Raw genomic sequence first — 288,358 nt, 5'->3', positions numbered from 1 at the left:
TGTTATTAACTATAGTCACCATGCTCTACGATAGATCTCAGGAATGAAGAATTCTTTGTGTCTAACTGAAGCTTTGTACCTTTTAACAACGTCTTCCCATTCTTTCTCAACCTCCCAGCCCCTAGTAATCACCATTCTACTCTCTACTTCTGTGAATGTGACTTTTTTAGATTTCATATATAGGTGAGATCATATGGTATTTGTATTTCTGTTCCTGGTTTCTTTCACTTAACATAGTGCCCTCCAGATACAGCCATGTTGTTGCAAATAACAGAATTTCCTTCTTTTTAAAGGCTGAATAATATTCCATTAGGTGTATATATCACATTTTCTAATATTTTTAGTTATTAGTTTTCTTTCATCTGCACTGTACTTGGATGCCATTATATGCAGAAGATTGAGGTTAAAAACCAATGCTTTCTCAAAATAAACATTATAAGCTCTTTGTACCTTTTTCTTTAATTGCAAATTGCTCCAAGAAAAGTTGAAAACATGACAGGTAAGATTAAGGAATAGGCTCTCTCAGTGTTGGGTATCTTATCCTTCATTTACTTTGAATTTGATCACCAAGTTTAAGGTGATTATGACTGCAACACATCTGTCATCTCATGCTTTGATCTATTTATTTAAATATATTGAAAATATTATATTTATTAAAGATATGTATATTTATACACATGGTAAAAAGTAAAATAGAGCGCAAAACACTTAAAGTAAGGGGAAAACACTGCTCCATCTTTCACTCTTTCCCACTCCCAGTGCAAATTCTGTAGAAGCAACTGTTTTCTTGTAGTTCTGTCCATGTTGCTAAATAATATACCTACACATATGCATTCTCTGCTTCTCGTTAGGATATTGAGGATTTTCTCTCTTATACCATCCCCCAGGTTCATTCTGATCCTTACAAAATAATCATATACTCTAATTTTAGGTAAATAAATTAACAACATTTGCATTCCCAAGAAGAAAGACATGATTTCTGTAGTGCCAAGCAGTGACCTTGGATTGCATTTCTTTTCTCATAAAAATGTTGTCTCCTAAATTTGCTAATTGTTTTACTTTTTATTAGGAGATTTTCTTATAAAAATGATTATATTTCCCAATAGTGTTTCACCAGAGACATTTTTCTGTAAAAAAAATAATAATAAAATAGAGCTCAATATTCTCGTGCTGTGCTCTGTGCCAGTGGCTCTCGAGGCTGTGGCGGCCATACCAAGAGTCCCTTTGTGTGTGATCCTGAATGAGACCTACTGTTTTCTGGGTCAGAAGCCCTTTCCTTCTTAGTCGATTTGGTGTAAGGATTACCAGACCCTTAAGCACTAAAGAGTGCACAGAAGGTAAGCATGTGCAGCCATGCATGTTTGAAATGTCCTTATTCAATCCACACTTAATGATTGGTGGTTTGTTAGGATATAGAAACAGGTAAAGAGCTCCAAAATATGAGAAAAAAAAATAAGAGACACACTTAGGATATCTAACATTTAACTAATAGTTGTTCCAGGAAAGAGACCCAGAGAATTGGGAGCAGGATGTTGTTAAAAAAAAAAGAATATATAGACATAGAGATAGATAAATAGATATAATAATAAATATAGTAGTTAAAGACCAATAAAGCTGCAGGTTGGAAGGGCAAGCTAGAATTATTCCCTGACATTTTGAAGACATTTTCCATTTCCTTCTAGCACCCAGTGTTGTGGATGAGAAGTCTGAAGCTATTCTGGTTTCATTTCCTTCTGCTTACCTCCTTTTACGCTCTGGAAGCTTTTTACCTCTGGAATTCTAAAACTTATAATAATGTGCTTTTCTTTCAGTATTTTAAAAAATTATTTTGCCAGATACTAATTTTATCCTTTCAGCGTAGCCTTATGGTACTTTAATTCCTCTATCAAGATTTTGTTAGTTTTGTTTTGGTTTGATTTTTGTTTTTGGATTTTTTTTCTTTTCTGTAACTCCTGTCAGTCAGAGGTTAGGCCTCCTAGAATTGTCTTTTATGTCTTTTTCTTCTTAAAAAGTACTTTTCAGCTTTTTGCTGTTTTCTTTCTATTTTTCTGAAATATGTCCTTAACTTTATTTTCTAAACTTTTGCTAATTTTTAAAATTTAGGTACTCAAACATTTAATTTCCAAGAATTCTTTTTTCCTCTAATTGATTATTTTGTATGACAAAATGATTAATGAAATTTAATCTGTTGGGTGATACAAATTGGAGGATATCATTATTGTTATTGCTATTATTCTCCTATCTCCTCAGTTCTGTCTTTTTCTTCTGGGAAAATTATTTTTCTTGTTTATCTTGTTTGTCTTTCATATTGTGGTTTTATTTTTTAAAAACATGATTTTCAACTGTCTGTTAAAAAGCTGACTGTGACTTCTGTGTTTGATTTTCAATTGGCAGTCCTGCCTATTAGTGATCAAACAGAGAGTCAGGGACTCACAAAATTTCCGAATACCAGGCATCTTTTCTCTAGAGTTCTTCATTTTCGTAAGAATGAGATCTCTGACTACTGTGTGCCCATTCCATCTGAGGTGTGGTGTGGTGTTGTGAGCATGGGTTTGGGATGACTGCATGTGGACTTTAAACAAAGCCCATTGTCTCATTACCACTTCCAGCATCAGCTTCCCATCTGGGGTTCTGTAGGATGTGTTGCTTCATTTTCTTCTGAAGCTTCTCTACAGTTACTCTGAGGTCTCCTCTGAGGTGCTGCATCACTTACCACTCTGCCACCAGCTTTGTGTGTGTGTGTGTGTGTGTGTGTGTGTGTGTGTGTGTGAAATCTATCATACATGGATAGCCACTTTCCTATCTTTTGGTCATTCTTGATTTAACTGCATGTCTCTTAAGCATCACATACTCATCAAGCACCCATTTGGTGCTTGTGTGCTATGGGAGGAACAAGACAACTTCTTATAAGAGGCAAAAACTCTGCCCTGAAGAAACTTAGAATTTTAGTGGCAGATAAAAGACCAATAAAAATGATAATGAGTAACGAGTAGTATGACATAGCACTGAATTATATGCCCCGGTTTTTTAGTGCTGTGGGAGTTCAGAGTATTTGGAGTGAGCTCTGAATGACAGAAACACTTTGAACTTGTGGAAGGAAGAGAATTTGCTGACAAGTAGGTATCATTGACCTTTCTGAGACTTTGCTCAAATGTGGCAAGTTTATATGCTATTAAGGAGGCTGACTGGCTAGTGCAAAGGTTAAATGTTAAAGAATAATAATAATAGATTATCAAGGGCCTTAAAATTTAGACTTCATGTGGTAGCAATGATGATTTAAAAAAAAATACAAGAGGAAGAATTTATACATTCCATGGCAGTTGATCTCTTGTATCTCTGTGGTGTAAATAAAGAAATCAAGATGCTGATAATTAAATTTGGCCTTGACTAGCAAAGGAAGAAATCCAGAAAGACAAACACTGCACGATCTCACTGATACATGGAATCTAAAAAAGTTGGTATCATAGAAGCAGAGAGTAGAACAGTAGTTACCAGAGGCTGGAGTGGTTGGGGATGGAGGGTGTTGGGGAGACGGTCAAAGGACACAAAATTTCAGTTAGGTAGGAGAAATAAGTTCAAGAGATCTATTGTACAACATAATGACTATAGTTAACAATACGTTGTATTCTTGGAAAATGCTAAGAGAGTGGATGGAAAGTGTTCTTATCACAGAAATGATAACTATGTGAGGTAATGCATATGTTAATTAGCTAGAGTTAGTCATTCCACAATGTATAATGATTCAAAGCAATACATTGTATGTGGTAAATACATATAATTTTATCTGCCAATTTTTAAAAATTAAAATAATAACAATGCAAGCTCCCTGAGTCCCTTTTTACTACATATGATCTAAATCTCAACTCTGATGATAATTTAAGGATTATATTCCTTTTAGGTGTGAAGATCCCACACTTACTCACAGATGTTACTAGCTGAACACTATAACGTATAATTGTAAAACAGAATGGATGCTTTGTGTGGAATTATTTTGAGTAATGTCTCTTTCAGTTTTCATTCACTGATTCATTCATTTGTCCACTAATTCATTTAGTGTTTTATTCATTTCTTCCATGCAGGTGCTGAATGCTGGAATGCAAATATGAATGAGTCACTTCTCTCAAAGAGCTTATTTTGTGGATGTAAATAGACAATTCCTTGGACTGTTAGGGTTATTTCTAGCCCATGCTAATGTTTCTGTTTTGATCTTTTGTTGCCTGAAAAGCAGAGTTCGCTTTCTCCTGCCCTCAATAACCCTCAGCAATAAGAACACTACGGCCAGGTATTGGATTTAGCAAACATATGCCCAAAGTATTTTTTTCCAAAATACTTTTTTCAAAATATTTCCTAAAACATGAGTATTCAGAATATTTTCCCTCTTGATTTTGGAATCCCAGTGTATTTTAATGGATATTTAATCTGCATGTTTCTGCCTCATTTACATATAATTCAGCACAACATTATTGTATGAGAGTGGTTCAATGTCCCGGAATTATAATGAGTTTCTGGTATTCACTGTTTCTTAGTCCTAACCCTCACCAACCATACCGCCTTCTCCACTCCATCCAAACCTGGAAATCCTATTATATCTGCACAGCCTTAAATATTCAAGTTATGTTTAAAACAATTCAGAAGGGTTGAGGTCAAAGGCTCATTGGCCATATTCCTTACCCATTCCTCCTGTTGAGTAAAGTGTACTTCAGAAAAGTAAGTGGGAAGGAAGAGAGAGAAGGACAATTTTTTTCTACCTAGACCTTGGCGTATGCATTTTCTGCTGGGTCTTTCACATATGCAAGTGTGAACATGAAGATAGAACAGGACATTCTTTTTCCTTGAAGAACATACTGGCCCGGGTGTTTTTGTTGGAACTGGGGCTTTTGTAAAAACTGCATTGAATCAGAAGAAGAAAGCAGAGATGGAAAGTTTCAGCATCATTCTGCCTCCCCCCTCCTTTCCATCCCCAAGAAATAATAATAATAATAACAATAATAATAATAAACCCACTGAGAATATGCAGTACATTCCAAGAGAGTTGATCACTATTGTGTTTTAGCAGCCCTTAAATTTTATAAAGAAACACCCAATTTAACCTCATGGAGCCTGCAGTTTCATATCTTTTGCCTTCCAATTGCTCCTATTATTGCCATGGCCATTACCATTATTATTATTATTGCAGGCATCTTACTATGTGTTCAAACAAAAGCCTGGCTCCCATTTCCGAAAATGTCATAAAAACTAAGCTTCCTGTAAAATTTTAAGGAAAACATTTTAAAACGAAATCTGCACCAGTTCAATCTGAACTTCATTAATGCCTTCCTTGAAGCCAAACGCAGTCTTTTGAGGCCCATTAGTATGATCTGGAGACACTGAAGGCCCACATAGCTTCTTAGAGTCCAAAAATGCCTGGCTTGAGCTGGCATCATGCCCTAAACTGTGCCGTTTGGGGCCTATACTGGATCCAGGTAAAATTCACATCTTGTTTCTTTCTCTTGATTCTGTTAGCAAAGAAGAAATATAAGATAGTGTATCCTGTCTGGAGAATTAGCAGCCAAACGAAGGGCCTTCTTTATTGGCAGGACAGGAGAGCTTTTCTGCATGTGGCATCTGTTTAGCAGAATGTCCTGATGTTGCTCCGTGGCATCCTCATTTGTGGTTCCTTAATTAAACATGCTATGGCGATTCTGTGGCCAAATATAAAATAAGGCTCCATGGAATGTGCAATTCTTCATAGGGTCTAGAATGCATCTGCATCTTCCTGGAGAGGAAAATTTATGAGGGCACCTCTGATCCCTAGGCTTGTTAATTACACTTAGTGATGAATAGGCTTCTTTTGAATGGCCTGTTTCCAACTCTAATAGTAATGGCTTTCATTTACTCATGCAGCTAATACTATAATATGTACCAGGCACCATCCTTGGTGCTGGGAATATAATGGTGAATAATGAAGACAAAATAGATTCCTTAAGAAATCTGCAATAGAGTGATGGAGACAGATAACAAAAAATACACACAATTTTTTGTAACTCTTTGGATAACTCTCTTAAGAAAATTTAAAGCAAGATAACAGGATTGAGAATGATGGGTGTGCATATCAGTGATAGGTATAGCAGCTCTTTTATTTTTTTATCCATTTTTAATTATTTTTTAAAGACAAAGTCTCACCCTGTTGCCCAAGCAAGAGTGCAGTGGTGTCATCACAGCTCACAGCAACCTCAAACTCCTGGGCTCAATTGATCCTCCTGCCTCAGCCTCCCAAATAGCTGGAACTACAGGCACGCACCACCACATCCGGCTAATTTTTAAAAATTTTTTTGTAAAGACAGGCTCTTGCTATGTTGTTCAGGCTGGTCTCACTCTCCTGGACTCAAGAAATCCTCCTGCCTCAGCCCCCCTCAGTGCTACCATTACAGGTGTGAGCCATCACGCCTGGCCCCCAGCTCTTTTATCCAGATCAATTAGAGAAGAACTTCCTGAAGGGTTGGCATTTAGGAGGTATCTAGATGCAATGAGAGAATGAACCATGGAATATCTGGGAGAAACTCATTTCAGGAAGGGATAAGAGTGAGGGCTAGTGCTCTGAAGTTGAGATTAGCCTTGTGTGCTTGAGGAAGAACAAACATCACAGTCTGGATAGAGGGGACTGAAATAGGAGAAAGTAGTAGAAAATGAAGTTAATTCTACTCCTCTCACAGCCTCATTGAGGGTGAACTGTATCTTGCTCCTTTACTTTGAGATCATCCATGTGATTTTCTCTGGCCAATGGTAAAAGAAATAGCAGAAACAGCAGGGTGCCAGTTCTGACCAGGGGCTTTAAGAGGCTTGGCACATTTCTCCTTTTGCCACAGCTAGTCCACTGTTTCAGGAGAAGAAGCAGAGAGAGGCCTGGGGAGAGAGTTTTCCTAATTGCTACAGCCTGAGCAGTTCTGCCCCAGGCATGGCTGGCTAATGCATGTCCACCCAGCCAGCTCACTGGTCTGTGAGAATAAATGATTGGAGTCCTTAAGTGTGTTTTATTTTTAATGTAGCATTATGGAGACAATGGATAATCAACACAGGAAACTGGTCATTTAGGATCTCCTGGGCCTTGTTAAAAAGGTGGATAGTCCTCTAGAGTAACAGAAAGCCCCTGCATAGTTTTGAGTTAAGAGAACGACACAAATTGAATTAAGTTTCTAAAAGATCATTAAATTTTTAAAAACTCCCACTCTTTGAAGAATAGACTATAGAAAAAGATGATGTCAGCTAGTTCAGGAGAAAGATGGTGGTGGCCAAAATGCTCCTGTGTTTATTTTTTTAATAAAGTAAAAGTAGTGTATTCTGATTTCTGTCTTAGGAACTTAGTAATTATATGATAGTGAAATGACAGGCATTAATTCGTTCTGTGTTAGGATATGTGCTGTGCTCTACAACTAGAATGAATTCTACTGTGCTATAATCAGTCAAATCCAATAGAACTATTTTTTTTTTCCACATGGGAAGTAGGAAACAGAGCTTAAAATTAGAAAAAGTCTCTTCTGATGAGTTTTAAAGTATAAAAGGAGAAGCCAGAGCATGGAGAGAAAAAAACCAAATAGCTTTTTGGCCCTATATTTAAAGGCCTAGAGAATTGTACAGATATAATGTAGAAGAAGGAGGGGCTTGGGGAGGGAGGGACTGAGAGAAAAAACTTAGGCAGTAAAAGCAAGAGAAGTAATTTTGCTGTTGTTTCTCTAAATAATCTTGAGCAAGTGGAAGTCTTAGCCCTTCCTTGGGTTTTCATTTACTCACCAGAAAAAAAAAAAAAAAGGATAATAACTGCCTTACCTGCTTATAAGCTTACCCTGAGAATTGTATATGCTAAAGCACTTTGAAAAAAGTAGAGGAAAATATGGAAAATACAATTACAAAACTTGAAAACTGGTCAAGGTCTTTGCTAGTAAAAGATAATTAGTACTATACATGCAAGAATTCCTACGAATTTACCTCATATATTGTAATTACAAGCACATCTAGGGAATTGCCATTTTTACTGAGTATGCGTTGGAGTAGATCTGAGTGAGTGTGACCTAGCCCGCCTGCTCTCATATTTAAATTTTGAGCTAATATACTCTGACACACAAAAAGAAAATATATTAGACCCTTTTAAAGTAGTTCACTATTGCATAGGTACCAGGGAAGGATTTGAGCTCTTACAGATTTTATTTTTTCTGCATTAAAGGAAGAATTAAACAAGAAAGTGAAATTTAAATATTTTTTTTTCTCTCTCAGAAAAAAATATTCTTCGCAAATTACAGGTGCTTTCCCAAGCCTAGGAGTAACTTCACCCACAGCACATGAGTTGTCTGTTCTGATGACTTTCCTGAAAGAGAAAACGAGGAATCATGACAGCTCTTGTGCCTGGTTTTTCCATCTCCCCTGCCCACTTCTCCGTAATCCCTATGTCACTTGAGGGAAAATTCGACTCCACTTATAAGGACAACTGTAAAATCTTCATGTGAACTGACATTTTTAAACATTTTTAAACCGAACTGCCCATTTATATTTTATAATTTGGTCAAAAATATTCTTGGTCTTGTGTTCCAAATTAAACCAAAGTAAGACCATAAGTGGAAAAGTTGGATGAAGCTGTGAGGACACCGTCCAGAAGGGCGGTCTGGCCAACTGGTTTTCCTCTCAGGTAATAGGGGACTTCAGGCTTCCAGGCAAAGGTGCCCGGAAGGCACAAGTTTTTCTCCCCTTCCTTCATCCTTCCATGTTGAGTAAGGCAAAAGGGGGTTTTGGAAGGAGCCCACTCTCCAGTGTGGGACTCAGCCCTCTAATTTGGCACTGTGTTTGGGGCTCCCAGCTGGGGACAGAGTCGCCTTGTGCAAGCTGACAGGGGGCTCTATGTTGGTTCTAATTGTCAAACAGCCACAAGTCCTTTCTCTCATTAATTTTCTGGCCTTCATGTCATCAGCGGTTGTGGGAAATCATAGGCGTACAAATAAAATCATCTCTCTGATAGCCAAGAGACCCACAGGTGCAAGATGTGCCGTGAGTGCCACTTCTGACCGGCAGCTGGGAGGGCAACGGGGTACCCCTCGGTGGCTTGTTCCTTATGACAAGAATAGTTTAACATTCCTGTTTCAGCTGAGTTGTTGCTGTTTACTTCCTGATTTCATGCTTGCTTTAACAAGTTTTTGCACTAATATTGTTTACAACACTTCATGATCACGGGTCCTGCTACGTTCTTTAAGGAGGATATAAATGAGTAAGTGGATTGTGAGGATCAAAAGCTACCGTGGTGTGCCCAAAGAGGTCTGTGATGCAAAAATGGGGTAAGTACTATCAACCTTGCTAATAAAGGGGCCACTCATCCAGCCAGCTCAAGGATATTGGCCTTAAGCCATTAGGGCAGCGCTGGACCCACAGTTCCATAGGGTAAACTAACAGCTGGAGAAACTACCCAGTGTGCTCAGAGTGGCTCCAAATTCCATCGCTCCACCGCCTTTGAACCTGAGCATTATTTCCTCCTTTGGCATTAACATTCTATAATCCTTTGGCTTATAACCTGGAGACTCTTTTAAAGCATTTTACCTTATCATAGGCAGGTCATTTGAACAATCTGTCACTGTGACTTGTACCTTCTTTGCATTAGAATCAAAAGAAAGAAGAGGAATGGGGAGGGGGTGGAAAGGGTTAAAAGGGAGGAAGGAGAACCTGGAAACCTTTCCTTTATTCTCAGTTAGGATTCCTTGGTATCACTTCCCGGTTCTGAATTTAGAACCACAGATTCCAAGTTTCCAAGGTCTCTGGTTACCTAGGAAAGAAATTTGGATGTGTAATGTAAGCTTTGGTGGTTCTAAGAATAAGGTGGCTCTTCAGAACTGTCTTCCTTCTACTAATTCAAGAACTCCACTCCTACCATCCAGGCCACGTGGAGTGTGTTTCCCCCAATGCCTAACAGACCAAATGGATTAGTTTTGTCGTTTTACTTGGTGTCATATTTGGATTGACTTAATTGGCCCCAGCAGACATCTGTCTCTGGTTTGGTGTTTCCTGTTGTCTGGTCTGCTGAAGATGAGCCTTCCTTTCCAAGACTACTTGGGCTGCAAGAAGGCTGTGTCTGGGCTCCGTCTAACAGTTGCTTCACCAGACAAGATCTGACAACAGCTCCTATCGGACCTCCACAAACATGTTTATTTAGCAGGTTACATTTTCTTTCCTTAGTCTTTTATTTGAAAGTAATCCAATGGATGGAAGAACCACAAAATGTCTAGGCATTTTCTGCCTTCTGCCTTTAGACATTAGAGAAATAAACTCCTGGTCATCAATTTAGCACTTCCTAATCTCATTTAAAAACAGTTATAAACACCGAAGCGCACAAAGTTGAAATAATAATAAAGATTGTTGTGAAGCCAGGAGGAAAGTGAAAATTACTTTCTAAAATATCACTAGGAAATCTAGGATGAAAATTTGGCCGTATAATTTATTTCCCAAAGGGACATAGGTCATATAACCTATGTAATGACTTCCCAGACTCTGAAGGACAAGCTAGCAGTAATCTCAATTCAGAATCTAGTGCTTACTCTGTCATGCTGACTTTGTGGGTCACTTTGGGCCTTAATTTTTAATTCTTTGTGTCTCAGGATTTTTCAGTGGGAACACTATAACTACTGTAACTTTTGTACTTCTTAAATATTCCTGGACACAAAGACAGACTCTCAAACACACAGACAACATCAGACATCTACTGTAAATCATGGAGAAGGCACATTTTGCCATCTTCTGAAAATCTAAGTGATTTTGTAGGAGTGAGCTCATTTTTGAAGTTGTATTAGTATTTCTAAGTTCCTAGTTTGTTATTTAGGACATCAAACTAAGAGCAGCAATTTGGTATCTACAGGAACCCAAAAAACCTGGAGAAAGAGGAAAATAGAATAGAGCATATATCAGTGCTAACATGAATGACCCTGTTGCCATGTTTAACAAAATGTTCATTCTGGGAGGCCGAGGCGGGTGGATCGCTCAAGGTCAGGAGTTCGAGACCAGCCAGAGCAAAAGCAAGACCCCGTCTCTACTAAAAATAGAAAGAAATTAGCTGAACAACTAAAAATATATAGAAAAAATTATCGAGGCATGGTGGCGCATGCCTGTAGTCCCAGCTGCTTGAAGGCTGAGGCAGAAGGATTGCTTGAACCCAGGAGTTTGAGGTTGCTATGAGCTAGACTAACACCTGGCACTCTAGCTTGGGCAACAGAGCAAGACTCTATCTCAAACAAACAAACAAACAAACAAAATGTTTACTTCAGAGCATTCCGTTCAGCAGAATTGAGTTGAAGATTACCAACCAAAATGCTTAATTAGTGTCTAATCAAGACAGCTAAAATGAGTAGTTGGTTTCCATCTTTGAGAATGTCCCATGCCTAAAGAGTGTTTTAAATGAGGGTGGCCTGCCTGACAGATGTGAACTGTGATTGAGACATCTGTAAGGTCACATGAAGTGAAAAGACTGCAAGACTGCCTGGGAACTGAGACTGAACTCATCAGTGGAATCACATGTTTCCATCCAACTTCAGAGCCGCCCCCTGCATGAGGGCCTCGTACTCTGAACTTGGGTCACAGATGCCACCTCCAAAACCAGAGTGTACTTTAGGGTTTAGAAATAGTCACCAATTCTTGACAATTTTTTAAGGTAGTCTACTGTTTTTATGGTAGAATTTTTATCTGACACTTGGGATCTTTTCTTTTTTTTTTTCCTTTTTCCTTGTTCCCTCCCCTCCTTTCTTTCTTCCTTGATGCTTGTTCTTAAGATTTTTATTTTCTAAAGCTAATCTTACTTTTCATACTCAGGGTAAGTCATAAGAACCTGTGTTAGAGATATATCCTATTGGATCCACTAGGAAGGTCTGCAAAGATGTAGAGAATAAGGCTGAGAAAGCAAGCTGGGGGAAAAGTATATTCTCATGCTTCTAATAAATACAATCTTTTAACTCCCCAAATTTATTTTTCCTTTAATAATCAAAAGCCAGTAGTGTTCAAAACTCAACATCTTTTGGGGTTCTGTTTTTAGTTAGCTGACTTTTTTTTTTTCAAATGGCCTTGAACCTTCTTCTCCAAGTGAATTTTTCCTTTCTCTCTTCAGTATCTTTGCTGGTCTATTATATTCTTCTTTAGACCTAACATTTTAAAATTGGAAATTTCTTTTACTTTTTTAGTAACCTATATTGGCTTTCAATTTTTTTCTCTGATTTATTTCACCTGAAGTGAGGTGCCCAGAGGATTTTCCTCTAAAATACATGCCTGTTTTCCCTGCTCAAACGTGGTCAGCGGCCTCTTATTGTCTACAGGATAAACTTCCCAACATTTCACACAAGGGCCCCCACTAGCCAACCCTTATTTCCCACTACACTTGTCATGGCCTTTCATGTCTTCTTTGCTCATGTCATTTTCTTCACTTTCTGTTCTTCAGCTAGGTATAACTAACCTTCCTCCATGGAGTTTCTTGCAACTTCCTTTCTCCAGGGCATTCCCACAACACTTTTTATACACTAGGCTTGTAACAATTTTCATTATATGGCACAGTTACTTGCTTAAGTTTCTGCAATTCATACGATACAGTGACTTTATTTACAGCAAACAATTGAGCGGATTCTTCTCTATAATCCCAATGCTTAGTACAGAGTACATTTCCAAAATATATACCAATTGAATACCTTAACATAAAATTTCTTTCTTCTATCTCCTCATTTTCTTAAATCTAAAAATCAAAGTGATATGCTGTAGCTGGCTCATACTGGCTTGTGAAAGCTGATTGTTAAACTTTCAGGAATTTTTTAAACTTTCGATATTAAAAATTAACTGTATAAATATAATTAAATAAATTGTATTTAAAGCAAAGGTAATAAATACTTAAAACTCATCACTGCATACTTATTTTACTAGTATATACACTCTTGAAGGTTAGGTACACCTATTGTAGCTATATGGTAAAAATACTATATAATGGGGTACTATTGTGCATCTCTTCCCAACAGCGAGATTGGAACTGACGATGGTGAGATCATTTCCACCACAGAAATTGGCAAATATAAACCAGGTCTTGATTTATTATTTTGTTGATTGTCTAGACATAAGAAAGTAGTGGAGGAAATGTTAATAATGGAGATTAAACTTTAAAAGTATGTTGTGTCTATAGCCATCACGATATAAAATCGCACCAAAGGAAATATTTTTCCAGTATTCAAACACTATTATCTTGGTCAACCAAGAGATTTCTTGCAGAATTGGCAAATGAGTGAAGGTCCAAAAAATGCCTTCCTCATTCCATGTTTGTCTTACTCATAAACATAAATGAAACTATCAACGTTCAGTCATGTCCAAACTATACTTGCTCATCAATTGCAACCATAGATTTGGCTACAGAAACAAGAGTTAGGTAAAAATCAAAGAAAACACTCATTCTTTGAGAATTAATTGGCTATATGGAATTTAAAAAGGTGTCATATATTTTACTATTATTTGTAAATTGTTTGCTACACATCCTTTTATCAATAAGCTTATGATAAATGTATATATATATGCGTGCACATTTTTTTCAGAGATTTTTACCCCATATATGTAATATTTTTCAAAACTGGACACATCTTTGGCATGAAATAGACATTTCAAAAAAATAAAAATAAAATTTCTTATTTTCCAAAAATTAGGTAAAACCACCCCACATTTTCATAAATGAGAAGTATTATGTTTGCCGTTCAACTTTCGTGTTACTGGATGAAATGCTAAAAGTCATAAATGCTTATTATAAAAGGCTTCTATTTTATATTACTGCTCCTCTATACTCTTACTCCGTGGGATGTGTTTTCTTTCCTCTTTCTTCTAAGCCAATAGTTGTCAACTCTAGCTGCAAAATAGAATCACTGGAGTACTTTTTTAAAAAAATACCCATTTCCTAGGCATGCCCCTAAGTGTTTGCAACTTAAAATAAACAACCTAAACAATTTTGATGCATAGTGAGGGCTCAGAACCAATATATAAAACAAAAATTAGGGCAAGAAATCTTTAGTGTATGCTTCAGCACTTCCATTGCTGTGCTGGGATTTAGAAAAAGGAAACAGAGTCAGGAGTCTGTTTAACCCAGTCTACAAGCATTATAGCTCCACCTACTGGGAGGCTGGGCCTTTAAAACTGAGTATCTACTCTAATTCCCATAAATACAGTTGTTTCTGTTTCAGCTATTGGAAAAATAAATTCAATTTTGATTAACAATAACAACAAAAATTAGTATCTTAGTCTACTTGGACGGCTATAACAAAAATACCTCCAAATCCCTATGTTGAAATCCTAACCCCCAAGGTGATGATGCTAGGAATTGGGGCCTTTTGAGAGGCAGATAGGTCATCATAAATGGATATTATTCAGCTCTTTTTTTTTTTGGTTCTTATTGGTTTTGCTGAGAATATATAATTCAGATTTTCAGAGTGGGAATGAGAGGCATACAGACAAGAAAAGTACTACTTTATATTTATTTAGTTGCTCCATGAAGTTCGAAGACTAAAGTGTTTGATTGGTTAAGTCATATGATTAGGTAACTGAAGTAAGCTTAAAAATACAGAGATAGGATCCTTGAAGGTCTTGTTGTTCAGGGAATAGATCTACTTTTTAGTATGACCTGAACAGTCCTCTTGATCTTTTATAGTCTCATTTTCTCAATGTAAATTGAGGTAGTTGGATTAAATAATTTCTTAAAAGCACTTCTGGTCTTCAAATTCTTTGACATTGCATTTTTATGTTTCCCCTTTTATTTTTGACATCTGAGAGTAGGCAATGGAAAGGGTGATAGCTGGGGACGGGGAAGAGCCACCTCTCTAATGCAGCTGTGATGGGAACTGACACAAAGACATGCGTACCTGGAAATGGTGAAGAAATGCCATAATGCCTGAAGTGTAGACCAGTTGAAATCACGGGTGTGTGATTTGGGTAATAGGCACTGGACAACGAGGATAGGAGGAGATAATGTGCTTGATAGAAAGCAAAGGAATTTCTTAGTGTGGCAAAGAAAGCTCCTTGGAGTGTCCTCAAACCAGCTTCCTAAACTCTTTAGAATTCATCCCACAGAATTATTTACTTAAAGACAGGTTGTTTGGTCCTCTGATATCTATAAGGTCTAAAAGGCAATTTGAGTTGGCCAAGGGTCTCATAAAGAATGACGTACCTTTTTAACTCCTACAGTGAAAATGAGGATTTCTCTGTCTCCAGTCGAAAAATATAAAACTTTACAGATCCAAGACAGATATAGATAGTCTTGAGCTAGAGCCTTTAACTTCAGAAATTTGGAATATGCTAATATGTTATTAAAATATCCAAAATGGTTTGGATTTCAAGAGTTTTTGGCTAGAAGTCACATAGATTTTCTTTTGTAAATATTTCTTTGGCGGAGTCAGGCTATCCCAGAGGAAGTAGGAAGATGTCCTCTGGCCTAGCTGCCTGGACAGCTTTGTTATCATCTCTTAGACTCAGTCTCTATTTTTTTCTTTTTGTAATACATCGGCTAATATTTTAACAAACTAGTTAAATATATTGTATAATGATACAATAGGTCATTTCACTCCGCAGTACATCATTTTGAGCTCTGACAAAGAAAATATTTCCTATTTCTCTCTATCAAGGTGGTTTTTCCATTGGCTGCTAGAAAGAATATGTTCGTAAATACCATGACGAAACAGTTTATGTTGAGAGTAAAGACTAAACAAAGTAGAATGGTGTGAAAATTTGGAAATAGAACAAAAGCAAATCTAGCTGTGGTTACAATTACTTGTTAGACAGTTTCTCCTAAAGCAGTTTCTGGTTGTATAAAGGGGAATACAGATCTCGAGGTGGGGAAGAGGAAAGAGCAGTGGCGCTCTGGTCCTGATTTAGCATCAATACCTTCTCCTGCACTTGAGTGTGTGCAAATTCCCTGGGCTTCTTGCAACTTGAACTGGCCATTCATGCCATTTTTTCCTTTGTCTTTTTCTTTTTTTTCCACTTGGGCTGCTTTTATAATCCTTGGATCTGGAGTTGTGGATAAATATGGGGGTGTTTACACATTCCTTCATTCATCAAATAGGTGTTACATGCCTTCCATGTGCCAAACTCTATGCAGGTGTGGCAGGTTTGTTGGGGAGCAGAGGTGTGGGAGGTTAGTTGACTTCCCTTCTCCCTTCACAGTTTAAGCCAAGAGGGATGATGACTAAAAAGTTTAGTGAGATATTGGAAATGACTCAGACCTAACCATTCCTATGATGGTGTGATCATTTGATGAGAGAATGAAGATGAATGAATACTATTAATATAACATCTATAACATATTAAAGTTCTCCTAAGGCAACATAAAGGGAGGGGTCCCATACCATCTTGAGCACAAGTTGCACCTACCACTTAGGTTCATGCAAGCACGGGAAAATTTAATGAGCTAATATAGTGGGTGGTCTGAAGGTATCTGTATGAACTGATTATTATGGGAGTAGGCTGACTGCCAAAAAAGAGAATGGAATAAAATGGGGATGCAGAGGATAGCAAAGTGTCTGTTGCCAATATTAGTCTTCTGGCTCAGTATTGTGGACTCATTCCTGAGACTTACAGAAAGAGGGACTTTAAGCAAAATCTTGACCTTGGGACAACTAAGAGGGCTTCTTTGGCAGCACACAGTTATCTGGATGTGTGACGGTGGTAAGGAGAAGACTATTTCCCCCACCCCTGCATCCCGAGACTGGTAATATCAGGAGCATGTGGAGGTAACAGTTCTAGCACAATCGTTAGAATTCTTCCTATGTGCTTTCCACCATAGTTTCAAAGTTAAGGCAGCTTCAAATAACTTCATAGGCAGTGGACCTCAGTGAGTGGGAGCGGGAAGAATGGGTCAGAGTCCAGGTAGTGCACGTGACTGACAGGTTGATTGTGACACATGTGACACAGTCTCTGAGCATTAGCAGACACAAACAGGCAACACTTCATAGTGGGATGAAGTTCTTAAAAATATAAGCCATTGGTATTAACATGAAATCAAACTGGTGAGACCTGAAGAAATTTGGATCACACATAGCTGCAAATAGTACTTGTACAGAAGGATAGAAATATTCAACCTGTTCTGATTTGATTACTTATCAGTTTTGTTTTCCTTACTCTTTTTGGTGCATTATTAGAAGGATCTGAATACTCTAAAATAAGAAAAATGGCTTCAAATACTCATAAAACATAGAAATTAAAAGCTACAGCTACATCTGACAATGTGGCTAGATGTTCATATAATATATAACATAGGGCTGGGCGCGGTGGCTCATGCCTGTAATCCTAGCACTCTGGGAGGCCGAGGCGGGCGGATTGTTTGAGCTCCGGAGTTCAAGACCAGCCTGAGCAAGAACGAGACCCCATTTCTACTAACCATAGAAAGCAATTATATGGACAGCTAAAAATATATATAGAAAAATTAGCCGGGCATGGTGGCACATGCCTGTAGTCCTAGCTACTCGGGAGGCTGAGGCAGAAGGATCACTTGAGCCCAGGAGTTTGAGGTTGCTGTGAGCTAGGCTGATGCCACGGCACTGTAGCCTGGGCAACAGACAGAGACTCTGTCTCAAAAAAAAAAAATTAAAAAAAAATATATATATATAACATAGAATATAATATTTAGTAAAAAAAAGAGTAAGTTCTAGAACATTATGTGATATACATTTTATAAAATAAAATTAAAAACATAAAAATAATAAAAATTAACAATTTTTTAGGAGTACTTATAAAATTATAAAATTTAACCTTTTTTTTTTTTTTTTTTAAGAGACAGGGTCTCATTCCCTTGGCCAGGCTGGAGTACAGTGGCCTCATCACAGCTTACTGCAGCCTGGAACTCCTGGGCTCAAGCATCCTTTGGCTCAGCCTCCAGAGCAGCTAGAACTATAGGTGTGCATAAAACTTTATTTTTATAAAAAGAAGAGAATGATACACAAAGGAATAAGGGTAATAATTACCCAGAGTAGTTATGGAAGGAGGAAAGGATGGGGGAAAATCACATAGGGAGATAAAAGGTTTGGTTAAGATTCCAGTTCTCATGATAGGTGTAAGGATACATAGGCCTATTATTATTAAAAATATATTGATACATATATATCAAGGAGGCCATGTGTAGACCAATGGTGACAGAGTGTCATGAACAAAAGATTATGATTAATTCAACTTTGTACACATGAATTTATTTTTTTTAAAGCAGCATTACTTAAAAGCATGTTTAAATGGTTAAACCAAATGATTTAATTTTAAGGGTACATAGCATGATTTATATATATATTTGTCTCCCTACTGCCTTTGAAGAAATGCTCTTGGTATATATAAAAAATAGTTTTATATTAAATGGCTTTAAAACCACTGATCTCTAACAACAACTACCAAAGCTGTGAATACCAGTGATTACAAAATCTTACCCCCATTTTAATTTGATTCCATAAATCATCAGTCAAACGTGAATTTTATAACCATGGTTTATTTCCACATTAGCCATTCTATGATGATATTAAGCACAAAGTTTGTTTTCAACACCTTACCACTTGGCCATCATGGCAATAAAGCTAAGGAGATACAGCAAGTTCGTTTTTCTTAGATTTCAAAATAAGAAGGGTAAAGACTATAACTTGGTGACTCTTCACTTGAAATTTCTATTTAAAACAATGAAGAAAAGAGAACATAAACAAAATGCTTACAGATGATTACAAACAATGTCAGCAGGACAAATGAAAATGTAAGAAATGAATCAACACTGACTATTCATTGATTAAATTAAGTGAGTTTTATCTGGGGCACGGGAAAAGATATCATGAAATACCTCAGCACCATGATGCCAAATAAATAAGAGGTTAGGTGAATGTGTGACAGAGCCCAGAAAACAAACCCAAGTCCTTACCCTGGAAGCAATGGCAGATGTTTCCCTTCAAAGATGATTACAACTGGGAAGCAATTAGTGACAGTGAGGTCTTATGGAGAATTCCCTCATCTAAGCAGATGCTTTGAAAGAGGCACAACTGTCCCTGTGTGATACTAAAATTAAGCTGAATGAATTCCTGAAGGAATTGGCTATTGGGAAGACTCCAGTAAAAAAGCAGCCTGGGAACTCGTATATCAAGGATTAGACAACAGAGATGTCTTTTTAGAGGACAGTTACCCTCTGGTTCACAGGGTTCCTTAGAGACAGTGAGGGCAATTATGGGAACAGTGGAATGAGACATCTAAGAGCTCAGCTTCTTAAGATTGCTTTTGTTTTTGAACTTTCACTCTTCGTTAGGGAAGAGTACAAATGTGTTGTGTTCTGGTTTGCTCCAGACTCTCTCTTGTGGAATTCCATGCCACCCTTTCTCATTGCTTTCAAATATGTCCACAAACACTATCACACACACATACACACACACACACACACTCACACACACACACAGTTTCACACAGGAAATTAGTCTATTCTCAAAAAGACTGTAAGGCTTAGAGTTTAATGTCTCTCTAGATGTATTATTATCACGCAGAGCCCACAGTTTGCATTAGAGTTCACTCTTTGTATTGTACATTCTATGGCTTTGGACAAATCTATCATGTAATGCCATGTGCACACCATTACAGTGCCATACAGATACAATTTCACTGCCCTAAAAATCCTCTGTACGTCAAAGACCATACACTTTTAACCATCTCTGTAGCTCTCTAGTTTGGGCCATTCTGGCCAGCACTTCAGCTTTGCCTCTCATGGCAATGATTGCGTTCACTTTGTTTGTGATGGTGAAGTGCTGCCACCTGGTATCCATTATTATGGCAGCTTAGTTCCATGAGAGCATCTCCTACCCGTGTCCCTGTCCTATGGAGGACACCACCACTGAGCTTCTCAGTAATGCCAGTGCCCCTCCCACCGCTATTTCCCTTACCACGTTGGTAAATGGGTGTCCTCTGGTCCTACTACAGAATGTGTTTGGCTGATGGGTTTTCCATCCTTACATAGTATACCTGCTCTAGCATGCTCATTTTCTGAACATTTTTATTCATTTCTCCACCATCTGGCATAGCAGTTCTGTCATTTGTGTTTCGCTTATAGTGAGCCATTGCTTTTTCTCAGCTTCCAAGAGCCATGTTAGTGAAGTATTAACTCTAGCTCCTAGGGTCTCTGCTTTGGTGTCAAATCCTGTATTATGACAAAGTTCTTCCACACCCATTGACTTTCTCTTAACCAACTTAATGTTTCATTCTCTTGATCTAGAACCCTCAACTTCCAGTTCATTGGATATTTTCTAAGGTCATTCTGACACATGACAAGATATGTTAGCCAGATCAACTTCATTGTGAAATCTCTCTACTCCCTAATTCCAAATTGTACTCAGCTGGGATTTTATCCTTGTTATTGGCTTGGTTGCCAGGAGAGGATGTAGATGTGGATCTTGAGGGGGAGTCACAAAGTAGATGTGGATCTTGAGGGGGACTCACTGTAGTTCTGGGTCTTGAGGGGGACTCACGTCATGTGAGGCTCCTGCCTTATTTGAGGACTGTGCAGAATCTTAAGCCATGTGCCCAATATCTTAGTATAAGACAGAGTTGGTTGTTTCTGCAGGCCTAGCATGTTTATGGAAATTTGGGAGGTTAAAGCTTTCAATGCATCTACTCAGATATCTTCACCCCAAGCCTCAGTGTCCTACTCCTTCCCGATTATAGTCCTGACCTTGACATGGTGGGCTGCTAGTGTTGAGAATTCAGCCTTCTGTGAGGCTGTGCTACTCTGATGATTAAGCCCTGAGTCAATTTCTTTATGATCTTCTCTTCTGTAGGAGATTTTGGGTTTCATTAAATGCTGCCAGAATACCCTCTGATTTTCACATTTTACGCTGAATTTTATCACCCTGCAGCTCTCATTATCTCTCTTTAATGACTCAGTGGTACTCAGTTCTCCACTCCATAGTTCTTACATTACTCTTTCCCTTATATTTTTCAACACCAGCGAGCGAGTCCTTGCAACTTAGGTTAGCCATGTAATCTAGTCCTGCTTAAGCATGGAAGAGAGGGCAAGAGAGAATATATTTAATGCTCAGAAACACTGAGGTGACTCTTGGTGCTCTCGTGCTCGATTTTAACAGGGAACAGTCAAGAACAGCAGCTGTGACCTGAGAAGGGCATGGTAACCTGGAGTTGAGACACATTAAGGGTAAGTCTGTGAGTCACCCACCAGCAGAGGTGCCAACTGCAGGTGAGGGAATCTGAGAGAGTGGTAGAGGAGGGGAATGCTGAGCATCAGTTATGGCTGGAGACCAATTACAATCTTGAGGTGTAGCTCCTACACCAGCTAGCTCTCATTTTATCTTTCCCCAGGAAATGAGAACAGTCAGCATCCTGGAAAAGCTGTTCTCATATGGGGCCACCTTGCTGTAAGAGCAAGTGGATGTGAGCAGGGAAAGGTGCTCTTGCAATGCAAACTGTGGCATTCTGCTTAGAGCCCCTCTTCAGGGGGGACAAACCTATCCTCATCTGCTGAGAAGTACAGACTACTGATTACTCATAGATGTGTCTCTCGCTGGGAATACCTCTCGGCTTTAGGCAATTGCTGTGCCCAAGGTTAAATCTCCTCAAAGGGGCAGGCCTGCAGTCAGTGACTGTCTGATGTGTGGACACAAAAGCCCAAGCTCTTTGCCTCCATTGGGGACGAATCTGAAAGGCCATTTCAGCTCTAAAAATCACTATGGAACTGACTAGCTGAAGCCTCAGCTGCAAAAGCATTGAGGGTCTGCTTCTTCTCTGCCCCATCCTGTTGTCCTCACTTGCTTATAGATACATGTCCTGAAAGGACTTCCCAACTAATTTTCTAAATGCCATCCTCCATCTCAGAATTTGTTTCTAGGGAACCCAAGTTAAGGCCCTGTTTCATTAAACCAATGTGGTCAGCTTTCTGGTAACGCAGTCAGCTGCAATCCCCACTGGGGATATAGTTTAAGAAAGATTTCTGAGAAGTGAGGTTCTTACTGGTTAAGTCGAAAATCACTGGTACCTATGCTGTTCTTATTTTAACAAGTTGCCTTTTAGTTAAAAGGGTCAAGTCTTTTACTGGAATGGCAGGTATTTGGTATTATTACCTCTGTTTTTGCAAAATAATAGATAGGAAAATTTATCTGAAATATCACCCAAGCAAGGAAATAGGTAAAATATCAGGACAAAGACACAATCCCTTAGACCTGGCATCAAGTGGGAGAAAGAACCCACGACTTTGCATAGATTTCTTAGAGCCCTGAGAAGATACACTTTGGGATAATTATTACTTAATTCTATTGTTTTGTTTTTCTTTTAAATCAACTCAAATTAATTTTTTATATATATTTAAGAATTCCTTCTGTTTTACAAGAGGTTTCTCTCTCTCTCTCTCTCTCTTTCTCTCTCTCTCCAGCCCTCCAGTTGAATGCGTAGGATATTTATTTTTTCATATGTTGGAGAACATCCAGGGCATAATTTTTTGAAAAGCAATCACATTTTATCTCAGAGAACACTAAATTTACTCTTTCAAATATAACAGAGACAGGGTATATTGGTAAATGTTCAGACAAAAAGTCCTTAAGCTTTTAGCTTTTTTTTTGTTGTTGTTGTAAATTGCTTTCATGACCTGACCACAACATCAACATCTCAAAAAGATATTGCATTTCATTTGCTTTTTTGCTATTCTTTGCCCCATTTTTATTCCCACTACAATTTAAGCAGTGTGGTCACTTGAAAAATGACTCTCCATTATAAAATAAAATTAATTGCTCAAGCGTTTGAAACTTAAATGCAGTATGCAGTAAATCCAACATTTCCAGGATTTTTAAAGTTTGGATCTTAGCACAATAGAACAGGATGGTCAGCTGAAGACAGCATCTCTAACAAGCCTAAAATCTGATAATAATATTGATTTCAACTAAGGTTAGTGTATTCATATAATCATAATTTTTCAATCTCAAGAGAAATTGTAAAAACAGAAATATTGAAATTAAAATAGTCTTAAGAAAAATTTTTGTTAAACTTTGAAGATAAATATCTTTCACATTTATTAGAAACCCTCCTACAAAGCAATCGCTGAACCCGAGATGCTTCTTTTGACATAATAACGTTTATGAATCCATGTGTTTGTTTTCTGTGCTTGTTCTTTTCTTGCTTCCCTTTTGATTCCTGTTCCCTTCTTTTCATTTAGTCTTTCCCACCACAAGTACATCAGTTCTACTAGCTGAGGTCTAATCCTGTCATTTCTATGGTAATTGTAGCCAAAGTGGAGGGGAAAAATATAAGTAAAGAAAACAAGGGAATGATGAAATAAAGAAAGAGACAAAGATCCCTTTTAGTACGTTTTTACCCACATATGTATTATCTTCATAAATATTCTCAATATTCCTTTTTCTGTTGAAATCCTTTGTTTCCTTATTTCAGGACACAAGAAAATGACAAAATCTGCAATTTGATGTTGGGCAGGCATAGGGTTGACCCCAAATTTTAATAGTGATATGACCTTGGGCAACTTTTATTAACCTCTCTGAAGCTTGGTTTCCTCCTTCATAAATGGAGATAATGCCTCCCTTGTAGGGATTCTGCATCTAGACAGATATGTATGGCACACTTAGGACAGAGCTTGGCATTCATTCATTTATTCATTCTCTCATTGGACAAACATGAGCACTCGGTGTGGCAGGCGTCGTGTTAGGTTCCAGCATGTACTTAGGTCTGGGGAAATAGAAATGGCATATTTCAGGCATAAAATAAATGATAACTATTAAAAGACTAGAAAATTTAATCCAGAAGGAAGCTTAGTGACTCCACCAGGAAGTAATGGAATGGGAGAATCAATAGTGAGAAAAGAAATAAATACAAACTTATTGTTCATCCTCCTTAAGTATTGACTGAAAAAAATGAAGAACAAATGAGGGAAGTAAAAGCTTTTTTAGTTATTTACATATCCTGGAGGAGGTTATAGACGTATACTCCAGAGATTAGAAAATATTAAATCTGACTATGAATTCCGTTTACTTTAAAAGTAAGCCCTAGAAGAATAAAAATAGAATATTTAAAATTTCCCATCTAATAGAGTAAACAATAAAGGAGAGAAGATAATCTTTCTTCAGAAAAAAAGGGGGAGAGTTAAAAACTTGTGAAAATGGAAAGCAGATTAAAATGTTTGAAATAAAAGGAAGTGAGATGTACCTACTGACAAGGAATGAGAAATTTTAAACTCAAATACCTGGTGCTGCAATAGCATTTGAAAACACTGAGGGAATCTCAGCACAGTCAGTCCAGGGCCTTTGCACTAAGTTGCTGAACCAACTCTAGAAATATCAATTAAACAGCTTATCAATTAAACAATAAATACCTTTCTGATTTTGCCTCTGTGAGTTGAATTTTCTTTTTTTTTTTTTTACTCTTGGACAAAATTATTCACAACTGAAACAGCAGAGAAGTGGTAGAAGTTACAGAACAGAAAGAATCATTATGACAGTTTTTGAAACTCCCATTTAAGATCTGGACTATCTATATTATATAATAAAAAGTAACTGAAATATTTATTAATTCCCTTAAAATGTATTGTGATGTATTAGTACATTTTCATAACACATTGTGGCCCACAATTATTTTACCTACTAAAAATTGTTTCACTTGATTGCCTTTCATTTAGTGAATTTAATGAATTTACAAACATTCTTCATTTCCTCTGTAAAATATAAGTCTGAGTCCTATTTTCTCCTGAGGGCTTGTGCTTATAGTCTACGCTCTTAGAAATTCATGTACTATAGTTCCCACTTGTTGAGTTATAGTTGTATTTGTTCCCAGACATTTTATGCTAGTTGTATTTACTATTGTAATTACATAATTTAATTATTTGTGCAAAGCAATGGAATATGAATGGGAAACAGAAGAGAGATATTTGTATGGAAATTAAATCAAATGCTTTGGAATGACCCAATAAAGAGAAATAGCTTCAAAATGATGTCAAATTAGGTGTAGGTAAGATATTTAGAAAAGGTCGTAAAACCTGGGAAATCTAAAAGGATTTAACATGCTTTTTGCTTCACCAAAGTATTTAAATTCCTTCATCCTTTAAAAAAACTGAAACTGGAAATCTTATTTCATATTATGGGTGTGGTTTATGTAAGAAAGGCCAGGTGAAATTCCCATCAGGAATGCATTCTCAAGGGCATGCCTTTTATCCTACATCAAAAGATTGGAACTTGAAAGTATATTTATTTAAGTTAACATAAAATAAAAGTTTGTGATACCTTTAACTTTTTCATTGTTCCTTATTTAACTAACTTTTCGGATTAATCAGTTCACTACCAAACTCATTTACGTTGTTTAAAAACATTTCTACTGTTTGTCATTCATTTATTTTATTTCATAATATTCAAAGTTAATTAATTTCAGTAGGTGAATAAGTCATTTAGTTTTGCTCATGACCCTCAAGAGGATTTTTGTCTTCTGGATCAACTTTTGATGGTTTTTCTGAAGATGGGCTAGAACTCTGACTTTATCATGAATGTTCTAACATCCGTACTTAGAGATTTAGTGTATAAAGAAATAGTGTGGCCAAGTAAATCTTTTGTGTTGGCAATTTTTGCAATGTGCACCCTTTCAACATGATTATAACATAATATGTTAGTTATATCTACAATTATTTGAGAATTCTATGTCCCCCACCCCCTACGTGTAACTAATTTACTCTCATTTTACCAGCAGTTGACTTGTGATTAGGTAGTAGCAAGAATGATTGCAGCAGGCCTCAGGTTTGCTTTGGAATACAATAGTTACCTTTGCCTCTATAAGGAAACGGAAGTCTCCTGGAGACCACCCTCCTAAATTACCACTTAATTTCAGAAGTTTGCATGATTTAGGGTGTATATATAGGTGTTCTTTTTCTGATATAATTCTGTCTTCTCATTTCACTACAGAAAGGATAGCATCTCAAACGTGGGGGGAATCACTTGAACACCCGGTGACTTATGGGAGCCTGGCATCTATTATTCACAATTCAGAAGGTTAATAGCAAGCATGTGCATGCCATTTGTTCTGAAAATCAAGGGGCTCAGTTATTAAATACACCATAATACATACTTAACCAATTAGGGTATTACCAGAAAACCTGATTTCCGGAAGGAGGCTACTTCACAGAATTTACAGCCAAGTGTGGGGTGAGGGGATTACCAAATGCTGGAGTGTCAGTTCCAAAGTTTAACTCCTAATTTGCCAGGCTGGTGATCGCTTTATCAAGTTTTTCTCTCCTTCATTTCTATGTTGATTTAACAGTAGAAATGGATCCCATACGGCCCAAATCCAACCACTGCACAGAGATGGAGAGCTACAAAAACTGGCATTTTTTGCAACTATTTCACATTATCATTTTTTTCTCAAAAATTAGCAGATTTTGGCTTCATTTTTGGAACCAAATTATAACCTGGCATATTAATGATTTTTAGAATCTTCTTCTTTTTGTATGTGTACAAGAGAGCAACATATCCTAAATACCCTCTTTAACGACGATTCTCTGACATCCTGTAGATACTTACAACACTTACGAATTTTTCCTTCTGAAAAAATTTTAAAAAGTCAAAAATACAAACAGATGCCGGGGGACAACTTTACACTCTGCAAGTATGATGGGAGGCTGCTGTGGTGGAAAGAATATTGGGTAGAGGTGATAAATTTAGGAGTTGCAACAATTATCAAAGACTTAAGGCTACGGGGATGAATAACTTTGCCAGGTAGCAATACAACTCCATATATTTGGGAGCCACCTACATATAAAATCATATTACGCTGATTGGTGTACAAAGGCCTATCTGTCACTACATAGCCAAGATGAAAAGAATGGTTCTTAACCAAGAGGAAGCATACAGTCACTTGGTGTGAGGAAGGCATGGCAGGGCTTCTGCAAGCCTGTTCTTGGGGCTGGGGGAAAGAAAAAGGATTGGCTTCTAAAGTAGCGTTTATAAGGTATTTTCTAGCTTTTTGATTAGAGTGCACCCTGAGCACGTGTCAATAGTATCATTCCCCACAGTGCATTAAAATGACCTGCAGTTCTGCCTAGGGCTTGAGCAGTGCACTTTGGAAACAGACTGCTACTGGAGATGGTTTTGTAGCTCTGGCACCTATAATTTTCCTGTGCCTCAGTTTTCTTAGCTGTGCAATGGGGCATGGTAATAGTGTGCCTACTTTGTAGGTTGAGGTGAGGATGAAGCAAGTTATTAATATACGTTAAGTGCACAGAACAGGCCTGGTCTAGATGACATACTCGGTGTGCGTTAGCTGTTAGTTATTATTTTCATAGGCCTGTCTCTTCCACTAGGACCGCGTCCTTAGGTCCTTCCGGGCAGTTGCCCTGCAGTGTTCTGCTTTGTGTTCTCCGTCAATTGTCTGGGCATCAAGGAGTTTTGTTTCTAATTGGAGAGACCATCTTGTGTTGCGGGTTTTTCTTTCTGGCCTTGGCATGTGGTGGCGAAGTGGTGCTGCAGGGGGGCTCAGTAGGGGAGGAGCGGATCAGAGCGACCTGGCAGAAACAGGCTGACAGCTTGATGCCCACACTGAAAAGTTTTCTGTTTTCTGTCTTCCTCCTCCGCATGCCTGCTGTGCAGCTCAGAAAGCATAAAAGAATAAAGGCAGAAGGACAGTGGCCTCCGGGTTGAGACTGAATGTGTGGGAACGTGGGAGGTAATGTGAGAAAGAGAATGGAGAGATTTTGGCTGTTAAAAAAAAATCTACGAAATGAAATTTTAGAAGCACAGCACCTATGTATTTCCCATCCAGCCCTGGGGACCAATAATCTTGATGCAGTTTCCCAGTGAGTTTGGGGTTAATGGAACACCATGGAAATCAGACAAATAGAATCAAAGTTACAGTTAAATGTCCAGCCCCAGGAGTATCTGTTTTACAGCCCTTTTGCTTCGACAGTGTTTACTTTGTCTACACGTCTGTTATGTCACTGATTATTTTGTACTTGTCTGTGGTAGTATCTGTCACAACAGATATTATGGGATCATGATTCATGAATCTTTCACAATAAATGTTTGAAGGAAGAAAAATAAGAGGAAGAATGGGAGAAAGAAAGGAAAGGGAAGAAGAAGGACAGGAAGGCAGGAAAGTGAAAGGAAGGGTGGAAGGAAGAAAGGGAGGGAGGGAGACAGAAAAATCCAGGCTGGTACTTATTTTCATAGCTGTTGTAAATAACTGCAGATACATTCTCTTCTTAAAGAGCCATAGGAAAGAATGTCATATAATCTTTACCAATAATGTATTCCACAGAGTAACAGAACTGTGAGAACAGACATGTTATGAAGACCATAGACCTTTATATAATCTAATCTTTACTGTGGGAGACCAAGTTTTAGCAATGAAAGCAATGTGTTAAAGAGAAATTAATCTGATTAAATTAAGATAGCACACATATATTTAAAAAGCCATGTTCGGTAGTTGAGCAAAAAAAAAAAGTGATATTATACAACAAACATTTTGAATAATGTAATGAAAATGCCATTCTAATATTCCTTAAGGGCCCTTTGAAGGCACAAATATGAACTTTTCACCTGTTTTTAATTCCCTGTTACATTATAGAAATGAAATCATTACACTTTTGTTAAACCAGAACACCGTTCTAACTTTTCTTAGCCTCTTGAGGTTGATGAATTGTTTATTGTTAAGCAGTTTGGTTGCCATAAGGAAATATTCTAATGAGATTCTGGAAGCCAAATATGAAAAGTCTTGTGAATTTGAAAGAATATAGTGCATTTTGTTGAGAGTGGTTTACTCACATTCAAAGACTGTGAGCAATGTGCCATTTTTTACACATATTGCTAAATATCTTCATAACCTCAACTTCCAAGGCAGAAGCAGCCAGCATTTTTCTACACTATTGCTGTCAGCACTCAAGGAAAAATATCTTTTAAAAGAATTTTGATGTTGTTAAATATCTGCGAGAGATAAAATGATGATGCAAGAGGAAGCACAATTCCTTCATAAATATGTTAATTTAAGTTAGATGTCGAGGTTTTAAGAATAAAGGAAAATATGCCACTCGGTTCTAGTTCACTTGGATACTAGGACAGAACATTCTAAATTTTTGTGTTGTTTACTTCTAGATTGACTAAGCAAATATGAATGGGCTCAAAAATACTTTAGCAAACTTTAAATATAATGTTTTCTTCTTTAAAAGGGCGTAAATACAAATACCCACACAACTCCTGTTCCTTTCCGACTTCAAAGGAGGAACTTGAGGCTTTTCTATGACATGTAACCCCAACTACCTACTATGGAATGTGACTCCTCACTATGAATGTTTGTATTTTACATGAGGACATTTCCAGCACCTCAGCAGTGCCTGGCAAACAGGCAGAATTCAATAACTGATGAGATGAAATTTGTAATTAGCACTCCAGAAGTGTAATTTGTATGAGAGGATGTATAGACAGCCCACGAGTAACGCCCCCTTTGTTGCCCGTCACAGTTCTTCAATATGCATTAGCAGGAAATATTGGAAGGCCAGTCCAGTCTTGGAGTCTGTTCAAAGAAATAAAATGTTGCTCTCTTTCAATTGAGTAACTACGCCAATTTCAGGGACCATAAATATATACTGTATACAGCAAGTAGCATTTAATGAATGAAAACCAGAACACACACTTAACCTTTACATCAACCTGCTTTTCCTAAGCAGAGAGTCTTGGATGGGACTTTTTACATTCATCAAAAGAAAAGAAATGTTAAGTTATCATTTTTATATGGGAGAAAAGTCTATTTCATTTTCTTGAAACTTAAAGATTGTTCGATTGATTTTCCCTCACACTTTTCAATACAAAATGGGCAGGGATTAAACATGGAATGTTTCCGTTTGACATGATTTTTTTCAAGAGTAACAGCCAACTGCACATAAACTATGAGAATGGAAATCATTTCCTCACCGTGCTTGAGTCTTTGGATGGGGCTGTCTTTGAGTTCTTTTCTGGAAAGACTTCTTATAGGTGGAGTCTTACCAGCTTTGAGCTACTTGGGCTAGTAATTGCCTTAGATGAGGTTCACGTTAAGCCTATCTTGCTGCTTTCAATTGCACAACAAAGGATGTTGTATCACATGCTCAAACTATTAGGAGCAATATTAGCTCCTAATTACCCAAGAGATCCCACAGGCTTCTAAACAGGCTAAGATAGATTACTCAGACTGAATTGACCAGCAAATACTATTTGAAAATGATTTTAGTTTATACTTTGGGAAGTATGTGTAGAAACATCTCACCTCTACTGACCAGCAAATTGTTTTAAGAAAGTGACAGCAAAAGCGTTTTTCAAAAAGAAAATTTAATGAGGATGGTAAGTTTGTTCACCCATGCAGAGGGGAAAGAGCAGAGTAAAAGGATGAATACTGGAGTTGGAAAGAGCAATGGAGACAGTTTATATATAGTTCTCTTCTGACATAGATCCTTTGACCAAACTGTAGCCAGGCCCCTGAACCTTCTCCAAGGCCTGTGTGCTTCCTTGTAAAATCCAGTTTTAGCAAGAACCCTTCAGCCTAGATATCTGCTCACCCTCAATATCTAACTGGGTTCCTAATCCCCTGTCACCTCCCAGGTGGTATCTGATCATTCTGGCCTGTCCTCAGCAAGAATTCTGTTAGGTGGGTTTAGCCAGAATCCTCCTTACTCCTGATGCTTCCTTTAGTATTAATAATTTTCCACCCACCAACCCTCACCCACCCTGTTCCTTGGCTACAAAGGGCTATATACGTGCAAAAACTGGGTTTGGAGTAGGGCCCAATCTGTCTCCCTCATAGCAAAATCCCATTGTTGTGGTCCCTATTCCTATCTCAAAGGTCTTGAATAAAGTCTGCCTTACTGTGCTTTAACAAGAATCATGAATAATTTTTTCCTTAATGCTTCTTGCAATTTATGTTACTAAAATGAGTTCTAGCAAAACAAATGTCAAACTTACTCTGTGATGAAGAGAGCTGGGCCTTCAATTCTGAACTTCATTTTACTTATCTATAAAAGTACACCCTAAATTAATATAACCCTAGGCATCCTGAAATTTTTAAAGAACTGCATGAAACTGAGCATGAGACATTTAATCCTGTTGGGAAAATGGAGCTATTCTTCAATATTCTAATGCTAGAGCTGGTAGCAGAGGGAGAAGGAAAGGAGAAAATGGTGTTATTAAAACATGGTTAAAGCAGGTGGTACAAAAAAAAGTGACTCTAACACAGTTTTAGGACTAACAGTGGAGCAGATGAGTTGAAAAGCATGGCATCCAATAAAGAAAATGTTAAACATAAAATGACACGACGTGTTGTTTAATGCCCAGATAGTGGCAGAGAATTGCAGAGAAATAGCAGACATGCAATTCAGGATATTGGCTACATCTAAAGGAGGGATGGCGATTCAATTTCGGAGGGGTAAGTAGGATATTCAACTATAATATTTCATTTTTCAAGCTGGTAATATTATTCTTTAAACCTGTGCATATCTTAAATATTGCACAGTAACTTTTTACAAGATTGTGCAAGAGCGATCTTCAATTAAGGATGTGTTTGTAGGCTTTATCCACACCTCTGCTCCTTATACCTCTTTTCCCATCTCATCACCCAAGTGCTGGTTTAAGAGACAAAGATGTGATATTAATGTTATTTAAATTGTCAAAATTTAGTGTTTCATATCATGAGGCTGATTTTTAGACTTGTTATTAGTAGCCTGTCTTCTTTCTCTCACTGCAGTTCTCACTCCCTGTTTCCACCTGATTCATCTCCCCACACTTCTGTTGGGTCCGGGCACACGTAGGCCCACACACTCACTGTCTCACGCAAACTCAGGTTGGTAGACTGTGACGCTTACCTGCTTGCCTGCCTGCCTTTCTCAACCATGGAGAGAACCCACTTCACTGGCTTCAAACCTCTTCTGGCATAAACTATATATAAATTTTAAGAACTTCAGATTTTTCAGCAAGCAATTCAGACAATACATTCTTCCTTGTAATTTTGATTCATCCACATGTACAGAAATTGAGTACTTACCGTTCTGAATGCAAACAACAGTAGGAACATTCACAAGTGACCATCTACTTTAGTAAAAGTAATAATTTTGTATCGACCTGGAGTACCAACAGGTACACGGTTTTACATTTTCACTGAGATCGTCTCAGTCCCCTGATTCATAAAATTCTGTTGAATGAATGTTCTGAGAGTGTCTGTTAAGTACCAAGGATACACTAAGCACATTCATCTCATTGTTTCATGCCAAGGTAAGGCAGCTCCCTGTCTCTGTCACCTAGCTCCTGTTATCTTTGAGCCATCAGAAGAAAAAATTGATATTCCAGCTAGGTACAGCCAGATAGCCATCAAGATTTAAAGATATTATAGGGATAGTCTTGAATCAAAAATCTCATGGGGGTGATCATGAGGTATGAGGCCATGTGAGGTGCTGCACTGTGTCCCAGAGACAACGTGGCAGCAGCCCAGCTTCTCAGGAAACACCGTAGGGGTTTGACTGCAGAAGTGGAAGTGGAGGCTAATTTTGCACCATTCAGGACGAAAAAAACCCAGTTGCCAGTACAGATGTCACAAAAGAGACATTAGAATTAATCTCTTATTTTCTGACCTCTTCTGTCAAATCCAGCATTGTGACTTGTGCCCGGAGGCAGCAAATACAACACAGCCAGGGAACTAGGTTAAAGTTACAGCTATGGCACCACAAAGCACATCCAGTGGCAGGGTCAGACATTACAAACTCTGGAAATTCCCGGGAGTACAAGCTCTGCTTTAAGATTATCCCCTTGTAAGGACTGAAAACGTTTTGGCTTTCCTGATATACCCCCCTCCCCTGCTAGCCTTGAGGTTAATGAAATAAGCATAGATGCCCTCATTTCCCCTCTGCTGGTCTCAAACGCCATTTCTACGGAGGTGATTTTCAGGGGAGGCCTTCCTCTTTTACAATCTCATATATTTTGGCTCAGCTGCCTGTGGTTTCATAAAAGTCATTACTCAAAACAACAAGTAGCTAAACCACAGAGGTGTGGGCTTTTCCACATTGCCGGTCAGGAGGGGCAGTTGAGAATTTGGCTTGGTGTGGACTCCTAATGGGATTATGGTGGACAGAGCTACCTACCCCCAGCAGCTCTGTGACTTGAAAACCGAGAGCATCATTCAGGGATCAGTAGACTCTGACAATGAGTCTAGTGTTACTCTCTGTTTATTTGATGTCAGCGCGGGCTGGTTTCCAGGCAGCAATATTGATAAGCGAAAGAGGTGGTTGACAATTGAGGCAAGATCCCTGAGAAGATTCTCAAGCTATAAATTGGTTTTCAAATTGCACATGGGACAGCAAAGGAGTTTCATGATGATATTATGAGGATGGTTAGACCAGGTGAGATGTAGATTTGGTGTAACGCTGTGTATATATACAACATTTCTTTTATCCATTCATCCACTGATGGTTGATTTCATATCTTGGCTATTGTGAATAGTATTGCAATAAATATGAGAGTGCAGATATCTTTCTGATTTCATTTCCTCTGGACATATATACCCGGTAGTGAGATTGCTGGATCATATGGTAGTTCTGTTTTTAATTTTTTGAAGAACCTCCGTACTATTTTCCATAATGGCTGTACTAACTTACGTTCCCACCCACAGTGTGCAAGAGTTCCCTTTTATCCACATCCTCATCAACATTTGTTATCTTTTGACACAATGGACTCCATTTAAATGCACTTTAAGGGCACATGTGAAGTGGGAAATAAATTTTGCTTGAAGATAAATAGATATTATAAACCATAGAATTAGTTTCATCTGGTAAGCTCTTTTTCAAATACTCTTTCCTTCTACTCCAGTACAAAAACTAACGTACTATGTTATAACTGCAATGGAATTGCATGTCAAGCTAACTTTCTCCTTTACTAGTTTGTAAACATCTCAAAGGAAAGAAGAAACTTGGTTTTACTCATCTCAATATCCCTAGAACCTAGCAGAGTATCTGGACCTTAGAAACACTCAATAAATACTTACTGAATGAATGGTGGTATTTTTTTTATTTCAGTCATTAAATTACCTCCATTTCACCTACTGGCAACTTTTGTGACTCACTATATCACAGCCTGGGCATAGTCTAAAAATGCCAGGAGACTGAACCAATGATCAGGAGGCAGGAGACAAAGGTTCAGCAGTTTTAGTAACAGGATCACGTTTTAACTTGTGTTCTTCTCATAAACAGGTCTCATTTAGGGCTTTTCTAACTGTGAAACAAATTGGTCAGGTGTGTGATGCTACACACAAAAATAAATCATCTCTCTAGCAATGTTAAGAAATAGTTTTACTTTTTCCACTATCTGTTATCCATGTTGTATTAATATTATTATAAAATGTAGTAAACTATCTAATCCTTTAGAGTTTAGGGAATGGCTTTTATGCTATCTTTAAGATTATGCTCATTGTAAAAAGATATATTGAAATTTAGGAACTCATAGCCAAACAGATAAAGAGTCTTGATCATGGTGACACAGCTAGAAAGAGGTAGACTTGGACCTAAGTTTTCTCACTCCAGTATTATTTCCACTATGTCATAGATGCGAGGCCTCAGGGTGGAGCACTCAAAGATGAAAGAGGCATAGACTCCCCACCAAGTGCACAGTCCCCAGGTGAGATTTTTGACCACAATTCAAGGTAGAAATTGGAGGTGGCTTCAGAGAAATACATACAACTTGTGATGGGAGGATAAAGGAGTGAGAGCTGACTTCCACCCGGGAGAGGAGGAAAGTCTTCCTGGGTTGCTGAATAAACAGGACTTCTAGGATGCCGAGAATTTGGACATTTGGATTGTAGGGGAAGACAGTCTTAAACTGAGGAAAGCACATAAGCAAGGGCAGAGCTTGGGTTGAGGATCAGGCAACAGTAAGTAGCTTAGTTTGGCAAGATCTTAAATGGGTGTAGTGCATAATGTGGTTGGAAAGGTTAGTTGGGGTCAGATTGTGAAGGAACTTGAATTCCAGACCGAGGCATTCAAATTTACTAAGAAGGCAGTGATTACTGAGGGCAGAGGTATTCTGAGTGGACCACTGAAACTGTTGAGCAGGGAGAATAAAATGCTTGGACTGGGGTCACTACTTGTGTACCCCATTTTTATCAAATCAAGTATGTGTGCACCTGTTTCTTTGGCGAGTGTCAGGAAATCCTTTGATATTTCCCCAGGGTAATATTTTCCTTGTATACCTCAAAAGGGGAAACAAGATCCTACGAGCATTTCCAAGAAATGGCTGTCCCAGGGCAGTGAGCCCTGACTTCTGCCCGATGAAACAGATCTGCTTTGAGCAGGGTGTGCACTGCACACATTCAATTGATAGCAATGGGAAAAGCAGATATTCCATCTGTACGACGATCAAACACATAAAATCACACAGGAATGTACAGTATGCCGGTTTGAACAACATAGGCATTTGCTTCAACCAGAGAGAAAAGACCTGCCTGTTTTTGTCCCCTGGTAAGGACATTAGTGAGGGAAAGCTTTGATGTTTAAGCAATCATATAATTGACTCTACCGTTGGATCCAGAAGTCTAGGGTTGGTTTCAGGAATGAACACTGAACATTTTTAATGGCACCATGAAGAAACGGAGGCATGTGCTGAAAATGTTAAGAAGATAGCTATTATCTCTGAAATAGTGAGATTATGCAGATTTGGAACTTGACCTCTCAAAAGTCACATTGCCAGGGTTGCTGGATTTAGGTTTTAGGTACTATTCCCCTAGAAATCTTTCAAAAAAAAAACAAACAAACAAACAAACAGAAAATAAACAAAATCTCATAGATTCTCAAGTGTGGTGGGCAGAACATTTTGTGCAGGTTTTAATGGGACATGGTAGCTGTAGAGGAGAGGATTTAGATGACTACAGGAGGATACATCTGTCCTAGGATTTTACAATAAAAATTGGAACCAATTCCTCATCCCTTCACTACACCCCATATATCCAGTGAATTTGCCCAGTCCTATTAACTCATCTTTGACAAAACTACAGCTATCTGTCCTTTTCTGTCACCAGCTTACTCTGAGACTCCATAGCCTTCTTGTCGAATTAGAGTAATAGTTTTCTAACTGGAATTCCTGCCTCCAGGTTTCTCTTCCTCCTATCCAATGTGCAAACCATCTCCTGTTTTCCCCATCCAACTTGCAACCATTCCAAACTAATGTTCTTAAAATACTGCTCTCATTCTGGTACTCATCTGTTCATACCACCCATGGTTCCCTGTTGCCCGGTGTGCAGCTGGGCATTCAGGGTACTCTCGATTAAGCACACCGAGGAGCAGATACTCCGCCATTCCAGTGCTTGTCAACACACACCCTGAACTGTGCTACACTATTCTCACTTTTCTATTTTACATTTTTCTGAAACCCTCCTCCCTGTATCCTCATTCTCTGATTAAGATGTTCTTTCCTCTAACCTTTCTATTCATCAGCCTGAATTTCACACTTTTACATGCTTACTCCAGTCCACTTTGGTTGCTATGTCTTCAGAATGCCTTTCCGAATTTATGCCTGAACTCCTAACTCTGGCCCTGCTTTATCTGGTTATTTATGGATTGTTTTCTTTGGCTATTTAACTACTTTCTATCAGAGTATTATCCCCCAAAGCAATTTTATATACCATGAGGGCAAAGATCATTTGTGATTCCACTTTTGTTACCTCCGCAGTGTTCAGAAGTTTTTAAAATCTGATAACTGAAGCTGTAAAGATAATAAAGTTTAGGAAAAAAACTTCTACATTTAGAGTTTTTCTCTTAAACTGTATTGTAAAATGTTACAGAAAAAAAGAGTAACCACCTGGTCTATATTTTCAATGAAAACAAGTAAGAGGAAAATGGATATTCTTCCAGTAGGAGGATTTGAGGCAGTAATTACTGCGAATCTGGAAACAAATAGACCTCTGATTGAGAATTCTGGTTGTGACACAGGCAAGTGACTCCCAATGCTGGGAGCCACTTGAAGTTCAAGTGGGTCCTTGGCTTCATGCATGAAAGAATTCAGGAGCGAGCCGAGAGTAGAAAGTGAAAGGGAGATTGATTCAGAAACTATAGAATGTCTACTCCACAGACAGAGCAGAGGCTAGTTCTCCCTGTAGAAGAGAACCGGCCCCTAGGGGGCAAGAAGGCCCACCAGAGACCTTGCTTGCTGGACCATCCTGGAGGGCAGACTGGATTTCAGGTAAAGCAGAGAGGAGAGGAGATGAAGTTCAGGTGCAGATCATAGAGAGAGGTGCTGGAGCTTGCTGGGTACTTCACGGAGGAAAATTGTGAAGCAGAGAAGGAAGAACATAAAAGAAAGAAGATATCAATGAGGATTAAACCCAGAGAGGCTTGGAGCCCAGCAAAAAGGTAAGGGGAATCCCTCTCTCCCTTCCACGAGCCTCGGTGACCAGCAGGTTACCAAGTTTCTTGGAGACTTTCCCACCTCCATGGGACCGGGCACGGGGGCAGCACAGAGTAGTGGGGAGAACGTGCGTGATCCCGGAGCTTGGTCATTCAGTGTGGGACTCCCCTCCGAGGAGAGTGTCACGAGAGGCTGGAGAGATGGCTTTCTTCCACTCAGATGTTTCCTCCCCTGCCCCTCCCCCAGTCACTGCACCTGGGGGTGCAGTTTGAGCTGAGAATTTGGTGAATGGCTGCGTCTTCCCAGCGGGTGCATGCTGCAGGCTGAGGCTCCAATGGAAAATGGATCCCACGCCTTTACCCTTGAGGGCCTATGGCGGATGTGGGGTGCCCAGTTGGGGAGCTCCCTGCCTGGCAGTATTTCGCAGAGTCATACACCAGCGGGTCAGAGAAGTGGGCCAGACCCTGTGCCCCCCAGACTCCAGGGGGTTACTGGGGACACGGGGTTGGGGGGTGCAGTCTGGGAGCTGGACTCAGGTGGCAAGGAAGGCCATGTGGACAAAACTGATGGGAGAGAACTGTGGGGTTCCAAGACGCAGTGAATGGGGAGAGCACCCACTCCCCCCAACAGGAAAACCGCCCTGTTGTTTTAGGGTGGCTCCTCCAGGGAGGAAGACCACACCACCCGGAGCCATACCAACCATTCAGGAGCTCAGGCTGACGTAGAGCTTCTGCTCCTCCCCCACCCATTCCAACTAGGAGAGTAGTTAGAGCTGAGAATCTGGCCAAGGTCCACTTCTCCCCAGCAGGTGTGAGCTGCAGGCTAAGGCGTCTGTGGAGAGGGGGTCCCACACCTTTCCCCTTGGGGGCCTGTAGTGGACACAGGGCATCCGATTTGTGAGCTCCGTCCCCACCAGTGTTTCACTGAGACACACACTAGTGGGTCAGACGCACGGGCTGGGGGAGGTGTGAGAGGGTGACAGCCAGATTGTGAATCTCAGATGGCTCTGTCTCCACAAGCAGACTTTCTGGTTGGGTGGGGCCCCTTCAGCCCCTCCCTGGTGGCTTTCCCCAGAAGTTTGGAGCAGACCTTTGAACACTGCCCAAAACAGCTACCTTACCAGCTGTTGCGGAGCCTCAGGGCAACCTCAGTCAACCCAGCCCCACCCAGCCTCACTCTCCCCACCCACCTCCTCTGTGGCAGAGAATAGGGACTCACCTAGAAGTTACAGGTCCCCCACCCTCCACCTGGGGCATTGGAGTGCTCCACCAGAGGGGCTAGAGTTGGTCACAGGTTTCACAAACAACACTGCAGCTTGTTCCTTCTGGCAAATGCCACCTACTGACAGGAAGGTCAGTTTGCACAGGGCTTTATGATTGAGCATTTACTGACTCAGTGCTGGAAGGTTGCTTAATAAAATTTCCCTTCATCTTCCCAAACACATTCTAGGTATTTCAAGGGGAAAGGAAAGGTGCTTATTCACTTAGTTCAGTATAGACTGAAGCTGCTTAGTCCTAATTACCTAATTACCAGGGCAGGTGTGGCCTGTGATATTCATCAGGGACCCTGCTGTAAGCAATGAGTTCTAATCCTGCAAAAACAGAATTGGGGCTGAGGATAAAATACACTGTGTATCTCATCTGGGCCATCCCTTTACCTAGGACCTGAAATCTCTTATAAAATGCCTGTATTTAACAGTAAAACTAACTTTCCTAAGAAAGAATAAGATATAGAAGAGCGAATGTTGAGGCCATTTTCATATCACAAGGATTAATTTACCTCGTATTCTGTGCCCTCATTATATCACCTTTCTCCCTGCCCTCTGCTGAAATTCATAACACTGAACCAAGAAAAAATTTCTTCATTGCTCCCACAATAAAAAATGGCACAGAGAAAAATGGCAGAATTCCAGAGCAATGCTAGTATGTTGAGGTGTGTTCCCCGGGAAAGAGTTATTGTCGTACCTTTAGGGAAGGGAGAATTAGTCACAAAGGAGCTGCCGTTTGGTGCTTGCATGCTACGTGCCAGACACACACTAGGCATAAAATACATTTTGGAGGCAAACTTCTTAGAATCTAGTTGTAAGTTTTCCAGCCTCTCTGCCTCTGCTTATGCCATTTTCTCTGCTTAGAACCCCCTTTTCTCTCAAAACCGTCCATGCAAATCCCATTCATCATTCAAACCTCGCAATTCCATTATCTACTTAACTTTAAGACTTTCCTAACTTGCCCCAATCTGAAAAAAAACTGCTCTTTTTGTTCTCTAAACCTCTGAAGTAGGTGTTTATATTTCTCACATAGTTTCTCCTTTTTGCCTTCTAGTGCAGTGCTATAAGCTCACCAGGCACATGTCTGGCTTCTTGACTATAAGATAAACTCCTTCAGCGTAGAAACCATGCTTTTTTTAAAGCTTTGTCTTCCCCAAGCAGAGTGTTTTTCAAGGTTGCAGGGTATGTCTCTTGCATCAGAATCATCTGGGATGTCTATTGAAAATCTAGATGACTGGTCCTCACCTCAGCTTTGCCGAATTAAATCTTAGGATGTGGGGCCCAGGGACCCATATTTTAATCGAGCATCTTAAGGCAGTCTTGTGCTCACAAAAGTGTGAGAATCACTGTCTTAGTATACAGTAGTGGTTCTCAGCTAGGGGTGATTTTGCCCTTGAGAGGCATTTGGCAACATCTGGAAACATTTTTGCTCATCACAGCTGGGACAGGTGTGAGCGGGAATGTGACTCAGTAGCCCACAATGCCCAGCACATGCAGAAGAAATCCTGGCATAGAGCAAAAAATACCATGTGCGTGTAGATAATTAATAAATGTCTGTTGAATAACAAGCTTGTTGTGAAGTGGGCTGAGAAAAGCAAAGCTGGAGCTCTTAATGAAGCCTCAGCTTTGTCCCTTTTGGGACATGCGTTGGAGGCTGCTTCCCAGCATTGAACCTGCCTGGCTGCACAGAGCCCATTGCGAGGGAGAGCTTGAGGGCTCAGAATCTCCTTCAAGCCCATCCATTCCAGGGACTATCCATCACATGTAGCAACCTTTATGTAAAAGAAGCTAACTTTTTTTTTTTTAATTGTTTACATCATGGTAATTTTCTCCTGTTAGATCTTTCTATGGTTTCTTAAATTTTAAAAACCACCTAATACATAGTCCCTTACGCCCAGTGCTCCTGGGATCGGCGGTAGCATGATTCTCCATACTGCAGACGAGGAAGCTTACTGAGACCAGTTCCACGGTTTGCTGGAGGTCATGGGGTGAATCAGTGCCCTCGGTAGGCTTAGAACCTACTAGTTTCCACACACAAACCACAAACCCACATTGCCTCTCAAATACTTATTTTGACATCTTTGGTCCTTCATTTGAAAATGGAGTCTTCTGAAATGTAGTAATACATGTTTGAAATGTCTTCTTCATTTATCTTTTTACTGCTCAATCCTAAATGAATCATCATCCACCATAACTATGTAGCTTTTCCACTGTCTGGAGAGACTATGTGTTTAGATCGTTTCTGCAGAAGAAACCAGCTAGCAGCTCATTTTGACACTGGTCAATTTGGAACCTTATAGATAACAATCTTAGTGTGGGGTTATTTTTAAATGTAGGCCATATAGAACTTTTGACAGCGTTTGTATTGGCATGATACATAAAGTATTTATTTTATAAGAATAATTGTGTACAGTATGTATGTGGGTATATATTTTGAAATTATATATACACCTACAGCATAGAGCCTAAAGATAAAAGTTAAATAAAAGTTGGTTTGAGTAGACTAATTTTCGATTTTCCTCCTCTGCCACGATTTCTCTCTTTTGGTAGTTGTTTGGGTTAAAACTCACCCAGCTGATGTTGATAAAGGGGTAGGCTGTGCGTGTGTAGGGGTAGGGGGCATATGGGAAATCTCTGCACCTTCTGCTCAATTTTACCATGAACTTAAAATCTGCTCTAAAAAATAAAGTCTATAAAAAGTTTTTTTAAGCCCCTAGCTTGGCTGTGTTGAGGTTCTTTGGCATTTGGATAATGCTTTGACTGTATAGCATCAGGAAAGAAGAGAATGAGGAGTCAGTTACAGTTTTCCTTCTTGAAATAAATTCTTACTTCTTTTTAAAAAGATTTATTTACACAGAAACTTTTTAGAATATAACTAAAAGTTTACGATACATTATAGATTCCCCTACAGCCTCTGTGAAAAACTTGGACACAGACTATGTTATTTTTCTTTTCTTTTTTTTAATATTGGAGAAATTCAGGTCTTGTCTGTTGAGGTCAGAAGTAAAAAGGAGTTTAAAAGACTGGAAAGTATTTAATAGCGTGTGAAAACATTTTTCTTGGGTGGTCTCCCTGTAACTCATCTTTCTTATTTTCCTTCTCCACATCACCTATATTTTCAAACATGTTTCAATATCAGACAAGTGGATTAAGGGTAAATAACTTCTAAAAGAAATGTATGCCAAGAGAAAGGCAAGGAGAAATGCAAAGGCTAATTAATAAGGGCGTTTTGTAGTTTTCTCGTCAGCATTTAGTACAAGGATAACTTTCACTGCTGTCTAATAAAGTGAACCAAGAGTGAAAAGTTCAAATATTAGGCTTTCCTGTGAGCTAGTTTCAGGAGAGCCCAGGAGCCAACATCAGCGGAGTGACTGAGGGTGTCCGTGTTTCTGTCTAGTCTGTGGTGGACTCTGAACGGCTACTTGAGGGCAAATAAAACTCCCAAAACCAAAATGCAACCTGCACCTCAGAAGATCAGTGACCTAAGGTTAAAGATCTTTGCTTCAAGGCTCCGCTGACTTCCTTGCTTTTCCCCAACCCCTCTCCCAAAATTGCCTCCTGAAAGCTAAACAAACAAAAAAGGCAAAAGCCCAGACTTCTCAACAAAAGGCATTCTGTTTTCTCCCCAACTGTTGTGTAGGATATATAAAAGTCGCAGTCATGGCAGAAGGAAACGTACATTAAATTAACATTCCCCCAAACAACTTCACATCAATGGATGTGTTTTCTTGCAGAGAAATCCATAATTACCTTGGCTTCAGCACAGCAGAAAATAACAGAGTATCATAGACAGTTTTTTGAGTTGACTATAGTTCAGATCAAGGGCCACATATGCTGCACATCTCTGTAATGACAAGTAACTATAGGGGACCTACCAAGCCGTTTAGCAATTTAAGTGGTCCACACCAAAATTTCCAAATAGACTGGGACAAGCGTGCATTTCTCATGGAATACCCTGAAATGACCAGTACACAACATTAAAGTAATAGCCTAGTGATTTAAGCTGTGTCCTTAGACTAGGGTTGCCAGATAAAATATAGGGCATCCAGTGAAATATGAATTTCAGATACACAATGTTTTTAAGTATAATAAGTATGTCCAAAATATTGCATAGGACATACTAAAAAGTATTTGTTGTTTTATGTGAAATTCAAATTTAACTGGGTATTCTGTATTTTTTTATTTGCTAAGTCTGGTAACTCCACCTAAGAAGATATTTTCAAACTTCAATTTTAAAAAAAACCTGTTATTAAACATGAAAAGAGCTGGCTATGTATATATATTTTAAAATTTTAAAAACTGTGCCAGGCAAATGGAATGTAAGAAATTAAATGCCAGTGCTAGAAGGCACAATCTGTACAAAGATAGCTGATGAATAAGAGAGAGAAAAAGAGAGAGAAAGAGAGAGATTGCCTAAACTAAACTTACTTCATATACAGGTTGGCCATCTTGGGGCACAATTATGATATTTTGGGTCATTGACAATCACCCATCCAGAGATTATTTGGGAACAATATACACTGAGTTTACCTTTGATGCCTTAATAGGCATTGGTTAGTTGATCTAAATTTGATCAAAGATGAATCATTTGATATCTGGAACTAACTAGTTGTCCTCAAAGGATGCCTAGGTCCCAGAATAACATTCTGTTTCTATGGGTTCTCAATAATCATTGTGTTGTATTTAATGCAGGATTTTGCTTCATACCAGCACCACCATATGTTAGCTGAATGAATTAGAAAGATTATTTAATCTCTCTAAGCCTCAGTTTCTTATCTTTAAGATGAAAATAAAACCCTAACTAGCAATAAGCTGTTGCTAAGATTAAATTAGGTAATGTAATTAGAACAGTGACTGATTCTTATTAATTGTTAGACTATGGACTGCCTGGACACCAGGACCCCTTCTGTACTATTCACACTATAGAATCAGCAGTAAGCACAGTGCTTGAGACATAAGAGGAGCTCATATATTCATTGAATAGTCCTTCTGTAAATAACTGTAGTAATAGAAGTAGTCCTGGTAATTCACCAGAGTACTTGATAAATTCAGAAATTTAATATTTTAAAAGAGAGAATTGCCCTTTGTGAGTTGCTGGAGGGTTGAGTTTTCTGGAAGTATAGATGCAGATTTTTAAAACAGATACACTTTATTTTAGGAAAATCACCAAGGCTCTTGAGTTACCCCACAGTAAAACAAGTACCCACCCTCTGGGGAGTATTGCGAGGTTGTTTTGTTCACTTGTGTCTTCTGGATTTTGCCTTTGAAAAATTAGTGTAATGGTTACATAAAACATGGATTTTGATCAGACTGTCAACATCCCTCATATGGTGTTAAGACTTAATAATGTTAAGCTCAGGAAACTGTCTATAAACTACTGTAATTGTCATATGTGGGCTCTATAGGTCAAACCACCACACCCCATGAGTTGGGTAAGGGTTGTACCTTCTCTTGGAGGACATGGATATTCCCACCTTTGATTCCACACCATGGCAGCTGGTGGAGGTTAATCTGATAACTACCATGTGGAAGCTGCTTGGGATCCAGGTGGGGACCTTTAGGTTGTGTTTGGTTCCTGTAAAACTCAGACATACCCACTGCTATTAACCATGCAAGGCATGAAACCTGCACTTCTGTTGTCCCTTTAGCATTCAGTGAAGTTTTGTGAAGCCCTTCAGTAGGGACCTAGTCACATTTGGAGCATTAACCAAAGGATCTAGTCCCTGCTTGGAGAAAATCGAGATGAGGAGGGAGAGCAGCCTGGTGAATCCAGTTATAAGATGGCGTGACAGCACCCACAAAAGCTCTGTAGTAAAAGTGGGAGCCCAGACTGGCTGGCAGAACTAAAAAGAGACTACCAGGTTTGATTTGTAGAACATCTAAGAATTCCTAAGGGATTCCTAGAAATCACCTGGGAGTGGAACACAGTGAAAGAGTAGATTCCCTGAAATCAATTTGGATATTTAAAAATAAAGTATAACCTTATTTTGCATTACAAGCTGGTGAGATCTGGGGACACATTTATTACATTATGTTTATCTTGGTAGTGAAAAAGGTTAGACCTGAAAGTATTGCTTAATTATAATAATTGTCTCATTCAGAATTCCTAAAATCATTAGGAGGTATCAGGAAGGGAAATCCAAGTACAAATGCTTCTCTCCTTTTAAATGGTTTTTAACCTCTCTTTTAATATTTATTATTATAAGAAATGTTTTGTGCCATACCCAGAGAATCTGGTCTGTGCATAAGCTGGAATTCAGACATGTTGGGTGTGTACGATAAGCTGAGGGGCAGCCTGCCAGGTCTGCTCAGAGGAGTGGCAAGGGACACTGCTGAAGAAGGTGGGGTCAGTCACAGGGTTGGCTTGAAAATAAAACAACGAAGTTGGAGGGAAAGAGTGACTCTGGGAGAATTATTGTTATCACTTCTTGTGCTGATTAATTTTATGAGTCAACTTGACTGGGCTAAAGGATGCCCAGATAGCGGGTAAAACGTTATTTCTGGGTGTGTCTGTGAGAGTGTTTTAGCAGAAATTAGCACTTCACTCGGTAGACTGAGTAAAGGAGATCCCACTCCGGGCAGTCCTCACCAATCCACTGAGGGCCAAAGAAAACAAAAAGGCAGGGGAAGGGCAAATTCACTCTCTTCTTGAAATGGGACATCATTCTTCTCCTGCCCCCAGACATCAGAGCTTCTGGTTCTTGGACCTTCGTACTCTGGAACTTACACCATTGGCTCCCCTTGTTCTCAGGCCTTTGGGCTTGGGCTAAAATACACCACTGGCTTTCCTGTGTCTCCATCTTGCAGGCGGCAAGGTAGTGGTTCCATTTCTCTGAGGAACCCCAACAAATACACTTGTATTAGTCACTGATTCTTCCGCCATGGACATGTGTGTAGGCTATGTGGAGAGAATAGTAAGCAAAATCAGAAGGGAAAAAAAGTTTTATTAAAACTCCTGCATAACAAGAAGCTGTTTTAGTTCTCTTCTAAAATATGTCAGATTGTCCTACCTTTGGCCCCTCGAGATCTAGTACAGGTTGAATATCCCTTGTTTGAAAAGCTTGGGACCAGAAGTTTTTTGGATTTTGCATTTTTCAGATTTGGGAATATTTGCATATACATAATGAGATATCTTGGGAATGGGACACAGGTCTAAATACAAAATTCATTTATGTTTCACATATACCTTATACACATAGACTGAAGGTAACTTCATATAATATTTTAAATAATCTTTGCATGAAACAAAGTTTGTGTACACTGAACCATCAGAAAGCAAAGGTGTCACTATCTCAGCTACCCATGTGGACAATCTGTGGTCGCTTGGCATACCATCATTTTTGACTCTGAATTTATATGCTCCAATAAGCAATCATTTTCTTATACTTATTCATACATAAGTACTTAATGGTAAAATATACAACATCCCATAAATACAGTGAAAAAATAATGTGTTGAGGATAATTACGCAGAGCAGTAGCATCACCAGAATACCTGCATTAGCTGCTATACAACAGCAACAACAAATAGTGTGTTGTGCACCTGTGTTTTGACTGCAACCCATCAAAAGAGGTCAGGTGTGAAATTTCCAATTGTGGTGTCATGTCAGAATTCAAAAAGTTGTGGATCTGGGGGCAATTCAGATTTGGGATTTTTGGATTAGGAATGCTTAACCTGTACATTTGCCATGGTGTCCATTAGGAGACAGTGTGCTTTGTGGGAGATGGCCTCAGAGTCTGGCAGCAAAGAGTCACAGGTGGAGAAGGCAGAGTTGTGAAAAAGAGCAACAGTTGTGCCTGACAGGTACAGAAATACACTGAGGAAGCAACAATGGGGCCTTGGAAATGGAGCAATATCCAGTGTGAGAAACAATGATTGGTAGACCTTGGCAGTGCCCAGGATACAGGGTGATGGCGCCCAGAAGGGTCGATGTGACCTATGTGATCAGCAACACCTGCAAAGGCAGGTGAGTGTTCTCCGTGTTCAGTGAGACAGGTGACTGCACTGGTGTGTGAGCATCTATGAAACTTCCAGATGAGTCTCCAAATACCTGGGGAAGGAATCTTTTCAGGGAATGAATGGGAACGAGAACCAAAGACACAGAGATTACATTTAATTCTTATAATATCAGGAGTATTCCTTGTAAATAAAATGTTGTGTAGTTTAAATGTTCATATCCTTATTTTACAGATAAGAAAAATTGAATCTGAAAAAAAGCTAATCACTTTGTAAAGGGCAGAGTTGAGACAGAAATGCAAGCATTCTGATGCACTTTCAGTGCTTATTCTACTATAATACAGCAATCTTTCATTTCAAACATTTTCTATGTAGGTATTTGATACCTAAGTCCTTTTAAAAATTAGACAATGTATAAATCAATAAATTTCTCATTTTTCTATATGTCAGGTGCAATATATTTCATAGCCTCCTGGATTCATTCATCAAAATTTCATTTAGTCATTAAAATATATTGAATTTTATTTCTTTAAAGAATGCCTCTCTCATTGTTATTAGAAGAAATGTTTACAAAATTTATGATTAGGTTGTAGACTCAAATCCGGCAAGAGGTAAGAAGATACATTGCTTTAAAAAAAAAAGGTAACTGGCGACCTTACGGAAGCATATAATTGTTCAATTGCTATTTTTTAAAACTACCTTTGAAAAGGAGACTTAAGCAAGATGGCAACTTGGGGCTGGACAGAGTCAAAACTACAAGTCTTGCCAGGTTAGTCCAGGAAAACTAGAGCAGGCATCGGGTCCAACCCACAAGCAAAGAGGCAGCCAAGGTCAAGAACTGGAACCTTGCTTAGAGGCTGAGCAGGACAGATGCCAGAGGAGTAGCCAAGAGAATGAGCCAAGGACGAGTAAGTAGAGAAAGCAGCAGAGTAACAAGAGACAGGAGCGCAGGAAGCAGTTGGGCTGTCACCATTGCTGCTGGACAGTGTCTCCTTAGTGTGATAGCGTCTCATTAATGCTCCAAGCATGAGCTCACTGCATATCTTCTTAAAGGTAATTTTCTACACCTGATACCATGCAACCCCAATCTAATCTTCCACTCCTTAAAGTATAGGGTTTTGGTGTGGAAACAGAGGAACATGGCGTCTCAGTTATCAGGGTTGTCATTCTAGCGTGCAGCCCTTCTGGTCCATTTCTTAGACCTGTGTCCATCCGTGTCCTCCAGCCACTGCCTTGGCACAGCAAAAAGCCTGGCACGGCCTGGAAAAGATGATCATGTTTCTAGTCTATTTGGTTTGGAAGCAAGAGAAGTGGGATTCCAGATGGAGTGTGGAGTCCGAAGTTTTACAGATGAAAAACTTGAGGAACAGTGTATTCACCTCAAGCCTAGAGGAGGCCATAGGAGGATGGCCTTGGTATTAAAATCTCAGAATTCAGGAATGATTGTGATTAATTTAGCTTTTAAGTGGCCAGAGAAAGGAATATGTCGGCAGGATTACTGGATTTGGTTCGCTACTCTGAGAGATCTTGGGCTGTCTTAACATCTGTGACCATCATTCTTGTAATGGGAGGTATATGGCCTTGAACTTGGGTTTTAAGAGTCTGTGAGAAGTACATGTCCTTTTGCTTTGACCCTGAGCTATTGTAGTTGACCCTAAAATGGACAACACTTAGGACAAAAATTCTCACAATCAATGTTTCAAACAACTAAATCTTTAGACTTTCTTACTCTTGCCAAAAAATGGAGTCTGCAAACACAAAATATGAGGAAAGGGTGGAAGGCAAAGGTAATGTAAACTGCAGCGGCGAGTATTCTGTTGCTCTGAGGAGGCAGTGGGCACCTTCGGAATCATTCGTTTTCTTGAGAATGGTGAGTGGGGATAAGGGTTGTGGAGGAAGCAGCAGAAAGTCAAAATACCGACCTCTGTCGGAGAAGCATGTGTGCTCCGAACTTCTAAAGTTGCTGCAGGGCTATGCTATTGTTTGCACTTTTTAAATTTTTTATATCACTATCCAAATATGCATTGGGATCTTAAATCATCCTCTCTGAAATTTCAGACCCTAACCTTTTTTTGAAGTAGAAACACACCCCTGAAGCCATTTCAAAACATCTGCATAAGAAAGAACAGGATTTTATAGAACTGAAGACAGAAACTCCAAGCAATAGAGACTCTTTCTTTTTCTCTATGTTTTAAGCTTTCAAGAAGCAAGCCATATTGAATTCTATAGCCTCAAAGAAACCATTTCTGCCAATGACCTGAAGAAGTTTGAAGACCGATCCTTCCCTGGTAGAATCTGTACGTGAGAATGCAGCTTGTCTGACACCTTGATTCCAATCCTGTGAAATCCTAAGCAGAGGACACAGCTAAGATGTGTCCAGACTTTTGACCCATAAAAACAGTGAGATGATAAATAGTTATTGCTTTAAACCTCTAAGTTTGTGATCATTTTAAACACAGCAATAAGAGTCTATACAGACATCAAATAGGGTCTTCTCAAAGGGAAAAGTGAGCAGAGACCCACAGTTCCAGATGACCTGACCTTGGACTGGAGGATTACAGATATTTTTTCTTAAAAGGGTACCATATTTAACATGGTAGGGGGCAGGGGGAAGATTATATGTAGACAATAGGTGGTTCCTTTTTGTGTGTGAGCACCCTACAATGAGAAGGATGGTACTGCGGCCTTGGTCCATTGTAAAGGCCATCTAAATGGTGTCCCAGGAAGATGTAAATTTGCAAAGAGAGTAGAAGATACCTCATTCTACCTTGGAAATCAGGTCCCCGCATATTGGATGGACAGTTTCATGCAGCTGGGACCATTTGAGATGTGATGGTTGGCGTAATGGTGCAGGTGAAATGTACGCACATGCATGTCCCTTGGCAGGTAGCAACATGTACAGTGGGCCTTCATTGGTGGAGGCCTCCTCTAGTGCAAGTCTAGGATGGCAAATGTTAACGAGACGCCATGGGCAAGTGGACCAACCTGCTGATAAAGTGAGATTCAAATAAGCAGGGAGCCAAGGAGGACTGCCCGGGGTTCTCAAACAAGGTGAGTTTTCCTGTGGGGAATAAACGTGATCTAAAATTTAAATCAACCAACAAGCACAACCTCGTGTTAATGTCTGAGATTTCATCCATTTTCCTAGGCTGCCTTGTAATGGAACAAACATGACCTTTCAGTCTAAGATTTGCTTTTCCTACAAAGGATCTCTGCTGAAACTGTCCAGCTCTTCGTCTTCTCCAAGAGGCAGTAAATAAGGATTGTGACCTGGACAGCGTATGGAGCTCCAACACCATTCATGCAAGTGCTTAGCTGAATTGTGGATCTTGCTATTAATGGTTAAAACAGAGTATTCAAGAGTGAAGGCAACCAGGACAGCCGTGAAGCCATTACTTATGCCAACACAGGGCAAGAGTCTCTCTGGAGGTGAGATTTTTCCACTTATAGTATTCACAAGGGATGGCAGCTGCTTTATTACCAGAGCTCTGGTATAGTTTGGGGAAATAAACCCTCTACGTGTGACGAAGAGCTTTGCACAGCCTCAGGGGTGGATGCCGTTCACACTGTAGTCTGGAAAATGGCTCCCTGGACCCGGTGAGGGGGTAGGTGATGGTAAAGCCAAGGGCTGACTTGGTCAGCGCACAGAAGCACAAGTACAACCTGTGACCTGAACGGCACATCATGTCCTGTCTGCCAAGGTTGAGGCCCTGGAAATCACTTGGAGATAATTGTCAGAAAATGGGATTCATCAGAACCTTGCCTGAGAGAGGCAGCTGAGACTCATTGAGATATAGCAACCAAAGTCCCAAAAGACTTTGGAAAACAGAAAGCAGTTGCTAAGGTGATCTGACTAATTATGTCAGATGGCATCGGTGATGAGTATGATTATAACAGATCAGATCCCAATCGATATCTGACAGATACCATTTCACTTAAGGAATCAACCATGCTGTAGTTAAACCTCAGCAACACAAACATTTGAAGATGTTTGCATTCATGATTGTCATCATTTAGTCATATATAAAACATGGACTACTAGTATTTTTATTACTGAGAAACAATGAAACATTGTGAAGGTGGTGGATTTATGATTTTCAATCACAGAATTCAAGAATGTGCTATTTCTGTAGTAGCAAAGAATGAGAAACCTCCCTTCAGTCATTTCTGGGAAATAAGGAACCAAATTTCCTTATTCCAACATAAATGTTGTCTTTTATTTAATATGGTTAGATTCACTACTGACAGCTCTCAAAAAGCTATTTTATTCTAGAAATGTTGCCTGTACTTTAGATTTTGCTTACAGCAGGTGGGTGGGAATACTTTGATCATGGTATCGTGACCCAAAAAATCTGTAGGTAGGTGTGGTTGTCAGAAAAGTATTGCAGCAGTTTTCCTCTACGTAGAGCTTCTTTGAAAAAATGAAATGTGGGGTCCATTCTTTAAACAGTATCAATAATCATATTTATTTTTTAAGATGACACAATGAGAAGAGGATTAAAAGAAATAGTTTTAGCATCTAAGGATAATTTATATCTATGGCTTTTCCCTCTGTTCTTAAAATATGAAAATATTTACACACACTACCACCATCTCTCCCACCCTAAATAATAATAAAGTGAACTCCCAAGTGTTCACAACCCAGTTTAAGAAATGGAACCTTACTAACCCCTGGGATTACACAATACATATTCTGCTGCAACTTGATTTTTTCACTCAACATTCCTTTATGAGATTCATCCATGTCAGAGCTATGTAGACTTTTACTGCCTTAAACTATCACAATATATATTCACCCAGTTGCTGATTGATGGACATCTAAGTTGTTTTTAGTGTTTTTACTAATAGTAACTATGCTCTTTTCAACAGTCTTGTACATATCACCTAGAGCACAAATGCAAGAATTTTTCTAAGCAGTGCTTTCCTTCTTAATAGGACATCATAGTTAAGAACTAACATTCATGCTTTGGTTCACTGGAGCAGGCGAATGGGGCTGCTTTGGCTGGAGCCAATTGCCCAGGCTGTCTCCCACATTCCAAGGGCTAAGGGGAACAATGTTTGTCATTCCTGTTACCTAAGGCTCACTGTGTAGGAAGCTGTGCTCCAGGAAAATGCCTAGAGGAGGAATAGCCGGGGAAGTAGTGTATGCAGGTGTTCAAAGTGCTTTTCACATCTCCTTTGACTCATGCTCTCAAGCAGCAGTGAATGAAAGTTTTCACCACTCACCCACACATAGTATTGTCTGAATTTAAGATTTTGGTAGATGCACAATCATCTTTTTGTTGTGATTTTTAATTTTTTTCATTTCTCCGATTGCCTATTTTTCATGTTAGGGCCATGCATTAGTTTCCTAGGGCTACCATACAAATTACCAGAAACTTGGTGGCTTAGAACAACAGGAATTTATTATCTCGTGGTTCTGGATGTCAGAAATTTGAAATCAAGGTGTTGGCAGGATTGGTTCCTCCTGGAGGCTTTAAGTGAGAAAACATCCCTTTCTTCTTTCTTAGCTTCTGGTGGTTGCTGGCAATCCTTGCGGGTTATCCTTGGCTTGTAGCTAAATAGCTGCAATTTCTACCTCCCTCCTCACAGGGCTCTTCCTCTGTCTCTCTGTGTCTTCACATGGCCTTCTCATAAGGACATCAGCTGTCAAATTCAGGGCCTACCCTAACCCATTATTACTTCATCTTAATTAATTACATCTGCAAAAATTCTACTTCCAAATAAGATCATGTTCTGAGGTTCCGGGTGAACATGCATTTGGGAAGAACATTATACAACGGGATAGTTGCACTTTTTTCCCTATAAACTGTCTATTTGTATCTTTTGCCCATTTTCTCTGTTTTGTCAATTGCCCTTATTCTCAATGTTGGGACTTGATTGTTCATAAAGGATATTAGGTTTTTGTGATATTAGTTACCAATGTTTTCCCCAGTTTGTTATTTCTCTTTCATTTTTTTTTTTTTTTGAATGGTGCATCTGGATTTTGAGTCATACTCTCTGGGGTTAATATTTCACGTTTATATCTCTAATTATTTTGGAATTTATTTTGGTGTATATGAGGAATGGATCCAGTTTTCCATATGCCTATATGGTTATCTAGTTATTATTTGAAAATTCATCTTTTTTCCTAGTGATTTGAGATGTCCCCTTTATTATATACTAAATTTTCATGTTTCTGTGAGTCAGTTTTTGGATTTTCTATTACTTTCTGATTACCTGTTCTTGTACTGATATCACACTATTGTACTTACAGAGAGGAGTTACATGTTACTAGCTAGGTCCAGCTCCCCATTCCCACAGGTTTAGTTCTCTACAATATTCTTTTTCTGGCTATTCTTGCTTATTTATTCTTACATTTAAACTTTAAAATCATCTTGTATAGAGCCAGAAAAACATGGCATTTTTTAAAAATTGGGATTGTGTTATGTTTAGAAACTAACCTCGAGGGAATTGAGATGTTAATGATTTTGAATCTTTCTGACAAGAACATTTATGTCTTTCCATTTTTTAAGATATATTCTGTGTCTTGCAGTGTTTTATAGTTTTTCTTCTATAGATTTTGGTACATTTTGTGTTAGGCTTATGCCTACTTATTTTATTTTACCTTTTCAAGTATAAATGGGATCTTTTTCATTTTTACCTTTTAACTGGTAATTTTTACATATTTGGAGACTTGATTTCAAGTTAATTTTCTTTCTTCCTACTTTCAAATTATTATTTGTGGTACCAATTTATAATTTTGCGTCTTCTGGATATGCAATCATATCATCTGTAAACAAAGATAATCTTCTTTTTTAATTATTATGCCTCAAATTATTTTCTCTTATTTAATTATATTGGCTCAACCTCTTTGTATTTTGGTGAAATTGCCCCTTTTTCATTTTTTTGTGTGTATTCTTTATTTTTTCTCAGCTGATAAATTGTCTGTTTTGTTGTTTTTTCCCCCCAAGAATCTACTTTTTGTTCTCTGTTTTCTGACTCAGTGTTTACCCTTAGTAATTTTTCCTATTTGTTTTAGTTTGCTTTACTTTGTTGGTCTTTTCTATTCTTTTTGAATTACATGTTTTGTTTTCATTTTATTGCTATACGTTTTTAATGCTATGAGTTTCTTTGGAGGGCTGCATTAGCTATGTCCCATAGATTCTGGACGTACGTCTGTGTGGGTTCAAACTACACCCTTGATACCAAAATTATGTATTAGTTTCTTATTGTTACATAACAAGTTAACACAAACTAGTGGCTTAAAACAATATATAGTGTGTTAGGTTTGTTATCTCACAATTTCTGTGGATCAGAAGTCTGGGAATGGCTTAGCTGGGTCTTTGTTCAGGGTCTTTCAAGGCTGCAATCAGGGTATCCACGGGGCTGCATTCCTTTCTGGAGTGTGTGGTCCTTTTCCAACCTTACATGGTTAGCAGAATTCAGCTCCTGCTGATTGTGGGACTGAAGTCTGCTTTCTTGCAGTCTGTCAGCGGGAGGCTGCTCTAAGCTCCCATAAGCCCCTGCAGTTACTTGCCATGTGACTCTTTCGTAGGCCCTTTCCCACGTGATAGTATATTTCTTCAAATCCAGCAAAGAAGAGTCTGTCACTGCAGTCTGCTAAGCCTGAGTCTTATATAAGGTGACCTAATCAAGAGAGTGATCACAATCACCTTTGTCATTTTCCCATCACCCACCGTCTTTGTCCTGTTCTGTTGGCTAGAAGTCAGTCACAGGTTCAGCCCACACACAGGGGAGGTGTTGATGCAAAGATGGATCCACCAAGGGATCCTCTCAGGATGCATCGGACACATCTTTATAGGTAATATGATTTTTCTTTGAACCGTTTTTTGTCTTTGGTGTTCTGCAGCGTCTCTATGATGGTTTAGTTACAGAGATGGTTTTACTTTTTGTGCAGCTTATCTTTGTGTTTCCTGTAACCATGAATTAGTGTGTTCCAATAATTCTGGAAATTCTCAGGCCTTTTCTTTTCAAACATTCCCAGGGGCTTGCTTCTATCTGAGACCAGATAAATTTATCAGCTTGGATTTTCCATGAACACTTGAGTAATATAAATGTGAATCCTAGATTTGTGTGGGAGCAGTTTTGTGATTTCCAATTCCCAAGTGAAGACTATTATTATAACTGTCTTTTTTTTTTTTTTTTTTTTTTTTACTCATCCATATTTCCAGAGACAAATGGATTTCCTTTTAGGTTCCTGAGTTGGTAGGCCAGTTTTTCTCAGTTAACATGATCAGAGAAGGTACATGCATTGATTTCAGATTATCTTTTTTCCTGGAATTGCAGTTTTTCCCCAGGTAAGCCTTGTTTTCCACTTCTACTTACTATCCTGGTTTCAGTTTACGATTCATTGGTTTTGGTTTGCTTTTTGGTTAGGTTTTGCTTGGTCTTTGATGATTTTTCTTCCTTGATCTCTTGTGATCCAGAAATTCATTTAATGTTATTTTTGTCATTATTTATGCAGTATCCCATTGTTTTACAGTGGAAGGATATTTCAGGATATAGTCAGATTGTTGATATGGCAGTACACATGTCTTAACTGTTTTTGGTCATTAATTACTCTTAATCTAGACTTGGCTTTCCTCTGAAAATTAAGTAGAACATTTCTTTCTATTCACCCCAGCATTCATTTAGGGTTCCTAAGCTTTCTCCTAAGCTGGTCTGTGTCTTTCATATTCCAGCAGGTTTCATCATATGACAAAGACCTTTGATTTGTTTATTTCTTCAAACACGGAGAACATCTTTTAGCAATATTTTTCATGATGAGTCTTTTATTATGGAGGCAGGAGTGGATAGAAAACTGGTTTGCTCCAGTGGTCATCAAAAATATTTTGTTAGAAAATAACTTCAAATGCTTTCTTCTAACCCTTAATAAAGATGTAAATTTATTTTACTACAACTTTCCTTCTTAGGCTTATGACAATCCAATCTCTATCTTATAAATCTGAAAATCAGAATAATTATTTTTACCAACTGCCAGGAAAAAATTGTTACCTCTTGAATTATGACAAGAATTTGTGGGTAAATGACTTTATGACCTTTTTTCAACTTCTATACTGCAGAGCTGCTTCTACCTTTACAATTAAATAAAGTCCTAGAAGATACTCAAACTTTAGTATACATAAGAATATTTTGGGGTTCTGACAAATTGCTAATTCTCCACCCACATGCTCCTTCTGTTTCTACAAGGTGGATAAGACTACAGTGTTTGCATTTTTAATAAGCACCCCAGGTGAATCTGATACATAAGGACTTGGGATCATAATCTAAGAAACACTGTAGTATATTCATTCAACAAACCTTTCAGTCAAAATCCCTCCCTTTTCTTGCATGTGTATCTGTTACAGCGCTTTCCCCTTTAGGAGATGTCAAAAGACTGGCAACATATTGAACTGAATTGGGTTTTAAATAACTTCCCTACTTGCTGATTACTTCCAGACCTAAATTAATTTGTGTCATGTTCTGGTTCTTTGGAATTTTTCTGATGTGCACATTTTTATTTCATTATGTTTTAAATATTGAAGTTATAGATTATAATTTTGATGTTTGATAACCTTCTTAGAGATCTTTGCAATATCTTCTTTGGCTGTACAACCCCACATTTTATTTTTCTAATTCACTGACAGTCCTATCAGTCCTCTTTTTCTTTTCCCTTTCTCCTTCTGCAGTCATGCTGTTGGGGTTATGGACAACCAGCATGGCCTTTGTTTTTCCTTGTAGTATGCTACTTAGCATGTAGTCATGCTACTTAGATATATTTCATTGTGATTTTCTTTAATTATCTTATGATTTGTTTTATCCACTTTTCCCGTAATATCTCACTTGTAATAATGTTATTTATAGTACTGCCCAAATTTTACCTACAATGCAATCAAGTATAATTAACAAGATTTAATTATATATTAATACTTACTTTTTTGTAATATGATTTACTTGTCTTGCTTAACTCAATTTTAGAGCTTTAAGAGGATACTTTTTTGTGTATTTCCCTTTTTGAATTCACATCTAGAGTTTATCTACTGTTAAACCGAAAGGACCATAATTTTATTTTCAGGTATTTTTATTTTTCTTGTCCAGTGAGTACTTTATTGTAACAGTAGTATAGAGTGTACATTGAATAAGCACCTCAAAGTGAGTTACATATTTGGCCACTATCAGAACAATAATAAAATATCTTGCAGTTTTGGAGTTTGGTCTCTAAAAGGGAATACATTAACGGCATATGGAGTCATTCAAATCTCATGCCTTTATTGTTCGAAATTAAGTTTAGAGTGATGATTTGCTAGAAAAGCTCGGCAGACACTGAGAAAATCAGAGTGGGCTGAGATAGTAAATCTAGTGGCTTAATGTGTCATCCTACTGTGGGAGGGATGAGACACACACAAAAAGACTATACATGAGCAAGATGATCCAATGACTGTTTTCTTTGTTAAAGACTTCTAGCAAATTTACCTCATAGTGAAAAGAAAAATACAACTACCCAGGAGCTTTCGTGAGCCCGTCTGTGGCTTTCTAGTGGTCACAACCAGGTATCTTGGAGATTTAGCTACAGTGCTTAGGCATTTGGGGCAAGAGCTCTCCCTCTGTGTGACACGGTGACATGTGCCAGGAACCACGGGAGACTGAAGGAAAAGAGCTTCAGGCCAGCAGGAACACAACTGCAGCCACAGCATTTAATGGGAGGAGGGAGGCGATACAGTGGAATTAAGCCTTTTTTACTTACTCAGAATCTCATATTATTACATTTCATAAATCTACAGTTCAATAGGCATTTGCACCAGAATTGGTCATTCCCATAGCTTGTGTGGGTTTTTCATGCAATTATACAACTGCTATTTAGTTATTCATTTTGACTGAGGAAATCAATGTAGGGTATTAGCTAATAAATTACTTAAAATACATACATGTATCCGTGCATCCACACATACTCCTGGAATCATCAGTTGCATGGTACTTGGTGCATTGCTTTCCACCAGGAATAAAGTCATGATTAATTATAACAGCAGTAAATATGTTACTGAAGCCTTTGGTGGAGAAAATGGACTTAACACCTTAAGTGTTCAGGATTGCTCTGCAGTACTATTTTGGATTTGTTCAGAAAAACTCACTTGTCCTATTTCCTGTATCTCCCCCGGAAGAGCATTTACCAATGTATCTCTGTGGATGTGTCAAAACCAGTTTACTGCAACTGAAAATTACATTTTTTTTCTGGTTTTTATTCTTTTTAAAAATATTTGTACAAATTAATGAGGTACATGTGCAATTTTGTTACATGCACAGATTGTATAGTGGTCAAGTCAGGGCGTTAAAAGTATCCATTACCCAAATAACAAACATTGTACCCATAAACTCATTTCTCATCATACATCTGCTCCCACCTTCTGAGTCTCCATTGTCTTCATTCCATTCTCTACTTCCATGGGTACACATTTTGTAGAATGCGCTTGTGAGTGAGAACATGTGATATTTGACTTTCTATGCCTGGCTTGTTTCAGTCAAGGTAATGGACTCCAGTTCCATCCATGTTGTTGAAAAAGACATGACTTTTTTTTTTTTTTATAGCTGAATAGTGTTTTGTTGTGTAAATAATCTGTACATTGCTTTAGGCAGTATGGTCATTTTAACAATATTAATTCTTCTGACCCATGAGCGTGGATGTTTTTACACTTGTTTGTGTCATCTACAATTGCTTGTGTCAACTACAAGTGTTTTATAGTTTTCCTTCTAGAGCTTTTTTACCTCTTGGGTTAAATATATTAGGGTTTTTTTTTTTTTTCTCTGTAGCTACTGTAAATGGGATTGCCTTCTTGATTTGGTTCTCAGCTAGATTGCCATTGGTGTATAGAAACACTGCTGATTATTGTACATTGATTTTGTATCATGAAACTTTACTGAATTCATTTATCAAATCTAAGAGGTTTTTTTTGACACAGTCTTTAGGTTTTTCTAGATATAAGATCATATCATTAGCAAACAGGGATAATTCAACTTCCTCTTTTCCAATTTGGATGCCTTTTATTTCTCTTGCCTGACAAATCTGGCCAGGACTTCTATTATTATGTTGAATAAGAGTGGTGAAAGTGGGTATCCTTATCTTGTTCCAGTTCTTGGAGAAAGTGCTTTCAACTTTTTCCCATTTAGCATGATATTAGCTGTGGGTTTGTTATATATGGTCTTTATTATTTTGAGGTATGTTCCTTCCAAGTCTAGTTTGTTGAGGGTTTTTATCATGAAGCGATGCTGAATTTTATCAAATGCTTTTTTTGTGTCTATTGAGATGATCATATGATTTTTGTCCTTGATTCTGTTTATGTGATGTATCACATTTATTGATTTGCATTTGTTGAAACATCTTTGCATCTCTGGTATAAAATATCATTTCATCATGGTATATTATCTTTTTGATGTGCTATTGGATTTGGTTTGCTAGTATTTAGTTTAGGATTTTGGAATATATGTTCATCAGGGATAATGCATTCTAAGTGTGATTGTCTACACACTATTTTGGTTCTCTTAAGTGGATGAGGCATACCTGAAAAGCTTCTAATCAGCCATCTTGAAAAAAACTCAAAACTGAATTTTCAAGAGCAGAAAAAGCTGATGTTCTTCAGAAATACTTCTGGGAATGAGAGCTCAAATTTGAATATTAAATTTTTGTTTGAGTTGGACAGTTTAATCATACTTTATACTTTTAATGCATTAAAGTATAATACTTGCTTATTTACACTTCAAATCCTATTTTGAAATTTAGAAGGTATTTTAGTGATGATATGCTCACACATATACATTTCCTTCTAAGAAAAAAGATACCATAAAAAGCAAGTGCATATATCATTACCAGCAGGAGCAGAAGCAAAAGAAGAGAGAAAAAAAATTTAGATTTATTTCCAAAACTGTAATGCTTTTAAGTAGAACAGAACACTAGAAATGAGATTGTTGGGAACTTGTTGTATTCCTAGTTCTGGCCTCTTCAGCCCTATAAAATTCTTTCTGCCTGTCCTGATCACAGCTTTCCTATGCAGAACAGACATGAGGAAAAGGGGTCATAATTTGGAGTTTGTCTTCCAAATATCTTTATCCTCATTTATTAAGATGCATTTAGTCACATTCATTAGGAAAATCAAACTATAAAAAGAAATTTCCAGTATTTCAAATTCTAGTCTAGTACATATGGAGAACTGAACACAATTCATTGTTAAACTACTAGTTTCTGTTCATAATGGATTGACAGTAATAATAGCAATAAAATAATAATAATAATAGCTAACATTTGCTTAGTGCTTCTTGTGATATGATATATATTTAACATGTACTAGCATATTCACTCCCACAACGACTCAGTAAGTTAGGTACTATAATTATCCACATTTAAGGAAAGTGTAACTGTAAAACTTACCTATTTTACTATAAACTTTTTAATTAAAATCTAATAATTTTAACTATGGTTAAATTTGAATAGTTATTCCCAGAATAAATGCATATACAGAGTAAATAGCATTTAGGGTGCTAGTGAAAAATAGAAATATGATATATTTTTCATTAATAAAGAAATTTTCTTTCATTCTCAGACAAAGATGGTAAACAAAATAAGTATAAATCACCATATATTTAGGAAAAGTAAATAAATTAATATTTCATAGATTTCAAAGGGGTCAAATAGACAGTGGTTCAAATTCTGATTCTTTTTTTTTTTTTTTTGAGACAGAGTCTCCCTCTGTTGCCTGGCTAGAGTGAGTGCCGTGGCATCAGCCTAGCTCACAGCAACATCAAACTCCTGGGCTTAAACGATCCTACTGCCTCAGCCTCCCCAGTAGCTGGGACTACAGGCATGCGCCACCATGCCCAGCTAATTTTTTCTGTATATATTTTTAGTTGGCCAGATAATTTCTTTCTATTTTTAGTAGAGACGGGGTCTTGCTCAGGCTGGTCTCGAACTCCTGACCTCAAGTGATCCTCCCGCCTCGGCCTCCCAGAGTGCTAGGATTACAGGCATGAGCCACTGCGCCCGGCCTAAATTCTGATTCTTTATCTTTCTCTCTTTGTATGTGTGAATGTTTATGCACATTTAGGAGTTACACTTGAATTAAGGCACAGATTTTACATTAGATAGATAGATATTCTCCCTGAATACATTTCTAAGCCTCAATTTCCCCATCTATAAAAGGAATTATGATAATATACTTCGTAGTTTATATTAGAAATTATATTTGATAATACAAGTAAAATATTTCCCACAGTATCTCTTACATAATATATTATTTCTCATTTCTTCATTCTAACTCTTAATGGTAAAACATTTAGAAATTCATGCTCTATGGATATTAAATTTTAAAAATGTCAAGTGGGCCCCAAAGGGCAATTTTTGTGTAATATACTCATTACCAGGAGACATAAGCAATTTCATAACAGATACTGTTGGTTATCAAAGAACTATGAGATATTAATATTTTAATATACTATAATAAGCAATACATATATAAACAACTTGACAACAAGATGACATTAAATAGAATTATATTGACATAGTAATGAGCTACAGTATATGTGGGCAATAAGAGAGCCACGATATTAATAGTATACAAGGTCTTAATTGTCCTGTGGAGACTAACAAGAAACTTAAGGAAATAAGAATCATTGAGGCATAGGGCTTTTAGGAAAGCCTTGAGTAGACCTTGGACGGATAGGTGGTCTATGTATACATGGGCAACAGAAGGGAGGGAATTCTAGACAAGAGAAACTCTTGAATTAAGCTACAAAAATAGGAATAGCTTTGTGTATGTGTATGTGAGAGAGAGAGAGAGCGCAAGAACTAGAGAGGGGGGAGAAAGAGAGAGACAGACAGACAGACATATGTCCATGAGAGCTGGAGCCATCAGCTTATTTTGATCACAAAGTTATTAATGGTCCTCAGTGAGAAATAAGGTTGGATGGATTTACAGAGGCAGGATTATACATTCCTGAACTCCAAGTACAAGAGCGGTGTTTCATCACTTTCTTGGCATAAAGCCAGTTATCCAACAACTTCAGCTAATGATGTTGACACTGGCCATATGTACCTCATTTGTGAGTGTGAGTAATGGGCCAATTTTTTCCCACTTATCTTATATATTTTTCCCAGATTTTATTAATATTTTATTAACATCAATTTTTTTTCTATTAAAGGTAAAGCATATTCATTCATTCATTCATTTACCTAATCAGGTGCCAATCTGGAGACAATATGAAGAAATTGAATTAAATTTATCATATTTATCAAATACTTATTGTGTATCACACGTGGGACTAAGTACCAAGAGAGCAGTGAACAAGAAAGAAATCTTGTGCCCACACAGAGCTTATAGTCTAATAGAAAACATAGACATCAATTTCAAAAAAGTGCAAGGAGTTTTGAGAAGGATATCTAGGGTGCTATAACTAAGTCAATAGAGAAAGTAAAAATCCACAGGGAGAAAAGATCTATGCTTTCTTGTAGTGGAGTTGTGCAATAGTTGTACACATCCTCCCTGTCGTCTCCTCATTGACTTGTAGGAGGTAGGTACTTAGAGGGATGCTGGGTCTTTATTCTCAGAAGTTTCTTTGTGTCTTACTACCTAGCAAGTACTTTTGAGAAGAGGCAAACACAGCAAGAAAATCACACAGCTCTTAAGCGGTTGTTGGGAAATAAGGTAAACACATTTAAGAAAGGCATTGGTGGTAAATTAGAATTTCCTTTTATTCCAGATTCAGAAACCATCTAAACTGGCCCCAGCCATCATCTTAGGTGATAGTTGTTACCGGTTGCTCAATACAGGGTCTCCTGTGTTACCACATCGAACCCCTAGAGGATAGCCGTGTGGACGTTGGTGGTTACGGCAGCTCAGTGGCTGTGGTCACTGACTTGCATGTTAAGCGTTAGGGTTCTGGAGCATCCACCGTCCAGAGGGAAGTGGTCAGTACCAAGACACCGACTCTCAGCCCACACGACACAGCATTCAGCAGGATTGGTCTTTCACACGTGTTGTCAGTTGCTCCTTCAAAGATTGAAGCAGGGACCACATTCAAGCTTTCTTACAGAATTCAGACACACAGAAGTGCCAAAACATTGTTGCTATGGTTTGAATGTTTGTCCCCACAAATCCTTCTGTTGAAATTTGATCCTAATGTTGGAGATGGGGCCTAATGTAATGGGAGTTGTTTGGGTCATGGGGGTGGATTCCTTATGAGTAGATTAATGTCCTTCCTCGGGAGTGAGTGAGTTCTCTCTCTATTAGTTCACACTAGAGCTGGTTATTAAAAAGCGCTGGCATCTCCCCCGGCCTTTTGCTTCCTTTCTCACCATGTGATCTCTGCACATGTTGGCTCCCCTTCCCCTCCATGAGGCCGTCACCCAGTGCAGATGCTAGTGCCATGCTTCTTGCACAGTTTGCAGAACCGTGAGACAAATAAGCCTCTTTTATAAATAAACTACCCAGCCTCAGGTATTCCTTTTATAGCAACACAAAATGGACCAAGGCAATTGTCATGCAAAATATCATTCTTCTGCAACATTTTTAATAGGCATTTATTTGGAAAAAAAAAAAAAGGGAGAAAGAGGGAGGTTTTCCTGGGTTTTATAAATTTGGGAAACTTGGGATAAAGACAATCAGGATTTTTATACTCTGGAATCTGTTAATTAGTGTCGTGACTCTGGTATGCAATACTTCCCAAAAGTAGTTCGTCATGGGCCCTGGTAACAACTTGATACACCAGTGTTTATATCTAGTTCAGAAAAGTCTACAATAAACTGCAGTGGCCTGATCTTGATGATGATGAGATTTTTATTCCTTGACATCTATGGGATGCAAATCAGCCTTTCCTCATCTTATACCCTTGACACAGAGCGTTGGCTTTTGCTGAAACCAGTCCTGGCTTGTCAAAGGCACTGGCTGAAGCCAGACAGTGTTTGTTATCAAAGGATGCCACACACAAACTTTTAGAAACTTTACTCTCGGGAAGTCCATAAACACTACATCCAAAACAAATTAAATGGCTCATGCTCTAGCTTCAGTCATTTATTCTTCTTCTGACCACAGTGGAAATTCAAAGCAGCTGACAACTATTATATAATCATTTTCACATATTTGTTTACTGTTAGCAAATCATTCCTCGGTTGTCTCTTTTTTTAATGATGAATTGTCCTAGTTCCTTTTAAAGCTGTTCACCTTGAAACAAACACTTGTTTTATTTCTGACAAATAATCCCACCCAGGGTGGCACAGCCCTGTCAGGAATGTAATTGTTATGTGTTCAGAAACTCCCTATAAACATTTTTGGAAGAAATTTTCATATTCTTGCAATATTTCTATGATGGTTAATTTTATATGTCAACTTGACTGGGCTATAGGATGCCCAAATAGTTGGTAAAACATTATTTCTTGGTATGTTTCTGAGGGTGTTTTCCTGAAAAGGTTAGCATTTGAATAAACACGCTGCTCTTAGCACTGTGGGCAGACATCATCCAGTCTGTTGAGGGCCCACGTAGAATGAAAAGGCAGAGACAGGGAGAATTCTCTTTCTCTCTTTTGAAGCTGGGACATCCATCTTCTCCTGTCCTTGGACATCAGAGCCCCTGGATCTTGAGCCTTTGACCTCTGAGACTTACACCAGCAGGAACCTCTGGTTCTCAGGGCTTCTAATTCAGACGGAAGTACACCACCACCAGCATTCCTGGTTCTCCAGCTTACAGACAGCAGGTGGTGGGACTGAATTAGGGTTGCCAGACAAAATAAGGGATGCCTAGTTAAATCTGATGTTCAGACAAACAGCATAAATATGTCCTATATACTAAGAAATTATTGATTGCTTATTTGCAAATCAAACTTGACTGGGAATCCTGTATTTTTATTTACTAAATCTGGCAACTCTAATGAGATAATTTGAAGAGTGCTCATTTATAGAAACAAAAATTAATTCTCTTGATTGCAGTTTTAAATGAATCACACACCTCTTTTCTGCCTATATCAGAAGCAAAAAACTTTGCAAAAGAATTGAATACCACTTATTGGCTCTAATATTAATTTGGTACTGATGTCAACATTTGAAAAAGTTTCTTACCTACCACAGGTAGAAAGCTTGAGAATCAGAAATGCCAACATGGCTATGAAATCTTAGATTAAGTTTCTTAATTTATGTGAACGTCAGATTTCTCAACTGTTAATGGAGATAGCAATGCCAGTGGCAAAGATGAGAACAATTTAATTTTTGTCATGGGCCTAAAATAATACCTGGGCTTCCTTCTGCAACATCCCACAGATATTGATGGAGTGACAATATATAGGCACCAGGGGTATAACTGAACTAGACAAAGTCCCTGTAGATGATAAATAAGTAAAGAAAAAAAGAAGGGAAATTTAGATAATAGTATGAGATATAAAAAGAATTATCAGGTAAATATGTAGGGCCATTAGAAGGAGGCATGTTGCTTAGAGTGAGGGAGGGTTACCCTAAGATGGTGACATCTAGCCTGAGCTTGCTGTGATAGAAGGAGCTGGCCATGTGCAGGCTTGTGGGCGGGGCATTCAAGGCAGGAGTTACAAGTGCAAAGGCAAAGAGAGCTTGGATTGCTGGAGGGCAAGAGGAACCAAACAGTGAGGCTAGAGCATGAATGAGGGATGGATTTCTTTTCTAAAATACAATAAAAATTAATTACTATAAATGAAAAGAAAACCACATGCAAAATGCAAGCCTATATATTTTAGTTAGGTTCAGCATCATAAAATCATATTTCAATAAGTGATATCAGAACAAACATAAGATAAAAAATTGCAAAAACTGTTAACACTTCATTGAAAGTGTGTATACAGGCAATTAATACACCCTGTGCAGTAAGATGTGCCTACCAATCACACACATGGATGTTGTGGCAGTGTTAGAATGCCATGCAGGTTTCTTGTTCTCACTGTCACAGATGGGCAGTGGTCCATGGATAGCTTTGCATAGCTGGAGCACTGTTCCAGTAAGTTAGATGTCACACTGGCCAAGATAAGAAGTCAAGATTTAATTCTAAGTGCTCCCCAGATGGTAAGTTAACATTATAATAACATGAAGAGCCAGGCATGGTAGTTCACACCTGTAATCCTGGCAACCTGGGGAGGCTGAGGCGGGAAGACAGTGTGAACCCAGGAGTTCAAGGCTGTAGTGAGCTATGATTGGACCACCACACTCCAGCCTGGACAATAGAGCAAGACTCTATCTCTAAAAAAATAATAATAATACTAAAAATGATAAAAATAATAAAGATTTCTTTTACAAGTCAGTTGTTAATGAAATAAGATTTTTTTTATCCTAAGCTTCCTAAGAGCTTAGGTCTAAGCAGAGTGGGTTCATTATGGAAGGTGTCCATAAAGGTAAAATGTCTCCATTTTCCCAAGGTTCTCACCGTTTTCATATCACCAGCTGGTTCTTCCTTTTAGTGCCATCCTGGAAGGAGAGATCTAGATGGGGAGACAAGACAACTTAATTCTAATCTGGCTCAGACTTGGGCAGGTCTCTTAACATTGCTGGGTCTTAGTTTTCTCACTTGTAAAAAAAAAAAAATAGGATGCAGGACTAGCTATATCTAAGGTATTTTGAATTCCAAAATTTTATATATCTATGGCTCTAATTGTGTCTTTTTTTTTCAATAGCATAAACCTCAGAAAGAAAGCAATTTACTAAATTTAAAATCAAATTAATTAAAATAATTTCAAACTACATTTAATCAAATCAAAACAATTCTCAAACTAATCAAAATAAAACTCAAATCAAAATAATAATTTGATTTTAGTGGAATGAAACTGCTACCAAATATTTGAATAGCTAAAATTTCTAATTATTACCATATTTTGTCTCTGCACTGGGTTATCTTATTAGGAAAAGGTTTCTAGAATATATTCTGGTCAGGCTGTCTATAAATTCAGAAAATGGTATTTATTCACTTTCTAACTCTTTTACTCTTCATCATGTTTCAAACTTCGGGTTTATGGGTTGCTATATAAGTACTCTGTGCTAATTTACGGATGTGCCCAAAATGATAACCATCCCTTCCTAGAACATTTAAGATGTAAATTTTAAAGTGACTTAAATAAAGATGTTCGGAAAATTGTCCATTTGTCAATTAAATATTTATTGAACACTATGGTGAATATCGGAATAATACAAAAATGAATGGTCTTCAACCATGCCTACAAGAAGATTAAGGGAGAAACTCTCAAAGCAGGTTATATAATGGTTAAAATTCTTTAACGGAGAAAAGTACAAAGTTCTATGGGAACCCCAGGGCTGGAATGGTTAACTCTGCCTGGAAGAGTTTTAAGACAAGCGTTGGTAATACTCGAATGGGATCTTGAAAAATGACTGGAATAGATATTTCAGTGAAGAGACAAAGCTTGTTTGCAGATACACAGGTGCAGCTGTAGACAAAGGTACCTGGGAGAAGACAGGTAGTTCTAGAGGCATTTGGAGGCCACAGGCATGTACTGCCAGGGTTGGGTTTTGAAGATTCTCTGCCATGTTTCCAAATTTGGAAATGATTTTATAATAAATGGGAGTATCTTAAGCGATTTAAGCAGGGAAATGAGGAGAGAAGAGTCACTGAGAGCCAGGTGTCAGGCATTTCACCAGTGTTACTACCTCGTTGAATCCTGATCCATCTTTCAGGTAATTTTTACTTTCTAGCTTACAAATGAGGAAAATGGGACTCAGCAAGGCTCGTCAATTTCCCCAAAGTATCAGAACCAGTAAGTGGCAGGGCTGGCATTTGAATTTAATCCTCTGACTTCAAAGTTCCCCAGGCCAGGCACTGTCCCCTGGGCAGGCTGACGCCCGAAGGGGTGGGTGTGTTGGTGGTGGGAAAAGTTCTGCCCCCAGCCCTGCTCTCAGGCCACCCAACTTTCTAATGCTGCCTTCAAAAGGGTCTTTCCCCAGAGCATTCTGGGGGCCGAGGGGATGGGAATTTACCTAACTTGGGAATGCTGTGCCCTTCCTTATCAACAGTGGCCTCCCGGGCCTGCCTTCAGGCTTTTCATCCCTTTCCAGCAGGTCTGGCCGAGCAGTTCACAGGCTACAGGGACAAACTTAATTAAATTCAAGTGAGTGTTGTTACCCAGACCTGACAGGCCCAGTTGTGTGCAGCTGAATAATTGAGTTGTGTGGGGTTTTTTTTTTTTTTTTTTCTTTGCCTTCTTGGTGGTAGGCTTTTTTGGGGGGTTTTGTTTTGTTTTCTTTGGGTTTCTAAAGATGACCCTGACACTTTTCATAAAGCTGTTTTCTAGTAGAAACGCCCTCCATCAAAGAGACGCGGTTTGGTTGCCAGGCTACCGTGAGAAAAGAGAACTCAGAAGTGACAATGCCGACCTTTCCTGGGAGTATCCAGGGTCTACACTTGTTCAGTACAAAAGCACCTCCCATAGACCTCACAGCTAGAACCCCACAGTGTCACTACCTGAAGCCCAGACCGTTAGACGGGAAGGCACAGCCTCGCCGGGCGTAAGCTCATTGAAACGATTGAAAAACAAACCGTATCAAATTGGCAGGGTGGAAAAGAAAAGATCACTTAGAGATTCATTTACCAAATAGCATTCGGGATAAATACAGATGAAACTAATTAAGGAGTATTTTTCTGATGCAGCCCTCTGCTACAGTGGAAAAAAAATGATAATTTATTGGGAGAAAGAAAGGAACAAAGATTTTGCAGCTTGTTTACTTACTTGTTTGAGGGTAGATCTCGTGCAATCTCTGCCTGGATTGAATGAGTCTTCAGTACCTCAGATTTGGGCTTTCAGATTTTTTTTTTTTTTTAGATCTTTTTTCTTCAGGCTTTTTGAATATCACAAAGCTTAAGCTCAGGGCTTCCTCAGTTGCTGCTTCCCCCTTGTATGGTCAGTAATCATCTAGTCTGTGTATTAATTTTCCATTTTCCAGTATTAATTTTTGGCATGAAATATAAAACAGATATAAATGATAGAGTAGGTGAATATTTAAGAAATTTCTGTTGTTTTTTGACATGTGAATCACTCCTTGAAAGAATTTTCCATTTTTTTTACCAGCATATAGGTTTTTATAGAGGACTTTTGGCTTGAAAATGCTTGAATATATTTCACTACAGTAGGTCATGCTCTGGCCCAAAGTCATTGAAGTGTTTATAAATTAGGTGTGCACGATATATGAAGTTTCCTTCTTTTGAAATATTTTGATCTTATAGTTTTTTTCCCACCTAATAATGATAGGGAACTCTACAGTTCATAAAATATTATTTTGCACATAGATTATTTTTTATATTATTTTACCTTCAATTCCTGTGACACAGATTGTGGGAAGACATTGTTATCCACATTTCACACATGCCGAAATGGAGATTAGGTGACTGTCCACAGCCACATACTATATCCACAAAACTAAACTTTTTCTTGAAAATCTTCTGAGCCTTGTGCTCGAGTGGGTAGGGGGGAAATGCTGACCTCCGTGACTCAGTTTTGTCTTCTGCTTCTGCATTTTTTTTTTTTTTTTTTCAAAGAAATGGTTTTAGAAAGACCCTGTATCTCCTTCTCTGGGCCTCTGAAGATCTTTGGGTTTTCTTGCAAATGACTTTCTAAAATATTAACAACATATGCTCTGGCCATTGTTGGCCAGGGATGAATTCTTCCAAAAGTCTCTGTGGTTTTCCTTCCTCTATCAGAGAATATTACATAAAGTTTTAAGCATTCATTGTAAAAATTATCAAAAAGGGATGAATCAGTTAATTTGCAATTCTGTCAGCGGTGCTGTGGTGAAAGTCCTCTTCAACTTATAGATTAGTTAACAGATAATTAAAGCATCTGAGGGCATTAATTTAGCAAAATATTGAATAAGCACCTACTGTATGCCAGACACAGCTCTAAAAGCTGGAGCTATAGTGGTAAACAAAGTGTCCTCCTCTCAGGGGTTGGTGGAGATCAAGTCCAAACAAACAAACATGTGAGGTAAGGGCTCCAAGAGCAACCCAGTGTTGTTCCTTGGCTGGTGTTGGCACAGTTTTTAAATGTCCCCAAATGATTCTGATGTTCTACCAATTGTATTTGGAATGTAACACAAGGCTTTCCCCTCAAATCAGGGGATTTTGTCTTCTTTCGAATGGTCTAGGGAGACTGAGACGGGTGGATCGCTTGAGCTCAGGAGTTCGAGACCAGCCTGAGCAAGAGCTTGACCCCATCTCTACTAAAAATAGAAAAATTAGCCGGGCATGGTAGCGCCCGCCTGTAGTCCCAGCTGCTCGGGAGGCTGAGCCAGGAGGATCACTTGAGCCCAGATATTTGAGGTTTCAGTGAGCTATGGTGATGCCACTGCACTCCAAAACTGAAAGAAGCCAGTGGACCAAGGAGTCTAAGAGACACAAGCCTGCGGGAATTTAGGCCCCTTAGGATGTAGAGGGGGAGCAGATAAAGAGAAGAAATGAATTTAATAGACACAGATGCAGAACCAGCACATTTATCAACTTTCCTTTGTTCAGAATGGGCTCTGGAACTAAACTGCTTAGGTTCAAATCCTAGCTTTACCAATTACCTGATCTCTCAAAGCCTCATTTTTCTCATCTGTAAAATGGGGGCCAAGTAGGAATGGCATTATATAACTTGCGAGACTGTGGTGAAGATGAAATGAAATAATGTATATGTAGTACCTCATTATTACTGTTATTTGTGTGTGTAAGGCAGTGTGCTAGGTGATGTGAGAAATATGATAAAGCCATCACGGCTCTCAAAGTTGTGTGTAATTTATTCTTGGAAGGAAATATTGATAAATAAGATAAGGGACTATACCATACAGAGGGAGAAGTGAATACTGAGGATTAACTAAGTGTGTGACCACTATATTTAGCTTTCAAGTTGCAAACTGAAAGGGATAGTACTGTGTGTAGTTACTTTTAAACCCCAGATGCATGACTAGTGTTTAATTGTCCTGTCTAGATTTGTAAGACAGAAGTTTATTTTCACATATGTTTTCTAATTTCTCATCCTGGGGATGAGACCCACACACTGAGTAGGATGGAAAGATGGACAGCCAAGTCTCTGGTAATATTTTTAGCGCTAGCCTGGACAGTTATCTTTTCCTTGTTATTGAGACAAATAGCGCAATGAGAAGTATTCCTGACTGATACAGTTTCCTAAACTGATTGTGCAACTTCAGGGAAGATACCCCATCAAGAGCGCAACAGTATAGATTTAGTGAATCTGATCAGCTAATACTCTGACAGTTGATAGGATGGCTAATATAGATATGTCATCCCAGTGCTCTCATAATCTAGCTGTTACATAGCCAGTTTCCCTTCGCAATTTATAAGAAATTGATCTGTTAGGGGATGGTAGATGGTGTCATTTTTGCCTGCATTTCCTTGTTATCATTAAGCCTGTCTTTGTACCTAGAGAATATTGAAAAGAATTCATGGCAAATACATTTTAATAACATTATTATCTATTACATTTTGATTTACAGTAATACATTTTCAAATACACAAGTGAAGGAAATTTCCCATGCCCAATGACTTCTGTTCCCTTGCCAAAGAGTTAATGTAATAGAACAAATAAATAAAAACAAAGCAAAGCCAAATGAGACTACATGCACTTAAAGAGGGAGGGTTTTTTTTTTTTTTCAGAAGTGTCATAGCAGAGTGTAGTGAGTTGATTTATGAAATTTTTGTGAGTGCATCACTGTCTATGCATGATTAGTATCTCAGGTTAAATGAGAAATGTTTGCATTATTGATTGCATTCACATGAGTGCTTCCTTTGCCAGGTTCATAGCAGTATTCAGGTGAAAGTGCTTGTGATATTTGTGAGGGATTAGATAGTAGAAGCTTAGGAGGAAAAATTTTCTTTGGAAGGAAGAAGATAATATGAAAGAGGATCTAAAAAAGATATATTTCTGAGGATTTATCTTAAGAGGACTTTTATCCAATAATTTCTTGAAATTTGCATATATTTTACCAAAAGCATTCAACTTATCTCTTAATTTTTTTTTATTTTACTGTCAAGAAAGCGTATATGTGTTATTGTCATATTATTGAACAGTTTCAATCTACAAATGAAATTATTCCCTTTGTTATAAAGGGTGAACTTCTAGTATAGTCTCCTCTTTAGATTTAAAATGCAATTCTTTTATGCACATTGAGGTGGATTATTGTTAATCCACAGGGAGAAATATGTCGTCTCTGAGCAAAAAGGCTAAAGGGATCTCTGAAGTGCTGGCACACAGCTCTCTTTGCAGCTGTTTTGGAAGTTGCCAGAGGCCGGGAAAATGTGAAGACAGCATATTCTTCTATGTGACGTTTCTTCCATTCATGGACCAAAGTCAGTCTAGCATTTTCCCAGATGTCAGTGGACAAACTGACCCAGCTGTTAAGCACTGTTTTCAGAAACGTCACAATGGTAGACATAAATCAGAAAAAAACAGAAAGCATTGGATCTTATCTAAGGATGGCATTTTATGCCAACATGAAAAAAAAAAAAAAGCCCTATACTAATAAAGATTGTTACTTAAGCATGTATGACTAATGATGATATGACCCCAGTTGAAATAATCAATTGAATATAAAAGGAAGGAATAACTTTGATCAATTCTGGTGATCCAGAAGCAGTGATTTTTCTCACATGAAAAATTTGAGGAATTTCTGTTTGTTCGAATAAACAGGATTGAAAAAAAGAAATGGTTGTTTGGACACGTGATCCTCTGTAGGTGAAGTACTGGGAGCATGTGCACAAGGCCTGGCAAAATCTCAGTAATCCACCTGCCCTTTCCTCTCCCCCACCCCCGATCCAAAGCCAGTGCAACAACATGGATCCTATTAATGATTTTGGGAAACACAATTGGTTCCAGAAGGTCATGGCAAGTGGAGATCGCCAAAGTGGCATTTACTCCCTGCCTACTTGGCCCACTAGGTAAGGAGTGTGGCTCCTCTTTGGTTGGTTAGTCGCAAATGCAAATGTGCCAGGCAAAGAATGGTGGCCCACTGCCAGCTAATTCCTGGCCACTACTTGCTGTCTTTGGCTTCAAATACTTCCTATTTCTCCCCAGGCCACTGTACCTCTGAACTAGCAAAGTATGGTAACAGTAAATCTCAGCTTTTCATATTTATGTGTGTTTATGCTTGAAAGGTTTGAACAGAGACTCACGTAGTCTTTAATAGTTCTATATCAGCTTCTAATTGTGACAACAAGAGAATTGATTTCCTTTGTCTCTGGTGTGCCTGAAGAGACAGAAGAATTGTCAGACACATCAGTTATTTTAGTACAATGGAAGGGGGCTGCTCTGAAGCACTGGAGCTTACTAGAAGAAACAGGAGTAAATTTTGAACCTCTTTTTTTGTGTGCTCAGTAAGATTCAAGGAAGCATTACATCCATATGACCATTGTGGTCAATGATAAGAATAAACCTACCCAAGAACAACTTAACTATAATTTAAAGGAGAATTTTGAAAGTATTGCCAAATTAAAAGCAATAGAAGAGGCAGTGAAGAAAGGTTTGTCTATGATAGCAAATTGAATTTTAAAAGTTTGACATGTTCAAAAGATTCTCCAAGAACCTAAATAAAGAGAAATAGAGATAAAAATGATGAAAGAAAAGACAAGATTTCTGCAAGATGAATTTCTGCAAGAAATTCAACATAAATATGGTAGACATTTCAGAAGGAGAAACAGAACTAAAGAAAATACTAATAAAAAGAGAATTAAGGGAACTGTTAATGAGCTGAAGAAAGCCTGAGTCTGACAACTAAAACGGGCTCTCGAAACTCAAGCAAAATAAATAAAAAAGAGAAATTAACAATATAAGTTTAAAGAAGATAAATTTACACTTAAGCAATCCTTGAATAAAAGAAAGAATTTCCAGGTAGTCTCGATAGTTTAGAGAATACACAGAAAATAAGAACAATGCAAATTCAGTGTATCAAAGCTTACAGTAAATGACAAAAAAAAAAAAAAGCCATTCCAGAAAATGAGAGTCTACATGTTTTTATTATTAAAGAAAAATGAATAAAAATAAATGATTTTTTAAAAGCTCATGACATTTAAAAATGCGCAGTCAAATTTAAGGAAAGTAGGAGAAAGAAACGATAAAAATTAATACAAAGAGTAAATGAGCAACTACAAATTAAAAATCTGTGGACAGTTAGAAAAGTTAAGAACTGGTCCTTTTAAAAAAATAAAAAATATACAAAGTGCTGGTAAGTTTAACCAAACAATAAAGAAAGAACTAGGACATTAATGATAGATCTATAAAAATTTAAAAATAAGGGACTATTACATAACCATATTAATAATGGTAAAAATTTCAATGATATATATTATTTTATAGAAAATATGAATTAGTAAAATAGACTGTAAAATAATTAGTGTCTCTATTACTAATTTATTCATTTTAAATACGTGGAGAAGTAATAATTGTGTGTTATTTTTTTAAGGCTCCTGTCCAAATAGTTTTATAGGTGAATTCTTCTAAACTTCCAAGGAAGAATGAATATGAAGAGCCTAAGAAAAGAAGAAAACATTTTTAATTCAGCTAATATAAGCCTAATAGCAAAATTTGACAAAGCACAAAAGGTGTGGCTCTGTCTCAATTATGACAAACAGTATAAACATTCTAAATGAGATATTAGAAAATTTAATATGACATGATTTTAATATAACATACCATGATTGTGAAGGAATTATACCAGAAAGTAAGAATGGTTTGAGGTTAGGAAACTTAAGAAGCAATGCATAGCAACCATGGACCAAGGAAGAAAATCTATATAAATATTGGTTGGTCTTTAGGGGCAGGGGGAAAGTGATAAAATGACTGTCATTCCTGGGAGTTCTGAACCAGTTGAGATGTATACAAAGGACTTAAGCAGATGGAAATTACAAAAACAGTTGTAAAACTGTTTGGGCTGTAACTAGTTCAAAAATAAAATGAAAATAAAAAGTCTAATTCACAATAGCAACAAAATTATAAACTAGCTATGGATAAGCTTAAAAAGTAATGGGCAGTGGTGATAAGAAAATTTATGAAAATTTATTAAGGGTTTAAAATAAATTTAAATGGAAAGGCACAGCATAGGCAGAGAAGGGAGGATTTGATTTTATAAAGACACAATCCTCCACAAAGTTAACTTACAATTTTAGTTCCAATCCACAATGTCATTGTAATTTTTCTCCTTTCCTTTCTATTCCCCCCATTTTTCCCCCTGTCTTCCCTTTTGGTCTTGTTCTTTTTTTTTTTAATTTGTTTATTTGCTTGTTTCCTTTTTGAAATGTGTATAGCTAATAATAAGTTTTAGGCAAAATAAGAAAACAAAACAAAAAAAAGGATGAACTATGAAGTTATCTTAAGATATTTTAATGCTGCAATAATTAAAATGAAATTGCAAGATTTTGTCTATGTATGTATGTGTTTTATATATATGTTATTGTGTTTTATATATATGTGATGCTATTATATTACTATAATATGTAAATATAAATATCTGATATTTTAATTATAATTACAGTAGTATTACAATATCTTAGGATATATACACACATATATGATTAATGTGATACTATGTTACTACATATGGGTATGTGTATATATATAATGTTATATATATAGAAGTAACAGTATAATACAAGTATCACACAGTAAAATTAGTAAGTGAATTTAATTTACAGTGGAGTTAACTAATAACAGTAAAGATTTAATATTAGTTTTTTTTCTGCCTGGAGGTGGAAGTTACACTAGGAAACAGCTACATGTCTGGCAGAATAGTGGGTAGAGTTTCCATCCAGTTCAAAAGAGAAAGGGAGAAAATGAGTTTGGCTCAGATGCAATCTTTGCAGTTTTCATGTTTTTTTCTGAGAGCTCTGTTTACTGAGACAAATAGTTGCTGCATACTCAGATATTTAGCAAGTTAAGCAGCCTCTGCTTTGCATGATTTATAAGGATGTTGATTTATTTTGTTTTGCTTTAACTCATCAAGTATAAAGAAGCTATTAATATATTCTAAGAGTATTTGTTAGAATATCACTGCAGAATATTTTACTTGCATTAATGCAATAGTTGTTTCAGAAAACTTCCTACGATGGCTCATCATTCATATGTGGCTATTTTGGTAATAGTGAGTTTTCTCTGATTGGTTAAAATAAGGTTTCACTTTTGAGGTCACTGATACTCAGAGGAAAATAGATGCATATGTAATGTAACACATTAAATGTATGGTGTTAAGAGCAAATTATAGTACTTGAAGAAGTATAGTTTAGACATACTGTTTATGTAATTGAATTGGGCCTAGATGGTGTATTCTATAAGAGGCATTTTTTTATGAAGTGAATTTTTTATGTTTAAATGTTGAGTATCTGCCAGTGATATTTTTAGCTTGTCATTACTTATAGAGAATAGAGTTTTGGTTATATACATGCTTAGTATCATGCACACATTACAATACAAATTCGAAAGATGAACATACAGTGGAAAAGTGAGAAGTATCTTGGCAGTCCATGTGATAATGGCTTGAAGTAAAAATCAGTGTCCACGAACAGTCCCTATTATGGAGTTCTTCCCCGAAAGGGGTCCTTTTGCACCTGGGATTCTGGTCTGGAACTATGCTCCCAACCGACTGGAATTTAAAGCTCCCCTCTTCTGCCACAGCATGGTGAAGGGGCCCAGGTTAGAGTGTCATAGGGCTAAGCAATTAGATTTTTCTCTCAGAATCAATACAATAGGCTGCTGGTATTTCTAAAGTCTATAAGAAGGAGAAAACCTCTGGAACTCTAGACAAATCATTTGGCATGATTTTCTTAAAGGTAGCCATTGAACATTTGCAACTGGAAGTCATAAAATCTGTCAGCAAAGAAATTCTTGATACAGGAAAAGCAACTGCTATCTTTGAAATTAGCAAGGAACAAATTCAGCTTGATTCACACAAATAATCAGCCAATCTGAAACAATATGGGGAAGTAAATCCAGACCCAATCAGAAGTAAGGCAACATTCTCTTAGCCAGTGCAAAGATTCTTACCAATCCCTTAGTGCAGATCGAGTGGCAGTTTATATTGGAGTTCCGCTCTGCATTCTGTATTTGTTTGTGCTTACGCTAACTTTGTGGTCAAATTTTCCTGGACTCTCCACGGTAAGGGTTTGATTTTTCTCAACGAGTCTTTTTTTTTTTTTTTTTTTTTAATTTTGTAAAGTCTCAATTTAGTGCATTCTCCTAGGTGTTGTTATAAATAGGGGTGAACACTACTTGCCCATTTCAATCTCGTGCCTAGATTGGACAAATTTAGGTTTGGCATGCTGATTTTGCAACCACTATGGGGTGTTCAAGCGATGTTACTTTTCTTTATTTTATCCAGATCTAATTTTTAATGCCCAGATCTTTGGGGCTGGCTGGAAATTTAACCTCAGTTACTTGGTCTCACTTCCTAGAATCTAATGCTCACTAATATACTGAGGGTCGCCTCTCTAGACTTGGGCAGTGCAGGTTACTCCTGTGTCCACGCCTTTGTGGCTTGGTAGGGAGCAAGGTGCCTGGGTTTTGGCTTCCTCAGGTCCAGGGGCAGCCCTTGCCCTCCAAGACCTTGCTGTCTCCATGGCCTCCTCCCAGGCCTTATGGAAACTGCGATCTCAACATCTCTGTTTTTGTCTCTTTCATCTATCAAAAAGTCACCTACTTGTCTACCCTTAAGCTTCTGGGAAACAAAAGCAAGTAGGACAAGGTGTACATGGGGCATTCATTTCTTTCTTTTTTGACTTTTTCTTGAAGCAAGGGAACACAGAACTTGGTGTGTGCAGGGGTGAGAGGTAGGGAAGGATAGCACAAAAAAGTATATAGAGAGAATAAGACACAAAATAAATATTTGCTGTTTCATAGGTAATCAACATCTTTTATAGACTGCTCTCTTGATCCATCTACATATTAATAATAACACTTCATCTATTCTCATGGAGGATGGGAAAAAAACAGCATTTTCTAGAGTGATGAAAGGAATTAAGGGGACATTTATATACCTAGAAATAGGATTTAAGGAGGCCAATTATTAATATACGGATATAAGAAAACAACAGGCATTATGAATCTAAGAAACACTCATTGTGGCCTTGAAGTATATGGTAGAATATTAGAATTACATAAGACTTACTTTGACTTGTACCAACTAAATAGTTAATCTAAGCCCCCCAAACTACCATACCTAGAAGGTGTCTTATGGTTATTCTCTCAATAACAGCATCAACCATATGGTCCTTCAACTTCCTTTTCTTTGATGAATAACTTCAGTTTCCTGAATCTTAATACTTATTTTGGGTAAACTGGTAACAGAGAGCAAATTGTGGGCAAATCTCTATCCTCAGTGCAGGCTCATGGCACAACCAGTTCAGAAATGCGGTAACTCAAAAGGAAGTATCTGTCATGTGTTCCTGTGGCCACCAGACATTCTTCAAGGGATTGTAAATCATGGGCTATGATTTATTTTTAAAAATAATTAACTTTTCTTAAACTGGTTTTCTTTAACATTCTCGCTGTGTGAGAAAGCACACGGCTCAGTGACTTTTTAGTAAAAACACATTTAATTTCCCTATCAGTGCCACAGAGATGCTTTCCTGGACCTGTTTCTACCCAGTTGTAAATTGTATGTTGATCGTGTACAATGCATGTTTAGTAAGGAATAGGGGACAAAATTAGATGTTATTCTAAATAGCTCATGCTTGATTTTAATGTCACGTTGTTGCTATTTTCCATAATTAGCTACAAATAGCATGTCCTGTGGCCTTTGCAGCTCAAAGTGTTTTCTGAGGACCAGCAACATCAGCATCACCTGGGAACTTGTTAGAAATGCCCCACCGCAGAACTACGGAATCAGAGTCTGCGTTTATTAGGATGAAAATAGCATAGAAGTTTGAGTGGCACTGCTTTAGGTGACAATTTAGATTGACTTATCTGGCAAGCTTTAGAAAAAATGTAGATGCCAAGTTTCCACAGAGGATCTACTGAATCAGAATAGCTGGGAGTTGCACACATGTGCATTTTTTAAAAACCTCCACAAGTCAACTTCTTATGTGCATCCAAGAAAACTGCATAGTAAATACTGACATGTGTTTTCAGGATGAATTGTCACAAGCAGGCATTTAGTTAAAATGTTAGAAATTTTAGAGTGACCAAGGCAACAGATTTGAGAATTAACTAAAGTTTAAAGACTTTTATCACTTCCTTATGCTGCTAATAGTTTGACTTATTGATAAAAATAACTTAAACCAGAGAATATTTATGATAATTTTTCCCAAATGTGTGAAACACATTAAAACATCGTTTGAACATTTGATTCTGTGTTACGTTGATAGCAAAAGTTCTTTCTGAAATGTTCATGTTTCTTCTAGATGGCATAGGACTGCTAAAATAGCTCTATAATTTCACATTTGCACTGTCTCCACTAAACACTTACCATTTGCAGTTTGCCAGAATGGTGGTAGCTCCGAGGTTCCTGCTTTGTTTAGTGTGACAGTAACAGAATAAAGACTCTAGACATAAATCTTAGTGGCTTTTCCTTAACATAAGTGACCTTTTGTAGCAGTAGGAACAAAATAAGAGTAGCAACAATTTCTAGCTTGATTACATCTGTTATCATCTGGCTGGAATCTATTCAGATACAAACCCAAGCCCTCAAGATCAGAGTTCAGTTTTTGTTTTGTTTGGTTTGGTTTTTCTTCCTAAAAAGCGAGATTTATATGATTGTAAGTTGTGTTTTCTCAAGGAGAGACAGTCTAGAACTGCTTGTTGATTTCATAACTAATTTTTCATTTCTTTGGTGAATTGTTCTGTCCATTTTCTCTTTGCTAATTATTACTAGTTCTAGTCTGGCAAAAATTAATTGCTACCTAAAGAATGTATATAATACCATGAGAACTAAAAAACTGATCTTATTTAAAAGTTGTTTTTATGAAGTACTTAATAAAATTGGGTATGACTTTCAGTAACTCAATGGGATGCAAAAATTTGTTTTTCCCTTAAAACAAAACAAAATGAAACAAGGACCAAAAACCCTTATAAACATTTTAGGAAAACTGTTGCTAGACATTGGATGAATCATCTGAGGGTTTGGAAAACTAATAGTAAAACATAAACACTCCTTTGTTTGAATGTACCACAATGATGCTCAAAATATATTGTGCCTCATATGGCAGAACTGTAGTTTACTTCGTAGCCATTGGGTTGAATGCCCAGAAGACGTGTGACTCTTTTTCTCTGCCTTCAGACAGCATGAAAAGAATTTTGTTTTTATCCTAATCACAAAGACCTATAGAACATTTTATTACAGAATTTGCTTTGTTAACTAGCTCTGTTAACAACTCAAGTGGAGGGATTCTCTCAAATGTAATTTTAATACAGCTATTTTTCCCACATAAACACATTTCATCCTATTTTGACTCTAGTGTAAATTTAGAACACTTGAGTAAGTTTCTGACCTGTATGTACCTACACTCTCACATGAGAATCCTATTTAGGAGCTATAGCTGCTAATTTGCTAGATTTCTCCGCCTCTCAGTAAAGCCTATTGAATCCACCTGAAAATTTTGACTCCTGCTTTCACTTTTTAAAAATGGTAATTAATTCACAGTCTTTGGTACTGTGATGTACCTCCCAAATGTTGTGCAACACTGAGAGTTATAGAAAATAACCTCACAGTTTTGAGGTTAACAATTAGATGGTCCTTTAAAATACAAGCGTTGATGTAATTAGTAGGTGTCAGTTAGCTATTTAAGTTGATCAAATAGGGATGGCCGACTGTGTGAAGAGCACCCTTCCACATCCCTGATTTTGAACCCCTGCCTCTCCAGGAGAATACCCTGACTGTTAATTTAACAGTCCTCAATACGCATCTGTTTTATCCAACATCCTACTACATTAGAATTCCTTGAGCTATCAAGAGGAAAATCATCGCATAAAGGCAAACTAACCTGATGATAATCCTAAATGATTTGCTATTAAAATAGTTGTAACTATTAGGCTACACCATTTTAAAGAACATTTGAAAAAGTTTTAAATGTTAATTGCTCCCTTGTTTCTGTTAAAACTCCAGCCTCAGAAAGGCTCTGATCTTCCATTACCATTCAGAGTTTCCAAACAAAAAATATTTTGAAGCCTTGAAGAAATAGAAAAAGACTACCAAAAAAACAAAGGAAGGTAGACAGAAATATATGTTTCTGTTAGTTGAATATAAACAGCTAAATATATTAACTGGTAAACCAAACTTTACCAAGAAAAGAAGGGAGGCTATTTATGGGGCTAATCATAGTAAAGGGTGCAATGGATAATTCAAAGTCAAGAAAAAACAGGAATCTTGGTGATGGGCATACATATAACTTTGACTCAAACTGCACAAAAGCAAATCATGTAACCAAGGTGTTTGTACCCAGTAATATTCTGAAATAAAAAAAAGGAAAAGAAAAAAGAGGAAGATCAAGGAAAATGAGGAATAATTTTCTCTCAAGACTTTATCCCACTGTGGAATTATTCTTCTAAAAGCAAAGGATGAAATAAAGAATCCCAGACACCCAAATTTATCCATGCAAGGTATTAGTTTTCCTCTGAAGGAAAAGATTGCAGGAACAACACTGCCTCAACCACGAACCAAAACATGAGCTAGATGACCTAATAGGGCTTTTCCATCTCTAGTTTCCTGATACTTGTGTTCATAAATTTTCCTGCTGTTTCTTTAATCTTTTGATGGAACTTCTGAAAACTTCTATGAAAGAAACTCAAGTTGGATATAGCTTATTCACTGATAGTTGGGGGGGACCCTATTCATTTCACTCAATTAAGTAGAGACAGTAAATATTTGCTCCCTTATTCATTCAACAAACATTCTTCTATTCCTACTATGTTCCAGGCTGTATTCTATGAGCATGAAAGTTTGGTATCCTCATGCCTAACCACCTAGTGCCTTGGTTAAAAAAATATTAGGTGTAATGTTTATACAACATACTTGGTTCTTTGACCCACAGATGAAAAAAATCAGTATTATATAAAATAGGAGGGTGCTGCATGAGAGGAAGAACGAGATCGAGGATGACTCTTGCTCTCAATGAGCAACAAGATAATTCTATACATGCTGCTATCAGCTCCATTTTCTCATTTTGCATGGCTTGTAGTCTTGTAGCTGTGTTCCATGAGGATATAGGGGACGGGGGTGGAGAAAATGGCAAATAGGCCCAGCTTTCACTGTTCTACAGTGGTGGGTCCCTTGTACTTACTCTGATGTTCCTCTGTGCTAGTTCTAGGTGTCAGGAATCCCAAGACCTGGAATAAGGTTTATCATAAGACAGGGAAAAAAGACATGATTATAGTAGTTCAAGTACTCTGCAACTTGCAGGCGATGGAAATTGTGTGAGATGTTGGTGATGGAAAGTGAATAAAATAGAGGTCAAGGCGCCCAATGTCAAGGAGGAGGTAGATATAAATCTAGCCATGTGATAAAGTTTTATACTTACACTTTGAACAAATTTGAGTATAGAATTCTCAAATTTATTTCATCATGGGATGAAATTAAAAATTATAATGTAGCTAATGAATACTACCAGGAGGTTGTTAGATATATTAAAATGTTGGAAAGCTAAACAGCCAATTAAAAAAACCCGAAAAACTAAAAAAAGTTTATTAATGAACTCTTTGCTGCAAGAAATGACAAAAATTTTATTCATGTGTTTAATACACAATAAACGTTGGATATCAAAATATCAAATTATGACAAGGTATACAATATTGATGAGTCGGCCTGAAATAGAAAAAAACCCTACAACTCTCTGCTTACTTAATTGCTACCAGTACGAGGATGCACCTGGGACCCATCACTATAGAACAGCAAAAGCTGGGCCTATTTACCATTTTCTTAATTGATATCTATACGTCAACTGATTGCAGGAAACTTGACTTAAAGGAGATGATTTACAAGCAGGGAGACTACATACATGTGATTACTTCTAAAATTATTTATGAACTTAAAACATTTTGAAAGAAAACATAGTACAAGCATTGGGTTAGAATTTATGTGGAGCTCCTGTTAGCATCTCCTGTAATATGATATTGTTGCCATGTGGATAGGAAGAGGAAGGGTGTTGTAGACTGAGAAGTCAATGAGTAAGTATGTAGACACAAGAGTGTGTGGGAAACAACATTGTAGCTGAAGCCAAAGAAACACTGAGGGGAGGAGAGGCATATGATACTAGCAAGGCTGGTAGGGGTCATTTTGTGAAAGGAATTCAATGACTCTGCCTTTGACTCCTAACATTATCTCTAGTAAAAAAGTCAATCATATTTTAGCTGTTTACGTTTTCCTAGTTTCTTTAGAACTTCCCATGTTTCAGTACCAGTGAACTATCTGTAAATATGCCATCAGTTTCAGCTAAAACAATTACATTTAAGTCCTTACTATGTTCTAGACAATTCGCTAGGCAGTTGACATGTAAGATCATGCTAATTTTCATGAACATTTTGCAAAAGCAGTATTATTAAACCAACTTTAGAGTTTAGAAAACTGAGGCTCAATCTGCATGTGAATCGAACCTAACTGGAAGTTCATTTTACTCTAATAATTGAGCTTTGTAATGGTGTTTCCCCAGGTGTGTTCCACAGAGGAAAATTATGAGAAAAAAGCACTCTATAGTCACATAAGTATGGGGACCAAACTGTACTACATCTTTCCCTCAAAGATTCACAGTGTATTTGTGTTATTAAAGTCCTTGTGAAGTCTAAAAGAAGGAAATTTATTTCATTTTGTTTATCTGAGTATTTCACAAACTTTAGTTGACTGTCAGAGAATTTTTTTTCTGGTAAAACATTTAACATTCCAAGAAATACTCTGGGAAACTCTGTCTTAGAGTATAATGGGAGAACACTATTGATTAGAACTTATCTTATTTAGAACTGGAGAAATATAAACCGTATTGTATGCTCGTAAATCAATCTTGTCAGAGTGAGGGTCATGACTCATTGGGTTGTGAAATCAATTAAGTGGGTCCTAACCTGTATAAAAGAAAAAAGAAAATAGGAAGAAAATATCAGGGTTGTTGCATGCACTACAGGTAAGTACTGAATCATGAAATTTTTAGTGGGTCACAATGTATTATGCATTTCTCTCTGTGGTCATGGCCAAAAATGTCTGAAGCCACTGCTTTCCTGTAAGTCACATGAATTGCTTGTCGTGCCAGGAGTTAGGTGATAAAAAAAATGTCTGGAGGTTGTAAAATTAACACAAAAGGGACTACTGTAACACTATGGCTAAATACATTATTTGTTATTACTTAAAATCAGAGAATTTTAGAGCTGAAATGCCTCATAGGGGAGAAACCAAAATAGAGTTTTAGTGACTTGTCAAGGTCAGACAGCTGTTAGCTGGGCCTAGAACCCAAGTCTCCTGATTTGTACTCTACTATTCTTTTATTTGTCAGTGTGAACTGATAAAATTTTTACTTATGGAATGCTTAGAGTTATTTCTTTTTAATGAATAAGAAAACTAGGTGCAAAGTTCAGCAAATCACTCCTGGATAGCAAGTCAATGACAGGTTACAAACATGCTACAGGCTTTAATTGAAGGAAAAAAGTAATTTAGAGATCCTTTAGTGCTGGGTCTAATTTTAATTTCAACTAATAACTAATTAATCTAATACCCTGTGTTACCAGGTGGGGCCATTTAGTTATCTGGGTTCTCATTTGCATATATAAACATCCTGGATATACGATTTGGAGATGACTGAACAGATAAAACATCAGTGAACACCAACTCTTGGGATGAGTAAGTAAAGCGTTACTTTACTTCTCTAGGAATTAATAATGAATCAAAGTTATAGGAAACCTTCCAAACTCATACTGTTTTTACAGGAACTATGACTTATGGAAGCATCTCATTGCAAAACAAACATCAGCTTCTTCACGTTTTATTTTAGGCAGGCCTCTTCAAGACTCTTTCCAGCTGAAGAAGATTATCTCTAAATTTGTGCCCGATCTTTCTTCTCTCATGGTCTGTTTTTGGAAGGGTGTGTCAGAGATTGGTCAGTAGAGGTTGGAGACAGTTCCTTGTCCTCCTCTCTGCTCCCTGGGAAGCGCCCGCAGGTGTCTCCTACGGGGAGGGGAGGCAGGCCTGGGCTAGGATGCCAGCCAACTCTTAGGTTGGTGTCATCTCCTCCGGGAAGCTCCGGGCCACAATAGTGGGCAGAAATCATTTGATAACTTAATCTTGGTGCGGGGAAGAGGCGCTGAGGCCTGTGTGCTCTAGTGATAAACGGAAGCATCTGGGGGAGTCAAAGCAGGGACACAGGGTATCTCTGAAAACTAATAGAAACGAGGAAAGCATAAACAAGGGCTTAAGGAGGAAGACGCCCCCTCCCTCCCAAAACGTGGGAGGCGACCGGTGTCTGGAGGGGACATCATCGCGTCATTGAGACCTGGAAGTGCCAGGGCTTCTCTCCGGGGAGGCTTTTCCCTGGCTGGAGCACGGTGGGGGTTGCAGGGGACGAATTTCCTACGGCCCAGGACCAGCCCTTGGACCCTCCCCCTTCCTACAATTAACTCTCTGCGCGTCCCGCCAGTCGGGACCGGTGGCGCCCCGGGACCGTCCCCTCCTCTGCCCCCTTCAGGGGGAAGGCGAGGCTCCCGGGGAGGGGGTGGGGGGTCAAGCCTGGGCCACACACGCTCCCGCGTGGGCTCAAGCCCGGGCTCTGCGCGGGGGGCGCGGGCCAGGCCGCGGGGGCGGGAGGGGACGTCCGCCCGGGGGGCTCCGGTCGCCTCCTTTAGCGCCGCGCGGGTCGCCGGCCGCCAGCAGTCGGTCGTCCGCGAGCAACAGGAGCCGGCGCGCGGCCCACCCCTCCCACCTCCCCCGCCCGCCGCCTCCTCCTCCTCCCCCCCCTCCCCCCTCGCTCCTCCCGCCCCCACCTCTGCGCGTGCGGCGGAGTCGCCGTCTCCTGCCTCTCTCTCCCGCTCCCGCTCGCTCGTCTCCGTCGCTAACACTCCCCCTGCTGTGCTCCAGGGAACCCCGGCGTCCTCCGCGCTCACCGTAGGGACCCACGGTGCTCGAAGAGCCTCGCACGGGCCGCTCTGGGCAGAGACAGTTGGGAGCCCCTCGCCCCCTTCGCCCCTCCCGGCGCCGCCCGCGCCCGGCTCGCACCTCCTCGCCCCTGCACACGCCGCGGGAGGACGGGGCGAGAAGGTGAAGGGGGGAGAACGCCAGGCGCAGAGCTCACATTTCATTTTCATTGAAGCAAAGCACAGAAGGTTTTTTTTTTTTATTCTGCATTTTTTCCTTTTTTTTTAAAAAAAAAAAAAAAACAAACTTATTTTGGGGGGGGTTTGCTCTGGGCATTCGCTTTGCCCAGTAGTTGGAAAGTGAACTCGACTCGTGATGGTTCTCCTGTCACTTTGGTTGATAGCAGCCGCTCTGGTAGAGGTTAGGACTTCAGCTGATGGACAAGTAAGTGGAAAATAATAACAATAAAAAACTCAAACCCAACCTTTTCCCGAAAAAGTTCCTCCCTCTCTCTCCCCTCTTCTCTTCCCTCCTCCTCCCAGCCTCCCCTGTTAACCTTCGCGTTCAAGATCGGTGTTTTCAGGGCTGGGCTCGGCGTGCGTGGCTTTTTGGGGTGGGGGGGTTGAATTGCACGGGGAGGGGGGTGTTACGACTCCCGCCCCGGGAGCCCCCGGCTGTCACACCTAGCGCTTCTCCACTCTGCGGCACTCGGAGCCATCGCCGGTGACAAACGGCAGCCTGTTCGCATCCGCGCCGCCGCCGGGCCGTCCGGGCTGTCCCCTTCCCGGAGGGCGGTCTGGGAGCTCGGATGAGGTTTGGGACGCCGGGTCCGGGATCCCCAGTGCTCCGGCCGCAGCAGCGGGACTCGGGCTGGCGGGGGCTTTCTCTCCGGACTGACTCACGGGTTTTCGGGCAGCCGGAGGAGGCTGGGGTTTCAGGAAGTCCTCGGGCCGGGACAGGGAGCGATCCAGTAGACACGTGTCCTGGGAGGACCGCGGCCGGGCTCGGGTTTGACAGTTGGAGCCGTTTCCTGCCCTGCGTTTTCCTGGGCAGAGGCTGGAGGCGCCGGCCGCCTTCTCCCCTCCCCCTCTGCACAACGCCACCTCTTTTTAAAGCCAAGTGGAGCCCGGCTCCGTTGCTTCCCGGCCCTGCCCCCACCCTCTGGAGACTCAAGGTGAAGCCCGATGCTCTCAGGGCTGAGTCCTTGGGAAGGCTCAGCCGGGCCAGCCGAGCCGTCTGCAGTAAATCATCTCAGCACAGGGCCGGTGGGACTTGGGGGACAGAATTTCTCTGTGAGTTTTTGTAGCTTCTCTGGTCTGCCTGGTCTGACCGTAGGGCAAAACGTAGAGAACCGTCTAGTAGATTCTTGACTTCAAATCTGATGCATTAGGCGCCCCCCCACGCCTCCCCTCCCCCCTCCCCCCTCCCCCCTCCCCCCCTTTGGCTTCTTTTCGCCTGTTTAAATTCAGAGACTTTCTTTTCTAATGCTAGACCCAGTATGGGAGTTTTCAGAAGAGACTATTGGGTGTCAGTCTTTATTTTTGCTGGCTTCATAAAAGTTAAAAATAAGACGGGCGAACAGCTCCCTTCCCCAAATTGTTATTGAACTGGCTCAGGCTCCTGTCACAAGAACCTTCTACAGACCAAGGTACACCTTTAGGCACCAATCCCAGTCTCCAGCGTCTCCTGATTAGCTAGCACCTGAAAAGCATTAATGGTAGAAATAAAACGCATGAGGTGATAAGATGAAACCCAGTAACTGTTTCTTTTTCTTACTTTCCCCCCTCCTTTCCAGGCTGGTAATGAAGAAATGGTGCAAATAGGTAAGCCTTGTTCTCAGATGTCACTCTTATCTTAGTTGAAAGTAGGGAGTGAAGTAAGCTAAGCAAAATGTTGTTTCTGCAATTTTTCCCATTGGTGGTTAACAAAATAATTTGTAGTCCAGAGACATTTGTGTTCTTCCCTTTCTCTTCTTGGAGGAGGGTCCCACTTTCCTCAGGCCAAATTGTAGTGATGTGAAAATTCTGCAGTTGGACTTTTCAAGTATCAATTTATTACTGTCTTTCTACAAGCCACTGGTGTGTACTTGGAGGGTGATGGAGAGGCTGGAAGAAGGTGTGATGAATAAAATCAAATCATCAACTTCTGTAGCAGTAGGAGGAGCACATCAGAGTAAAACAGAAGGCATGTTGTAAGAATGCTACAAAGAAGGGAGAAATGAGTACAGAGGATGAAAATGTTGCCATTAAGATTTTTCCTGCTTTGGGTAAATCCTCTGATGACTTCTTTTATTCCATCTGCTTGAAAATAATTATCTATCACGTGCAAGATATTCTTAGGCCTTTTGTAGATAACAGTTAAAACCTCAGTTCTACCTGATGCTGTGGGGATTATTATTCCCATTTTATGAGTGAGGAGACTGAGGTTCAGAGAGTGTGACTTGCGACAGGTCACTCTAACATCCATGGTCTTTCTTGAAGCTGTTTAGAATGATATATTTGTTCTGAATGCAGAGCCTGAAAGTCATCTGGCAAGAAGCCAGGCTGCATTCAAAGACTTTTTTAAATACACATTTTACTTGGATTGCTTTAAAAGATAAATTTTCTTTTTGGCAGAGTATTAGCCTCTGTAAATTCTGTATTTGTCAAGTGATACTGTAAAGTCATCTTTTAGGAGAAGAGTTTTTACTGCTGGTACCGCAAACATAGTTACAAGTCATTGACCATCTAAATGCCAGACGCAGTGTTAATCACTTTATGTGCATTGTGTCCCCTTATTTCCACAGCCACACTTTGAGGTAGGGATACTATTGTGCCTATTTTAGAGATGAGGAAAATGAAGCTTGAGAGGTTGCACCGCTACCTGTTTTAGTAGTACATAGTGGAGATCCACACTTGTTAACTAATGGGGTACACCCAAGATCCAGGCCTGGAGGTATATATATGTCGTGTGCTATATGTGCATATGTCAAAATGCTCCTTCCTGCTCAGTGCTGAGCATTCTTGGTTATACTCCCCAAGCTTAGACCTCGATAGTAAGAGCAGAACAGGGGCGAGGCGAGTGATTGAGAACTGTACTAAAAATACAGTGTCTATGAAGAGACATTAATCATTTGCAGTGGATGGCATGCAGCCATCCATCTATATCTTTTTAAAGAAGGAATTTTTTAACCAACCCCTAAACAAGTAGGGAAAAGAAAGCTGTCTTATTTTTAATTACTTAAACATTTGACTACTTCAACATCCCAACTTCTCAATATGTAAGTTAAAAAGATGTTTAAGAGTACCCATTCCACCAAAGTAGTATTCACAAAATAAAATATATTGCTTTGATTAAATTTTCAGATAGAATCAGGATGCTCTCACGTAAGAGGTGCTGGATTGAACTTTGGTCCAGTCTTGTTTTCAAAGGGACAAAAATAGTACAGGTGTGCTTAAATTTGGCTGGAGGGAGACAAGTCAGCAGTATGGAAGAGAGGAGGGCACAGAACTCTAAGGTTTGTGTTGCTGGTGATTTACTTGCCCTCATATTCCTCTCCTTTATGGGATTTCTGTCTCTTATCATTATCATTTTTATAACATTTTCAACTTGAATGAAGAGAAGAAATAAGGTCAAGAAATAGATTTTGGCTCACAGCCTTGTGATAGAAAAACTGTAACTACCATTTGGCTTTGCATTATGGTAATTTGTATAACTCTTAAGGGAGATTTTAAAATATTAATTTAAGAAAATCTCCTGTACAATAATGAGTGTCACTCCCCGGTCCCCATGTGTAAGACACTGCTAACCTGGAAGTTTGGTAAAATGCACTCTCGTACATATCATTTTTTTCCCCTAATAACTGACTTAAAAGTAGTTGATATAACTGCCTGGAGGTGCTATTTGATCAATGACACATTAAGAAAGACAAGATGGTTTATAGATTTTATTGATGATTGATTGATTGCTCTACAAATTAGAGAAATTCCATGACTCTGAATAATTTCCAAATAATTTAATGTCTCAGGAAGAAGTAAATATATATTAATAATAAACCACAAATTGTTAAGAAGCCAAATTTAAAAACTATTTTCTGTTGAAATATACATGTAGGATAATGCATACAAGTGTACAGCTTACTGATTCTTCACAAAGTAAATACTCCTGGTAACTGTTATTAGCACCTGGATCAGCAAGTAGAACATTAGTAGCACCCCTCTACCTTTCTCATCACCTGCCTAGCACTGTCCCCTAATGAAATGGGAAATGTAACCACTCTGCTGACTTCTTTTTTTTTTTTTGAGACAGAGTCTTACTCTGTCACCTGGGTTAGAGTGCCCTGGCGTTAGCTTAGCTCACAACAACCTCAAACTCCTGGGCTCAAGCCATCCTCTGGCCTCAGCCTCCCTAGTAGCTGGGACTACGGGTGCATGCCACCATGCCTGGCTAATCTTTCCTATTTTTAGTAGAGACAGGGGTATTGCTCTTGCTCAGGCTGGTCTCAAATTCCTAAGCTCAAGCAATCCTTCTGCCTCAGCCTCCCAGAGTGCTAGGATTACAGGCGTGAGCCACGGTGCCCAACCTCTCCTGACTTCTAACAGGATAGATTAATTTTGCCATTCAGGGGTGTGGAACCTGCAGATCCCCTAGTGTGGCCCGTCGACCAGATCCAAACTTCACAGAACAAATCCCTTTATTAAAAAGATTTGTTCTGTAAAATTTGGACTCAGTCAAAAGGCTGCACTGAAGGATCCAGAAAGCCACATGTGGCCCTGAGGCCACAGGTTCCCCACCCTTTCCAGAAGGCTTTTATTTAGGTAGAGAGAAGGCAGTAAGAGATGGGGGCAGGTTAGAATATGTGTAGATATATCACCTCCATTGTGTCTAATATGGGATATTGCTTCTTTGCTTCTCTCTTCAACCAGAGGAAAAATACCTTCTTGGTTGTGTGGGAAAGTATGACTTACCCTAGAGAAAATGGGTCAATAGGTTTTGAACCCTAACCTAGTTCTGTGCCTCTTTGTCAACGAAAGAAGACTACCTTCCTACCCACCTACCCCCATACATGCATACATATCTGTGTGTGTTTGTGTTGTGTATGTATGCACAAGTATGTTTCATGAGATAATTGACATATTTCTGTGGCATATCAGGGAGTTCTTTCATTTCTGACTCAGATCCTGGCCTTGGTAGGATGCCTGCGGTAACTGTGGGCAACTGGCTGCCTGGCCTAATTGGGTAAGGAGGCTTGCTCTGTGACACACGTGGGTTAGGAAATCATCATAGTCCTATAGAAATTGGAAAATCTTAGAAAAAAATTCTCTGAGTCCCTTTGTTTCATAAGCTACCACCTTGAGATTGCCTGAGTGTCATTTGAAGAAGAATCACTGTGAGGCTTTAGTGTTAAGATATCTTCCCTTCCCCACCCCTCTCTTGGAACTGGGGCATTTTTATCTTTCTCTGCCCTATTTCTGTCCCACAGTGGCAAGTTCCATTATATTTCATTCTTAAAAGAAATAAAGTTGCTAATCTTGTCCTCTCAGATATCTAGTTTACTGAGAGATAATTTTTCATCATTTTCAGGTATTTATTTGGTTTTTAGGGTTTAGTGTGAGTCATTTGCCTAGTTGTTTGTTGGTAAGCATTGTCACTACTGTAACCCTCATGAGAGCAATGACTTTGTCTTAATGACAGCTGTATCGCCAGTACATAAACCAGTGCTTGGTACCTTGTGGATCCTCACATATTTGTTATTTAATCAATAGGTCTAGCAAGCAGGGTATTATCTATCGTATTAGGATTTACCTGTGTACTGAATTTCTTTAAATGCTCTTGTTTTCTGCCTCTCTCCAGGTTTAATTGGTCCGCAAGAAAATGATGATGACAATGGCTATACAATTAATTATTGAAGGCCTCTCTTGACTCCTGTTTTCACCCCACAGAGCACGGGGACTTAGGCCTTTTGGTTTTTGTATGCTTTTCTGTTTGTGCTCAATACGTATTTGGCAAATTGAATTCCATGTGCAATTTTGGAATGCCAGCTAATATTTTGCTACAGTCTACTTAAGATCGTTTGCCTTGTTGCTGGCATCAGTGGAAATTAGATAAGCTACGATTAAAATCTGTCAATCCAATTTGCCAGCAATAATACTAAATAGTGTGGTCGAGAAGGTGGTTTAAAATTTTACAAAGGTCCTTTGTAAAATTTTGAATCTTAGCTACCCGATCCATTATTCTTCCTTGTAACTAAAGAACGTGGAGTTGGCTTTACTGATTTAGCTTCCATCCCTCGATTGAGCATGATTGTGGTTAGTGTTAACTGCTTTGAGCTTCCTAGATGAGATTTTGTTAAGTGCAGCATGTTACCTATCACCAGGAATTTATTGTTGCTTTTTAGCTGAAATATTTCTTCCCCAGACTTCTATTGCTTCCCTTTTTCATTGGACCAAATAATCGTAATATTACTCAGAAATGTTAAGAAACCCTCAAGGTCACCTCTGTTTCCAGAATGATAATCCTTGAGCATTCTTTGCTTGTGAGTAGCCAACCCAGATTACCTTGTAAATCCATTAGGGACAATTCCAAATTGCCTGGTAAAGTCATGAGTGGTCTCCATGCGACGATCTTGATTATACTACTTGGACTGGATATATTGACAGTGATGACTTAGGTGGAATTCTAATGCTTCCTCACGGAGGACTGCTATTACCAGAATTTTGGGAACCCTCTCTTTAGTGTTCCTGTAATAGAGATGAACTTTTATTCCTAAACTATACTAGTACTATACTAGTTCTGTTACTATAAGTTGTTGGGTTTTTCTTTTTAATTAATCAGTTTTTCTTTCCTGATTATATATGCTTTACATGTGTCCACTGTAACTTTATTCTTTAGTTTTTCAGCATTCTCCAGATTTTTGATGGTCACTGTGAATCCTAAACTACTGTTATAATTTAGCATATTTTTATTCAGTCTTTTTTCAGTACACTGTTTTTTTTGTTGTGTATAGTATTTTAGTATAATGTTTCTATATCATTACAAACTCCCTGTGAACATCATTTTTATCCCATCATGCTAATAAACCCTAATTTTTGTAATAATTTTCCTAATGGTGTCCATTTTTCCCATAATAGTGAGTGTTGCCATGCAGTATTGTATATAGATCATTGCCTGCATTTCAAATGACTACTTTATGAGAGAGCCCTAGAAGTTGGTTACTGAGTAAAAACAAATTAACAGATTCACAATGGCTTTTGAAAAGGTTTGTACAACCCGAACTCCTACTGGCAACATATTGATTTTTAAACTTTTAATGTAAAACTAGTTTTGGCTTAGTTCTTCTTGACATTTGAATATAACTTTTTCATATTTGGTTATCCAGTCCCTGAAAGATGCAATGAATTTATCATGTATGAATAATTACATTATACAATTTTTTTTGTAATTTTGTTAGACCTATGAGAAGATTCATCCCCTTCATAGAACAGAATTTGAGAGTTGTATAGTCTTTAAAATGGATGGTAAACCATGGGAAGTCGCGTAGTGTAAGCAGCTCTGTTCCCACATGTAATCCATCCATCTTAATTCTCCAAATAAGTTTGCATGCGTTTGCTGACTAACTGTAAATCTGTGGGAGAGATTTTGTGGTAAAATGTCAGTTTCTTGTTTGTGAAAATGATTGCCACAAATTCAGCCTGAGGAATCTTTATGGAATTTAGGATAAATGGTGGGAAACATGAAGCCGTATATCTTGTTCTTAAAGTGACTAATACAACAAAAATAGTTCTTAGGAAGCTTAGAAAAAGTGAAATAGGATCAAATATACGATTCCTCAAATACTGTAGTCTTAGATATTAAATCACATTTTCTACAGTTTTCCTTCATAATATTTAGTAAGTATATTTTTATATTAGATATGCAAGCAAATAAAAAGATGATTGAAGTTATTATTCATATGAGTTTGAGTTCTCTTTTCTTTACATGTAAAGTCCACTCCTTAATCTAAAATCTACACCTGTGTAACCAGTGGAGGACCTAATATTTATCATCTTTCATCCATCAAGTGGTCAGTGACTAGACCACTTTCTAGCTGATGACCTTAACCTCTCAGAGTGTTGCTTTCTTACTTGTAACATAGGCATAATACTATTGTTTACTTCATAAAATTATGGTGCTTGTATGAGGATTCATTGAATGCTTTCATATGGTAAGCAAGCTAGACTGGTAGCTATTATGATTAGTATGTCTGAGACTTGTCCTTTTTTTTTTTTTTTTTTTTTTAAGAAAGACACTTTTACTCTAAGAGAGGTACTGCATTCCAATCCCTATAGTTTAGAGAGGTCTGCCTACCACCATGAATTTTCAGGAACCTTAATTTACTGTGCCATGAACTTGTAAACTATCCAACCTCTTAGCTCACCATGTGACAGCTCTTTGAGAGTTCTGTTTTCATGTTGATATCTCAATGTAGCATTGCTTAATTCATGGGAGTAGAGCAGTAGGGGGAATTGAATAAGTAATGGTGCAAAACAGTCTTTCCATATAGATTCCACACCAGCTGTATTTTGTGTACACCAGATAGGACTCTTTTACTTCTTGTTGTATTATTTATTGCAATTCTCTTTTTTCCATTTCACTATGAGAAAGTTCCTGTATTAGTCACAACTCCTTTGGATGCAAGTGACAGAAACCCTGTTGACATAGATTAAGGAAAACAAAATTGGTAAGGTAATCAAAGTCAGTTATAGCTGGCTCTAGAGTTCAAATGTCAGGGCTCAATCTCTCTCCTCTCTCTCTCTTTCTCTTTCTCTCTTTCCTTTCTTCCCCCTTCTCCTGTCTCTTTCTTATTTTTCCTCTCTGTTGGCTTTATTTCTCTATCAGGGTAAGATTGGTAGCCCCCCAAGTTGTGGCAGAGACTGTCACCAGCATCTCTAGGCTATCATTCTACCTTTCACCCCTCGAGACAGATACCTCTTTTTTGGTAGCTCCAGCAAATTCCTAGTAGAGATTTTATTGGCTACTTGGCTGAAGTCATAAGCTTACCCTTGAACCATTCACTGTGGTCAGGGGATTTAGTGATTTGATTGGCCTGGACTGAAACATTTCACACCTGATTTATGGGACTCGGAGTGGAGTGTGGGATGGTTAACCTGGGGGGAAATTGGGATGCAGTTAAAGAAAAAGGAGGATGGATTCTGGGGAGTCATATATATCTAATAATGCCACAACAGTGAGGGCTTTCCAGCACATTGGATGGGAAATGGTGGCTGTCATAGGTAGAGTAATGGCCCCTCCAAAGATGTCTGTGCCTGAGTCCTGGGGACCTTTGAATATGTTATGTGACATGGCAAAGGGGGATTAAGTCTGCAGATGGAATTAAGGTTGCCAATCAAATGTCCTCAAAATAGATTATCCAGGATTGTCTAGGTGGGATTCTTTGTAAGTGGAAGAGGGAGGCGAAAGAGGGAGACCAGAGAGATGGCAGCTGAGGAAGGACTCGGTCTGCCGTTGCTGGCTATGAAGATAGAGGAAGGGGACCCTAAATAAGCCAGGCAATGCCGGCAGCCAGTAGCAACTGGAAAAGGCAAGGAAACACTCTCTCTCCTAGAACTTTTGGAAGGAATGCAGCCCTGCTGATGGCTTGATTTTAGCCCAGTGCAATCTATTTCAGACTTTGACCTCCAGAACTATGGGATAATTAATTTGTGGTGTTGTAAGTCACCAAGTTTTTGGTAATTTGTTACAGAAGCAATAGGAAACTAATTTCCAGTAGACTGTCCTAGTTCGTCATACTTTTGTGAAACCATGAGCCAGGCTATTTTAGATTTGGAAAATATAATTACTGCAAGTAAAGTTTCAGTGAAAACCTTTAACAATGCTATCCATATTTCTTATTTACCTTCTGTTCCCCAGTCTTTGCCCCTGGGGACAAATGCCGGTTTTCATGGCTTTAAACTGTAGACTCAATATTAATCTTTAAAAGTGCTGTACACTAAAAAAATCTAAGAGATATGAGCAATACTAATTTGTAGAATGGCTAACATAGCTCTTCAGGCTTTAAAATTTCTAACGATGTTAAATATGATCAGTAGAAGTGCTTCTTTAAAAACTAAGATAGGAATGTTAAAATGTTGGCATCTGGGCCTCACTTAAAAAAAAAACCTCGTGTACTTGCTATCCTGTTATTGATTATTTGGTCATTTTAAGATGTAGCAAAGAAAATAGTTGGATATTTTTCTTCAAAGTGTACTTTTTCTTTACTCGAAATATCTTCTCTTACCTGACTTCATGTTTTAGGACATTAAAGAATGTGCTGTTTTTTCCTAAACAATTCTCTTGAACATAAACATTGTGCAATTACAGCAAATATTTATTAAAAAGCCAGATTTGAAAATAAGAAGAATTTAAGTTCACAACTATTTGTTCTTTCTTGATAATGAATTAAAAAATGACTACCTTTACTTCTTGCAAATAGCTTCATTAAAAAATCTTTGACTATGAAAATAGATGTGCAACTAAAGTAAGAAACACACCAAAGAGAGTATCTGCATTGTGGTGGTACGAGCCTAGCAGAGGAGATGAAGTGAGGAAAAAAGAATGTGGCTGGGTTCAGAATTTCAGCATGTGTCACAATTAATTTTTAATTGCTTTTGCGAGAAGATGTGTCCCCTTCCCCATGAGTGTTTACAGCCTTGCTGAGCCCTGTGGCATTTGGCGTCTGCTTTAATGTCCACCCTTCACTCTGCTTGCATCTTTCCTGGAGCAGCTGGCTCCTATCATTTCTGATGAAAGTCATTCTCTTACCCTCGGCTCAGGATTTGGAAATGTTGTTGTTGGAGCTGCTTCTTGAGTTGATCTTGAAAATGCTTATTTGATTTCATTCTTGAGGCCAGATTATTGCATCCTGAGAATTTATGCCTGATAAAGGAAATTGCCTGTGTGAACTGCCTCTTTATACTAGATAATCAGCCAATGCTTAGGAGACAGTCCCAGTCCTCTAGGCTGGGTAATGGGGTATGGATTGTTAGAGTCAACCCAGATTTGGGGCCTCTGATGATGTGGAATTTAAGGTCCTTCTGACCACATCAGAAACATCAGCCTGGGTTGGAAGTGTAGGAGAGTGAGGCCTGAGGAGTCATCCAAAACTGATTTTCTTCTTCTGTAGCTCTAGTTAGAGATGATGACAATGATAACATCAGCTCACTTTTCATTTATTGAAATGTTATTAGATGGGCCAGGTCCCTTATATATCTTACCTGATTTGATCTCCATTATTATCTATATTTTTACAGATAACATCTCTGAGCCTTAATTTTCATAATTTGCCTGCAAGATGCCAAATAGCTCATCAGCCAGGAGCCAAAATCCAAATGCAGTGCTCAAACATCATACCCTACTCCCTTCCTGGCTTGGGCGTTATAAGCCACATTGCATCAATCACAAGTGTTCCAGTATTCTATGTGCCCAGCATAGCTTTGGTATTAATTAGATCACCTAAAAATTTCTGTGACATATGGGAGATTTATACTGCAGTCACTCAAGGTCCTTGCAGTGTTGACTGGACTACTGAAGACTTCTGTTCTCCTACTGTTCTATAGGATGATATTTGTAATGTGTTGGGACATCAGGTATCCTCTAGGAGACATTTGTGTATCATTCTACAACATACTTAGGAGGGGACCAAGCTGTCTGTCCTCAGTTGTGACATATGTGGCTGAACGTGCAAAGGAGCTTAGATGATCTCAAAGCGTGGGCCACTGTGTCGTACTGGGCACATGACCAGTCCCCACATAGAGCACTCTCTCAAGAAGCCTTCCTTTGAGAAAGAGCTAGTGGCTGAGTGATTGGACAGACTGCCTTTTTTCTTTTCTTTTTTCCTTATCGCCAAAGAGTGATGTACACTCGGGCCATTTAAACACAATTAAGATACTGTACTTCTGCCCCAAAGAGCTTAAAATCTCAGAAAGTATAAGACATAAGCATATCGGTTTTTCCCATAGAGATTTTTAAAACTTTTATACAGACAGTGCACAGTTGTGTCAAATGACTTGACGGTGAGAGCTATAGAAGCTCAGACCAGGCGGTCTGTCTCTGTGGACAAGTTGCCAGGAAGGTTTCTTGGAAAAGATGAGGCTTCGGATAGGCCATGGTGGCCCTAATGGATTTGCCTAGATGGAGGAAAAGCTCTGGTCCTTCATCCTGGGAGGCTACAGAGCAGGACTGAGAAGGCGGATACGCTTAACCTGGTCTTTTGAACACATTAGACAGAGTGTTTCAATAGACTAATATGGGAGATGATGGTGAAAAGAAATTAGGGACAGAGTGCAGAGGGCCTTGAATGGCAAACTTCAGTTTTGATTTTGGTTAAGTTACTTAATCTCTCAGTTTCTGTTTCTTACTTTTGAAGTGGAAGGGTTTGATTAGTAGATGGTCTTCCAAGCAATTTTGAGATCTAATGTGAAAACAGACATAGATTTTGTACATCTATTTTATCTTGAAGTTAGGGTGAATGATTGAAGCTATTTGGAGAGAATAACATAGTAATATTACTCGCTTGCATTTATTGAATACTTATTATGTATCAGACAGTGTTGTGAGCACTGTGAATGAATTAGGTCATTTAAATTTTATGACAAGCCTGTGAAGTAAATGTAATATTATAACCCCTATTTTTACAGATAAAAATGGATACAGAAAGTCTTATGTGAGAAAAATCACTAGGGTAGTAAGTGGTAGAAACTAGGTATTTTAAATATGGGTCTTTAAAATAATTTTTCTGATAGCAATTTAGATAACATTTTGGTACAATTTATACAATATTTGGTAGTGAGAAACTCTGTGTGGAGTTTGGACTTGGTACTTGTGGCTTTTCAGTGTGAGGCTATGAGGAATTAAAAATGATTAGAAGAAAATGGGTTAATTGGAGAGAAATTTCCAAGGAAAAATCAATAGTACTTGAATGACATCATATGGGGGAAAAATTGAAATGAAATGGCCTTCTAGCCCGATTCAGGAGAACCAGCACATCATGAATAGAATTGGTAAAGTCAGGAGGGCAAGCTAAATGTTTAGGTGAAAATTCAGTTTGGTTCTGATATAGTAGGATGAAGAGAGAGTAAAACACATTATTCTCAATAGAGAACTGACCTGTTCAGGTTATGGTTTAGGGGAAAATTTTTTTTTTCTTTTAACCTGTGTTTATTGAGGGTTTAATATGTGCAGAGTATCATGATAAAACACAGACATGTGTAAAGGGGTCCAAAGCCTCAGAAATGAGTGAAGTTTGGAAACCATTAGCGAAGTTTAACATGGTTGACATTAAAATAGAAAGTCCAAGGTCTTTAAGTAAATGGAAACATAGAGCATTGCCTTCTCAAATCCTTTTTGTAGGTTTTGTGTGTTAATTGTGTGAATCTGTACAGATATATACACACATGCACATACACACAAGAATGTGGCTATATTATGCAGTGCAAGGAGGAAGAAGGCATTGCATTAAACTCTAGAATGAGTTTAGATATAAGGGAATTCCCTGACAAGAATAATTTTTTGGGTTATAATTAGACTGCCAGCAGGGATGTGACAACTTTTTCTTAGGAGTAGTTCAAGTTTCTGAAGAGATCTTGAATAAAAACATACCTCTCTTCCCTGCCTAGGTTCTGAACAAGGTAAGAAATAGAAAAGTTAATGACATAGGTAAAAATAAAATACCTTTTATAGAACAGGCCGGGGTGGAAAATGAGACTCCCACTCTGATAGGCACAAAGTGACAACCGCACCTGTCAGGGCAGGGCTGCCCCTGGTGAAGCGGAAGAGACGTGCACCCCTTACCAGGCTCATTCCCAGGAGCTGGATGAGGACGGGGTGCTGAGCTTGGCAAACTGCTTATGATTGCCAGCCTTCCCAACCACATAAGTCACTTGTCCTTACTGGGGAAGGGTGAGTGTAGGGGTGGAGAGAGGCCCCGAGTACGAAAAAAGATGCTTTCGTCTACTTCAGAAGCCTGCATTGTAAGAGAGAGGCAGGGATTAGATGATTTTTCAGGGCCTTTTTCAAATTTTTGACCTGTATAGTTCTAATTCTGTGAACATCCGAAGGGATTGCAGAGTGGGGGCTAATTCCCTGCCGCCTGCTCCTGAGCCCGAGGGGCTCTGTGTCTGCCTTCCAGGAGGTCTGTTTTAATGATTAGATCCATTTCTTGTCCTTGGTAGCTGATAGTGGAAGCCCTGGATACTATAAAATGTTTGATTTACAAGTCAGCAGGAACCATGAGAAATATACACAAGTTTTGCAAGCACAATTCTGGCTTTAGAGGTACATAACAACTTATCATTTGTCATCACCCATGGCTTGGTGGTAAAATTACTATTTAGGAAAAAGAGGATGTGTGGCAATTTTAGATAACCCTTCAGGCTCAAACTGCTCTCTTTCTTTCATTCATTCATTCATTCATTCAGTTCTTCATTCACAGATGTTTATTGAGTGACTTAGGATTCTGTTTTGGGCAGTGGGGAACTGTCGTGAAGAGAATAGATAAAATCTCTGCCGTCATAAAGCTTATATGCTAGTCTATGCAAAGAAATAATATACAAATAAACATATAGGCAAAATGTATAGGATGTCAAATGGTGATAAGATTTATGGAGAAAGGTAAAACACAGAGAGGGACAGAAGGTGACGAGATGGTTACTGGTGGTCGGGAAAGGCCTCTCACTTAGATGGTCACCTTTAAGCAAAGATCTGAAGGAATTGAGGGAGTGAGCCATGCAACTGGGGGAAGACTCTTTGGCAGAGGAAACAGCAAGTACAAAAACCTCAAGATGTGAGAAGTCCCAGCTTCAGACTGCAGGACTGTGTGAGCCATTTTACTTTGAGTGGAATAGGTTGAGGATGAGTGACATGATCTGACACCTAAATTGTCCTGGTTCTGTTTTGAGGATAACCATAGCGAGGAAGAGCAGAAGCAAGGAGAACAGTTATGAAGTGCATTCAAAACTGAGATGACGGTCACTTGGCCTAGGGTAGCAGCAGGGAATTGGTAAGAGTCTGGATATATTTTGAGGGTAGGATTAACAGAATTTGGTAAAAGATTGGGTTTTTGGCACATGAGGGGTTAAGGATGGTTTAGTTCAGTTTTTGGTCTGAGTTAGCTGGAAGAATAGAGTTATTATTTACCGACACGGAAAAGGGGCAGATTTGGGAGCAGGAGGATCGGAGTTCACTTTTGGAAATGGTGAGTTGAGATGCCTGGTGACAACTCACGTGGAGAGTCTCAGTAGGCAACTGGGTTTACAAGAGAGGAGCTCACAGATGATGCTGGGGCTGGAGATACACAATTGTGAGGGCATCCAAAGTCAGAAGACGGGGTGAGCTCACCAGGCTAGAGAGGATAGGTGCAGAGAGAGGAGTCCACGGACCAGATCTGGTGGCACTTTAGATTTTACAGGCCATGGAAATAAAGGGACATGAGGATGGGAGAACGAGAAGGTGAGACCAGCGAGGTGAGGGGAGAACCAGAAGAGAATGGTATATAGGAAGCTAAATAAAGAAAGGGTGTTAAGAAGGAAGGAGAAATAAACTGGGTCAGATGGTGCCGACAGAGCAAGTAGAAAGATCGAGTCTTGACAATTGTCGGCAACCCGTGATTGTTATCACCGGTGAGCTCACATGAGCCTGATTGGAATGTGTTCAAGAAAGAACAAGAATGAGAAGAACAAAATGGAGTCTGCCTTTTAAAGCATTTTGCTCTTAAGAGGAGTGAAGGAATGGGGTGTTATGGGGATGGGGCATCCAGGAAGATTTTTCCTTAAAGATGGGAGATATGATGGCAGCTTCCTTGTCTGCTGCTGCGAATGATCTAGTAATGTGGAAAAAACTTGAGGTAAGAGAGAGAGGACAGTCTGTGAGATTGTTCTTGAAAGGATAAGAAGGGCTGTTGTGCGCAGTGGAGGGTTTGTTCTTGGGGACGGTGACAGTTCATCCGTACCACCAGCAGGGAGGCGGACTGTACATGCACGGGTACCAGTGGGTTGTGGACAAATCACTACATCTGGGTCATGCTTGGATAATTGATGACAAGCAATAGGGTTTTGCAATGGCTGCAGCCCTCTGTGCTTGTGGAATTTAGCAGCCCACAAAAACCTTTGCCCATCTATTGCTGTGACTCCTCAGCCATCTCAGCTGACAATTTTATGGTTTCTAACCTTAAAATAGAACATGACATTATTTTAATAAGTAGCTAACTTACATTTGAATTAGTAATAGTTAATATTTATTGAATCTTCTGCATAATCCCATTTAAACCTCTCACCAAATCTGTGAAATTGGAACTATTACCAACCTCCACTTAACAATCAAAGAAACTGAGCCTAAGAGAAAATAAAGAACTTGTTCAAGATCATAAGTCGACTCAACTTGCTGCTTTCTGACACTGTACTTTATCCTTTAACCATGGGCTGTACTGCTTTGTGGAAGTATTATAGTTGGGCCTGTAAAATGTGTTATTTCTGAATGCAGTCAATTAACATCGGACATAATTTGGTTTGCTTATGTGATTGTAATCTTAGATTAAAATGCTTTTGATAGCTTTGGGCTTCTGCCCCCACCTCCCTTTCCCCCCACAGATGCAGAATTTAAGAGCCTTTTACAGAAATTACTGATGCCACACCCCAGGAAAAATTGGCTGACTGGCTGTGTGTAGGTATAACATTATTTTTGTGGTAATTCTCCTTTGTAGATGTCAAACCATAAATTGACAGCAAGATATCCCATCTATACTGGAGTGAATTAGAGTGTAAGAGTATGGTCTTCGGAGTCAAAATGATCAGAGTTGAAAATTTTCTCTGGCTTCTTGCTTGCTGTGGGGCAGGCCTTCTAGGTCTGTTTTCTCATTTGTAAAAGGGGGTAATAATAGTTACCTACTGTGATCGTTGTATTAGTGATGGCATGTTCTCAAGCACAAATCACAGAGCTGCTCAGTGTTTATTCTGCTAATAAATGGCAGGTGACTGGGTAATTCCTTTGTCGGTTCTGTTGACTACCATCTGGAAGATGGTAGTACTAGGGGTTGCTAAGTATGTCTTTTCTCTGATTATCTTAATTCCCAACTGGAAAATGACTCATTCAGGGTTTAATTTCAGAAATATTTCTTATGTGTACAATTTAGGAATGGTTTATTATTTAGCATTAGAGAAAACAAAGCTTTGTGGAAATAGACCATCCTTATTTTGAATAAAAATTCATAAGATATTATCTAATAGTGGAAAATGGAGCTGTCCCAGAGAATCTAGGATGTATGGTTTACTGCAGGCATGAGGCTCTGCGTATCCTCTTGGGTATGGAGGAGCCTCCCTGCATTCTTCCTAAATTTTCTTCTTCTCCAGTCACTTAATCCAGGCATCAGTATAGACTTTGGTTGTCTAGACTCTGGTTGTGTGAATTCCCTTCAGTGGAGATGGGAAATCCATACGTTGAAATTAAGCATTGCTTCCTCCTTACCTTGAAACAGTAAACTGATGGTTAGAGAAAGAATTATAACTGAGATTATTGGTGCAGCCAGATGCTTATGGGCCTTGAGTAGTGCGTCTTAAAAGTCAGTGAATGTAGCAGCATAGACAAAGCAAAGTTTCTCTGGTTGCCTGCATTCCTAACTTAATACACATTAAACAAATCCAACTGACAAGAGACTCTGGCACATACGAAATCTTGTATTAAACCATAGTGGGAATACCAAGTTGAATAGGGAGTTTCCTGTCTTCAAGGAATTTATGGTTATAGTTAACTTAGTAGTTCAGTTATAGTCTCTAAGGCTTTGTCAGTCCACATCCAAGGGCTTGATTCATCTCTTACTCTGGAAACTTTCCCCTCCAACACTCTGCCCCCTTGACCCTCATGTCCATTCCCTTAAATTTCGAGTCTTTTCTTTAAACAAGAATTTACAAAGGTATTCCTCATGGATTTGGTTGTAAGGGAGACCAGATCTTTGTGTGTGTGCTTGTGCTGGTGCCTAGTGTGGCTCAGCATGGACGGCGCTGCCCTGCTGTCAGAGTTGGAGCCAGGCTTCGCTTTATTCTGTCACATCACAGTCCTCCCTCCTTGTCTGCCCAGTAAATATTTACAAGAGAGTTGATTGATCTATGTATTTAATAAAGAGGGGTATTTTGTTTAAATACATCGGTCATTATAAGTGGCATAATGATAACAAAGCCTGTTACACATAGCTTTAAGTATTTAAAAAGCAGGAAAAATTTTGAAAACATGATTCTATAGGAATACTTTAAGAGCCTGAGTCATAGGTTCATTTATAGATCTCATGCTCTAAATATTTTATTGGATGACAAAATTTGCAATTTCCATAGGTGAGCAGTATTTGTGAATCATAATTTTTCCAGGGCATTTTAACATACTACAGGAATAGTCTCGGGCTAGAATTATGAAAGTGGGCAACTTTTTCATTCATGTCCTCAGGTTTTCCTTTCCGTGCTTTCTCTTTTTCATCCTTGTTGCCCTCTTGTTTTATTCTCTAACGCCCATCGTCCTGTGGTCTTACAATTACTTCTACGAAGGGATAAATGATTCATTTAATGTGTTATTTTTCCCGAGGGAGTTTGTATTTTAATAGACACAATGCTCACATTTGAGCCAAGAGAATTAAGTTCTAATTGTGAAATTCAGTTTCCCATGTAAGTGGCCACCCGTGTTGTAAGGTGGGCTCCAAATACTCGTTCATATGCAAACAGGTATCTGTGCATTGTGAGGAACATGGTGTGGAATGAGAATACCATTCCCTCTTGACTAACTGGTACTGCACATTCAATTTGTAGATTATTATTTCTTCTTTTTTACCCATTCTCATTTTCTGAAAATGGGGATTTATGGAGCATGGCATGGTATAGCAGAATGAGTGTATGGGCTTTGGAGTGCAGCTTGGATTTATATCTGAGCTTCACAGTTGTTTGACTTTGAACAACTATCCCTCCATCCCCCTGAATGTCAGTTTCCTCATCTGTGGAGTGTGGTTGTTAGGGTTGTTATGATGGAAAAAATGTACATGAAGTACAGCAACATAGACTACAGTGTTTAAATTTACAGGCTCATTGTGGATGAAACATAAGGTAGCTGTTGTCATCAGTCTAAATTCTAGGATTACTACAGGAAAAAATTAAAACAATCAGAAAAAATTTTCTTCTACATAATAGCAACTTTGTTAAAAGTTTGTAACTGATATCAGTTATTTCAGTAATAAATTAATTAAGGGTAAGTCTTAATTTTTAAGCAAGCGAGATATAGTTTATGGAAACTTGTTCGTGTTCTCAAATATATAAATGAGATATGAATATTCACAATGTAATTCTTTAAATTAAAAATGATTCATTGAGCACAGATGATTCAGGAATATATTTATTATGCAAATTGTGGTATAGTCCTGTGAGGTGGGCACTTCATGCCTATGTTATATCCTCCTGCATTCTCTTGTTGCGTGAAGTTATACAATTCTATTTTTCCCTCCACAGATTTGCCAATAAAGAGACATAGAGAGTATGAGCTGGTGACTCCAGTCAGCACAAATCTAGAAGGACACTATCTCTCCCATATTCTTTCTGCAAATCACAAAAAGAGGTCAACAAGGGACGTGTCTTCCAACCCTGAGCAATTGTTCTTTAACATCACAGCATTTGGAAGAGATTTTCATCTGCGACTAAAGCCCAACACCCAACTAGTAGCTCCCGGGGCTGTTGTGGAATGGCATGAGACATCTCTGGTGCCTGGGAATATGTCTGACCCCATTAATGGCCGTCAACCAGAAGTTGCTTCAGAAAGAATCTGGAAAACAGAGCCTTTGCAGACCAACTGTGCTTATGTTGGTGACATCATGGACATTCCAGGAACCTCTGTTGCCATTAGCAACTGCGATGGTCTGGTAAGACTCATTCCCTTTCATATGTGTGTGTTTGCAGGTGTTGGGAGTGCAGTGTGGCTTCAGCATGGTTTGGAAGGTAGAGGTGGAAAGGAAACCTCATTGTTGTATTTTAAGTTCAGGAAAAAGCATTAGAAATCATTTTACTGTCAGAGATGTGTGCTTTGGCTTAATTTGTGACATGAAGACATTATGCCAAGAAACAAAAGACAACCATTTTAGCATTTTTTATTTATGTTTTTACTTATGTTACATTGGAGGATTTTATTTCCTTATTTCTTTCACAGGTTTGTGAAAACTTTCTAAAGAAACAGAGATTCCTCTAAAATAAGTGGAAACTTTGAATATCTTCATAAGGAAAGTCTCTTGGGCTTCCTCACAGAATGCTAAAGTGGGAAATTAGCAGATCCTCTGTCAGAATTTGTCCAAATAGCATTACTTCATGAACATGAGATGTAGTTCCCTCTGTGTGGTGGCTTTGATTCTTTAGTTTCAAATAAAAATACCCATATATTGATTTTCAGTTTTGTGGTTGAAGGCAATAGTAACTGACCCTTCTTTATATACTTCATAGATATGAAATATTTGTATTTGTTTTGTATTTCTAGTCACTTGAAAATTGTGTAAATGTTTATGCCTATTCCATACATATTTGATTCTAAGACCTTGTTGCAAAAAAGCAATCATTTTTCTTCCTATAGTTAACAGGCTGCTGTTTCTTGGGAATTCAAAGCTATTGCTTTTTGTCTGTCACTGCCCTCTCAAAATATTTCTCATGTCCCTGGTTATGATTATTCTACTTGGGCTGGTCCTGCCACCATACCTTGAATATCCTGTTATTGTCCTCTTTATGCATAGGCCCAGCGCAACAGAGTTATGATACCATATGTTTTACCAAATGATGGTGAGTTCATGCTTTAGAGTTTGTTTTTACAGTCTTGTACTAACTCTTGACATTCTGTAGGGTTTTGAAAACCAGCACAGAAAACTGTAGCTTGCAGTAGCAGGTCTGAGTCTCCAACCTAAACTCCACTGGTTTAAGCTTCATACCCTCACTTGGTGCTGGACCATCTTCTGGGGTTTGCAGATGTACAGAATCCCTGAAATTCTCTTTCCACATAAAAGGTTGAATGGGCCCTAAAGTCACTGAATAAAAATGAAAGAAAGCACTTTCTAGAAAACGGAATAAATTTAGGTTCAAGCATTGACTGAGAGAGCTTTGATTCAATACTAAGATATAAAAGGAAATACATCACATAAAAAGGCACTGTTTTTATAACACTTTTGAGTAAAATATCTTGAGCATAAATATTAAGTCAGTGTTATTTTAAAATTTTATAACATGACAAATTATGTAGTTTTTATCTCCTCTGTTAAGATTTGAAACTTACGATATTGGCTTGAAAATCAGTTTAGGGAAGGAAAAAGGCAAGGACATCATTTTAATGGATTATTACAGGGATTTTTAAACCTGGATTTAGTAATCAGTGTTTTTCTTACTGTACATGTCAACTATTCTAACCATAGATACAGAAATTTGGGGCAATAACAAGTTGTTATAAGGAAGAGGAAAAAAGATATAGAGTGTGAATGAACATTAATTATTAGTATTGTTCTCATTTTTCTGATATGGTGTTAACTATTGACATCGTGTATATGTCAGCATAATATATGTATGTATGTGTGTGTATAAAACTTGCACGTTACAGGTATTCATCTGTTCCATTCTTTAATTCATTAATTAATCAATTTAAAGATATTTGTAGGAAGCTGGTTATGGGCCAACCACTATTCCAGGCACCATGAAATGGTGAAAGAAATAATCATGGTTACATCCTCGTGGAGCTTAAAGATGAATTTGCCATAGAATTCAGGTGTCCAAAGTATCTGGCAAATATGAAAAGAAATAGGTAATATATGAAAATATATATAACTAAATATGTAAAATACTTATATATGTTTTTTATCTATATTTCATATATGTGTAGAATTCTGTTTACCTTAAATTGTGGTTAGTGGAAGTATCTTCTGGAGAGATTTTATGACTGGGACAGAGTTTCTAAGCAGAGAGAAGTGGCCCAGACCTTGAGTTTGATCTAGGAAAAGGTTGGCCTTATGGAGCAGTGCTGACTATGTGGGCATGCACAAATGGAAGCCTTTTCTAGAGTTTCCAGCTCATAGCAGTATGTGCCAGGAGGAAGAAAGCGGATGGTGGCAGAAACAGAAGCAGGGTTATGGAGAGGAGATCAGCAAACTCAGAGATAGCACAGTGGTTGCTTCAATGATTTGGGGCTGAATTCTTAAAATTGCAGAATTGCATTGGACAGGGTGCACCCTTAGCAGAGATGAGGTAGGAAATTTAATTGATGAGAATGTGAATAAATTTGGCTGATTAGCTGATGCCTAAACCCTTTTTTTCCCCCTTTAACTATGTAGGGATTTAAGCTTGACCTTCTTGACCTTAGGGAGGGAAGAGGGATACTGAGATAAGATAGATGCCTGAGGATTAACCTGATGGAATATAAAACCATTATCCTGGGAGGCTGTGGGATTATAATCAAATCCAAGTTGTCCTAGGAGAAAATACAGCCACTTCTGGCCTAAAAATACCCATGGGAAAATCTCTGCCCAGCAAGTGTATAGTAAAGTCTCCTGATACGGAAGGGAATACCATTGAAGCTCTACCTGCATGGGAAATTTAATCCTTTTGATTATTTAATTTTGGATTGGTGTAGAAGGGATTGCATTGATCTGATTTTCCATATGTGTTCTTTGAAGCCAGTTGCACCTAGGGAGGAGCTAGCCTTGGTATTTATTCTTTACTATGGTAGAGATTTTATAGCAAGACCCTCTCCATGAGTGAAATTTTTTACCTCTTGGTATGAATTTGAAATGGGCAGTACAGCAGATGAAATTAATTTATATTAAACAGAATGCTTTTAATTTAACTTAAAAACCCCAGTGCTACTCAAAGTGTTTTATACAAACTCAGGTTTGTGACAGGATGCATACAGGCAGTGAGACTAAGCGTTTAGGAACTTTTATAGCAATTTGACAGTTACTGTATGTATTTTGAGCCTAATAATAATAAATGGGGCTGGTATTTTTTGTCTTGTTTGTTTTCATTTTATTATTCTAGTAATTAGATTTTATCGTATTTTTTATTGGATTGAATCCTATTTATTTTATATGTATGAAAATATCTGTTTGAAACTGATTGGGGAAAAGAGAAATTATTGCTTTAGTACAGATGGTTTGAGAAACAAGTAGTGAAATTTAGCTGGTTTTACCCATTCTGGACATCAGAAATGTGACTGAAATTGTCAGGTAGAGTCTACCTATGAAATGATCATAGGAAAGACACTTTAACACAGGCTTTCTTGAAGAGCACAGAAAAATCCGTTAAGTGACATATGCAGAGCTATGGTCTGGAATGTGATCTAGACATAGATATTATTCAGTCTGTTTCTGACATCAACAAGTTCTTCTGCACAAAGGAATGGACCATGGTTCTTACCCAGTGTGACCGAGAATAATATCTGTTTCTGTCTAGCGTTGACCCTTTCCTGTTCTTTGTCAAGATTATCACTTCTTTACCAATTACAGCTTTTTTTCTTGTTCTATTCTTCCCTACTTATAGGTAAGAATGATTGAGATATTCAATCATAGAATTATCCCCACTTTCTGACAGCATCCAATCTAGAACAATATCCCACTTCTTTAGACCCTCCTTAAAATTACCCAACCAAAGCTCCAATTCTGTTAAGAATAGGTTATTTTTCACACTCTCCTACTGAGATGCTCATGATCCTCTCTGCTGTCCATTCTCCCCCTCCTCCCCGCCCCGGGATGTGTAACAAAGCCAGGTTGTCAACTAAAAGTGTGCTCCTGGTGGTCTTTGGCTGGAGGGCGTTGACATGCTTCGTCTCTGTGCTGCTTTACCTTCGAAATGAGAATCCAGTGGTCAGGAATCATGGCAGTGGCAGGCATTTCACACACTTCTTGGTGGGAAGACACTTCTGGCCAAGAATCCCAGAGGAAAATAAATTTCTTCCACAGAGTCCTGGCATTTGCTCAGTAACACCATAAAATCTCCCCTGTGAGTAGTGGCAGCTCACAATCATATTTTGTGGTCTACAAATTTGCCAAAATAAAGGGTTGTTTGGTTAGGAGGCTTTATGTCATGTGTTTCATAATATAAAGAAAGTAGATTTTTCTAGACTTTCTGGAAGAATATTGCCTTGCCAGTTCCCCTGGATTGACATCAGAGGAAACTGGTTGGGCGTGGAAGAACTGACTAGCTAATGGATCTCCTGGATTACCCAGCTCGGTGATTTCCTTGCTGGCTGATTTTTAAGATCAAGGGGATTTATTTAGGACAGAGGTTTTCAACATTTTTTAACATTTGTAATTCTTCCTTCAAATGAAATTGCTAGGGGTTATCTCATAAAACAGTATGTAAAATGGATAAACTCAGGAAAGATCTGGTCAGAACACAGGTGGGTATTGCCCTTCCTCCTACCTATTCCTCAGTCCAGACCACCGTTGGGCTCCTGAGGCATCTACCAGGGATCTTTGCTGGTAGGGAAGGGGTTCTTGGAACCTCGAGGTTAATAATTTGGGAACCATAAACAGAACTTCTCTTCTAAAATATCTGATAGTTGCATCTGGTTAATATCAGAGGTATTTTATTCTTGTTAGATTTTTGGGGCAGGACCAGATGAAGTCTTTGTGGGCAACTGCAAACTTATAACAAAAACAGCCCTAGTTCCCTGCCTTAAGACTTTTGCTTTGGGATTTGGTCCCTTCAAAAACATGTTCTTGCTGTGCCTATTTTAGTAAGTCTAGCTACAGAGATACTTTTTAAAAAAGCCTATTTCAGGAAGTATTATGAGCCAGTGTGCCTGTGATTGAGAACATTTGACCAGTGATTATGAGCCATGATGCAGCTTGATCTGGTAAATGAAATGTTTGATACTAAAAATTAGTACACGTTTGTAGCTTTTCATAGTGGATTTAGCAAAGAAAGTTTTTGAGGGCTGATCTTGACATGTTTTCATTTGCATGCGTATCTACTTTCATGATGTCCATTAGAACCTGATATCTAAAAACCTGTCACCTCCCACCCCTTCCTCCTATGGAAGATATCTATGGAAGGTGTTATGTGTTTTATTGATGAGACAGAGAGGAAATCTGTGCCTTCATGGTTTACGTGCTGATTTAAGGGACCTTAGAAGGTCTGACGAACAAAGGACTGAAACTGTGTTTCACCTCCATGCTATTTTAGCAATGCAGGATTAGAAGATGCTCAAGGCCCCTATACCCTTGAATTTCCAGAAGTAGAAGGAAAAAAGCAGCAGGCACTGATGTGCCCCTTTCAAAAGGAAGAATTGGAAATAATATATGCAAAAGTGTAACTAAAGTACAAAGCATTTTAAATGGTGTAAGACTGGAGTAGATGAAATGTGAGAGCTTAGAGTATAAAAAGATTACTTCTTCCTGGAAGAATGGTAGAAGGCTTTATGGAAGAAGCAATGTTTGCTATACCAGAGAATTGAAAAGATAAACATGTGTGTTAAATTAATCAAGGATGATGGCAGGAAGAGGGTGGGTGGAAGGACTGCAGGCCTCTGGGGAAGGTAGGCAAGCTGTGTGGGGTCCACACAAGATGGCCCTAAGAATGGGAAGAGGATAGGAAAAGTTGAACTATGGAACACATAATAAATATGTGGGGAGCCAAAGTAGTCTTGGTCAGCATTTACCTAAATATAGGACCAAATATTATACAAAAGGAAGAGAAAGAAGGAGGGCTAATCCTAGAGATGGATTTCAAGACTGAAATCATTGAGTGTGGAGTTGATACTGTCAGGGTTGCATGAGCATTCAGGATGAGAGCAAGGCAAGGATTCCTTTTCCTTAATTATGTTGGTTTTCCTCATAGAAAAGTTTCTCTGAAGTCATGAGCCTTTTCTCTGGAGTTCTGGGGAGATGTAATATTTCCCAGTGTCTTAGTCCATACAATACCTGAGACTGAGTAATTTAGAAAGAACAGAAATTTATTTCTATAGTTTTGGAGGCTGGGAAGTCCAAGATCAAGGCTCCAGTAGGTTTGGTGTCTGGTGAGGTCCCAGTCTCTGCTTCCAAGAAGGCTTCGTTGCTGTGTCTTCTGGAGGGGACAAACACTGTGTCCTCACATGGCAGAAGGGATGGAAGGACAGCAAAAGGGCCTAGCTAGCTTTCTCCAGCTCTTTTATAAGGCATCATTCCCATCCATGAGGCTGTCATGGTCTAATCACCCCCTAAAGGCCCCATCTCCTAATGCTGTTGCATTGAGGATTAAGTTACAACATGAATTTTGGAGGGGTACAAGCATTCAAATCATAATACCCAATAATGTTTTTTGTTTGTTTATTTTAGAGTTTGGTTCTAAAATTTTGTCTGAGAGAGTTATGAAATTTGTTTTGAAAAAATCTCAATTTGTCTCCCATCATTTATGTTCCTCAACCTTTTAAGTTTCACCAATTAAGTGCCCCCATTTAGTAAACCTTCTATGACTATAATTTCTTCCATCTGGCATGTTTGCCTCACTTTTTCACTATATTTACCCCATATTCATATTCCTTAGTTTTTTCCAGTCTCCAAGGAGCACTCCTAATGTCTTTTTAGTGATTTTTGTTTGCATTGCATTTTTATATAGGAAGTAAAAAAGTGAAGCATAAAAGATAATTTGAATAATGTTACTTAACTCTCAAAAACAAAACAAATAAAAATAACCCCGCCAATAAATAAGTTGATTTTGATATTAAAAATAATTTTATGTCATTTATAGTATCTATATTATATTTTAATAGTTCTGTGTGTGTATATATATGAAAACATGCATGTTTACATATACTCATATTTATACACACAAATACATATATACAAATATCTGTACATACATATATACAAATCACTTCTGCTTTTTATTAAAGGAGACTGAATTATCTGCCTGTAAAATAAGGAATTTTAAGCACTTGGTATTTTTTTGAATATTTATTTTCAAAGGAGTTGATTAATTTTTGAGCAATACTAGACTACTACTAAATGTATCAAGAGATTATCATTAATCCTATGGTACTTTGTTATCCTAAGTAGATTGCTGATAAACAAGTTCAAATCTTCCATAATTATACATTTCTGAAAGTTCTCATTCATTGATTGAAGAAGCAGTGATATATAATTACACGGAGATCTAACTCCAGAGTCAGCAATATTAAAAAAAAAATGGACATTATATATAGCCTGATAGGTTTTGAGAAGCATTATCTAGATTGTTTTAGCCTACTTTTTCTTGCAATTATTTTTGTGGTAAAATACACATAACATAAAATTTAATATCTCAATTATTTTTAAGTGTACAGTTTGGTGATAATAAGTAGATGCATATTGTTGTGCAATCATTACTACCATCCCTCTCCAGAGCTCTTTTTTTTTCTTTTTTAAATTTAATGTAATTTTATTTGAGACTATTACAGGGATACAAATGCTTTGGTCACATAAATTGCCTTTGCACCATCAAAGCTACAAGTGTGCCTATTGCCCAGGCAGTGCGCACTGTACCTCATCGTGCAAAATTGAAACTCTGTACCTATTAAAAAATAACTATACATTCCCGCCCTCCCCCAGCCCCTGACAATCACTGTTCTACTTTCTGTCTCTATAATTTTGGCTTGTCTAAGTACTTCAGATAAGTGGAATCATACAATATTTGTCATTTTCTGACTAGCTTACTTCACTTATGTAATGTCCTTAAAGTTCATCCATGTTGAAGCATATGTCAGAATTTCCTTCCTTTTTTAAGGCTAAATATATTTCATTGTATGTATATACCACATTTTGCTTATCCATTCATCTGTTGATGGAAACTTGGATTGCTTCTAGGTTTTAGTTATTGTGAATAATGCTGTTATGAACATGAGTGTTCTAATATCTCTTCAAGACGGCTTTCAATTCATTTTGAGTATATACCCAGAAGTGGAATTACTGGATCATACGGCCATTCTGTTTTTAATTTTTGGAGCCATACTGTCTCCCACAGTAGCTATACCATTTTACATTCCCACCAACAGTACACAGGTTCCAATTTTTTCACATCCTCACCAACACTTACTTTCTTTTTGATAGTAGTCTTCCTATTGATTGTGAGTTGGTATGTCATTGTGTAGTTTTGATATGCATTTCTGTAATTATTACTAATGTGAAGCATCTTTTCATGTGCCCATTGGCCATCTGTGTGTCTTCTTTGGAGAAATGTCTATTGAAGTCCTTTGCCCATTTTTGAATTGGGTTACTGTTTTTTGTTGTTGAGTTTTAGAAGTTTATATATTCTAGATACTAATCCCTTATCAGATAAATGATTTACAAGTGTTTTCTTCCATTCTATGTGTTATCTTTTTACTCTGGTAATAGCATCTTTTGATACACAAAAGTTTTCAATGTTTTTGAAGTCAAATTTGTCTATTTTTTTATTTGGTTGCCTGTGCCTTTGGCATCAGACTCATTGCCAAGTACAATGTTGGGAAGCTTTTGCCTTGTGTTTTCTTATAAGAGTTTTTAGGTTTTGGTCTTACATTTAGGTCTTTAATCCATTTTGTGCTGATGTTTGTATGTGGTGTTATGTAAGTGTCCAAATTCATTCTTTGGCATGTGGATATCGAGTTTTTCCAGCACCATTTGTTGAAAAGACGGCCTTTTATTTATTGAATAGTCTTGGTACCCTTGTTGAGAATTTTGACTCTATATGCAAGGGTTTATTTCTGGACTCTTTATTCCATTTGTATATATCTATCTTCATGCCAATACCACATTTTTTGTAATAAATTTTGATATCAGGAAATGTGAGTCCTCCATCTTTCTTGGTTTTTTTCCAGGTTTGTTTTGGCAATTGGGGTTCCCTTGAGATTCTATACGAAAGTTGGGATGGATTTTGCTATTTCTGCAAAAGAAAATTCATTAGGCTTTTGATAGGGTTTGTATTAAATCTGTAGATCGCTTTGGGTAGCGTTGACATCTTAACAATATTAAATCTTCCAATTCATCAACGTGGGATGTCTTTTCATTTATTTATGTCTTCTTTGATTACTTTCAGAAATGTTTTATAGTTTTCATTGTACAGGTCTTTCACTTTGATTAAATTAATTGCTAGGTATTTTCATCTTTTTGATGCTATTATAAATATAAATGGAATTAGTTTCTTAATTCCTTTTTGATTGTTCATTGTTAGTGTATAGAAATGCAATTGATTTTTGTGTGTTGACTTTGGATCTTGCTACTTCACTAAATTCAGTTATTCTAAAATTTTTTTGTGGAATCTTTAGAGTTTTCTGTGCATAAGATAATATCGTCTGTGAACAGAGATAATTTTACATTTTCCTTTCTGATTTGGATTCCTTTTATTTTATTTTTTTCTTGCCTAATTGCTCTGGCTAGGACTTCCAGTACTTTATTGAACAGAAGTGGTGAAACTGGGCATCCTTGCCTTGTTTCTAATCTTAGAAAAAAGCTTTCAGTATTTCAGCATTTAGTAAGATGTTTCCTGTGGGCGTTTTACATATGACTTATATTAAAGTAGTTTCCTTATATTTTTAGTTTATAGCATGTTTTTTTTTTATCATGAAAGCATATTGAATTTTGGCACATCCTTTCGCTGCAGCAATTGAAATGATCATTTGTTTTTTTCTTTCAATCTGTTACTATAGCATATTACATTGATTTTCATATGTTAAGCCATCCTTTCATCCCAGGAATAAATTTAGTTTGCTAGTATTTTGTTGAGGATTTTTACTTCCATATTCATAAGGGAGAAGGGCCAGCAGTTTTCTTTTCTTATAGTGTCTTTATCTTTGGTATCAGTATAATGCTGGTCTCATAGAATGTGTTAAGAGTGTTTCCTCCTCTTCAATTTTTTGGAAAGTTTGAGAAGGACTGGTATTAGTTCTTCTTTACATGTTTGGTAGAATTCACCAATGAAGCTATCAAGTCCAGGGCTTTTCTTTGTCAGGGAAGTCTTAATTATTGCTTTAATTTCTTGACGAGTTATACATCTATTCAGGTTTTCTATTTTTTAATGATTTAGTCTTTTTAGGTTCTATGTTTTTAAAAATTTGTCCATTTCATCTAGGTTATACTATAATATGCAACTTGTTGTAGTGTAATTGCTCATAGTAATCTGTTATAATCCTATTTCTATAGGATCATTAGTAATGTCCCCACTTTCATTTCTGATTTTAGTAATGTGAGCCTTTTCTCTGTTTATCTTAGCCTAGCTAGCTAAAAGTTTGTCAATTTTGACCTTTTAGAAACAACATCTTTGGTTTCATCGATTTTTTTTCTGTTATTTTTCTGTACTCTATTTCATTTATCTCTGCTGTAACTTTTATTATTTCCTTCCTCTTTCTAGTTTTGAGTTTAGTTCTTCTTTTTCTAATTTCTTGAGGTGTAAAGTTGTGATTTGAGATCTTCCTTGTTTTTAACAGCTTTATTGAGGTATAATTCATATACAAAAACTGTACTTAATGTCACAATTTAATGAGTGTGAACATCTGCACACAACCATGAGATCATCAGCACAATCAAGGTATTAATAATAGACATATTAATTTCTCTAAAAGGTTTTGTGGGCCTTTTGCATGCGCACGCATGTGTGTGTGTGTGTGTGTGTGTGTGTGTGTGTGTGTGTGTGTGTTAAGTATATGTTTCTCTCTTTTTTTTCCTGGAGGTTTTATTCTGGACATAGAGGGAAGGGGACTCAGTCCTTCACAGGCACTTTCCTGATTTTGGTTGGGACATTGCTCAGTTCCTCTTGCCTCTCTTTGATGTGGATGTGTATCCTCACCCTATTCTTGATGAGTTTGAGGAGGCTTCTGTCCTTGGAGACTGTGAGTAGCTCTATGGTACATTGCTCCTATGGGGCAAAGTCCAACACACCTCTCAGATCATGTCCTGCATGGACTTTGTATGCTTTGTGAGGTGCTTGCAGTAGTGGTTGTGCTTCACCTTGCTCACGTTCTCGGTCACCTTCTGGCCCTTTTTTAGGCCCATGGCTATGGGGTAGCATATAGTTACGGATGTGGGGGCAGAAACACCAGCAACACATGAAACAGAGTCTTTCTCATTTTTTAAATGTGTTTATAGCTATAAATTTCTTCCAATACTGCTTTCTCTGTTCCCTGTAAGTTTTTGTATATTGTATTTTCATTTTCACTCATCTTTAAGTGTGATTTACTAATTTCCCTTGTGATTTCTTCTTTGATTCATTGGTTGTTTAAGAATGTGTGGTTTAATTTATGAAACCACAAATTTATGAAAATTTTTTCTTTTGTTATTGGTTACTGACTTTATCCTGTTGTGGTTGGAAGTGATACTTTGTATGATACCTATCTTTTTAAGTCTATTTGAAATTTGAGATTTAATTTTTGCCCTGACATATAGTCTGTCCTGGAAAATATCCCATCCGTACTTGAGAAGAATGGGTGTTATATTGATGTTGTGTAGAGTGTTCTGCACGTGTCTTTTAGGTGTAGTTGATTTTTTTTGCATTGTTCGAGTCCTCTATTTTCTTACTTATTTTCTGTCTTGCTCTCAGTTGTTGAGTGTAGGGTATTGAAATCTCCAATTATTATTGTAAAACTGTCTATTTCTCCCTTTAATTCCATCAGTTTTTGGTTTATATATTTTTGTGGTCTGTTATTAGGTACATAAATGTTTATAATTGTTATATCTTCCTGCTGTATTGAACCTTTTATTAATATATAATGTCCTCCTTTGTCTCCTGCAATCTTTTTTGATTTAAATTCTATTTTGTTTGATATTAATATAGCCACTCTTGCTCTCTTTGGGTTACTATTTGCATGCTATAACCTTTTCCATCCTTTTACTTTCAGCCTATTTGTGCCTTTGGATTTGAAGTGAGTCTCTTATAAAAACAGTGTATAGCTGAACCATTTTTAAAAATATGTCTGTCAGTTTCTGTCTGATAATTAGAGAGTGCTATGGTTTGAGTGTGTCCCCTCTGAAACTCATGTTGAAATTTGATTCCCAATATATTAGTGTTGGGAGGTTGGGCCTAGTGGAAGGTGTTTGGCTCATGGGGGCACTTCCAGTGCAGCTGTTGTCTAGGTGGGGAGACAAGATTCCTGGTGCTTTCTACTCCACCAACTTTCCAGAATCTCACCTATTGCATCCTAATTTGATAAAATGTTTGGAATATATTAATGTGAAGTTTTATAGTGGCAATAATCAGTAAATACCCAGGAAAAGGACCAGTGGCCAAAGTATTCTATGTTATGATACTTTGAGAGAGTTCCGTTTGAAAAAATTTAAGTACCATTGATGTCAGAAGTCAAACCTTTTGTAAAATGGTTGTGGGAAATGACTTATGTTGGGAGTGGTCACAGCATGGTTTATAATCAGACAAACCTGGACTCCAATTACAGTTCCACCGGTTACCAGCCTTGTGACCTTAAACAAGTTATTTAACTTACCATTATGTTATAGTAGTCTACAGTATTCAGTACAGTGACATACCATATTGGGAGCAATAGGCTATGTCAGATAGCCTAGGTATGTGATAGGCTTGTGCCATCTAGTTTTGTGTAAGTGCACCCTATGGGGTTCACACAACAATGAAATCACCTAGGGATGCATTTCTCAGAGTGTATCCCTGATGTTAAGCAATGCATGACTGTATTGTACTAACTGGTGTAAAGGGAAATATATATTATATATACATGTATATGCACACAGGGAGAGAGCGAGAGAGTACAAAAGGAAATGTCCCTTGGATGGGCTGTTAGGGCACAACCAAGTGACCCCAAGATAGGAGTATTGTGCCAGCTCTACTGACGCAGCCCTTACCATGGGAGAGTCATCCTGTGTTGCATTTGAGGAATATGCAGCTAGCGTTGAGACTCATTGTTTTCCCCAAGAGGCCTTTGACCTTAGCAGACATCAGGATCTCCTGAGGGTTACTTAAAACTTAGATTGCTGGGTGCCACCTCAGAGTTTCTGATTTAGTAAGTCTGTGGAGGGGACTGAAAGTTTGCATTTCTAACAGGCTCTCAATTGGTGCCAGACTCCATAACTCAACTGTCTATTTCTTATTTGTGTGCAATGATACTGGTTTTTCCCAGCTGACCTCCTTTCTCTGGTAAAGAATTTCAACATTTTTTTTTTTTTTTTGCCTGTAATACTGTCTTGTCCCTTGCCCACTGCTCAGTCATAATCCTGGCCAGTTTGACTCAGCATGTGTCCGTCCCAGATTGGATGAACTATGTACAACTACAGCTTCCTCCCTTAGTCCCCTTGCCTGGGAGCTACGTGTTCTTTGGAAGCACCCATGAGTGCCAATTCCCCAGGCCATATTCTGGCAGAATACAGGAACCCTATGAACTTAGAGAAGTCACTTAATGTGTCTGATCCTCAGTTTACCCATTTGGTTTAGGCAAAGATTTCCTGATGGAGCTTTGAAGTGGATATCCATGTTATTTGACAGCCAGTAGTCATTAAGAAATTCTTGTAGGTTCCTAAAGCCGTGTTGCACCCACAAACTGGTGGTGGAGCTGTGTCACAGGGCAACACAGAAGATCTATTGTCTTCAATTGTCCTGTGCTTTAATGGTCTAGGGACCATCACACTTTCTGAGTTCCTATGAATCAACCGTGTATACTGTCTATACATCAGCTGTGTGCTTTACCCAACCCTCTTCTGTATCTCTCCTCTCAACCTGGATGGTCTCATCTGATTCCATGGCTTCAAATACCATCTATACAATGGTGATTCTCTTGTATGTGTCGGGCCCTGACCTCTCCTCTGAGCTCTATTTTTATGTATATCTTGCTATCCATTCAGCATCTCCACTTGGATGTCTAGATTTAACAGGGCCAAATCTCAAATTTAATAGGGCCAAAAAACAACCCTTGGTAGCCACACCTGCATGCTTTCCTCCAAAAAGAATAGTTTGGACATTATTTCTCAGTCCAAAAATCTAGATTCTTATTCTCCTAGATTCTTCTTTTTTTCTCATCTCTCCTATCAAATCCATAACAAGTCTTAAGGTTTTTCTGTAAAATGTGTCCGAATCTGCTTGGTATATCTCTAGTGCTACAACTTTGGTCCAAACCACCATCATCTTTTTCCTGAATATTACAGTGACCTCCTAACTGGTCTTTTTGGTCCATTCTTGCCCCTGCTCACTCTGCACTTAGAAGCTGAAGTGACATTTCCAAATTTGATGAACTTTTCTGTATACAAGCCTTCAGTGATTGCCCATTAAAATAGAAACATTTTACCATGACTTTTAAGATTCTATTTCAGTGGTTCCAATAATCATTGTGTATCATAATCACTTAAAGAGCTTTGTTAAAAAATATAGATGCCTAGATCCCAAGTCCAGAGATAAAGATTCTTTTGGTCTGGGGTAAGGCTCAGCATAAGTAGTTTAAATGTTTCTCCAGATGATTCTAATACACAAGTAGTGTTGAGAATCACTGTTTTCTTCAAGAGGCCTTTAGTCTTAGCGGGCATCAGAATCCCCTGGAAGGCTTGTTCAAACGCCTCAGAGTTTCTGACTCAGTAGATCTGCACAGGAGTCTGAAAGTTTGCATTTCTGAAATGTTGCCATCTGATACTGCATTTTGAGAACCACTGTTCTATAAGATCTGGGCTCAGGAAACTTTGCTGATGTCATTTCCCTCTATTCTTTATTTTGTTTACTACATTCAGTCATTATGGTCTTCTTTTTGTCTTTCAAAAAATCCAAATCTGGCCTGGCAGGATGGCTTATGCCTGTAATCCTAGCACTCTGGGAGGCCGAGGCGGGTGGATCGTTTGAGCTCAGGAGTTCGAGACCAGCCTGAGCAACAGCAAGACCTCGTTTCTACTAAATTAGAAAGAAATTATATGGACAACTAAAAATATATACAGAAAAAATTATCCAGGCATGGTGGTGCATGCCTGTAGTCCCAGCTACTCGGGAGGCTGAGGCAGGAGGATTGCCTGAGCCCAGGAGTTTGAGGTTGCTGTGATCTAGGCTGATGGCATGGCACTCTAGCCTGGGCAACAGAGTGAGACTCTGTCTCAAAACAAAACAAAACAAAACAAATCTTTCCTGTCTCTGGACTTCTGGACCTGCTATTCCCTCTTCCCAGACTATTCTTTTTAAGATTTTTAATCAGAGGTTCCTACTTTTCATTCTGGTATTAACTTAAATTCCATTTCCTCAAACAGGATTTTCCTGACCATTCCAGCTAAAGTAGAAGTCCTAGTTGCTCTGCACTGTATTAGTGCTTTTGCATCTTCTTTGTAGCCATTATTGGCACCTCAAGTTTATCTTGAACTCATTGTTTAGATTTATTGTTGTGGCAGGGACATGGCTCTGCTGAGGACAAGAACTCTTTCCCCTGGGTCTTTGACAGTTTGACAGTGTGTGTTCAACAAATTAACAGTGACAGACTGATTGGTGTGAATTGATTACCACTTTTGACAGGTGAATTGTTTGATGCTTTTAGTTTTCCCTTGTGTGTAACTTTCACGAAAATGGAGACTCTTATGAATTGAAAGTTTAGTAAGTTTCCTAAGATTTCATGTAAACCAACTCCATCCTCCTGAATGATGTTTCAAAGCTTTGGTTTTCATAAGCTATTTTTTTCTCTCATTTTTCATCTCTGCTGCTTTCACATACAAGCTAGTGAAGGAGCAGCAGCATCTATTGTTTTTCATTTTATTTTCAATTGACAAATAATAATTGCATATGTTTATGGGGTAAAAAGTGGTATTTTGATACATGTATCTACTATGGAACAATCAAATAAGAGTAATCACTATATCCATCACCTCAAATATTTATCATTTCTTTGTGGTGAAAATATTTAAAATTCTCTTTTACCTGTTTTGAAGTCATCTTGACCCAAACCCACACCTGAGTTCAACATAATAGTAGAGGTCTAGTGTGTCTCTGAAATTAATTTACTCCTGTTTAGCGACAGAAACAGATACAAATCAGTATGGCAACCTTTTGTTTTTTTTTTTAAGACAGAATTTTTAAAAAGACATTATAAAAATATTTTACTCTGGACTCATTCCTTGGAAGAAACTACAGTATGCTTATGTGCTCACTTTCCAGTCAAGGTTGTTACTACAGCAACCTGTGGTTCTCCCTGAGCTCTGATCGTACATATGTTACACGTTTAATGCCTTTTTTCCCCCTTCTCTGTGCTAAACTGGAGACTCCATGGCAGTGGAGTCTTTAGTGCTTATTCCTGTATCCACAAAACCAGGCACTATGTCTCATGGAGTAGGTGCACAATAAATACCTGATGGGTTACTGAATGGAGGAAGACAGAGAGCATAGATGACAGGGCACTGTAATCTGCTCCCTGTCACTCACCAGCTTCCAGCAGCCTCAGGTGAATAAATGCTTCCTCAGTGTATAATCCTTCCTTCCCTTTTGGTACCCAGAACTCTGCATTTCTTGTATGATTTCTCTTTAATGGAATGTTACAAAGGTTCTCAAGCCAAGTACAGAAAGCCAGACTGCTTCAGTTTCTTGGATCATTTGACTTCTTTTAAACAAGTATGAGTTTTTCCAATTTTTGTCCTTCTGGGTGTCTCCCAGGATTCTCTCTGTTCCTGTGACTGAATTCTCTCTCTCCTTCCTGGGAAGATGTAAATAGATTCATTAACATCTGGATAGAACTTGGCTGAATCATTAATTCATTCGGTGAGTAGTTATTGAGTACCTACTGTGTGCCTGGTACTTTCAGTGCTGTGGATGCAACAATGAGCAAAAGCAGGCATAGTATTCACCCTGTGGAGCTTAGAGAGAGTGGGAAACACTGTCATGAAGGTTTTAGTTGAGCTGAGTTTTTAGGAATGAATAGAAGTTCCCTAGATAAGGTGCCCATCTGGCACATTTTAGGAAGTAAGAGGACAAGGAGACCATAGGGTCAGATTATCAGGGTTGGCCGAAATAACGTTTGATTTTTAGAAGAAAACTAATCTGTTAAAATGGTCCTCTTGAGCTATCATAGATATTTTATTATAATGCTAATACCAGTTAAAATTTATGAGCATTGAATATTGTGGGCGAGCACAGATCTGTCCTTTATAGGAATCATGTTAATCTTGTCAACAATTCCAATTTATAGATTAAGAATCCAGATAAGTGGGTACCTTGCCCTGTGTCTCACTGTAGACCCTGATACCTGCATCAGAACCTGTGCTTCTGATCATTACGTTATCCTGGTTCCCAGCGGTTGTTCCTAATATTTCAGGTAGCTTGGGCAGCCCGAGTTCAAGGATAGACACATACATGGATCTCTCTCTCTCTTTCTGTGTGCATTCCCTGTCTATATACATATGTATAGGTATACAAAGGGATGTGTGTGTGGTTATATAAAATAGTCCATGTGGGTGTTTTGGTGTGCACCATGTATGTATATGTACATATTTCATGTAACAAAAACATTTGTACTCCCTTAATATTTTGAACTAAAAAAATAGAAAAACTAAAAAAACAGCAACAGCAAAAAAGAAACCTCAGTAGTAAACACAGGACTTCTTTTACATTCATTAGTATATTTTGAGGCTAAAAATTGAATCAAAGGATTTGCAATCGAGCAATTTAACTATAAAAAATTGCTGGATGGCATAGATAGATGAGTGCCAGTAGTTACTAAATAGAACTGGGCTGCTTTTTCTCAAATTTGGGTGCCTAACTTCAGCAGGTGAGTGGATTTCCTTAGGGCAATGGAAAGACGGCCGACTTTATCCTCTGCCGCTCAAGCAGCTCGTCTCCATCCACAGTAGCTGCTTACAGCTTTAAATAGCACAACGCTCGACTCTTCCTGCCAACTTCTCTGAAGCCAGCAGGGTTACGGTGGGGCCAAGGTAGCACTGACTCTGCCGTCTGTGCGCGGCCAGGGGAGAGGCCAGAGAGGGGGTTAGCGGGTTGGCCGGCCGCCTGGGCACCGGGGTAGGGAAGCCACGGAGCAGCGCAGCAATTTCCTGCTTCGGGTAAAGCCCTAGAAGGGCTAGTGCTGGCTGATCCCAGACTTTTAAATTCTTTTGTGATATCTCACTGCCCCCCTCCCTCACCTCCATGATTTTCTTAAGGGGGAATTTGATCTGTGCTATTCGCAGGTACATGGGGATGACTTAAGGGGACCGGAAAGTTTCTCTCTCCCTCCCTCCCCGCCCCCCAGTTCATGGTCATTATGTCTGGAATTTCCATTGTTAGAAAATGCAAAGGTCTCATTCTCTAGTTATGCGTTTCTAGCTTAGATCCAATCACATCAGCAACTGAGTGAACTTGCTCCTGAAGGGAGCAGAGAAAGGACAGGTGAGGGGGACCTTGAACATAAAGCATAGGTCAGGAAGGGTGTGAAAAATTGGGCAATGCCCGGGAAAATAGATCATCAGGAAGGAAGGAGAGGAGCACAGAAAAAGACCACGCATCTTCTGTTCTTTACAGTCTTATTTAAGTCTATCTTGACCTTGCCCATTTCTCTTTCTTTGGAGGGTGGGGCCAAAAGGTGGTGGGCAAATGTATTCCTAAACGTTCTTTTAAGTGTCACTTTCTGTTAAGGTGATTGAGCTATTCCATCCCAAAGTGTGGCTCATAACCAGCTTCTTTTCTGAGTTATCCTAATTGTGTTAATGGTAGTTTTATTTTATTTTTTAGCTTCGGATGCTACTAATTGGTAAAATTTTAGGGAGAAATTTGAAGATTTTTTTTTTTTTAATAAGTTATGTCAATGTGGTGGAGCACTTCTTAGTAGAAGAAACATTTGGTCACTAGCTTCTGGGTCCTTTATCTGATCCAGGTACTTACTTAGGGTTTGTCCAGCATAAAGTATTCTCCCTCAATGAAGCAGGATCTCTCCTAGAAGGAAGGATTTGTCTGTCCTGACTCAACAGGAGACTCTACCTGTTTTGATCCTCAATGATACGTAGCAGATGTCCTTCCCAGTGTGATGCCTGGACCATCCTTGAGCTGTGAGTGCACTTAGCAGAAGGATGGAAAAGCCTGGGTTTTGGTAGCAGAGCTATAGGGTCCTTGGCTGTCTGCTGCAATCATTCCCATTATTTTATAGATGAGGAAACTGATTCCCAAAGAAGTTGAGTGTTGAAATCAGCGTCAAGCATTTTTAATTAGCAGAAGAGAAAGAACTGGAACCAGGTATGACAACTGCTGTCTCCAGCATTTTTCCCATCTTGCACCTGGTTACGAATCCAGAGTACTTCCAATAGATCTTCCCCTCAGCTGACTCAAATCCTTAGCTTGGCAATATAAAATTGTTATTCATTTCAATATTTTATTTGAGCTGGCTGTCCTGCACCTAGATCTCACGAAGCATGATGCCAGTTATATACTTCAGAAACTGTACATCAGACAAACACTGCAAAGCTTATTTCATAACAATAAAGAGAGCATCCTAGTTAAGGGCACAGACCTAGAAGTTAGCAGTCTGACTCCCAGCTTTACCGCTTACTAGGTATAAAACCGTTCGAAGTCTCAATTCTTCATTAGTAAAGTGGCGATAATAAATAATAATTTAATAATTAATACTAATAAAATCTGCATTGTGGGTTGCTGTGAGCAGTAAATAAACACATAGTACAGTGCCTTGGATGTAAAAATATTCAATAGTATATTACTATTATTTGCTTTAGATGCGCTCAGTTTGTAACTTACACAGCATTGTCATTGCCTCAAGTTTAAAAATCACAGAACATTGTCAACATGAACTTGTTTAGAAAAATTCTAGTGTTGTTTGTACACACAGAACAGCAGATCTGTGACAGTTCTGAGTATCAGGTGTGTGTAGGTGCCTGCATACCTGCCTACCTTCTTCCTGCTGTCTTCCTTCCTTCCCGTCACTCTCCCCTTTCTCCGTTTGTTGAAGGCTGTCCTTTCTACTTGTTTCCAAAGGGACTTGAGGAGACCACTTGTTCGGAACGTGCCAGCTAAGTCATTTAAGAAGAGTTGAGAACAAAGACCATGAGAAGGAAGCTAAAAGGAAATCTTTTCAAGCATATGAACGGAACAAAATTAAACACTTGGGAAATAAAGATTGCTCTGAAGTTTTTGGCAGTTAAGACTTAAAAGGGAAATATATATTAGGCTGCACGGTTTTAGTTTCCTTACAATAGAAAACAAGACACATTACATTTTCAGAGGCAAATTATTTATTTATTTTTCCACTAGGGTCAAACTCAAGTTATAACAATTGCAGGTCCAACTGACATAAATTGAACCTTGATCAATCAATTGTATTTGATGACTAGACAACTCAGTCCTTGCATTTATAAATCACATTTTCATATTCTTTTCATCCTTTGATGTGATCTAATTATAATTAGGTCTCATATGTTAAAGATATTGTTCAGATTGTGCATGGAAATAATTAAATGTCGAAATGAGTCACTTTTGAGTGGGTTGCATATCAGTAGGTTCACTGATTTTTTTGAACTAAGGCAATAGAGATGAGTCACACAATTATTTAAACAACTTTAAAGGATTTTAATATAGATTCTTTAGTTTAATCTTAATTAAAATTTAATGTAATGTGTAAAATTATTTCACGTTATGCAGGGTGGACTATAAGGTTTCTTTATATTTCATTTAATTTGAGTGACATTTGCATACAATTTTGCTGTTTGGTTTAATTTGTTTTCACAATACTGGAAAATAAAATGCTTGTAAAATATATAAGATAGCATTATTGCCAGGGTTTTGATTTTGTTTTTAGGAGTTAATTGTATAAACAAGTAAGAATTCTAGGAACTATACTTTTCAGGAAAGAGAAGAAAGTTATTACTCTGGACCTGTGTTACCTTCATTAAGATTTAAAGAAATTGCCTCAAAATTTTATTAGAAATAGAAAAAAAAAGTTTTTTGGTTTTTTTTTTTGTTGTTGTTTAATGCATATGTCAAAAGCAGATTGGATATGCATTCTGCATGCTTTTTTCCTTCATATTTAACTTTTGGAATACTAAATTCTTAACTCTTTGCAATATGAGAGATTATTGGGTGATATCCAAGACTTTAAAAAATTACGTTATTGAATTCAAGCATCATTATTTTTTCTTTTTATTTTGACAGAAGAGATTAGTCTGAAAATAAAGTAAGAAAGTGTTATTTTCTATTAATATGTGGTGGCGTTAAGGTTAGGATTTTATGTTTTTATGACTTAAAACACTAATTCTATTAAATAGCTGCTGTTAGGAATCTAGCTTGCTTTGGTACTGGCTCAACCTTAGGTACTTCTTTCCTTTCTTAAAACATTGTCTGAAGTTAATGGTTTAACTTTTATAATGGTTATAACCTTTTAAAATGTTATAATGTTTTAAACATTGTCAGAAATGAAGGTTGTTCTTTTTTTATTGGTTATGATTCATTTCTATTATCAGTTTCCAAGAAAGCTGTTACTCAAGGTATAGTGATTGAATAGAACAGAACGCGTGTGTGGGAGACTTAAAAGTTCCCTTTTGATGGTAGGTGTAATCACCCTGCATTTAATCTAAAGTTAGTAATGCAAATGGCCTACCTTCAGAGGCTCACGATTTTTTCACCACAGTATGACAGAACTTGTAGACTTTGTAGGTAACCCCAGTTTCCCTTCTGTTGCTGGCCTCTAGGTTTCTACTCACCTTAATTGTTCTGTGGAAAGTGTCCTCAGCAAGCAAGGGTCCTGTCATCTCTTGAGGATTCTAATCAGGGCAATGTAGTAGTTGCTGTTTCATGTGTTCTGCAGAAAGAGAGGACATTTCGTGGAAGTGAAAAGCAAGTTGAGTGGAGAAACTAATTGGATTACGTTTTCTTTAGTGACTCTGCAAACTTGACCAGGTGTTAAAAAGATCAAGATCTGTTGTGAATATTTAGGATGAAGTTTGTCCCACCCACACCTACTCAGAAGGTCAGTGGTGGGAGGAAAGGTTTTCCGTGTTTTTTTCCAATTATGGATGTGTGTAGGAGAAAGGATGTGCCATTTCCGATCGGATTGTGAAATGTCCCTCCCTTGGGGTCCACCTTCTTTCAGAATCAGTTCCAGCAATTTATCCTGCCATCTCACTTAAGCTTCATTTCTATAGGAGTCTGCCTTGGTTTTACTTCAAATTCTTGAGTTCTCCTTGCCTGTTTGGTTAGGGGGGACATTTATACCTCTTGGTTTTCAAAGGGTAGTTTTGGAGTCATCTCATATAAAAATCTATATATTCTGACTTTATTTCAGAGATCTAGGTGCAGCAATATAATAGCCTGGAAACTTGTTAAAATCATTTTATTTACTTACTGAAAACATTCATTTGTTAAGTGGTTACTATGTCTTGATTTTCTTCTTTATTATAGTAATGGAGGTAGACAATTAAAAGATGATTAATTAAATTAGAAGTGATTATTGACAAAGACAGAATTTTACATAAGCTGTAGATAATGTTCAACATTTGGAGTACTTTTATGTATAAGAAGTAGTCACTTTTGAGGATGTTTCTTTGTACAATTTAGTTTTGGAACAATTACAAATAATTTAGCTTCCACAATGAAAATAATATAAACTAATGTTTATCAAATGCTAATTACATTCCTGGTACTATGCTAAGTACTTTTCATGTATTATGTCATTTACTCCTAAAAACAACCCCATGAGGTAGGTACCAAGTTCTCACTGTTTTTAATACATTTTTGAAACTCATTTCAAAAGATACTTGCAATTTTTAAGGGAGTGTGATTATTGGAAAAGTAGGGAAAAGAGGTAGATCTTAAATTGAACTAATCTTAAATTGTTAGGGCCTGGATTACCTGACATAAAGATTTTAAGTATTTGAATTAATTTTTAAATGTTGTTAATCATTAATTTGGACTATTTTTAAAAAACAATTTATTTTTAACATTAAGGGCTATGTGTAAGAAACTATGTTAAATGTTTTGGTGAAGATATATATTATTTAAACATGGACCCTACTCTTAAAAAGTTTATAGTCCAGTAAGAAACAGTGACTGTATCTTCAGTCTAGCAGAAGTACAGGCAAGCACGTGGCATAGCTGGTAGACTGACTGGGAGTGTCAGTTGGATGAAAATCTGATGAATTTCTGAGAGAGACTTACCTCAGGGAAGAAGAGCCAGCTATTCTGAGCTTGATTTGGTCTTGAACATTAAGACAGAGCAATTCTGAGCATAGGATAATGTTTGTTACTCATGTTTTTATACTACTTCAGCTCTCAATAGATTCATGTCTGATCCCCATGAAAACAAAGGGGAGCATTGAAATAAAAACTACAGTGAAGGAAGAAGCCTTATTCACCAATATGTGGGAAACATGTCTCGGAGTCTCCTAGAAATGCTTGTGACTTGTATCGGCTTAGAGATGCTGTATCAGCAAGTCCAAGAGTTGGTGACATTTAGGTTATTACTGTGAACGGGGACTCATTAGTGCCCATAGATGAGTAAGGCCTGGCAACATTGGGGTTGTAGACATAATTGTTGTACCAGTAAAAATGAGAGAAGAAGGGAGAGAGAGAAAGCAAAAGAGAAGAGAAGGGGGGGAGGAGAAGGAAGAAGAGAGAGAGGGGCATTCAGAGAACAGAATGGAATGATTACTCCCATCCTAGGACTCAAAGACTTCTGAGAGGAGGTGCTAAAGAATATTTAATATTTAAGCACACAGAGATGGGAAAGAGGTAATACCAGTCTGTATGAAGGAAAATATAAAGGTAAAGATATGGATATGACAAGTATGGCAAAAGAACAGTGAAAATTTTAATTTGGCTTCATCATAGAACATGTAAAGAGCTTCAGCATGGCAATAAACAAGAGTGTCCGGATCAGAATTATACTCAAGAAGGTTAAGCAGATTGCGGGGAGTGAAATGGAAGCAGAAAGGCAGCGGTGGGAAGTGGTTTGGAAGCTTCCACAATAGCTAGACAATAGGTAGCGCAATTAGGAAGGAACTAGAGCAGTCACTGGGGACATAGTGAAAAGGGAAAGATTGCATAACATTACTGAGTAGAATTCCTAAGATCTGGCAACTGCTGTGAATGAAGAGGGAAGAAAAGAGTGTGTGTAGGGGGACCAAAGAGGAGCTGAAAGTTTAGAGCTGGCATGACAAGGAAATATGGAAAACAGAACAAGAGAAGAATAAAAAGGTTGATAAATTCCTTCTAGGACACACTGTATGTGGATGTCAACAGGATGTGCAGATGGAGATGGTTAACAGGAGGAGATGGGAGTTGTGGGAACTCTGAAGGGAGTATGGCCAGGGACAGGTGTTTGGAAGACGTGGGGCATGAAGGAAGTAACTGAGGCTTAGGCAGTGGGTGGAGTTGAGGAAGTACGGAGAGGAGAGCTCAAGTATGGAGTCTTGGAGAATACCTTTTTTTTTTCCCTTAAATAAATTTAATTTTTTTTAGAACACTTTTAGGTTGAGTGGAAGGTACCTTCTGCCTCTATAAATGAAGAGGATGCCTGTTTTTAGAGAGCAAGAGAAGGAGCCAGAAGAAGAAACAGAGAGGAATAGCTGAACAAAGGAAACAGAACTCTAAGAGTAGAATGTTTATAGAAATAAAAGAATTTAAAATTTAGGGTCAGGTTTGAATTGGCTAAAAAAATTAAATCACACAGTACTTTTGTCAGTTCAAATTGTGCCAAAATAGTACCCCTAATAAGAAATTCTTGTAGAATCTACTAACGAATAGCTGTGAGTGATTGTGACTCAAGTATTGGCATTATGAAATTATGCTTGTTTATGGTTGAATCAGCTAGATGATATTTTGAAAAGATGCTCTCTTAAAAATGTAAAATATTTTCTCCTAACTCTTCTTTTTCTCGGAAACAGAAACTCACTTAAATCCTTTTTGACTCATCTCCCAATGTAAAACATGACCATACTCGTCATTTTCTACAGTTGCCTTGAAAAAATCTTAGAAAAATAAGGTAAAATTAATTCTTAATTTGTCAGTCCAAGAGTTATTGGTGGGGGATTTTAATTAACCCATTTTAACCCTTCCATGCAGTCTGCTCACAGGCTTGGGTAGAACAATTGCTATGAATGAGTCATTGTCAAGGTACAGAATGGAATTTAACACCCCAAACTCTTAGCAGTAGTTATTTATAGAGAAGATATTTGGAGGGCGAGTTGGAAGTGATTCTGTTTAGGAGGACTTCCATGTTTTACTTTAAAGACTTGTGAATATTTTATAATGTGCATGTGTTTATGCCCTTCATAGATGTGGTTTTGAATTGTGCATGTAACTATGCATATTCCTATGCATGGTGAATGATATTGTACACAGTCCATGTTATTATGCGTGTTATTTGTGTATATTCTAAGCCAAAGATGGCATGCTTGATGTGAATAGAGGCATACATGACTTAATAAAACAGCATAAATGTATTAAAGCGGTATGTAGATGGGCAATAAAGTAACATGCAGGTCAAAAGAGACAGGACATTTAACTTTGTACTGGACATTACTAATAAGAGATGTCAAGCCTTTAGGTAGAAAATGGACCAAAAAAACCTATGGAGAGTTTTGTTAGGCTAGCAGGATAAATGCAAGAGTGACTCTTGATTTCTACCAATCTGGAAAGGTTTTATGGAGGAAGTGGTGGGGTTTTTGTAGAGGTTTAAATGCTCACTGAGAAGTAGTGCCCTACAAATAGTGTACCAAATCAGGTATGTTCTCAGTGTATCCCTCTCTTATCAGCTGAGGTTTTTTGGTTGTTGGCAAGAGAAATAGCATCTGGACAACATGATGAAAAATAGAGTATACTGCAAGTGGATTAGGTGAATCACAGAAATTGAAAAAAGAGCTAAACAGTCAAGCTTCAAGAAAGCATGAATTGGAACAACTAGAGAACTTTCAGTCAAAACACATTTCCTGGAAGATTGGAATGGTTGGTTCCAACCATCATGTCTGGTCCTTGTCTAGATTTAAATTCCCAGAAGTGAGATTCTGATTGGACCATCCTAGATTGAGTCACCCTTTGAAAGATGCCACTATAACTAATAGCACACCAGAGCCGCAGAGCCTGGGGAGGAGTTATCTCTGAAAGAGGCATAAGGTATGGCTATCGCAAGAACGGGAAAGGGATGCTAGACAGGCAGAACAAGAGGCCTGCCATAGACAGTGATGGTGCTTTGTAAATCTTTTTTAAAAATCGAAAAATATGGGCTTGAGTGGTTTCTGAAACTATATCTATTTTTATACACACTTAACATGCAGATATACACACTCACACAAGCATATTTTGTATATTGCTTTTAGATGATCTGTGCCACTTTTTTCCTACTTTCACTACTCTTGTGATTGATATATTCAGCAGCATACTATAGGCTATTCTCCCCTCAAAGAAAAAATTCAGAGAAATGCTGGAGCCCCTAAAGATATATTATCATAGAGTGTCATATATGACAAGTGCTGAGTTCAGCTTAATATGGAAAGTTGTTTTTTGATTGTTAATAAAAGTAGTTTACTTTTTTTTAGGCTAAAGAAGTATGTTCTCACACCATTTTGTTTGAATGGAATCTATATTGACTTGCATAAATATTATGTACCAGTAGGAGGAGATTATCCTGAAATAGGCTTTTCCTTCTCGTGTTCTGTTTAACTTCTGGTCTAGAACTTAGTTTACTATAAATAAAAACATATATAGTGCTGTTAACAAATATCTAATGCTTGCAATTACATTCGTGAATAGATTGCTTTAGATAGAGTCTCATTATACTTCAATAATGGGGAGAAATTTCTTATTGCAGTTTACAGACTATGGACAAAAGAATAGAAAATATGTTCTGAAGTTATTTACAGACTATTCAGGTTCCAGATTGGTGGTTCTCAGACTTCATTTGGCATGAGTCTTATCTGGGTTGCTTGCTAAAAATGCAGATGTCTGGGTTGCTTTCCAGAGATTTGAATTTCTAGGTAATTCATGATTCAAGTGGTTTGTGGACCACACTTTAGAAAACCCTACTCTAGGTGATTTTACATTAATAGCTTAGGAATAGTGTCAGAGATGAAAGAATTATGTATAATTAGTTCAAAAGTTTGGATTTGGAGCATTGGAACATTGGACATTCAGATATTTTACTGTTGAACCACCCTGCTACCAAAGTGGTCAAGAATTCTATTACTGAAAATATTGGGTAACTTTATGAGGACATTAAAGGAAAATTTGTGAGTGAATCATATATTCTCAACAAACATATTAGTTCTATATGCATCCCGTATATATTAATTTTTTTGTGTGTGTGACAATTTTCTAGGGTGAGTTAGAATATTCTGTTTTCCTTGTTTTTGCTTGGAATATGTTAGTGTTTGCGGTTATAGTAGGTGCACCAAGGCCGTAGTTTCATTTTGTATTCCCTTGAAAGTTATATTCTCATGCATGTACATTTTTAAGTATATGTAATTGAAGTTTCTTGAATGCAGCCTTCATTGATTACAGGTAAATTAATGCAGCCTTCCAACATGAAAAGATTACCAAATCCTGGTATAGAGGTTCGTCAGAAAGTTAAAATATATCTGGTATATGATCCAGCAATCTAACTTCTGCATGTGTTTATACAGTAGTCCCTCCTTATCTGTAGAGGATATGTTCCAAGACCCCCAGTGGATTACTGGAATAGTACTGAATCTTATATACAGTGTTTTTTCCTATAGATATATACCTATGGTAAAGTTAATTTAGGCACAGTAGGAGATTATTGGCACAGTAAGAGATTAGCAACAATAACAATAAAATAGAACAATTATAACAATATACTGAATAAAAGTATAAGAGTATAGTCTCTCTCAGAGTATCTTATTGTACTGTACTCACCCCACTGTTTGTGCTAATAATGTAAGATGATAAAATGCCTATGTGATGTGATGAAGTGAGATGAATGACATGACCTTTGTGATGTAGCATTGGGTTACAGTTGACCTTCTGATGATTCTTCAGAAGGAAAATCATCTGCTCCGGGTGATTCTGGATCATCTAGCCATGATGATGTCAGTGGTTGCATGTCAGGAACCAGATGATGTTGGTGACTAACGGGCAGGTAGCACATACATCCAGGACATGCTGAAGAAAGGGATGATTCATGTCCTGGGCAGGGTGGAGCTAGATGGTGCACGATTTCATTATGTTATTTATATGTGCACAATTTAAAACTTAAGAATTGTTTATTTCTGGAATTTTTCATTTAATATTTTTGGATTGCAGTTGACTGCAGGTAACTGAAACCAGAGGAAGTGAAACCATGGATAAGGGGGGACCACTGTACAAAGGAGATAATAATATTTTCTTAGAGAGATATCTGCACTCCCATGTTTATTGCAGCATATTCACAATAAACAAGACAGGGAAACAACCCAAGTGTCTGTCAATATATGAATGGATGAAAAGATATGGTATATACATGCAATTGAATATTATTCAGCTTTAAGAAAGAAAGGAATCCTGCCATTTGTGCCAACATGGATGAATCTGGAGGACCCTATGCTGAGTGAAATAAACCAGACAGAGAAAGACACATATTGTAGGATCTCACTTATATGTGGAATCTAAAAAAAAGTCAAATTCATAGAATCAGAGAGTAGAAGAAAGATTACAAAGAGTCAGGCAGTGGGAAAATTGGGGAGATATTGGTTAAAGGGCACAACTTTTCAGTTATAAAATGAATAAGTTCTGGAGACCTAAGTTCTGCTGACCATAATTGTTATGTTTTATTATATACTTAAAATTTTCTAAGAGGGTAGATCATAAGTATTCTCACCACACACACACATACACACACACACACACACACACACACACACACACACACACACACAAAAGAAAAGAAATTGATGCCTGAAGTGATGGATATGTTAATCAGTTTGTGGTGATTATTTCCTATATGTCTATCAAGTTATCCAATTTTATACCTTAAATATATACAATATTTAATTGTCAAATATAAATAAGAAATCTTGAATAAAATAATCTGTTTTAGAAAAATAATTACCCTGGCTAAATCGTGAACCAGCTAGAGAGCAGGAGGGAATGTTGGGAGACCAATGAGGAGGCTATAGAGGTGGTGCATCCGAGAGATGACAGTGGGGGGACTAGGATAGAAGGGGTGGAGGTGGTGAGCAGAGGAAGCATTTCCAAAGCATTTCAAAAACTGACAGTATGACAAGCGCCAGTGTTTTACAGAGATAGATTTTAGCATCAGAAAAGCAAGTTCTACATGACTAATAACCTGAATACAAAAGTTGAGATTGCACAATCTAGAAATAAGTCAAATAAATCATTATAATCTGGAAATTTATAAAGTAAAAGTAGTAGCGTAATCTGGAATGATCTGCTCTCTACAGAGGAGTCCCTGTTCTGGATGGTTTTATTCATCCAAGAGATGTTAATTACCAACCATGAAAAGACAGCTTGTCCATTAAATGTATTAAATGTACAACAGTATTAAATCAAGACCACAAAGCTTAGAGTATGAGGGCCTTTGCTTTGGCCTGTTTATAACTTGATAGGACCATGGTTTATTACTCTTAATAAATTAGTAAAAAAATGTGATTGTGTAACTTTCTGGCTCTATTAATATGCATAGGAATTTATGGACTCATATACAGAGTTTGTAAGATTTGGGCAATTATTTATGGTTTTTTTTCCCTACATTTTGAACATGGCCAAGAAAATAGATAAGAAAAGAACCAAAGGATTTTTTTAAAAAAACAAATCAAGCTTTTTGAACTCCTCAGAATTCTTACTGATGGTAGTGTTTATTTGGATTATTAAACTCTTATAGCAAATTAGAGAGAATATGGTTATATTTCATCATAGCTACTTTTTTTTGCCATCTCTTTATTAACTAATATATACTAGGTTTGTTCAGTTCTGTGCTTGTCAGCATATGGAACCTGACTTTATACTCATATGCTTTGGTGTATATGTAAAAGTAATGAATACAAAACTAATATGTAGGGGAAAGCATTGTTAATAAGAGAATGGAAAGGATGTTTTTCACTGATTTATATAAAACTGTGCATTTATAGTAAATCTGGAACCAAAGGTGATAGTTACAGAGTGATGTAACTGAGTGCCTAGGTATGTTGGGTGGGGAAGGACAGATGAAGATGGGTGTCTGTCTCACTTAGCAGTAGCTATTAAAATTTTGCTTTGCTTATTGGTTCTATGACTCTCTTTTTTACTCTTGTCTAGTGAATTTTTCTTGGCTCCAAGCCACCTTTTGAGAAAATCATTGATTATTGTGATGGAGTGAGATTACTTGCTGCAATTTTTTTTTTAATTTCAGAATATTACAGGGGTACAAACGCTTTGGTCACATAAATTGCCTTTGCACCATCAAAGCTACAAGCATACCCATTCATCAGAGAGTGCTCACTACACCCATTAAGTATGAATTTACCCATCCCCTCTTCCCTCTCCTACCTGCTTGATCCCCAAAGAATGTTACTTCCGTATGTGCATGTGAGTGTTGATTGATTAGTATCAATTTAATGGTGAGTACATGTGGTGTTTGTTTTTCCATTCTTGTGATAATTCACTTAGAAGAATGAATAGACAACCTACAGAATGGGAGAAAATATTTGCATGCTATACATTGATAAAGGGCTGATAACTAGATTCTATAAAGAACTCAGGCAAATCAGCAAGGAAAAAATTAAACAACCCCATTAAAAAGTGGACAAAAGACATGAACAGAAACTTTTTAAAAGAAGGTAGACTAATGGCCAATAAACATATGAAAAAATGCTCAACATCTCTAATCATCAGGGAAATGCAAATCAAAACCACAACAAAAAGTTATCACTTAACTCCGGTGAGAGTGGCTTTTATCAGAAAGTTCCAAAACAACAAATATTGGTGTGGATATGGAGAGATAGGAACACTCATACGCTGCTGTTGGGACTGCAAGCTAGTACAGCCTCTGTGGAAAGTAGTATGAAGACACCTCAAAGAACGAAAAGTAGAAGTATTTGCTGCAAAATTTTAAAGACCTATTTTAGCACAAGCTTCCTTTTTTCTTTCTTAAGGGAGAAGAAAATCCATGTTAACTTTTTTTCTTCACTTACTGTTTTCTACCTGTTTATTTTTCTGAACATCGAGCCAATATAATTTTATTAATGTGCCTATTCACAATGAATCATTTTTTGTGTGTGAAAAAGATATAATGATCTAAGAGTTGCCATACATTTTATAAAAACATAAATCTTCAACAACATCTGGCATACAGTAGGCACTCTGCTTCTCTTGTGACTTCGGGAAAATTATAACCTCTCAGTATCTTTTTTCTTCCCTTCTATAAAATAGAAGTGAGGAGTGTAGATATGCTCTTTCTTAAAATAAGTTCTTAAATTCAGAGAAGGAAGGGCATAGTTTTCATTAATTGTCCTCATTGCATTGGTTAGGATCTCTAGTAATGTTGAAAATAATGTGAGTGTGGTATTCTCTGTCTTGTTTCTAACCTTGGGGAAGATGCATTCAGTCTTTCACGGTTCATATGATGTTAGCTGTAAGTTTTTCACTAGTGCCCTCTTTCAAATTGGGGATATGGCCTTCTTCCAATGACTTACTGGTCTTCAGAGCAGCAACATCTGTATGACTTGAAGATTTGTTAAATAATCAATAGTTTTTGAAGTATATCCCTGTGTACTTTTTAGTGGTTGCTCTAGGTATATATGCATAACTTATTGTAGTCTACTAGTTTTGTCATTTTACCAATTTGAATAAATTATAGAATCTTTACCTGGCTTGAATGTTAGATATTTTTAAGTGTTCCCCAGGTTTCTGAGGCTCTGTTTATTTTATTTCGCCTATTTTCCCTTTTGTTCAGATTAGGTAATTTCTATCGCTCTATCTTCGAGTTCACTGATCTTTTCCTCTGTCCATTTATTCTCTTGTTGAGCCCTTCCAAATGATCCTTTTGTTTTGGTTATTATATTTTTCAGTTGTAATGTTTCCACTTGGGTTTTCTTTATATTTTCTATTTCTTTGCTGAGACTTTCTCCCTTTTCGTTTGTTTCAGGCATGTTTGTAACTGATAATATTTTTATTGCAGTTGCTTTAAAATATTTGTAAGATAATTTTACCATCTCTGCCATCTCAGTGTTGGCCTCTATTGATAATCGTTTTTCATTTAGTTTGAGATCTTTCAACTTCTTAGTATGATGAGTTATTTTTTGACTGATATTGGATATCTTCATATGTTACAAGACTCTGGATCTTATTTAAACTTTCTGTTTTAACCGGCTTTTTCTGACACCACTTTGACAGATGAAGTGGGGCGGGGGCTGCCATGTTCCCACCAGATGGAGATAAAAGTTCATGTTCACCACTTGAACTCTACTGACACCTGAGGACAGGGGCATCTTTTTATTGCTGGGTAAGAGTGGGAGTTTTGGCCATTCACATAGCCTCCACTGACACCATATTGGGGTGACCTCCAATAAAAGATAACCTTATTGTTGGGCAATGGTGAAAATTCTAACTCTCCACTCTGCCTTTTTTGACAGCACCCCAGAGGAGAGGAAGAGTGCCTCATTACTGATGGGCAGTGGGTGGGAGTTTTATTTTTCATGTGGTTCCACTGATAGCATAGTGGACTAGGTAGGGAAGGTCAGGGTACCAACTGGTAGGGATGAAAGTTGCACCTCCCCATTTGGCTTTCTTTCATATACCAACTAGGCTGTTGGGGTGACTTGTTACAACTTTGAGAAGGTAGAGATCTAAGCTTCCCACTTGGCTTGTGCTGGTGAGGATGGAGCCATAGTTTTTCCTTTGGTGTTTGGCTGTGGTAGAGCTGTTACTGTCTAAAAGTTTTTATCTTTCTAGGTTATCCCTTTCCTGGTCCTTTGGCTAGAAAGAACATTTTTTTGTGTGTATGTGTGTGCCTGTTTTTGCTGGCATTTCTGAGTTGCCAGCTTTTTCCCAGTCTAAATCTGGGATATGTGAAGGGAAAAAAAAAAAAAACCCACAGCATCTCACATCTCACCATGCATCTTGAGGTCTCTAGCCAGTCTGCCTTTTTCTCTACACCTTTAGAGTCTCATGTTTGATGTATATATAATGTCCAGAGTAGACAGTTGAACTTAGTAGGAAGAATACCATGGTGGAGTAGAAGTATGTCTGCCTTATTCTCTTGGGTATGGAAGTCCATAGCTGCATTTTAATACGCTCTCCAGGACCTGCTGTTTTAGGTATACACGCTGGATAGCAAGCCTGTGCATAATTTAATTATCATTAGTTTTGTTAATATTGATTTTTTCATTCTTTTTAGAAGTTTTATAATAGAGTACCAAGTTACCTTTGTTACAAATTAATGATTTTGTGTTCTGTACTTTATTCTAACTTTTAGATGAATTTCTCTCTCATATACTTATGATCATCAAATGTTACAATTAAGTTTGAGGCACCTCAGCTTGACCTCTGTCTTACATGAAACAAATCATTAGCAAAAGTTCCCGAGGCACTTAAGTCATTCTGCAATTGTCAATATGAGCTATCCATGAATAAAGAAGTAATTTTACCCTTCATCTTGCCTATCTTATGTGTGGCATTTTCAGTAATTATTCCCATGCGAACAGTCATTAGTACAACTCTGATTTTTCTGTTATGTATTGGGATTCACCAGAACTGCAGAGTGAAAAAGGTAATACTTTTCTTGAATGGAATTTAACCTTAGTGCCTTATTTTTTTATATATAAATGGGAAGGAACAAGATGACATTGTTAGATTCTTAATTTAAAAGCATTTTATAACATGGACTAGTAGGTTAGTTAGCCTATTTTGGTGAAACAGTAAGAAACTGCTATTCATGAAAGCAAAACTTATGGGTTACTTTTATGTTTCAAAGCACTATTTGGCTGGGCACGGTGGCTCACGCCCATAATCCTGGCACTTTGGGAGGCCAAGGTGGGAGGATTGCTTGAGCTCAGGAGTTCGAGACCAGCCTGAGCAAGAGCAAGACCCCATCTCTACTAAAAAAATAGAAAAAAAATAAGCTAGGCAACTAAAAATAGAAAAATTTACCTGGATGTGGTGGCACGCACCTGTAGTCCCAGCTACTCAAGAGGCTGAAACAGGAGGATCACTTGAGCCCAGGAGCCTGAGGTTGCTGTGAGCTTGGCCGACGCCATGGCACTCTAGCCCGGGCAACAGAGCAAGACTCTGTCTCAAAAAATAAAAAAAATAAAAGCACTATTTATGTGTCTTTAATATACTGTATAAACCTACAGTGAATTACTTTGCATGTTGTTAAAAGATATTTCACCAGGGATCTTTCTGCATTTGGCATGTACTCTGCAGTAACAGAGGATAGTATTTTATTTTCAGAAGAAAAATGATCAGTATGTAGTTTGTTTTTCATAGGCTGCTTTTGTCCTATGGGGCATGAAATTTTGGCCTTAGCAAAAATGAGATGCAGTGGAATTGAGAATGTATGCATATTAGAATATTTATAAAAACATGATTGCTTTTTCTATTTGTCATTTATATTGTCAAGCCCTGTCTCCTTTTGCCTGGACCAGGATTTCCAGATGTGAAACTCAGTTCTCATTTTTAGGTCTTTCTTGTATTTATCTCAGGAATCCTAAGTATCTGCTTTATGTTGCATAGTTTCTGGCATTCTGGCTTCAAAGTGAGGAAGAAGTGATCTCTACTGGTAGCCTTCTTCAGTGGGGGATCTTTGTTTCTCTCAGGCAGCAGTTCTCAAACTTTTTGACCTTGGGACCCTCATGCTCTGAAAAATTATTGAAGTCCACAAAGAAATTTTGTTTATCTAGATTATGTCTATCTACATTTACCATGTTAAAAACTGAAGCTGAAAAAAATTTAAAATATTGATCCATTAATTTATTTCATAGCAATAATAAACTTGGCATATGTTAACAAAAAGTTTTTATAAAAAATAGCTATATTTTCAAAAACATGCATGAAAAAGGTGGAGAATTGTTTTTTATTTTTACCAGTCTCTTTAATGTCTGGCTTAGTAGAAGACAGTTAGGTTTTCTTATCTGCTTTTGCATTTTTATATGTTGTTTTGGTTGAAGTATATGAAGAAAATATAATCTTATATCCAGTTGGAAAAGAAAAGAGTATTTTAAAAGCCTTTTCATAGAATTGAGAATATTCTTTGATTCTATACTAAAACTCAACAAATGGTAGCAATGTTAGTTGTAATGTGGAATCTAAAACTGTATCAAATATTTTATACTTCATTACATCAAAATCCATGTTGTACTTTCAGTGGGTCATTTATCCATGTATGATTTTGTAATTTCATGCATTGGTCATTTGGAAAATACTGGATCACTGAGTTATGAGACATTACATTATTGGCATTTGTTAATATTAAATGTATTCACACATCAAATCAGAACAAGTCTTTTAGTGTTGAGAGGCTGTCAAGCTCACATTGACAGATACAAGTACTCCAAAATTCTAATTTTTGCTTGAAAGCTTGCATTTCATCATTGGCAAAAGATCCTATCAGTTGTTTTCCTTGAAGAGACAGGCTTACTTTATTTTCAAGAAGATGTTTGCTGAATACTCAAGTTTGAGTAACTGTAATTTATCTATTAGTCGTTGTTTCAAGTAAAAATGGTGTTCCATGACAAAATGGCTAATTCAGCTCACACCTCAAACAATTGCACAAGTGATCTTCCTTGAAATAGCTTTTGTTTTTCTGGTATGCAATAGAAATGCTATATGGCTGTACATTTCCTATGTATGTCACATAGGGTATCAAAAATTTTATGCTTAAGGCTGAATATTTAATAAAATTAATAACTGTTATTGCTTTATCAGGGCATTGTTGATTGCAACTGGCTTTTTGAAATTATTATGATTACTTTAAGTGTGTGGCTGTGAAGAATATGGTGACTCCTAGTACAATTGGGTGCCACTGCTTCGATTCCTGCTAAAGCCCAGCGATTTCGCTCACCATTGCTTTTTCACCATCAATGCAAATATTGACCTGGTGAAAAAGGCAAAACATCTTTATATTAAGGTGAGAATAGTTTTGAACCCCTTTAAGAGAATGCATCTCAGGTGTCCCCAGTGCACCCGGATCAAACTTTGAGAACCACTGCTTTAAGTCATGGATATACAGGACTACGGATATAATTTTTAAAAATGCTTATTGTTATGTATTTTCTTTTTTGCTTTGAAATTTAGAGGAATTTCTGAAAATAGTCCTGGTAATCCTCATTGTTCTCCTGAGAGGTAGGTGGTGATTATAACATCTGTCTGAAAGATAGAGAAATCAAATCAGTTACTAAGCCATTTTGCCTGTGGCCAGGCAAAATAAGTGAGAGGAATTGCTGAGAGGGCTAGAACGCTAATTCTGAATGAAACCAATAGGAGAGCCAGTATCAGATTGGACTAAAATGGTATTGAGCGTAAGCCTTTCCCAACTTCTAGTTTTTCTCATCTTGTATGCAAATTTGAAGCCTTCTCTGAGGAAGGGTATTTCAAAAAATACAACACATCAGGACAATATAGTTGACCCTCGAACAGCACGAGGGTTAGAGTCACCAACCCCACACATAGTCAAAAATACATGTGTAACTTTTGACTCGCCAAGAACTTGACTACTGAAGACATACCGGTAGTATAAACAATCGATTACCACCATCTATTTTGTATGTTACTAATATATGTATTTTATGTTGTATTCTTACAATAAAGTAATCTAGAGAAAAGAAAATGTTATTAAGAAAATCATAAGGCATAAAAATATATTTACTATTCATTATGTGGAAGTGGATTATCATAAAAGTATTCATCTTCGTCGCTTTCACATTGAATAGTTGAGGAAGAGCAGAAAGAGGAGTGGTCGGTCTTGATGTCTCGGGATGGCCGAGGCAGAAGAAAATCCATATATAAGTGGACCTGCAAGTTCAAACCTGTGTTTTTAAAGAGTTAACCATAGTTTTATAGAGCATGGCTGAGACGCCTGTGTATGCCAACCAGTGCGAGGTTAGGGGTTACAGAGCAATAAGGGTGAAAAGAAGCTGAATTATTAATGGCCTAATGAGTGCCAGGTACACTGCAAGGTACTTCACGTATGTTACCCCTTTCAGTTCCTGTAACAACCTTTGAAGTCACCATTATTGGCTTCATTTTAGGGATGAAGAAGTGGAACCTCTGATGCTGAACAGCTGGCCTGAGACAGCATCTCTCTTGTGGGTTGGAGTTTGAATTCAAACCATCTCTTTTCCTTATGATATAGTGTTCTCTTATCAGTATTTATGAGTTTCTTGGGCTACATTGTTAACTAGTTAAAGACTACTATTTATATCTTCTGAGCATATTTCGAAATATACATGTGTGCAACTCAGTTCAATTTTTAACTTTCTGTGGAAAACACACACATTTTGTATCCTTTCATCCACTAGGGGGCACAAGAGTGCTAACTTGTTAAGTCAATCATGGTTGATGAATAGAGTTTAAATTACATGGTTGTAGTATGATTTGTAATTATATGTATATACTGTAGGAAATTGTATATGGAAAATTATGACCAACTATTTAACTATTATTCCTGGTGTGAAAGATGCTGCTTTACCTTACTGAAACCTACGAGACTACTTCCTCCCCTAAATATGAAAAATAAATGAGATGTAGTTTGTGTTGTGATCTGTTTGATGCAGTGGTGTCTGAAAGAACTGATATGATTTACCGAAGACATTATTTAAGCTTTAAGGGAGACTGTTACATAACTTTTTGTGTTTGGATAATGTTTTTGTTAATCATTATTTATTATTCCAGATTTGTCATTTAAATATAGCTAGTTATGGGAGAGAGTCCCTTAACATAACTGATATATCTAGTTCCTCATTTATTTAATTACCATGTGGATAATTTCTGGTAAAATTATGAAATATTTTTATTTCATAATTTTTATTTCATAATCCCCCAAAACTGTGAATGTAAGATAATTGCATGATGTTTACCATTGAAGTATTTGTATTTGAAAAGAAATGTTGAATATTGTCCTGATTTATTGTTCTTAAGACTCCTGTAAACTTTGGATGGTGGTTACTGTGAAAAAGTTATAAATTCCATTAGCATCATATCCATGGTAATTGTGAAATTTTGTGAACTAGATTCTTACTCTGTATCTGACATGTAATTTTGTTGTTGAGTTAAAATTTATAAATGAAGGGATCTAAAATAGTTTATCATTTGACTATTTTTAGATACAATGAAGACTTTTCTTGAGCTCCACGTAGAGATTTCTTTTCAGACTGAAAATCTCTGAAGGATTATTAAAATAATATATTTTCTTATGACTCTAATTTCGAGAAGGTATGGCTGTTAAGGCAAAATGAATCACAGTTTATACTTAAATTCTCTGATTTGTACAGGTGATGTGTGTTGGAATATAGCTTACTCTCCTTACACATTAGTTGACTCCTCTGAATAATTGTACTATAGGGTTGGGTTGTTGTAGGGTGGTAGGCATTGAGGATAGAAAGATGAATCATGAGTAGTTCTGTCTTCAGGATGGCAGTTCAGTTGGGGCACTATGCAAGTTAGCAAATGATTACGAAGCATTGTGGTGAGGGCAGTGATAAAGTCACCTAAAGGGATGCTAACTTTAGTCTGGAACGTATTCAGGGAAGATGCTTCAGAGGAGGTAAGACGACTTGGATTTAAAAGAACAAGCAGGTGGAGAGTTTGGCATGCTGGGCAGGAGGAGCACATTTTTGGCAGAGAAAATGACATGGGACAAATTGTGGTGGAAAATAGGACAGTATGATTTTTAAATTGTAAGGATATGGAGTAAAGATTGGGTAATGCAGAAGAGGAAGTTGGCAATATGTGATGGGAGCGACATGTATATTGAACAAGTTTGGATGTGATTTAGATAATAGGGAACATTTGCAGCTTTTCCATTCGGAGTGATATGATCTTGCATTTTAGGAGGATCACTGGGATAGAAGGTATTGCAGCAGACATTGTAAAAAGTGGTGTGGCAGAAACAAGACAGTAGAGTCAGACTCAAGATGATGGTCAGCAGATTCTGGGGGTACCTGAGTATGGGATTAACAGGAGAGAATGAAATCAAGAGGTATTTACGATTTTGAATCTGCAGACTTGGAATTGCATATTGGGCCTGAAGAAGCCAGAGGAGCCAGGGTGAGTCTCAGGTTTCAGGTTTGGGTGACTACAGAAAATAGAGATGAAGAGCAAGCTTTTTAAAGGGGGTTTTTAGCTGGAGATAGGGGTTAAAATAAAATAAAATGCAACCTTGAAACAATGTTTGAGTACTTTCAGTGTGCCAGGGATATAGTGAGGATTTAAACATGATATATTGAATTATCTCAGTATCCCCTTGACATATTACCATCTCTAACTGACCAATGAGGAATCAGATTCAGAGAGATCCAGAATCCTATGTAAAATCACATAGCTGGAAGTGGTAGAAGTTGGAATCTGAAGTATGACCTTTTCCACCACATTACTCTGGGAATAATCTCATATAGCTGTAATTGAAGCAATGAATATAAATGGAAATGCCCACAGAGGGCATATAAACAGAGAAGAGAAGATGGCCAAGGATAGAATTTGGACAAACAGATTAAACAGAACCCACCAGGGATATATAGAAGATGCAGTTGGAGAGGTAGAAGAGAAACCAGAAAGAACATTGATTGTATTCAAGACAAAAACATTAGAATCATCCTTGAAGAATGAATCATAGTTTCATTCTTTCCCACCCCCACATCCTGTCCCTTAGCAAATCTGTTGACTCTGCCTTCAGAATATATCTAGAATCGCTTATGCTCTAATAGGATTTTCTACATCTAGCCTTGTTACCCTACTGTCTTTTCTCCATATGGTGGTCACATTGTCACTTTTCTGCCCAACACTACCCAGTGATCTTCCTTGTCATTCAGAATATAATCCAAACTCATTACCATGACCCAAAAGGACGCACAGGACTCTGCCACAGGCTCCCTCTCTACCTTCTCCCTCTGCGTCCTGCCCTGGGCCACCGCGCCAGCCATGAGCCACACACACTCCCCCTCTGGACCTTCGCGTCGTGTTTGCAGCCTGACATGCCTTGGAAACCCAGATCTCTGTCACTATCAGAGAGACCCAACCAGCCTCTCTGAAAAAGCATCTCCCATTATCGTATTTTACCTTTTCATTCTCTTTTTTCTTCGTAGACATTATCACCTAAAATATGAAATTTATTTGTTTGTTTTCTGTTAACTTCCCCTACAACCGCCATCCTGTGCCTAAACTTCATGAGGGTAGAGTTCTTGCCTTTTTGGGTTCACTCTTTTATCCCCAGTGTGTAGGAAATAGTAAATGCTCAACTAATGTTTAGATGAATGAGTACAGTCAGAACGGACTTTCAAACAAGCAAATCAGATCATGCCACCCCCATGTTTAACCCTCTCACCCCAGCAGCCTCCTATCACTGTCAGAATAAAGTCTAACCCCATTACTGTAGTCGGGTGGTAAGGCATTCCGTGATCCAAGCCTTTGGTGGGACTGACCTCTAGCCTCGCCATTCCTCACTGGTTGACAACATTCCAGCCACACTGGCCTTCTCATTCTTCCTCGAACTGGCTAAGCTCATTTCTTCCTCCTGTTGCTCCCTTTGCCAGCCACTCCTTCTACATGGTTGGCTCCTTTTGATCCTTCAGATCTTTGCTCAAGTGTGGCTTCTTCAGAAAAGTTTCCGCAGACCACCCTTTGTTAAATCCCTTCCTGTAATCCCTGCCCCTCCACCTCAGATCTTCCCAGGATTCAGGCAAATTTTTAGCATCATAATTGTCACTCGTGTTTATTTATTTACCTATTAATATTCCCTCTCCTGAGCTGGACTGTGAACTTCTTAAAGACAGCGGATTTTTCCGTTTTATTTACCATCACATTCACAGCACTTAAATGGAGTGCTTGACACACCTTAGACGCTCAGTACTTAGAGGATGAATGAATGAAAGACTTCTGCCACTCCTGGGAGGGTGGCTACTTGTTATTGTGAATGCTTAAATACTCTTGTGGTGACACAAGAGTTGAAAGAAATGTCTAAAACTTCTAGGATGAAGGTTGTGCAGCTGGAAAACTAAATTATGAGACTCTTTTTCCAAACTGGCTCATGGAACTCCAGTGCATTACTTTATAGAGACTCCTCTTTCACATTCTTATGAATCCCAATCTTGCAAACTTTCAGGATGTTGTCATTTTTAGTCTTACTTGGTGCCAGCAGTATTTGACTGAATTAGATGGCTGGTTCCTCCAGGATTGTGAGGGCCATAGCCCCCCACGGAGCTCAGCACAAAGCTAGATGTTCAGTAAATGTTTGTTAGTGGATATTTAAAAAATATATATCTACAGTTCCAACATTTAGAATTTTCTCTAATTTTTTAGGGAAATCTATAAAGTTAATTTCTCTCATTTCTAGAAGAATCCTTGAGTTTTTATGGATTTCAAAACCGAGCCCTACCCCCCCATCCCTCTCACCCCCATCTCTAAGAGGTTTAACCTTTAAGAAATGTTTGGTTACTGACAAACTAGAAAAGGAATGAAGGGGTGATATCCCCTTACTAAATTTAAATTCTGTCCACCAGGCAGAGAAAACAGAGACCTATAATCGTTTATTCACCTAGTATAACTCTGTATTTGGATGGGGCTGGGGCGGAGGCAGGGAGAGATTCTGTGGCTCAGCATCCTTCTTCCCTCTTATTTTCTTTTTGATAAAACAGCCAGTGTTCAGTGCGGCTCGGAAAGTTTTGGTTTGGGGATTAAAAACGCCAGCAGCAGGTAGCTGTGACGCAGGTTTTGCAGTCACGGAGCTGCACACACCTTAAGCCAACATTTACCCCGTGAAAGGTGGCAGTGTTTGCATTGAATCTGTGCTTTTTAGATGGAGCAGCACCTTTGCAATGAAAGCACGTTTATGCAGACTCCTTAAGAAGTTTAGACTGGAGGGCCGTCTCCAGCAACTGGCCCCCCTTTACCCAAGACCCATGTGTTTGTCTTGGCAGGCTGGCTGCGTCTGCTTGGCTGGTGCCAATGCGGGGACGTTAAATTGATGAAACACAGAGCTCTTGATCCCTTTCAGTGAGGCTTCTATTTGGTTAATGGCAGGGTAGAGCTCTTTGCTGCTAGCCACCTGTAACCTGCCAAGTTAAAAAAAAAAAAATAGTAGATGCAGAGATGTAGAAGAGGAAATTTAAAAAAAAAAAAAAAAACTCACCAAATGCCTTATTATTTGTTTGTTTGCCTGTTTTAATATCCAAAATAGATTTAAAAACACTGGAAAAGAAATTTTAAAAAATCACCTAAATTCCTTCCCTATTTGGGGGCAGTGCTGGTCAGTGGTTAGGTGGGAAGGAGAATGAATCTTCTTGTAATGTAGTTAGAAATTTGAGGAGCTGTGGAAAGATACTTTATTAGAATAATTCACCTTGCTTTCATTGTGGCTTTTGTCTTACTTTCTTTGGTCTAGATAGAATTTTTTTGTTTTCTTCAACTGATTACAATGTATGCTTCTGCTTAGCGTAAATACCAAAACATAGGTAACCTGACAAAAGTATGAAGGGGTTTGGGGTTTTGAGGGTTTGAGCATTTCCGAGCTATGTACCAGTTTACAGTCATGTATCGCTTAAGGATGGATATGTCTAAGAGATGCATCCTTAGGTGATTTCGTCATTGTGGGAGTGTCATAGATTGCACTTAACACAAACTTAGATGGTATAGCCTACTGCACACTGAGGTTCTATGGTACAGCCTGTTGCTCCTGGACTATAAATCTGTACACCATGTTACTATACTGGATACTGTAGGCAACTGTAACAAACATACCTAAACATAGAAAATGTACAATAAAAATATGTTACAAAAGATCAAAAATGGTACACCTGGGTAGGGCACTTACTCTGAATAGAGCTTGCAGAACTGGAATTTTCTCTGGGTGAGTTAGTGGTGTGAGTGAATGTAAAGGCTTAGGACATCACTGTACAGTACAGTAGACATTATGAACACTGTACCGTTAGGCTGCATTCAATTTATAACAAAGTTTTTTCTTCGATAATAAATAATCTTAACATTGTCACTTTTTTTACTTTATAAACATTGAAAGAACATTGTAACTTTTAACTCTTGTAATAACCCCTACCTTAAATCACAAACACATTGTATAGCTGTACAAAAATGTATCCTTTACATCCTGTGATTCTATAGGGTTTTTGATTTTGAAAATTTTTTCTTTCTGGATCTCCAAGAATCTTTCTTTTTTTATTTTTTAATTTATTAAAAATAATTTTTATTTCCAAATATTAGGGGGTACAAGTGTTCCTGTTACATGGATGAATTGTGTAATGCTGAAGTCAGGGCTTGTAGTATGTCTGTCACCAGAATAGTGCACATTGTACCTGATAGGTAAGTTTTCATCCCTCACCCCTCTTCCTCTCTCCTTCCTTCTTAGTCCTTTATACCACTTTATGACCATGTGTACCCATCATGTAGCTCCAACTTATTAGTGAGAACATGCGATATTTGTTTTTCAGTCCCCAAGATACTTCATTTAGGATAATGTTTTCCAGTTCCATCCAATTGCTGCAAATGACATTATTTCATTCTTTTATGTGGCTGAGTAATGTTCCATGGTGTATATATGTATGTATGTGTGTGTGTGTGTGTGAGTGTGTGTGTGTGTATACACACACACCACATTTTCTTTTTCCACTCATCAATCGATGGACACTTTGGTTAATTCTATATCTTGCAATTGTGCTGTGATAAACATTCAGATACAGGTGTCTTTTTGATATAATGACTTCTTTTCCCATGGGTAGATACCCAGTAGTGGGATTGCTAGATCAAATGGTAGGTCTACTTTTAGTTCTTTGAGGAATCTCCATACTGTTTTCTATAGAGGTTGTATTAATTTGCAGTCCCACCAACAGTGTAGAAGCATTCCTTTCTCACTGTATCCACGCCAGCACCTATTATTTTTGGACTTTTTAATAAAAGCCATTCTAACAGGGGTAAGGTGATATCTCACTGTGGTTTTAATTTGCATTTCCCTGATGATCAGTGATGAGCATTTTTGCATATGTCTCTTTTGTGTATCTTTTTTGCATTTGTGTATCTTTTTTTGAGAAGAATCTGTTCATGTGTTTTGACCACATTTTAATGGGATTATTTGGTTTTTCTCTTGCTGATTTGTTTGAATTCTTTGTAGATTCTGGATATTAGCCCTTTTGTCAGATGTATAGTTTGTGAATATTTTCTCCCATTCTATAGGTTGTCTATTTACTCTGTTGATTAATTATTTCCCTTTCTGTACATAAACATTTCAATTTAATTATGTCCTATTTTTGTTGTTGCTATATTTGCCTTTGGGGTCTTGGTCATAAATTCTTAGTCTAGGCTGATGTCTAAAAGAGTTTTTCCTGTGGTTTGTCCCAGAATTGTTATGGTTTCGGGATTTACATTTAGGTCTTCAATCCATCTTTGGTTAATTTTTGTACATGGCGAGAGATAGGGATCCTTTCTAAACTTTTCTGTTAAAAACTAAGACATAAACACACACATTAGCCTAGGCCTATACAAGGTCAGGATTGTAGTTTTTCAGCTCCGTTATAATCTTATGGGACTACTGTTGTATATGAGGTCCATTGTTGACCGAAATGTCATTATGTGATACATGACTGTGCACTTGTGCAAGATACACTCATGTTTATTTGGGGCGCTTGGGACTGGGCTACCCTTAGTCTGCCAGGCTTCATAACTGTACATTGTTTCAGCAGTCATGGGCTAAGACTAGACAGCACAAAAAGGAAGCAAGTATAAATCATCTTTTTGGCTTACATTTTTCAAAAGAGATTTATAATATTACTTAAGTTGTTACAGGTTCTGATAGTCTCATGAGGTTGGTGGCTTTGTTAATGCCTCACTTTATTCAGGCTCCTGCTCAAATGTCACCTCCTCAGAAGAAGCAAAGCAGCAAGCCCCCTTCCCTGGTTACTCTTTAACTCCTCACCAGCTTTATTTTTATCATAGCAGGTATTGTGATTTGAATTATATTTGATTTTTTATTTTGTACTTTCTCAACTGCAACGTGAGTTCCATGAGGACAGAGATTTTTTCTTATTCACTGTTTAATCCTCAGTGCTCAGAACAGTATGCAGGATATACTAAGTGCTTGATAAATATGTGTTGAAGAACTGAATAAATAATGAAAGGAACAATTAAGGTTGGTGTAGAGAAAGGAAATAATCATTGTTTTCCAGATGATATCATACAGTGTGATACTACTTGAAGCGGGACAGGAAAGCCCAACAATTTTGCACATGTGAAATGTTTATTAGTATCTTTAATAAAACTTTGAGTGAAACCTGGCTTACATGTAGCAAACATATCACTTGCACCAAGTAAATGAAATTATTAAGTTAGCAAAAAATCAGGGAATATGAAAACATTTCATTGTATGGTTGAGTGGAAGGACTGAGCAGAGAAATTAGATTTGTTTTAATAAAGGTATTAAGAGTGTCACTTTGGAAGTCTTACTACCGGTCCATAAGAATAAATTTAAAATTCTTTTGCCTGCTACACTCTCTTTTAGAAGGGGCAGGTTTGTCAATTTCAGAATCTCTGTTAGTTGCTCGTATCCATTGTCTGAGTATAGTAGCATTTCTAGTGCTGTAGCACATGCTGCCACTACCAGATGGAATTGACTGAAGAGAATATCTTCTGTCCACTAAAGAAAAAAATGTTTAAAGAGAATGTTTGACACATGACAGATGGCGTGAGAAACAGCCTGTCAATTTAAAATCTGTGATAATGGGTTAGTGAACACCCTATAATTAACTACCAATTATTCTTCTCATGATTGTATTTCTTTCCACTCTATGTTGACTTTTTATGAGTCAAATCACAGTATGTCATAATTTCATTTGATATTTTATATATTAAATTTTACTATACAGATTTATGTATTTGTTTTTATATTCTTCTTAAATGGTTTGATCATATCCATCAAGTTGATATGGTAGAATGAGATGGTATTGAGAGCAAGGCTATTGTATCTTAGTAGTTTTTGTATGCTTACAGTTAGCTATGTCCTTGGTATGTGTTGCATGTTCAATTCATGTTTGTTGAATTTAATTCAATATTCCAACTTGAACTTTTGCTTAATTATTGGATGTTTAGCCTCTTTCTGGTTTACTGAATTATAGGTAATGGTGAGGTGACCACCTATCTGAATGCCTCTGGCTTCATGATTCTTTTGACCCAGGGTCTTGTGAATTCTCAAAAGAGATTTATCAGTCAAAGGTTTTATCTTTCCATTTGTGAATGGGTGATACCATTTTATAATGATACCTTAAATATTCGAATGTTCCTCTGATTTCATAAAATTAATAAGGGTAGTTTTGAGCTTATCAAGCATTTGCTATGGCAATTTCTTCTTTCTGACATACCTAAAAGTATTCTCAAAACTTGGATATAGGTGACAATCTAGTTTTCCTTTCAATTCTAGACCTTTGTTTTATATCATTGTTGGCATATTTATGGGTTTTATTAATATATTATTTCTGTTATTTGTTACTGGCATTTCCTTAATTTTTTCAAGAAATTGTTTAGAGGTCTTTGCATTGGACACTTATCAATTATTGTTGAAAGCTTAATTTTTAAATGTTCTTATTTCAGATGGATTGTCTATAACTTTGACACTTCTGAATCCCTTTTGTTTTTTTCTTCCAATTTTTGAAATGCTAAATGCTTTTGAAGTTGTCTTCAAATTGTTAAAATTAGTACACATGTTCATATGATACATGGTGCATAATTATTGTCCCTTCCCTAGTGTCCTTACTCTCTGTCCAGAAGAGTAAGAATAACTGGAAAATCCATCTTAAGCAACTCCAATAAACAGAACAAAAAATCTGTGACTAGGATGACCAAATCTTTAGTTCAAAACCAGGTAAGGAAAAAGAAAAAGATACTCTTAATATTTGACATTTTGTTTCCTGGTTATGCTTTTAAATTTGGAATATGGGTTGAGCATCCCTCATCTGAAACTCCAAAATCTGAAATGCTCCAAAATCTGGAGCTTTTTGAGTGCTGCTATGGCACTGCAGGTGGAAAATTCTACACCTGACTTCATGTGATGCTTGCAGTTAAAACACAGTCAAAGCTTTGTTTCATGCACAAAATTATTTAAAATACTGTATACAGTTCCCTTCAGGCTATATGTATAATAGAAAGATGTATATGAAACATAAATTAATTTCATATTAGACTTGGGCCCCATCCCCAAGATATGTCATTACATATATGCAGATATTCCAAAATCTGAAAAAATCCCAAATTCAAAACACTCTGATCCCAAACATTTTGGATAAGGGATATTTAACTTTGTACTAAAATCTCCCCCTGATTTATTAGCTCAAAGATAATAGTGCTTTTATTGATATTAGGATGGTGGCTATTAGTAACAATAACTATAATTTGAGATTTTTGTATGTGTAAGGTACTGGATTTCTTATATATTTTCTCAATCCTGTTATTATCCCTTTTTCACAGATGGTGGGACTAAGGATTTGGGAAGTTAAGTAAGATTAGCCGTAGAGGTGGACAAAATGTTCAGACTTGGGTCTAACTGTAAAACCCCATGCTCTTAATCAAGATTTTGTGCTAAACACATTGGTTTTGATAATTTGTATTTATTTCCAAGGATTCTTTTTAAAAGACTCTTCATTGCTATTGTGTGGATTTATATGCCCATCTCAGAGTCAAAATATTAAGCAATTGCACTTTTTTTAATCCAAAGTGTTCTTGATGACCAGGTATTGATCTATAGTGGGAAAGCCATCTTCCAATTTCCCTGCACAGAGCAAAAATTTAGTCATTTGCTGTGAGTCTAACTACCTGGTTTTAGTCTGTTCCCCAGCCTTACTTAGGCTTCTTCCTTAAATGAAATAAACAGAGTCTGCATCCTTCACCTCATACCAAACTTGGAATTGATTCTGGTCTCAAACATGTCTGATGCCTTCATTATCTAATAGTAGTTTTTATATTTAATGGTTTGCAGCATGTAAATTAATTTTGAAAAGTCAAAAGGATTTTTCTGTATACAAAATTGTTTTTCATTAGCATTTTTCATTACGATTTCCTGTGTTTTGCCAATTTCTGTCAATTGGTGCCCTATGCACAATAAACACACTGAGCTTGATAAAATTGGGTCATTTGTGGTCACCGGTTTCTAATAGGATATTAAGTGTTCTTTCATGGTCCATGTGACATTCAACTCTGCTGTTACTGAAAATGGCGTGGCACTTGCCAGTGGAAACCCCTTCTATATCTGGAGATATTAAATAAATGCCTGTTTATAATCATGATCATTATTTACTTTAGAAGTTTTTTTTTTTACATATTGTCTGTGATTGTTTTTATTTATTTTTCATTTTTGACATGATTTGACCTATTTTATTTTATTTTTATTGACAAATGATAGTTGTATACATTTAAAGACTACAATGTGATGTTTTGATATATGTATACAATGTATATGATTAAATTAAGCTAATTACTATGCCCATCACCTGGCTTATTTATCTTTTTTAAACATTTTTTAATTTTTAAATTAATTTATTTTTTGTTTCAGAGCATTATGGGGGTACAAATGCTTTGGTTACATAAATTGCCTTTGCACTGCCCGAGTCAGAGGTACTAGCGTGCCCATCCCCCAGGCAGCACGCATTTTTCGCAGATCTACTTTAGAAGTTTTTAGCCTGGGGACCCTGAGGGGTATCTTAAAAAAGTCTGGAGTAGTGTATGAAAATTGTGTCATTGCATTTCATCGTTTACTCGGTTATTCGTTGAATTATATCATTCATTTCACCATTTATTCAAATTCTTAAAAAGAAAACCGGACCTAAAGAAAGTTTTAAAATATTCCTATTCTCAAAATCTTGTCACTTACATTTATTTAACCACTTACGTTTAAATACCAGACATTTAAGATGCTTATTTGGGCTGTATTTTCTCCTCCTCTTCTTTTGTCAACTTCCTGTATTTAAGCATTTTTTGCTTGCTATTTTCTGTTTTTGAAAATTTCTTTATTTCAATAGGCTTAAGGGGTACAAGTGGTGTTTGAATAGTATAGTGGTGAAGTCAGGGCTTTGAGTATACTCATTACCCAAATAGTATACATTAAGCAAGGAAGAAGTGGGCATTTGGTTTTTGTTTTAATTAACATCATGATCACTTATTCTCTAGTTGTATAAATGGCCAGATTTCAGAGACAGACTGAGAGAGAAATTTCTGTTTTTATAAATGTGACTCCCTAAATAAAGGCAAAGGAACACTCAAACTTTAAATATATTGTATAACTGTTTAAAAATCTCTAATAATGTTCCATTTACACATGAACAGAATGGGTGGATTATATTTCCTTCGACATGCGTAATTTATAAAAAGTCTCGTCCGAAATGTATTGGGTTTGGGTTTCATGACTTTGAAATTTTGAAAAATTTTTGGAGCCAGTTTGTGTAACAAACTTATTTCTCCTTAGTCTCATTCCATTTCTGAATCTGTAGTTACACATTTCTGGGTCTAAAAACATGTTCAATTTACGTCATGAAATAGAGCTGGCCTTATTTCTAAATATGTTGGCGTTATACCAGGGCTAGATTTTCACTGGTGCTTTCTTGCCTATCTTTGACAATTTAGGTTTCTTGTATTTTCTTTTGATTACCAGTCAATCTATTATACTCATGGTTTGCTTCCATTTTGAATCTGCTGGTAAGAAATGACTTCAGACATTATTGAGAAACCTGTGCCATTCTTTTCCCATTATCAACTTTTTTTTTCCTTTGTTGCTGACATTTGTTCTGAGTAGCTCAGATCCACTCTAGTTAGGCAGTTTGTGCGAAATGTTACTTGACCTTCAAGAACCCGTAGATCCAGCCAGGATTGGGTCAGACTTGATCCTCTCCAGTTTAGATACCTGGCCAACTTCTCTGGCCAGCACTGGGCTTTGACACTCCTTAAAGTCTATGGATGATTTCATGAAAGGGTATGCTGTCCTTTTACTTGCCTGCAGTCTGTCTCTATAGTGAAAATAATGGAAATTGTGTGTTAGTGCTAAGGATTTTGTTTTGGAACAACTTATCTGATGCAGATTTGATTTTTTCTTTCCTTCCTCCCTCCCTCCGTCTCTTCCTTCCTTTCTTCCTTCCTTCTTTCTTTCCTTCCTACCATCCATCTTTCCTTTTTATTTCCTCTTCCTCCTCCTCTACTCCTTTTCGTTATTCTTCTGTTCTTCCAATTTCTTCCTTTTGGGGGTGTAGCGATGGATGGAATCATTGGTATGCTGTTTTGTATATTTGGTTCCTCTTACTGGTATTACCATGAAGACCTTTCTAGCAAGGCAGCGAGAGGGATGGTTGGGATGGCACCAGGTACCCAGCTGCAATGGACCTGCAATAATGATTGAGAGAGGCTTCATGGAGTCTACACTTTTGCAGTAATAGGACCTTTGCCACAGATTATTGTTTACCATCGGCTTTCTTAGATAGTGTAGTCATGGCGGGCCTTATGTTTATTGGTGGCATTGGCACCAGTGAAATCCTAGGAAAAGATTCTCTAAGATAAAGTAATTGCTACTTCTACACAGGCATGGTAAAATACCAGATTGTGAAATAACAAAGGATAGTAATTTGGGAATGGTAAGATAGTGGGCTAACCATAGGTTTTTGTCATTTTGATGCCTCTTACAGAGTCACAATAAGCAAGCCTTACCTGAAAAACAAAATGGGATATCTGTTTACTAGCACAGGAGTGCCTGGCATGCTCCTCCATGGTGCCAGAGACTGGCCGTGTGGCTCCTGGAGCACATTTATGACCACAAAAGCCAATTAGACTGCTCAGTGCCTCTGTGAAGTGAAAAAACGTGGTACGAAGCAGGTGTCATGTGAAGAAAGGTGTGGCATCAGCTTTGTACACCCCCTTTTCAAACTGAACAGTATGCCATGACCTTTGAGATGGGCCTAGAAGGAGTCCTGGACATCAAGATTTTTAGTGTCACTTTTCAAAGAAATGTACCCAGGGCCTAGCAGGTATGTTAGGCACTGTTGCAGGTGGTGGGACACTGTGGTGACGATGTCAGATGAGGTTTCTAGGGAGAGGAAGGTGGAAAACCAATAAACATGCAAGGAAACCATAGGATTGGCAGAGGTCTAAATGTTACACAGAGAAATAAAATAGGGTGATGTGATGAGAAGTGACTATGGCGTTTTTGGAATGGATAGTCAGGAAGAAATAATATTTAGATTGACATATTTAGACTGAAAACAGAAAGTGCCAGATGTGGGGAAAATTGGGGGACAAAACATTTCAGGCAGAGGGAGTCAGTAAGAAGGTGAGTGAGCTGTGGGGAAGGCACTAAAAGACAAAATGAAAGAGATGGAGAGAAGCTAGACCAGGATGACTTTGTTAGCCAGAGTACAATACTTCATTATAGATGTAATGGGGGTCATGGAGTATTTTAAGCAGAAGGATGATATGGTATGATTTGCTTTTTAAAGAAAAATCACCTAGCTGTGTAGACAGTGGAATGGGGGAGTGGGGAGGATCTACGGAGGAGGCTCTTGAGATGTTATGGCGGCTTGGACTATGGTAGAAATAAGGGCCATGGAAGGAAGGAATGGATGTGGAATATGTTGTGGAAGTGGGTTGACAGGACTTGCTGATGAATGTCACATGTGGAGTGATAGGCAGAGAGAAGACAGTGATAACTGCTGGAGTGTAGATGTGCGGAATAGTACTGGTGGGTGACTTCCTGAGACGTGGACCACTAGGGGAGCAGCGGGCTCCTGCAGCAAACCCAAGAGTTCTGTTTGGACTGTGGAGAGTTTGCGACGCCTGCTGGATATTCCTGTGGAGATGTCGAGTGGGCAGTTGTGTAACCCAGACTGGGGCCTCACAGAGAGATTAGGGCTGGAGATCCAGATCTCAGGAACTGTGGGACTGGGTGGGATCATCTAAGAAAATTAAGTTGTTATAAAAAAGAGGGAAGCCCAGAAACAGTCTTCACACACCCCTGCTTTTATGACTTCTGAGTAGAGAAGGCTCTAGCAAATAAGGCACAGAAGGAGTGGTCAGTGAGCTGGGGGGAGAAGGAGGAGAGTTTGAGTTCCCAGAAGCCAAAGGAAGATAGTATTTCAAGAATGAGACAAAGGTGACTCTAGGTATTGTAAGATCTGAAGCTTAATGTGTGGGAGTCTTTTAAAAGAAAAATAATGTAAATTTTGTTGTTGTTGTTTTTTTTTTTTTTTTTTTTTTTTTTTTTTTTTTTGAGACAGAGTCTCACTCTGTTGCCCGGGCTAGAGTGAGTGCCATGACATCAGCTTAGCTCACAGCAACCTCAAACTCCTGGGCTCAAGCGATCCTGCTTCCTCAGCCTCCCGAGTAGCTGGGACTACAGGCATGCACCACCATGCTCGGCTAATTTTTTCTATATATATTTTTAGCTGTCCATATAATTTCTTTCTATTTTTAGTAGAGACGGGGTCTCGCTCTTGCTCAGGCTGTAGAATTATTAATACCAAATTAGGTACTAATTTGACAATTAGGAATGAGAAACCAAAAGAAATTTCAAAGTTATAAAGAGCTAAAAAAATGCCATGAATGTCACTAAATTCAGAAAAAAATTATCAATTTAATATCTGGTGCACTTCTATGACACTTTTTTATTTCTTGTTTTGGGGTAAGGAGGGGAGAAAATGTTTACTCTTAGATTGCTTCATCATATTACAATAATTTTATAATATCATCTTCTGTAGAAGCAAGAGTAGTATTTAGCATGGCTGGTTGAAATTATATTTTCATTAAATTTAGAAAAGTTTCTTGTAGTATTGCAGCCTATTATGGATAATGTCATATAAATTTTTAAGATTGTTGCCAAAATGTAAAAACTTAATTCAAGTTTCTTTCCTAGATGAGCTTTATGATTTCAGGACATGTCAAGTTTATCTGATGTTTTCTGCATTTAGGTTACCGGCTTTCCCTTTTAGAGCCAACTGTGGTTCTTTATGTTTAATGATCTGCTACGAAATATATATTAATAGATGAAGATGCAGATGAGTAAGATGGAGTGTGGGGCACTGAAGGACTTTTCTCAATTCAGTTTAGGTGCTTTTATCCTCATATCTTAAAGCCTCGCTTGTTTTTGTACACAGGAAAAGACCTAAATAGTTTTCACCTATACATTTTGTTACATTTATTTTCAAATATGGCAGTAGGGGGACAATCCTACCTCAGATTTTGTTGTAATTGAATATAAAATTAATAACTTTGCTCGTGGTTGACTGAAGTGCTGTTCAGAAAGTCAAATAAATTTGGGTTGAGATCATATTATTTGTCTAAATAATTATAATATTAGCTGCATGAAAATAGGTCAGAATGGAAATTGGAAGGTAGGGCTTGGAAGAGAAGAGGGATGTGATTGGAAACAATAGGATCCTCCCATGGTATTGATGTCAGCTTCTTTCATTGCTCCTTTTGCTTGCTCGTGCTGGCAGTTAGAATAACAGCAAAGAAAGGCATAAGGAATTCTCAAATATTGGTATTTATTTAGTAAATGCTGGCTGAGGCTGGAGCCCTTGTCTAATCTGCAGTCTGTTCTTCTATTCAGACCAACCGTAAGAACAGTTGCCTGTTGATAGGAAGGGAGGTGGGATTGAAGAATATGAGAAAAATGAAAAGAAAATGATGCTGATGTTTAGAGTTGCTTTTAGATCTCTCTGAATTTTCTGTATTCTAATTACTGTGTTGCCTGATTCAAGAAAAGGCTGTTTGACCTATGAAAAATTATTTTGTTCTCTCTTTTCTTGCCATGTAAAAATATCAATTTTAGGTTTTAAATTTGAGTTGGCAGGTTGGTTAGGAAGGTTGAGGGAGGAGGTTATGGGCAAGTTTCCTACATGCATGATTCAGCCAAACTAGAGAAGGGATACAAGAAATCTTAGATTAGCAAGTTCAACCTTCTATCCAAAGAGTATATTCTTCTCTGTAAATGGTGATTCAGCCCATATGTGAATTGTCTAATGACAGCCCTTTTGAGTTTGCCCTGAACATACTGTTGGAAAGCTGTAGTTTGTAGGCCATCATATTAAATTAATCATGGATTTTTCTCTTTCACATGGTATTTGAAAACTTTCACATATTTGAAGACTTCATCATTGCCTTCCCCTGTGTAGGTTAAACATCCTCAGTTTTTTATTGATTCCACATGTGAGATAGTGTCTGGATCATACACAAGTCTGATCACCCTTTTGTTGAGGGTTGCTCACCTTCCTTCCTGGAAGAACCCTGGATTTGTTCATCGTTCTGCCCTCCCAGTTGATTTTGACAGATGACCTCTCCTGCCCAGCACCAAGGGGAAATCATGATTAGAATGAGCCAGTCATTGTGGTCTCATTCCCCTTGCTAGGGATGGATTGAAGCATGGTCGTGTGACCCCATCCTGGCAGTGGGACCTGACCAGAGGATATTTGAAAGGGCTTTTTCCCAAATAAAAAGATATATTGAGTAAATGCCTTTTCCCTTTTTCTGGATGTGGAACTTTCAGTAGTTGACACCTAGAACTCGTGGACTTAGCTTGAAAACATTAGGAGAGGCATCACTGAAGTTACAGGGAGGCAAGGTAGACCAGTTGAAACCTCTGCGATCTTGAGCCCAAGTTGAGTAGGCAAGTCAACCAGGGAGCACCGCTTCCATGTAACTTCTTGGGCAGGACATGCTTAATCCTTTGTAGCTTTCATTCATTTTTAGTTTACTCTTCTGTTACTTCCAGCTCAAAGCATTCTAACTGCTCCCTACTGAATCCCTTGTATTGTTTATTTTAATTCACCTGCAACTTCTGCCAATCAATGTTACCCTTAGTATTGTTTCTAACATCTTATTGGCATTTCTAGTATCTTATTGGAATTTTATTTAATTAAAGTCTTTCTTTGATGATTCATAAACATAAGCAAAAAAATCAATTGTCATGATTGATATGACAATTGAATCATCTTCTAAAATGTTATGCTGGGGTTAAAGTGGCAGCACTTGGCAGAGTTTTTGTGCAGTGGAATTAACACTGAGTTAAGCCTATGATTCTTTATGTGAAGTTCCCCCATCTTGTGTAGATATACATTTGTTTAGCTAGCATTTTTTTTACAAGTTTGTTTTGCTGATAAAAGTAACATTTTGTTCTTGTTGGCTGTTCTCCCTTTGACCCTCTCAAAATAAATGCATTAAAAACTTCTTCTCTTTTGCTTTTATAGAACTGTTTCCCCCATAGTACTCATTGTTGAGGACAGCGTACTTAACTGAGATTTTGAAGCAGGTTGAGAAACTTTGCCCCAGATTATGAGAACATATTCATGGCTGTACTAGTCGGCTGAGATAAAGGGTGCTCAGTTCCTGGGCTTAGATTCAAGAAAAGAGTTCTTTCTCCCAGTTTTGCTTCCTTCTTTTTCCTTTTAGATTTATGCTTATAAACATGGGCATGTATTTCTTTCATGTGTTCTTTTTATACACAAAGTAGATGCCTGAGTCATTTACTGCTACCATGTATTTATCTGTTTTTTAATATTTTTATTAAGATGTAATTCACATAACATACAATTCACCTACTTAAAATTCAGTGGATTCTAGTATAGTCAGTGTGTAGCCATCACCAAAATCAATTGTAGAACATTTTCATCATCTCATAAGGAAACTTTGTGCCCATTAGCCGTCACTCTCCATTTCCTTCCATTTCTTTCCCTCTCCTTTCAGTTTCAGGAAACCACTAATCTATTTTATGTCTGTGTGGATTTGCCTGTTCTAGATATTTCATATAAATGGAATCATACAATGTGTGGTTTTGGTGACTGGCTTCGCTCACTTAGCCTGTTTTCGGGGCTCATCCCCATCGTAGCAGGCATCAGTTCTTCATTCCTTTTTATTGCAGAATTGTATTCCATTGTATGGCTGTACCATATTTTATTGATCCATTCTTCAGTCGAGGGACATTTGGCTTTTTCCACTTTTTCGCTATTACGAATTTCCTCCTGCTGTAATCTGCATTCATCCGTTAGTATCGTTCAGTTTCCATTATAAGTTGCACTGTCGAATAGATGATTTATGCTATTTTCCTCTGATTATATCCAGCATTTAGGTGTACCACTTCATTGTGTGAGACTTTCTTTATTGACCACTTAATTCCTTAAAATGTGTTTATAGTTTCACACAGAAAAAGAATGAAAGAGAGGAAGAATTCTCAGCACACACTCAAACAAAAATGCCCACGTTAATAAATCCCTGGATTCAAAAAGTTAGAGAAATTCACAAGTGAATACATTATTTTTAACACAGACAGTAACTATAAACTTGGGTTTAGATTTAAATTGGAAAAAAATATCCTAAGGTGTTTAATGTTTATCCTTAAATATCCAGGGTAAGACCATGATGACAGCTACCAACTGATTTTTTATGATCTTGGAGAGACATGAGAGGAATACATTTTTATCATGCGTCATACCCAGGGATTTTTGTACCTCTTTTGCCTCCCCATTTAGATTTTGGTGAGAGTAGCAGGGAACTCTTTTATTATTTGTTTTTCTAGGAACAGGAGAAGGAACTGTCTGTGCATTCATATGTTTGTATTTTCTCCCCAGAAGGGAAGTCAGCACTGGATCCATTTGTGCCCAGACACACACGCCACAGCTGTGCAGTGTGCTTCCTCTTGCCTGCTGCCGTTGTAGCCCACAATTGAGCGTGTTAAAAGCTTCTTGCAGCATATGATGATAAACACAAGGATGATTCATTAGGGTGATTACTTATCTGTTTATTTCAGTTCCATAAATATATGACTTTGTCTCCAGGGAGACGTGGGTAGTCATTCTGTAGCCCATTAGGCTTGTGTGAGTTGGAACTAGTGGACCCACAGATCATGCCTGAATGGCCACAGATGATCACCAAATGACCAGTATTATTCTTTTCTATTGCCAGGACTTTGAGGCATAATTAACCTAATAATAGTAAAAATGTGAAAAAGATTGACTCAACTGGGAATGTGAAAGAGGTTTCCTGAACCTACTTTTTTTTTCCTTCTAGTGTCTCTGGGATGTAGTCCTCTAAATGAAAACATTACCTGTTGAAATTACATTAATTTATTTTAATACAGATTGTACTTGATTCCCTAACAATGAACTAACTGTGAACAAGGCTTAATCTACTCTATCTCTTATGGAAAATTAATTAAAAAAACATTTGAGAGAATCTAGAAATTGCCAAGGAGTGTGCTGAATTAGATAACAGAGGTGACTCTTAATCAAATCATTATCTAGGTCCAGATAAAGACATTTTTAACACTAGGGGGTAAGCTTCATGGTGGTAGGGGCTCAAACTGTTTTTACTAAACATTATATAGCACTCCCTAGCCCAGTGCTTGACACATGGTAGGCACTCAACAAATATTTGTTGAATGAATGAATGCATAATTATGGTATTTTAGTGCTGAAATGAAAGTATGAAGGACATGTAAGGAACTGACTGCCCTGGTGAGGGAGTAGTTTTACATACAAATGTCTTTGACTAGGTTTTGATGATTGAGTAGGATTTTACTAGGCAGATATGGGCAGAGAACTAAATTATGAAAATGACTTCCCATGTTCCAGCCATCATGATAGATAAGTTATTTAACACATTAATAGAACAAGGTAGTATTATTACTCCATTGCATTATTTGTACTAGTGTAGTAAATTTGTATGTATAATAATAATCTTTCTATTATTGTAGTATTACTATTATTATACAAAGGGGAAAATTGAAGTTTGAAGACATTGGGTGACTAGCCCAGGTAAAAGAGTTTCCACTGGCGAGTCAAGTTTTTGAATTCAAGGTATCTGTCACCCTTTTCCACATGAATGACAAGTGACTCCCCAGAGAGTTTATTTCATGATGAAAAAACCAGAAAGCTGCCTCTTTCTTGCTACTACTTAAAATGTATTGTAAACTTTTTCATGTAATACTCCCTTTCTTGGCACTCTGATGATCCTGTTCGAAGGAGCAATCCTCTTAAGTGCTCTCAATCTGGGTGATCTCTCAGAACGCTGCCACGACACTGTGAGGCCCTAGCCACATGGAGAAGCAAGTCTTTGGGATATCCTAGCCCAGTTGCCAAACATGTGCAGGAAGATCCTCTGGTCTAGATAATTCTAGACCTCAGCCATTTGAGTCCTTCCAAGCACTTTAAATCTTCCCAGCTAGTCTGTAGACATTATGGAGCAAAGACAAGTCATCCTCCTTGTGCCATGGCTGAAATCCTGATCCACAGAATCCAAAGAAAACACGATGGCTGGAGCTGCAGCAGTCACCTAGTGACCATGAAGGAAAAGCCAAGAGGACTGCCCAGGTGTCAGCCTTGGCATCCTTAAGTTACAGAACCAGTGTCTGTAGCCACGTACCCGGGACTCCTTGTTAAGGGTTCCATTTTATAATGTGGTTGGGGAGCATCAGAAGATGGTTCTGTGTGGGAAAAGGCTGTGACTATTTAAGCAGGTAGCTACAGTATCGAGTTGGCTAATGAGTAAACCAAGAGCAACTCTGTTTAGACTTCTCCCCATGATGAAGACGTAGCCTCTGATAAAAAAAAAAAGCCATTATAAATTCAGGAACAGGGTACTCCTCATCTGCAAAGAATGTTGGAACATGGAGTGAATCCTTGGGGTAGACAAAGATTTTGTCAAAACATGATGCTGAATGAAAGAAGCCAGTTTAAAAAGTCGACATGCATGATGATTCGATTTCTATGAGGTCCAGAAATAGACAAAACAATCTATGATGATAAAAACTAGAAGGTGCTTGCCCGGGGAAGGGAGAGAGAAACTGACTGCAAAGGAGCGTGAAAGAACTTTTTGAGACCCACAGATATGTGTCATATTTTTAGTGTTGGCTACACAGGTAGTTGCAATTATGAAAAGTCATTGCACTGAATACCTAAGATCTGTGAATCATTTTATCATAGGTTAACTTTGCTTCAATTAAAAATGACAAACACAGAAGTAACAGCAAGTTTCTCATGATAATTCTTCCAGTAAAAAAGTAGAAATCCAAATTGAATAGATATAAGTCACTCCCATGAGACTTAGTGAAATTATTTTGATTTTACGTATGGGTAGACAAAATTCATACAGTGAAAAATTTTAATTTTCTTGAGTTGTTCCTCTTGTATAAAGCTCTTACCTACACTGTGCTGTATCTTCACTCAAAGAAGGGTAGGTGTGTTTAAAGGCTCGTGGGAATTTGAGCTCTCAAGGAGGTTGCTGTGGTTGTTGCCAAAGGTGCGTTTGAACGTCTGCTGTGTGCCAGATGCTGAAAGGCACTCCAGGCCTACTTGTTGAAGGAGTAAATTGGCAAGAGTGAGGTGCTTTGGGACTGAGTGAGCATCTTGTGCTATGCTAAAGAGTTCAGACTGCATCTTTTAGGAAACAGATATCCATGGAAGTTTTTTAAGCAAGAAAGTGATTTTTTTTTTTCTCTTTTAAGAATTTGGCTTTGTGGAGAGTAAGCTAAACTATGGAGAAACTAATGGCAGGGACTTTAGTGTGTAGATGTGATGTTTGTGCTATAGAGCAATTGATCTACAATAAAAGTACCTTTTAGATACTGTTTTACCAGATTTGGATGCATGGTTATAAAATGGAATTCAGACTTTTGTCTCCTTTGAAACGTTTGTACTGTCTGGGGGATGGACACGCTTGAAGCTCTGTCTCGGGTGGGGCAAAGGCAATACATGTAACCTAAACATTTGTACCCCTGTAATATGCTGAAATTAAAAAAAAAATGTACAAAAAGCAAAAAAAAAAAATGTGTTTGAAAAATACTGTGAAGCTCATCTTTCACTTGTCCATTTTGTTACTTTTTGTATAATTAGTATGATATAATCATCATCATTCGGGCAGTAAAAGTAACCTTTATCAAAATTGTGAAGTTCGAAATATTAGTGGTATTTCAGGGTATTTTGCTTTTTTTTCTACTTAAAGTAGAAAAGCTGTTATCTGATGTTTTGCATATATTCTGAAATTTTACATTGACATTATTAGATGTAGTCTTTTTAAAAAATGATAAATATCCTTCTTAGTGAACTTATGAAATAAAATCTAATAAAAATAAAATTGGAGAAGGAAGCCACATTTTTTTAGGGAATTACTGCTTTGGGAAATAATATTTTAAAGTTTCAGCAGACACCATTTCAGAAAATGATTTATTTAAACAATATTACTATGCCAAGGTAAGGCTTTTACCAGTAACATAGCAACTGTAGGTACACATTTAATTTTGTGAGAAAGATGGCAAGAAAAATATCTTGAGCTTGAAATGAATGTCTATTGCCAATTCAATAATGTTGAATTTCTCACATGAAGGAAAACCACAAGTTACGATGGTGATTTTTATAACATTTTAATCTAAATAATATGATTTTTATCATTTATGTTTTAGCAAAAAAGAACCTTAGGAATTATTAAAACATACTGGTCACTGTTGTTATATATGTAACATTTAAGAAATGCTTCATCTAAAAAAAAGGAAAAAAATTATGAAAAGCAATGACTTATTTGACTAAAGATTTACTCATACACAATTTCATTTAAGAGGAACTGAAGGCGTTGGAGGGAGAACATGGTTTGGCACTTGAATGTCATAAAGCAGAGTTAACATACTTTATTCAGTAAAGCTTTTTGAAAAAATGAGCTAATTATCAGGAAGCTAAATAGTTTTTTGTTGTTTGTTGCTCAAGGTAATTAGTTACTATAAGAGTAGGATTTCGGGTTGCATTTTGTGAATAAATACTTAATGGAATGGCACGTACTACTTTTCTTTCTAAAAATAAATGTATTTTAATGGCCACTTATTAAGTTACATTGGTTCAATCCCAAGTTCCAAAACCACCAAAATTAAATACAGCTTAATTTTGACTTTACCTAATATAACATCAAACATTTATTTTAGGCATATGCTACTGAGAAGAGTCCATTGATTTCAAATTAGTATGTTACTATTAAACACTGTCTAAAAGTAATAGTGTATATATGTGTAGCCAGTAATAGTGGATATATGTGAGTTAAGTCACCTTGTGATTTCGAAGGCACGGTAGTAGTTAGTGGATGTTATGGTCTTAAGCAAGTTGATCTTTTTGATTTTGTCTTAGCACTGCAGTTCTCAAAGTGTAGTACCGAGTGGGTGACCAATCATCCTGGTTTGCCCTGGACAGAAGGGTTTCCTAGGACATTAGACTAACACCAGGATAGTCCTAGGCAAACCAGGGGGGTTGTTCATCTTATGTCCTCTAGACCCTTTCAGGAGGTCTATACGATCAAAATTACTGTCATAATAAAATTACTTGTTTTTTTGATTCTCATTCTCACTGAAGTGTACGGTGGACAGATGTACACTGTAGTGTACAGATGCTACAAGAGATAAATATGATTTTACGTACAATGAATTGCATCCAGAAGCAGGCAGGAGAACTCAGCTGTCTTCTTTTAAGTCAGACAGAAAGAGATTTGCAAAACTGTGAAACAATGACACTCTTCTCACTAAATTTTGTTTTGAAAAACAATTATTTTACATAAAGAGGTTCTTTATTTTACCATGTAATGGAGTAATTATTTTTGTTTTTTAAATTAAATATTTCATAATTTTTTTTCTAATAGAATAAATATCAGGTAACATAACCTACATAAAATATTCCATAGAAGTAAACAGTATGGGCAAACTCAACAATTGAAGAAATTCATCCATTCATTCAACAGTTATCTAGCACTTCCTAAGTGCCATGTTCTGTCTTGAAGGAATCAAAAGTCAATTCAGAAGTAAATACACAATCTTAATACAAAGTTAACATAACTATCCAAATTTTAAGCGGAAGGTGCAGAGTTTTTTGTGTCTGAAGTGTGAAATCTATATTTTTCCAAATGGAAATATTAAAAAATACACATTCAGTGTAAAAAATTCAGGAAATACAGTCAATAAGTGTAATGTCAGTTAACACTTTGATACATAGTTGATGCTCATTACTCATAGATTCTTTATTTACAAATTTGCTTACTCACTAAAATTTATTTGTAGCCCCAAAATAAATACTCAGGGAGCTTTTGTGGTTACACAGAGCAGCAAAACAATTTGAGTTGCCTAAATGTGCATGTTCCTAGCTAAGGTCAAACAAGGCAATGATCTGTTTTCTTCTATCAACTCTCATTCTGTAAACAAGTTTACTTTCTGAGGTCTATTTAGTGCCACATTTTTCACAGTTTTGTGCTTTCTGTTGGTAATTTTTTAAAAATGTCCCCCAAGCATAGTGCTGAAGTGCTGTCTAGTGTTCCTAAGTGCGAGAATGCTGTGTGACATGCCTTACAGAGAAAATATATCTTTAGATAGGCTTGTTCAGGCATGACTTTTAGTGCTGATGAACATGAGATAAAAGTTAATCAATTAGCAGTGTATTTATATGAGTTGTCTTTAAAGAGAAACACATTTAAAACAAGGTTAGGTATTGAAACAAGGTTAGGGTTGATGAAGATGTTGTGACCAGAGTCTAGCAGGAACCAAACCTTGTGTATTTCCTGGGAGCAATGGTGCGGTGTTTGCTAGTTCAGTGTTTGTGGTGACTTTATAGTTCGAAACTACTGCAAATAACGAGAATCAACTGTATATCTTTTTGGAGATTTTTATATGCATATATAAACATGATATTTAAAACTAAAATAAAGCAAACTATCCATGGCATTTGCTATTTGTTAAACATTAGTGCTCAGCATCTTCCTATGCAAATAAAGTACATCAAGAACCTTGATGTTTTTTAGAGACTTTGTAAGAAATAACAAATATAATGCTTGGAAAATCATCTATACATAAGCATACTGTTTAACTAAGAGTATGACATTAAGAGACATATTTTGGTAACAGCATATAATTTTAATAAATTTGTTGTAGAACAATACCAAGTCTGTGTGAAATTTCATTTTCATACAGCAAAAGTGTGGGAAGAAAGATTCAGGAGAATTAAATAAAATGTGTGGAACACACATTAGATCAACAAATGTAGCTCTTCAAAGTGACACACACTTTAGCTCCATATTTGATGTGCCAGAGTCAAGGCTCGGTTTGAAGCAGGGTATAGCTTTTTTGACAGATATGCCTTCTCCTTTTCTTAGAGTGGTATGTATTAGACAATTTTGCATCTCAGAACAAGAATACTAGAAGAAACTCAAGATAGGAGATGTGAGATGTGAGCTGCAAAAAGCAAGGGTACATTTAGAGGAAAACAAAGGAAACTAGAAAATGTCTTCATCTTTGGAACTTGAAAATGCCATGACTACTGAGCTTCTAGCTGGAGAGATGCTTTAGCATCTTAATGTGACTTGCAGGCAGGGTGTGGTTCTTGATCAGGAGCTGACATTAATGATCAAGGTGAGCTTTGGTGAAAGCTTGTTTTTTCCATCATAAGAGGATCATCAGGAAAAAGTTAGCGTATTTCAGTACTGTAAACTGTTTGGGGCTGGTTCAGCCATTTGGCAGCCCTATAAACAGAGTAGGATTTCATTGAAAGAATGAGAACTGAGAAATGTATGTCTCTGCCTTCCAGCTTAGGTGGATGCTGTTCCAATGTAGAACTAGTGTCTGGGTGTTCATTTTAAGAATTGGATCTTGTTATTTTTTTTTCTTGAAAATATCATAAAGAAATATTCTGAAATATATAAAAAGTTTGGCACATAATATACATTTTTTTTTCTTTTGGTGTGAACTAAATATAATTAGTGTGTAGAAAATGTAAAAGGGGAAAAACTTACTCATCAATTCCATCATTGGTCCTTGATACCATTGGTATAAAATAAAGAGAATGGGTTCAAGGTGATTCCCAAGATCATTCTCAGTTCTAACTTTCTGTCAGTTTTATTAGTTCTCTTTAAGACTTATGTATTATAATCTTTATATATTTTAATGAGGAAGTATGGTATAGCTGTCAGGGTCCTGGCAGGGAACAGTGAGTGACATTCTTTAAAATGTTTAACTGAGAGGGGCTTCATGAAGGGACTCTTTACGGAGGTGTGGGCAGGGATAAGGAACCAACATGGGCTGGTGTGGCACCAAGAACCTTCAAGAGCCAGGCATTGTTATTGTCCCCAGACCTCCAGGGGAAACACAGGGAAGTCATATGAAAGCTAGAGCCATGGGCAAGCACACACCTGAGGGGAACAGATGTCACCATTGTCAGATCCCCGGTGCGTAGGTGGCATGGAAGATGCGGTGGGAGGATTTTGGGGGCCAGGCTAAGAAGGAGCAAATATCACTTCCACCCACATTCCACTGCCCAGTGTCTGGACACACCTCATTGTAGAGAAGACTGGGAAGTGCCGTTCTCCTGTGCACCTCGGAAGAGGAGGAAAACACAGGTGTTGGCGAGTAGCAGCCGCCTCTGCTACAGAGCATCAAGGATGACTCCTAATTTTCTGGCTGGAACAGCTGGTGGACTGTGGTTAGGAAGCTGCTTGGTCTTCCTTCTTATTTGCTGGTAACCTTACTATCTATAATAACTCCTGGCTTTTTCTCTCATTATTGCTTTCTCATAGGCTTTTATTACTACTACTACTGTTTACTACTACTACTACTTCTACTATTTTACTCCTACTGCTACTATTACTCCTTTTTTTATAGACCCTTTCTTGGTTATATTTAGTATATACACATTGTATATATCTCCTCTCATTTTCCCTTCCTGGCATAATTCCGTCCCTTTATTCTGCTTCATTTTCTTCATAATACTTATTACTATGTGAAAGTACAGGTTGAGTGTCCCTTATCTGAAATGCTTGGGACCAGAAGCGTTTTGGATCTTGGACATTTTCAGATTTTGAAATACTTGCATATACATGATGAGATATCTTAGGGAAGGGATCCAAGTCTAACATGAAATTCATTTGTGTTTCATATACACCTTATACACTTAGCCCAAGAGTAATTTAGACAACATTTTAAATAATTTTGTGCATGAAACAAAAGTTTTACCTGCATTTTGACTGTGACCTGTCAAATGAGGTCAAGCATGGAACTTTTTCCTTGTGGCTTCATGTCAGCCATCAAAAAGTTTCAGATTTTGGAGCATTTCGAATTTTGGATTTTAGGATTAGGATGCTCAACCTATCATTTTATTTACCCATTTACTTATTTATTGTCCTCACTAGTATTTTAAGCTTAATGGGGCAGTGACTTTATTGTGTTCCTCACTGTATCCCCAGTTCCTGGAACAGTGAATGCCCCTGTAGTAGAATTTCAAAAATAGTTGTTTAGTGGAAGTATCACCAGATTGTAGGAGCTATTTTAGCCATTCTACCATAATTCTTTCTTCCAAGTTCTATTTATTCCTTGTGGGTGTTCTATTTGCCTTGCTTCTATTTCTCTCCTTACAGCTTTTCCTTTGCTCTCTCCAGTTTGATTTATATTTTGCTCTCCGGGTGTTCTAATTAGTCTAATGAAAGAAGTCTCACTGATGCAAAAAAAAAAAAAAAAATCATCCTGAAGTCCTAACGGTCCATGTTCCATTCTCAGATTTCCATCTACACTTGGTTACTATTTGTCACTGATGCCTTCAAAGTTCCCTTGCAGTTCTCTCCATTTAAGAGATTATTATTATTATAACATTTGTTATATTCTCTTGCCTCATCTCAGAACTCACCGTCTGTTCCAGCCAGACTTTTCCCATGAGTTCTCTTAATAATTTTGGCTGCTTTGTGTCTGTCACCATACCTTCCCTCTCTCAGCTGCACAACTTTGTCTGAACTATTAAAAATAAAATGTAGGATCAAGTTTTTGCCTTTATTCATGACATTCTTTCTCTGCCTTAACTCTAATTCCATTCTTTTAGTTTTACATTGTTGAGTAACAAACCACCACAAACAGGCTATTTTATTATGTTCATGGATTTTGTGCGTTAGGAATTCAGGGAGGGCAAGTGTGGATGGTTTGTGTTTAATCCAGAATGTCTGGGTCCCCATGTGGGAGTGCTCAAAAGGCTGGGAGTGACTTGAATGGCTGAGTGTGGGGCTCTCTGGAGGCTCCTTCATTCACATGCCTGGTGCCTGGGCTTAGCTGATTGTAAGGCGTGGACTGTCACCAGAGTGTCTACATGTAGCCTCTCCCTGTAGCTTGGGTTTCTCACAGTATGGCTGCTGGGTTCCAAGAGGAAGTGTCTGGGGAGAGAGTGTTCCATGAGACCAAGGCAGAAGCTGCAACATCTAGGTTCAGAAAGCCATGCAGTGACACTTCTACCACATTCTTTTGGTTACAAGAGAGTCACAAAAGAAAGGTGGCCTGGATTAGAGGGGAGAGAGATGAAACTGTACATCTTGATGAGGGAGTGGCACGATCACACTGAGAAAGGCATGTGGGATAGAAGAAAACTGTGACACGGCCATCTTTGGAAAATGCAGTCGGCCATAGTGGCCTACATTTAATTCAAGGGAATTCCTTTGTTTAACTCAATGAAGTTGAAATGCCCTGAGGCTTTGCTGCTCAAGTGTTGGGTAGGGACCAGAAGCATTAGTATCACCTGGGAGTTTATTAGCAATATTGAATTTTAGACCACTGAATTAGAATCTGCATTCTGACAAGCTCTCCAGGTGATTCATTTATACTTTAAAGTCTGAAGAACACTGTCATAGGAGATATTGACCATGATATAGGCTTTCTCATATCCACCCAGCAGCAGAAGGAAAATAGCAAGTGTTGAAGGAGTAGTTGAACCTGTCTGGATTGAATTCCTATTTACAAGCAGAATTGCTATAAATTATACCTGTCATTACTGATTTTTAACTCTATTAAGGTTGATTGTGATCTAGCTTATCTTTTTAGGAGGAGTGACTATATCTTTTATATACCCTCAGAATGTAGCATAGTGTTCAACCCTAGCTTTAATAATTATTAGTTACTGGCCAGGGGCGGTGGCTCATGCCTGTAATCCTAGCCCTCTGGGAGGCCGAGGTAGGTGGATCGCTTGAGCTCAGGAGTTCGAGACCAGCCTGAGTGAGACCCCGTCTCTACTAAAAATAGAAATAAATTATCTGGACAACTAAAAATATATATAGAAAAAATTAGCCGGGCATGCTGGCACATGCCTGTAGTCCCAGCTACTCGGGAGGCTGAGGCAGGAGGATCACTTGAGCCCAGGAATCTGAGGTTGCTGTGAGCTAGGCTGACACCACGGCACTCACTCTAGCCTGGGCAACAAAGTGAGACTCTGTCTCAAAAAAAAAAAAAAAAAAATTATTAGTTACTAATTTCCTTCACGCAAGAAGGTATGGAATGACCATGTACTTTGGTATGTGTAATAATGCTGCTTTGAATAATTTCTAAAATAAAAAAGTTAGATTCTTTTGAAATTTACGTTTCCCTTCAACTATTTTTTAATTGTTGGAATTTCTAAAGCTTTTTCCCTCCTGTGACAGCTGGTGGTAGATATCTGTTTCCTACTGAATGAAAGAACATAATTTAAAATTTTTTCTTATAACTGTTAAGACACCTTGAGTCATTCTGTAAACTCTTAAAAACCTGTGAAATGTGTACAGTATTTATTTATTATATCTTTAGTAGGTGACTATTATGTATTTTAATTATTACATAGAGTTTAATTCATAGGTTCCATTTACTCATGTTTCCTTTAAATAGCCATCTTAAAATTTGTTATGAAGTAAAGGAATAAACATTCAAAAATTCATTTTGATTGGCACATTATTTTTAAGCAGTTTTTCTCTAACTATAATTTCCAGGCAACTACTGTTTGCAGCATTGAAGGGCTTGTTAAAATTGCAGATTTCTGATCCCCATCCCAGTGTGTTTGAGTCAGACTCTCTGGAGTTGGAACATGGAAAAGTCTCTGAGGTTGGGACCTAAATTCTTTGGCACACTAAAGTTTGCGACCTACTTTCTTAAGGAGTTAACTATATTAGTCTTACAATCATATTTAAGTTATATATTATGGGAATAAGTGACTCTCAGGATATTGTCAGGGAACAGCTTTTCAAATTCACATGTTTCCTGGGAGCTTGGATATTGAAATATAATTTAAATAATAGAATAATTGAATTGGAAGATGTTTTAGAGATTATCTAGTCAAACTCTTTTAATTTTTCAGATTATGAAACTGAGCTCCAGAGAGGTTAAATGGCTTTTCAAAAGTAACACTAATTAATAGCGAAGCTGTGACCTGAACCTAAATTCTGTTTTAGCCAAGCTAGGGTACCTCTTTTATGCTAAGACAAGATAGGTTCATCTTATCTTTAAGCCTGCCAATTAGGTATTTTAATGGAAAGAGCATTAAAAAAATAATGAGCATTTAAGCAAAAGGGTTCTCTTGATTTGCTGAATCGACCAAGTTAATAAAATTAAGGTTTTTAGTCTTTGACCCTATCATGGCTTTAGTTATCTAATTTAAATCTTTTCTTAGAGGTTTTCTTGCATGTCCTTATAAACCTCATCATGACTGAGGAAAATTGCTAGATAAAATGCCTTAATATGAAAAAAAAGACCAGATACACTAGGTGATGATTTATGCTCTTTATGAAAAGGAGCCAAGGTTTTCTATAAATGAATAAAATATTTTGTGTGCTCTACTTTCCATAACCATCAAACACTTATGAAAAATATTTTACTAGATTGTTAGGACTTTCTGAACATGAGGGTAGGTGAAACCTCCCCTCCAGCTCAAATCCAAATTCAATTCCCTGCGCATCATTCTTCCTCTTCTTCTCTTGCTGTGGTCCCATCCTTTCTCCGTGTAATTGTCCAAGCACAATAGCTAGGGGTGACCCACAGTACACATCACTTTTTTTAGGTGTTGGGTTAATAAACTGACTTTTAAATGATAAAAGGTACTTAAAAGTGTCACATAATTTCAGTTTTTCAACTTCCTATTTCCTTTTGCAAAAGAAAAAAAGCCTCTATTTTCTGTGCCTTAACATTTTTTGATCTTTTACCATTCTTTGTGGAAATTTATTATGTCTGTCGAGGCACATCTATACTAGGCACATGATATACGAGGCGACGGAGAAGGGCTAGAGTAGATTTTTTACTGTAAAGGCAGAAGTTCATATTCTGTCTCAGCCTTTCGCTTGTGCTCTTTATTGCTTTCGCTTGGCCAGTCCTATGAATCTGTAGCCATATTTTCTAGCTTTGAATTGCAGATTGGTTTTCTTTGCTCTTACCTCATCCCCTGTGCTCTTGGGTGAGGCGTGTAGCAGAGAGCCCTGGCAAATGCACGCGTGTGTCTCACCTCCGTTCCTCATGACCTCATTTGGCGCAGGACAGAGAAGCTTACCTGGGAGCCCCCAGCATAATTAGCTGAATGAAAGAGGGAGCATTGCCACAGTTGGCTGTTACTGTTAGCAGCAGAGACTTGGAATAAAAGCGTTTGACACCCATGAGGGGAATGCAGTGGAATTTCTTGGACCCCACTCTCACCTAAAGTGGGAAGTTCTTGCAACTTTCAGCTTAGTTTGTTTTCAACTACATTAGAATTGGAGAGAGTGTGGCCTGGGAATGACTAATGAAACCCTTGGGTTCTGAGGGGTGTTGAGAGGGTAGGGAATGGGCATGATGAGAAGTGGGGTGCAAGGGAATAGAACCTATGCATTCAGGGCTTTTGGAAATCATCCCTGCTAACACCTTTACACAAGTCAGACTTCTGATCTACAGAACTGAAAGGTAAATTTATATTGTTTTAAGCCATTACATTTGTGGTAATTTGTTACAGCAACAATAGAAAAACAATACAGGGCTAATCCTTTTTCCAGCCACATAACTTAATTTTTAGAGAAAAACACGCCAGCAAGAAGTAGAGTAGATGACTGCTTTGATTCAATTTTCTTGTTGTTGATATTGTTGTTTATTTGATTTTGCTGTATGTTTCACAAAGCAATGAAAAGGAATAAAAAACATTTGATATGGTTCAAATATGCCTTCTGCCAAGATGAGTGAGATTATAATTTATGTGTACTTATTAGTATAGATGGAATCCCTAGTGATATAGAAACAAACACCCTAATTAAAAATAAATATATTTTATACATTTCATATTTGTGTGACCATTGTATAGTGCGAATCATTAAGAAATTAAAGTAAAGCAAGAGTTAGGCTTACAAACCATCACATTTTGCTAAGAATGATAAAAATGATAATTTATGCATCCTCAACTTTTTCAAAAACACTTGTTAATTTGTGAAATATTGGTTAATGTTAAACATGCTAAAATGTAGAATTTGCACATTTCTAGAAGAATATGCTTTCTGTTTCATGTAAACCATAATGTTTTGGTTTTAGCTTGAAGTATAGGACTTGTGCTTTATTCACATCTACCTTCTTCAGTATGACAAACAATATGTAGTAGTTTATATGCATTCATTTAATAAGATATTGAAAATAGAATAAGTCAGTGAGAAGAGAAAATAAGAGAAGGAAAACAACGTCTAAGAAACAGTCAGTATCCAAGGATTCATGGCATAAGATTGTCCTAAAGGTAGGATACAGATTTGACTCTGAGTTTTCTTGTAGATACTAATTAGTTACATAATATACAGTGCCTATAAAATAAAAATGAACCAGTTTCTCAGGCAAGTAAAACTGTTCCTATTACTAAAATCTGTGAGTATTTTTTTCCTGGATTCTCACATAGCAAATAGAGTTTGGTCATGAGAAAAGTTCCTAATGACAAATTTACTGTTATTGCAATAATGAGCTTCCTAGGGCTCTTTTTGTATAATCACCTTCATCATAGCCCTATATTTTAACACTTTAGTATAGTTGAATGAAAGCATTCCTATTTGGGGCCCAAATAACTGTGGCCTGGCTTAATGGAGTCAGGAGCTGGTAGCAGAGATTAGGGAAAATTAGGGGAATTAGATCAAAGGATTATAGAAAAATCCTTTAGTTTTTCAGAAAGTCTTTCTAGCATTTTATTTCTTGCCATATATATTTTGATAAGAATCACGCAGCAGAGGGTTGGAGATTAAGGAACTGAAATAGTGAGATCCATTTGCTTTAGCCGTTAATTGAATTGTAGGTTGAGATGCCATAATCTTTTTTTTTTTTTTTTTAATTTAGGACTCCAACCATTTGCAGAAGTTTGTGTTAGATGCTGTCGAGATACACAAGGCATCCAGAAGGATCATTGTTGAGTGAAATGCCAGCCAAACTCAAATATAAATCTGGCATTTAGTCAGATTTATATGTGTGGGTTCAGTTAACATCTTATTCAACATCTCTTAATTTCCAGGCACTAGCACAGATAACGTAAATGCAAAACTGACAGTGATAAGTACCATAGAAATATAGACACAATGCTGAGAGTCCAAAAGGAGTCAAAATTAGTTCTAGCTTTGGAAGACTTTATGGAAATCAATGTCACGACTTGGCGGATATTTTAGCTACCTCTTATATTTCATGAGCCTTTTCCGAATACATCCTAAGTAATGGAGCTTCTTTAGTTTAAATGGACAAATAGCAACTTTGGTTTGCAAATACAGCTTCACATCGATTCTACTCACTGTGCTTTCCAGCCCTTCTCAACCATTTGGCCTCCCCTGCAGAAATTCTGGAGAAACCACGGAAGTGCCACCTGAAACTCAGGAAATATTTAAGAATCATCTTCATATAATAATACATGTCCATTCCAATGGTAAAATAGGAACCAGACAATGTGTTTACTTGGTACATTGATAGATGTTTGAGGAAGCAACACAGTGAAATGGCGAGTCTCAAAATGCATTTTCATGGACCCTTAGTGAACCAAGATGATACTATCGTATCACTGAGTATAATGAGTCTTTCTTAAATATTCTATTTACGTTTTTTAATTTCTCTTACATACAATATTAATATAAATTTTTCTCAGTGTCTTTTCCAGACATTTCAAATACATTACTGCTTTTCAACATTATAACCTACTATAAGATTCTAACCAATTTAGCACAAAATGATGAATATTTAGTTATGTCATTGCATATTAAATATTTGGTACCTAGTTCATGATGTACCAAAAAGAAGATACCTAGCTCTACTCTCCTTCCTTAACAGGTTTGAGAAGAACTACAGTAAAACATCATTTAGGTGTTATAATTAAAAGTGGAAAGTTTCCATGGCATAAGATTTTTAGAATATCTAGCACAGAATTCCCAAGAAAACTTTGTAATTTTTGATAGAATTCTTTAAAATGTCATTCAGACTGATTTTTTTTTTGTTTGTTTTAAGTCAGGTGAAACACAAGTTAGTCTTTTCTTGGTGACTGATATTTATTATTATACACATATAAAAACTAGTGTTCTAATTTGTTGTAGGACTTTATAGTTTGTAAAGGGCATCCGTAGACATTATCTCATCTGAAACTCCCTGCACCCCATGCTCCTTGTTCTTGTTTGCCATTTATACTCTGATGAGAATTAGAAAACCATCTAACCTAGTTTATTAGAATTGGGTGTCAAATGTGGCTGTAGGGACCCCTCCTAGTGAGTAAGGAGTGTGGCCTTTGTGGTAGCTATTTCCATCCTCAGCAGCTATCTGACTTAATTCTGATTCTTGGCAGTGTTTGAGTTGAGTGATGTAGCTGGAAGAGTTGACCAGATGAGAGGCGAATTTTGCAGCTGGCTTTTTAGCATAGATCACTGTTTCATCAGTATCCCCTCCAAAAGGCTGTCAAAGAGCCTATGTGCAGAATTAATCAAAACAAAATAAAATATGTTTACTGTAATGTGCTATGTGCCATGCTATGTGAAGATGCGAGGCAGTGTAAACAAACAGTAGCAGTGGCTGAAGTGAAGGTTTATTGTGGTGTGGACTTGAAACATTTCAGTTGAAATAGATAATTTTGGATGCAGAATCCACAGCTCCCACTGATAGTTTGCTGTGTATAGTGAGACTGTGGAGGAAAAGACTGAATTGCCGTATGAATTACTTTCTGGACTTTCCATAGCATACCTCCTTGAATACCTTTAGGCTTCTATTTTATTTATTTGACTAGATTTAATCAGATGAGAACAAATGAACTATGTCTTTGACAATCTTTTATTTTCTACAGTGTCTAGTACCATGCTTTATATAAGGTACTTTTTTCATTAAACTTTGCTTAAATTAGTAAATAAAAGGGCACACATTCATATTTTCTATCCATGGAGTTATTAGAGGTCACGTTACCCAGCTTTTGCCTTGTCACTAATGTCGCCTCAACCTGACTTAAATTTTCTTTGATTTCTAAGTGAGGTGTTTAATTGTGTTAAATTTTGTTTGACCTGTGGCCTAGTGGGGGGAAGTAACATGGTGGGGCCTGGAATTTGGATGTTTGCCATAGAAGGTGTGGAGAAATGTTTTCGGTGGGCATGTGGGCTAATCCTCACTGCTTTCCCAATGACTTTCAAACCCACTGCCCATTGCTCAGAAGAACTGACTGTGTCAGTGGTGGTATTTCTACCCAGAGTCAGGAACTCATCTGGGAGAATCATTATGATCTATGGAAAGGGTCAAGATAGAGCATCTCTATAATCCAAATGAACAATGATGAGGTGTGTGGTAACTCGACATTGGTGAGGTATGAGGAAAAGGAAGTGTTAGTGGAAATAGGAGAATGAGAGAAGAATGTAAGAGACTTCACAGAACATGGTGCCTAAATAGATTTGATGCTAGAAAAGACTGGAATAAAGATGAGTATTGAAACTCCCCCACTGATGAACTTCAACTTATATATCAACAGACTTATGTTTCTAAGATAAAGCCAGTTCATGCCTCCTGCTACCAACAGATGGTGTTAGTGATGGGCCTGGGCATTTTAGCCATGGACCTGGTGCTGTTTTATTAACTTGTTATATGTGTACTGTGTTTGTACCTAGTTTGGATATTTTTTATGGACATTATTAATCCATCCATGCCCAAGAGGGGAAAAAGCCTTGAGTATTGAAATTACTGGTAATAAGAGATATAAGAATATGACCATCATGTTGAAGAAATTAAAATGAAAATTGAAAAACATGAGAAAATATTGGAAATTATATTTGTAGAGGAGATGAATCCATTGACATTGAACAACTTTGAAGAGAAAAGCATTAATCATTGCCACTTGTGAAAAATACTGTGTATTTCACAGGACACAAGTAGGTAAAAAGTAATTAGCAAGATGAGAAAAAAGCTCAATTATTGGAGTGTCTGCCTGGAAGATCAGCATTACTACTGAAGGACCAGTAGCCCAGTGTTCTCTTAAGTGAAGGGCGGGCGTTTGTTCCAGAGGGTGAGGACAAAGAATGGTGGAATTACTTTGGTGATGTTTTCCCGCAAGATATGTCTCCATAGGTTCAAGGGCAATTTGTATGTGCACAGCATGAAGGTGGGTATAGAAGGGGCATGTAGAAATGCCATAGCCTTGAAGAATTCCCCGTGAGGATTATCAAGGGGAAGAAGGAGAAGAGCATACCTCGTGGTAGAAGGCAGAATAGAAAGGAGAGGAAAGATTTGAATGAAACAGAGAAGCTATAGTCAGAGGCATATTTGCTGAAAACATATGCTCTTTGGTGAGGGGTACCTCCCTTTCATTTCTCTGTTGCTTGACACCATAATGGCAGAGACAGTCAACTGACAGTTATTAATAGAAGGGGTAAGAATCCCCTCCCTTGCCTATATTCCATGAGAGCCAGTGACCTTATGTGTGAAAATACAGAATAAATTAAGGGCTTCAGAATAAAGATAAGACTTATCTCTAAATCTGATATATGTTTTCAAAATAATTACAATTTCCACACCATTATTTATTCAATTTTGTTTTCAAATGAATATGCTAACAGTCAAATAAATACTACATATTATTGTAGGACCTTTAAATTATAAATATTACCTGCAACTACTTGAATGTATGTGGACTTGATACTTAAGGAAGAACACATTTTAGACAAAAACCATCATTTGTCTTCAGCTATAGTACTAGGTATAGCCCTGGTACTTTCTGAGTAATCAAAAGATGAGAGAGAGTCAGAAAAAACTATAAATAGAGAGATGGGAGGAATTGAATGTAAGGGTAGGCTTTTTAGTGTGCAAGGATACAGCTTGAGGCAGAAAAAAATATGTATCATGAAGTTAGATTAAGCTAGGACAAATATGAGTTAGTTCTTCAAACTAATAAATATTAGCAATGCGGGGTTTCCACAGAAGATAAAGAGGCTATTTAAAGACAGAAATAACTGAATGTAGCATGGAACTCCTCCCTCTTATATCATAGTGTTAGGGAGAGAGACATAAATGAGTTAAAAAAATACTTAAGATGCATGGACAACAGCTCCATCATGGGTTATTATGGGAAATTAGAGATGTTTTTGTGAGTTTCTGTGTCCCATAAGATTTCTTTTAGAGCTAAAATACTGAGTAGAGTATATAAATATGCTGCTTTTTCAGTCTGATAAAATGTGTACATTGTATGATTTCTTTATTCTTACCCTATGTGAATTTTGCATCCTACCTTATATGAATTTTTAAAATTCCTATCATATATGAATTTCTATCTGATATAAATTATTGATACTTAATAGTAGCTTACCCATTTTAAATTTATAGCCAAATGTGGAAAGAAAAAGCATTAGCTTTCACAAATTATATTCTTGCCATTTCAAAAGATGTGCTTGTGGGCTGAAGGTGATAGATATATTTTTTTAAGTTAACACATTTTATGCTTTCTCTAGGCTGGAATGATAAAAAGTGATAATGAAGAGTATTTCATTGAACCCTTGGAAAGAGGTAAACAGATGGAGGAAGAAAAAGGAAGGATTCACGTTGTCTACAAGAGGTCAGCAGTAGAACGGGGTCCCATAGACATGTCCAGAGACTTCCACTACAGAGGTAGGCATCTTTGGCAAAGCCTAATAATTAAATATAATTTTAAGATATGAAAACAACTCTCCTGTCAATTAACGGAATGTGATTATCATGTGCTCTTATATTTTGTGGGAGTGGCAAAAGAATTCATATTTATAAATCATAAAACATGGCTTGCCTTTTAAAAAATGCACAGAGAGATATATACTATTGGTATTATTCCAGTGCATTCTTATATCCTCGATATGTTTGTTATTTATGTTTTCTTTTACAAGTTTTGCATTAAAGCTATCTTTTCTCTAGCTTATGTTAAAATTTGAAAATATTTGTGCTTTCCAGAAGTATCTAACGTATACATTATTAATGTTATTTTAAAACTTTTAAAATGAGGTATATTGGCATGGCAAAGAGTTTCATTTTGTTGTAAGACGAGTGTGACGGATATATTTGAAAATATTTATGCTATTTGACTTTAAAGTCTATTTTGCAAAACTTTTTACAATGTGAAGGAGACAGTGACTCAAATCCTTCTGATGAATTTTATTTCAAAGTAGGTTAGACCCACAAAAGTCAAGTTAAGTATGGCCCATGAAAGTCTTTGTTTTTTTTCTTTTTCTTTTTCTTCCTTTTTTTGGGGGGGAGGGAACAAGGTCTTGCTCTTTTGCTCCAGGTAGAGTGCAGTGGTGTCATCATAGCTCACTGCAACCTCAAACCCCTGGGCTCAAGCAATCCTCCTGCCTCAGCTTCCTGAGTAACTGGGACTACAGGCATGTGCCACCATGTCCGGCTAATGGATATTTTTTTCATTTTTCTTCTTGTAGAGCTGGGGGTCTCACTCTTGCTCAGGCTGGTCTCAAATTCCTGAGCTCAAGCAATCCTCCCTTCTCGACCTCCCAGAGTGCTAGGATTATAGGCTTGAGCCACAACACCTTGCCGAAAATTTTCTATTTTTGAGTGTTTGTTTCAATGAATCTGAAAGTAACTTGGTTTGAAGGAGATATGCTTATAAATTAGATAGGGAAATTCCCCTCACAGACAAGAAAGGAATGTTGGGAATCTCTATTTTTTGCCAAATCTCAAAAAGGCTATGCTACTTTTGCCAGGACAACTTTCTTAATTAAGAATAAGGAAATTTCTCTGAGGGAAATGCCAGGGATATAAATAATGTTAATTTATACTATCAATAATTTATCTTTTGAGACAAAATTCTTTTGAGAATTTTTACCTAGTAATTAGTTTGATTTTCAGATGCTGCCAGCTTTCCTTAATATGCTGTACTAATGGAATAGTATCATTTAAGATAAATTTAAAGTTAACACAGCTGAAACTTTTTGAGAAGTTTCTGAGTTGGAACAACAGGACTATGAAATGTGTGCCTAGCTTATGGAGTCAGTGTAGTGTAACAGAAAGGAAATGAGCTTTGCAGTTAGAGTTGGCGTGAGTAATAACTCTGTAACACCAAGTTGTTCTGTTAGATTAGTACTTAATCTTTTTGAGACTCAATTTCTTAATCTGTGAATAAAGAATTAAGATATACTGCACAATTATATTAAGTAACAGACATAATATATGCAAATTGCTGAGTATAACATTCAACAGCAGTAGGTGCTTAATCAATGCTGTCATTTTATTAACTATTAATATTAAATACCTTTGCAAAAGATTTGCATGTTAAGAGTTTTGTTAACGTTGAACAACGAGACGTTGTTTGCCTTCATGTTGTGAATACATTATTCTTATTCCTCATTTGTGTTTTCATTTTCTAAAAGTGTCCTTCTAAAATCAGAAGACTGGTGATGTCAAAATATAGATAGTAGGATATAGCGCTTTTTCTGCAACTCTTGTTTTCTGATATCCTTCAAAGAAATGGTTAAATATGTTTCAGAAAAGCATGGGCCTCATGTTATTGCATTGTGCAGGGGAGCGGGAAGCCCAGTTAGCTACTGTGGCTGTCCTCCCATTCGCTTCACCTGTCATGACTATAGTTTCATCAAGCTCTACCCTATTAGCACACTTTGGTCCCTGAAGGCATCTATTTCTACAAATATTAGCCCTGGTATCTTTCATTAGTCTGATATTTATAGGAAAGAAAGAAGGTTATATTTTTATTGAAATATTATGAGTAATACCAATTGTATTTTTAGATGATAGATAGAATAGGAGAAGTAAGTTAAATAGACAGGGTATATACACTTAAATGAATTGGATAGGATTAAGGAAATTTGGAACATTATTAATATTTTAGAAAATTATTCAAAATATCAATTCCAGTAGCATCAGCATTAACACGCTCAGTTTACAATAAGAGTTGCTTTGAAGAATGCAGACATGGAAGAGTGTTTATTTGGTTTTCCAGTCATGAATAGAAGATTGCTTTATAGTAGAAGTGGGCCACAAATTAGGGTAATACATTTTGGGAAAGTTTTCAGTGATCATGGGTCAAAGCACAAGGAGTTCCTTTAACTCTCAATTACCCTAAATTTGAATCAAAATAAAACTATTCAGTTCTCTTAGAATGTTCCATGATAAACCTTAATATGAGCATAATGATTTTTATTTTCTTATTTATGAAGTTCTGATTCAATTGAGTTGTGGGCAATAGCAATTTACCTCCTTTTGAGAATCTTAAATTGTAACCATGTATGTTAGAAGTAGAACTCTTCCCTAGGGTCAAAAGTAATTTAGATTCAGAACTTTTAAGTAGCACACTGTAGCCTTTAAATTCTTCTTTTAACTGCTTGGTCACAGCACTGAGAGCCAAGCTTTCTCATAGACTAAATACTTTCCAAGCATAAATTAAAAATATATTTTTATAATGTATTTCATCATTCTAAAATGTAAAATTGAACAAATTCTAGGGTCAGAAAGGTATATTGATTTATAAATGAAAGCTAAAGCACCACATAACATAGTACTTTTTCTGGATCACTTCATGATGTGATTTTAGGAGACATATGAGGTCTTTCTTAATGAGTTATAGGCAGAGGAATAAAATGCATAGGCTAGTACTTAGTTAGAAAGAAATTTGTCTGAGAACCATGGTCTTCATAAATTTCTCTGACAGCAAGTCATCAGGAGGTGTTTTGATCCTATGCAAACCATTTCTGACCCAGCAGGGGTTCATCAGTATGGCCCCTCTAAATACTCTGCCGTATTTTGCTAGTTGTCACAGTAATTGCCTGCACAGTTCTTGCTTTGGCAGTTTAGGTCATCAGAATTGCCGTTCATTTTGAGTTCTGTAGTTTGTGTCAAGTGCTCTACATTAAAATCGATTAGAGCCTGGACTAGGTGAGTAGTAATGAAATGGAGAAATGGAACTAAATTGGATAGAAATTGAAGTAAAACTGACAGTGTTTTGTGATGATGTATATGTTGGGGGTGGAGAGAAAAAGACAGATCGATCAAGGAAGACTCAGAATTCTAATCTAGAAGACTAGAGAATTATCTTTGCAGAATTCAGGCATATAAAGTGAGACTCAGAAATAGGCTTGGTGAAGGATGACAACTGAGTACAATTCTGGATAGATGAAGTTAGAAAATCTATTGAAATACTGAGTGAATGAAAAAGACCTAGTGTATTCTCATAATCATGCCCAGAGTCAATGCACGAATGGCCTCATATGCATGTTGTGGTGCAGCGATGTAGAGATCAGCCTGGGAGTCATGTGGGAGGTATTGGCTTGTGGATGGTTAAAATGTCTCTGCCTTCTGCTCTCTCATTCCCAACTGTATCACTGAGAATCAGAAGGTATACATTGCACGGAATTGGGAGCCCATGAAAAATATTTGCTATAGTTGAGGCAGACACTATGTCCTCAAAACACAAAACTAAAACCAGAAACAAAAATTATGCTTCTTCCACACTTGAGAACCCTAAGCTATTCCAGTTGACCAAATACAAACATTTATTTCCATTTCCTCTCCCCTAAGAATATTCGAGTTTCCAGTAACAGTCACAGCTTTGAAACTGTTGAGATAATGCATCATATGGTACAATTCAACAACAACAAAAACCTCTCAGTCAATCCCACATATAGCAGATTCTCTTTCCTTGACTCTTCATAGGGAAGTTGTATTGTTCTTTGCAATGTGGAAAAATATGAAGAGCTGTTTAAAGCTATATTGAACTAACTAGTAAAACCACAGATGCACTGCTCTCTTTAGAATTACTCTTTTAAGAATAAGACCTAAAGCAGTTTTACATTTGGCAGTATAAATAATGGTCTCTTCTACTGCAGAACTGGCAGGTGTTGATAACACATAGCACTGCCAGTTTCTGGCACAGGAATATCATCCTTTTCATTAAACAACAAACATAAACTTGGCATGCTTATGATTAAGAAACTAGTCTACCTCATCATGGTGGGTAAGTTTAATTTGCTTCTTTCTGGTTTCTGCTTTAGGGGTATTAAAATTACATCTATTTTTGGCATCTTTAGTTTGGACAAAATTATTTTATATTTGAAATTCTAACAGCATGGTTAATAAAATATTAAAGAATCACTCCCACCATTAAATCATTCATTTATCTAAACTCAGATAAAAAACAAAATATACCCTTGACAATCTATTAAGAATATTTACATTATTATCATTAAAAAGCTTACTTTAGGCAGTCTACTTTTTAAGGGAGGGTGGCAGCACTTGTATGACATCATTCAGCTTTTTATATTTTTAATTTAATCCCTAAGCCCTAGGCTTCTCCCCTCAAATTACAAACTATTCATCCACCAGAAGCTTTGTGTTAAAGTAATTTTTGTAATTACTTCCTACCAGTGGGAAACAAGGAATAGTAAGGCTTTATCTCCTGGCTTCCTTTCAGGATTTTCATTTTCCTGCAGGAACCCAAGTGCTTGTGTTGCTGGTGTGGTTGTCATGGTGCTGTGAAGGCGTGTCTTTGTCCCAGGTGGGAAACATGTAGAAGTCAGGAATGATTTAGGAGTTGCTCCTAGTTGCTGGGGAATGAAACTATGAAACAAGAACTAGAAAAATGGGAGGACTATTTCTTATTTTATTGATGCTAGGAACTTCTTAAGTCCAGAGTCCTTCATTGACCCTATAGACACATCAGCAGGTACTCTATCCCTTTGTGTTTGGAAGTTCTCACGACCTATGCCCCGATCAAAGAGAATCACTGGTGAGCTTTGTAACTCTCACACACACACACACACAAATCAAATAATAGAAATTAATTTTAGAAGATGTTGTCTTAGTAAATGAAGCGTGGAATATAATATTACTAAATTTTATTAATATTAAGATATATTAAAAACAACCATTTTTTAGGTAGATGTTGAATTATAACTTTTCCCATCTGCATCATTTTGTCAAGGCTACTACTATTGGATTCATATGGAAATACTAATCATATTTATCAAGTTTCTTTTCAGATTGGTTTTGTATATTTCACAATTGAGATATTTATAACAATTATGGACAAAAATGAAGCCAATATGAAGAGTGAATTATTACATAAAATAATCAGGAAGCAGAGTGAGGGTTAAAGAGCTTTCAGATGTGAAACATATGGGATAATACTATTTACTTTTATTGTTAATAAAATAACTTGCTGGGCCTATTCTGTCTCTTTATGAATGGGTTCAATGAAAGGAGCTTATGTGGTATATAGACCAGGATTAAAAGATTACAAATGTAACTCGATATTTTTTTCAATAAAAAATTGAATAGGGAAAGGTGCAAAATGTATTGAGACTTTAGAGCTTGGGATGGCTATTTAGTTATCGACGTGGCATTAATGGAGAAAATGAATCAGAAGGTTTTAGATATATTTGAGTGACTGAAGTGAAATTGGAGACAGTGAACATATGTTAGGGTAGATCATTTGGGCCAGATCTTGATTCTTAAGTTAAATGATTGCTGAGTCAGAAACAACTATATCAATTATTGATTCATGAGGAAGAAGTTCATACCAAGAAAAAGCTTTACTAGTATTTAAAGTGTGTTTTCTCTTTCTGAATATAAAACATATCCTATTATCAAAATATACTTTTAATATTTGGCTTCTCTTTGTCAACTGCTTTTGCTTAGGAGGGATAGATCTTATTTTTAATAAACTATTTAGTACATTTTGACTTTTCCCATGCCAGGTGTGCACACTTAAACACATTTTCAAGCCTGCGCTTTTTTTTTTTTTATAGGTACAACAATTTATAAACTTTCATGTTAGCAAGTGGGAAGCATTTGTGTAAGGAATCTGCATATTTCTGGAGGTTTAATAATCTTTTGTTTCATCATTTCTCTGTATAAGTTATGTGATTGTTTTTTTAAAAAAGATTATTTGCTGTAAATTAGATGTTACTTATTTTGTTGTCATTGTTTTATTTTCCTTGCTGGGTCATCAGGCATTAAGTTTAAATGTAAGATTTATTTATGAGAATCAGTGCTATTCATTTCTGAACATGTTCATTTGGTATTTTGCAAACTTTTTTTTTCTTTTGCGTGTGGGTCCCTTGCATCCGTGTGAAGGATTCAGGTGGGTTAATCTCGATTCTCTCTCTCTTCATGGGATCATTTCACCTCTGTCTCTCCTCTACTGGGCATCTTTTGGTACATGGGGTGGAGATTGGTGGTATATGTTGAAGAGAAATGGAACAATGGGAAAGAATAAGTGTAGCACAGAAATAATATTTTTATTTGAAAATTGCTTGAGTTTGCATTATGAGAACTAAAATGTGAATTAAAATTGAGAACTACACTTAGGCCAAAATAAATGCTTCTTTAATTAATAACTCTGTAAGCAGAGCTAAATAGTTGGTTTTGTCCTTTCTAGCTACCAGAAATTTTACTCTAAGTTTCAGCTATAATCCATCTGGTCTAAATATCTAAATTAAAAAATTCTTAATGGAATTTCTTGAATTTGGAACTACATGTTGGAAAGATTTAGGAAAGATCAGAGCCATTTCTCCCAGTAAGATTGTATAGAGGTTACTGTAGACAACTGATTATGTACAGCATATTCATATATCACTTTCAGCAGCTTACTTAAGTATCTGGAAAAAATATTTGACAAATCTAAATGAAGCATTAGAAAAAAAAATTTGTATCTTTCAGAATGATTGTAACCACTTACGTGCTCCCACATTAACTTGTTCCATACTTTTGGCCTGAGGTATTTATTTGCTGCTTATTTCAGATCTCTGACTGATTAGAGCATTCCAAGCCTTGGTGTATATTCTTTTTCATAGGACAGTCTTTAGTTCTAAGTATTTTGCATCCGATTCCTGTGAAGGCATTGGTTCTCTCCAGTGTGCCTTACAAATTGCTGCATTTTCTTTAAATGTTAAGTCTGTGTGGTACTAAAACATTTTGCTAAGTTCAGTCTTCTGTGTCAGCACTTTGACAGGTCCTTGAGACAAGCCTGAAAGGTCCTTGTCTCCCCAAAAGGTGAAACAAGTGAGTGATAAACAGAGATTTTCTTTATGTCCAGTGCTGTGGTACTCGTACTTATAAAATGCCACTGAACAGTTTTCTAGTAATGGAAGTTAGGATATTAGAACCACTTTTAATTTCCTCATTCCCAATTTTGTATGGTATATAGGTAAAGCCAATATGGGAATTTGATGCAGATAAATATTGTCCTTCCCCATTTCATGAGCCTGGTCTTGGCTTCTGAGTCTAGTGGGCAGTGGTAGTGGAAATCACTGCTAGCTATAGTAAATGGACCCCTCTATTTATGTTTAAAGGAAGTAGAATTGAGTTAATCAGACTGGGATATATTGTTTTTGTCTTCTTCAACATCCCTTTCTCTTCTGTGATGACCTAGCATTTCAAGAATCAGTAGAAGCGTTTGTATTGTACATCTAGGATTGCTACGTCCAAGTTCCCCTGGGCATCTTTTCATCACTCACCAACACCCTTTGTCTTACATTTTTGGAAGAAATGTTCTAAAATGCTGTCATCAGACTTATAAAAATTGTTAATGAACATTCATGATATGATGTACATTAGGGATTATTTTTATAGCCTTGCGATTTGAAGTATAGATATTAGACAAAACAATTATTACAGAAATCACCCAGATTCTTATCATTGACCAAAGCCTCATCTTCTTTGGATTTGTCAACTTTCCTAATTATGTGGTCCCCATTATTTCGAGACTCAGGATCTTAATGTTGCTCAGCCTAACTTGCAGTGTGCAGAAGAGCATCATTCATCTCCATTTCTTTCTTTCATGATGTCACAATAACTATGATAAAGCAACTCAAATAGTTGAATTAACTTCAAGTTTTGTATTCCTGATAGGAATTAAGTACATGGGAAGCCAAGAATTTAAGTAGTAAGAACTACAGAAATGCACATTCTCTTATTAATAAAGTGGTTACATTGTGGTATGTGTTAATCCTTTACAAATGTTCATGGAGAAAATAAACAGGGAAAAAGAAGTCCAGGTATACTAAAATCTAAAGTGCATCACATTTCTATTTTGCATTAAATCCTGCTGTGTTAACTATAGTATGGGCTGCTTGGGCTGGTTGGGTAGGCACCCCGGCCTGATAATCCTTTCCTGCCTGGTTTCTGCTACCTCTGCTGGCCTTTACTGCCAACTTGACTAGAGTCTCCTCTCACTAGTGCAGCGAACCTCCCCCTGGCTGGGATTCCAATTTATCCAGCCCATATAATCCACTCACAGCATCTGCTGTGGGACCACCCTGACCCTGGTTCAGCCGCCTCTCTGACAGGCTCCCCGGGAGCTTTAGATGTTGCTGTTCTTGTTGCACTGAGGGGATGCACAGCTTCTTTGGCTGCAACCAGATTGATGTCCTGCAGCCGCTGACCTGTTCCCCTTGCAGGATCTTCACAATAGAGCAGAACAAAAGGATTTGGCCCTTGCAGTTCCTCAATGATTTGTATGTTTTTACCCCTTTAATCCAGATGTCCCTAGTCCTTTAATCTGTGTATAAAAGTCCTATATGTTTTAATCCTGTATGTTTAATCCCATCTCTCCCTATCTGAGACTTGGCCTTGAAGGGAGCTGGGAAGGAATCAGAACCACTGTCTTTCCATTCCCATCTGTTTCCTCATCCCAGAAGCCTAAAATCAAAAGAGCTAGACTTGTCTTTTCCTCCCTCTAATAAAAGGCTTTTTCTTCACTATTCCAGCCTCATGACTAAGCCTTATGATGGTTAAGACTTTCGCTATACAAAAGGAAAACAAAAACATAAACAAACAAAAAAGCCCCCAAACCTTTGTGATTTAGTCTTCAGACCTATCAATGATATGTTATGTGAGAACTAAAAGTATTTAGAAAATACTTTCTCTCTTCATAAGTCTAGTTTACAAATCTATTTTCCTCTGAAAAATATTCATTGTATTCCAGAAACTGAAGATTGAGTGTCTTTATACTATATTTTATTGCGCTAAGAAGACTTTAACATGAGATCTACCCTGAACAATTTTTTACATGTACTATTACAATATTAACTACAGGCACAATGTTGTAGAGAAGATCTCTAGAACTTTATCATCCTGCCTAACTGAGATTGCGTATCTGTTGAAAAGCAACTCCTCATTTTCCCCTCCTGCCAATCCCTAGAAACCATCATTTTATTCTCTGGTTCTATATGTTTGGCTATTTTAGATACCGCATATAGTATTTTTTCACATGTGACTGTCTTATTTCACTTAGAATAATGACCTTAAGGTTCATCCATGTTAATACATAATACAGGATTTCCCTGTTTTTTAAGGATGAATAATATTCCATTGTATGTATATACTATGTTTGCTTTATCCATTCATCCATCAATGAACTTTTAGGTTGTTTCCATATCTTAGATATTGTGAATAATACTGAACATCAAAGTGCGAATATTTCTTTAAGATCCTGATTTCAATTCTTTTGGATATATACCCTGAAGTGAGATTGCTAAATCATATGGTAGTTCTATTTTTAATATTTTGAGGAACCCGCATGCTGTTTTCTATAGGAGCTGCACCATTTTACATTCCTATTAACATTGTATAAGGTTTCCCTTTTCTCCATATCTCACCAACACTTATCTTTAGTCTTTCTTATGATAGTCATTCTAACAGGTGTGATGTGATGTTTCACTGTGGTTTTGATTTGCATTTCCCTGATTAATAGTGAGGTTGAGTATCTTTTCATATATCTGTTGGTCAATTGTATATTTTCTTTAAAGAAATGTCTATTCAACTTCACCCATTCTTTAATTAGGTTCTTTTGCTTTTTTGCTATTGAATTGAGGGAGTTCCTTATGTATTTTGGATATTAACTTCACTTCAGATATATGCTTTGAAAATATTTTCTTCCATTCCATAGGTTGCTTTTCACTCTGTTATAAGAATTATTCCCTTTGCTGCACAGAAGCTTTTTAGTTTGATGTAGTCCCACTTGTCTATTTTTGCTTTTGTTGCCTGTGCTTTTGGGATCATATCCAAGAACTCACTGTGAAGACTAATGTCATGAACCTTTTTCCCTGTGCTTTCTTCTAGGAGTTTTACAGTTTAAGTTCTGACATCTAAGTCTTTAATCCATTTTGGGCATGGTATAAGATAAGGGTCCAGTTTTATTCTTTTGCATGTGGATTTCTAGTTTCCCCAATACAGTTTGTTGAAGAGACAGTCCTTTCTCCATTATGTGTTCTTGGCTCCCAGTGGAAGATGAGTTGACCATATATGCATGGGTTTATTTCTGGGCTCTCTGTTCTGTTCCATTAGTCTATATGTCTGTTTTTATGCCTGTACTGTATTGTTTTCCTCACTATAGCTTTGTCATAGATTTTGAAATCAGGTAGTGTGATGCCTTTAGCTTTGTTCTTCTTTGTCAAGATTGTTACGGCTATTCGGGATCCTTTGTGTTTTCATAGGAATTTTATGATTGTTTTTTCCGTTAAAAATGCTTCTGAGATCTTGATAGGGGTTGCATAGAATCTGCGGATTGCTTTGTGTAGTATAGACATTTTAACAATATTCAGTCTCCAAATGCATGGATATGGGATGTCTTTCTATTTATTTGTGTCTTCTTTATTCTTGATGCCAGAATCCTAATGTGCAATACTCTCCTTCCCTTCTCTTTACTCTCCATTCACTCCAGGCCTCCCAGCCAGTTCTTAGGAATGATTAGTAAGCAGGTCATCTATATACAAAGTCAGGGAGGAATAAACATTATATTTTTCGAAATTATCCCCATTGTACAAGTTCTCATATTTGTGTGGTCAACGCTGTAGCTTCCTATTGTAGTTGCAGAACCATATGTGTCAGAGGTTTGTTGAAAGGGCTCTTATTGGGATCTTTTTCTTTTCACATTTTTTACCTGTAATTTGAGATGAAGAATGATACTATATTAAATTTAAAATAGCATAAAACAGGGTTAAGAATGCAACTAATGTTAGAAAAAATAAATTTTCATCTATATAACTTAAGCACACTTTTCCTCTTGATTTTTAACCTAATACACATTACAAATATAGCTTTGACATCCTGAGTAACTTGGAGAACCTTGGAATTTTCAGTTTTCTACTGTCTATGTATCTAAATTTGGGATGTTAGTACTACTTGACTATTATTTTCTTTTCTATTTAATATTTGCAAATATAGAGTTTTGACCCATATTTCATAGAATTTTAAGTATGATTAAAAAAGAAATTGAAATTATTTTCTTTGTGCATATAGAAACATGATGTTTTATTTATGATATTATTAAAACTACCAAAGGATATTTATGCACATCAGAGAATACGTAGTATTAATATAGTTACCTTGAAGCTATATACTTACTTTTGCAGATTTTCTAACCTTTTTTCCAGATATAGAAAAGTGACAGAGGTACCATGTCCAGGCCTCCTTCAGTACAAATAGAGAGATCATCTGTTTTAGTCTTCTTCAATTCTTGGCAATAACAAGGGAAAAATTAAGACCAATCATGATGGCAGTTCCTTACCTTAGGTACCCAGATCCAGCAACTAAAGTTTAAAGAACAGTTTGAATGTGATATACAGCAGAAAGACTCATAAACTAATGGAAATGGGAAACCGTAGATGTTCGGTGTTTAGTCCCTTGAGAATACCCCTTGTATTTCTAGGTATAGGGACATAAAATAAGATTAGGTATAAGCAGTTATTTCAGAAAACATATGTTGATTAATGTAAGAACATGTTGCACCAAGATGACATCACATATATTTTCTGTTTAACCCCCTTTTCCACCACACCCCTGCTCTTTAATGGACATTCCTATGAAAGGTGTTTCATAGCCAAAGGAAGACAGTCCAACTGTGTTAAATTTCGTAGAGTAAAGTTAGCCAAAGATATCTTGTAAAAACAGACTCAAATATTTGAGTTTGATCTCCTGAGCCAGTTTTAAAATTAGATCTTCAATTTGGGTCTTTACAACAATAAAGAAATAATAAAGCTAAGCACTGACTTTTTTTGATACAAGACCATCTAACATATATCTTTTTAATGATCTTTATTATTTCCTAGCTCTCAGAGAAGGAAAAAGAGCTTATGTGTTTTGGCAAATTCATAAGAAAACTGAAACAATTATCAGAGATGTGATGGGAATCCATGGTTTGTGCCTTTAAAACTTGTGAAGATATAATATTAAATTACTAATGATAAATTTTAGACAAACACTTAGGGTATTATTGATGTAAGATCCATTATTATTATTATTTGTCTACTGAATGCTTAGTGTGTCCTCTCACATCAAATAGTGTATTAAAGTAAGGGTTGGTTGAGAAGCATACAATTAAAACCAAACCATTGTGCAATTAGCATTTTAATGAATGATCTAGAAAATATATGGTGATTTTATAATATTACAAAGAATCAACAGCCATCTTTCTTTGAGCATGTGGTTTATGGTATGTTTTTATCACAGTATCATTTGTTTTTCAACCCTTGGTATCATATGGAGGCTCTCTGTATATTTCTACCTCCAGCTTTTAGGTAATTGCTGTTCAGTAGAATTTTCTGTGATGATGAAAATGTGCTACATCAATGCTATTCAATAAATACAGTAGCCATGAGGCATGTGTAGCTATTGAGATGTGAGTAGTATGATTGAAGAACTGAATTTCTAATTTTATTTAATTTTAATTTATTTAAATTTAAATAGCTCTTGTATTGTACAGTGTGAGTCTAGGATTTGCACCATGGTATATGCAGTTTTCTAAATTCCTTTAGAAGCCTCATTTCATTTGAGTCTCCCAAGCATCATATGACAAAAGTAGGTAGGATTACTCAAAATTCTTTTTGTTCAACATTGCATATTCATGGTCTAGCATAGTGCCTAGCACAGAGTACGTCTTTAGTAAATATTGATTGAACAAATGAATTATTGAATGATTCTGATGCTCAAAAATGTTAAGTACATGCCCAAGGAAAATAATTTAAACACTCTGGATCTGATGACAAAGTGCAAGATTTGCAAGTACTTTTAAAACTGAACAAAGGAGCTTTCAACTGAAATTTTTCAGGAAGGTCAAAAAGGAAATAGGACAGTCAGTGTGACATAGAGAAAGACCCAAAGTGTCAAAGATGCTCTGTAATTCTTAGAAGGAAATCATAAGGAAGTTGATCTGGAAAAGCACTTATCACCTGTGGTGTCTGGGTATCAAACCTAGACTATGTAATGACGTCCCTGGTGATGATCTCGTTAGGGTTGGAGGGTGGTGATTGAATGGTACTCAGGGATAGAATGCACAGCACAGAAAAGATTGTTTGTGGCGTCCACCAGACTCACAATGCAGAGCTTTGCTTTCCTAGTCACTATGGCATCTTTCACAAGTTTCTTTCTCTTATTCTAAGGTTGTTTTTTTTTTTTTCATCTTGTGAACTTTCATAACGATGTGCATAAATCTCTTGGATGATGTAGGTCTTCTCTGTCTTCACAAATAATGGACTGTAATTTGGGCCCTTTTGCCCTTTGTAGGTACTTTTATTTTTCCTCACCACTGTTGCCACACTTCTGTAAGGAACATATTTTCTTTTGCCCTCTTGTTCTTGTCACAATCTCTTATCCAGCTCCCCCTCAGCATGGCTCTCATCCTCAGCCCTGGATGTAAATAGTTTTCCCCAGAGACTTAAAAATTTGAACGTTTTTTTTTTTTCCCCTCAAAACTCATTTTTTGGACTTCTTCGTGACATTTCACAGCACATTGTTTCGTTGTTTTCTGTCCTTTTGTTGTCTGACTCAACAGGTAGCCTCCTTATCCTTCTCTATCTTTGATCACTTGTTTTGGGTCTCCCTTCTCTTCTCCTTAGTGTAGTACATTTTTCCTCATCTTCAGCTGTGTCCTACGGAGCTTCAAAAGGGATGCTCTTTTTTATGGCTTTAAGAATCATGTTCATTCAATATCCATAGTCTTTTCTGTTAGCGATTTTGCAGCTAGACAGACCTGGGTTCAAATAATAGCTCCGCTATGGATTAGCTCTGTGACCTTAGGCACTTGGGAAAGCCTCTCCAGCTAACACTGCCTCCTATAAAACTGAAATTCTGCTGACCTCAAGATGCTGTTAATGATACAGGCTACACAAGACGAGCAGTCAATGCATAATCTCTCTCTTGTCATCTTCTCCTTCCCTTTTCCTGCCTTACCACTGCCAAAGCTATAGTTGATATCCTTTTCTTGTTGTCTCAGAAAAAGCCAGTGAATGCCAGATTATTTTACAAGTTTAAAAAAATGTACTCGCAGAAGTTACATACTCTGATATATATTTTGGAAAGATCTGTCTGCCATCCACGCGAGGTATAGAATATACCCGTGGGGTGTAGAAGAGAGAGGGGGACAGAGTGGAGGCAGGGAAAGCAGCTTGGAGTGCGCTGTAGCAGTCAGGTGAGGGGTGATGAAGGCATCCCATGGGTCAACTCCAATGTGGACAAAGAGGAATAGGTTTGGCTGAGCACATTTTAAGAAGCAGAGCAGAACATTTGTATAGGGACACTTTGACATGAGGCTGTCTATGATTATTATAACCATTATTGTGACATTTTTAACTTTTCAATTTTAAAATAATAAGCACAACAGAATTCCTTAGGCCATCCCTGTCTCCTACCCAATCTCTAGGCATAGGACTCAGAGATAAAGCAGAGATAAGGGTTCTTGATTATATATATTAGTAGTTTTTTTTTAATCCAAAGAGCACAATTTTTAAAGTTTGTTTTTGGAATCATTAAATAATAGTTGTAAACATCCCAACACAGTGTGCTTCAAAAGTAATAGCATGTGTCCATATTCATGGAAGTGAAGGAGAACGTGATGCCTGCTTAGATGCAGGTTTGGGATGGAGTTAGCTAAGCTCACCTGATTTTCTCTCCTGCTTGTTATTGCTTCTATAAACCTAGTCATACCGTCCTCTGCATCTGCAGTCTCTTCTTGTCACCTCCATGTAGTGCTCATTAGCTCGTGTCACTTCTTTTTCCCTTGATAGTGTATTTTTCCCCTTGAAATTCCATAGTTCTTATATGTCCGTTTTTATACTTTGTCCTATACCATAGTATAATGAGTTATTTCATGTTTTTGCTCCTTAATTCATTGAAATCTGGTTTTCAACTCCTGCTATCTGAATTGTTTGCAAGTTAAATAATAAAACTCCGATGAGAAAACTATGCCGATAGACTTTGCTTTTTCCTCACCTGACTTCTCTAAGGTCCTCAGAGTGACCTCTGAGTCAACCTGGCTAACACTGAGCTTGTCTCTAACCATCCACCAATTCCTAAAGGACTCCTTGCTTTTGCTCTTCTATCCTGGTTTCAGTAAATGGTACCAACCTCCACCCAGTTAACTCCTCTGACTTTTGCATCCCTCATCTAGTTGGTAAGCAGGACATACCAATTTTATACCTAGATAGCTCTCAAAAAGCCCCATCAGGCTCTGTTGTTTCTATTTTTGTTTGGAGCCTAGTAATTTTTTGTTTCAAATACTACATTAGCCTTCTGACTATTCTCTTGCTTCTACACCTGTCTCCCTCTACTCCGTGTTGAGAGATGCTACCAAACTTTGTGGATTGTGTACCCACCCCACATGTACATACGTCTTACCATATACTTGGTACATTATGGAACATTCATGCTCTGTATTATAGAACATATAGGGAGATAGAAATTATAAATAGTATAACAAAGGTAACAATAGAAATTCTATTTTTTTTCTCCATATGCTGGTAAATGTTTTTGTACATGTTTGCAATATAAGTACCCTGCTTTGAAGATTGCTGTTTTTGAGTGAAGATGTAGTGATCTTTGTAAACTGAAATATTTGTATGTTATTCTTCAGTCTAAAGTTTTTCAGTGGTTCCCTACTCCTTATTGGATAAAATATAAATTTTTTGGTATTGTCTTCCATTTCCTGGAACCTCCCTATTTTATATTCTTATTCATTCATGATTCCCACTCCCTACTATAAACTCTTTAGTTTGACTCTACGGACCTCTAAATTCCCTGAACACGTTTTTTTCTATCTTGCCTCCTTTTCTTGGTCATTATGCATGATAGACTGCATCTCTATTTTTTTTTTTTTTTAGAATGTTGGAATGTATTCCTATATTTTGCTTTACCTGGCAAACACTAGACCATCTTTTTGAAGAGAGAATAAATGTCTGCCTGAAAGGTGGAGATAGTAATATTTGTCTCATAGCCGAGAACAAAATGAGATCACACATTTAAATTCCTGGTACATATGGTTTGCTTCTTTTAATTCATATCCACCCTTTACTTTTCCTAACTTTATATAATATTCTCCTTTGAAAATAAAAATGAAAATTTATTACCCCTGAAGTTGTTGTTTATAATAATTAAAGGAGATCTATTGTTTATAAGTAATATTCTATATAATTGAAGGAAGAGCATGCTGTGAGACAGGTTAGAGAGGAAAATCATAAACTGCTTTGAGAAACTTCAGTCCCTTAAGAAAATTATTGTTCTACATAAATACTTTCCAGAAAAACCTGTATACTGGTTTTTTCTCTAATGAAACTGTGGTCTGTAAAACAAGGTTTTTCCTTCATCTGTGAAGGTGTCAAGAAGTCTGCAAGCTTCTTGAGTTTATGAACGTAATTTTCTATGTATGTACATATTTGAGTTGCCTCTTCTTTCCATAAAGGTTTCATAGCTTTTAAAAGATTTTCAAAGGGGTCTATAATTTAAAAAGTTGGGGGGAATAACTGTCCTCAAACTATTTAATGTTCTCTGGATAATTGAATTTGCTTCTTTAAGCCATTTATGTGCACATATATTGGGGACTAAAGGGGTGATAGATGGCTTTTATTCATGTCGTTTCATATATTGCCTACCAAGCTACTGAACTTTTAATGTCAGAATATTAATTGAATAACATACATGTATTTGATAAAAATGCATAATATTTTGTTCTCCTTTTAAGTGTATAAATAAACTACTCTAGTGCAGTAGTATTTACTAGCTATACTTAAACATATGTTTTGGTAAGGGAAACATGCTCCATTCTGTTTTCTTTTGAATAATGCAGAAGACAAAGAAAAATACACCACTTCCTCCCAATGAGTAGGCTACTTTGTATTTGAAAATCGAGGAAACGGCATGCTGCCGAAATGGGAATGTTGTGGGTGAAGAGATCTTCATCATTTCAGCCAACAGTGGACTTCAGAAGCGATGACATCATTGTTGCTTCACTGACTTCAGAATTCAGGCAAGAGACAGAAGCCTATGAACTTAGACAGCTTCTTTGTCAGACATGGTGTAGAAAGGAAGACACAAAGAGCTTCCCGTTGAGTCATGGCAGGCTTTGCGACTCCTTTCTTGGCCCTTTGTGAAAGCACATGACTGGACTTGTAGAAGATTAACCCCCTTAACATGCCTGTGAAAAATTAAACAGATGCAAAGCAGCACCGTCACTTTTTCCCCTCTGTGCTGTGAATTCAGCATTCTGGTGGGCAGTGAATTATGTTGAATTCCCTCCGAGAGGCCAGGGCGGTCAATGGGGCCTGTGAATGGGGCCCTCTGAAGGGCTCAGTTGTGGGTTTTCTTGGGCTTTCACTGTTCTTTATAGCATTATTCTTCTGAAAGAGTTCCCTCTAAGAGTGGGGTCAGTCTAGAGACCTTTATAGTGCTTAAAGTAATCCACCCTTTAATCTCTTCCTTCCTGTGGGAAAATCAGCGTAGAAAAAAAAAGAGCGAGCTAGTATTTACATCAAGATATAGACTGTTTAGACGGTTTACTTTTAATTTACTACTGTCCTTTGCATGAATATAGCTTACTTCAAATTCAGTTCCTTAATAAAAAAAAAAATCCACAAATTTAATACATGGTTTGTGCTAATAATTTCATCTAGTCATAAAGAGGCTGAAGAGTTGTGCCTCGTAACCAGTAGGTTGCTTCCTACCTGGAGTATCATTTCATGAATCCAGCAGATATTATATTTTTAAAAATAAGTATATACTCTTTTATTATTAGAATGAGATAAACAATCTCTACATCTTTTCCATTTTCCTGGTTCTGACTTTACTCACATATTCATATATGGAAAGGATTGATTATGAATGTCAGCATTATATAGCAAAATGCTGTGTTTAGTTCTTGAATTTAGTGACAAAATTGATGACAGTGATAGCACAAATGATGATTTCCGTAGGTAATGGGATAGTAATTGGGATATGGGATGGGGACAGAAGATTTTTGCTGGTTTTTGAGTGCATAATTTAAAAAAATTCAATCATGTATTTATGTATTACTTGAATATTTGAAAAAAATTCAAATAATAATGAAGAAATTTATTATTCTAAGAGAAGTAGTAAGCATTTTAGTGAAGGATCTCTTATCTATTCTGGTTCCAGGTTTATAAAGATAGTATCTCATAGCAGGTTCTAATTCCAATCTAAAAACTCCAGATCACAAGGAAGTAGGTAAGGAAATGGAGATTAATATTTCTGTTGCAAAATATCTGATGGATAGAGGAAGATTATTTATTAGGCACACTCTTTTGAAGACAAAGAGTGCATCAAAATTTCCTTTCTAGTTCCTGTTAGAACTAGAAGTTAGCTGCCTCCAATTATCTTTGAAATGACTTCAAGTAAAAAAAATAAAACATAAATAAATTGGTTTTAGACAAAGAGCTTAAAGAAAGAATTTACACTTTTTTTTTTATCTCCTTGGCCTCTCTTCCATTTTTTTCCTTTTTTAGAACTGCTCTTGAAGAAACTGGTGGTTTGCCTTAAATCTAGCTAGCATCTTACCCCAGTGCCTAATCTAGGAACAGGTAGAGACTAGAGAAACTGTCAGATATGCGGAAACAGCAAATTTTCAGTACAAAATAATGCTATGATATAGTTGTACCATTTTACCACTACTTTGGATGAAGGGAGTGGAATTTTTTGATATGTAGAAAGGCAAGAAAAGGTTTGTGGGTGGGGTAGGGTAGTTATGGATGGGGCTGTCCTTGAGGAAATAGATACAGAAACATAAGAGCCCTGAGCTTATGAAGCACAGGGGTTGCCTCAGTAGGTGGCATGAAAAGGAACAGCACCATGATTAGCTGCAACCATGCTTGGCCCTCTTGTTCCTAGATGGAATGTTGGGGCCAAGAGACAACTGTAGCTGCCCATCTCAGGGAAACTTACGAAATCCGAGCAGGATAGTATAGTGGAAAGGGCCCTGGTCTCTAGGAGTCAGGCAGAGAATATGAGTCCTGGTTCTCCTTCTGCCATTAGCAGTGAGATCTAAGGGGCTCACTTCCCTGTTGTGTTTGCAGACACTATCCAGAGAGACGTGTTGAGTTTTAAGCTCCTTGAAGCTTCTTTATGCTCATGTGTGCTCAGCATAGGGCCTGACACACCTGGCACACATAATATATTTTTTGAGTGAAAGAGAGAAAATACAGCAATTTTCTGATTATAAACATAGGAGTGGTTAGAGTTGGTTGTTATGTTTTCTAAGGTTTTTTTTTTTTTTCTTTCAAGCTCTTAAACTCAGATTTTAGGTCACCTTCTTAATTCCTTTTTTCCTCTGCAAGCGTTCCATCTATAATATCCTTGATAATTTGTCACCCAGTTTCTCTGCTTCAGTAATAATATCTTCACTAAAACTATATTGTGTTTTCTAGTTTTTTAGTTGCACTATTGCACAATTTCCTGGTTTTCCAGCCCTGCTTCCTTTTAGGAAGGTTTTAATGAAGTTGAATGATAGGAAACTGCCATTTTGTCAACTCTGTAACCTGGCTTGGCCAACACCCATTTTAGCAATGGGAAAAAGACAATATGCATATAATATTCATAAATAAAAATAAACCATCTGGTATTTTTGTAGGTCTAAAATAGTTGAATATTGATAATTTCAGTTGTTACAACTGAAGTTCATTATCCAAAGTGTAGTCACAGAGATTCAGTCCCTGCTAAAAATATTTCATTGTCTTCTCATCACTCCCCTGCCCTCTGCCCAGCCCTTCTTTGTCCTGACTCGCAAGGGCTTTCCTGATCGGACCCTCACTTTCCAGCCGGCCTCTTCTGTTACAAATCTCTCACCACTCCAGAGGCACTGAAATTTCAGTTCCTGGACTGCTAAGCTTCAGTGTGTGCCTTTGGGAATGCCATTTCCTTTGCAAGAAACTCTCGTCTTTCTTCCCTTCTTCTCCACCTCTCAACTCTGTAACCTGGCTTGGCCAACACCCATTTTAGCAATGGGAAAGAGACAATATGCACATAATATTAATAAATAAAAATAGACCATCTAGTATTTTAGAAGTTCAAAGTGCTATGAAAAGAAGGATTTTCTTCCCTGTAACTATCCTTGACCCTGTGTTTCAAATGTTCCATTTCAGTCATGGTAACCATAACTGAACACAGTACCACAGGTGTGGTCTGATGGCAGAGACTGCAGTGGGAAGATGATTTCCCTTTCAGGGGACTTATAATTCCATCAGTACAATTTTTTAAAGGCAGTCAGTGCATAGTAAGCTCATGCCCAACACATAAAGAGAGCTAAAAAAAAAAAAATGTTTAGCCAGAATTTCTTTTTTCTAGGAACGCAGGAGAAAGGGGTCATCCTCGGGAAGTTAGGAAGGCATGGAAGTTTTCAAGAACAGTTTATTTTTTTATTTTAAAAATAGCTTTTAGGTATTTATAGAACAGCTTAGGCAGTGAAGTGCTTTCCCAGAAAGGTGTTTTTGCTATGCTTTGGAATACTGGTATGGGAGAAATGCTCCTGAAGCCTTCTCTTAATTCACAGGAGAAACATACCCTTTTGCTCCTTCCTGTATAATAACATTTGCTTTGCCAAAATTATGAGTAATCAGTATAGGAAATGTAGTTATTTTTAGTTGAATATTGTGTTTTCATAAAGTATGAGATAATAGGAAATGAAGTGGGCAAAATAACTAAAGTTAAAAATATAAGCTTTGGACATAGTCTGCCTGGGTGAATTCAGGCTCCATCTGAGACAATTTAAACTTTCTGCAAAATGGGGGAAAAAACCTATCTTCCTCATTGGGTTCTTTTGAGAATTAAATGAAATAAAGTACCTGGAATAGCATCATCACCACCATGATCATAAATAAATGTACTTATTATTATTTTTGAATAAAAGTAGTTATGCAGAATCCTAGGGGCTTTAAAAAAGTTGTTTAATGTGGTTAATATTCTGTCATAGATTTCTTATGCCATCCTTCTCAAATTATTACTATAGGGCTGTGATAATTCTGTAAATCTTCCAGGGTTTCCTACCCATTTAAACATGGTTTTAATTTTTCCTGTTAAGGAAAAATTATTAATTTAGATTCTTTTTTAAGCTGAATTTTGTCAAATATCCCGAAAAGGTATGACGATTGCAGACATTGCATCTCTAGTACACTTATGATTTGGAAATTAGTGGTGGGGACAAGAAATATGTTCTCTCTCGTTTGTATTCATTCTCCTTCTTCCCCAGTTCTGCTTCCCCCTTTTATCCTTTTTCTCTCATTCTTACGGGCTTCACGTGTGTACAAATGTGTGTACATCTAGTCTTTTCCTTCTCTCTCCTTTATCATTAGGAAAATAGAAATAAATTGTAAGCTAAATAACTGTTATATTATTGTGTTGGATAGAATTTCATCTCTTATTATGTTGTAGTCATTGTTTCTAGAATATGTAAAGAGCTTTATTATTAGAGTGGTGTGTGTAGAACATTCCGCACTGACTGATTGATGACTATTTAAATATTGATCTAAACACAGATTTCCTCTTTCATGGTACCCAGTATCTTGATCATTCCAAAATATTTTTCAGAAAATTTTAAAAATTATTTGATTCGTGACATACTCTGATGGACCTTACAACTTTTCCTCTTAACCTTGGCACCTGTGAGTTTGTTCATAGCTTTTTCTTTCCCGTATAGTCCTTTCTAAATGTTATTAGTGATCTGCTTTTGTGAGGGATACCTTCCTCTTCGTATGATTTTAATTTGGGGCCATTTTTTACTTTTACTTTCATCTTTTAATTTAAATGAAACATTTCAAAGTTATAAAACTGAACAAAAATAAAATTACAGACACCTGTGTATGTAACATAATATGAAACAGCTATCAATATTTTCCCATATTTGTTTTGGATCTTTCTTTAAAAAATAAAACATTACAGATATAGTTAAAGCCCCACCACTCATACCCTTTGCACTCCTTCCTGCCTTATTCATTCACAAATTTTGATATGAATTATGCTTGTAAATGTTTTTATATTTTTACTAGACTATATATAATATTAGTTAGGGTAGATGTGTGAGAAAGAATTAATATAGCAGTCCCAAGATGGTTATCCTTGGAAAGTCCTGCTTGAAAGGTTGGTCCTTGCCAGGGGGCATCTGAGAAATGGGTTTTAGGAGTGTTTCCACCACTCCTAGAGCTGCTAAGTATGGTCCCTGTGCCTAAACTGTGCAAATAGTCCGGGTGATGCTGATCACTTGCTTTGTTTCAGGAAATTTGGAATTTTGGTCTGTGCTAGGCAGAGGGTGCCTACGCAACCAACCCCCAACAAAAACTCTGGCCACCGAGTCTCTAATGAGTTTTCCTGGCAGATAACATTTCATGTTTTGTCAAAACTCATAGCTGGAGGAATTAAGTGTGTCCCGTGTGACTCCACTGGGAGAGGACCCTTGGAAGCTTATGCTGGGTTTCCTCTGGACTTCACCTCATGTGACTTTTCCCTTTGCTGATTTTTGTTTGTATTCTTTCACTGTGATAAATCATAGCCCTGAGCCGGGCTACACACACTGAGTCCTGGGAGTCCCCTAATGGATCATCAAACCTGTGGGTGGTCTTGGAGACCCCAAAAAAATATATAACCTGTATATTGGTTGGAATAAGGTTAAACTGCCACAGCAAAGAGGACCCAAAATGCTGTGACTTGAACAAGAAAGAAAGTTATTTATTTTTCTAATGCAACAATCCAGAAGTTGAAAGACTGTCAGGCTGGCAAAGGTAAGCAGCCAGGTAGCACACACACAGGCTACCAGAGCACGTTAGGAAAACCTCTTGGAGAAAGCAACATGGCGGGTAGAGACATTGGGCCTCGTTGTCCCATTGCAATCTAGGGCAGCACAAATAACTCTAGCAGGTCCCAATGACGGATTTTGGGAGAAGTGGCCTCAATAATTGGGTTGTGGTGCTTTTAAACTGCATGACTAGGGAAGTACCAGTTCCTCTCCTGGCCTGATCATGGGCCACAATACAACAGTGGTAGGACCCGGGGGGACTGTGGCTCTAGCTCCAGACTGCCAGATGGGATGTGGTCCTTATTTCCGTAAGTGTCTCCATGCCCCCCGTCCTTTCCTTCTGTCAGCTGCCGACCCCACCCCCAGCCCCTAGCTTTAATGTCCTTCCTCACCTGGCTGTTTGATGCTGCCTCCAACTCAGAGAAGTTTGTCTCTTCTTCGTTTCCGGTACTGGTGACTTCTCCTTTATTGCATGCGTAGGTTTTAATTTCAACTTGTATTTCATGGAGCATTTCCAGATATTTTTGTGGCTTTTTCTGTTTTAAATTGGTAACATTCCTTTATTGTTTAACTAGCACCTTTTTGGTAAAGATCCATCTTGAAATGGCATTCCAGGATTTTATTGTTCTTTTTAAAAGAAAAATTGGTCAATTAAATAATTGAATACTGCCCATTCGACTGATTTATAGGAAACATTTGACTTATTTATTAGCTGATGAGTGGGTTGACTCCATCCACCATGTGTTCTCTCGATACCAAGAATAATTAAGGTCTTTTCTTCCCTCCTTCCCTTCCTCCCTTTCTTCCTTCCTTCCTTCTTTTTCTCCCCCCCTCTCTCTTCCAGCCCTTTTCCTGTGCTAATGTCTGTTGTCCAGCCCCAGCATTCTGTTACTGGCTTTGTTGTCCAAGAGGTTGAGGATGAGTTGGTCATTGATGAACCTGAAAACAAGTTTACCAGAACTGTTTTTATAATTCATCCAGATATAATAAATCTGGTTTTTCTTTCTTTCTTTTTAATATGCTACTCCCTTCCAAAAACAATTTTAAAGTGACATGGAGGAAGGCCACTGAGGAAAATGTTGTTATTCTCCAATTAAAAAAAATACTTTTAGAGTCATATCTATCTTATCTGGTATAAACAAATGATTAAGCAAATTATTCTGGCTGCTTATATTTAAGAATTCCCTCCCTTTTCTCTTTCTTTCCATCCCTCCATCTGTCTCTCCCTTCTTCTTTCCTTACTTTTTATTCCTTTGGTTTAAAATGAAATCTGGAGTTGCTTAGTGCCAGCTGCAAATAAGACTATCTCTAGCCCTGTGAACAAATGACTTAGAATGTCTTCTAAGAACACTGCTTGAACACTGGCCTTGGCTAGACGCCTTACACTTGGTTTCCATTTGTCCCAGAGAAACAGGAACATTCTGAAACAGTTTGGATTGACTAGAAACACAACTTTTACTGAAAAATGAAAATACATCTAGTATCGATACCTATCTATTCAATGATGGATGTTAATGTTCTCTTTATATATGAGGAACAACTTACTTCTTCAATAAAGAATAGTGTTTTTAGTTATTTTCTATCTCACTGACAAATGAGACAGAGATTGGCTGATAGTAATTACTTGGAATTACCTGGATGTATGCTTTTATACATCAAAGTATAAAAAGTACGTCTTTAGTGTCTGATGTTGCTAAATAACACTCCTTAGGAACTTGCAGAAAAACACCCTTTTTTCATCTTTTGTTAATTATATACTATGGGACAGCAATAAATAACATTCTTTGGGTCTGAGCCTTTTAATCAACTGCAAAGAGACTGACCCCTTTGGGTCTGACCAGCACCACTTATGTTGCCGTAGGCACCAAATTCAAGTTCATTTTGATGAGAAACTTTGATAGTACTATATTCAATATAGGAAGTTCACTCTCAAACTTTAGATGCCTTATCTTGCTAATTAACCTTGTGCCCCATTCTAGAGTGAGATAGGCTCAGTCATGATAACCTCGATCTACACCTCCAAGCCAATTCTCTTCCTCAAAGTGTCAGTCTATAGGTGGCTGGACACCTACTTTTACTTAGGAAATTCCAACACAAGAACTGGTAGTTGCCTAGCACCTGGTTTGCCATACTATTATCTGTGGAAGGTATTTGCCATTTAAGAATTTTTGTAATTATATATGATAAAGGTAAGAGGCAGCTGGCATAGTTGACTAGTGTGGGGTTTAGGTCACAAGCTTAGGAACAGCTGCCGCTCTGACAGTTACCAGTCATGTGGCTTGGGAGAATTCTCTGTGGACTTCTGTTTTATGGTCTATAAAATGGGGCTGGTAGCAGGGGATGCCTGCCTCACCTAATTGTTTTGAGGATTAAATAAAATGTTCTTATGAAAAGCATGAATTTTAGTTATCTAATACTTTATATCAGCTAATTGATTTAGTCCTTTAAGTGGAGAGTACTCAGTGTAAAAAGAAATTTTAGTCACTGAGTTGTATCTTGGTAATGACTACTAACCTTGAGAAATTCAGTAACTTTGTTTTTCTGAAACTCCTTTAACAGCCAAAAATGAAGAATAGATTTTTGAGATTCTGGATAGCATTAACTATTAAAAAGAACTTTTATTTTTTTGCAAACGAAGTCTAATGTTTGTGCCATGACGTATAATCCTAAATCTTTTTTCCCCTTTGGTGTTTCTCCTTTCTCCACTGTTTTCCCCCATTCTCCTGGAATGTCTTATATAAATTTGCATGGAATAAAGATACAGAGGAAAACAAACATGGTTGTTAAGTCCAGGATTTGCATTGGAAACTTTTGGGGCAGATACCTCCGCAAAGAGCTAGCAACGATTCCCTTTTCACTTTCTTTTCTACAGGTGATAATCAAAACATTTAAGTACGTGTGAGGCAAGGGCCCACACCAGTCAGCACAGACACTGGTTAGGAGCTGAAGCGGGCTGGTGGTAGTAGTTCCTTTTAGCTGCCTTCATGGGTGTTCAATACTCAGGGTGTGGCTTGCACAGCAGGTGTTTGCCAACCGGCATGGAAGCATTTTGATATTTTAACATCTGGTAAGATCATGTTAACAGTCCTGGCTACACAACTTCCCAGTCCTTCTCTCTTGTTTTCAGTATTCAAACTCCTGTTTGTCCATGCTGCTTAGCTAAAAGCCACTTACGAAGAATTCTTAGATATTTGATCATTGCTATCTCACACTCATACAATATATTTTAGTTAACAAAATATAGGCATCCAGTCATTCAAAGATACCATCGTTGGCAGTGCAATATGAGAAAAATAGGAAACACTTTACATTCTCAAAAGGAATACTGATTTTCTTCAGTAACTTTGTGAAGCGGGCCTTGGAGGCAGTAATGTCTCATTCTGCAGAGGAGAATAGATGCCCTTAAAGCAGAGGTTCTCAAAATGTGGTTCCTAATCCGCAACATTATCATCACCTAGAAACTAATTAGAAATGCAGTTCTCTGGTCCCAACCAAGACATGTACAATCAGACACTCTGGGGGGTGGGACCAAGCAGTCTGTGTTTTAACAAGCACCCAGGTGACTCAAATGCATTCTAATGTTGGAGACTCACTGGCTTAGAGGGTCAGCGACTCAGACCTTCAGTGCATTTCAGTCAGAATGCAAGTCCCAGGCCCTCCCCACCTTTCCCTTCTGCCTCCACACTGACGGGTATTATTGAATGTCCACACTGATTTGGAACGATGGTGTGTATATTGTGTTGGGGTTAATGCTAGTGACTAGTGCCCTTGTGAAAGGGACCCCAAAGAAGCTGCCCTGCTCTTCTGCCATGTAAGGGCACATAGAAGGCCTCTATGAGGAATGGGCCTTCACCAGACACCGAATCTGCCGGAACCTTGATCTTGGGACTTCCCAGCCTGAGAGCTGTGAGCAATAAATTTTCATTGTTTATAAATTACCCATCTTTGCTATTTTGTTATAGCATCCTGAACAGACGGAGACAGTACTCCTTGATGTTTTACCTGCATTTAAAATATGTAGCATTCACATATAATCTGTTACATATATTTGAGACTTTCTAACTCTCATTGATTTTACCTGATGGTTCTCTTTTGGTGTTCATCGTAACTTGCCTCCAGTATTTTTACTGCTACTGCTTTGTGGAATTTTTGCCCCTTTATTCCTCTCCATGTAAATTGTCAATTACCTTTGCCACTTTGCTCCATTTCATCTGTATTTTCCTTTATAGAATTTTATGCCACATAATGCCCTGACCATATAGCTCTGGGTCCTTTTTCAATTTCTTTTTTGGATACGCAAAAGAGACTCTTGACAAAATTCAAGAGAAGGGTGATTATTTTTCTTCCTTGGAGTGAAACAATCCTTGTACTTGAATACATTTTAATTTTGTCCACCCTATGTCAAGTTTAGAGTTTCCCCCATCCTCTTACCTTTTGGTTAATGACTTAATTATTTTCCAATAGAAAGGGCCTCTCCCTTTCTGTACACCAATCCATATTCTACTATGCAACTTCCTGCCTGGTGTGGCCCCTGCCTAATGATCATTTTTTTATATCTTGCCTGAATGTCATTTCCTTCTAGGTCTTCCCTGACTCTGCAGACTGGGTCAGGCCAAGTATCAGATGCTCTCAGAGTACCAAGTGCTCTCTCTCCCCAGCACTCCTCACGGCGTGTAATCAGAGATCTGTTCAGTTACTTACTTAAGCTCTGTCTTTTCCATTAAATTGTAAGCTCGGGAATGACCAGGAACCTCTCTGTTTTGCTCATCATTTTCTTTTCAGCACCTGGCAAAGTGCTGGGCACATAGTAGGCCCTCAGGAAATATCTAATGAATGCACAGAACTCCCAGAAATGCTTTGGCTGCCCAGGGGGCAATTCCTTGTGGTAAAGTCAGGCTTGCTGGGCCAATTTGCTGCCTCACAGGGAAGAAATAGTGTTTACTCAAGGTTGCCAGAGGCTGGTTTACTGAGTCATAGTTGTGGGGAAGGGAGACAGTGCCTAGCATAAAGTCTGCAGGGTGAGATAATGCTAGAAATGGAACAGAGGAATTGGTAGTAAAATAGGCAGCCAGGAAGTTTGAGATCAAGAGGAAATATAGTGAGAGGAAACGTTTCAAGGCTAGCAGCTCAGAACTGAGACTACAAAGTGATCTCCTTTCATCTGGTAACCTGTGGGCATTTCTTAAGAGAACAGTGAGGAACCAAAACAATAAAGCTTAGGTGTTAGTGGCTTTTGGAGTTCTAATCATTTAAAACTTCTTGCTCTTAACACCAGCAATTGCTTGAATAATCAATAGAATTAAAGGCATTGTTGAGAGCGTTCTTCACTATTCATTTCTGTTGTCATTTTTTGATGTCATAGTAACAGTTTCCATATTTAAAAATAAATTCCTTTAGCAACATTTTGAACCAAGAAACTATGCAAAAATATAATCAGTCACCTCATTCTCTTGAAATATATAACTCAAATAGCAATAAATAATACACCAATGTGGACAGGATGGAAGAAACAGAAGTTGAAGAAAATTTAGCGTAAGGAAAAAAATATAAAAATCTATTTATGGAAAGGTTTATTTTCATATTGACTAGTTAATAATTAGTGACATCTTTTACTTTTTTTTATTCATAACTTTCTTCTTCCTTTTGCCACATAGAATTATCCAATTTTTAAATAATTCACATGTGTAATGATTCTAGTATAGTCGTGAAGGATGTAATCTCTTGTGACTGGTTTTCTTTACTTTAGCTGCTTAATGCTAAAAACAACCCTTGGCTTGGATGATTCAAAGCATAGCAAGAAGATAATAATTGAGAATTCTGTATTAGCAAAAAAAAGGGAACTATTCCCAAACATGCAGCAGAACAAATAGACTACAACTCGGGTTTAAAATTAAATAAATACATGCTTTTGATGTCACAACGAAAAAAAATTAGAGAATGACTTATAAAGTATACACTTTTTCTTTATATCGCTAAAATAGCCATAAACTTTGAAAACTTTTGGTTTTTTAGATTCTTTGTACAACATTCTGTCTGGCGGAATGAAGAAATAGGCAATATACTTATTCTAGCATATTATTTATCAAGCTGGGGAAAGAATCGTCAGTCTTTGCATGAATGCCTCATGTCACTTTATATTTTTCTGGGGTACCTGCTCCTAGATTAAGACCTGGAACATACGTGATCAGCACCCCAGACACTTTTCCTTACCACTGTTTTGACTTACAGCACTAGAATTTAGTTTCGCCTGATTTTAAACTTTAAATAAATGAAATCATACTGGATTCAGTCTTTTGTGTCTGGCTTTTTTTACTCAGAGTTATTTTTGTGAAATTCATTCCTGTGTGTAGCTATAGTTCATTCATCCTTATTGCTGAGCAGTGGTCCATTGCGTGGATATACTACAGTTTCTTTATCCGTTTTATTGTTAATGGACTGGGTTGTTTCCATTTTGACTATTATAAGTAAGGCTGCTATGAACATTCGTGTACATATTCTTTTGGTGCACGTACATATACATTTCTACTGGGTGTGTGCCTAAGAGTGAAATTTCTTTCTTTGTCTTTTTCCTAGTTCTGTCATCCAGGCTACAGTGCAATGGTGCTATGGTAGCTCACTGCAGCCTTGAACTTCTGGGCTCCAGTGATCCTCCTGCCTCAGCCTGCCGAGTATCTAGGACTACAGGCATGTGCCACCATGCCCCTAATTTTTTTTCTATTTTTTTTTTTTTTTGTAGAGACAGAGTCTCTCTATGTTGCCCAGGCTGGTCTCAAACTCCTGGCCTCAAGCAATCCTCCCACCTTGGCCTCCCAGAGTGCTGGGATTATAGGAGTAGGAGTGAAATTTCTGTCATATTAATATATTCAGCTTTACTAGACATTTCCAGTTTTCAGAGTGGTTTTATCAATATATGCTCTTAACAGAAATTTTATGAGAACTCTAGTTGTTCCACATTCTCATCAACACTTTGTACTGTTGTTGCTGTTATTGTTGTTGAATTTTAGCTGTTTTGCAGGTATGTAGTGAAACCTTATTGTAGTTTTCGTTAGCTTTTCCTCAATGACCGTTGAAGATGAGCATCTTATCCTATTTATTAACCATTAGGATATCCACTTTGGGCATTTGCCTGTTCAAGTCTTTTAAGCATTTTATTTTTACTGGAGTGTATGTAACTGATTTGTAGGATAGGAGTTTTTATCCACATATTACTACTTTTTCAGATATATGTATTACAAATACCTTATGGCTTGCCTTTTACAAACATCTTTGTTTTTAGTAATCCTTCTTGCTTTAAAGTCTAACTTATCTGATATTAGTATAGCTGTACTTTTTTATGTGTGGGTTTGCTTAGTGCATCTTTCTTTATTTTTTCATTTTTAATCTTTCTTTATTTTTGTATTTAAGATGTATCTCTTGTATTGCTTTTTTTAAATTTTAGGTTTTGTTTTTTTTTTTCTTTGAGACAGAGTCTGGCTCTGTTGCCCAGCCTAAAGTGCGTGGGGTCAGCCTAGCTCACAGCAACCTCAAACTCCTGGGCTCAAGCAATCCTCCTGCCTCAAATTCCTGAGTAGCTGGGACTACAGGTGTGCGCCATCATGCCCAGCTAATTTTTTCTATTTTTAGTTGTCCGGCTGATTTCTTTTTATTTTTAGTGGAGAGGGAGTCTCGCTCTTGCTGAGTCTGGTCTCAAACTCCTGACCTCAAGTGATCCTCCCGACTCAGCCTCCCAGAGTGCTAGAATTACAAGCATGAGCTACCACGCCCGGCTACATTTTAGTTTTCTTATGGAGCATGGTAACCTTCATGTTTAAATTCAAATGTATAATCAATTATGATTTGATGTAATTGTATTAGTTTCCTAGGGCTACCATAATAAAGTGCCATGAACTGGGTGTCTAAAAACAATAGAAATTTGTTCTCTGTTAGTCTGTAGACTAGATGTCTGAAATCCAGGTGTCAGCAGGGTTGATTCCTTCTGGAGGTCTGAGAAAGCATCTGTCCCATGCCTCTTCTAGCTCGTGGTGGTTGCCTGTAATCCTTGGCATTCATGGGCTGGTAGACCTATCACTCCAGTCTCTGTTTCTATCTTCACATAGTGTTCCCTCTGTGTGTCTATGTCCAAATTTCTCTCTTCTTGTAAGAACCCCAGTCATTGAATTAGGGCCCACCCTGATTCAATACAACCTCATCTTGATTATGTCTACAATGATGCTGCTTCCAAATAAGGTTACCTTCACAGGTACTGGGGTTTAGGACTTAAGCATATCTTTTGAAGGACACATATCAACCCACTACAATAATTAATGGTATGGGTGGAATTACATCTACTATCTTACTCTTTTACTATTTGTCTTGTTTTATCTTCCTCTTTCTCTACTTTCTTGCCTTTTTTGAATTACTCAAGTGTATTTTTACTATTCCATTTCCATCTTTGATTAGCTGTTTACATAAACATTTCTTTGCTATTCTTTTAGTCTTTACTCCAAAATTACACTATTAATATTTTACTTAGGGTAGTCTAATTTTTTTTTACATATCTTAGGAAAATACTACAGTCTTAGACCCCTGTAATTACATTTACCATTCCTTGCCACCATTGGGCTTATTATTATCATAGGTTTTAATTCTGCATGTATTTTCAATCCCCCAAAGCAATCAAGATTCATGTTTACCTGTCTACTTTTCCTGATGATCTTCGTTCTTTTCTGTATAGTGAAGTTTTTATCAGATATCACTTTTCTTTTATTTGAACAACAACCTTTGGTATATCTTTTGCTGTCAGCTGACAATAGTTTTGAGTGTTATTTGTTTTACTGTTGCTTGTCTGAGAATATCTTTTTGTCTTCATTTTTTAAGGTTATTTTAATAGTATGTTTTCTCTTAGCACATTAAAAACGGGACTCCACTGTCTTTTGACATTCATTATTTCTATTGAGAAGTCAACTTGCCAGTCATAATGTTGTTCTCTTGAAAGTAATGTTCCTTTTCTCTATGACTGATTCTACTTTGTTTTTGGATTTCACTAAGTATGATTTTCTTCTGGTTTTCTTTCTTGTGTTTTACACTGCTTCCTAAATCTGTGGCTTGATGTAATTTATCACTTTTGGAAAATTCTAACATATATATGAATAATATATATGATATACACTTTCATGGCATCCCATATGATTTTTATGCTTTTCATTATGTGTATATTTTCCCTCCTTTTTGTTATCTGTGCTTCCATTTAGATATTTCTACTGACCTTTTCTAGTTCTTTAACTTTTTCTTCTACTGGATCTAATTGCCTGTTAAACCTATCAGTTGAGCTCTTAATTTTAAATTTTGCACAGCGGTCAAAATTAGGAAAACAAAAGTCACTAAAAAGAAATTTCCATTGGACCTTTTGTTCACTCCTGTAGAATCTTATGAGACCATGGATGTTCAAGTCGAGGGTCTGTATCCTTTCCAGCAGGCTGCAACATTGCTTGATTTAGGCTTTATCATATTACATTGTCACTGTAAGGTCCCTGTCAAGGAATAGGAAATTCAAGGAAAAATCTACTTATGGTGTGAAAGCCATTGTTCTAGGATTGTTGCACACATGTGAACTATGTGAAAAGAAATAAAAGCAAATGATATCAAGGCAGTGAGAGTGATTCCATAACTATACAGCTTTATCCTAATGAACAAGTGATTGGAAAAATGAGAACTATTATCACCCAACATCAGCAACCTGGTGAGATCATCAAGCCACAATCGCCTTTTCCACACAAGGAGTTGGGAAAGTGATTTTCTCCTCCTTTCTGCCTACTCCCATTAGAAGAATTCTCTCTTATGTTCTGTAGTGAAAAGTATGCACTAATTATATACAAATTAATTCTAATGCTGATAATACTTAATCTTTGAGTATAATTTACTAATTTTGTCAACTTCTGAAAAATAAAAGACTAGTTCATTTATACCCATGATGATAACTCATTATGTGTTTAATACATTAATGTACTGATGTATATCAGATTGATATAATTTCTAATAATTAGGGTGTATTCGTTCAATTAACATTTTACATGCTTGTTAATATGAATATTATTAAGTACATTTTAAGAACTTGATAATATGCGTTTCATCAGTATAACTGTCATATCCTCAAAAACGTTATTAAAGCAAACAAGGTGTTAGAGTTTCTAGTACCTTCAAATTCAAATGGAGTACAGTAGTCTCTAGGGCAAAAAAAGCAATTGTGTTCTTTCACTGAAAGATTTTGCAATTGTGTGTGTATGTATATATTTAATATATCTGTCTATCTGTAGATAGATATTCCATAGCCTTTTCTCCATACTACATTTCCACCATAGCATTTCATTAATTTTGTATGCTCATGATACTAAATGTTATTAAAATATTAATATAATTTCATTAATTAATATAAATCAAAAACATAATAATCTGAATTACTACACACTATACTTTGAGGAACTCAAAATAATTCATTACCTTTATTTCATTATTTTCTTGATAATACCTTGAGGTCCAGGGTAGATCTTGTGGGTGGTATCTCCATTTTATACCAGTTTATTGTATACCTTTTATACAAGCAAATCAAGGACATTTCCCAAGGCTCATAACATAATCAATAGTTTGTTTAGTTGCCTATTTAAGAAATTGTTTTTCCAGTTGTAAATATTAATTGTGTTGAATGTTACATTTTCTATTTATGCCATGGGTTCTTAGTATGTCTTGCTCTCCCACCTAAAACAACCAGAATGTTCTGATTTTTATCCAGCCATTATCCAGTTTTAAGCTGAGGTTTATTTATTCTTCTCCATTCTCTTCCTCAGTCTTTTTTCTCAGATTTTTCTTTATTTTGTTCCTGTTTTCTTTTCTCTGTCTTTGAGTTTGTTTCTTTTGGAAGTCCTCACATCTCTCTGCCTTTCCCTCAGCCTAGGTAAGTTCACTTTATCGCTTTGTAATCTTTCACGTATGTTTTAATAATGCATATTGGCCAGTAAAATTGTTGAATTCAATTGACCCTGAATTTATATGTTAACTGACCTAGATGTCTCCTATTCACGTGCGAGGTACCTCTCTTAAGAATTTACTTGGTTAGGAATCATTTTATATGCATACTAATTCTTAACTAATAAGAAAAGTCATTACTCCCTTTCCTTCTTTTATTATTTAATAGGTTAATGTTGCTACATTGATAGGACTGAAAGAAATGAAATCTAAACAGCAGATAAAAGATTTATAACGTTTTTGAAGGATAAGAACATGTATAGTTTATTATTTATTAGGTTTTATGAGCCAAGCTAATTAAGATCACATAAAGTAAAGCCATCACATTTTTAAAACAAGCAGATCAACTGAAAATAAATAGTTCATACTATAGTATAGGGCGATATATTATAAATGTACAACCCCAACCAAATGTTTTGGGCTGCTTGAAATGTAGACTCCAGACTTAGTGCAGTAAAATGTGTGGGTGTAGACCCTAAGAGTTAGATTTCTTATGCACTCAAGAATGTTGTAGACAAACTGTTTCTTTTTTTCCCCCTTAAGGTTAGCTAGAATGACAGCTGGTTTTATTTAAAGACCTATAAAGTATACTAAAGGAGCATCTAGCATACATAAATATCAAAGTAGTTTCTATCATGTCAGGAGTGTGGAGGGGAGGCCTTTTTAAAGAATGATCTCACAGGCATCTTTGGCAAAAATCTGGCACGTGTCCTATGTACCCTAGCGAGGCTTACATTAACCAGACATTCCACTCCCTAGGAAGTAAATTTTGTGGATTGATTTACAAGTGTTTTTGTTATCAAATCACTTTTTCTTGGAGGAGAGAAAGCAATCTTTGTGGGAGGCCATTAGCTCCCCTTGCATAAATCATTTCTCATCAATTTAGATTGCTACATAATATCTTTCTGAAATTTTTATGATATTCCACAAAGTTTCATATTTCTATGTTCATGTGTCTAACAAGATCATTGCCATATGATAGAATAGATTTATATTTAAATGTTTTTGTGTTTTTTGTAATTTTTTTCTTTTTCTTTTTTTTTTTTTTTGAGACGTAGTCTCACTCTGTTGCCCGGGCTAGAGTGCCATGGCATCACCTAGTTCACACCAACCTCAAACTCCTGGGCTCAAGCAATCCTCCTGCCTCATTCTCCCAAGTAGCTGGGACTACAGGCATGTGCCACCATGCCCGGCTAATTTTTTTTTTCCTATATATTTTTAGTTGTCCAGATAATTTCTTTCTTTTTTTTTTTTTTTTTTAGTAGAGACGGGATCTCGCTCTTGCTCAGGCTGGTCTCGAACTCCTGACCTCAAGCGATCCTCCCACCTCAGCCTCCCAAAGCACTAGGATTACGGGCGTGAGCTACCGCGCCTGCTGTAATTTTTTTCTTGATCTGTAGTATGCCTACTGTAAAGTTCACAGATCTTAAGTTTTTAGCTCTGTGAATTTTTATAACGTAACCATCAAGCATATTGAATTATAGAGTTTTTCCAGCCTCCCAGATGCTTGTATTGTACTATCTGCTTCATTAAAAGTAATCGCTATTCTGAATTCTGTCAACACAGTGTAGTTTGGCCTTTTCATGAAATTATGTCTCATATATATGCTATAAATTAAATATATTTATATATATGCTATAAATTGAATCATACAGTATTTACTCATTTTCTTCTGACTGCTTTCACTTAACATTATATTTATAAGGTTTACTCATGTTGTTGCATGTAGTAGCAATTTGTTCTTGTGATTGCTTTATACTATATTCCATTGTATGAAATTACCATAATTTATTCATCTAGTCTGTTTTCCAGTTTCAGCTATTACAAAAGCTATGAATGTTTTTATACGGTATTATGGTAGGTATACATGTACACTCATTTCTGTTTGGTTTTTACATAGGAGTAGAATTGTCATGTCATGGGGTATACATATATTCAACTTTAGTAGATAATGCCAATGGTTTTAAAAAGAAGTGTACCTATATGCAAACCACTTACAGTGTATGTGAGTTCCAAGTTGATCCTAGTCTTATTCAATGCTTGATATTGTCTTTTAGCCATTGCTGCAGGTATGTTTTACCTGGCTATAATTTGTTTTTTTCTGATGTCTAGAAATGTTGAGAACCTTTATACGTATTTCTATTGGCTATTTAAATGTTATTTTTGTGAAGTACATGCTTAAAGATATTTTTAAAAGTTAAGGATATCTGTCCTTATTGTTTGGTAGGAGTACTTTATATATTCTAAATATGAACACTTTCTCAGATATATATTGTAAATATTTTCTCTAGCTTGGTGGCTCAGTAACGTTTAGCTTTAAGTAATGTTTATTTATAGATTTCAGTGCAGAGGTCTAGCACATATTTGTTACATTTTTCCCAAGAAATTTTTTTGATAATTTTAAAAATAGTATTGTTTTGCTCTTTGTTTGCTGCTAATATATAAAATACAAAAGATTTTGTATATTAGCTTTATATTCAGTGACTTGCTTAATTCATATATTAATTCTAACAGTTAATCTGTAGATTCTTTTGGATTTGCTATATAAACAATTGAAACAATGATATCATCAGGAAAACTGTACCACATTTATTTCATCCTTATAGAAAATAATTCTTTTATCTTTTATGTTCTTGCCATATTGAATTTTGTTTTGTTTTACCACTTTCTGAATGTCTGAGATGACTCTGAAGGCACTGTGAGTATGGGCTTGGGGGTTACAAAAAATTTTTAGTGAGTAGACAAATTCACAAATACAGCATCCATGAATAATGAGGATTGGCTGTTTTTGATGTGTGTGTGTAAAAGAATGTATCATAATATGTAATATATAATAATACTGTATGCCTCTGTGTGTATTATGATAAGACATAGTTTATTGAATTATACTTCTACTCTTGGAGGTATAAATTATCTCCAGTTTTTGTTTACATTATCACTTTGAATATTGTTAGAAACTTCAGTGACAGTTTGTTATGTTTTCTTTATTCATTCTTCCATAATTTGCACATTTACACATTATGATCCATTTACAACCTCATTTCCCCTAAAACCAAACCATTTACCTGCTGATTTGTTCACTTATTTATTTGGTTAACAAACATTTATTCATTACTTACTGTGTTTCAGGCTCATTGGACTTTTTTTTTTTTTAACAAGTTTCCCCCCTTTTTTTAAAGGACTCAATCACTGATTACCAGATTTTTTTAAATCACAAAAATATTCTGCAGTCAAGAACATTTATTTATGTCCCTGTGTCTACAGTACTGTGGAGTCAATGTAAATGAGAGTCCAAAGCAGATAGGACGAAGGCGTGTGAACTCTCGCATATCATAGGCCACTTACATGAGCGTAGCTATACTATTACAAATGCTATACAGAACAGGCCTAGCTTTCAGACTTATTGCTTGACTTAGTACATTGTGCTGCCATAACAAAAATACGACACACAGGGTAATTTATAAAGAGCAAAACTTTATTTCTCACTGTTCTGGAGACTGAGAAATGCAAGGTCAAGGCACCAACAGTGGTGCCTGGTGAACGCCGCTCTCCACTTCCGAGATGGTGTCGGTTGCTTTGCCCTCACATGATGGAAGATGGAAGAGAAACGGGCTGAGTGCTGTGTGCTCACATGGCAGAGAGCAAACTCACTCCCACAGCCCTTTTTGTAAGGGTCCTAATCCCTTCATGACTTAATTAGCTCTTAATGCCACCACAGTGGGGATAGCATTGTTACATGAAGTTATGTGCCGTGGTGAGTTTTATTACCTGTGACTATTCTTTGTTCTGATGTCCATTAAACAATAGGAAAAAATATAATATACAAATTTACCTTTGAACTCTGCCCCCGCCTTTTTTTGCGGTTTTGAATTAACAGACTTTAGTAGAAAGTGCTTTGGAACTGCTGAATATATTGATTAGAGTTAGATGAGGTGACAGAAGCTGGTCCCTTGGCACAGGGAAGACTTTGAGCAGTTCCTTTAAAGATTTGTTCAAGTGGACAACTTTCTAAGCTTATGAAATAAGTAAAACGGCTAAAAATGAGTAGACTATAATGAAAAACAATTAGCTTAACTATTCAAGCAAAAAAATAAAACGAAAATACAATAGGTGATAAATAGTTTAGGTAGTTAGACATTTGGCCAGTGCCAAAAGGTTTCGATTTAATCAGGAAAGGAAGGAAATTTGCAATATCCAAAGTTCTTGGAGTAACATTTAAAGAAGATAATTTAAGTGGCGGAATATAGGGTAAGTGTAGAAGATAGAAAGAGAAGACATAGTCTAATGTCTAGAACCTGAAATATGATGCTAGACACAGAAATGAAGATAGAATGGCAAATCTAAGAACATTATGTATCAACAATTATCAGAATTTGTAATGGCCTGATAAGCAAAGTAAAAATGACTTCAGGGTTTTGATTGCTTATAGAGGTAGTGCAAGAAGATTGTTGAAGGATATATTACGTTAAGATAAGTTAATGCTTTGAGAATAATATGAGAAGACATTGGGACATTGATGTAGAAATGTCATATAATTTAGGATAAAAATGCATTAGAACTTTCTGATTGAATGACTTGTCCAAGGGACTACTTGCAAAAAGCAATAGACCTTGGAGTTACTCTCAACCGATTGGTGAGGAGAACATGATCTTACTAAGGCCTACCTAAAGAGACATATGGAAAACTGAGAGTGGAAGGAATGAAATATAGAGTTGAAAGATTGAATCAGGGAAGAGAATGTGTGATGATTCACTCTGTTGAAGAAAGCAAAATGGGCTAGAAACAGAGACAGTGGTCTAGAAATATGGGGGGAAATCCTGATCAACATCCACAAAGAAGCAGCAATACTGACTGAAGCCCAGAATGGAGAGGGGTAGGGAGGGGTATCTACAGGTTGCAGAGTGAAACTTAAATTACAAACCAGATGAAGATAAATGTACTTCTAGGAATGTTTTATCTAAACAAATGCTTGGGCTAAGTCAAGGAGTTAACACAATGTTATTAATACTTGAAAGCACCTGGCACATAGAAGGCACTTAATAAGTGTTTGTTAAATGACTGAGTGAACTCTCATCTGTGCCTTATACACATTCTATGCCTTTTGATACATTTTATAAATACTAAAACTGTATTAATAGATGACTGAGTGAAACAGTTATATGGAACAGTAAGCTAAAGGCCAGATTGGAAGCAGTTGCTAAGGAATGTAGGAGAGAAAATAGAGGTATTAGTCAAACAAACTCCACAAAAGCGAAAAATCACAGAAATGGAATTCTAGAGGTAGGAGGGATTTTGCAAGTCATTGAATAGTCCAATCTTCTTATTATATAGATGTGGATTTGAGACCCAGTTTTGTTAAATAACTTGCCATATATATGTCAAGGTTCAGTTCCAGGAAATTGAAACCACACTAGCTATTTTAAGCATGAGAGGATTTAATATAAAGAATTAAGTGCACATTAAATTTTTGGAAGAATTGGAGGAGTAGCCTCTAGGCTTGAGCTCCAGGACCAGTTCCCAGAACAGTACGGAAGATTGGCCCACCCTGGCAGCTGCTATTTCTGCTAAAGTCAGGGAAAGGAGAATGGGATAGCTGCCGCAGGACCTGCTGACTTCAACAGCTTGCCACGAAAGATGTTATCCAAGAATAACACGCTGCTGCTACTGCACCAGATTCCTTTCAGCATGCACACAGCCAGGAACCAGACCTAGGACCTTGCTGCAGAAAACCCCTGTCTTTACAGTGTCTCCACCACCATGGTTGCCACTTCTGAATTCCAAATCACACATGAGTTCATCCAGTTGGTTTAATCAGATTCTCATCTGGGATCCTAACTGCAAGTACATTGGTGAATATAGTTCCAGTATCTGCAGGAGCACACCCCAAGGAGGGTGGAATGGATGACGACTGCCAAATAACCATATTCAGCATTCTAGTGTCCTCCGCTAAGAAAGATCCTCACTGCAACAAGAACATGGTAGCCCTGTTATTGCATTCTCCTTGTGTTCATTGAAGACAAGTACATAAAAAAGAATTATATGGATTCAATCTTAACTTCTACAGATCGCATTCTGAGACTGAAAGATCCTATGAGGAGGATAATCACTAATGTATTGTTCAAATTAAGAAACATTTGAGAACAAACAAAAACATTTTTAATATTTATGCCAGAATAACTAGCATGACACAGAACTGCCCCAGAAAAACTGGCCAAAGCCTGTTCATAAGATATTTAAGATTCTTCATGATCTTACTTCAACCTCCCTTGACAACCACATCTCCCAACACAAATCTTCATTTAGTTTTTGCTCCATCCTCTTTGAATTCTGTTCCCCCCACCAAATAAAGTTTCCAGGTCTTCCACTTATGTTGTGCCCATTGCCTGGAAAGGCCTTCCCTATTTTACACGTCTAGTTTCTGTGTGTCTTTTAAAATCTAGCTCAGATGTCACCACCTCTGTTGAAACATTCTCAGATTCTTCTAGGTAAACGGTGTTTTCCTCGGTTAGACACATATCTTGTATGAAAGTATCTGTTTACACATCCTTCTCTCCTATCAAGCTGTGACCTCCTCAGTGACAGAGCTGGGTTTATTCATATTTTGTTAGTAGAAGCTAGATTAGGGTTTATGCTGACAAAATTTTTAAGAAATGTTTGGAAATAGATAGAAGGAGACGGGGAAGGAAAAAGAAAGGAGGGCATAAAGGGAAAAGAAACGGAAGGAGAGAGGCAAGAAAGAAAGAAAGAGAGAGAGAGAGAAAGGAAGAAAGGAAGAAAAGGAGAGGGTGGGAGGGAAGGTGGTAATGAACCTTTTTGGCAATTCTAACATTTTCATTTGTGAAGATTTTCCTTGTGTTACAGAATCAGTTATATATTTAAAAGCACTAAATGAGTTGAGATGTGAAATCACATTCTCACTTAGAAATAGACTTGCTACCTGTAGTCTGGGCTTCCCTTCTAGTGTTTGAAGAAAACATCAGTATTTATTGACTTTGATGACAGTGGTAAAAGATATTCACTATATCCATGACAACCTGTCAAATGTGTCATTCCTCAATTTGCATTGAACATGTAAATGTTTAGGTTTCTTAGACTAAAACTGTTTAAAGAATCTCTAAAATCTAGAAAGATGAATCTAGATGTAACAAGACCTACTGCACCATGAATCATTGCTGTGCTACTTTCTTTAACCTGTCACAAGATGACCTTTTTTTGAGTAAGGCATTTCATCCTGCTTGTTGTTGTTCTTGTCAATTTTAAGAAATGGCCCACATTGAACCTTAGTGGATAGAATTTATTTCTTGCCTTCACTTCTGTAGTATGACTTTCTGAAGTTTACCCCAATTTTCTATCATCTAAATATGATTTTTAAAAACTTAGTTTGTAATTCCTAAAAAACTCAGAGCAAAACATGCTCAGTGAATATTTCAAACATCGTGTTCTTTGGACTGTAAGGTGATACCTATGTTTGCGAAGGTTTTAATTTTTTGAACTGCCTCCATGTTTGTGCTAAGTAACAAGAACTTGTTTTCTTCTGGCCACTCTTGGAAGACAGTTTCTTGCTATAAACACGTTTACAGTACCTTTTGGTTCATACAGCTTTTAATGAACAAAGAAGTTTCCATTCTCTTATGAGAAAGGTGAATATAATTGTTTTTGAGATTTGCTAAATGCTGCTCAACCTTAATTGCTCTCCCTTCCATAAGATACTGTGTGTTGTAAGGACATATTCAAGGAGATTTAATGTCTCATAAAAGTATAATGTTTTATTAAAAGGGCATTGTCAGTGTTTACACTGAATATTTCACTACTACTGAACTTCCTCAAGTCTAAGCAAATGTGTGTAGAAAATCATTTAGGGAAAGCTGAATGGCTGCTGGAATTTTAAGACATGTTATAGAGTAACCTGCCTGTAAATCCAAGCTTCTAAGGCACCATATGTTCTTAGCAAAACCCAGTTAAGTGAACTGTTTCTCCCAGCCAAGGTAGAAAAAAAGAGACTGGATTTATTCTCTTGCTTTACTTTATTTTATTTATTTATTTATTTATTTATTTATTTATTTATTTATTTAGAGACAGAGTTTCACTCTGTTGCCCAGGCTAGAGTGCCGTGGCGTCAGCCTAGCTCACAGCAACCTCAAACTCTTGGGCTCAAGTGATCGTCCTGCCTCAGCCTCCTTAGTAGCTGGGACTACAGGCATGTGCCACCATGCCCAGCTAATTTTTTCTATATATTTTTAGTTGTCCAGTTAATTTCTTTCTATTTTTTAGTAGAGACGGAGTCTCGCTCTTGCTCAGGCTGGTCTCGAACTCCTGACCTCAAGCGATCCTCCCGCCTCGGCCTCCCAGAGTGGTAGGATTACAGGCGTGAGCCACCGCGCCCAGCCTATTCTCTTGCTTTAAACAACCAGAAATGAACAAAATATATGAAAGCACAGTTTGCAAAACACTGGATATCAGTGAATGATAATGACTCTGAGAGATGAAAAACCAATGAGGTGAGCCTCAGGGTCACTCCAGTTCACTGTCTTAAGGGTTTCTAGTGTGAATTTCAGGGCAAAGGAACCCAGGTGGGGCCTGAAAGATCTGAGCTAAGAAGCCAGGGCTGAAAGTCTAGAGAGATGAAGGTGGCCAGAATTCACAGGACACAGTATGGGAGAAGAGAGAGTTATGCAGAGCTAGGCTTTGTTTAGATTCAGCTGTCAGGAGCTCACATCAAACTGTCTTAAGCAAAAGGGAAAAAAGCAGTAAAAGAAGAAAGTGAGGTAGTGGTACTTTATTGGTTCATGAAACTGAAAAGACTAAGGTTTCAAGAATGAATAGCTGAATTCAGATGTTCAAAGTCAGCCTGGAGTTCAGCACTGGAGTATCATCTATTCTATCAGTAGTCTCCACTTTCCTCTTCTTGCATTAAACTTAAACCAACGACTATTCCCATGCCAGCCCCAAGAACCTACATTGTTATATTCTGCCAGTTTCAAGCTTAGCAGAAAGAACCTCTTATTTCTATAAGCTCCAAATAAAAACGTCCTAGGTCATAGTTTCATTAGCATGATTTAGGCTATTTGCCCATCTATTAACGCATTACTGGAGTCAAGGAAATTGTACATACTAGTTGGCCGTGCCTGGGTCAATGTCCACTGCTGGAACTGAAGACAGAAGGGTGGAGTAAGAAAGTGACATGAGGAGGATATAAGTCCATGTACCTGCATGTATTCCCTGGGGAAAGATAATTTCCCTAAATCTAAGGTGTCTGGATTTCGCAAATAAGAATATAGCATTCTCATTACATTTGAATTTTGGATAAACAATGAGTGGGTTTTTAGTATTATGTCTCATGCAACAGTTGAGACATACTTAAAAAAGTGTTATTTATCTTAAATTTGAATTTAACAGGAATTCTATACTTTATATGACAGTCTTGCTTATACTCAAATATTTCAGTGATTTATTCAAGAAATAATTGCAGTGGGGCTGAGTGAGCCACAATGTTGAGAATCCACTACTATGGGAATGGCATTTACATTCCAAAGAATGCAGAAGTGATCTCCGGACAAATAGGTTAAACACAAAATGCATTGATGCAAACTAAGATAGAATAAAAGAGACTAGTAGATGACTGTTACTGAGGGATGAGGGGAGAGGGAGATCTGAAAACGGGAAGTCAGCAAGGTCGGTTGCATGTCATACAACATTCATTTCCTCCTCCTCTTTTATTTCAAGCCCCTACCCTTCCTTTTTTCTTTTTTTTAATAGAGCCTGAGTATTATTCATGAACTCACACTTCTCTTAAACATGGGCTTCAGAGGAGGGGACCTCAGTCACAGAGGTTGATTTCTGATTTGTCTAAAGTAGATGTGGGGTTCCATTCTTATCTGTGGATGACTTTTACGTGGGCATGTCATTCGATTGTAGCCACGGAAACATGTGGTTAAATGTGCCAGAGGGTTTCTAGGAAAGGTGTTTACCCACTTGCTAGGAAAGACAGGCAGGAAGACACAATCTGTTGGACCTGGCTATGATGCTAAAATGGTGCAGCCATTTCTAAATCATCAAAAGGAGCTAAGTTGAAGACAAAGCTTGTACACCAAGAATGGCAGGATATGGGAAGATGGAAAGAACTGGGTCCTTGATGATCTATCCACAGATAAATCCAGGAATCACCCTACCTCTGGGTTTCTTGTTAGGCGAACTAATATGTTTCTTTATTGCTTAAAACACTTTAAGTAAAATTTTTTTTGTAGCTAAAAACATTCTAAGTGACATATAGAAGATTCTTATCGAAAGTCTCAGCTTGTATTTTAGACATTGGGTGACTTAAAATTTTATTTGCTAATGATCACAAACCCAAAGCATAAGAACTTTTTTTTTCCTTAAAAAGTAAGAAATTTTCCATTTAAAAATGCCATATGTTAATTCCTCACGGTAGTCAGTAAGAACAAAAGCAAACACATGCATTTTAGAATTAGAACTTCTGGGGAAAAGAAATCACGGAAACTAATATTCATTCAATTCACTTACTTAGTGAAACTTCTGAATTGACATCATAAATTGGCCTGAATATAGTTCTTTGAACTATCATTATGGAATTTCCCACTTTGTGAAGGATACAGCTGCTTTTCCCAGAAACATTTTATATCTTGGTAGAATAGTGCCCCCATGTATATGGAGATGCTTTTACTTTATCCTTTTAGGAAGTGATAACTTTAATTTAAATTTTAAAAAATGATGTCAGTGAAAAAAATCACTATTGGATGATACAAACAGGTCAACACGATGATTTATATTAACTGCTCTCTGCTTCTGACATTAATAGATGACATTTGTTGGACTTTACACCTATTTTTAGCTGATTGCATGATCTCCACCTACTCTTGGAAAATCCAGCATGTAGTATTCCAGTTACTTCATTTCATAACAATATTCTGTTCATGAAGAATGCTAAATTTCTACATATAGACTCATTCTGTATTTATTGTTACTGCAAAACTATATGATACGTCTTCATTTTCTGAAGTAGATACACTACAAAGAAAGCTGCTATGGCATATTTTGGCAAAGTTAATCTTACTTTATCATTCGCTTATTAACACGAACCCATAGAGAGTAGGAGTACAGGGGAAATCTACTCAATATAATTAAAATTTGTCAGTGTCATATATGTTAGGACTAGATTCAGTGATATATAAGAGAAAACTTATCAGAATGGTGGCCTAAAGGTGACAAAAGTATCATCCCTCATGTGTAGAGAAGTCTGGTACCAGGTATTCCAGGGCTGGTACGGTAGCTTCACAGTCGTTGGAGAGTCAGACTCTTCCCAATGGAGTGACCCGACCATATTCAGCATGTGCCTTGATCCTAAGATCACCTCATGGACATCTGACATGCCTCCTGACATCTCCACATGCCAGGGGGCAGGAAGGAATATTGAAGGAAAGCCAAAGGGGTACACCTACTGGAATGAATTGCCTTCATGGAAGCCTTCTGTATTAGCCAATAGAAGTCTTCTATGTAAGCCACCAAGATACAAGCAATACTTCTACTTAGATCTCATTGGCTGATCCTTAATCACATGTAATCATTAGTCACAAAGCGGACTGGAAATGACTTTGGCTGGGTTTATTAACACCTCCAATAAAATTGACTTTTTTCTCCTTAGGAGGGAATGGATAGTGGGTAGATGATTCTATTACAGTCTCTATCACAGTACGCTTTTAAGATGGCATTCCAACTTCAGTGTATTTGTACTAGATTCAGAACATTATCAGTACTTGTATCTTTCCAAGGCTTCTCGTAATGAGAAAACCATCATCATCATAAGTAGTAGCAGTAAGTACTATTTGTAGAACACTTATTTCTAAGCACTGTGCTCAGTGTTTTTAGCATTATTAACCCAAATCATTATAGTAGCTGCAAACATAGGTATTATCCCATTTTATATAGGAGGAAACTGAGCATCAAAGAGATTAGACATCTTAAGTAAAATCACACTGTTGGGATGTACACCTAAGAAGATTTGAAGCCAGATATGTCTGATTACAAAGCTCATGTTACTAATCACTTGACCATTATATTATGAAGTGAGCATACTGAGACAAATTCGTTGTGAATGAAGATATTTCACAGCCTCAGAGCCGTCTATAACTAAAATGATGCGTATAAGTAAAAAGTGCCAGAAGCTATCCCAGTGTCTTTCTTTGAAATATTTGACATTGCCCAGTTTAGGAAACATGGAAAGAAATTGCACAGCCCAGGGGAAAACAGGGACAAAAGTATTCTCGATTTAAAAAGGCTTCCTTTTTCTTTCCCAGGTTTCTTATGCAATAAAAAAAAGAGGTCTCTTCTCTCACCATAAAACCACCTATTTAAGGAGGGATGCAAAGGCCAAACCAAAGGTGTGTTAGAGCAGAATGAACTGTCTTCCTGAAATAAATATTCAGCCTTCTTCATTCATACATCAGGATTCATGATCTGATGAGGTTGCTAGTATATTTCCATTGGACGTTGTCTCTGAGAGTTCTGCCAAAAAGGGCCATTTTTGGAACTGGGAGCTCACGTCTGAATTTCCTATTTGTACACTTACTATTTCAACCTTTCACATTCTCAAGTGTGTGAAAAGACATGAGGTTGGAGCTGGGTGCAGGTGTCGTTTCTTGCCCTCAGTGCAGGTTTGTAGCTCTTGAAAGCAACTTTTGAGGAAAGCTTTCTGTTTGATGTGGGTGATGGTTAGAGTTATTTATGAATTGTGGAGCCAATGTGATTCCTTGGTGAGGAGAAAATTTCCAACTAATGAGCTAGCAGTTGGGCTTGGATCAAAGTGAATTACAGTATAGCTTCCAAACCTGAGTACTCATATTTAGAGCTTATGCCCCTACTTGTGTATGTGTGTGTGTGTTTTGGGGGGGGGTGTTTCTATGTATTTTTGAAAGGTACAAATAGTGTGAGTAGGATCTATACTCCACTACTTCTAATCCTGTGTGGTTAGGGCTTGATCATCCATCTTCCTAGCCAAGAGACACCTTTCTTTTTTTTTCCACCTCAATTTTATTAAAACCACAAAGGTGGAGAGGAAAATACCTATTTATTAATGTCAGCTGCTGATGCCAGTGGCTTACAGGCCCCAGGACAGCATTAAATAAACCTCCATATAAAGCGTGAGTCAGAGTTGGTTCTGTCAAACTTGTATTTAGGTATGCGGTTGTTTTAGACATCAAGGCAGTTTATAAAATAAATTCCTTTTCGAGTTTTATATACTTCAAATGGAGACAAATATATTTTTAGTTTTCATGTACCAGAATTTTGAATTTTAGTATCAAAATGATAGATTCTGTTTTTTAATTCACCAAAATTTTTCTTTCTGTAGTCATCTGAAGGCAGATAATCTAGGTCATCAAAACCTAATAATGTCTCTCTCACTCTTTCTCTCTCTATATAAATGTATGTATATATGTATATGTGCATATTTGTGTGGGGGCTGTGTGCATGTTTGTGTGTATGAAATGTCTATTTGGAAAATGAAAAATTTAAATTCCTTGAACTCCATAAAATAAGAAATTGTTTATACTTTCATTTTTCCTTGGATATAGGTCATTTCTTGACTGACTTCTTACTTTGCTATCTCAGATTCAGATGTATAGCAACTGAAATGACCAGCTATCGAAATGATGGCCAGTACAAATATGGAGAACTGTAGTATTAAGTGGATATACCTCACTATCTACTTCTTCCCTAGCAGCATTCACTAGACGACCATACTCAGAAGAAATAAAGTAATGCATGATGACTGATAATCATGTCACTAGATGCTGTTGTGTTGTCATGCTATAATTTGATTTCTAAATTAAGGCTATTGGAAGGAGGAGCGATTTAAATGTATGTGACACAAATTCTATACTCTATGGTTTTAGTAATGTAAATTAACCACGGTGAACATACTGACATGTGATTTTTACTTACAATCTCAATTTATGCAATCACTATTTAGCACGTGTTCTGTACCCCGACTGCCTTTCCTGTGCGTGGGGTTACATCTGGGAGAAAGACTGAGTCATTCTTGTGTCAGGGAACACTCAGTCCGCCACGGTGGCACTGGCCCCTGTACAGTATTATTGTTCTACCCTCAGTGTTGCTGTTCTGTGTTGAATTTGTAGGAGATCTGTCTGATCATATGCATGTGCGTATTATTCAAGGAATAAACTGAAAAGTGGCATCTCGGTGCTTATGGATTTTAATGATAGGCCCCTGAGAAGATCCTTTGTTTCTAAGCGGTTATTAGAAGGCCCACTGGGGAAACTGAAATTCCTGGGTTCCTTTTGTTTCTTAATAGAGTCGGATCTGGAAGGCCTTGAGGATCTCGGTACCGTTTACGGCGACATCGGACAGCAGCTGAATGAAACCATGAGGCGCCGCAGACACGCGGGAGAGAACGATTACAACATCGAGGTGCTGCTGGGAGTGGATGACTCTGTGGTCCGTTTCCATGGCAAAGAGCACGTCCAAAACTACCTCCTCACCCTGATGAACATTGTGAGTAGTGGCTCCTTTTTGAGGCTTTTCGATCTTTTAATTCACTTTTCTTGTTTTGTTGTGAGATCTTCCATAACTGTGCCCCAAGTGCAAAATGTGTATCTAACTACATTAAATTGAAATATCAGTCTACTGTATTTAAAATGCAAGAATGCTGAAATAAAGGGGGCATGAAGCAAAAGTTTCTTTTGGTTGATGAACGAGTTTTCCATTGTCCTCAAGGGAAAATCATAAATTTAAAAAGCCATGATGGTATGGAATTAGAACATGCATTATGCATTTCATTTTGTTCTGGGGATGATCAAAACTCTCAGGACTTTGGTCGCTTGCCTTGATGGGGACTGTGAAGGATGAAATAGTTCTTGCCAGCATCACTCTGTGTCTCAGGAGAATATAGAGTGATTTATGTTTAACTGTGTGGATTCTTGTTGTTAACAGCTTTTTAACAAATGTGATTTTTTTCAGCATTATAATACTGGTGGTAATATAGTTACGAAACACACAACTATTAGCATATTCCTGTACAGCAGTCACTAAAGGGCTCTTTAAATTTTTCCTTTATTTCTCCTTAATGAGCTTTAATCGGATGCAGAAGAAATTTGACAACATTCTCAAACTGGTGTTCTTTTTCTTTTGGATTGGCAGCGATCAATTGAGGAGAAATAATAATAATATAAACCATTTACTTCTAAAAGGTAATCGAGATATTGGTGTATTCTATTTTACCTTGTGCCAGTACAGTATACATATTATAATTGATAATTATAATTGATCTCACATACATATTATAATTTACTACCAAAGCATATTCTTTCTTGTCTTTCTCTACACTCCTACTCCTGGCTTTTGCTTTTTAATTTAACTTCTTTGAGTATCTATGTTGTTTACCTTTTTTTCCACCATGCTTAAGATTAGATTTCAAATAATTATACTAGAGAAGAAAAACTCTTAAATTCATGAATCCTGATTTTATTTATGCTAATGTTTAAGTCTATCTGTTAAATATATTTTGTTAAATATATTTGTTTCATTGAGATGTCAATTTATAAAATTACACATATACCATATATCTGTGTGAAATAGAAAATGAGTATAGAAATTCAAACATGGCCAGGCGGGGTGGCTCACACCTGTAATCTTAGCACTTTGAGAGGCTGAGGTAGGAGGATTGCTTGAAGCCAGGAATTCAACACTAGCCTGGGCAACATAGAGAGACCATGTCTCTACAAAAAAGTTCAAAATTAGGTAGATGTGGTAGTGTGCACCTATAGTTGTAGCTACTTGGGAGTCTGAGGCAAGAGGATCCCTTGAGCCCAGGAGTTTAAGGCTGCCATGCGCTATGATCGTGCTACTACACTCCAGCCTGGGTACAGAGCAAGACCCTGTCTCAAAAACAAAAACAAACAAATAACAAAAGAAATTCAAACACTTTTTTTTGTTCATTGGCACTAATTCCTGTTAGGAAGAACAAACGACACAGAAAACAAATTACTAGCCTTGGCAATAGATGCATATAGAGGATCATCATTAATGAATCATATGAATGTTTTCAACTCCTGACTATTAATTTTTGTATAACTTGCTAGTTGTGTAACCCTGGGCGTGCTACTTAGACTCTATGTGCCTGCTTCAGTCCCCTTATCTGGATAATGAGAAAATAGTGGGGATGCTGAGAGAATAAAATGAGTAATTAAAAGTCATGCACTCTGTACATATACATGCATAAATAGACAATCACAGTTTAGTTTTCCGTGTCAGATTTTACTTCCTAAGTTATCTAAAATTTAAAAATTTCTATGGAGATGCTATCCTCGCTTATATCATTCATTGTGTCCCTGGGCTGCGTTTCCTGCCTCTGGTCAGGCAGCCAATCAATCAGGATAAACTTATTGGGCCCCAAACTGGTGCTCAGAACCATGAAAGGCTCTTGGAATAATGCAACAGAGATTTGATGTGGTCCTTGTCCTCGCAGAACTTATAACTAGTTGAAGACAAAATGTAACACATGGGAAAATTAGAAGAAAGAAAAATTAAGCAATAAAAGGTATGCTATTATTAAAACTTATACTGTAGGCACTATAAGTGCTATTAACACTTTAGAAAACAGAAATTTGACCATAGCTATTCAATCATGAAGTGATGAGAGTATTAAATTGGGATTTAGGAGGGTGAGACTTTAGTTCTAGCCCTACTACTGGTTGGCTCTATGACCTTAAACAAATTATGTCGCTTGCTAGGATTTAGTTTCCATGTTTACAAATTGAAAGATTCAACAAGATGTTCATTAGTTCTATAATTCATCAAGAAGCTAGAGGTTGGAGGTATGACTACATGGTGAGTGCCAGGCGTACTGTCTGGAGAATGGACACGCCTGAGGCTCTGACTCAGGGGGATGGGCGGGACACGGACAATGTATATAACCTGAGCTTTTGTACCCCCATGAAGAGCTGAAATAAAAAAAAAAAAAAGAAGCTAGGAGTTGAACTGTGTCTTTAGGGATTTTTCTGTTGTTGTTTTTTGTTTTGCCTTGTTTGTGTTTTTTAAAGAGTACATGAAACTGTAAAGCATTTCTTGGTAGAATCTATTGACAGGAAAGTAGGAATAGATATATTCATGAGACAGTTAAGTATAATTTTGAGGGTGTAAAGAAATAACAAAGTGCTACATTTTATAACAGTCAAAAGACCTTCTGTTTTTAAGTGCATTAAAAAAGTCAGGTAATAGACTAAGACTCTGTCTCAAATACTAAATTATTCTGGAGTTAATAGAGTATCAGAGAATGGAGCTGCAGAAGAAAATCATTTTTTAAAACTTAAATTCATTGCCTCTGAAGCAATTAATGAGGTAGGCAATTTGGAGAAGCAATAATAACACTCCTCCCCTTTTCTTCTCAAGTTCATAACCCACTGCAAAAAGACATGGAAATTACACAGATGAAGAATAAAATATTTTTATTATTGATGAGAGCAGAATTTCACATGCCAAGTATATATTCGCAAGATTTTCGTTATTCTAAATCAGTGGTTCTCAACTGAGGGTAATTTGTCCCCACCTCTGCTCCTGGGGTCATTTGGCAAAGTCTGGAGCCATTTTGGGTTGTTGCCCCTGGGTAGGGGAGGGGCGTGCTACCGCCACTCATGGGGGAGACCAGGGACGCTGCTAAACATCCTCCCACACGTAGTACAGCCCTACACAACACAGAATTGTAAACTATTTGGCTCCAAACGTCAACAGTGCTGAGGTTTAGAAGCCTTCTTCTAAATTAAAGTCTTACTCACAACTCCCATCCCTCTTCCACTGGATAATTTCCTAGGGTCAGACAGACAGCTTTGGACAAGGCAGACAAAGACTGAATCCCTCCCCCACCCCAACCCGCCATTGCCCTGTTGCAGACTGTTAGATCCAAAACACTCGCCTGAACGTGCTCTTAACCCTTTCTCAAATTCATCAGTCGGGGAGAAGTGAGAGGCAGGAAGGAGACCAACAATGATGTTCTAATGAGACTGCCTCATGGAAATTCAAGGCTAGGAAAATTCAGTTTTTCCCTAACAGTGTCCAAATAATTATCTCCTATGCTAGCCATGCTTTGTGACTTCTCATGGTTGTCTAAAGTCATGGTTCATCAAACTTGAGAGCTGCATAGACATGGAGACTTTATGCATAGACACAGACATAGAGGCTTTCTTGAAATGTCAGAGAGGTTCAGACAAAAACTGTAGAAGAAAACTGACAGCAGAAAATACTGTTTGCATTGATGGGGGAGAAACGTGTTCCTATGGTAGAGAAAGCTCATGATCTCCTTTAAAATCATTTGCCCTAGTTGGCTAGTCGCAAATTCGTTCTTCCTTTAGTTTACCTGGTTGTCAGTTTACTTGTCCTATCAGAATCCAGATGATGTTTGCTACACAGTTCCTGAATTAAGGAAGCACTTTTAGGTCCAGGTGATTTGCTTCATAGCATCCCTTTAATTTAAACTGAGCTTTTTTTTAAAAGGGAAGTTTATGTTTCTTATTTCATACTTCCTTATCTTGAAAAGAGATCCTATATTACTAAGTGCTGAATGTCTTTATAATTAAAGAAGGGATAAATGAACAAATGAATATAAATAATATAGAGGTAAATTATGAACAATCTTGGGAGTCAGAAATGTTGGACTCAAAACAGGAGGAAATAAATGACAAACGCAATGATACAATGAAAGCAATATTTAAGAAATAAATTAATAATTATTGGCTATCATATATTTTTTCAACTATTTTGCAAATGAGAGTTATTGCCATTTTTCTAAAGGAAGAAATCTTTAAAATGTTAATAAAATTGAGGTAAATTTTTAAAAATGACTTACGGTTTGTAAAGTAGTCTTAAATAATGATGATGTGGTAATGCTAATCATTCAAAGAAGACAGGATTATTGGGAGGAGAGACTGGTTTAAAAATTCAAATAATATTTAATTTTAACTTAATCATAATTTAAGTGTAATCGAGAAAAAAAGAACTTCAAATGCAGCATATGTCAGGAGTAATGTTAAATCGTTTTGGTTTACCTGCTATTTTAAATTCGCATGCAAAGTAGCCACCTTTTGGACACAAATATATTTAATCTATTTCTCTGCTAGAAAAGGGGAAGACAGGTCTTGGAAGACAGGGAGCAGCTTGTAGCAGGATACTAAAGTGTTAGTTCATGGTGTCTTTGGAGCCACTGCAGGTAGGTCTGCATGGTAAAATTGGAAGGTATTAAGGAGAGATGGCAGATGAGAAGACTGGTTAGAGGAGCAAGGACTAACTTTAGAAAATTGCATGTGCCTTCCTAAGTAGTTTGAATTTCATCTTGTTAATGAAGAGTCATAAAGGGTTTTAAAGATTAGTGACTTGATCAGTCTGCATTTTAGAAAGAGAATTCTGGATGCATTAGAATGATTTGGAGGAGAGAGACTCTTAGACACTGCCCTGAACATAGACACATAAGTGACAGAATTAGGGGAGGAACCATGGTCCACCTGGGTCCAAACTCTTTGTTGTGTACACTATACTTCCCTACCTCAACAAACCGTCTTAATTTTCCCAGTGTGGATTGAACATACCAGGTTGTAGAGACAGACGACAGTGAGCGCAAGTTGATTCAGGCACCGCTTATGTAAATATACACATCTTCACAGGAATATCCTGAACCTGTCATTCTAGAAGTGAGTCCTCACATCACAGGTTACATTAACATAGCATGACATCCCTGGTGTTGCTGCCTATGAGGTCTCTATGGTTTTTACTGAAGCATCTCAGTTTCCTCTCCCCTTTCTTCTTTGGTTCTGCAATCCCAAATTTCCTTCCTGAAATTCATACATTCTTTTCTCTTACACTGCAGATATCAGACTGACCCTATCCTTCCCTAGTTTGCTCCAGCCTTTATTTTTCCCAGAGTCCTAAAACATAGAAAAGGTTTTTAGTTTACCAGGGGAGCCATCTTTTTCAATCTCGAAGGAAGAGAAACAATTCTACCTGGGCTTTTGGCACGTATCCATTGTTACAAAGCCCAGAAGAGTCTGTAGGGCCCGACAGCTGACTGCCTGTGCTTGGTCCTCCCAAAGCTTCTTTGATGCTTAGATGAGGTAAAAGAATAATTAACGTAAAAGGATAGACTCATGCTTGTTGAAAACAACCATCTGACCTTTACAGTCTTCCTTTCTGGAGAGCTACTGAAATGTGCCCAGATCACCCAAATACAAACATTTGCAAAAGTTTTAACAAGTTATTGCATCATTCCTAGTGAGTTGAATGGATGTGAAGGTGGACAGATTTCAGAGATGCCTACAGGACTTGGCAGCAGATTGACTCTAGTACTTGGAGAAGGGGAAGGAATCAAGAATGATTTAGTCTTTGGCTGTGATAGAATGTTTAGAAGAGAAGAACAGATTTTCATGAAAAGGTGGGTGCACTTTGAGGTATCTAGGTATATTTCTAAATAGTTAGGCCTGTTGCTAGAGTTGAACAGATGATTCTGGGGCACGAGAGAGATGAATCAGTGTTAGATGCATGAGCATTTTGAATTCTTAAGCCTATAGGTATTGGTTGGAGAAACAGCAGTGAACAAAATAATGCAGGGAGAGCATGTGAGAAGACAATAGAGATGAAAAGCAAAACCTTGAACAACATTGACATTTATGGGGTAGGCAGAGAAACCAGAGCTAATATTGTTAAAGAAACAGAAGAATATCTTTGAAGAATATAGTGGTAAATGGTACCAAATACCAGAAAACATTGTAGGTGGATGTTTTTCACATGAAGGAAAGTTGAAAATGTTATTAATAATAAAAGAAGAAGAGTAACTCCAGAAAGGGAGAGACTAAATAAGGAGTGTGGAGAGTTGATTTTATGGAGCAAATATTTTTAAGAAAATGGGAAAGAGCCTTAAAAGAACGTAGAGATTTGGGGCTTTCACTGTGACAGGAAAGAAGGCGGCAGACAAGGTAGTTGCAAGAAGAGAACAAGCAATCGGCATCATATACGCTTGTTTGAACTTTGGCTCTGTTAATCATTTGGAAAGAATATTGTATCACTTCTCTGGCTGTCAGCCTCTCTAATAGGGAGGTCTCTCCTCTACAGGGTTCTGAGCTTGCTAATGTATGTTGAGCTTTTGCACCTGCTCTTCTCTTTGCCTGGATTGCTCTTTCCCCAAGTGGCCAGATAACCACATCCCTCCTGTCCATGGATCTCGCTCCCCTGACTACTGTATAGATACAGTATAATAATGCCCATTCTCTTCCTCTGCCCCTCCTACTCTATCTCATCACTCACATTTATTTTTCTTCATATACCTATTCTCACTTGACATGACCTTGCCTACATGTCTATTTGTATTTATTTATTTTTCATGCTTATAGCCGGTTTTGCCCAGTAGAATATATGCTTGATAAGAACAGAGACTCAAATTCATTTACTGGTCCATTCCCCACCCCTAGAACATTTGGGCACATAGCAACTGTTCAATAAATATTTAACAAGAATCTTAATAAACAGTAATTATTATTAACATGAGATCGTAGGAGGGAAGAAGAGTTGGCAGATTGGGAGACAGCTATCTACTCTGAGTAAAAGGAATAGAGTATGGGGCTGAAATCCAAGTAGGTAAGTGTTTGCAGCTTGCAGCTATGTAAGAGATAGTTTGGACGGAGTCATATTTTTTCTCAGTCCATTTTAGAATTCTTTCATATCCAGCCAGAATCACCCAGGCTATCTTGTCATTACTTATTTACCTTAAGTTAACCAAAAGTCTCTTTAAATATATACATACACACACACACACACACACACACACACACTCTATTTATTTGCTTCTATGTGAATAATAGCAATAATTATGGCTAACCATTTTTATTTTTTTGCATTTCCAAAGGCCAAGCACCATTTTGAGCTCTGTATATATATGAGCTAATTTATTCCTTTCAACAATCCTGTGAAGACAATACTGTCATTATCCCAGTTCACAGATGGGATAATTGAGGCACAGGACAAATAACATGCCCAAGGTCGCATAACGAAGATCAAATCCAGGCCGTCTGGCTGCAGAGCGCATGCTCTTAACCACTAAGCTAGACTGCGTCTCAAGACCTAATCCACCCATCTGAAGGAAAAATGAATGTTGCTTTGTTGAAGCCAGATAAAGCTGTTCATCAGCTAGTCAGACAAAGCAGATCAGATTATCCTGCCAGGGAACTGTCCTGGGAGAATTTGTCCCGTCCGGGAACAAACTTGGAAGGAATTTTCCTTTCAAGGAAAGGAATACTTGATTTGATTTTACCTTTCTTCCCCCTCCACATCATTGGCAACCTCTTCTGATTTAAGGTCATCTGAAAATTGAATTAATGTTCTGTTTACCCCTTCTTTCAAGTAATTTAATAAAGACTTTGGGCTCAACCCTAAACACCTCATACAAAATCTACCCATGGTCCAATGTGTTGGTTCCCATGAAAAGATATTCAGTTTTGCATAGATGTACTTTGATTTGCATTACGTAGTATCAAATACATGACTTCTTAGAATGCTTTTCTTAAAACCAAAAACATGAGTTATACATTTTACCCTATCTTTTTTTTTCTGATTCAGTTTTTCCACTGATCTTCTCTACTTCTCTTTACTTTTCCTCAGTATTTTTTTAGAATTATTAATCAGCAAGAATGTCTTATCTATATTAAATTCAGAGTCCAAATCGTTTCCTTAAAATTTACATGAAGAAAGATTATTAAAAGGAAGTGAAAAATTTAAGTTCCCTTTCTCAGTATGGTTCCACACCATATTTTTAAATAGTAGTGAACGCGATTGATTATTCTAAAACCAGATTCTGTGCGTAGTGATTGCGTGTCTGCACAGTTGTAGCAGTTTGGTTACAACTGCCGACTAGAGTCACACTGCCTAGGTTTTCATCCCTGGGTCTGTGTGCTAACTGTGTAACCTTGGGCAAGTTACTTAATTTCTTCAGGCCTCAGTTTCCTAAGATGTAAAATGGATATAATAATAATATATCCAAAGTTGTTGCAAAGATTACTTGAATTAATATGGGTAAAGTGTTTAACCAGTTTCTAGAACCTGGAAAGTTCTCTGTATCTTAGTTATTCTTTTCGTTTGTTGTTGATATTGCTTTTACTTAAAAAATTGCTTCTCTTTCCATTAAAAGTTATAAAAATACTTTCTTAACCAATATTATTTTAGTTCATCTTGACAGATTTAAATTGTTCATTCAGTCTGAAATACTTTTAGCTGTTTCTATGTGTCATTTATTGAGTGTTAAAAACAGCCAGATCCTGGAGATTTCTTTCTGCCTCTTATATAAAGTTGTAATCAGATGACATGAAAAAAATCTAAATAAAGATTTTTTTCAATATTTTTCTTTGCTTTTAAGAGTCAAGTGTGTAAGCATTCAAAATGTAGCATTTTCCTCAGGTTATAATGTTTTAAAATTCTTATTTAATTGTAAGGAAGTTACTGTATTTGTGTGTAAATATGGGAGAAGGCAGACCCACTGACTGGTGCCTAAGTACGTTCAGGTGTATTAAGTGGCTTCTTGTCCTTTACCACCCTCCCAAAACGTACATGCTGCCATCTGCTGGAAGGAGCTTTTCTACAACAGTTAGACTGTTTTTGAGAAAAAAAATTATTAAGGCGTCAAATGATTTTTCCAATTAATGTTCCTAATGATTTAAGCTATATCTTTCATTCAACTGAATTTAACAAATTTCAACTAGAAGAGTCTTGAGGTCCCTTTCAGTGAAAACCATGATGGGGAACAATTGTTTCTCTTGATCTTTTCGTGTAGATTATAAAAATACATCCACGGATCTTTAAAACTTCCTGCATGAACAGGTGGATGGGTGGTAAAGTACTTTGCATTTTGCTGAGTAGAGTCGTGTGCCATCTTGCTTGATTTGAGCAACAACCTGTGAAGCAAGCAGAGCTAGTACGATTACGATTATCAGTGGCCAAACTGGGACCAGAATCCAGGGCTTTAAATATCTAAGAAAAAAAAAAAATGGCAGATAGGTGGTGACCTCCTGGCTGTCTGCTCCCAGAGAAGAAGGTGAAGAACTCAGAGGACTACACGGGAGTGGATAGCTCCCCGCCCAATGACAGCGTTGTGAATCTGCAGAAAAACAGTGTGGGACACAGAGCGCAGGGAAAAGAAAAAAAAAGGTGAATGGGAGATAGGATCACAAAGATTAGAGAGCGCGAGATAGACAACAGGGAATGGAGCGCCTGGTGGCCCTGCACGTCCGACCAGCCAGCACAGTGTGCACTGACCCACAGGAAGACGCCCGGCTCCTCCACTGACCTCCGCACCCTCTCAGACGGGGATGCACCCAAAGTCGGGGATGCACCCGAGGTCGGGGATGCACCCAAAGTCGGTGCAAAGTCGTGGCACAGGGCGACAGGCTCTGCGGAGAGGAGGCAGTAGCGGGTATCATTCCGAACTCCCCGGTGCTCTGTGCTGGGACCACACTGGGCGAGGAAGCGACTGGTCTGAGTGTTGAATGGTCAATTTGATATTCAAAACAGAGTTCTCTTATTCATTTTATAATATAATGTTAATATTGGGAATAATAATTTTGGATTATACTTTCCTGGTGCCGCATTGATTTTAAAATTCACCAAGTGCAAATGAATTTGCTAATTTAGAATGATTATATGTACATTTTATGCTAACTCAAGCGTCACAAGCTATTTGTCGTTATTGCCGTCTTGCCTTCATTTTATGATACTAACGTTTTCTGACATAGGTGTTTCCTGTCACATTTACGTATGCATTATAAATGTCATGACATAGTTGTCACTGCTGTTCTGCACTGGCCACAGGACCCTCCTGTTCCCTCTCACTCCTCCTTCTCTGGAAATTAACTCACTTTTTTCTACCTAGCTACTTCTCTTTAGTTTTAAGTTATATCGTTCTTCAATTTGATTTATTTACTAACATTGCTTTCAACGATTTTCTTTTAACATCGAATGCTTTTTACATTTCAACTACATTAAACTAAGTCCATGTTATAATTTGGTGCGCGAAGCCACGTGTCTAATTTGAAACAGCTGCCTTATAAGAAGCCTCTTGGGACAACCATGAGTCTCTGAATGGGTTGGTGACAGGTCTGGCTTTGGACTTTTTACTTTTATTGGAACTATAAAACTTAGGAATTTGTTATCAGATAATTAATCCAGAAGAGGAGGGTGCAAAGGTTGATTCAGTCTTCAATTAGACGGTGTGAGATACGGCGTAAGATAAGAGAATCTGCCCCTGACCAAAAAAGCCATAAGAAATCACAGCTTCTTGTCTACCATTCATATTTTCCTTTTACTGAGCTGGAATTTACCCGTTTAATCACGTGGATGGCTTTTGCTTTTGTTTTCTATAGATAACACAGAATAAATCTACCCCTTTTTCCATAGGACAGCTATTAAGTGTTCTTTCTAGGTTTTTCTTTTCCGCTTTCCATATTCTAATGTCCTTAAACACCCCTCCACACTAATAACATTTTTTAGCAATTTGTTTACATGAGTTAAATCTTTTAATTCTTACCCCAAGTCTGTGCTATAGTAGTTTTATTATGTCCATTTAATAGAGGCTCAGAAAGGTGAAGATCTCACAAGCAATGAAGGGTTGAACCAGGATTTATCTGAGACTGTTAATGTCTGGTGTTTAGGCTTTTAACCACTGTGTCTCCCCAGCTGTTCTTTATATGACATATTTTCTGGGCTTCTTGCTCTTTAATCTTCTCTGGATGCAGTCATGTATTGTCAAATACCTCTGCCATAAGAACGGTACAGAAAAATGAACTCACTACTTCAGGTATACGCTAGCCTAGAGTGGGACGACTCAGGCATGAGCTGCCTGTCTGCACATCTATGAAATGCAAGAGTGTGGTGCAGATTTTTACTTTTACATCTTGGCTTATCTTGGACAGGTATTAAATTGGAGCTTAACATTCTATGCACATGTGTGTGTATGCATGTGCCTGCATGTACATGTGTATGTATTTACAAATGTATGCATGTATATATACATGCATTTTTCCACTTTAAAAGGACTTTACATATTTTGTTATTAAACTACACTTTGTCATCTTTAGTATATTCTACTTTAGTTATATTTTTTACCTGCATCTTTTCTGTTCTTTCCTTTTTTGTGCCATAGACAAATTCAGTAAGAATGGCTTCAGTCTACATTCAAGGCCTTGATTTTTCAAAGTGTTCTGTACAATCACATTGGATTCTCGAAACATTTCAGTTGAAATTTCTGGTCAGTGTGGCAAGTCAAAATTGCATGATTTGTGAATTTCTTTTTTTTAGAACATTCTTTCATTCTTGAGTTATATTTATTTTTTAAAGCTGCTCCCTGGGAGATTATGCCTATCTTTTCTCTGCAAGTTTCAGATTTGCTATGCCTACTGTCCAAATCTCCTGGATCTCAAGTTGAGTTGCAGTTAGTTTTCCATCCCTCTTTTAGTCATTGTGACAAGTGTTGAGTTCTTGTTCTTGGGAACAGCTAAGAACTTTGTATCCTAGCCTGACTCCACCTTTCTCGTTCCCACTAGCATTTGCCAAGTTGCTAAGCATGTTTCACCAGCACTAGTTTTGCACTAGTTTAATAAGAAGATACAGTTGCAGTCCACTTTAGATTCATATCTGCCAATAGCTCACTGTGTGTTTTTGTATGTCAGTTAATTTCTACAGGCTTTCTCTTCCTCATCTGTGAAAAACAGAGTTGGGCTATAACCTCTGAGGTGGCGTTAATTCCAATATCTATGATTATAAAGTATACCAAATCACTTTTAGAAATTTCAACTTAACTTTAAAAATTTAAAAAAAAGCAGTACTCAGCTTTGCTCTTCTGAGCTACATCTAAGACTGACATTCATCTGATAAGCACTTGTACCGTCACCTTAGTAATTCAAATATTGAAGGACTTCCACCTGGCACCCAAGTGGGCCTAGTGGCTGTATTCCCCCACCACGATTGCAGCCAACTCACAGGACAGCAGATGATTTGCCAGAGTCACCCTGCCACGGTTGCTTTTGGTGAGTGTTATGTGTGGATTGCATCATACTGCTTCTAGTACTACAATAGTTTAATGAAGCCCTTTTTGAGCATATTTTCTATGTTCCTGTTACTGTGGAGTCTATAAGATCAGAAATTCACACATCCAAAGATTGTTCCAAAGCTAAAAGTAAATGACTTCATTTCAGAGTTCAATTTAAATCCAATGAAAGAGAAAGTAATTTGACTCCAATACTTTTACACGGCTGATCCCTTAAATGTTGTGCATCTCAGGAAACCCTTTCTGTTGCCTCTCCTTTAGCAATTATCTTTTTTGTTTCTTAGGTGAATGAAATTTACCATGATGAGTCCCTCGGAGTGCATATAAATGTGGTCCTGGTGCGCATGATAATGCTGGGTTATGCAAAGGTAAAATGCCTTAAAATATGTGAACTATAAATATTGGAAAGTGGGTTAGCAAACAACAGACTAAACTGCTAAAGCTGTAGCTAACATGTGGCATAGATAGACCCCGATTGCTCTGAGTTGAGGAGGAGAAACTGTCACAGTGAGTGGAGACTTCCAAATTTGAGCAGATAATGAATGATTTTTGTGCCCCTATTATTGACTTACTGGCTTCTGTTTCATGGAGATGTAGATAGTCATCCTGACTTTAGGCATGACAGTATGAATGGAAACAAATAGATAACATTATGAGAAGAGAGAATTTCCTTAGCCTATCATTATCATCAAGTTTTCAATTCATTCATTCATTCAAAACATTTACATCGAGTGCCTACTAAGTGGCAGATGCTTTCTAGATGCTTGGAATATATCAGTGAAGAAAAAAAGTCAAAGATATTTGTCTTCTCTTGATTTGTTAAAAACATTTTACACATGTATCTGTCCACTTAAGAAAAGTGAAGTACATGGGAATATTTTTCACTTAAAAGAGCTTAAAACAAAAAGTTGGATCAAGATGCACACAGTAGGCATTTCATGTAATGTGAATCTTAGCTGTCTTTAAAATGTTATTGGATGTGTCCTTGTCCTTGGAAATTATGAAATGGGTGAAAAGTTTTTCTCCCTTTGCAGAGTAAATGTAGGGGAAATGACTAACTTGATCATTTTCTTGATGTTTAAAATTATATGTCCCTCTCCCATAATTAATTCTCCTGATTATAAAATACTAATGAACTTGTGCATTTAGGAAAGAGGGAAAATTCATATGTTTATATTTCAGTGCATATTTGACATCCACGTATCATTTTCTAATGATAGGGTGTCGTTGATCTTTAGTTTATCCCTCCCATAAACCTGACCTACTTTGTGTTGCCAACAACAGATACAAGTTAACTCCAGTTGGAGATAACAGCCTTCAGTTGGTTGTTAACTCATTTGCTTGGAAAAGTATGTGACCAGCATATAACAAACCATGCTAATTTTATTAAGAATGTAAACACTGATAATAACATTTGCTGAAATATAACAAAAAATCTCAGCCTGTTGGCCAAGTAGGAACTAATTTTGGTTCCAAGTTCAATTTCTCATTCCATCAGAACTACTCTGGGAAATGTGGCTCCTGGGTTCTTGAAGGATGGGCCCTTTCCCCTCTGAACTTTTAACTCCTGACCATAATGTGATAGTAGCAACATTCCAAGGAATTTAAATTCATCTATTGGAATTACAAGGTAAGAATCCACCCCTCTTCATTACCATGACATTAAAAAATGGTAGTTTTTGTTTGTTTGCTTGTTTGTTTGTTTTTAGTATAAAGTTAATATAATTTGACTTCTCCCCATGAACTAAGATTTGACTAGCTTTGCCAGGTCATGGAGGAACTTCTATCCCACATGTTGATGAATCTGGACTAAAGAAAGAAAGAAAGAAACAAAAATCTTACATACGATCTTTTACTTTTGCATCTCTGGAAAAAAAGTCTCAAGCCAGAATCTTTCCTGATATTTTTGTTCTTTATATCTATGAAACTCAAATCTAAGCTGAATCAGGAAATATTTAGATTGTTAAAAGTTTTACTCAAACGATTCATATTCAGTTGCCTCACAATAGCAAATTCTAACATCAGACGTTCTCATACGTAGTGTCAGTTAACTTTCACACTGGTAATTTTCATGGTCATAATGATGTCTTTCATGGGCATTTAGAATTCCCAAACCAGTGTAAATCTAAATAAGCCCCAAATCTAAATAAGCCCCAAATAATATTACTGAATTACTGCTTAAGTATTATAACCCCAAATTTCAACTGCAGAGAAAGTTAATAAAGGAAGTCTTTGGGAAACTATTCTGTGTGTCTTTAACATGTTGTTTCCTCTTAGTCCATCAGCCTCATAGAAAGGGGAAACCCCTCCAGGAGCTTGGAGAATGTGTGTCGCTGGGCTTGCCAACAACAAAAATCGGATCTCAACCACTCTGAACACCATGATCATGCAATTTTCTTAACCAGGCAAGACTTTGGACCTGCTGGAATGCAAGGTATTGTCATTAATATGTAGAAGAAAAACTTAAGGGCATGACTTTTTTTAAAAGTAATCCCAAATCCGGCTGTCTGTTCGAATATTCCAATCCTCACCACTGCTTTCCACCATGTACCAGCCAAGCATACATTTTCTGTCTATTGCTTCCAGTGACTTCTGTGGAATTCACCATGTTAAATGCCACTTTTAAATACCATAATAAATTATACTTGCCTTTAAAATAATGATTGTGTGTTTGGGGTACGGAGGGGATGCTATAAAATGCAATGTGATTTCTACTAACTGTTCGGAATGAGAAAGGAGATGCCATGAGAAATGACTGCTGCCAAAGAGCTTTCTTCCAAAGTCAGCTTACATTTATCCAGTAAATTCTGATGTGGACTTTGGAAAAAGCAGACTGCTGATTTTCTTTTCAGTGTTGATGGAATTTCTGGCTCCCTTCATCAATACCACAATATGAAGGACCATTTTACTGAAACAGAAAGACAAGGTTTAGCTGGCGGGCAGAAGAGAATGGTCACCCCAGGCAGTTCCTTCCCTTAGGAAAGAAGAAAAGGCAGACCCAATGAATCTTTTTAGAGACCGTTACCTGTGACTTTCCCAAGAGAATGTGGCGCGATGCTAGCAGGGAAATAATACTGCTCTGTTTCCTGAAAAGCTTTTTTTTTTTTTCCCTCTAGGCAGAGGTCCAGTAGTAATTCTTAATGGGTTTTCTCATAAAATGAAAAGTAATTGTTATTCTCTACAGGATATGCTCCAGTCACGGGCATGTGTCATCCAGTGAGAAGTTGTACCCTGAATCATGAGGATGGTTTTTCATCTGCTTTTGTCGTAGCCCATGAAACTGGCCATGTGTAAGTCACTGTTGACAGCTATAAAGCAAAAAAAAAAAAAAAAAAAAAAAAAGTCTTTTCTTTCCTGCTTCTCCCAGTATTGTTTCCACTTCAGGCAGAATGCATGCCAGTATGCAATTCTCATCTTTTGCCAAGTGTGAGGAGCTGAACACTGCAAAGAGGTCATGCACTGAAACTAAATGAGTGACTCTGGCTTGCAGAGGCCCTTCTGTGCTTTTCAGAGGAGAAGAAAGGCATTTCTGTCAGATTGCTCTCGATTTCTGTTTCTGTGCCTTTTCCAAGAAAGCCACGTTGCTTTAAAATACATATTTCCCAGCACTTATTTTCAAAATGGAAGTTACTGAAAAGCTGTAGACCCCCGCGTCTCACCAGTGAGGTCTCCTTTGTGTTCTAGGTTGGGAATGGAGCATGACGGACAAGGCAACAGGTGCGGTGATGAGACTGCAATGGGAAGTGTCATGGCTCCCTTGGTGCAAGCAGCCTTCCACCGTTACCACTGGTCCCGATGCAGCGGTCAAGAGCTGAAAAGATACATCCAGTATGTCCCCTGCTGCATGGCATGAGAGCATTTGTTCATAGCCTACAGACATAAAACTGACTCTTAGGACCTCGATCATAACAAAATTCCCAGTAAATGAAAACTCTTGTTGCTAATAAATATCTTCTTATGACTCACAGCATTTGGTATAACAATTCTATAACACAGTCACAATATTTTAAGCAGTAAGCCTAGAATTTAATTTTTAGCTATAGTGTAATTTCCCCTTAGTAAATTCTGTATGGAATCTTTGACGAATGGTCAAACTTGAGTGAGGATGAGGAGAGGATGGTCATGTGATTCTGGCGTATTATACCACCTATGCCCTATAGTTTACGTGTCAGGACGTGCCCTGCCAGGCCACATGGGGGTTTAATTAGTGATGCAAATCATCACGGCATTATTATATGCTTAAGTGATTATGAATAAGGGTGAAGGGGCTTTTTCTAAACGGAACTGAAACCAAAACTTTAAAATGTATTGCTTTTGTGAACTTGCTCCATGATCTGATGAAATTCTAGAGTATATAAGCTAAGATTACTTTTCCATAAGGACATGATTATAAAGAATGAAAATATAACTACATGCAATATTTTCCTTCCTACAGTTCCTACGACTGTCTCCTTGATGACCCTTTTGAACATGATTGGCCCAAACTCCCAGAACTTCCTGGAATCAATTATTCTATGGATGAGCAATGTCGCTTTGATTTTGGTGTTGGTTATAAAATGTGCACTGCGGTATGTTACTCATAGTTGATGTAGATTTTGCATCTTGAAATCTCTTCGTGTAGCTCCTGCTTGGTGAGCGTTACAGACTCACAGGTGCAAATGTTAATATAAGAATATCTACCAATTATTTTGTGTTTGTTATATCACTATGTGCTAAAGCTCAATGCTTTAAATACACTCTTATTTAATCCTCACGGCAGACTAGAAGGGAGCTGATGTATTTCTATTGTACAGGAAAAAAATTCAAGACTTACAGAGGTTAAGCAGCTTGCTTAAGTCACACAGCTGGTAAATAGGGGAGCTGGATTTGCAATCAAGGCTATGAGGATCAAATCTTTATGCTCTATTCCTCCCCTGGTTTTTGTGACCCTCAGAGATGACCCTTAAGCCTTAGATATATTGCTTTGCTGTGGCTTGATGGCCAGGATTCCATGCATGTGTGACCATAGGGAAGGCTTGTGCTGGTGTTTGCTCATATAAGAATTGTATGGGACAGTATGAGAGTCAGGAATATGGACACCATACTGAGACTGGTTGGGTCCGGTCCTGGATCTAACACTTAATCTCTTTGGCTTAGTTTCCTTATATGTAAAATATGGATAATGATGGTATTTATCTCATGGGATTGGTGTGAGGATTAAATTTGATAATGTAATTAAAGTGCTTAGCACAACATGGGCACAAAGTAAATGCTAAAATTTACCTATTAAAGCCAGTCTTCCGAGTAACTATTCAGATTAGATGTATGTTTCATTAAATTTCCATGTTGACCTTTAGTAGTTCATTTTATAAAAGGAAAGGCTTTTCGTATGTTGGAGCTAGCTTTGTGTATTAGAGCAAGAAAAATAAGTATTTCATAGTACTGAAAAGAAATTGATCTGCTGTTTGAAATCTTCCATGTACAGCCATTTGGTCTGTCTATAAGGTAAGGTATACACTCCTAATTATAATATAATACTTGCATTAATGTTTTAAATTTGAGAATTTTAAAGCTTGGCTCAATTTTATGGCAAAGTACAATTTCCACACTAAGTAATAGGGATTAGAACAAAAAAATCCAGCTCTAAAAATGGGTACTAATAAAAAAAAAATCTATGCACACAAGGCTGTACATGGGCACTTAGCAGTGTCGGCTGTAGACATGCAGATAAACAGTTGTTTGGTATTTTTCAAAATCTATCTAAAGAATGGCAAGATGTTTACATTTAGAGAGAAAGAGCAGATGAACAAAGAATACACACAAATATGTGTGTGTGTGCTTACACAAACATTTGGATATTATAATGTGGTGTTTTAGGAAAATATAAAACATTCTCAAGAATGTGAAAACCAAGATTCTAGTCTGGCTCTGTTGCTGTCTTACTTGTAACCATAACTATAGCCTTAACTTGTAACCTGTATTCTTTCAGCCATGGATTGGTATGAGGATCAAATATATGGAAAGTATTTTATAAACTGTATGAATGTATTATGATACTTTGTTATACCTGGAATACCTCATCTTACATAGAAACTTTGACAATTTTTTTCTGTTTTTAACCAACTAAATATTATGAGTGTTTTTATTATTTGTATCTAACTAGTTCATACCTACAGAGATAAAGAAAAGACGTTTTGATAGCTTGAGGGCTGCTAAACTATTATAATATATTTTCATATTTACAATGTTCATAATAATTACACATTCTTTTTAAAATTCCAATACTGTCTATTTGAAAACCTGAATATAGAAATGGCATGCAGAATCATTAAAAGTCAACCAGGGAATCTCAGACAAATCAATGTTTATTATTGTTATTTTAGAAAAGCAGAATAAAAGGATTTTCTACTTGGAATTCTTACGCAGTGTTCTTTTCATAACATGTCACAACTTTGGCTATTAGCTTGAAATAAAAATACCCAAGAAACGTGGCACACAGAGACAGTATAGCATATATTGTGGTTGCATGTCATGGTATCTGAGGGTTCACTGAGAGTTTGATTCTCTTCCAGTTTCGAACCTTTGACCCATGTAAACAGCTGTGGTGTAGCCACCCTGATAATCCCTACTTTTGTAAGACGAAAAAGGGACCCCCACTTGATGGAACTGAATGTGCTGCTGGAAAAGTGAGTATATCTATTGACACAGTGAAGGTTTAAGATATGCTGCATAATAATCATTTTAAAAAGTCTAGAAAATGGTGAAGATAAACTGTCGTTTTTATGAAAACCATGTTACGTGAGGCTTCATGATGATAATGTGCTAAGAGAGTGTATTAGCTCCCTGCCTGCTGAGACAAATAATTAGCACAAACTTGGTGGCTTTAAACAGCAACACTTCATTCTCTTACAGTTGTAGAGGCCAGAAGTCTGAAATCAGTTTCATTGAGCTGAAATCAGTTTCATTGAGTTGAAATCAATTCTCTGTAGGAGAATCTGTTCCTTGCCTCTTCCAGTTTCTGGGGGCTGCCCACATTCTGTGACTGCTCTAATCTCTGCCTGTGGTCACATTGGCTCTTCCTTTTCTGTATGTGTCAAATCTCCCTCTGCCCCTCTCTTATAAGGATACACATGTAATGGCATTTAGGGCCCACCTGGATAATCTGGCATAATCCCCCATTTAAAAATCCTTAATCTGCAAAGACCCCTTTTCCAAATAAAGTAGCATTTACAGGTTCCAGGGATTAGAAACTGCTATCTTTGGGGCCACCATTCAGCCCAGCGCTGATCAGATAGGAAGAAGCAACTCAGCAGACTATCTGGCCACCTGCTGGTGGGATCTGATGTACTTGCGGGCATCTCACGCCTTGTGAAAGCTGCCCAGGAATAAAGTCATGTGACCTTATCCAGAAGATTTGGCCTTGCTCCTTGGGGAAAGATGCCCAGAGGTTTTAAATCTCAAATCGCGTAGTCAGGGTTGAATACTCAGAAACTGGCTGAGTGCCACGCTATGCTACTCATAAGGGCAAAGCTCCCAAAACAAAGGCATGCTAAGAACTCAAGTTGAAGAGCCTTGACTAGTTTAGAAATAAGATATTGTAGACAGGCCCAAAAGCTGGCAAGGAGATTTACATAGCTTTTAGTTCCTTTAAAGCTTGATTTCAAATGTGTATAAACTGTACTTGTGATGAGAATTATATATGCGTGATGATAATAAAACCTGTCATTGTAAGTGTTAGGCACTATGCCAGGTCTGTAACATACAGCGTCCTGCTTTGGGAACATTCAGTATTACAAACTTCTGACTAAAAACAGGAGTAATAATGAGTTGATTCATCTTTGATTTTAAAAAGTATGCTATAATCAACTCTTAATATCCAACTCCCTAATAAATACATTTGTGTTATATTTAAATTTATAAAAGTTGAGTTTTAAAAAATACTTTTATTATGTATTGTATTAGAAAGCAAGTAAAAATGTTAGAAAGAAAAATAACTAGCATCTTTTGAGCACCTGCTGTAGGCTGGGCACCATAAGCTAGGTGCCTCTGTAGTATCAGGGTTCTAGTAGTCCACTTAATTTCTTCATAGTCACGTGGCCTTAAACTATTCACAACCTTTCTGGGCCTCAATTTCCCTCATCTAAATGGTAAAGATCATATATCTGACCTATCTACCTTGCAGAACGTTGTGAACGAAAATTTTAAAAAGTAAGTAAAAGTGTTTTGAAAGCTGAATGTTCTGTTAATTATTTTCTAAGTTAAGACATATATTTTCATGTTATCATTTTAAAGGGGAACATGTTGCCCTCAAAAAATCCTAAAATGATATAGGTAATGAGAGATGATGGGTAGAATAGTACTTACTGTGCAAGTTGGGTGCTTAGAAAATTCTTACTGATTATGAAGTTTAACGTTCCCTGGTGAATGTATCACAAAAACTTGTCTGAGTAAATGTTATTTTTTCATTTTAATTTCTTACTTGAAAAATGCGAGTCTAAATTACCCTTGAAATAAGGCATCTCAGTTGCTTTTGGATAATTTTAAGTGCATCTCCACCTGGAAAATAAAAAGAAGAGGAAATTAAGCCCTTCTTAATAATTGTGATATTTATAATATCTTAAAAATTAAGGAAATTAAGAGGAAATTAAGCCCTTCTTAATAATTGTGATAATTGTATAACAGCTTCCGCTTTCGTGTATGCATGATTTTTGTAATTACCTTTTGCCATTTTTTAAGTGGTGCTATAAGGGCCATTGCATGTGGAAGAATGCCAATCAACAAAGACAGGACGGCAATTGGGGGTCCTGGACCAAGTTTGGCTCCTGTTCTCGGACATGTGGAACTGGGGTTCGCTTCAGAACTCGCCAGTGCAATAACCCCATGTGAGTATAATCCTTGCAATTCTTGTTATTTTTGGATAGACCGTAAAAAATACTCCAATATTATGTTATCAATATTCTGCTTCAGGAAGTGCATGTAAACTACAGGGCATGCAAAGAAATTGTTCACGGCACAGAAACCAGTGTCTCTTTTGGATAGATCTCCGTTTATTCATCTTGTGAAGGGTAGTCAATCAGGGATGAAGATGAGAAACTGGAATGAAGATAACAGATTTTCGAAGAAATTACTGTTTAGGAATATTTAAGAGCTAAGCAGGGAAGGTAGATGACTGTGCCCTCGGGGCCTGAGCACTGTGAGCTGAGAGCCATTGTAAGAAGCAGGGAGCAATACCCAGCGTGACGCTCTCTCCACGGGGGAGGAGGGGCCGCAGAAAGATTGTGGTAGAAGGCCAGGAAACTGTTGAGGGGGAAGTTATCCATTCATTCACTCAGAATACATTTACCGAATCTCTGTGTTGTGCTCAACAAGTTTTATTATATGAAAGAAAACAATCTGAGTTATTAAATTTAGGACATTCTTCCTTGTCTAGGGTTTAATACACGAGCAGCTTTTGCTCTCTGTTTCAAGCAGGATGGCTCTGAGCGTGTCTTTTATAAAGACTGTCTGGTGCCACAGACCTGTCCTTACAGGAAGAGATGATGGTAGTATGAGTAGAAGTGAGAAAAACAATAAAAATTATAATAGTAACAGCAGCTAAGGTTCACCATGAGCCTGAGTCCTTCTAAGGGCTTCCAATATGTCAACTCGTTTAATCTTCACAATTTTTCTTCAAGGAAAATAGTATTTGCATTTTACATACGAGGAAACTGAGGCATAGAGCTGTGATCAAAGTTTCTTTGAGTTGCATCTACATGCTTTAGTCTACATCCATGCTTTTTATTTCTTTATATACTTCTGCCATGCATTTAAAATATACTGTTTGAAAAGCTTATTTTAAGTTGAGTATGGGGATTTTTTTTTTTTCCCACCCAGCAGGGAGAGAAGGGTGCTTTTGGAAAGCCACTGAGATTAGGAAGTATGAGTTCATTCACTTGGTGCTGGCAGCAGAAGCCCTGGCTTTGTGCCCTCGGGCACTGTGCCTGCAGGCTCCAGCTGCTGGCCCGAAGCCAGAAGGCCTTTCTAAATGTTGCCTTTTCTTTAGGCCCATCAATGGTGGTCAGGATTGTCCTGGTGTTAATTTTGAGTACCAGCTTTGCAATACAGAAGAATGCCAAAAACACTTTGAGGACTTCAGAGCACAGCAGTGCCAGCAGCGCAACTCCCACTTTGAATACCAGAGTACCAAACACCACTGGTTGCCGTATGAACACTCTGACTGTGAGTAGCCTCCCGCTCTTTCGCCTGCTGTGTGGATGGATACTTAGGGGTTGAGTTTTGCCAACATCAGTCCTGTGGCCTCTTGATCCCTACTTGGTAACTTAGGAAACTTGGTGCTTGCAGGGGTAAGTACTCCTGGGTTTCCAAGAGTAAGGCTAAAGCACTCCTTTCTCTGGAGAGGCAAGAATTGTGCAATAGTTCCTGGCACGGTAGCACCATCACCGTCACCGGTGAGAAGACCAGTGGAAAAGTCACTCCTGGGAGAGATGTTGGGTTTCTTGATTCAGCTGAAAGCCCTCTACTAGGAAATGCGTCTGGAATGTTGTGATCTTTCCTTTCTGAACAACTGGAGAAAAATAGAGTTGACATTTGAGTTAGGACCAAGAAAAAGCCCATTATTTAATAACAAAAGATACTTCATAACCTTTTATTTTTGTATTGTAAATTAGTTTTTTAAAAATATACTTAAATTTTTCTTTTAATGTTTCGCTTCTTCTGAATTTGCATTGAATGTTTTCAAGTGGCAACTGCTTGGCCTATTTTTATTTAGGTGAATAAAAGAAAATAGTTACATGATTATCATGTGCTGTAATACACTACTGAGTTCAGTTTAAAAGCTGTTTTAAAGAAAAGGTTGGATGCATGTAGGAATTCAAAGTTGCAATGCGTTAAGAAATGCATTTTTTTTTATCTCTTTGGGTGAAATGAGTTGCATCTTATAAGAAGCAAAAACTTTGCCAGGTGATTGACTCAAACCAAAGAGACATTCTTTCAGTGCTCTTAACAGTCCAAAAACTAAGCTGGTTGTGAATAGAAGTTTATTAAACAGCTGTGATAAAACCTAGGCTTGTCGTACAACCTGGTTTGCCTGGGGCAGTCCCAGTTTATACCTGTTTGCCTGGCTCAGTGATTACATATGACAGCCCCTTTTCACTTTCAGAAGTATCCCAGCTTAGATGACAAATCATGTGGTCACCCCAGCTAAAACCAATCTGCTGAGTATGCACACTTTTCTCCTACTTCTCATTTTATGTATTTATGCAGTATTCCTTTTGTGTTCAGAAAACCACATTGAAACTTTATATTTAAAAATAAAATAAACTATGCTGTTCAAACATTCCATTTTATGTAAATAGTTGGGGTTTTTTTTATCTTCCATCTTATGCAGCCAAGAAAAGATGCCACCTATACTGTCAATCCAAAGAGACTGGCGATGTTGCTTATATGAAACAGCTGGTCCACGACGGAACACGCTGCTCTTACAAAGATCCCTACAGCATATGCGTGCGAGGCGAGTGTGTGGTGAGTTCAGATCGCTTCCCCAAAGGCTTCCTACAGCATTGGGCAATTCTACATTTACTATTTCTGCATATTTTAAAATTTTGTTAACTATTCCTCATCTGTGAAATCACGTTATAGTGGAATCTATGAATAATTCAGTAACTAAAATAAATTCGGGAGAAATTGTACTTACTAAAGTCAAACTTTGGTCACTGGCAGAATCAGAGTTTAAACGGTTTTCCTAATTTCCAACCTTTTCTAAGTAACTCTAGATTGGGAACACAACAAAGTGCGAACAATGCATTTGCTTTGAGTATTTCACTAACACGGCTGTTAAAATACAAGGTCTTTTCCAAAAAATGCACTGTTGAGTATAACTTTTGTTTAAAAGATTATGAGACATCTTTTTCTTCCTCTCTCACCTTCCAGTGTATTCTGAGTTTAAACTCTAAGCCCCATATCAGAACAAAAGGAGTGGAGAATCAAAAACAATGTTTATTGCTCTATTTAATCTTTTTTAAAAATGCAGTTCATTTTCTTCTTTATGTTCATAGTTAAATTGTTATGAAATTATCTTTATTAACTGAAACTCTGCCTATAATGGCTGTTTACTTCTCAATTCAGCAGACTCTAAAGCATTATATTAATGAGTCTTAAATGCTCAGCTGCCTCATGGTCAAACTCAAATTTCCCTGACAGTGTCTTGTTCATCTTTCACTTGCCACAGTATCTAATGTATTAAATGTATGTGCTGTTATTATTTTCCCTGCCCAATTTTCATTCCTAAGCTTATGAGTGCAGTGGTGTATTGTGTATCCTTACCCTACAATTTACATTAAGGGCCTGCCCTAGTTCAGAAAACCTTCAATAGTTCCCTGTTAAATTAATGTGAAAATATAAACTCTTCCTAGTGTTCAAGGCCTTCTGCAGCCTGTGCCATGCAGAACTTTGATTGCTCTTCCCCTATCTTGCAACACTAACCTTCCATTGCTTTAAATATGGGTTTAAATATCAACCTCTGAACCCATTTTCCATGAACATACAACCTCCGTGGCTCTATTATGACTCCTCCACATTCCTAAAATGCCTTCCCATTCTCTCTGTGTTCCTTCAGAGCCCTGCAAAAGTCTCCACCACTTCTATGAAGTTCTGTCCAACCAGCTTTAAAGACTGCACTAATATATGACTCACCATATTATTATTCATCTTTATGAATATGAAAGCAACCAGGGAAAAGCACCATCTTATTGTTTTTTGGTCTCCCCAATATCAACTACATCTGTGTTCAATAAATGTTTGATGATTAAGACAAGTTATGGTGGGATAAATACTTCCTTAGACGGGGGACATTTATCCTTTAATACCTAGAGTACAAGGCATTTGATTTCAAACTAGTTCGTTCTTTAGAAGACTGAGATATTAAAAATCATGACTATGGTGAAAGTTTGGTGCTGTGGACCATGATTCATCATTCTCTGGGATGTTGACCGACCTCTACTGGGTGCATTGAAATTAGCCACATTTAATATCTTCTCTCCCTAGAAAGTGGGCTGTGATAAAGAAATTGGTTCTAACAAGGTTGAGGATAAGTGTGGTGTCTGTGGAGGAGATAATTCCCACTGTCGGACCGTGAAGGGGACATTTACCAGAACTCCCAGGAAGCTTGGTAAGATGAGGTCTCTCATGAATTTAATGTCCTTCTCTAGGATTTGTACCTTTTGAGACTTCTTTTACAAGTGCTGCATTTTCTCCGTAAACATTACCAAAAAATTAGCTGCTGATTTATTTTTATACAGATTACCTTTCAAACTTTTGACTGAATTCATACTCCAGAGCATCCATGATGAAAAACTGATCAACTAAATTTAGATAAGGAACAAATACAGTCAATATAAATTATAGTAGCTGGTAAAATCTGTGTTTTGTTTCATTTTGCATTTTGAATCAAATGCAGATCTAATTACTAGAATTGATGTTTGTTTCGAATTCCTGTTGCACATAAATTAACCAGGAGTTAAAAAAAAAATCACAAAACTTTAGGTACAACTTTTTAAACATTATATTAGTTTCACCTCTTATTTTAAAAGTGAAAAATTTTATCCTGTTTATAAATCTGTGGACCTAGGATCTATATTTCACATGATTTTTACAAATCTATTTTAAACAAAATTGTTTACAAATCTATGGACCTAGGATCTATATTTCACATGATTTTTACAAATCTATTTTAAACAAAATTGAGGTACAATTGAAAAATAACCTGAGATATATATGCTCATGAGTGTGAACTTCTGTGCTTGTTACCTCGTCAGTAACTTGGACTTAGACATACACTGAAGGTTCCAAATGTGGAACAAACAGCTATCCTCTTGCAACAAATAATATGCAGGATTATCAGTAGTTTCATAATATTCATTGGAATTTTCATAAAATATTTGGATATATACATTTATTACCGAATAATTTGTTTTATAACACATATTGTTCACTTATTCAATAAGGATTTATTGGACAAATGTCAATATATCTTATAGAATGACAGATAACAAAAGAAAACAAAAAACAAAGAAAGAAATTTGGTTTACTTTACATTGTCACAGTGGTAATTTTTCCTTTTATAGAGTAAAAAAGTATTAAAAAGTTAGTCTTCATCCAAATAGACTAATTCTTTTAACCCTTTTTACTCCCATTAGATGCCTAGCTCTGGCTCATTCCATACATACCAGCTTTGCTCTTTGATATATTTAAGAGGGCAAAGCTAAATTGACTATATTCTAATGTGTTTCTCTCAGGCATTCCCTACTCTAGTTACCAATGTCTTTGCTATTCTTGTGTGATAAATTATGTTTTGCACTTTGAAAGTTTTTAAAAAGCAAATATTGCCCATTTTGGCTGATTACATTATTTTAATAAATCAGCATTATAATTATATACATATATTACGGTTTTGGTGGAATCAAATGTAATTTTCTCCATCTTACTGTGAAATAATGTTCTATGCTTTCTTTATTGGAGTTGTATATTATTCTTTTCTTTTAGATGTAAAATAATTCATTTTGTTTTCTTTCCAGAGTGAATTAATGTAAAGAAAAAAGTTTTTGACATGATCATTCATTCCATATTATGTGTGATATAAGGTAGTGATACTGTTTTTTAGATACCCCAGAAATTATTCTAAACCTGCAAATCAAAGTCAAAAGATCAGGAGAAAATTTTCATCGGTCATACAGATTCAAACTGTTCAAAGATAATCTAACATCCATTTCTTTGCACTAATGTTGTCATCATAGTCATTCCATAGACTAATTAACCTTTTCCAACAGGGAAACATTTAAGCAAGAGGTGCCATAAAGAATTCAAGTTGCTGGAAAATGAAATCTGCAAGTATTCAACTTCAAATCCCCTACATTGTTTTGCATTCATGCTTAGTCTTACTTTCATTGACTATTAATAGTTTATTGGCATTAGTTAACTATTATAAATGTGTTTTGACTCCAACATATAAAATTACCGAACATATTTTATATCTTGCCTAATAAAATATATATGGCTTATAGGATAGTCAATGAAACAGCAAGACTTTGATAAACATGAAACCTCCACTAATTAAAGACATTCTATTTAAGGGAAGACGAGAGGTGCTTTCACTTTACCCAAAGGAGCTCGTGATGTTTCTCTTGCTGAGACAAGAGAAGCTAAAAATGTACTGGGTAAGTTGTAGCAAACTGCAGAAAGATGGGCATCCATAAAGGACATCAAGCTGTTTTGCTGTACTTGGTGTCTTAAGCATGTCGTTCTAGCCATTGCATACTCAGGCAAACATGGTACATTCCATGTGTTGGACTTTACCCCGGGCTAATGTGTTGAAAACACTGATCCCAAAATGACCATTCCATTTAGTTAGAACACTAGTAAATATTGTGAAAAAGTTAGATAAATCTACCCATAGGTACATATTAATTGTACATATATAAATGACAAAAAATATGTTTTTTTCCTGATTCCATCAATAATTAAGTATTGATAACTGAATTTTTGTCAGTACTCATACCTGGAATATGAATTGGTTGTTTCATAATGTACGGAAGGTATAAGTTGCATAATCTTTCTATATTCATTTATTTTTTATGGTAATGAGATATAGCATCTTGGTCTCTCTATTTGACCTGTTGATTTAGAGTTATAATCTTAATTCTAAGTGATTGGAAGATAATTTTTAGGACATGTGATTATATTACAAATGTTTGTGATATATGATATTAACAGTAGTAGGAATGATATATGATTTTAAAACCCAAAGCAACCAATTAAGCATATTGATTTTACTATTTCTGGCTTAGAAGAGTGAGGTTAGGGTGCATGTAAGGCAATGCATGACGTAACTTGCACAAATTTCACAACCAATTGGTTTGGTCAAATCTATAACATGTATTTTAAAATAGTTCCATCAAAAAACTTGTCTAAAGATTTAAAAATTAATACTGATCACAGGAAAAATGAAAGCTACACACTGATTTTTCTTTTGTAATTTCTTTAGATTAAAGTAGACTTTTAAACACAAAAATATTTCAGTAATTAGAAGTTTAACTATCCAGACTTGCCACTTAGGCTTTTAAGATAACATGTTCACCACCTAAGTGAACTCTCACTAATAACTGGCCCCACTTCAAAAGAGTAGTTTAGGAAACTAGAATCACATAGAGGGACACAGGAAAGTACAGTATTTGCCTGAATTGTTGACACGATTTATAGGTCAACACAAGATAAATGACTCCTAAATTGGTAACAAGATTAACTTTTTGCCGCCCTCTTTAATAAAGAAAAATTTCCTCTAATTTCATGCCGGATGTCACAAAAGCCACCAATGCTTTGAAGTTAATTTCCGAAACTGCTTGTTTGAGTTTATGGATGCTGTCTTCTGCAGGCAGGAGCAGTAAGGATGTAGTGCTCTACTAACCATAGTTGTTGCTTTTGTTTTCTTCTTTGCTTCCTACAACATTTACTACACATGCAAAGGGTACCTTAAGATGTTTGATATACCCCCTGGGGCTAGACATGTGTTAATCCAAGAAGACGAGGCTTCTCCTCACATTCTTGGTAAGTGTTGCTGTCTGCTCACTCTGCTGAAACCTGCTCTGAAACCCTGAAATGTCAAAGACACCGTACATATGGATGTGTGTATGTATATGTGTATACATACGTATGTAAGGATCAAAACTAAATTAATTGAATAGTATGTAGTTTTCGTTGGTCCTTTCTCCCAACTATTCTTATTTTAAAACAAGAAATGTCCAAAAATAGAGCTTTAATTTTTGGTAGGAATAAGTTGGTTCATAATTACATGAGGGGAAAAAAATCACTTGACAAGTTTGTATTTGTTATGCATGTTTTGCTCTATATTAGGGGATAACAAAAAATATGTTAATAAATGCATTAAACTAAGGAATAATAGAAAAATTCATCATATTAATGCTGAGAAATGAGTTCTGATATTTTGATTGATGCCATACTGTATGCAACCCCTCATTTTTAATGCATTTTATTTAAGCTTTTTGGCTGAAAAGCATCCACAGGTGAATTTTACTATTAACAGTTGAATGTTAAATGGTTCTAACATCTGACGTGTCAGGTTTTTGACTAGCACATGCAGATTTATTTGCAAGACTGATCATAATTTCCAAAAGAAGTTCTTTTGCTCTTTTATGAGAAATATAGACTTGTAGAAATGTCACTTTAAAGGGGTTTATATTTAAAATGTGTGTTCAAGTATAAACATAACCATCACATATTTCTTTGCCTATAAAAACACTAAGGAGATTTCTGAAACTAAGGAATCATCTATCAACCCCATAAAGATTTGTAGCAAATTTTGTATGTGACTGTAAAAAGATAATGAATTGTTTCATGGTGTTTCATAGAATTTTTTAATATTTAAATTATATTCACTGCTAGATGTCCTAACAGTCTGTCAGCCATAGTTCTCTTTCCAGTATTTAAAATTCCTTATTTTCATCCTAGAATTCAGATTATTATCCTTGGAAAAATGTTACTAGTTTAAAAGCTTAAGAGGAATAAATATATTTAATTAAAATTACTCATGTTTTCCACACATTTTCAATAATGGTAGTAATCTATGAAATTGTGTTTTCTTATTGTTATATGCTGATGAGAACTTCTAAAATTTAAAGTCCCATTTATCTTTTACACACTAATGTGGCATCTTATTTTATTTTATTTTATTTTATAATATGTAGTAGAACTATAATACTTTAAGAATTCTATCAGCATTAAACAGCTTTTTCTAACTATATGAGTAGGTGGTGTAGATTTGGAATTTTACAATCATAAGAACTAAATTGTTGGCCTGAAATTAAATTACTTTAGCTATGTTGGGTGGCTGTAAATATTTTGACCAACATTAAGGAAATACATAGTAAAGAAGCCATTGTGCTATATGCTATGCTAGCATAAATTGTTTGTATTAATTATTAGAGAAGCATCCATTATTTTCAAAATGTTCCCAGCTTTCCAAGGAAATATATAGGATGAATGGGTTAGAAACCATTCACCTCTTTGACAATGTTTTCAAATGGGAATATTTGCAAACATTATTTTCGCCTATTTAACCATCTTGCCATTGTTTTTGACCAGTTAGGAATGCTTCTTGAGAGGTTGGAATGCCTAATGAACAAAATGCGAGTAATATCAGAACTAACACTCATTTTGATTGCTTGATACTAACAAGGAAACATGGTCATTGATTTATAGAAAGGAGTAGACTATGAGTCTTTAACACTGTAATATGATAAAATAAATTGTATGTCGATTACTCATTTTCTTTCCTTTAGCTATTAAGAACCAGGCCACAGGCCACTATATTTTAAATGGCAAAGGGGAGGAGGCCAAGTCGCGGACCTTCATAGATCTCGGTGTGGAGTGGGATTATAACATTGAAGATGACATTGAAACTCTTCACACCGATGGCCCCTTACACGATCCCGTTATTGTTTTGGTATGTGGCATTACAGGCTCATTATGTAGTTTATAGTTTTGTAATTAATTCATCTGAAAAAACTTGTACCTTGAGCATCAAATATTTAGTTGTTTATTTTTTATAATTCTATTTATCTTCCCTCCACTCTTTCTGCAACCTTGTCATATAGTTTATTATATATACATTATAAACTGAATGATGCAGTATTATGATTTTTCACTTAAGTAATCAGTTATCTTTCAAAGACAACAAGAAAATAAAAAGTACGTTTTTATATTTGCCCACATATTTACCATTTCTGACGCTCTTCATTCTAACTTGTAGGTCTGACTTTCCATCTAGATCATTCACCTTCAGCATAAAGAATTTCCTTTAGCACTTCTCGTAGTGTGGGTGTACTAGCAAATAATTCTCTCAGCTTTTAATTACCTGAAAGTATCTTTAATTTACCCTCATTTTTGAAAGATGTCTTTACTGGATATAGAGCTTGGGGTTGCTATTTTTTTTTTTTTTTCTTTCAACACTGTATAGATGTTACGATCTTGCAGGGAGTTCAGTGGATTTGGGGGCTGAGCAAACAAAAAGATATGACCACAAGGTGGCAGTAGCACACACACAAGCGTTATTTGGGTGAGGCCTTAGCAGATTTGCAACTGGGGCCATGACCCAGAGGCGAGAAGGCTAAGGGAACTCCTGAGGAAGAGGAGAATGGAGTGGCGGTTTATGTGCTTAGGTGATGTCCTTTAGCAGCACAGTGGAGAGTCTGTGAGTCACTGAGTTCCAAGGACAGCAGCAGCTGGATCCTTATAGCCACAAGGCCTTATGTATACCTAGCAGATGTTGGATGCAGTTGGCCGGAGGTATGCAAAGCAGGCCAGCTCTAAATGGCTAAAACTCTTCTTGTTTGGGCTGTAGTAAAAACAACTGGATGTGTTAAAATTTGCTTTTGGCATCAGTGGGTTTTTGAGCTAAGAGGTCTCAATCTGCTGTGAAGAAATAACGCAGGGGCCATAATATAGGAGCCATCTTTTACTCATGTATGTAGCACTTGTCCCCTAGAATCCAGCATTTATGACAAGAAGCCTCATTTAAATTGCTGCTCTGTATGGAATGTGTCAGTTGTCCCTGGCTGCCTTTTTAAGATTTTTCTCTTTATCTTTTTGTTTGTTTTGTTTGTTTAGCAGTTTGATTACGATTTACTTAGTTTGTGGTGGGTTTTGTATGTATTACGCTTGGGGTTCACTGAGAATGTTGGCTCTGTAGGTTGACGCTTTTCACCCAATTTAGGTAAATTTTCCATTATGTCTTCAAGTTAATTGCTTTTTTTCTCCCCATCTCTCTCCTCTTTAGTCCTAGAAGACTCATTTACATGTATGTTAAACAGTTGAAATTGTTCCACAAGTCTCAGGGCTCTGTTCATCTTTTTATAATCTTTTCAAAAAATATGTTTTTCAGATTGGATAATTTCTGTTGAGCTCTGTTTAAGTTCAGTGACTGTTTCTCTTATGTGATCTCCAGTCCTATCCAGTGAATTTGAGCCTATCCAGTAAATTTTTCACGTCAGATGGTGTACTTTTTTTCATAGAATTTCCATTTTGTTCTTTTTTTTTCTCTTTTTTTTAATTTCCATTTCTCTGCTACATTTCCATGTATGTTCAGTCATTATGCCTAACTTATCCTTTAAGTTCTGGGCTTTCATCTGTTTCTAGTGCCTGATTTTTTTTTTTTTCTTGTTGATCATGGATCACATTTTTCTGCTTCTTAGAATTTTTGTCTTGTACAATAGACATTATGGATGATAATTGTAAGGTGTTGGGTTTTGCTCTTGCAGGCAGTTAAGTTGTTGTCAGATGCTCCTGATCCTTTGAGACCTGGTTTTATTCTTTATTAGGGCTGGTCTGTTTCAATGTCGTCCTTATTCTTATGACATGGCCTTTTCTGGTGCCTTAAGAGAATACCTGAAGTATTAGTGGGGCTTCTTCACTCTGGCTGGCTAAGAATTAGCACTCTCGCCCTGTTGAGTTCAGCCCTATCTGAACTCCGGTATCTGTCCCACTCCCAGCCACACAGCAGCCACTCACTGTGGACCCCACCCACGATGTCCTGGCCTCGGCACACACAGACCAGCCCTCAGTCAAGGACTCCTGCAGACTTTGAGGCCACGCATCTGTGCAGCACGCCTGCCCTGCAAGTTGCAAACTCTAAGCTCTATCTCCTCAGCTCGGGAGACCGCTGGGCTGGGCTTGAGCTCCTCCTCCCTGTGCTGGGATCCAGAACCTGGCCCCTGTCAGGAAGTAAGACCTGGCTTGTTTCTCTTCTCACAAGGATCGTTGTCCTTTGCTATGCTATACATTGCCAAAAAAAGTTCCCTCCTATCTTCCATCCAGTTTGATCATTTTTGCATTTTTGATATCAGGAAGGTCACTCCATTACTCCCTCATGGATGAAAGCAGAAGACATCTACTTGATTTGTCTTGTTGGATTCTGTTTGTATACAGAATTTATATTTATTGGATTCCCTATAAAAATTATACTAATCTAAAACCAAATTTTCCCACTCAATTTAAGTCCTTTTTTCTTTGAAAATTTTTTTCTCCTTTGAAGTGTCTGTTCAAAGGCCATTGTTAAAGTTTCTTTTTCTTTTTCTTGAGTTTTGAGAGTTCTTTATATGCTAAATATAAGACCACTGTGAAATATGTGATTTGCAAATATCTTCTTCTAATCTATAGCTTGTCTTTTGTTTCTCTTAGTAGTTTCTTTCATGGAGCAAAATAATTTAGCTTAAGTCCGATGTATCAATTTTTCTTTTATAGATTGAGATTTTAGTGTTATAAAAGAATATTTTGCCTAATCCAACATCAAAACATTTTCTTTTTTTTTTTTGGTAAAATTTTTACATTTAGGTTTATGAACCATGTTGAGTTAATTTTGTATAAAATGTTAGTTTCTTATTTCTGAAAATGGATGTCAATATTAATTATCTCTTGCTGCAAAACAAATTACCCCCAGATTTAGTGGCTAACCACGAGCAACATTTATCTCACAGTTTCTGTGGACCATGTGTCTGGAAGCAGCTTAACTGACCAGTTATGGTGCAGGGTATCTCATGAGGTTGCTGTCAGCTGGGCCACAGTCACCTCAAGGCTTGACTGGGGGTGACTCTGTTTCCAAGCTGAGTCACATGGCTGTTGAAAGGCCTCCCAAGCAATCTTCCAGGTGGTGCCTGGCTGTCCTCAGTTCTTGCCACAGGAATCTCTCCATAGGGTGGTTAAGTATCCTGTCAACATGGCACTGACTTCCACTACAGCAGGTGATTCAGGTGACAAAGTGACACAGTGCAGCCAAGATACATGTCAGTCTTTTTTCACCTAACCTTGGATGTATTTTTAAACGCACCACAATGTCCAGTTGTTTCAGCACTATTTGTTGAAAAGACTGTCCTTTCTCTATTTAATTGCCATTTCATTTATGTCAAAAATTAATGGTCCAAATGTATGTGAGTCTACTTCTGGACTCTCAGTCTGTTCCATTAGATAGTTTTGTAGCAAAATATATGCTAATCAAAATTTTATTCAGATTATTTGGTTTGAGTGATTGGAGATCAGAAGCTCCACTTCACTCTTATTAATCACATTGCATTCTTTTCCAGCAACACGGGTATCTGGCTTCAGAGCCCTGATGTTGAGCCACCTCAAGGATTTGCCCATGATTGTAATGTGGCCACATGGAGTGGTGTGGGCTGGAGATACAAGGAGGAGATTTGTAACTAGGAGAGGGAGGTGTGAACAAGCAGTGCTCTCTCGTCATGACCCTTCTTTTCCTCTCTAAAGGACTGAAAGCTCAGGTCTGCAGCCCTGGAGCATGGTGGCTAGGCTGTCTGGGGCTGAAAGATTTAGACATCTGACTAGAGTATAAGGGTTGGTGCTGATTTTTAATGCTGTTTTCAAAACAAAGACTGAGAAAAAAGAGAACTGACCCCAGATAACCAGATCCTTTACCCCAGTGGGTTTGGTATCACTTCATTTACCAAACAAAAGCTGTTTGTAAAAGTTTAGTTAAAATACCAATGAATTGCACATGTCTCCCTTTGTTTAAAAGGCAAGTAACAAACTGAGAAAATATTTGCATAATTCTTATTACAAAAAATGGGTTAATACCTTACTATTTAGAAAAGAAAAAATAGATGTACAGTACCCATAAAAACCGGAACTGATGATCATGCAATGTACGGCAGACAAAATACAAGTGAATCATAAACCTAGGAAATTTAAACTTTACTAGATATCAAATAAATAACAATTCATGATCTTTTTTCCATCCAATTAATAAACGTGAAAATTGTGTTATCTATAGTGTGTAATGAACATTTTCATATATTCTCATTTTTAAAGTAACCATTGTTCTAACTATTCTGGCGGGCCATTCAACAATCTATTATAAGAACTATAAAAAGCGTTTTTACCCTTTAGCCTTTTAAGGAAAACTGGAAATCCCCACAAAAGTGTGGACAAATTCTAATTAATACAAATACTTATTAATAAGTAAGTAGTTAAATAATATATAATACTTTTAGGAGTAAAGACTATGCTGACATTTAAAAGCATGATGTTGCTCCCCTCCCCACCCTCCCTCCCCCACTCTCCCCTTCTCCTGCCCTCCTCCCTCTCTATAAACAAAGAAACTAATGAATTAGTTAATTAAAAAATGTCCTCAAAGAATATTTACTATCTCGGGGAATGTGCATGACACATTAAGTGAAATAGCAAGGCCAGAAAATTATGTATGTTTCTATGCACACACACACACACACACGCACACACACACGTGCACACACACATAAATACACACACAATGCAAGTATCTTTAGAGAGTCCAAAAATAATAAAAATGACTTTGGCTTTCTCTGGTTAGTAGAATTATGGATGATTTTTATTTTCTTTATATTTTTCCATAATGTATATATTTTCTGGAGGGAATATTATTATCTTTATTATCATAACAAAACAGTTTATTTTAAAGAACAATTTTAAAACGCACTAAGGAGACAGTGTAATTTCAGGAAACCTGTAGTGAATGTTATAAAGTTATTATTTTTATAATACAAACTCTTAGTGTATGTACTTTTTAATATTTTTATGTTCAAAGTCTTACATATATTTGCAATGTTTTCTGAAACAGAGCACACTTGCACTTCAGTTGATAGAAATAAAAACATTCTAATGTTAGAAAATACTTGAAAGTTTTCCAGTTTTAATAAGAGCAATATTCTGAAATATTTGTAATTTTACACTCAAAATTTAAAACTCCTCAGTGATTTACATATTGATTTCATGTGTATGTCAGATTATACCTCAAGAGAATGACACCCGCTCTAGCCTGACATATAAGTACATCATCCATGAAGACTCTGTACCTACGATCAACAGCAACAATGTCATCCAGGAAGAATTAGATACATTTGAGTGGGCTTTGAAGAGCTGGTCTCAGTGCTCCAAACCCTGTGGTGGAGGTAACAATTGAACACATTTATTCTATTAAAATGTAATTCATATAAAAGCCAGTCTTGCTTCTCCCTTAAGAACTGTCTCTAGTTGAGGCCCCAATCTGAGAAACACCAGACATAATCACCAAAACATAAATATGAAACATTTTTACTGAGATCTCAGAATCAGCAAGGGATAGGATTCCATTTATCACAGGGATAGACCTTGAAATCCTCTTGCCCTTTTCTCTTGGGTTTCTTATGTCTTGCATTTACTGTAGTGGGACCCTTAATCACTTTAACCAAATTCCAAAACTCTCCCAGATTCAGTGTACTCTGATTCTCACTTTTCTTCTCCACTTGGACTTTCCATATCTATGCATTTCTTTTCCATCAGTGTTAATAAAAGAGCTATTTGTTACACATGACTGTGTAGCTGACTGTGCTGTGTAATTTGGAACCAGATGCTATTACAAATGCGTTAAATATCAATGCTTGCATATTTACGATGGCCTGTGAGATTGGTACTATTCTCTCTATTGTACTGATAGCAAAACTGAATCCCAGGGAAGATAAGTAATTTGCCGGAGAGCACAGGATTCAAACCCAGATAGCCTGGCTTCTGGGCGCACACTTTCACTCACTGCACTCTGCTGCCTCTCTGCCCTCTCCAGAGGACATCTAATAAGGTGTACTCAGTGTTTCTCAATTTCTCCCATCACCCATTCCTCTAGTTCTGAACAACAAGAGCTGCAGTACCAAGCTGGAGCTTGGCCTAGACAAAATTCTTCCCAATGGGCGGGAGAAGGCAAGGGACTGTCACAAAAAAGACAATGAATAATTGAGAACAAAAAAATTGTTCATGGCCGGGCGCGGTGGCTCACGCCTGTAATCCTAGCCCTCTGGGAGTCTGAGGCGGGTGGATCGCTCGAGGTCAGGAGTTCGAGACCAGCCTGAGCGAGACCCCGTCTCTACTAAAAATAGAAATAAATTATCTGGACAACTAAAAATGTATATAGAAAACATTAGCCGGGCATGGTGGCGCATGCCTGTAGTCCCCGCTACTTGGGAGGCTGAGGCAGTAGGATCGCTTAAGCCCAAGAGTTTGAGGTTGCTGTGAGCTAGGGTGACGCCACGGCACTCAGTCTAGCCTGGGCAACACAGCGAGACTCTGTCTCAAAAAAAAAAAAAAAAAAAATTGTTCATAACAGAGAATGCCTTGTGTAAACCATTTATTTTAGGATGTGTTTCTAAAGGGCTTTTTTTGAAGGGAGAATAAAATATTTTTAGTTAATTATCTTAAATTCTACTTTTATATCCATTACAAGATGCTTAATTAATTTGGATTTTCCCTTCTGCTGTACGCACAACATCTACTTGATCACAAGATTTGGCAGATACACACCTTTTTCATATCTACCACATCTATTCCTTCTTCACCAGACTTCCTTCCTTATTTTGGAAGGAAAGATTATTGCAACAGCCTTTTTATTAGTCAACTAACTTTGATTTTCTTCTCTTCCTTTATTTCCAGGATAATCTTTCTTAAATGAATGCATGGATGAATGTATGAGTAGAATTATATTATTTCCCCAATTAAAATCCTGAAGATACAACATCATTTTATGTAGTATTCTTGCCAAAAGTGAATAACCTGAATCTCATCATTAGGACACAATTAAACAGAGCCAAATTGTGGAACGTTTTACAAACCTACTGGTTTGTACATTTCAAAACTAGTAAATGCCATGAAAGACAAAAAGAGGTTCAGAAACCATTCCTGACTGATGGAGGCTAAAGAGACCCAACAGTTAAATGCAACACATGATCCTGGACTGGAAAAGCATTGCTATAAAGAACATTATAGAGACAACTGAAAAATTTTGATTGTGGTCTGTATGTGAGATAAGAGCATTGTATCTGTGTTCAAGTTCCTGATTTTAAGAATTATATTGTAGCTGTATAAAAGAATATACTTGTTATGAAATACTTGCTGAAGTCTTTAGGAGTGAAGGGTCAGGATGGCTACAACTTTGTCTCAAATGGTTCAGAAAAACAGTATGTATATAAAGAAAGAAATATAGCAAATGTGGTGAGATGGTAATAAAATATTAGTCTAGATGCAAGGCACACAAATGTTCATTTTACTTTTCTTACAACTTTTTTGTAGGTTTGAAACTTTTCAAAACTTTGTGTGTGTATATATCATATATATATTATACACACAGACACATATATATATGCATATATATACACATTTACAAATGTAAAAGTTGATGGCTGGGAGACCTCCATCATTAACTCCCTATAACCTTCGGGATAAAGTCCAAACGCTTGTCTGACAGTGAAGGCTTTCGAGATCTGATCCTTTCCTGTCTCCTGCCCTCTTTACACGTGATACTTCAGCCATGTGAAGGTCCTGCAGTTTTCTATATATGTTATTTCCTTTGCTTGGAGAATAATTTCGCTTCATTTCCCTTACCCAATACTACCTGAACTTCAAGATTCTGCTCAAGGAATGCTGATCCTACTATACGCTTTCCCTACCCCTCCTCCAGCTAAGTTAGAGATCTTTGTGTGTTCCTTTGGTGCCCTCTACAGTTAGGTTGTTTACACGGCACTATGAAAACCTATGTCAGTAGGTATCGACACAGTGCTTTTCACATCTGTCTCTTACACTAGACTGTGTATATTTAAAGTCCAGTTCATTAACAAGTACACAGCTGGTATTTAATAAACTATGATATTTATTAAATGCAGGCTCTGAAAAGATAAGGATTTTTGGTTTTTTAATTCCCTTTGGGTCCTCCAGCACCTATTGTAGTGCCTGGCTTATTGTATGCGCTCAATAAATATTGGTTGAATGAATGAATGTATGAACGATTGAATGAGTAACCAAATATATGATAGCATGAATAAGTGATTCAATCCAAAGCAATTTATTTCCTTTTCCAGGTTTCCAGTACACTAAATACGGATGCCGTAGGAAAAGTGATAATAAAATGGTTCATCGCAGCTTTTGTGAGGCCAATAAAAAGCCGAAACCTATTAGACGAATATGCAACATTCAAGAATGTACACATCCACTGTAAGCATTTTATTTTAACTGTTATATCCCGAGCTCAAAGCGAGGCTTTAAATGTCTTTAGCTCTTTGTAGTTTTAATTTTATTTTTAGGCAAAGCTCTATCTGCTACAGGTACCTGATTTAAACAGTCATATCATTTCACAGGAATCCTATAAAGCCATAGTTTCCCTACCTTTTGCCATTTTCCTGCTCAAAAACAACCACTTTCAACTGTTACGTTCCTTTTGCTATTTGGTAGTTGTTTCCATCTCTCTAAGTAAAATGTTTTTGCTTCTGTTTTTTTGACTCTTTCAGAGGGTGGGTTTTGATATTATGTATTGAATTTTCTCTGTGAAATGTGAAGATTTAGCATTATTTTATAACCCCTACCCAATGCACACCCACAGGCCACCCTTCTTCCTTCCCCAATACTTCCAGTATTCATCTAACATACCTTTTCCTGACGTTACTATTCGGAGTTTATATTAACATGTATCCTTCTTAATACCTGAGTCACATAGTGTGCTCCGATTATTCTGTTTTCCCTTCTTATAAAGTTTTGTTTCTTCTATAGGAAATGAATGTCTTGATTTTTATGTACTTGATTTTCTGTTACTTTTCACTAATTCATCCCCAAACTCTCTCCCTGAGTATCAGTTCCCTCTAAATCCTGACAATCTAAGTATCCTGTCACTTTCATCCTCCTAGAGACAGAAGAGTTGTCAGAGAGCAGAGTTGTCGGGGTTCCAGCTGCAGCCTGGGCTTGTAACCAGTGTTCATCCTGGGGTTTATTCACACCATCCTCCCAGGGGTCCCTTGCCTCGCTCTTGCATGGGGCCTCTTGTTTCCTGCTTTAGCTTTCTTATCCCTTGGTTCATTCATTCATTCATTCTGGTAGGTCTTACCTTCCAGTAGCTTCATGAAAACAGTGAAGTTTTCATATATATAAATTAAATTTTTAGACATCTAAGAAAAGTATATGAGGTTAAAGTATAAGATTATGTAAGAAGTCTTTCCTCTCACTTTTGATCATTTGGACACACACGTATGTATTAAATATACAATTCCAAACCAGAGTATCCCTCAGAATCTCAAAAATGCTGTTCCATTATTTTCTAGACTCCAGTGTTGCTATTGAAAAGCCAGTTGCCATTCCAATTCTTAGTTCTTTCTGTGTGACCTCATTTTGTTTGTCTTTCAAAGTTTGTAGGATCCTCATTTTGTTCCTAGTGTCCTGAAATTTCACAGTTATGAAATTGCTACAGGGCTCATCTTTTCTCATCCATTGTGCTGTGTACGTGTAGACTTCTTTAAAATCAAAAAATAATCATTGTACCTATTTATGTAGTACAATGTTACATTTTGATATTAATACATGTATGGAATGATTAACAAGCTAATTAACCTATCCATCATATCACATGTTTATAGTTTTTGTTGTGGTGTAAACATTTGAAATCTTTTCTCTGAACAATTTTGAAATATCTATTACATTATTATTAACTATAATCACCATGCTGTGCAATGGATCTCAAAAGCAGATTCCTTCTTTATGCTTTGACCAGTATCTCCCCATTCCCCCTTACACCTTCTGCTATGTCTGTGAGTTCCAATTTTTTAGATTCCACGTGATCATGTGGTATTAAATATTTGTCTTTCTCTGTCTGGTTCATTTCACTTAGCATAATGTCCTCCAAGTTGATCTGTGTTGTCACGGGTGACACTTGTAGACTTTTTGAAGTAGGAAACTGATATCCTTTTTCTCTGGAAGATCTTATTGTATTTTTTCTAGGAAAAATTTCCTCTATTTTTCAAAGTTCTTTTTTTCTGGGACATTTGTAGTTCAACTTTTGTCTCCTATTGTACATTGTTCCACTTGCTGAATCTTTCATTTTTGCCATCATATCATCACTATTCAAGAACTATGTTTTGTTCATCAAGTATTCCTTTCTGAAGGCATTTGTTTCTTATTTCACAGATGCAATATATTTTTTATCTCCTTTAGGATGTCAAAAATTATTTTATTTTCCCACATTATTTCTTTCAAGTTCTTTTCTTCTGTTTCTCCCTCCCCTCCCCACACTTCCCGCCTTCACTTGTATTGGAGGATTTCTATGTCTGGTGATTTGGGGCACTTCATTCATATATAAGAATGGAGTGTTGAAAAGGCTGATTGATAGTTTGCTTTATAGTTTGAGACTTGTTAGCTGGTGGGCTTAACTATAGGGTGAACTGGCTTATCCATTCCATTGAAAGACCTTCAATGAATTATATATTCAGGGCATTTCTTATGAAATTATCAGGTTCCATAGAGCCGAGTCAATCTCTTGCCTGGGGAGTGTAGGTCTTTTCAATTAGCTGTTCTGTAAATGTTATGCATGTAGGTGTCTAGACTTTCATGTGTCCAGAGTCTGGTATCTAGAGTATTTTGTGTATATAGGTCACTATTTACATATGGATTTTTACATAACTCTATTTTCACTATGGTTTTCTTCTCTCTTGATCATGTCTATTGTACCCGGTTAAAAGTATGGTCCACAATCTACAGAGGATAAACCTCACGTCTTCTTCTAAGGTGGGAAAGGGGTAATTACCCTCTGGGGTTAAAAATCAGGTCTAACTGCTTCCAAACAGCCTTTTCATAATTTCTCCTGCTTTCAGCCCGGACTTCACCCTTGCTCTCACAGCCCACACTGTCCCCAACACCACTAACCCCTTTACATTTCTAAAGTTCTGCAGTGCAAGTCAGTTTGTTTACGAGCTTTATACCGGGGAATTAGACTTCATCCTTCTTAAGTTAGCTGAGTTAGTTGCCACATGTCCATTCGTTTTCTAGGTCCCCAAATTATGTTGCTGTGGCTTCCTCTCAATTTCCTTTGCCTTTGTGGGTTTAAACATTTTTATCATTTATTATCATTCTGGGGATTTCAGGAGGGAATAAAGGTAATCAGAAGTGTCTATATCTACGAAGTGTACTTCTCATATAATATTTGTCTTCAAATGAGAGTCACTACTGAGGTCTTCAAAATTGAGAAAAATTCCTCGGTTCAGTCGCCACAATGCATTTTACAGCCAGTTTAACAGGCTAAAACAGTCTTAAACTGTGAATACCAAAGGCTGCCAAGGTTTTATCGGGGTTATAATTTGGTACCTCATCTATATGGAGTGAAAAAAAAATTGCAGAGGAAAAGGAACTTTAGGAAAAAATAAATAAATAGTATGCCTCAACTACATGCTGACAGATTAATAAACCAGCTGGAGTCAATGGGGACAGCCCTTTGGGACTTGGTAACCATGTGTAATTGAGAAGTGTCTGTAATATTGTGTCCACGGTGGATCTGGAGAGTTCTTGGGGGCACTGACATTGCCACTAGAATTTGGGAATGTCCCCATGGGAAACGTTTTTTTGAAAATGTCTCTTTGGAAATATTTCTGTTGGGTGCATTCATGGGAGTAGTTTTTCCCCAGCCCCGACACACGACACCTTCACCTTTGTCAGGCCCAATAATTAGGGCCAAGAAAAACTGAGCTATCCAAACTGTATAGATACGTCAGGTAGCCTTCGCAGCAATAGCTGTAGAAATGAAATGGCCATCTCGGTTGGAAGATTAAGACATAAATAGATTCTACAGATTTCATGAAAAGGCAGCAGCAGCAGCCAGATCAGTTTGTCTTAGGAAGCAACGTGGACGTTCCTTTTTTACTTCACTTTCAGGTCTTTAACACCACTAGGCAGTGTGGCTGAGTGTGAGTTCGTGCTATCCTTGAAAACTTCCTTCCTGTCTGAACCTAACAGGGCAACCTTAAGATGAGATTCAGAAGCCCTCTGTAGATCATCCTTTAGGAAAAGAGAAGGTCTCAGAGTCACTGAGAGTGAAAAAAATAGTAAGGCATTGAAAATAGAAGTATCAGGGCTATTAGACAGTTGTTTAATGCATATCCACCTTTCTGGAACTATTTCCTGAACTACCGTGTGCCGCAGTAGGTTACAAGTCACTCAGAGGGCAGAAAGGTCTGGGCTTTGATCTGCACTGCACTGTACATGCCAGTGACGGTGTTCAATTGTAACCCCTTGCACCCGCAGCTGGGTGGCAGAAGAGTGGGAACACTGCACCAAAACCTGTGGGACTTCTGGCTATCAGCTTCGCACTGTACGCTGCCTTCAGCCGCTCCATAATGGCACCAACCGCTCTGTGCACAGCAAGTACTGCGTGGGTGACCGTCCCGAGAGCCGCCGGCCCTGTAACAGAGTGCCCTGCCCGGCACAGTGGAAAACGGGGCCCTGGAATGAGGTGGGTGTGTGGATTCTGTACGTGTATACATAAGGTGTGTGCATAAGCATGTGTAGCTTATTTTAATTTTACTTGAACGTTAAGTAGGCTTTGTGTGAACTGAGAATTATTGCATATTTTGTAGTAACCTGAAGATGTTAGGAAAAATCAAATACTTAAAACAGCATGTGCATTTGTTTTATTTTTATTTATTTATTTATTTATTTATTTTGAGATAGATTCTCATTCTGTTGCCCAGGCTAGAGTGCCGTGGTGTCAGCCCGGCTCACAGCAACTTCAAACTCCTGGGCTCGAGCAATCCTCCTGCCTCAGCCTCCCAAGTAGCTGGGACTACAGGCATGCGCCACCATGCCCGGCTAATTTTTTCTATATATATTTTTAGCTGCCCAGATTATTTCTTTCTATTTATTAGTTGAGACGGGGTCTTGCTCTTGCTCACGATGGTGCATGTGCATTTATGATTAGTTGGTAGGGACCCACCATGTTTGGGTGTTTTGTGACAGAGGATTCTGAAAGGTGACTGGTCCTCTACCTAATATCTTTGTTGACTTCCTCGTCCTACAGGATAAATTCCAGACTCGTGACACTGAATGCAGGGCCCTGCCTCATTTGGCACCACCCTACCTCTTGTCCTTTCTTCATTCCAATTCTTTGTCCCAGATGGAGTAAACTTCTCGCTGTTCCAAGCAGTCCATGCTTGTTTAGCCTCCTTTCAGTTCCTTTCCTCTCCTCCTAGCTAAGAATCTCCCCCTCATCCACCAAGGCTCATCTCCATAGTCCAAATTACCAGCTTCCAGGTTGTACCTTTTCTGGAATTTCCTCCTCTGCATCCATAAGGCAGTGCAACTTACCCTCAGCATCATGTTCGTGGAAGAGTATTACAACTCGAGTCTTTGAGTCTATGATTGCCACTAGTGCATACATTTTTCAAAAATCGTGTGCCTGCTTCCCTAGCACCCAGCTGGTGCCTGGCATAGGGCACCCATCCATTGATATTCCTGATGTTCGGTTGGTGACTGGCTGACTCAGTGTTGCCTATGTTACAACCTACCTTTAGTATTTTTAAAGACTCAAAATAAGAAGTCCGGTGGCCATAGGAGAAGAGTGTATAGGAGGAAAAGGCATCAAAAAGCAGAGAGAGAATGACTAAGTGGAGAATAGGCTCAGAAAGGAAGGAACGAGCAGGTTGTCTTAGTCTGTTTCCTGCTAATGTAACAGAATACTGCAGACTGGGTAATTTACAAAATCAGAAGTTTATTTGGCTCATGGTTCTGGAGGATGGGAAGTCCGAGAGCATGGCATCAGCGTCTGGCCAGGGTCATCCTATGGCAGGAGGCATCACATGGCGAGGACAGACAGAAAATTCTTTTCCCAGGAGCCAACTCCTGCAGTCACTAAACACTCCAGAGATAACAGCATTCATCCATGCCATTAGTCACCTCTTAAACATCCACCTCTGAAAGGTCCCTCTCAACACTGTTACAATGACAATTAAATTTCAACATGAATTTTGAAAGGGACAGTCAAACCGTAACACAAGTAAAGGTCACCCACACAAGACCATAAAGATAACTCCTATCAAAGTCCCAGAAGAGAATCCCTTCCTCCAGAGTGCCTACTTAGCACAATTGCATGGAAATTTCTGGGCTTAGCTTTAAAACAGTAGGCCCCTTCAATCGATTATAGTAGTTGCAAGGAGGTTGAATTAAATAAGTAGCACGGCAGTAAATTCTGCCGTCTGTAAGAGAGATGAAGTGGGGAACTCAATACCACGATTGGCTCCCTTTAGGGACTACGACAGATACTAACAGCATCACAATAATGGCTCCTCTCACATGGAATGCTTACTAGGTGCCACGCATTTCGCTAGTGTTCTGCATACATTGTTTCGTTTGCCTTCATTTAGTCTGACAACAATCACTTAATGCAGGTATTATTATCCCAGCTTTCTACCAGATAGGGAAACTGAGGTTCATAGAGAAAAAACAAGGTGTCCAGGCTGGTAAATAATGGAACCAGGATATAAACTCAGGATCATTTGTCTTCAAAACCACTATGGGACATCGCGTCGATAGAGAAGGAACTCCAGAGCTGTGTGTGTGTGTGTATGTGTGCAAGGTCTTGGTGGCATAACGTCCGTAACCACAGCCCCTGTTTCTGCAGTGCTCCGTAACCTGCGGGGAAGGGACGGAAGTGAGGCAGGTCCTCTGCAGGGCCGGAGACCAGTGCGATGGCGAAAAGCCCGAGTCGGTCAGGGCCTGTCAGCTGCCTCCCTGCCATGGTAGGTGTGACACGCATTGACCTCACTGCTCTGATGATGTTCTTCAACCTCAAAAAGCAGAAGTTCATTTCAGGATAAACTATGGAATTTACATTTGCTTATTGAGAAATAACCAAAGAAGCACACGCGGGCAATATCAGCCTAATATGGCTCTTTAAGATCGGTATCTGAGGCATTGTCTTGCACCATTTAATCATCACAACGGCTGTGGCCCTGCCATTCCTCTCCGGTGGCGACGCTGGGACGAGGGCCGTGCTGTGTATACATAGCTCCCGTCAATGTGTGTTTCTAGAGGGGGCTACTTACTCATTCCCGGTTACATTCCTTAACTATAACTTGGCATCATTATTAAAAGGCATAAACTTGCAGAAGGTTTTGAGCTATTTTTCTGAAGTTATTCAATTTAGACACGTGGATGATAAGTGTCACCCAGCTCAAAAGCCATTTCCCGTGACTGTCCGTCCACATACACGTGATTTGAAAATAGCCACCTCACGCAAATGCCCAAATTTATCATCTGCCTGGCCTACCAACTTGCTGTATTGCACAAGCAGAGTGTAGTCTTTATTTTAAAATGTAAAGCAAGTTGCTATTTTAAAAGAAGCAAAATATATTGGATGGTCTCAGTCCCTACCACTTTGTGTCCTTCCTCCCTGTCTGTTGCTCCCTGTCCGTATCCGTCTCTGTCCTGTCTCACCCTCGGTCTCTCTCTTACTCTCGGTGTCTGACTTGCTCCCTGGCTCTGACGTGCTGTCACTTGCTGCCGGTATGTTGGTCACTCTCTCTGCATCTGTCGCACGTGCTTTCCGGGCCTCAGTCTTTCTTCTTGCCCTCCCTCCCCCCACCCCTCCCAGTCTCCCCGACTCTCTCCTCTTTGCTCCTTTTCTCTCCCTCCTCCTCATCTTTCTCTGCCCCATGAGCCTGTCTGTCTCTCTTTCTCTCCCACTTTTCTCTTCCTCACTGTCTCCCCCAACCCTCACCCTCCCTCTTTCTCTTTCTCTCTCTTCACCCCCGTCATCCCTCTCCGTGTCTCTCCCATTCTGTCTCTGTCTCTGTCTCTCCATCTCTCCCACCTCTGTCTCTCCCTGTCTCTCACCTTCCCCACTGTCTTAGTTCATTCCAGCTGCTATAACAAAAAATCTTAGCCCAAGTAACTTAGTAAAAACAAAAAACAAAAAAAACCCAGAAATTTATTGCTCCCAGTTCTGAAGGCTGGAAGGTCCAAGATCAAGGTGTCAGCTGATTTGGTGTCTGGTGGAGGCTTCCTAGATGATTCCTTGTTGCTTTGTCCTTACACGGTGGAAAGGGCTGAAGAGTCCCTCAAGCCTCTTTTTTAAGGTGCTAACCCCATTCACAGAGGCTCCACCCTCATGATCTGGTCACCTCCCAAAGGCCCCACCTCTTAATACCGTCACCTGGTGGGTTAAGTTTCAACGTATGAATTCGAGGGACACAAATATTCAGACCCACCTTCTTTCCATCCCAGCCCCTTTGTTTCTACTCCTCCACCTCTATTCTTCTATTCCCTGCATCTGACTCTTTCTCCCCGTCTCTGTCTTTCTTCCTGTCCTCTCCACTGCCCTGTCTTTTCCTATCCCTGCCTTGCTCCCTCTCTCCAAGTCAGTCTGTCTGTCTCATTCTCTCTTCCTTGTCTCACACTCTCTCTACCTTCCCTCCTTTCCTGGCCCACCCATTCCCTTCTACCACAACCTCCTCCTAAAATGCAGTTCTCCCAAATCCATGCCATGACCACTGTGGACATTGATTTGACACACTAGTGATACTCAAGATTAAAGAAGTTGCTTTTTCCTTGGCCTCCAGCACCATAAGTAAGCCATTGATTAAATATTGACATCTACCAAATGGTACTTTTTTGTGTTGTTGCTGTTTTGGTCAAAATTGGTAAGGCGCTATCTTATCAAATGTTTTACTTTTGGGAGAAATTTGGGGCTTATGTCTTTTTAAGTCTTATAAAGTATTTATATTCATTATAAATTTGCATTTGAAATGTGTGGTGGCAAGAAGTATGACCATGAGAGGGAGACATAGGACTTATACAGTTATTCATTTTACTTTGGAGAGTATATTTAAAAGCTCAAAACACAAGTCAAAGCCTGAAGAAAAAACTTTACCCAGTTCGAAGTTTTAAAATTTACTATCACCATAATATTTGATTCTTATATAGTCACTACTTTTAGGAATAAGCTTTATTGATCTTAAGAACTAGGACAGCTAATTATTTCTGCAGATGTGCCCAATGATCAGCGAGAATTATCTTGATTCTCCTCTTTTACCTAGAAGAAAATGCTTTTATTGTAAAAACCAAGGAGCTAATAACATGGCATAACTATATTGGGGATTCAACATTCATTTTAGCTGCTGTATTGCTCTGAAGTCTAGGCCCAAAGGCCAATTGTAAGAGTTCTGAAAGGTTACATATTTCTCCCATATTTCAATAAAATAAGAAGTACTTTCCCTCAGAGTTTCAAACTGCTATTAGAATCCAATGGCTTTTTCAAACCATGTGTAAAACCCTTTTTCTGAACTTCTTATAATGATTTGAGAGTGGAGCAAAAAGGCTGAAATGTTTTCTTAATTTTAAATATTGATTTTCATGTGACTTCATCTCATTGGCCCCTTTTTTTTTTTTTTTTGAGATGGGGTCTCACTATGTTGTCCAGGCTGGCCTTGAACTCCTGGGCCCAAGTAATCTTCCTGTCTTAGCCTCTTGAGTAGCTGGGATTACAGACAAGTGCAACCATGCCTGGCATTGGACCCATTTTTATTGTACTATTAATTTTTTGCCTGTATGCTCTTCCCATCTATCCCTAAGCAAATTGCTATAAAGTTGATGTATTCCTTTTCTCGTGTTTGTTTTTTCTCAGAATATCTCTTCCTTTTCCTCCTCCACACAGAAGTATATTTTGGCCCTAATGACACCCAGGCTATGAACAGGTTCATGCAATGCCAAAGTGTTCACACTTAGTTATGGGACAGTCTCACATGGTCTCCTCTAACTCAGAGCGAATAGGCCATACTCTGAGAGGGGCCCCTAGAACAGGAGTCAGAGGAAAAAGAGATGACAGGGTCAAATAAGGTCCTCTCATTCTAGGGCCAGAGCCTTAAACATATAGGAAGAAGATATTTTCTTTTTTTCTTTCTTTTCTTTCTTCTTTTCCTTTTCCTTCCTTCCTTCCTTTCTTCTTTTCTTCCTTCCTTCATTTCTTGTCTTTCTCTTTCTTTCTTTCTTTTTTTTTTCCCTGTGGTTTTTTTTGTTTTTTTTTTTTTTTGAGACATGGTCTCACTCTGTCACCCAGGCTGGAGTACAGTGGCATGATCATGGCTCACTATGGCCTCAAACTCCTGGGCAAGCCTCCCATTTCAGCCTCCCGAGTTGCTAGGACTACAGGGGCTCTGGCAAAATTTTTTTTGTTTTAACATATAGACATAGAAAATATAATTCACAAATGATGAGGAATTGAGATTTGAGGTGAATCCCATTAATGAAATTCTCAGGTATTCACAGTATAAGTAGATGATGACCTTAGTAGCTAATATGAAATATTTAGACACATCATACTGTTAATATGTAATAGACCTGTCAATGTCAAGCAAATATGAGTTGCACCACAATTTGGGAAGTGGACACAGTGTTACCAGCCACAGTATTAGCAACTCTAACAAAGCTGGTAATTTTAGCTTTCTTTTGGCTTCGCCAATGGACTCTCCTTTTCCTTTTTTTCAATCTTTAGAAAAAGAATTTTTCAATTTCTTTGGCAAAGTATATAGTAGGTTTTTTACCTAGCAATATAGTATTGTCCAATAATATATTGTAATTTTTAAGTGATTATATTACATAAATGCCACAATTCTTTGTGTTTATTAATTGGACATGGGATAAGTATTTCTGTTTTGCACATCTCCAGCAATGCTATTATATGCACTGGCTCTGATCCATTCCATACGATATGCCCTAGGATGACTGAAATAAGTAAAAATTAACAATTTTTATGAGTTCAATATTTGGATTATTTGAAATCTAGTTTTATACCCTGCAGTCAATGACATTTTAAAATAATAAAAATAATGTGTATACATACATGTATCAAGTGTTTTACGAGTGTTACTTTAGATGTTATCAAGTGTTTTATGAGTGTTCAGTGCCCTTTAAACTTGAAATGCTGTCAATTCGATGAAATTAAATTTAAGAATTATGAATTCTTCATAAGAAAGTTGACACACTTCACACAAATTTGTCCTTACAAATAACATGAGCATATTCAATGGTAAACATGAAACTATTATAATATATTGAAGCTGGAGTTTTTTCTTTTGATTAAAATGATGTTTTCATTTTTCTTTGGATAATACATTTTTAAGATTTATTCCAACAGGTCTTTAGTATATATTTTGATTTTAAATTTAAATTTAATATAATGATTACTCTATGAGAAAGCCAGAAATATAATACTATAAAATAACAAAACAGATGCCCCTTCATATCCTAAAATTTAACCACAAGGTTAAATAAATCCTATTTTCTCATTCTAAAATCAGATAAATGTTCCTACTTGGAAGAAAAAATATCCTTGGAGATCTGAAGACTCTTGATTGTAATATTAAAATGGAGGTCATCCCAAGTACGAGGTAGATAAAGAACTATTTATTTCAGTGAGTTCATCCTAATGTTCATATTTTTAATTCAAAGGCTCATCTGGACAACTCCTGTCAATGTCAGATTTCACTGAAATCTTTTTATATTCCTTAACGATTTTAATTTCTTCCCTCCTTTTAACGTTTAACTGTGCATATTACTTTGTTTTCCTTTAATTTTTGCAGATGAACCATGTTTGGGAGACAAGTCCATATTCTGTCAGATGGAGGTGCTGGCACGATACTGCTCCATACCAGGTTATAACAAGCTGTGTTGTGAGTCATGTGGCAAGCGCAGTAGCACCCTACCACCGCCATACCTCCTAGAAGCTGCTGAAATGCACGACGATGTTATGTTTAACCCCAGTGACCTCCCTAGATCTCTAGTGATGCCTACATCTTTGGTTCCTTATCATCCAGAGACCCCTGCTGAGAAGAAATCTTTGAGTAGCATCTCTTCAGTGGGAGGTCCAAATGCATATGCTGCTCTCAGGCCAAACAGTCAACCTGACGGTGCTAACTTACCCCAGAGGAGAGCTCAGCAAGCAGGAAGTAGGACTGGGAGGCTGGTCTCAGTGCCATCCTCTCCACCCACCAAGAGTGGCCACCTCAACTCAGCTTCGCAAATGGCTGCTGCTTCCTTCCTGGCAGTCAGTGATTCGGTAGGTGCTTCTTCTCAGGCAAGAACCTCAAAGAAAGATGAAAAGATGGTTGCCAAGAGACATCCGGTAAGATCATCTGCTTTAGAAAGATGAGAAAGTGAACCCAAAAGGCTAGAAATCAGAGGGGAACCTGAACAACCTCCCTCTCCCCGTGGTGCATACGCTTGTTTAAAGTGGAAATCTCTGTAGATCATCAATTCGTTTGACCTGTAAGTGGAAGAACAAAAAGTGCTGGTTCACTTTCTAGTTGCTTTCATCCTCCCGTTATTCTGCATTGACTCGTTTATCAGAATTCATCGGAAGAAAGCACCAAAGATTATCAACAGGAGAAAAATAATTTACTAAATGTGTCGGTCACTCTCTGAAGCAGAAAAGGGACTGAAACCAATTGTGCATATCAGCTGATTTTTTGTTTGTTTGTTTGTTTGTTTTAAAAAAGTTACAGTAAAAATAAAAAAAGAGATACCAATGGTTTACACTTTAACAAGAAATTTTGGAAACGGAGCAAAGAATTCTTAGACTTGTATTCCTATTTATCTATATTAGAAATATTGTATGAGCAAATTTGCAGCTGTTGTGTAAATACTGTATATTGCAGAAATCAGTATTATTTTAAGAGATGTGTTCTCAAATGATTGTTTACTATATTACATTTCTGGATGTTCTAGGTGCCTGTCATTGAGTATTGCCTTATTTGACATGCTATAGGTTGACTTTCAAAGCAGAATATTACAAAGGAGAAGTTAGAATCCCAGCTACTGACAATACAAAGGGTTTTGTTGTATGGTTTTGTTGAATCAACAATGTGATACCCAAATTATAGATAAAAGGAAAAAAACAGAGAAGCTGCAGATACACAGATCTCAGCTTACCAATTGCCTTCCGGTCTTATGATTAAAAAGACGAGGATTTGTGTCTCAGTATACTTGGGGTCACAGGGAACAGAGAAGAGTTAATGAACCTGTGCAAGACAAAACTGAAACCCTTTTACCAGAACCTCAATAGGTGCCAGTGAGGTGCTCTATGTTCTTGTGTTGTATTTTTTTTTTTAATTTTACCATTGTCGATATATACAAACAGTTAAACCGAATGTACTGTAATAATCCCAAAGAAAAATGTCTTGGGATGACTTGTTTGTATGTTGGTAGCTGAGAAAAATATCAATCTAGAATTGAAGTACGAGTATAATAGGGCTTTGGGGTGTTGGAGGCAGGATCAAGAAAGCATTTGTCAATGGCTGAGATATTTATTTGCCACATGGTTCATATTCAAATGTTCATAACCACAATGCATCTGACTGCAATAATGTGCTAGTAATTTATATCAGTGATCACCTTGCTCACAGCAAAGCCAGAAATGCTCTCTCCAGGGAGTAGATGTAAAGTACTTGTATATAGAATTCAGAACTGAAGATATTTATTAAAAGTTGATTTTTTTCCTTGATAGTATTTTTATGTACTAAATATTTACACTAATATCAATGACATATTTTGGTAAACTAGAGAGACATAATTATAGATGCATGCTCTGTTCTGTGCATAGAGGAGAAATTTAAACAAACTACCGCAGCCAAGTCAAAGAGCTAAAATTGAACAAATTTGATGTAATTAAAACATTTTGCATTCTTAAAGTAGTTAATATTAAGTTGATGGCTTGTTCTCCTTCAAGGGAACATAAAATTGTATGGACTCAGCTAACTGTTTAATGAAATATAGTGAATTAGAAACATTTTTTAAAGTATGTAAAAGAGACAAATCCTTCATGAATTATACTTAAAAAGGAAAAAAAAGATAAATGTTATCAGCATAATGTTTTTGAGGTCAGTACCTGAACTGTCTAAAAATATACTATGCAAACTAAAATCTAGATATGTTAACCTCTCAAAGCACAGAATATACAAGAAAGTTTGCATTTTAACCATTGTAAACTAACAGCTTTTAACCTATTGACTCTATACCTCTAAAGAATCGCTGCTACTTTGTGCAAGAATTTTGAAGGTCAAATGAATTAGGTTAATTCCAGATAGTAAAACAATCCCTGAGCCTTAAGTAGAAGTCTTTTTTTTCCTAAAAGTTTCCCTAGAATAAAATTCTCTCTAGTTTACTTGCGTGTGCATATGTCTGGTCCACAGGGAAATAAAGAGAAAGATGGTCACACACATACACCTCCCATAAAGATGTACATGTTCGTTATACTTCTGACCTTTGAGCTTTCTTTTCTACTAAGCTAAAAATTCCTTTTTATCAAAGTGTACACTACTGATGCTGTTTGTTGTATTGGGAGCACGTAGCAATAAAAATGTTAACGAAATATAGGTCTGGCTCTACCTAGATTTTATCACTAGATTTATCAAGAGTACTGGCAACATGTCCTTTCCTCCTACAAAATGAAATGGCATCAAATTCATTTGCTCCTTGTACTTTCTCAGAAGACTTAAATAAAGAGACAGTGTCTCCTGTTTTCACATAAGGGTGCACCATAATTTTTTTTTAGAAAATAACATAAAGACAAAGTAAGAGGTTGTGGGAGGTGGTTTTCTGCTTAAATCTGTCCTGTTGAAGCATGAAGATGAGAGAACATGGTGATAATGCCATATTTACGAGAAGCAAAAGGGGGACTTTTATTTTTCAAATGTACAGTCTGAGAATGGTTTTTAAATCAAAGCTGCCCACCAGTTTTGGACCTTGATTACCTCAGGATTGGTGGAAACTCATCCCTGAAGACTCGGAGCATGGGGAGGAACATCACAGTGGAAGGTGTTTTTTATGTCACAGGGAAATGCTCTAGTGCAGTGGTTTCCGGTTTGAACTGCAGAGTTAGAGGACTCAGGTTGGAACTCCGCCTGCCGCTTCATACCCAGATGGCCTTGGGTGACCTCGCTCATGTGACACTTAAATTATAGAAAAAGAAGAAAAACAGAGACTCTGCGGATATACAGATCTCAGCTTCCTGATTGCCTTCTATTCTTAGAATTAAAAGCAATGAAACCGCAAATTTTAGTTACCTCATCTGCAAATGGGAGGGAAAACGGTCTCAAATTATTATGTGATTGCTACGAAAAATGAAGATGATTAAGTCAAGCTATTAGCACAGGGCCTAGCACATAAGAGCTCACAGTAAATATTAGATGTTACTATTAAGTCATTGTCCTTGTCATCATCATCATGTAACTGAACCACAGGTTTCCTCTAGGGTCTGCGGCTAGTTTGAATCATGGTCACTGTGTCTCATTGAGGGTGGTAAACAACATGATTTGAGGAATTTAAAGACAATTTAGCTTTAAAAATGTATAGGATGAACTCATTAAAAATTATCTCCAGTCATTGATTTTGAAGAATTTTAGCCAATTATGCTCACTTTCCCTTTGCAAGCAATAAATAGTCAAACTAAGGGACCAGGTACTTATTATGTATTTCTGCAAAGGTGGGCCCTGGTACAATAATGCCCCAAACATTTAACAAATGTGTTGCTCATATAGTTAGATTAATACACTTTGCAGAAATATCAACAACAAAAGCCATTCCCCCATACATACCTTACCTTTCTTCATGAAGAAGCTACTTAAATATCTGATGTAAAAGAAAAAAAAAAACAATTGAAAAGTGATGAAAACATGACTAAGCTAAAGAAGTATTAAACAAAGAAAAAAAGAGTGTTAAAACTACTTACAATGCAGTAAAATATAAAAACTGCACAGGCATTATCTCAATGTATCAACACGTATTAGAAACATTCACTCTGGACCCAGATACTTTTGGACAATTCACTTAGAGCCAGAGACAAAATTTAAAAGTTCATTAAAATACTGCCTACCCAGCAAAGAAAGCATAAGGTACTAAAATGGATTTGACATCATAAACACAAATTATGAAAGAAAACAAGGAGCTATAAATTCTGCAAAATCATCACAGAGTTTACCTAAGACTTAGAATTACTACTGAAACTCCCCCCATCCTGGAGATGACAGGTGTGTAAAAAGATGCTCCCCTCTTTTGTGGCAGCAAACTTCCTGCATTAGAACTGTTGCTTAGAAAGGCTTCTATTTTTCAGCCAATTCATAGTTTCAACTAAACTATTGATGTATTAGCTTTCGACCATTGGATTGTTAACAATTTACCTGGGACTGAGTAGTGTTGGTTTTTGTTGATGTTTCGTTGATCTACCAAAAACCCCAAAGTTTTCTGAAGTGAGAGAATGATTATTCACAGTCAAATGTTAATTCTTACCTACATCACTGATCTTACTATTCTGCCCTGTAGGATCTCTCTGGAAGTTGAAACCAAAATAATAAAGCTTTTCTACCATCTACTATTGAATAAACAAGTGATGCTAAAATTATAAATACATCCACACAAGGAATGATTCATTTTAGATGAGATATTTGGAAACTCACAAGCAGAAATTCCCACTAGTAGTTCAAGGGTGAAACCAATTTCTCCATGGTGGAAGACGCAAGACAGCAGGTCTGCTTTCTATTCCTGTGACAAAGTGATAAGGTTCCTAAACTTCACAAGAAGTTATGATGCCCTAGTTGAGAGTGTGGGCACTAAAGCCACATGGCTGGTTTACATCTGGTTCTAAAGTCAACTAATTGTGACTTGGAGGAATTAATTAATGTACCTAAGCTTCACTTTTTTTAATCTGTAAAAGGAGGATGGTAACAGTACACACTTCATGGGGCTGTTTAAGCAAAAAATAAAAAATAGATAATCCAGGAAAAGCAACAAACACAGTGCTTGATAGGCTTTAAGTGTTCAACAAAGGTTTGCAATTGTTATTTTTTCTCCAGAAAAATCTATTTTAAAAAATATTCATCGTTTTATGGATGATCAAAAGATCCAGTTTGAATATTGTAAACCAAGGTCACAATTTTCACAAAGTCCCATCTGCCCCAAAGTATACTATGTGCCCAAAGGAATGTGGAACACAAGAATGGAAGCAGAGAATTATATAAAGTACGTATGTCATGCAATAGTTCTTGCATAATAGACACAACATGGCTAGTGGCTCCTAAGATTAAGGCAACTGCTTTTTATGTGATGGCATCATGCACCACAAGATATTGTCCACAGATGTGCTGCAACCAAATCCTTTTCCCTGGGTGACATGCTTTCCTCTGTCTCTTATGATGTCTTCCAAATCTCTGTGTGTGAGCCTTCACACCTATACCAACCACAAACACATTGGTGGGTGTCTGCTGAACATCTTACCTCTGCTGTTACAACTGTAAGTCAACATTTCCAAAACCAAGTGATGACCGTCCTTCCGGGAAACCTAGTTCTAAGTCCTCTGTTCTGTGCTCCTCACTAGACTCAGCCTCACAGAGAACCAACCATACTTTCTCGCCATCATCCTTTTCTTTGTCTTTTACTCTGCATATTTAATCAGCCCCCTTGTCCCGCTGATTTCACTTCTAAAATCTCTCCTGCATCTGTTCCCTCCTTTTTGTCCTCATTGTCTCCGTCCATCAGGCTCTAACCAATGCTATCACCATTGCCTCCCTCTCTGTGGGGTCTCATCCTTCTCCAACTTTATACCCACCCTGCCATCAGCGTTCTTTTGTGTGTATCACTGCCCTGTCAAAACCATGCCGTGCCAAATCAAAGTGCATCTGTGCTCTTTCTCTCTTTCATGTCTTGGGGTCCTTACTGAATTTTTTATGCTCCTAGCTCACAAAGTCCCATCTCAGCCCTTTCTATTTTTCCATTCGTGTTGTTAACCGTAGATGTTGAAGCCCCCATAAAATGAGCTCCTTTCTCCCCTATGTACTATCTTGTGAATTTGATTTTAGAGAAGGAAAGGACCACTTCTCAATCTTTGTATACCCAGAGTCTTGCACCCCTAGTTAGATGTTTTTTGAATAAGTGAGCAAATACCTGCCTAACTATTCCTCACAATAAGCACAATTTCCTTTCATCTCTTGTTTTTACTTACTCCTCCATGTGGTTCTTCCCTCAACAGGTTTACTTGATCAAGGACTACTAGTTTGTTAATTCCAGTTAAGATTATTATTTCCAAAGGTAAGTTAAAATAATCAAGAAAGCTTGTGGCCTTATTAAATGGAAATTTACAACCCTTATTTTGATCATGCTATTAGCCTTTTTAAACCACTAGATGAAAAAGAAATGTATATATACTGCTAAATTCATTTAGATGAGGCTAGAGTCAGGGTGGTTGGAATAAAAACAATTTAGGGTTTAAATTATAGCCTGGAAGAGATTTCTAAATGCAGTGAGAACGTGTGGTGATCTTGTCTAGTCTCATGTCTTTAAATACCATCTATTGGCTAGAAACTCCCAAATTTATTTCTCTAGTCCATATGGTCTCCCGAACTCCAGATTCACATTTATAACTACTTGACATTTCCACTTGGATGACTAGTAGAAATTTATAAACTAACAAGTCCAAAATTGAACTCCTGTTTTCCCACCTCACTGGCCCCCAACCTGTTTCATCTAGAATTTTCTTTCCTCCCAGTGTCTCAGGACCAAACCATAGAGTTTCCCATCAATCCTTATGTTATATTGCTGCTGTAACACATTACCACAAACTTAGGGGCTTAAACAATA

At 37.5% G+C, this 288,358-nt stretch overlaps 1 protein-coding gene and 1 long non-coding RNA gene across 2 annotated transcripts; one reads left to right on the top strand and one right to left on the bottom strand.

Annotated features, from left to right (window-relative positions):
- The first annotated feature begins 85,489 nt into the window (after positions 1–85,489).
- On the top strand, positions 85,490–284,103 carry ADAMTS3 (ADAM metallopeptidase with thrombospondin type 1 motif 3). The gene is made up of 22 exons (XM_045531009.1): positions 85,490–85,997; positions 87,349–87,376; positions 105,041–105,447; positions 181,241–181,397; positions 230,111–230,310; positions 243,166–243,249; positions 245,159–245,315; positions 246,066–246,171; positions 246,566–246,709; positions 247,317–247,449; positions 249,433–249,546; positions 251,597–251,742; positions 252,903–253,078; positions 254,247–254,380; positions 255,902–256,025; positions 259,376–259,456; positions 261,208–261,371; positions 266,697–266,862; positions 269,791–269,923; positions 273,986–274,193; positions 276,357–276,474; positions 281,314–284,103. The coding sequence occupies exons 1-22, from the start codon at positions 85,929–85,931 to the stop codon at positions 281,880–281,882; spliced, it is 3,618 nt and encodes a 1,205-aa protein (XP_045386965.1). The 5' UTR covers positions 85,490–85,928; the 3' UTR covers positions 281,883–284,103.
- LOC123623751 lies at positions 85,848–86,650 on the bottom strand. The gene is made up of 2 exons (XR_006730018.1): positions 86,237–86,650; positions 85,848–85,986 (listed from the first exon to the last, which is right to left on the bottom strand). It is a non-coding gene; the product is annotated as an uncharacterized LOC123623751 (long non-coding RNA).
- Positions 284,104–288,358: the final 4,255 nt, after the last annotated feature.

This window comes from Lemur catta, chromosome 19 (assembly GCF_020740605.2).
Source record: "Lemur catta isolate mLemCat1 chromosome 19, mLemCat1.pri, whole genome shotgun sequence".
Classification (NCBI taxonomy): domain Eukaryota; kingdom Metazoa; phylum Chordata; class Mammalia; order Primates; family Lemuridae; genus Lemur; species Lemur catta.
This window is presented reverse-complemented; position numbering and strand designations above follow the sequence as displayed.

Excerpts from the sequence above, each read along its gene's own strand:
- ADAMTS3 (XM_045531009.1), top strand. The coding sequence starts at position 85,929 with ATGGTTCTCCTGTCACTTTGGTTGATAGCAGCCGCTCTGGTAGAGGTT. Across the intron at positions 243,250-245,158 it reads TAATGCTGGGTTATGCAAAG|TCCATCAGCCTCATAGAAAG; the intron begins GTAAAATGCCTT and ends GTTTCCTCTTAG. Across the intron at positions 276,475-281,313 it reads TCAGCTGCCTCCCTGCCATG|ATGAACCATGTTTGGGAGAC; the intron begins GTAGGTGTGACA and ends TAATTTTTGCAG.